General features: G+C 42.2%; 3 protein-coding genes across 5 annotated transcripts; 1 reads left to right on the top strand and 2 right to left on the bottom strand.

The window, feature by feature from the left end:
* Positions 1-62,577: 62,577 nt before the first annotated feature.
* On the top strand, positions 62,578-154,242 carry ARHGEF26 (Rho guanine nucleotide exchange factor 26). Its single transcript, XM_072142976.1, has 15 exons — positions 62,578-62,920; positions 67,054-68,193; positions 70,366-70,405; positions 75,913-76,055; positions 97,128-97,184; positions 97,607-97,767; positions 112,764-112,916; positions 113,461-113,590; positions 115,772-115,846; positions 120,494-120,583; positions 130,217-130,374; positions 146,136-146,342; positions 149,193-149,260; positions 150,526-150,630; positions 153,373-154,242. The coding sequence occupies exons 2-15, from the start codon at positions 67,129-67,131 to the stop codon at positions 153,513-153,515; spliced, it is 2,595 nt and encodes an 864-aa protein (XP_071999077.1). The 5' UTR covers positions 62,578-62,920; positions 67,054-67,128; the 3' UTR covers positions 153,516-154,242.
* A 5,455-nt stretch (positions 154,243-159,697) lies between these two features.
* Positions 159,698-188,766, bottom strand: DHX36 (DEAH-box helicase 36). 2 transcript variants are annotated; one of them, XM_072142974.1, is made up of 25 exons: positions 188,405-188,765; positions 187,364-187,497; positions 186,214-186,421; positions 185,968-186,006; positions 184,065-184,235; positions 182,310-182,389; positions 181,405-181,479; positions 181,147-181,313; positions 179,932-180,013; positions 178,057-178,197; positions 176,619-176,721; positions 176,018-176,105; positions 175,876-175,931; positions 175,393-175,457; positions 169,195-169,338; positions 168,082-168,199; positions 167,905-168,003; positions 167,422-167,595; positions 166,119-166,205; positions 164,677-164,760; positions 164,339-164,438; positions 164,170-164,260; positions 163,278-163,398; positions 162,975-163,127; positions 159,698-160,069 (listed from the first exon to the last, which is right to left on the bottom strand). In XM_072142974.1, the coding sequence occupies exons 1-25, from the start codon at positions 188,600-188,602 to the stop codon at positions 159,887-159,889; spliced, it is 2,961 nt and encodes a 986-aa protein (XP_071999075.1). In that variant the 5' UTR covers positions 188,603-188,765; the 3' UTR covers positions 159,698-159,886. The 2 variants fall into 2 exon arrangements, with proteins under 2 accessions (XP_071999075.1, XP_071999076.1); XM_072142975.1 differs by lacking the exons at positions 159,698-160,069; positions 162,975-163,127; positions 164,170-164,260 and having other exon boundaries at positions 188,405-188,766.
* A 23,644-nt stretch (positions 188,767-212,410) lies between these two features.
* GPR149 (G protein-coupled receptor 149) lies at positions 212,411-275,948 on the bottom strand. 2 transcript variants are annotated; one of them, XM_072142973.1, is made up of 5 exons: positions 275,655-275,948; positions 274,648-274,915; positions 269,890-270,082; positions 252,875-253,335; positions 212,411-213,455 (listed from the first exon to the last, which is right to left on the bottom strand). In XM_072142973.1, the coding sequence occupies exons 1-5, from the start codon at positions 275,681-275,683 to the stop codon at positions 212,886-212,888; spliced, it is 1,521 nt and encodes a 506-aa protein (XP_071999074.1). In that variant the 5' UTR covers positions 275,684-275,948; the 3' UTR covers positions 212,411-212,885. The 2 variants fall into 2 exon arrangements, with proteins under 2 accessions (XP_071999074.1, XP_071999073.1); XM_072142972.1 differs by having other exon boundaries at positions 274,648-275,948.
* Between the last annotated feature and the right edge of the window lie 12,410 nt (positions 275,949-288,358).

Here is a 288,358-nt window from a genome sequence, read left to right as displayed (position 1 = left end):
CATCACCATTCACTTCAATGTAAAAATATCAGTCATTACATCAGTTTTTTTAAAATAGATAGATAAGTAGATAGATACATAGACATAGATAATTAATCTATAGATAGTTTATTTCTGTGTATTTACCATCAGTGTTTATTTGGTAAATAAACAGTAATGCTGTGTGAACTAAGCCTAAAGTGCTAAAATGTCTAACCAGTAGGATCTTGGGATAACGGCAGAACTGCTTTCACTGAATGCTCACTATTATATGAAAATCGTTCATATTGCTCACACTTATTTTACTTTTTTTTATTTTTTTCCGCCATTGAGACCTGCTGATTTTCTTGCCCAAACTGCCAGAAGCCTCACAATTTCAATCTTGAGTAATTTTTACCCTATGCCCCATCCTCCCCTCCTGGAAAGGGAACCACACGAAAAAAAACTGTAAATTAATTCTACATCTCCCAAATTCTGGCCCATTTCTCCAACTGTCTGCATTACTGTATTGTTTTAATTTTAGCTTACAGGGTTTTTCTGCGATCCCACTCTCAGGAGTTACACAGCTACGCTAAGGTTAAAAATTGAGTATTTAATATATGAAATTTCAACTCCATCTTTACCAATAGTCCAAAAATCACAACTTGAACTAATGGAACCAGCTCCACACCTAAAACCTCCTCCAATACATGAGAAAATTTAGTTCTAAAACCTCTGATCTTGTGGCAGGTCCATACAATATGAATAAAATCCGCTTCCTGATCCTCACATCTGCAGTATAACATTTTGCATGATTTCTAAATTTACTTTTTGTACATCTGATGAAGAATCATACAGCATATACGGTAGATAACATTTATTTGCATTAGCCTATGGTTTTCATTTAGTGATTTCATTTGAACTTAAATCCTTTTTTCCATCTTCCATCCATTTAAATATTACCTGTGATCACAGACCATCTGGTCACTACTTGAATGTGTGCACATGATTGTGATTGTAGCCCTTTAATGCCCAGTTTTGTGAAGAAATCTCTTTTAGGGAATATCGATGATTCATGATTTATTTGAATAAAAGAGAAACTTGCACACAATACAGGATGAAAAACTGTAATACTCTTTCCTATGATGCGCTTATCTCCACATCAGACCCACTGGTCCATATTATGTCTGGTTCATTTATGCAGATAATTGAATCTAGTTCATCTAATTTCAACTCATTTAGGCTAAAAGCCACTATATTCACAGATGTTGTGCACACATTACAAATGTCCAAATCTGTCCAAATGAAAGTCTGCTTTTGCAAAAAATTAAAGGGGTTTTCATTGGAAATCTATGGGAAGCTGAAAATTCACATATGGGAAGGAGAAAATTAGAATAATACAATATAGGCACACTACTCTGGCCCTCCATTCTAGCAAAGTGTCCCTGTTTGCTCTGTACAATCTCCACCAGAACTGAGAACAAGACTAGTAATGTTCAGCAGTACCATCCCTGACCCAGAGCAGTGGGGGTATATTTTATTTTCCTGCCTCCCCATCCTTCAGGGAGGCTTCCGTGTTTCCAATAAAGAGGTACTATCTCAATTTTGGAAGTCAAATGGAGGATAAGATATGTTCTTCCTGGATGCCTCTCATGCTGGGTCTATCCTTGCGGTCCATATTCCTTTGCACACATTCAAGAAATTATCCTCTGCCACAAAGTTTACATTTGCATTTGCTTTGAGTAAACATATAAGTACCACTCACTTCTACTGCCTCTTTTATACTACAGAAACTGAATATGGCATGAGAATAAATGGAAGAACCTATCAGCAGAAATTCACATATTAATCCAATACCAGTATTTTGATAAGCAGATTAACACTTTCCAGGTCATGTTTCTTTCCCAATGCAGTGTGATGGCATCATCCACACACAATCTACTTTGACATTAAAGGAAACCTACCACTTGAAGTGGCAGGTTTCAGAAGAAAACACCGGGCACCAGCTCAGGCTGTATAGCCGGCGCAGGGAGGTACGCGCTCGGCGCTTACCATGCGCGCGACCACATAGGAAGTGAAGGAGAGCCGCGCGCATGGTAAGCGCCGAGCGCGTACCTCCCTGCGCCGGCTATACAGTTTAAAAAGTGTTTTAAACCGCGATACCGCGGTTTAAAACACTAACAGAAATAAGCTCCGGCACCAGCTCACCCTGAGCTGGTGCTCGGTGTTTTCTTCTGAAACCAGCCACTTCAAGTGGTAGGTTTCCTTTAAATGTAAATTTGTTTCCAGCAACATCACTAACCAGGTTCTCCTGAAATCTGCTGCATGACCGCGTCTATTGAGGAGGGGAGCGATTGACTTCAGTGCTAAACTTTTTGCTTTCAAGGCTTATTACGTTAAACTTCTTCTGACACTTATATAGAGTTCATGATATCGGTAAATCAGTTACAGGCATAAGCTCTTCTAAAGATGCAAAGATAAAACCAATACTTCAGTAACAAAATACCTGAGTTTTACCCAAAGGCTGTGATTTACATATAAAGTGATAAGAGCTAATCTGAATTGATTTGAATTCCTTTTCTCTCTTTTGATACCTAAAGATACACATAATTGTACATAAGGGGATAGATTTATTTGCAGGGCATTAAGTTACTATTATTAACTTAAAGGGGTTGTCCTGGAGAATAAAGAAACCTCTTGGTGACCAGGATTAAAAAAAATAACATTCACTTACCTTCACTGTCCCTGCCGGCATCCCGCGCTGCCCTCACTTCGCCCATCCCGCATGATACAGCACTGGTAATAGGGACACTTGGGTGTGGCCGGCCACTTCGGCGGGCCGGAAGCTGAGTGCAGCGAGGCTTGTGTGCCCCTGTTTGTTTACATGGGGCACGAACCTGAGTGATGGCAGTGTAGGACAGATGGAAGAAGGAATGAGTATGTGAGGACCATCTACAACGAACTCTACCATCACCATCAAGCATGATAAACCAGGGACACATAATAAATCCACGCACTGTGACTGTGGTCATCTTCTTATATTTGTTATCCATTTGTGAGTATATAAATATGTATATTGTCAGGATTCGGGATGTGTGAATCCCCTGGACCACCGCGGGAGGTGGTACCAGCCGACACCCGGGACCGGAGTCAAAGTGGCACCTGGTCTTCACCAGAGCCTGCCGCAAAGCGGGTTGGACTTGCTGCGGCAGGATACCACCAGGTCGTTTCACAGGTGTGACTGGCCCGCGGAGGCAGCCGAGGTCTAGGTACCTTAACAGGAGACAGTATCGTGGTCGGGTCCAGGCACAGGGTCAAGGCAGGCAGCAGAGATGCATGGTAAAGTCCAATCCGGGGTCAGCAACGGGAGGTCCAGGCAGAAGGGGATGGGAACACAGGCACAGGAACACAGCAACAAGGAGGAACACAGGTAACACGGCAACACAGGACTCGGGAGCAGGAACACACAGGAAGGCAGGGAGGAACGCTGGAGGACACAGGAACGCAGGAATACTCGCAAGGAAGCTTTCTCTTAGGCTGTGAGGCTCAAAGATCCGGCAAGGGTCACAGGAGGGGGCAGAAACTTATAGCAGGCCAGCGCCAATTATTGGCGTGCTGGCCCTTTAAATCTTAGAGTGACGACGTGTGCGCCGAGCTGCGGGAGGCAGAGGGGACATCGCGGGAGCCACGGAGGACATCGCGGGAGCCACGGAGGACATCGCGGGGGCCAGGGAAGGTGAGCGGGGCACGGGACCGGGAGCAGCAGCAGGAACACGGGTGCTGCCCCAGCGATCGCGGGAGCACCCGTGACATATATTTTAGGGCAGAAGACTGCTTTAGAGACTTGCCTCATGACCTAAGTTGCTACCTCTACTACTCCCACTTTAGCGACACTTCTAACAACATAGTTCAAAATCTATCTATGTGTCATTGACATCTTCCATGTTTACATTACCACAATTTCCCCTTGGTCTCTGTAGTGGGTTGTTCACTCCTCATCCCACTGGTACAAGCTCAGTTCTCCAAAACTCCAGCTGACACGTAGCCACATTCACTGGCTGGTGTGCTAAAAAGCGCTGAGCTGCTTAGCTGCACAATTTTGCAGGCAACAGACAAAGCAGCCAGTTATAGAGTAATCTAATTTTGCACATGCCATTAACAGCTCTATGAGAGCAGCTGGAGAATGACAGCCACAACACAATGACACATTTTGCAAGAAAGTTGTGCTCAGCATCTGGATTGTAAAGCTGCCAAATATACTTGTTTCATGTTGACACAGATGTTGGAAGTACAATCTCGGCAAGAGGCACAATTAAGTGAGACACAATTGTTTGTAGGTGATAAAAATACACATATCTGTATGTATGACTCTTGTCATCATGCCTTTTGCTCACCCAAGCACAATGTACTGATGAATTTGGCAGCTTGTATATTGGAATTCAAGCAGCTCTGGAAGGACATGTGGTTTGCAACCAGCCATAAAAAGATCACACTTCTTCATTAATGCCTCCTCTCATAGAGCTGATATCACTTGATACACTTATAAATTCACAGAGGTATACATACATCAATATGTAGATAGATGGCTAATAGAAGAAATATCTGAGTGATAACTATGCAAGGCTGGTGTAACTTGACAAAAGCAAATCCAGGGGCGTAACTACAGAGGTAGCAGCCATAGCAGCTGCTATGGGGCCCCAAAGTGGCAGGGGGCCCAGCCACCCAACCAGATACACTTAAGAACGGAGGATGTGCACTATATATAGCGTTGCACATTGTACAAGTGTATAATGTGTATTTACTTTGTATGTGTATTTACTGTTAAAATACTGTTAGTGTGTATATAATACTGTATGTATATACTGTATGAGTGTGTATATTATGTATATATGCTGTATGTATGAGTGTATATAGGAGTATATAAATGTGTATGTGTGACTGTATACATATATGTATATGTGTAAAAGTTTATAAATGTGTGTGTACAGTTATCAAGCAGACGAGCTTGATAACTGTTGAATTATTTATTCACAAGTGAACTATTCACAAGTGGAAATTGCAATGTTTCAGCTAGCTCAATGTAGCCGTTTTCAATGTGAATAGTATTACAAGGCGCTTAACACAGATAACAAGAAAAACTTCAACTGTGGCTGATATACATCTCACATACAATTGAGGCCATACTTGTCTGTCGCAGTGACTTCACACTGGCTAGCGCCGCTGGAACATCGTGATCTAATCACGGCACTGAAGACTGTGCCACAAGGACTTAGAGATCTCTTGCGGGAACAACTCTTGTGTATTGGCGGCCATCTTGGATTAGGGAAAGCGTACTCAAAGCCAGTAGACGGGTGTACAAGGTTAGAAAATATCAAAATGGTGTCACGGGTATAGTCCATTATTAGGTCTAAGGCATGATACGTGTCTCCAAGGACTGTTAATCCAAAACTGGTAAATGCACAGCTAATTTTCACTCAGTAAACCAAGCGTGTTGCTATTGCTACCAGACAGAGTCTAATCAACCCTAGGTACTACTACCCCAGCACTAGATACCTCCAAATGTAATGCACACCGTAACAAAGGGGATTGTGTTAGCAAAAAATTTAACATGGCGATAAAAACAAAAAAAGGCAGGAGATTGTATAAATCCACAAAATGATCACAAGTTGATAAGGGCCTATTGGCACTTGGTGGTGATTGCCCCTTGGCAAAGTGAAGAACGTGATCTAGGTGAGAAAAAAATTCCCAATTAATTATTAATGCAGGAGTCTTCAAAGGTTATTCAAAAATTCATCCTAACAATGAGGTAGGTGTAATGCATATGGCAAACAATTGACGGTCCAGCCAGGATCCACGGTCTTAAAAGTTTTTCTTTATTAATGCATGAATAGCAAATGACAAATCCACTCAGAAAGACGATAATCGCCTACGCGTTTCAGACAGAATCCCTGTCCTTAGTCATGGCTGACAAACAATGATACACATCCCACATATAAAGGGAATAGCCCCACCCTACGGACCGCCCCCAAGCCTACATCCGGTTATATTAACTGCTTCGTTGCTTCACAACACCGGGTTTGTTAGAATTGACATTGCTAGCATGCATCGTAGGGTTTTATACAAGATGAAAAAACACATACAAATGTAAAGAATGTACAAACATAGACAATATACATATTATAAATATAAAACATCATGTACTAGAGTTATGGAGTGTCCGTATGAGCGATTACTCATACGGACACTCCATAACTCTAGTACATGATGTTTTATATTTATAATATGTATATTGTCTATGTTTGTACATTCTTGTACATTCTTTACATTTGTATGTGTTTTTTCATCTTGTATAAAACCCTACGATGCATGCTAGCAATGTCAATTCTAACAAACCCGGTGTTGTGAAGCAACGAAGCAGTTAATATAACCGGATGTAGGCTTGGGGGCGGTCCGTAGGGTGGGGCTATTCCCTTTATATGTGGGATGTGTATCATTGTTTGTCAGCCATGACTAAGGACAGGGATTCTGTCTGAAACGCGTAGGCGATTATCGTCTTTCTGAGTGGATTTGTCATTTGCTATTCATGCATTAATAAAGAAAAACTTTTAAGACCGTGGATCCTGGCTGGACCGTCAATTGTTTGCCATACAGTCTCTTACCCCAGCAGAGGGTGGCCCGTGCCGGGTCCGGTCGATTTGTGGAGGTGAGCTGGCATTTTTCTTCTCTCTACACGATGAGGTGTAATGCATATGACAGATAAACCAGATGTCTGTAATGAGTTGAGTCTGTGGATCCATTCAGTCATTTAAGGATAAGGACCTTGGGGGATATTTATCATCGTATGATAGCCCACGCCGCTACAAATTCGCAGCCCGATACATGAAGAGGCTCCTGCCTCTTGATGTATCGGGCGGCCAGCAGCGCAGCGTTTATCCTATGCCAGGCGGGGCCTGGCGTAGAAAAAAACGCAAACGGCGACTTTTCACGTTTGAAAAGTCGCCGGCAGCAGCGAGTGCGCAGGCGCCGGCCCACTCCCGTCCGGCTGCGCCCCCCACTCGGCCGGCCGCGCCCCCCCTTCACGCCCCTTCACGCCCCACTGGCGTGAAGGTGGCGGATTGGGGAAAATAATCGCAAAAGCTAGCAATAAGCTAGCATTTGCGATTATTTCAGGGCCTCTGCGCAACTGGCGGTGCACAGAGGTCCTGATAAATATCCCCCCTTCTGTCTATTGCCTCCTCTCCTAAGGGGGGGGGGGACAAAATCTACAATACAGAACTTAAGATGGTATAACTTGTTGCCAAATTCAGAAAAATGTTGTGGGCCCGGGAAGTCAAGTTTAGAGGTATTAATTCATGACCCATGATTGTGTAGCCTTAGTCTACATTCAGTTGTCTCCCCTTCATAGATTTTAGGGCCAGGGCAGGCCAACTTATAAATGATGTGATCAGATCTACAAGTCATGTGGTGTTTGGTAGGATACTTAGTGCCAATCATCAAGTTGGTGAATTTGTCACCTTTCAACATGTGGTTGCAGTTTTTACAACTCATACATGGATAACTGCCTGGTTTCAGTGCTGTTGGAAGGTTAGGTTTCTTAACAGTGGGGCCAATGTCACTCTTAACCAGACGATCCCTTAGATTTTTAAGTCTGTTGTGGGAGAAGAAAGGAGGTGACTTGAATTTTCCAATGTTGTCATGATAACGTGATAGCATTGGCCAATGTTTGCATATCACTTTAGAAATAAATTGGCCGTGTGATCCAAAAGTAGATACAAAGAGGACCCTGTTTAGTTTATTCCGACCTTTATCATTAGCTGTAAGTAGTGTGAATTTATTGAGATTTTTGACTCTGTCCCTATGCCTAGTGACTAGCTGAGTAGAATAGCCTCTAGGCATTTATTAGACATCTCTTTTACCGTATTTTTTGGACTATAAGGCGCACCGGATTATAAGGCGCACCATCAATAAATGCCTGCTAAAACGTCTAGGTTCATATATAAGGCGCACCGGATTATAAAGCGCACCAGATTATAAGGATGAATGACCAGCAGGTGGCAGACTTGTGCACAGTTCAAGGCAGCTGTTGTCTGTAAGTACGGTTCATATACATGCCGCACTGGACTATAAGGCGCACCTTTGATTTCTGAGAAAATCAAAGGATTTTTGTGCGCCTTATCGTCCGGAAAATATGGTAATCTTAAGTCGACACAACTGCTGAAAGACACAATAGGGCAGATTTACTTACCCGGCCCATTCGCGATCCAGCGGCGCGTTCTCTGCGCTGGATTCAGGTCCGGCCAGGATTTATTAAGGTAGTTCCTCCGCCGTCCACCAGGTGGCGCTGCTGCGCTGAAGAGCATCAGAACGCTCTGGAATGCACCGAGCCGGGCTGAGTGAAGGTAAGTGCAATTTTCGCGACACATTTTTTTAAAAAAAATGCGGCGGTTTTTCCGAATACGTCGGATTTTTGTTCGGCCACGCCCCCCCCCGATTTCCGTTGCGTGCATGCCAGTGCCGTTGCGCCACAATCCGATCGCGTGTGCAAAAATCCTGGGGCAATTCAGGGAAAATCGGCGCAAATCGGAAATATTCGGGTAACACGTCTGGAAAGCGCGGATCGGGCCCTTAGTAAATGACCCCCAATGAATGAATACCATGATGTATACCCTTGTATAGAATAACATATGGAATCTGGCAATGCTATTCTATACATTTTCAGACATAAATAAGGTCAATTATGGCCCCATGGATACATTCATGTATATGCAGTGGGAACTCCCAGAACAGGTGGTAAATAAACCTAAATATGTACAAATCATATGATTTATACCAAATAATTTCTTGCCTGGTATGTCATTGCACTGTTTACAAGCGTATATCTTTAATATAAAAAAAAAATGAATTTATTTAATTTCAACCAAGCTAACTTTAAAAGACAACATAAATTACTGCAGATAATATTCTCCAACACATTAAATACCCTCAGGTCACAAATGGAATATTTCCCACAGTGTAACACTATAGTAATGCTACAGGCTGACAACCAATTAAGTTGTCTTAAATAGTTATTAATCTTCATAAACACAATAAATTCTGACCCCTTGGTCATCAATGTTCTTTGTCATTATGAATGAAAACCCATAAAGCTGTCGAGTGGAGTAAATGTCATTTGTCAAAGATCACGTTACAGCCATGTTTCTAATTCAATTGCCAAAGTAGTATAAAAGCAAAGTAGTATCACCATGTAACAACGCTCCATTATATAGGACCGGTACTGATGTATTGCCACATATCTGATTCTTTTATGTACAGATTAACTCCGCAAGTGCATTTCTGTATGAAAGGATGTTGTAAATGCATAGAAAGATGCACAGGCCTCACTTTGGATGTAATAACAGATAAGGACATGCTCACCTACCACAAATTGGCGAGATAATCGGGTGATAGACACTTACCCTGGCAGGGCTGCCATCAGGGGGGGTTTAGTGTGACTGTGTTCAGGTGGCCCCAAATCACAAAAAACTCTCCTCCCTTCCAGGGCGCAGGGAATTAACTGTGCGCTGTGGATGTCTGTGAGGTTTTTCGTGTTACATTATCATTAGGGACCAACAAAAAGAAGTTTGGGGCCCCTGACTGGAAAATTTTGTGAGCCCCTAATCCCCACAGAATGATAATCCAGCCCTTTTGGCAGTCCCTAATAATAATGCAACAACAAAAACCTCACAAACCTGTAAAACACTTTATATGTAATTTGTAAATTTCTTAAAATAAGTTACATTTACTGTATATACTCGAGTATAAGCCGACCCGAGTATAAGCCGAGACCCCTAATTTTACCATCAAAAACTGGGAAAACCTATTGAGTATAAGCCGAGGGTGGGAAATGCATTGGTCACAGATTCCCCCCCACCAGTATATAGCCAACCAGCCCCCTATAGTATACAGCCAGCCCAGCCTGCCCCCAGTAGTATACAGCACTGCCCCCAGTAGTTTAAGCACTGCCCCCAGTAGTATACAGCACTGCCCCCAGTAGTTTAAGCACTGCCCCCAGTAGTATACAGCACAGCCCAGCCTGCCCCCAGTAGTATACAGCCTGCCCCCAGTAGTATACAGCCTGCCCCCAGTAGTATACAGCCTGCCAATTCGTGCTGGGCGCCACCATTGTTCTCCCCCGGACGGCGCTTAGTATGACGCACCGCTGCTGACGTCATACTAGGCACCGCCTGGGAGAGAAACATGGAGGCGCTCAGCACGAAGTTAGAGAAGACAGAAGACGGCGCGGAAGCCAGAAGAGGACCTGTGCGGACATCGGGGGAGCAGCGCTGCACGTCGGGGCCACCGGTGGCTGAGTATATAAGTTTATTATTTTTTAAATATTTTTTATGACTGTATGACTGTATGTATGACTTGTGTATAAGCCGAGGGGACGTTTTTCAGCATTTTTTGTGCTGAAAAACTCGGCTTATACACAAATATATACGGTAATAATAAAAGAAATGAGACAAGAAAACATACTTATAATAAGTAAAAACAATAATTAGTAAAAAGAATAACTTGCTGGGCACATGCGGCAATAAATAATGTGCCGGAAATACTTTTTTGTAATACAAGAGTTACTACAAGAGTTCCCCTTTAACCCCTTAATGACCGCCGTATCGGCTTTTCACGGCGGTCATTAAGGGTACTTCTTCTGACGCGTACACCTTTGTACGGCGGCGCGTCAGAAGAAGATTTCGGGACACCGGGTCTCGCTAGTGCCGGTGTCGGGCTGTGATCTTACAGCCCAGACCCGGCACTAACACCCGGGATCGGGTGTTTAACTCCTTACACGCATGTAAGCGTGTCCCGCGTGGATCGGACCCCCCCCCCCCTGGTGTGCTTACCGGGGGATCCGATCCCTCCTGCCGCAGCCCCGGGTTCCGACGAGTGACCCGAGGCTTCCAGCTCCTCTACCCGCCAGGTTCTGCCTTCCTGGCAGGACCCGGCTGTAAGTAACTGAGCATGCGCAGCATGCTCAGTTACTTTCACTATACACTGCAATAAAAGTGTATTGCTGTGTAAAGGCTTGAATAAGCGATCGGACGATCGCTTGTTCAAGCCAAGAAGTAGAAAATGCAAAAAAAGTAAAAAAAAGAAGAAGATGAAATCATTTTATTATATAATTAAATAAATAAATAAAATAACAGTCCCATAATCTCCCCAGTTACACATAAAATGCAAATAAAGTATATAAAACACAAAAACACGTACATATTTGGTATCACTGCGTCCGTATCAATCTGTACAATAAATCTAAATCAATCTTGAACCCGCTCGGTGAACGACGTAAAAAAAACCCTCGAAAAACTTCCCGTAATATACAATTTTTCATCAAACACCATCACAAAAAATGTTCTAAAAAGTGATCAAAAAAAGTTACGTTCCCTAATATGATACGACTTTTTCGCAAAGAATAAGCCCTCAATGAGGGCTGACAACAGAAAAATACAAAAGTTATGGCCCTAAAACGTTATCAATAGTAAAAACAATGCGATATTCTCCAATATTGTTTTTGCTCAGGAAAATTGCTAAGAAAAACTATATAAATGAGGTATCACTGCAATCGTAGTGAACCAGAGAATAAATGCTAAAAATCCAAAATAAAAATTGATGATTTTGTTTGTGTCTTCCTTGAAATAGTTAATAAAATCTCATGAATAAGCTATAGACCCCCAAAATGAATTATCTATACATTGCATCTCATCCCGTAAAAAATAAGCCCTCATATGTTTGCATTACCAAAAAAAATAAAAATTTATAGGTAGTACAATGTGACAATACAAATCTGCTGTGAATGGCGCCTCCATTCATTCTATACTCGGCCGTGCGCCCGTACAGCAGTCACCACCACATATGGGGTATCAGTACACTCGGGAGGAATTGGGCATCAAAGGTTGCAGTGCGTTTCATCATTTAATTTATTCTGAAACTGTCAGTTTGGCCTGAATGAACGTATTTTTCCAAAAAATTCCCTAGTTTCTAAATCGCAGGTCCATATTGTTTTAACCCATGTGAAACACTTAAAGGGTTAATGGACTTAATAGAAGTTGTTTTACATACGTTGAGGGGTGAACTTTCTATAGTGGGGTAATTTATGGGGTTTTACTATTATTTAGGCCTCTCAAAGTCACTTGAAAGCTGAGTTGTCCCTTAAAATGTGAGTTTTGGCAATTTTCATGAAAATGAGAAAAATCGCACCTCAAGTTCTTCACCTCATAACATCCTAGAAAAATGACCGGAAGCATAAAATATCATCCCAACATAAAGCAGATATTCTGTAAATGTTAATTATCAAACTTTTTGGGTATTTTTACATCTTGTCTGGAAAGCAGAACATTTCAAACTTGGAAAATGAAGAATTTTTACAAACTTTTGCCAAATTTTCACTTTTTTTCAGAACAAATCGCAAAACTTATCACTTAATTTTTTTAACTAACATGAAGTACAATGTATCACAAGAAAACAATCTCAAAATCACCAGGATATGTTAAACCGTTCCGAAGTTATAACCAATTATCGTGAGACATGTCAGATTTGAAATATCGAGTCTGGTCATTGAGGTGAAAACTAGTGTCGGTGATAAGGGGTTAAGTTGATAAGTCGAACCTAATCATATTCGCTGTTAAATATTATCTATTAAACTTATTATATGTAGTTGGACAATGTTGGACAATACTGCTCTTCGTTCCCCTGATTTGTTCAGTACGTAATGAATGTTGATGTAACCAGGTTGGGATGGTGTTGTTACACATGACACTGCTCCTCTTAGTCTGTCCCACGCTCAGCACCAGCCGAGTAAAATGACATAATCCAACAGTAAAATGAAATAATCCACATTTAGCATGATCCCACCTCAACTTCTCTTTTAAACTGGAAGGTATTACCAGACTGGACAACAGAAAGTATTGAATGCCTCAGTAACAGCAAGCAGAGATCTTGAAAATCTTAAACAATTGATACATAAATCATATTAAAAATTATATATATTTAAGAGATACCAAATTTATATAGATTTTATTATGTTTTAATAATTTAGCTTTGCAATATTCTCTAAGCCTATACATTTTTCATGCTTCGGGCATGAACCTTTGCAAGGAGTTGGGAAATGGCAAATGGTGGGAGGTTCGCTGCTGGGAATAATATTTTTTTTTCTTTTTTACCTTTTTAACTTTTCTTTGTAGTATTATTTAAGAGGAGAGCGGCTGTGGAGCAGCACAGTGCAGAGAGTAGGAAGTGCTCCCCAAGCACTTGCAAGAGCTACAGAACTGGATTGTACCTTTACTTTTCCCAGTTCTGCTGCTACTAACACACACAGAGGTATAGTTACACAGATCTCCAGGGATACTGGCTGCAGTTTTGTAGTCTAAACTGCTGACAGATTCCCTTTAGGGACCAGATAAATTTGACATTTCATTCCATGACAGTGTGGGTATTACCCCAATCGCTTTATCATGCCTGCGAGCTATCACACTCACATCCGAATCCTGCAAAGCTGAAGTGGGGCTCATCAATAAACATCAGAGCAATGAATAACCATTGTGTTGTGTTCTTGCCATGTTGCAAATCTCACCACTTTCTAGAACAAAGATCACTCATTTGGCAGCCCTATTTTTAGCTATTTTTAGGATGGAGCAGTATTCTTTTGTACAGAATAGATAGGTCATGCTTCAATCAAACAATGGTAAGTGATGAGAAGGTCAGTCACGTGCTATGGAGAAAATCTGAAATGTGCATGCTTGGAATGAAGTGTGAATAATTGAATACAATCCGTATATAGTGTATCCTATGGTGTTTCTATAAACAGGGGGGGGGCTCTGGCGAAACACATTTATGCTAAAAATGGATATAGTTAGATATTTCCGAAAGAGAACATCAGTGAACAATTAAGGGCAATGGATCCCATCCCTTTGTTTTATTAATTAAAACCAAAATATTGACAAATAATCCTTATTTTGTATTTTTACCCATTTTCTGTTCATGGAGACATCCATTTTCTTCCACCTGTGACACATTGGTCTGGATAGTTACCTGGGCAGAAGATAAGCTGTGTCTATCATTGATAGTACATTATATAATGAAAAGTTATACAATTTTCCAAACTACTTTAAGTATCAATATCTTATAAGCTCCTAGATCTCTCCTTGCTGTCATTATATTGGAAGATTCTTTTATTGCTTTCAGTGAATAGAAACCTGTGTCAGCACTTCATGTATGTATCTGATCACATGAATTGATAGCATCTCCCAGTGGAGGATAGGAAGGAGAGGCATGGAGGCATGCTGTGATTTCACATGATCACATGCATAGATGGGGCACATTTTGCAAATTTTAGTGGGCAAATGAACTTGGATAACATTACTCTGGTCACATGACATGAAGTGCTGAATGGTAAGAAGGAGTAGAAATGAGTGAGGATGGGATGACACGCTTAGGATCTGACTATGCTATGTAAGACAGCAAAGTTGATTTTATGGGGAAACTATATTTAGCTAAAAGAAGGGTGGCATTATGTTAATAGGGCTCTATGGGAGGCTGTCACTAGCTGTAAAAATGTGCTGACACGTTCCCTTTAAAGGAAACCTACCACATGATATGGTAGGTTTAAGATGAAGGGTGAGCTGGTGCCAAAGCTTATTTTTGTTAGTGTCCTAAACCGCTGCATCGTGGTTTAACCCCTTAACGCTCTGCGCCATAGCTCTACGGCGCAGAGGTATAGGGGATGTATGAAGAGGGCTCACGGGCTGAGTCCTCTTCATACAGAGGTGGGGGTTGTTGCATATTGCAGCAAACCCCCACCGCTAATAACCGCGGTTGGTGCTTGCACCGATCGCGGCTATTAACACTTTCATTGCCGCCGGCAGCATTTAAAAGACGGCGGCGATCGGTTGCCATGGTAGCCTCGGGTCTTCGTTTGACCCGAGGCTATCTGGCTTCTGCAGATTCGTTACAATGAGCCAGTGACTCATTGTAATGAATGAGCTGCACAATTGCCATATATTGCAATACAGAAGTATTGCAATATATGGTAGGAACGATCAGACCATCTAGGGTTAATGTACCCTAGATGGTCTAGGAATTAGTGAAAAAAAAAAATAAAAAAAAAAGTTTAAAAAATAAAAAAAATTAATAAAATATTAAAAATTCAAATCACCCCCCTTTCCCTAGAACTGATATAAAACATAATAAACAGTAAAAATCGTTAGGTATCACCGCGTCCCAAAATGCCCAATCTATCAAAATATAAAAACGGTTACGGCCGGAGGTGACCTCCGAGACGGGAAATGGCGCCCAAATGTCCGAAATGCGACTTTTACACCTTTTTACATCACATAAAAATTGGAATAAAAAATGTCGCACAGACCTCAAAATGGTAGCAATGCAAATGTCGGCTCATTGCGCAAAAAATGACACCTCACACAGCTCAGTGCCCCAAAGTATGAAAAAGTTATTAGCGTCAGAAGATGGCAAATTTTTTTTTCTTTTTTGTACACATTCGTTTAATTTTTGAAAATGTATTAAAACACAATAAAACCTATATAAATTTGGTATCACCGCGATCGCACTGAACCAAAGAATAAAGCTGAGCTGTTATTTTGAGCGCACAGTCAAAGTCGTAAAAAACTGAGCCCACAAGAACGTGACGCAGTGCGTTTTTTTTTCAATTTTTCCATTCAATTTTTTTCCAGCTTCGCAGTACACGGCATGTTAAAATAAATAACATTATGGGAAAGTAAAATTTGTTATGCACAAAATAAGCCCTCACACAGGTCTGTACACGTAAAAATGAAAAAGTTATGGATTTTTGAAGGTGGAGAGCGAGAAATGAGCCAAAAAGCCCTGCGTCCTTAAGGGGTTAAAACACTTTTTAAACTTTATAGCCGAAGCGGCTTCGCCGCACGGTGGTACGCGCTCGGCGCACCATGCGCGCGACCGTGCGCGCGCCTACATAGGAAGTGAAGGAGAGCCGCGCGCACGGTCGCGCGCTTGGTGTGCCGAAGCAGCTTAGGCTATAAAGATTTAAAAGTGTTTTAAACTGCAATGCAACGGTTAAGGACACTAACAGAAATAAGCTCCGGCACCAGCTCACCCTGAGCTGGTGCTCGGTATTTCCATCTAACATCTACCATATCATGTGGTAGGTTTCCTTTAAGGCACAGTTCACAATTCCAGGAAATAAAATTTTTACATGTGTCTGTCTGGACCATCCAGAGTCTGTTCACTGCTTGATTGCTTACACTCAAACATCTATGTTAGGTTACCGCATGGGGAGGTTTATATGGCTGTTATACGTTCGCCATAGACAGCAATGGGCGCACGGCACCCTACGGGAGCAGTACAGTGCAGCACACGTGTGGCACCGTACCGCTTCGTACCCCATGAAAAGATAGGACATGTCCTATCTTTTTGTGGCATATAGCGCTGAGCGCCATATATCCCTATGGAGAGGGGTGGGGGTGAGCTGCGCTCACCTCCTACTCCTCTCCACGCGCACTGCCGAGTCCACAGCTTTTTTGTGGTCACATTTTTGAAAATGCATGCGTTTATGGTCTGCGTTTTGAAACGCATGTGATTACATGCACAAACAGCAGGGAGAAGATCACTGTGTTTTTACAAATTCCAAGAGACACAGCTGCCTGCAATTACCGCACATTGAGCATTGCATTTTAAAAACGTCAACGCAAGCAAATATTTGTAAAACGCATATGTAAAAACGCATGTATTTTCAATGCCACATGTATGATTGGCCGTAGGTTTCACCTGTGTTTGGATTTATTGAGTCACACCCTGCTTTCTGCAGTTCAGCTCTGCCCAGCAAGGGGTTACTAGCCTGATTGACTGCCTTATATACCTGCCTACTCCCATCAGACCTTGCTGGTTATTAAGTTTTATTTTGCTATCTAGGGCTATTGTATTTTTTGCTATTCTATGTTATTTGACCTCTGCTACGCTAACTGACCATTCTATTGCTATCCGATTCTGTACTTTTGCCGCCATCTTGGTTTTGACCCGATTCTGCTTGTCTGTCTGTATCTTTATGTTTGTCCATCAGTGTCATGTATCTCCCATTGTGACCACACTTTCGCTGTCTCAGACTTGTGTTGGTTTTTCGTTTACCAGTGTGAACATATATTCTGTTACCTGTCCGCTCCGCCATCCAGCAGCTGCCAGACAAAGTAAGTCTTCCCTGTCCCCTTGTAGGGTCACTCAGGGACCGTAAGTTGGTTTGGCCTTGTCAGGGCAGCTTATCTGCTGCAGGAATTGTCATAGCCCGCAAGCACGTCACAGGGTGAGTTGGTCACCACTTGCCCAGTCTGACAACTAGTGCCAAGCCTGGTTGTGGTTGCATTGTTGCTGGACAGGTTCATTACAGTTACATTATTAGATTGTCTAGTCAAACATTACACCTACTTCTGGCTCGGGTTGTGCCAAAAAAGTTCATATTTGCACTATTTTTGGCTCAACATGGATCACACACCCGATAAAGCCACACCTTTTTTTGCTAAGCTATGACCCCCTTTGTTTGAAATCTTTGCAACTGTGTCTAAAACTGGCTAAAATTATTGATACATGTGGTACAAGACACATTAGGTTTTTATGCCAAATCAGGGACTGACTATAAATATGCTTTATTTTTATTTTTTTTCAGGAACAAATAAAGTGAAACATTTTGAAAAATACAGCTTGTTCAGCAAAATCAAAATCTTGTATAGCTATGTTAACTGTAAATGTATAAGGGCTCAGCTTTTTATAACACAATGCACATTTTCTTGGATGAAAACCATTTTTGTAAACACCTTTTACATTTTTTAAATGGATGCTTTTTGATGGAACGTACTCATAACAAGAACAGACTGGATTTAGTCTTTCAATATTTACCATATAGATGCACTTGTGTTATGAACATTTCCCGAGTGATTATAGTACCATACACTTGATATGAATAAACAGTGCAACATTAATACAGTGCTGAGAACTATTAACACACCTACAAAAAGGATTTTTCCTGAACTATGTAGCTAGATATTGGCCGCTTCAACATATTTAATAGTGACATTTGTTTTTTTCCCCAGTAGATATATTTAAATTGCTAATATTCTGTCCTTTTAAGCTACAGGTAAATAGAATGTGATTGACATTTACTCTGTAAATGTCATGATTTTCTTTTTCTATATAATGTAGCGAGAAATCCTTACAATACATCAGGGTATGGACACATACACTGCCGTTGTTTGCAGGGATAACAGTGATCAATCTAATCTACTTTAGCTAACATTTCCACCTAGTGGTGATTATACTTATTACAATATGCAACCCAATTCACCTGCAAATAATAATGTATAGTGTAAAAGAAACAGTGGGGCACATTTACTTACCCGGCCGACGGAGTTCACCCGAAGTGCATTGTCCGACCTGCACTGTGCCGCGTTTCACAAAGACCGTGAGCCCGATTTCCTGCATGTGTCGCTACCCCGCTCAGGTCTGCCGGAGTTCACCTTCTTCTTCCTGGTGTATGTAAGTGCACTGGATGCGACACAATTTGAATGTTAAATCCCGCGCTCAGTTCGAAACAGTCGAATCATCCGACTACATGCCCCCCGATTTCTGTCGCAAGAAAGCCAGCGCCGCTGTGCCACAATCCAGCATGTGACACAATCCCCTGCTTAATACCTGTCCCAGCGGCGCAAATCCCGAAAACGTCAGGAAGTCCGATTAAAATGCGATTCGTGGACCCTTAGTAAATAAGCCCCAGTGTATCAATTCAGAGTGAAACTTTTGCCATATAAAAGCTTCCTATAATATAGTACATGTGTATGGGTCCTCCCACTTTAATCCCATTTGCCTTTGCATCCCATTGCATGCAAATTTGTAGCATACTCCATAAGGCGTATATTTCAAAGATATAGGGGGATATTTATCATAGCCAGCAGTAAGTATAATAATGGCCCGCCAACCCGCCACGACGGATACATCAAGGCTTAGAGCTCTTGATGTATGTGTTGGGCAGCAGTGCCACTGAGCAGAACTATGCCAGGCCTGACCTGGCATAGTCTTGCATACAAACCTGTGAAAAAGATTTCACAAGGAGCCGTGTGCAAGCAATCATATTGAAATTGAAGAAGTATCATACCACTGCAAATCTACCAAGACCCACCCGCCACTCTAAACTTGCAGCCAAGAGGCCCATGATCTCTCTGGATGAACTGTAGAGATCTACAGCTGAGGTGGGAGAGTCTGTCCACAAGACAACAATCAGTCATACACTGTACAAATCTGCCCTTTATGGAAGACTGGAAAGAAGAAAGTCATTTCTCAAAGAAATCCATAAAAAGTCTTGTTTAAAGTTTGCCACAAGTCACCTGAGAGACACCAAACATGTGGAAGAAAGTGCTCTGGTCAGATGAAACCAAAATCTAACTTTTAAACCACAATACTATTGCAACATCCCCCACCGGGGCCTAGCCTTTCTTCTGTGGTTGTAGACAGCCAGAGACTAGAATACTGGAGTGGCTGGCTAGTGCAGTCTTGGGCACATTGTAGTCACGGTGCTTGGTATTGGGACCGGAGGACGGGCCTACAGCCTGGCAGGTCTCCAGCAGATGGTGTGTGCAAGAAATATGGAGGGAGAGGCCGATACAATAGGTTTCTCCCTGGGGCAACTCCTGAGATGTCTGTAGGTGTCCCTGGTTGATGGAGGATGGGGAGCCCGTGATAGTGATGCAGCCTGACCCAGGGATTACATGGAGGCATGTTGTGCAAATCAACTTACAGTTCTTACAGTTCAAATTCAAACAGCATGCAACAGCCAAACACTAGTAGCATATTCAACAGGCTGGAAAGCTGGTATCAGATCCACAGGAAGGATTGCACGCAGCCTGGTAGTAACTTCAGGCTGACCTGGTAAAGATGGAGCCGAGTTCAGATGGTGGACCTCTGCTCAGGGGCTTAGTCACCGGACTTGCCCTCAGGGTGTCAGGCAATGGCCTGAGGTACCTCTGCTTCCTGGTAGTGTGTCTGAATGGCAGCTCTGCAGGAGCTGCACACTGGACCTGCTTCTCCAAATGCTGACTAAAATCCAAGACCATGTGCTCCCACCCACCATGGGTTTTTATACTCCCTTGGTCAGGTGGTAGCAACCTCCAAACAGCTTCCAGGTGTCTTTACAATAGTGTAAAGATTCTTATTGGATAACATTTCACATTGTTAACTCCTGCCTTACCAGGCAGTGGTTACAGCTGTAATTACAAAGTTCTACAGTATTTATAGACCTCTTAGAGATGTGACCAGTCACCCTAACAGCTCATAGAGAGGGAGGTATTCGCAACATAGAGAGGGAGTGTGTGCCCCCACTGACATGATCTGCTCTTCTTTTAGATTCTTATGTCCATTATTTTAACAAAAAAAGGCTATGCCAATATGCAAATGAACCTGAGGGCTCCATGCTCCCTACCCAGCTTTCCTTTAAAGCTGGGGGCTCTGGTCTGTGCTCAGGGCTGCACTGCTGGGGATAATTGACTCAGATCTGGCCTGTCAGCCTCTTTCGGCGGTATCTTGGGGCTGCATACAAGCATGCCCCTCAGGGGGGATCAGTACACCTGTATACTAGTTGCTGGACCAGACTCTGCTGATGTAGGCTTTACCTTTGTTCGCTGAAAATCTGAACTCTGAATCTTGCCAATTGCGTTGGAACGCTGTTTCCTACCAACAAATCTGGAACCCACCCTGTGTCCGTGCCAGCAGCCCTTGGACCCCATGGCCGTGCCAGAAGTTTTGGAACTTTGTTTTCTGTTATCTGTGTTTTCTAATAAATGTTTTATCTACTAAACATTACAGATAGGTTATGTGATTATATGCACACATATATAGTGGTCCCTGTGTTTTGTACTTTCAAAGACCTCTTGCACATGAACGAGCATACATCCTTGTGCAGGAGAGAGAAGGGGTGTGAGCGCTCTTCACCCTTGCCCTCTCTAATGGTAGAAAAGTAGCTGCTCTGTAATGCAGCAAATTATAGGAAATGTCCTATATTTTTTCATTTAGCCGTCTGGCTTTGTCACATTGTGGTGAGACACTGTGGGGGCCCGATTCGCGTTTTCCCGACGTGTTACCCGAATATTTCCAATTTGCGCCGATTTCCCCTGAATTGCCCCGGGATTTTGGTGCACGCGAACGGATTGTGGCGCATCGGCGCCGGCATGCACGTGACGGAAACCGGGGAGCGTTTAAAAAAAAAATGTGTAGCGAAAATTGCACTTACCTTCACTCAGCCCGAGCCGGTGTATTCCAGTGCGTTCCAATGCTCTTCAGCGCAGCAGTGCCACCTGGTGGACGGTGGAGGAACTACCTTAGTGAATCCCGGCCGGACCCGAATCCAGCGCAGAGAACGCGCCGCTGGATCGCGAATGGACCGGGTAAGTAAATCTGCCCCTGTGTGCTTGCCATTCCGTGATCTCTATTTGGGCCTTGATACGGCCATAGCAATGGTCCCCATACGTTTGTCTGCATGGGGACTAACACTGTTGGGTAGAATCCACCCAATGTCTAGTATTAAAATGGGCATGAACACAGTAAAAGTCAACATCATCCGATTTATGCTGTTGTGCACCAAATGTTGGCACATTTTGCGGTACAAAACAAAGCCAACTAATGGGAGGTTCAAAGGTACACCAGACACTAATTCATTCAACATTAGACACTATTTATCTAGTACGATATACGTCCGTTCAACTTTATACACTCTTACCTTTAGATAATCTACCTAAATATCTTTACACTAAAGTCAATCTCACAAGCACAAGAACAGCTGTCGGACAATATGGCAAGGTAACCAGCAGGGGGAGACAGAGTATTACCTCGCTCTATGTAGAGCTGTAGCTGAAATAAGAACACATCTGGAATGCCGGCACATGATGTATCATATCATAGCAGCACTTTTTATTCCTATTATATGGTCCATAATCTTATGGCAGATAACATGTACTTGCTGATAACATAGGCTACTGTTAGGAAGGAGAAGGGAGTACTTATGATTATCTGTACAGAGTGGTGCATGGTATTCGTCTCCAGCTGTCAGCGTGTCATTTTTCTCATTTTTTCATTACATTACACAGTCCAAAATATACCAAACTGGTTCATATTTTCTAATTGTAATATTTGATTGATAATGAATCCAACTAGCAAAGAGTTTGTGGATACAATGGTCAGACACATAACAGGAAACATTTCGGGTCAAGATTTGGGTTGGTAGCGCTGTAAAGAATGGGAAAAATTTAGGATATAGAGAGGGTATAATTATCCTTCCCATGTGCAGCCACATTTTCATTGATAAAAGCTAGAAAAATACTTTCACCTTTTTTTTACTGTTATAAAAAGCTGATGCCATTCGGAAAATACTTGAATCATTCATCTCAATGTAGCCTGAAACTGAGTGTGATGCAATTCTAAACCTGTAACTTATAATAATTCAACATTGTTGGGTAACTGTTAAATAAACAGGATAATGGAACAGTTTAGGAACAGGTTACGTAATCCAAGAATATGAAGCATAATGACACATACTTGGAGCATCTTGGGAGGTTACCGATAGTTCTCTCTATACTAATTCTTTTACATGAATGATGTCTCTATAAAAGTGACACATGGGAGACGCACACAGACACAGACAGTACAGAGTGAAACTTGCTGCTTCTTCCTGTAGCAGCACAGAGCATATGTTCTTATATTGAACTGTGAGAGCCTCGGGCCCTGCTTTTCCTAAGAGCCTGGTCGCAGTCCCCCATCTCGACGGCGTTTGTTATACACCTGGCAGAATAGTAAAAATCTTCATTGCAGGAATTCCTCCTAGGGTACATTCACACAGCCGTATGCTTGAGAGGAGGAGAAGGTGACCCCCTCCATAGAGATAAGCGCCACACGGCCCGCACACACGAGGATCTTTTCCCTGTGTACAGCGTAGATCGGTGCCAAACATGTGTGGCACTATACTGCCACCGAGCCGCCAACGCCGTCTATTGGGGTATGTATGCGGCCCCAAATTTAAGGCCACATATACATCCCCCAGAAGGCCATGTAAATGTACCCTTAGTCGTAGGCTCTGTAGTTTTTGTGCCTGAAGTTCTTCCACTGCCTTTGGATGGCAGAATGACAACTTAAAATATTCTATACCTCCAAGGAGAACTAAAACTTGTTGCCCCTTATCAGTGAATGTACAGTACATCAGCATGCCACATTATATTAATGTACATATAATAATACAGCAGTACCCTCAGGCTCATTGATTCTTACATAATAAAGGAGCTACCCCCCCCCTTAATAGTGCATATATAGTACAGCAGCACTATTTTGAATAATTTATACATAATATAGAATCCTCCCTCATTAATATATGGAACTGTGATAACTGTGCACTAGAGATGAGCGAGCACTAAAATGCTCGGGTACTCGTTATTCGAGACAAACTTTTCCCGATGCTCGAGTGTTCGTCTCGAATAACGAGCCCCATTGAAGTCAATGGGAGACTCGAGCATTTTTCAAGGGGACCAAGGCTCTGCACAGGGAAGCTTGGCCAAACACCTGGGAACCTCAGAAAAGGATGGAAACACCATGGAAATGGACAGGAAACAGCAGGGGCAGCATGCATGGATGCCTCTGAGGCTGCTCAATCGCACCATTATGCCAAAATTATGGGCAACAGCATGGCCATGACAGAGTGACAGAATGAAGCTAGATAGCATCTAAAACATCCAATAATTGACCCTGACACTATAGGGGACTTCATGCAGAGGCAGCGGCAGCAGCGGCAGGCTAGAGAGTGGCATGGCGACATACCCTAAATAGACTCAGGCTTCAAACCAATGGGTGGCAGAGAGGAACCAAAGGAGGAGAGCAAGAAGCGCTCAAATAATATCGGTACATGATAAAAGTTTGCCAGTATATTTTGTGGATTACACAGCAGGGTGGCGACAAAGTTAACATGGAAGCCATGAAAACAATCCAAAATTCTGCCTGACACAGCTCGTTTGATAAGGGGACCATGTATGGAGGCAGTGAACTAGTAGTAGATTAAAGGTGCTGCAGTTAAAACTATGTTAGTTGGATCTTGGCATGGAGCTGGCGCTCCGCTGCCAGGCGAGCTTTCGCCAATCCAAGCCCGTGTCTCTAGGCTACTCCCCAAACAGCACTTCTAAGAACCTTTTGTATAAGATCAAGTGTAGTAGCGTTCTTATAAGTTTAGGATATGGAGGATGAGGGGAATGTAAACAGAAGCGCAAGAAGCGCTGAAATAATATTGGTAAATGATAAAAGTATGCCAGTATATTTTGTGGATAACACAGCTGGGTGGCGACAAAGTTAACAACTTTGATGTGGAATCCATGAAAACAACCCAAATTTCTGCCTGACACACCTCGTTTGATAAAGGGACGATGTATGGCGGCAGCTATATGGACGACTTTTGGAGGTAGCAATGGAGACAACGTGTGGAGGCTGCTATGGAGACAATTTAATTTGGATAGTGCCTGTATGTGGCAGTCCAAAAAAGTTTTCAAAAAAGAGGAGCAGGTAGGTGGCCCTCCAGAAAAATGGAATAGATTGAGTGCCTGTATGTGGCAGTCCAAAAAAGTTTTCAAACCAGAGGAGCAGGTAGGTGGCCCTCCAGAAAAATGGAATAGATTGAGTGCCTGTATGTGGCAGTCCAAAAAAGTTTTCAAACCAGAGGAGCAGGTAGGTGGCCCTCCAGAAAAATGGAATAGATTGAGTGCCTGTATGTGGCAGTCCAAAAAAGTTTTCAAACCAGAGGAGCAGGTAGGTGGCCCTCCAGAAAAATGGAATAGATTGAGTGCCTGTATGTGGCAGTCCAAAAAAGTTTTCAAACCAGAGGAGCAGGTAGGTGGCCCTCCAGAAAAATGGAATAGATTGAGTGCCTGTATGTGGCAGTCCAAAAAAGTTTTCAAACCAGAGGAGCAGGTAGGTGGCCCTCCAGAAAAATGGAATAGATTGAGTGCCTGTATGTGGCAGTCCAAAAAAGTTTTCAAACCAGAGGAGCAGGTAGGTGGCCCTCCAGAAAAATGGAATAGATTGAGTGCCTGTATGTGGCAGTCCAAAAAAGTTTTCAAACCAGAGGAGCAGGTAGGTGGCCCTCCAGAAAAATTGAATAGATTGAGTGCCTGTATGTGGCACTCCCAAAAATTGTTTAAAACAGAGGACCGGGTCGGTGGCCCTCCAGAAAAATTAAATGCATAAAGTACTATAGCTAGAGCCAGTGGGCCCTGTCAAAAAATAGCCAGTTTCCTCTGCTTTACTGTACAAAGAGGAGGAGAAGGAGGAAAATGAGGAGGAGGAGGAGTGGATAAATTATTCAGGTTGAGCTTCCTTCACCTGGTGGAGATTGGAAATTATGAGAAATCCAGGCTTTATTCATCTTAATAAGCGTCAGCCTGTCAGCGCTGTCAGTCGACAGGCGTGTACGCTTATCGGTGATGATGCCACCAGCTGCACTGAAAACCCGCTCGGACAAGACGCTAGCGGCAGGGCAGGCAAGAACCTCCAAGGCGTACAGTGCCAGTTCGTGCCACATGTCCAGCTTTGAAACCCAGTAGTTGTAGGGAGCTGTGTGATCATTTAGGACGATGGTATGGTCAGCTACGTACTCCCTCACCATCTTTCTGTAAAGATCAGCCCTACTCTGCCGAGACTGGGGACAGGTGACAGTGTCTTGCTGGGGTGACATAAAGCTGGCAAAAGCCTTGTAAAGCGTACCCTTGCCAGTGCTGGACAAGCTGCCTGCTCGCCTACTCTCCCTCGCTACTTGTCCCGCAGAACTACGCACTCTGCCGCTAGCGCTGTCAGAAGGGAAATACTGTTTCAGCTTGTGCACCAGGGCCTGCTGGTATTCATGCATTCTCACACTCCTTTCCTCTCCAGGGATGAGAGTGGAAAGATTTTGCTTGTACCGTGGGTCCAGGAGAGTGAACACCCAGTAATCGGTGCTGGAATAAATTCTTTGAACGCGAGGGTCACTGGATAGGCAGCCTAGCATGAAATCTGCCATATGCGCCAGAGTACCAACGCGTAAGAATTCACTCCCCTCACTGGCCTGACTGTCCATTTCCTCCTCCTCCAACTCCTCTTCTTCTGCCCATACACGCTGAACAGTGAAGGACTCAACAATGGTCCCCTCTTGTGTCTCGCCAACATTCTCCTCCTCTTCCTCCTCATCCTCCTCCACCTCCACCTCCTCCGATATGCGCTGAGAAACAGACCTAAGGGTGCTTTGGCTATCAACAAGGGAATCTTCTTCCCCCGTCTCTTGTGACGAGCGCAAAGCTTCCGACTTCATGCTGATCAGAGATTTTTTCAACAGGCCAAGCAGCGGGATGGTGAGGCTGATGATGGTGGCATCGCCACTGACCATCTGTGTTGACTCCTCAAAGTTACTCAGCACCTGACAGATATCAGACATCCACGTCCACTCCGCATTGTAGACTTGAGGAAGCTGACTGACCTGACTACCAGTTCTGGTGGAAGTTGACATCTGGCAGTCTACAATCGCTCTGCGCTGCTGGTAAACTCTGGATAACATGGTCAGTGTTGAATTCCACCTCGTGGGCACATCGCACAACAGTCGGTGAGCGGGCAGTTGGAGGCGGCGCTGCGCTGCCCTGAGAGTGGCAGCATCTGTGCTGGACTTCCTGAAATGCGCACAGATGCGGCGCACCTTCGTGAGCAAATCAGACAGATTGGGGTATGTCTTGAGGAAACGCTGAGCTATCAGATTTAACACATGGGCCAGGCATGGCACATGTGTCAGTCTGCCGAGTTGCAGAGCCGCCACCAGGTTACGGCCGTTGTCACACACAACCATGCCTGGCTTCAGGTTCAGCGGTGCCAGCCACAGATCAGTCTGCGCCGTGATGCCCTGTAATAGTTCTTGGGCGGTGTGCCTTTTATCGCCTAGGCTCAGCAGTTTCAGCACCGCCTGCTGTCGCTTAGCGACGGCACTGCTGCTGTGCCTAGAGCTACCGACTGATGGCGCCATGCCCACGGATGGTAGTTCGGAGGAGGAGGTGGAGGAGGGGTGGGAGGAGGAGGAGGCATAGTAGGCCTGAAACACCTGGACCGAGGTAGGCCCCGCAATCCTTGGCGTCGGCAGTATATGACCAGCCGCAGGGTCAGACTCGGTCCCAGCCTCCACCAAGTTAACCCAATGTGCCGTCAGCGATATATAGTGGCCCTGCCCGGCAGCACTCGTCCACGTGTCCGTGGTCAGGTGGACCTTGTCAGAAACGGCGTTGGTCAGGGCACGGATGATGTTGTCTGACACGTGCTGGTGCAGGGCTGGGACGGCACATCGGGAAAAGTAGTGGCGGCTGGGGACCGAATACCGAGGGCCGGCCGCCGCCATGAGGTTGCGAAAGGCCTCGGTCTCTACTAGCCTATAGGGCAGCATCTCCAGGCTGAGCAATCTGGAGATGTGGACATTAAGGGCTTGGGCGTGCGGGTGGGTTGCACTATATTTGCGTTTCCGCTCCAGCGTCTGGGGTATGGAGAGCTGAACGCTGGTGGATGCTGTGGAGGATCGTGGAGGCGACGATGGGGTTTTTGTGGCAGGGTCCTGGGCAGGGGGCTGACTATCAGCTGACACAGGGGAAGGAGCAGTGGTGTGCACGGCCGGAGGTGAACGGGCTTGTTGCCACTGAGTGGGGTGTTTAGCATTCATATGCCTGCGCATACTGGTGGTAGTTAAGCTATTAGTGGTGGAACCCCTGCTGATCCTGGTTTGGCAAATGTTGCACACCACAGTCCGTCGGTCATCCGGTGTTTCCTTAAAGAACCTCCAGACTTCTGAAAATCTAGCCCTCGCCGCAGGAGCCCTCGCCACGGGAGCTTCACTAGTTGACACATTTGGCGCTGATGCACCAGCTCTGGCCCTGCCTCTCCGTCTGGCCCCACCACTGCCTCTTCCAACCTGTTCTGGTCGAGGACTCTCCTCCGTCTCAGAAGCATTGTGTTCACCCGGCCTATCAACCCAGCTTGGGTCTGTCACCTCATCATCCTCCGATCCCTCAGTCTGCTCCCCCCTCGGACTTCCTGCCCTGACAACAACTTCCCCACTGTCTGACAACCGTGTCTCCTCATCATCGGACACCTCTTTACACACTTCTTCCACTACGTCAAGAAGGTCATCATCACCCACAGACTGCGACTGGTGGAAAACCTGGGCATTGGAAAATTGCTCAGCAGCAACCGGACAAGTGGTTTGTGACTGTGGGAAGGGTCCAGAAAACAGTTCCTCAGAGTATGCCGGTTCAAATGCCAAATTTTCCTGGGAGGGGGCAGACTGGGGGGGAGGAGGCTGAGGTGCAGGAGCTGGAGGAGTGCCGATTTCGGTGACATGGGTGGACTGCGTGGAAGACTGACTGGTGGACAAATTGCTCGAAGCATTGTCGGCAATCCACGACATCACCTGTTCGCACTGTTCTGGCCTCAACAGTGCTCTACCGCGAGTCCCAGTAACTTCAGACATGAACCTAGGGAGTGTAGCTCTGCGGCGTTCCCCTGCTCCCTCATCAGCAGGTGGTGTCTCACCCCGCCCAGGACCACGGCCTCTGATTCCTGCAGTAGTTGGACGCCCACGTCCCCGCCCTCGTCCTCTACCCCTAGCCCTCGGGTTAAACATTTTGAAAATGAAAGTTATAACTTTAATTTTTTTTAACTTTTTTTTGTGTTTTTTTGTGTTTTTTAGTTTTTTTTTGTGTTTTTTAGTTTTTAAAACCAAACAATGCTATCCTATTGCTATGGCTATTTTCTAGCCAAGTATGAAAGCACACTGCTATGCCAGATGAGATGACGCTGAGTTATGAAAAAATAAACGTAAAATAAAAAGGAAATGGCAGACTGTGCCTAATTGAAATCCAACCCCTAATAAATTTTCCCACTTCGGTCTTTGCGATGGATATGTGCGTCACTAAGCGCTAAACACAGCGGTCGCAAGTCTCACTCCAAATTCCTGACAATTGGCTAGTATATGCACTGAAGCAAGGACAGCCACCAGCAGATCAACCAGAAATAAAATATATATAACGCTATTGTAGGCGTAAGTAAGCCGTTTGGATTCTCCTTTGGCTATTTTCTAGCCAAGTATGAAAGCACACTGATGAGATGACGCTGAGTTATGAAAAAATAAACGTAAAATAAAAAGGAAATGGCAGACTGTGCCTAATTGAAATCCAACCCCTAATAAATTTTCCCACTTCGGTCTTTGCGATGGATATGTGCGTCACTAAGCGCAAAACACAGCGGTCGCAACTCTCACTACAAATTGCTCACAATTTGCTAGTAGATGCACTACAGCAAGGACAGCCACCAGCAGATCAACCAGAAATCAAATATATATAACGCTACTGTAGGCGTAAGTAAGCCGTTTGGATTCTCCTATGGCTATTTTCTAGCCAAGTATGAAAGCACACTGCTATGCCAGATGAGATGACGCTGAGTTATTAAAAAAATAAACGTAAAATAAAAAAGGAAATGGCAGACTGTGCCTAATTGAAATCCAACCCCTAATAAATTTTCCCACTTCGGTCTTTGCGATGGATATGTGCGTCACTAAGCGCAAAACACAGCGGTCGCAACTCTCACTACAAATTGCTCACAATTTGCTAGTAGATGCACTGCAGCAAGGACAGCCACCAGCAGATCAACCAGAAATCAAATATATATAACGCTACTGTAGGCGTAAGTAAGCCGTTTGGATTCTCCTATGGCTATTTTCTAGCCAAGTATGAAAGCACACTGATGAGATGACGCTGAGTTATGAAAAAATAAACGTAAAATAAAAAGTAAATGGCAGACTGTGCCTAATTGAAATCAAACCCCTAATAAATTTTCCCACTTTGGTGTTTGAGGTGGATATGTGTGTCACTAAGAGCTAAACACAACGGTAGCAAGTCCCCCTGCAAATTCCTCACAATATGGTACTAGCTGCACTACTAGTGCCAGCAAGCCCAGCCACAAGCAAACAAAAAAAAAAAGTATAACGTTATTGTAGCCCTAAGAAGGGCTGTTGGGTTCTTGTTGAATCACTCCTGCCTAACACTATTCTAATAGAACACCCTAACGCTTTCCCTGACCAGCAGCAGCTCTCTCCCTAGCGGCATCCAGACAGAGAATGATCCGAGCAGCGCGGGCAGCGGCTAGTCTATCCCAGGGTCACCTGATCTGGCCAGCCAACCACTGCTATCGACGTGTAAGGGTACCACGTCATGCTGGGTGGAGTGCAGAGTCTCCTGGCTTGTGATTGGCTCTGTTTCTGTCCGCCAAAAAGCAAAACGGCGGGAGCTGCCATTTTCTCAAGCGGGCGAAGTATTTGTCCGAGCAACGAGCAGTTTCGAGTACGCTAATGCTCGAACGAGCATCAAGCTCGGACGAGTATGTTCGCTCATCTCTACTGTGCACCACTCTCCTTCTGGGACTCGTAATCTGCTACCTGAGACAACTTTCCTCATGGCAGATGCTCTACCATCATGCAAATTGCTCTTGTGATCATTACACTACTGGATCCCAGACTTTCCTAGTTACACAGCCATTGTAAGATGCTTGCATGAATTTTAATATGTAAGGCTTTTTTCACACTTACCTTAAGGTTTACATACTGGAGCCATAGCAGAATATCTGTTTTCAAAGGGAATCTAACATCAAACCATCCCGCATGATAAACCAGGGACACTTACTCATAGACCCAGGCACTTTGACTGTGATAATCTTCTTATATGTATTATTCATGGCCTCCTTCTTACTAAAATAAAATTGTGCTAAAAAGCCTGGAAGGCTGCTGGCCCGATTCCCAGAGCCCTTCACTTTCACAGGCTGTTACCGTGTGCAAGGAGCACTTTCCCCCTCCCTCTGTGTGTTGAAACTATTACCATATTTTTTGACTATAATACACACTTTTAAGCGAGAAAAAAACTTGCTAAAAAGTGCCTGCATCTAAAAGACCGGTCAGGAGGATCCAGCACAGCAAGTGTTTAGCAGAAGTAGAGGGTGAGACAGTCTAACAGCCTGTGAGGCATGAACCCCCCCCCCCCCTTAGCCTTTTAGACTCATTAACATAATTTTAAAAGTTGATTTTAGAAGAAAGGAGGCCATGGATAACAAAATATAACAAGATTACCACAGTCAATAGTGAATGAACAGAAGGTAAATGAAAGTGTAGATAAACCCTTTACCCAGATAGTCTAACCATATTTTCAGCACTAGAGGGATCATAATGTGCCTGGTTAGAGAGTCCCCACCCACACACTGGAATCTTACACTGACCATCACTGAGTGATGGGAGCTAAAACAGCAATTAAACTGAGTAAAATTGTAAAGCAAGGGGTTAAAAATTATCTTTATTATGTAAACATCACTAGGAGGTTGAAGTTTGAGTATTTTCCTTCATGGGCACATCCCTTTAATGCTGGAGGAACCATCTTGAACTGTCAGTAGATGACGCTGTGCTGTTTGTAGCTCTGGTATGTATATACACTCTCGTGTTGGTGTTATGTTATTTTTTGTTTTCTCCATCTTGCTGATGATGGTGGTGTTACAAATGATGGTCACTGTTTGTTCCTACATAAAGTAATCCAGTTTGTACCTACCATAGGGGTATTTATCAGGGCTGAAATAATCGCAAGTGCTGGCTTTGGTTGGTTACGACCAATGGGGAGGAGGCCGGTGCAGGGCGTTCTCTTTCTCAGAGCCTGCTCACTCACTGCAGCCAGCGAATTTTCATACGTGAAAATTTGACGGCTGTGTTTATTTCCACGCCAGGCCGAAGCACGAGCGCCGGTGTATGATAAGTAGCCCCTAATGTCTTTGTGCTGTAGAAATTCTACAATAGTTTTAATAATAATAATAGTTCCTTTATTTATATAGCGCACACAGATGACCCAGCGCTGCACAGAGCTTGCCAGATCGGTCTTATCCACAATTGATACAGTCAAGCAGAAGATAAACAGTAGAGCGGCACTCACCAAATGCGTTTTCACAGCCTTAATTAGCAGAATAGCAATACAGACATATAGCAGACTGTGACAGGTGATGGGCCGTTTTGCTCCAAATAGACATTTTCTCTAGCCTACTTTACCTTTAGTCTAGAGAAAGCGCCCTTTTGGCACAAACGGCCCATCACCTGTCATGGTCTGCTATATGTCTGTGTTGCTATTCTGCTAATAAAGGCTGTGAAAAAGCATTTGGTGAGTGCCGTTCTACTGTTTATCTCCTGCTTGACTAGATCGCCTGGATTGGGAGCTGAGCTACTACAGTGTACAGCCCGTGGTCTGTGTGGGATGTGCTTTCCGGACAGGAGAACCATATTGAGGTAGTTCCGGTTTGTCTTGTGTTTCTTGTTTATCCACAGTTGATTTTGATGGTATATTTCCTCATTAAATTCTGCCTAACTCATATTATTCTTGCTGGGAAAAATATTGCTGCAGATATCTACCACTTTCTGGGAAGCCCTGTAGATAATGTGAGTGCTATATAAATAATATTACCGCTATTATTTCGCTTCTGGAGGACAGTGGTTAGTAGTGGCAGATTCCTATGTTAGGAGCGCAATCTATGGGCTATATTCAGACCGGGCTCTGAGGACAGAAGTAACTGTAAATACACTCCTGATAACAGACCAAATCCTTGCATTACTTGATTATTAAATCTCAATGTCATGAAAAGACAATAAACATGTTCTGTTCTAATGAGAATGCAGATGAGTTCCCATCCAGCCTATTCTTCTGAAGACATAATTGCTGAGAGTGTTCTTGTTACATTTGGGGTAATTGCAGCTTGTGATGAATTTTAATTATTGCTCTAGCGCCAGATTGTCAGACACAGACAATAGTTTTGTGTATCTTCATTCATATGACTTTTTAGTTTTTTGTTACAGGATCAGACAAACATGAAGTTCTTTGAATAAGTATATTCCATATGCCAGAGTCATGTACAGTCTGTCTTCATTCTTTCCTAAAAGAACCAATTACATTTATCATAAGGAACAATTCTGTTTTTTCCCTGGTATTTGATTATTTTTTATTTTATTTTTCTATTTATATTGGACTGAGGAAATTCACATCCATCAGTTATGGAAGTCTCATTGATCTCTCACTATCGGCAGGATGGGGGACACAACTCAATTCTTGACAGGTCGAATGTGGCCCACCAGCCATTGGTTGTGCACCCACTTCTATGTTTGTTTAAAGGGTATTCAAGTGACAAGTACCAAAGGAGTCCAAATTGATTAGAAAAAGGTATGTTGGGCTTGATTCCAATATTTTACAAGATAAAAAGTCCTGGGTGCAGGACACATTCCATCTTGGTGCAGAAACAAAGACGATGAGAAAGAAATGAAGAAAATGGTCCCCAATGGGGTGCTCACCATAAGTCACTTTGGCTAGTATGCATATAACCCTTTTGTAGGGTGGTATTCCTTCGATCAATCCAAAATCCGGACACAGTCAGCTGCACCTCTAGCCCAAACGAAAAAAAAAGCCGGTTCACAAAGGAACCGGTAATATGCAGGAAAAAATTGGTCGGCTAGACCTTATGGGCATTGACCACCGGCCTAGTAGTCTCAACGGCGGTTAGGAAACTGACTCAACTCCAAAGTTTTAAAAGAAGAAATTAAATATTTATTGGTAATACTTAACACATAGAATGTCAAGTGTTTAAAACAAGGTATAAAATCCTCCTAATGCGGACCGTGCACCTAATTTATTAGGCAAAGTTAGACAGAAGTGTGTCGCATGCCTTATGTTAAAGGTGTACCAAAAAAAGTTGGTGTCAGAGCAGTGCAGGGGGCACCAGATTCATGTAGAGCGCCCTGAATCTGGCGCCCTCTGCACAGGTGCCACGATTCACTAAGATCGTGCGCTTGATATCCTGCATGTGTGGCTTCCCCGCTCAGGTCCGTCGGAGTTCACCTTCTTCTTCCTGGTGCATGTAAGTACATTGTCTTGTGACACAATTTGAAAATTAAATCCCGCGCTCAGTCTGAATCAGTTGGATCATCCGACAACACGCCCCCCGATTTCTGTTGCATGAAAGCCAGCGCAGCTGTGCCAAAATACAATTGCACAATCCCCTGCTAAATACCTGTCACAGCTGTGCAATCCCAGAAAATGTCATAAAATCCAACAAAAGTGTGACCACGGACCCTTAGTAAATAAGCCCCATTGGGGCAGATTTACTTACTCTGCCCATTCGCGATCCAGCGGCGCGTTCTCTGAACAGGATTCGGGTCCGGACTGGATTTATTAAGGTAGTTCCTCCGCCGTCCACCAGGTGGCACTGCTGCGCTGAAAATCATCTGAATGCACCGGAATACACCAAGCTGGACCAGGTAAAGGTAAGCGCTTCCCAAGCGACACATTTTCGGTTTTTAAATGCGGCGGTTTTTCCGAATACGTCGGGTTTTCGTTCGGCCACGCCCCCCGATTTCCGTCGCGTGCATGCCAGTGCCGATGCGCCACAATCCGATCGCGTGCGCCAAAATCCCGGGGCAATTCAGGTACAATCGGCGCAAATCGAAAATATTCATGTAACACGTCGGGAAAACGCGAATCGGGCCCTTAGTAAATGACCCCCATTGTGTTGCACTTCTTATATGCTTCTATGGTAGTTATGAAAATATACAAGCAAACATAGTCAGCTAGCTTCAAAACTTTCATAGAATTGAATAAAGAGAGCAGTGTATATACAAGTTCATATACACATACCTACCAACATTTGGGTCCCCATCCACCTGCCTCCAGCACATCTTAAAACACTTATGAAATGAGCCAGGATGCTCGGTTTTATGCTATTTTCCATAAGCTCCACATTATTTGTCACCCATGTTGTCCAGGGAATATCCTTTTAAATCTTACACTTCCTTTCTAGACCCAGTATGTAATTATTGTTGGTAAATTATAATGCTTCTGTAATTGCAATCCTTTTAATTACTGACACGTGTGTTTGTGCCGTGATATCCATTTTTCTTTAAGGCAGTATTTCACTATGTCAAAGACTGCTTGATAAATTTACAGATATTATCGTCTTAAGGAAATATGTTTCAGAAGAAGAGTCTTATCTGTGTCAAAATGAGCTGGACGTTTAGACTCCAAAGTCTTCACAAATGTGGAAAACTAAAGTCTTACTAGTCTTGTTCATCTTCAGAATACAAAAATCTAAGGAAGTCTCTAAGTGTTCATAAACATAAATCTGTAACAACATAAACAGTAACATAGATTTCTTTTCACTGTATTAAAATGTAAAAAAAACTTTCTTACAGATTTGTTTTTATATGTTTGGTCAAGTTGAAGTCATAGATTATTTTCCCAGTATATACTGAATATATGTACCAATGTGGATTATAGTGGTACCGGAGAAGGACCATAATTGATTGACTTGATATTGAGGCTTTAAGCTTATGTGGCCTCCTTGTAAAGGAAGGGAAAGGACTTGTAGAGAAATGTTTGCGACGCCAGTCAGGATAATGGTTGCTGACTTCAGCCCTGAGAGATATGTGTTGCGGGTCAGCGTGATGTTATGAACCCCTCCTGACTAGGACCGGCTCCCAGGGGATGGATGGAGGAGGAGGTGTATGTCACTTGCGTTGCGATGATGGCGGTGCCAAATAAATACTTGCACACTTTGGCTTAACTTGAGCTATAGGGATGCAGGCCACCTTGGTGAGGTATCCTTCTCAATATGATTCTCAACCTGCTCCTGAATATGTTCCTTGCTTGTTCCTCAGCTGCATTGAACTCCTCTAATTACAGTCACAACCTCTGCTTGCTGTGCTGCTTTGCTCCTCTGAGGTCCTAAGACATTGATGACGAACCTTTTACTGACTTACAACCAAAATCCACTTATTTACCGTTAAGTGCCAATGTTGCATTTTAAGCAGTAACTTATTGCTACCTGTTCTTCCACTTTTTTCAATTGTATCGGCCACCTGAGGCCACCAAAACAGTTGAAAGAAGAAGGGCAAATTCAGACTTTAATTATAGCTTCTCTCCAAGTTGCCTGGGACAGCAGGAATATTTGATGGATTTGGTCCTGTTTGGTGAACTCTGTCCTGGGGTGATGGCCTGAGTGCCCACAGAAAGGTCACCGAGTGCCACCTCTGGCACCCGTGCCATAGGTTCGCCATCACTGTTCTAAGACCCAGGCCTCCTGCCTGTCTCCTCTAGGACATGCTTCAGCGGCTGCTGTTCACTGCACTGCCTCTCACTGCAGACTTCTGACTGACTCCTTCAGTCTACACACACTGGCTGTCACTGCAGACTGACTCTTAACTCCCCCCTTCTTCTTCCCACAATTCTTCGCTACTCTCTCACGTTGGTAGGCCGGCCCCTTTCTTTATTAAACATAAAACAATTAAAGATGTTTTTTCAAAAGATTTGTTCTCTCTGTCTCTGCGCTTGCTAATTCTTCATCCTCAAAGGCTATGATTCTCCATTGGATACATAACCACATGTAGACTTCTTCCTTCCATAACTTATCAGTGCAGAATTGCCCCTCCAGATATCCTCAGCTCCTTGTAGCTCATCTTCCCACTTTGTCAATAAAAATATTCACTTACAGTACAGTAAGTAATATAGTGTCCTTTGGATAACAACTATTTTGCATACTGTGCTCCCAAATCTTAGAAAACTCTAACACTACAAGTGTGTCATCCTCAAAGGTTATGATTCTCCATTACAAGTGTGTTCATCCTCAAAGGTTATGATTCTCCATTGGATACATAACAACATGTAGACTTCTTTCTTCCATAACACTACAAGTGTGTCACATATCAAATGTATACTGTGAACTCTCATATTGAGATGAGGATTCCTAATTGTCAGGTTCCACCCAGACCCAGACATACTGCCATATTGGCGATTGAACAGTCATTGAGCAAGTTGACCACCATAGCAAACTAACCATGGCTAGGATTGTGGGGGTGGGGGGGGGGCAAAATGTTTGGGTCAGGTGGGCGAATTCGATCGCAAACTTGAACTTGAGCATTGGATATATATATATATATATATATATATACACACACACAAAAAAAATAGTCTACAAAGTGTTATACTTCTTGTACCAAACACTCTTTTTCCTAGTGTTGTGGCTATTGTTATCAGCTGATCAGTGGGCATGCCAGGTATCAGTGGGCATTCCAGTTCTCCAGCAATCTGATACTGCGGACCAATCGTATGATTGCAAATGTAATGTTGGTATCCTGATAACTGTAATAATGACACATGTGATCCTTGTTCAGAGCACATGTGGTTCCATTATCTGCTCCAAATGTGGAAACAAGTTGTTCCCATAATCAATTATGTTGAAACTATATTAACTGTGAAGATGTTGCAATTTTTTTTAGAGTGGCCGATTATCATAAGAATTGCAAGCAATATCGTTAGTGTTATATTGTTGGCCTTGCTGCCCCTCCATGGTATACCATTGTTTCTTGCCATTTTGGCTTGTGCTGGACGCTTTCCTTGACAGCAACAGAATGAACATAGTGCTAAATACACTTTCAATACACATTAAATTCCATTGAAATGAATACCATATGAGTTAATAAATGTGTTGTCTTATTTAGAGAAGCCAAAATGAACTATGATTCATCCGCACATGAAATCTGTTGCCAGTGTAAGCAAATCTGACATTGGAACAGCTTCTAAAGCACAATGTGATTCAGAGAATGTTTTCCTTCTGCTTAGAATCTCCATCTAGCGCCTTTCTATGTTATTAGCTACTGAGCAAGGAGGGAAAATTTAGATGTATCAAAAATGAAATAAGTAAAAAACGGGCCATAACTATAAAGCTGCATTATGATTGTGGGATTGCGATTCAGAAAAGCTCTATTAGATACTAATACATAAGAATTTGATGTCTAGGAATATCATAAAAACTCCTGAAGTACAATATCAATGCTGTGCCAAGGTCCTGGGTTTAAATCAGACAAAGGACAACATTCCCACGCAGTTTGCATGACCTTCCTGTCTGCTGAATATGGCGCCGCTATCAGAGGCATAGTTCACTGATTGCAATCCGATAAAGTTGTGGCACATGGTTAGGGTATGGCAGCACTTAATAATATGTCTCTGTCTGACTTAACTATAGAGAATGAATGAAAGGGGCAAGACACCGCTTTAGTTATGTATCCCCTTTACTGCCTCCTACTTACTAGGTTTATGGGTCAGTGCATAATATCTGTCTAGAATTTGTAGACATTGTTAGGATTTTTTCAATTATAAAGGGTATGCCTAATTTTAATCCTCTAGTGATGTTTACACAATAAAGATCATTTTTAACCACTTACTTTGCAAATTTACTGAGTTACATTGCTGTATTTGCTCCTATCACTCCCTAGGCTGATGACTAAAATTCAGCAGTGTGGGCAGGGGCTAGCAAAGCAGACACTTCAAGGATTCCTGTGTGCTATAAGATGACGTGTGCTTACAATGTGCTTAGATTATCAGGGTACAGGGTTAACTACACTTTCATTTAGATTCTGAAGATTCTACTGGCATCTGACACATAGAAAAAAAGAGAGATGAGACAGAACAGAGTGATGGGATGGATATAACACACAATGACAAATTCAGCTCTGCTACCTCACCTAATCAATAAAACACAGGCAGCACCACTATGCCCCCCTCCCCTCGGATTCAGAGCTTATCTAGTCTGCTGCTACTGTCTCCTCTGCTCTGCTGCTGCTGGACAGAATGTGCCTCAGTCTGTAGTGCCTCCTGCCCCTACAGAGGTACTACAGAAGCTATTCATGCCATAGAAATCTGCCTGACCATAGTCTGTAGTTTATGGTCATCTCCAGGGACAGGTTAGCACAAGCGGAAAAAGGATTCCATGTCCAGCTTCGTCCAAGATAATTCAAACTTTATTTAAGGCATAGTATTTAAAATCCCAAAGCGTTTAGAGGCCAACGCGTTTCAAATGGTGGACCCTTTCTTAGTCATGGCTACCACCATCTCCAGGGAAAACCAAAATATAAATACCAGTACTGGTAGAGACAGTTTGGAATTATTTCTGTATTTTTCTTAATAATTTTCTTTAATTTTCTTATTTTGTTTTAGGAATCTTGTCTTTGTGGGAAGGATCTTATCTTCATTACTGTTGAAAACGCTTCAATTTGAAAAAAATGGCTATGTAAAAATATGTAAATGAGGCTCATGTGTGCGCCATCCAAGCTGCTTGGCTCTCTGTTTGCGTATATATATTATTCGAGCCTCTAGTTGGTGCCTTCAGGGCATAACACCATCAAGATACATGAATAATTATAAGCCGGCTTGGCTTGTGTTCACAGCCACACCCAGGCCTCATTTACATATTTTTATAAAGTGATTTTATTCAAATTGAGGCATTTTAAGTATAAAATAAGAATTCTAAGATGAGTGAAAAATGTGCTGTTCTTGATATTACTTTCTAAATAAGGTTCAGGGAACTTCTGCATCATGGTATCCATAATTTTTGCTGTAAAGATTCACTGACAGATTACATAGAGAGTCTATGTAGAGGGGAGGGGACTAGTGAGCCACAGCAGCTAAGTATCTGCCCAACAGCTTTGATTTAACAGAATTTACACACAATGGTCACCACTAAAGGGGCTTTTTCAGGATCATCACATTGAAAAGTAAGTGTTCTTGCTTCAAAACACTCCAACTATAATTCCCTTTAAATGCTAATAAGTTCTGCATTTTTTTAGTTTGTCTTTTATTAAGTAACCTTGAATAGTAGGAAGTCAAAAAGTTGTATTTGGTTTGGTTTAGGAATCATGACGATTATCTCCTGCCAGTTAGAATAACTCCCTGGATCAACAGAAACTACTAATAAAAAGATTTTCCCTACGATTGGATATTTTTGCTCTCCAGAAAGGCATCCAGGCCCCTCTTGAACATGTTCAAATTATCAGTCATTACAACATTCAAGTGGTCACCTGTAACTTAGGGCAAAGCTGGCAAGTAGACCGGGATACAGGTTGGGGAAATGCACAAGGTTCACACTTCTTCCATGTCTTCACAAACCGTCAGAAACAAATTTGGCCAAAACTGGGTTAAGCAACAGGACACTGTTCCAAAGGACATCAGCAATTTACAACAGAAGAGCTAAGAGAGTAATGAAGGAGTTATAATTGCACTGTCTAAATTTAGATCTTAACCCAGTGAAAAATGCTACCTTATGAGAGCTGAGCATAAACAAATAGCTCAAAGAACTGAAGCCATGTTGTAAAGAATAGCCCAAGGGCACCTCCAGAATGATGATTACTTCAAATTTTACTGGTAATGGTTTAATAAGTTATTATGTTTTTGGTCATAATAGCAACAAAACAATGGAAAAAGTGTGTTATTCATCTGAGGTTGCGTTGTTCTGAAACCATAGAATTCAAAGAGGTTGTACTTTCCTTTTCTCATGATCATATATACATATTGTGAGACACTGAAGGGGTTAACTGTGGATGGGCGGTATGTTTCCCCAAGGTTTTGCTTCTATGCAAGGCCTTAGTGCTGAAGTGGGTTTGTCCAGCACCTTGGACACAGGTGATGGGAACAGCCCAATTAGCTTGCATAAAATCACTTAGCAGAGCTGGAAATGTGGTCTCTCTGTGGAAGGAGGCTGAGAGGACACAGCTCTGACCTGTGTGTCTGGAGCAGCACGTGAATTTTGTTTAGCGTGAGTTAGTGGACGCATTGTATAGTTAGCACCCTGACGGGTAGGATATTATTTTGTTTTTGATGCCTGAATGTATAGGCTGTTTTATTTTCCTGCTGAAATAAACACAGGCTAGACCTGTTTTGGACTATACCCTGGTGTCCCTGTCTTGAACTGCATCCCAGCACCCCGCTACCACGGTCTCTACTGGGCCAAATCCCCACATATGGTGCTTCGGATTGCGGGCAGTTCAAAAGACATACACCCGACAGGCTCGCTACATCCTGCAACATTGCATGGCCTGGGTGAAAGCAGCAGGCAAAGTGCAGGATAAAGCCAAGATGGAGGACTTTATTAAATACCTGCAAGAGGAGGCCAGAGCTAATCGGCAGCAGCAGCAGGCCATGCTCCAGCAGCAGGAGGAGAGGTCCCGCCAGCAGCAGGAGGAGGCCAGAGCTATTCGGCAGCAGCAGCAGGAAGAGTCCCTGGCTAATCGGCAGCTGCAGCAAGCCATGCTCCAGCAGCAAGAGGAGAGGTCCCGCCAGCAGCAAGCCATGCTCCAGCAACAGCAGGAAGAGTCCCGAGCCATGTTCCAGCTGATGATGGAGAAGTTTTCTGGCATGACGGCAGCACCGCAGGCGACGACTGCTGAGGGGTCCCGTACTGGTCTACAGGGGTACCCGGTGGTCCAGCATTCCGCACGGGCTGCGGTACAGAAGGCTTTGCAAAAAATGGCGACGACCGACGACGTGGAGGCATATCTCACGGTGTTCGAACGAATAGCTGAGCGAGAGGAGTTACCGGCTGAGCAGTGGGCAGATGTCCTGGCACCGTTCCTGACCGGCGAGTCGCAGAAGGCTTACTACGACCTGAGTGAGACGGAGGCCCGTAAGTACCCCCAGCTAAAGGCGGAGATTCTGGCTCGTCTTGGGGTCACCGTTCAAGTCCGCTCCAGCCGGGTCCACCAGTGGGCTTACTCAGAAAAGTTACCCCCACGCTCCCAAATGCATGACCTGATCCATCTGGTCCGGAAGTGGCTGCAACCAGAGGACTGCACCCCCGCACAGATAGTAGAGAGAGTGGTCCTCGACAAGTTCACCCGTTCTCTGCCCTCTCGGCTCCAGCGGTGGGTTGGACAGGCCGGCCCCACAAAAGCTGAGGATCTTGTGTCCCTTGTAGAGAGGTATCGGGCTACGGAGGACCTTCTACTTACCTCTCCCTCACGTAGCAGTGCCAGTGACAGGGTCACCAAACCAGCCGGTAAGACTGCTACTGCGGAAAAGGGGAGATATGCCAGGTTGGGAGGGGGTTCATTGGGGGGCGTGGATACCCAGAAACCCAGTGAGGCTCGTGACAGAGGTTATGGCCGTGTCCAGTGCTGGCGGTGTCATGAAATGGGCCATATTGCTGCCAACTGTCCACTGTCAGTGGAGCCAATGGACTGCAGCCAGGCCCGGCGAGTGTCGCTGTTTGCCCGACCGGTTCTGTCGGCAGAGTCAGTCACGGATGCAGAACCCCAAGTATGCATGGTCACAATCGGTGGTCACACAGTGGAAGCCTTGCTAGACTCCGGGAGTCTGGTCACCCTGGTGCGGGGAACTTTGGTTGACCCAGGACTGTACAGCGGGCGGAAAGTGGGCGTGTTATGTATCCATGGGGACACTCGCGAATATCCCACTGCCGTCGTCAACCTACATACCCCTTGTGGTTCTGTTACCCATGAAGTGGGGGTGGTGGGGACCCTTTTTCATGAGGCTATTATCGGCAGAGACTTACCAGTGTTTTGGGACCTCTGGAGCCGAAGACCCACCACAGGAACTGTTGCAGATAATAGACATCAGGTATGTCCGGCCTTGGCCCCTGAACCCTTTGAGGCCGATGTACACACACCAGCAGTAGGGGTGACCCCATGTGATGAATTCTCTCCCCTAGAGGTCCTTGCTGGTGAGGTCGAGGGCCACGAGGAGGTGGCCGACATGCTGGACCTTGAGATTTCCCGGGACAATTTTGGGGCTGCACAGCTACAGGACCCTACCTTGGTTAAAGCACGGGAGAATGTCAAGGTGATAAATGGGGTACTCCAGATACCAGGGGCTGATAAAATATATCCCCGAATGGTGATTATTGGGGAACTGTTGTACAGGGTCGACCAGATACGGGGTGAGGAGGTTGAGCAACTGGTAGTACCCCAATCTCACCGTAGGCTGGTGCTAGAGTTGGCACACAAACATGTGCTGGGAGGGCACTTAGGTGCTGAGAAGACCCGAGAGAGGATCCTGCAGCGGTTTTTCTGGCCCGGGGTATGGGAGGAGGTAAACCGGTATTGTAGCTCCTGCCCTGAGTGTCAACTTACTGCCCCGGTCTCCCACTTCAGGAGTCCTTTGGTTCCCCTTCCGATCATAGAAGTGCCCTTTGAACGGATTGCAATGGATCTGGTTGGCCCCATAGTTAAGTCCTCCAGGGGGCACCAATACATCCTAGTTATCCTGGACTACGCTACGCGGTATCCCGAGGCGATTCCACTAAGGAACACCTCCTCCAAAACTATTGCTAGGGAGCTGTTCCAGGTGTTCTCACGCACAGGCCTCCCCAAGGAAATCTTGACTGACCAGGGTACCCCATTCATGTCTAGGGTGATGAAGGAGATGTGCAAGTTACTACAGGTAAAACAACTCCGCACCTCTGTGTATCATCCTCAGACAGATGGCCTGGTCGAGAGGTTTAATAAGACCTTGAAGGGGATGCTTAAGAGGGTGGTCAGCAAAGATGGGAAGGACTGGGATTGTTTGTTGCCCTATTTGATGTTTGCCATACGTGAAGTTCCCCAGTCCTCCACGAGTTTCTCACCCTTTGAGCTGTTATATGGCCGTTCCCCACGTGGGCTTTTGGATGTAGCCAAGGAGACCTGGGAACAGGAGAGGACCCCCCACCGTAGTGTGATAGAACACGTCTCCCTTATGCAGGACCGCATAGCGGCGGTAATGCCCCTTGTAAAGGAACACATGACAAGGGCACAAGAGGCCCAGTCTAGGGTCTACAATAGGACAGCCAGACTCAGGACCTTTAACCCAGGTGACAGAGTGCTAGTTCTAGTGCCCACCGTGGAGAGCAAATTCTTGGCCAAATGGCAAGGGCCATATGAGGTCATGGAGAGAGTGGGGAAGGTAACCTACAGGGTATCTCAGCCGGGGAGGAGGAAACCCGAACAGATATACCACGTGAACCTCCTAAAGCCATGGAGGGAAAGAGAGTCCCTGATGGCCATGGGAGTAGAGAAGGCGTCTGTCTCCAAGAAGGGGACACCAGAGGTAGGTGTACCCGTTGCCAAGGTGCCTGAAGTACGGATCTCGGAGTCCCTCTCCAGGGCCCAGATTCAGGAAGCGAAGGAGTTTGTGCTCCGAAATATGGATGTGTTCTCTAAGTTACCGGGTCGTACTTCAGTCATCAAGCATGACATCATAACCGAACCCCACGTCCGGGTACACCAAAAACCTTACCGGGTCCCTGAAGCGCGCCGGCTTGCCATAGCCGAAGAAGTCAGGCAGATGTTAGACCTGGGGGTTATCGAGGAGTCTAAAAGTGACTGGTCGAGTCCTATTGTGTTGATTCCCAAACCGGATGGTTCCCTACGGTTCTGCAATGATTTTAGGAAGTTGAACGAGGTGTCCAAATTTGATTCCTATCCCATGCCCAGGGTTGACGAGTTGATAGAACGACTTGGACAGGCTAGGTTTTTCTCCACCCTTGACCTGACGAAAGGGTATTGGCAGGTACCCCTGACTGACAGGGCTAAAGAGAAGACCGCTTTTGTTACCCCTGATGGGCTTTTTCAGTACGTGGTACTCCCATTTGGGCTACATGGGGCTCCCGCCACATTCCAGAGGTTAATGGATCTCGTGCTAAAACCTCACCGGAGTTATGCCTCGGCATACTTAGATGACATTATAGTCTATAGTAACGACTGGGAGAGTCATCTGGCCAAGGTGCAAGCAGTGGTGGACTCCCTGAGGGCAGCAGGGCTGACAGCGAACCCCCAAAAGTGTGCACTGGGTCTGGAAGAGGCCCGTTACCTGGGGTACCGTATTGGGCGAGGGGTCATCAAACCCCAAGTAAACAAAGTAGAGGCGATCCAGCAGTGGCCACGACCTTTGACCAAGAAGCAAGTGAGGGCTTTTTTGGGCATAGTGGGCTATTATCGCCGATTTATCCCCGACTTTGCGACAATAGCGGCACCTCTGACTGACCTGACTAAGGGTAGCAGGGCGGTGATGGTAAAGTGGAGTGAAGAGGCTGAGGGGGCGTTTCAGCGACTTAAGACGGTTTTGTGTGAGGGACCGGTACTGATCACCCCTAACTTCACCAAGACCTTTATTGTGCAGACTGACGCTTCTGACGTGGGCTTGGGGGCTGTCCTGTCCCAAGTAGTGGAGGGTGAGGAACATCCTATAACATTCCTGAGCCGCAAGCTCACACCTCCTGAAAAGAACTATAGTATAGTTGAGAGGGAGTGCTTGGCGATCAAATGGGCTCTGGAGTCCCTAAGGTATTATTTGGTCGGGCGGCAGTTTACACTGGTGACCGATCACTCTCCTCTAACCTGGATGAGTCAGGCCAAGGAGAGGAACGCCAGGGTCACAAGGTGGTTCCTAATGCTCCAAAATTTTAAGTTCACGGTGGAACATCGAGCAGGAAAATTGCATGGGAATGCCGATGCCCTATCCCGTACCCACTGTCTGATGGCCAAAAGTGTTCGCCCCCACAGGGTCAAACAGAGGGGGAGGGTATGTGAGACACTGAAGGGGTTAACTGTGGATGGGCGGTATGTTTCCCCAAGGTTTTGCTTCTATGCAAGGCCTTAGTGCTGAAGTGGGTTTGTCCAGCACCTTGGACACAGGTGATGGGAACAGCCCAATTAGCTTGCATAAAATCACTTAGCAGAGCTGGAAATGTGGTCTCTCTGTGGAAGGAGGCTGAGAGGACACAGCTCTGACCTGTGTGTCTGGAGCAGCACGTGAATTTTGTTTAGCGTGAGTTAGTGGACGCATTGTATAGTTAGCACCCTGACGGGTAGGATATTATTTTGTTTTTGATGCCTGAATGTATAGGCTGTTTTATTTTCCTGCTGAAATAAACACAGGCTAGACCTGTTTTGGACTATACCCTGGTGTCCCTGTCTTGAACTGCATCCCAGCACCCCGCTACCACGGTCTCTACTGGGCCAAATCCCCACAATATATATATTTATAATAAATCACTTGTTCATTACTGAGCTTCTCTTATATGATATCATATAACCATTATGTGGGAGTTGGTATTTTTGAAATATCTATATTGAGGAGAAGAAAATAGAAGACTAATGTTGAATTTGAGTAATATTCCTAAAAGTAGCCAAAAAAGCCATTGAATTTCTTCTGTACTTGGCAAAGAAATCAATTGTAATTAATTTGCCTTCCAATCCCTCACCCACATGTAATCTGTTGTAACAGATGATCAGTTCCATGGAGATCATGGGAAACTCTTTTTTTCCTTTGGTATAGTAAAAATAACTTACTTTTCATCTGTAAAATGTATTTTCTTACAAATTTTGTTTAATTGATACTCTCATTACGTATGAAATTATATGAAATAACAATGCTGTTGGAATCCACCTACATTATATTTGTTATAGGAGCAGGATGGATATACAGGCAGTCCCCGAGTTACGTAGAAGATAGGGTCCGGAGGTTTGTTCTTAAGTTGAAATTGTATGTAAGTCGAAACTGTATATTTTATAGTTGTAGATCCAGACAAAAAAAAATTGGGCCCCAGTGACAATTGGAGTTTAAACATTGTTTGCTGTAATGGGACCAAAGATTATCAATAAAGCTTCATTACAGACACCTTACAGCTGATTATTGCAATCTGGGACTATAGTAAAGCATTCAGAAAGCTTCACCAGAGGTCAGAGGGGTCTGTCTGTAACTATGCGTTGTCTGTAAGTTGGGTGTCCTTAAGTAGGGGACCGCCTGTTCTGAACTCCTAAAGCATCAAGAGTAATGTCATTTAAAAGAAAACTTTTTTTCACTTTTTGAAACAATTCACATAATGATTTTTTATATGAAGAGAGAGTGAAGAATGTGTGCTCAGCAGTATACATAGAAAAGGGGGGGGGCTTCATAGCAAGAGATGAAATGGACCCTTCCATTATGTAGTTATTCTTAATGGCTTTCTGTACCACTTGCCCAGAGGGTGAAGGAGCTACCTTAAAGATACTTAGTCCCAGTGCAAAATCTCTGTCAGTCTCTCCAATCAGCATTGGACTGACCCTCCCCCCAACTAGGTGTTCATGTGACCAGGTACATGCAGGCAGTGCAGCTCACTGAGCCTCTGGCAACCAAAGCTAGAAGACATTATTATAATTTGCTCTTCTACCTGTGGATACTGCTACCACTGCCGGCATCAAACTGCCCGGGAGGAGAAGAAGCTGCCAGCTTATTGAGTGAGGTAGCCAGGGTGCAGGTTACAGCCTTTATTTTATTTCTTGTGGTTGAATGTAAGTAAGCTGGGGGCTGGGCTACTATGAAAGTAATGGGAGGGGGGATGGGGGGCTTATGGAGCACTGACAGGCACTGTTACTGGCACATAGCTGTTGCTGTTAATGGTACTACAAAACTGCTGAAGGTCTCACCCAGGCTCCTCCCCCTGTCTCCACAATCTCATATAGAGCAGGAAATGGCTTTTAGATGGGATATATGAAAAGGGAGGCATAATATCTCATCTGCATTCCCACTGAAACACATGCAATGAGCATCATGGGGCACATGTACTTAGGACCTTGCACCAGTTTTCTGCACATTCTTTTATGTACACAATGCTTGCACAGGTATTTAAGAATATGTGCCGCACATGACCCCTTTCATTTTGATCACTGAAATGGTCGTTCCAGTGCACAGTAGGACGGATCGCCACATTTAACATACAAAGTTCCACACAAGTGTGTTGCATTCCCCATATTAATGATGCACCAAAGACAGTTGGTGCATTCTGACAAAGCAGTGAGTGGGGTGCCAGATTCACAGAGAACGGGCACCAAAATTGCTGAATCTGGCGCCCTCTACACACTACACAGGCAAACTGCACATAGCACAGTTTGCATTGTTTTTAGTAAATGTGCTCCCATTTGTTTTTCATTCTTTACATGCAAAACATCTATTGCTGATTTAAAATTAAATATGTTTCATTGGAATTACATATGCATTCTGGCCCAGCCCCTCCTTGTTGTGTTTGAGTTGCTTGTTAAAACGCAGTGGGGCTCATTTACCTACGCGCCCACTGGATTTCACAGAAAGTGCATTGTCTTACGATAATGCCGTGATTCACTAAGATCATGCGCCCGATTTCCTGCATGTGTCGCTTCCCCGATCAAGTCAGACAGAGTTCACCTTTTTTTCCTTGTGCATGTAAGTTCATTGTCCTGCAACACAATTTGAAAGTTAAATCCCGTGCTCAGTTCAAATAAGAGATTTCCCCAATTTGTGTTGCATGGAAGCCAGCGCAGCTGCACCAAAAAAAAACAATTGCGTGGGACTCAATCCCAGGGCAAATACCTGTTAAATACCTGTCCGAGACGTGCAATCCCCAAAAACGGCGAACAGTCCAACGAAAGTGCAATACACGACCCTTAGTAAATGAGCCCCAATGTGGGAATGCTATGGATCAATGACGGAAGCCTCTATAGTTTTGCTCCTCAAAAAGGATAAAAAAGAGTCAGAGATGGGTTCTTACAGACCCATCTCTTTGTTGAATTCGGATGTCAAGATCCTGGCCAAGATCCTTGCGACGAGACTTAAGAAGGTTATCTCTTTCATTATTCATCCTGATCAAAATGGTTTCATTCCGGCCCGGGGTACAGCCTACAATCTTCATAGACTGTTCTCCGATATGCAATTGGGGGTAGGGGAGGACCGCTCCATCCTGTCTCTGGACGCCACTAAAGCGTTTGACAGGGTGGAGTGGCCCTTCCTATGGAGGGTGCTAGAAAGATTCGGGATCGGAAGGGAGTTTATAGACTGGATAAAAACAATGTACCATTCCCCAAGAGCACGAATGTGCATAAATGGAATGTACTCAGAGCCATTTCGGCTATATAGAGGCACTAGACAGGGTTGTCCCCTCTCCCCCCTCCTATTTGCCCTTTTCGTAGAGCCTTTAGCCATTAAAATTCGTGAAGCAGAATGGATTAAGGGATGGGGGTGTGGAGGGGAAGCAGAAAAAATATCACTTTACGCCGATGATATCTTGCTGACTATTCAGAATACAGGTAGCTCAATACATGACGTGATCCATTTGGTGAACGAATTTGGCTCTTTCTCAGGTCTGAGTATCAATTGGGAAAAATCCATTCTCCTCCCTTTGGATAGCAATGTCCAGGAGAGAGGGGATCTGGTCAAGGTCCTCAGGAGAGACGAATCGTTTAAATATCTGGGGATTTATGTTTCAGCGGAGCTGGGACGTTTCGCTGAGTTAAATATCATTCCGCTTATTACTAAAATTAGACATAGTATTAATGGCTGGCTCAAAATGCCCCTTTCTAGAGCAGACAGGGTAGGGATAGTGAAAATGATCCTAATCCCGCAGCTTTTGTATCCCCTCTCGGTCTCCCCGGTCTGGCTACCCAATAGATTGTTTAGATTAATGGAAGGATTAATTAGAGATCTAATTTGGGGGAAAAAATGCCCCAGGATTGCGCTGTCGTCTCTCTGTTGCCCAACAGAAAAAGGGGGGTTGGGGGTTCCATACCTCTTCGGGTACTTTATTGCAGCCCAACTTGCGTTCTTGATTACAAGGAGGGAGTGTAGCGCCTTTGGGAAGTTATTACAAATAAGCGAGTTTACTAGGGATTCAATTTTTAGTCTTTTGGATAGTGGGGAACTTGGGCACGATAGATATAGAGGCACTTATATGGGGAAATTGTTGGATAAGAGTTGGACTGCGTATAAGAAAATTAGAGGTATTCGAGGTATTTTTAATTTCACTCCAATATGGGGGAATTATCACTTTGAAGAGTTTAGGTCCATTCCGGATAGCAGATATTGGATGATAAGGGGGGTAAAATTTCTCACACAATGTACAAACTCAGATAATTCACGGAATTTATCAGATTTTTTCACACTAAATAGAAGAGTTGATATATGTTTTTTAAGATTTTTTCAATTGCAGAACGCATATAACTCGGTAGAGGATAAAAATAGGTTTAAATTATGCACAGATGCAGGGGTAGAATTTTTATTGGGATCTTCCACTGGGAATAAGGTGGTAGCACATGTTTATAGATATCTGATTCAAGGTCTCGCAGAAGGAGTTATTCATCCTTCTAAAAGAAAGTGGCAGGAACATGTGGGCGCTCTCTCGGAGGCGGATTGGGAAAAATGCTATAGGAGCATTGGGCTGTCCTCCCTCTCTTGGAATCATAGAATGGTACAATTTAATTTTGTGCACCAACTGTATTATTCCCCTTATAGTCTATTAAGAATGAAACTCAGAGACAATGCGAGTTGTCTACGGTGCAACCTGGAGAACGCGGATTTCGTTCATGTATCCCTTTTATGTAATAAAGTAGATGTCTACTGGTCCAGGGTCTTCCTGTATCTGGAAGAAACGTTTAAAGTAAAATTACCCTGGACTGTCCGGGTTGCTTTGCTTAGCCTTTATCAGCTTTGTAATAGGGAAAGGGGGAAAAAGTTGGTGGTTAACAAGGTTCTCCTGCTGGCAAGATTGGTTATTGCACGAAAGTGGGGGTGTCCGACTGCCCCGTCACCGGAAGAATTCCGAGGAGAAGTAGAGAAGTGTAAAAAATACGAAAGATTGATGGCGGTTAAGGGAGGATATTTGGATAAATGGAAAAAGATCTGGTGTATAGAGACTGAGAACTAGAGAAAGACAGTAAGATGGTAAAAGACCAGGTGCAGGGACATTAGAGGATTTTACTTTCTCTTTTCCTCACGGCAGAAGGGGTGGGTAGGAAGGGGCGGGAGGGAGGAGGGGTGGGAGGGATGGGGGTGGGGGTATCCTGTGGTGGTCAACTGGGTTGCAAGCTTTTTTTTCTGTTATCTTATGACTGTAAAACAAAAATTTTGATATAATGTTCTGTAACCCATGATACCATTGTAAATTTATTGTTATTTTCATAATAAAAAAAAAGATAAAAAAAAAAAAATCCTGCGCTCAGTTCAAATAAGAGATTTCCCCAATTTGTGTTGCATGGAAGCCAGCGCAGCTGCACCAAAAAAAAACAATTGCGTGGGACTCAATCCCAGGGCAAACACCTGTTAAATACCTGTCCGAGCCGTGCAATCCCCAAAAACGGCGAACAGTCCAACGAAAGTGCAATACACGACCCTTAGTAAATGAGCCCCAATGTGGGAATGCTGCCTGTATCCAGCATTACATAACATTCTGTGGTTCCTAAATCTGCAGCAAAAAATCAGTTGCTGTTGTATTTTCTTCTCAAACATATATATGGGTTTTGTAGAAATCCAACCCATTATACAGCATCAAACCTGTTCTGTGTATCCGTGGCCTAATTTTGTGGGCCGAAGACACTACAGCCCAACACTGTCCCTAAATCTAATGTATTAGTTATAATTTTAGTCCCGCTATCTAGGGAAGAGAAACATTATGGTCCCCTTCAGGTTCTCTGCCCCTAGTATATCTGCAGCCATTGTTGTAACATTACGACACATTTTTTGCATATCCAGTCTTAGCAGATGCTACGTTACTGGTTTCTGTTCACACTAATAGTATGAAAGGACGGGCTCATTATTATATCCCCTGGATATACTTTAGATCTACATTAAGGTTCCGAAATGTATATTCTCAGGAAACTATAAGCCATTGCTGTCCACAATTTTTCCCACTGGAAGCCCAATATTTGTTTTAGTAATCTATATACCCTCCTTGTCCCTCTACACTATTCTTCCCATGTGAATTAGTTTTTTAGGAATCCCTTACAACGGAAGCCCTTTGCATGCATTCCAAATTGGCAATGGGGGATCATTGCCCCAGAGAATGGGGAAAGTAGGAAAATTTGGGGGGTAGGGAACTTTTAAGAGCCACTGGAAATATAAGATTTGAAGTCACTCTATGAACCTATGACTAGAAGTGAATGAAAATAAAAATGTTGCTAGCGTTCTTTTTCCTCACTTAAAACCTTGGCCTTTGCCACAGCTGGTAGTTATAAGCTGTTGCCAACAGATGGCAGAATGTTTCTTCGGATAAAATGATCTATTATTGTAACATTACAGTCTACAAATTTGCAGTGTAGGGCTATCAGTATCCCTATCAGACTACAATTCGTGCACAGTATTTTTTATTTTATAATTTATGTTGACATTTTTGATTTATTGTAACAAAATCTTCAAACATAAATATCATGTAACTGAACAGAACAGTGCCGGATTAAAGGGGTGTTCCCATTACAGCAAATAAATGTTATTGTTTGTGGAATGAAAAGTAAACATAGAATCTTTCAGCAAGCAGAGATATAGAAAACCGTGAAATAACAAAAATTACACCAATTGTGAATCTTATTGAGAGATCTTTTGACTGTAATAAAATCTGTTAGGTTTTCAACAGTGTTTTTTTTCCCTAGACTTTTATATTAGCTTTGATATGATTTAACCCCTTAACGCTCTGCGCCGTAGCTCTACGGCGCAGAGGTATAAGGGCTGTATGAAGAGGGCTCACGGGTGAGTCCTCTTCATACAGAGGTGGGGTTTTTTGCATTTTGCACAAAACCCCCACCGCTAATAACCGCAGTCGGTGCTTGCACCAATCGCGGCTATTAACCCTCTAAACGCCGCCGGCAAAGTCGCCGGCGGCGTTTAAAAGACGGCGGCGCGCGGGCGCCGCCATCTTTTTTCCGATCGCCACGCCCCCGAACGTCATAGGGGGCAGCGATCGGTTACCATGGTAGCCTCGGGTCTTCTTTTGACATGAGGCTACATGGCTTATGCAGGTTCGTTACAATGAGCCAGTGGCTCATTGTAATGTATGACCTGCAAAAATGCCATATATTGCAATACTGTAGTATTGCAGTATATGGTAGGAGCGATCTGACCATCTAGGGTTAATGTACCCTAGATGGTCTAAAAAATAGTGAAAAAAAAAAAGAAAAAAAAAGTTTAAAAAATAAAAAAAATTAATAAAATATTAAAAGTTCAAATCACCCCCCTTTCCCTAGAACGGATATAAAACATAACAAACAGTAAAAATCACAAACATATTAGGTATCACCGCGTCCCAAAATGCCCGATCTATCAAAATATAAAAACGGTTACGGCCGGAGGTGACCTCCGAGGCGGGAAATGGCGCCCAAATGTCCGAAATGCGACTTTTACACCTTTTTACATAACATAAAAAATGAAATAAAAAATGATCAAAATGTCGCACAGACCTCAAAATGGTAGCAATGAAAACGTCGCCTCATTTCGCAAAAAATGAACACTCACACATCTCCGTGCGCCAAAGTATGAAAAAGTTATTAGCGTCAGAAGATGGCAAAAAAATTTTTTTCTTTTTTGTACACATTCGTTTTTTATTTCAAAAATGTATTAAAACACAATAAAACCTGTATATATTTGGTATCACCGCGATGGCACCGAACCAAAGAATAAAGTAGGCATGTTATTTGGAGCGAAGAGTGAAAGTCGTAAAAACTGAGCCCACAAGAACGTGACGGGGCGTTTTTTTTTTAAAGTTTTCCACATTTGGAATTTTTTTTCAGCTTCGCAGTACACGGCATGTTAAAATAAATAACATCACGGGAAAGTAAAATTTATTACGCACAAAATAAGCCCTCACAAAGGTCTGTACACGTAAAAATGAAAAAGTTATGGATTTTTGAAGTTGGAGAGCGAGAAATCAGCCGAAAAACCCTGCGTCCTTAAGGGGTTAAAGGCAGCATCCAAATTAGACATGAATAAATACCATCCAACTTCCCCACACATTTTCCCCAAACATTGTAATGCCCTCCCTTTGTGGCTCCCATATAGTATAATCCCCCCTTCTTGTGGCCCTAAACTATATCATGCCCCCTTTAATTATGACCCGTCTTCTCCTCTTTCCCATTACATCATTATACCCTCTCCTCACAGTGTGGTCCCTCTCCTCCTCCCCCTCATATTGTGGCCTTTCTCCTCCTCTCTCTCATATTGTGGTCCCTCTCCTCCCCACCACATTGCTGCCCCTTTCCTCACAGTGTGGTCTCTCTACTCCTCCTCTTCCCCCTCTTACTGTGGCCCCTCTCCTCCTCCCCCTAATATTGTGATGCTTCATCTCCCCCTCATATTGTGGCCTTTCTCCTCATCCCCCTCATATTGTGGCCCACGATGCCCTTCTTTCCTTGTTGCTGACAAAAAAACAACGCTAGATAGTCACCTCACCATGAGATCACATGACAAAAAAAGATCACAGGAATTTCTACATAGAAAGAAACAACTGAATAAGGTAATATTTAAGGAACTATATATTTTGGATGTTTGGGGACATAATGAAAGAATAATAACAATTACTGGAATACTTATGGAATAACTGGAATAATAAAACTTACTGGAATGCTAGTGGAATAATAAAAATTACTGGAATCTTAAGTGTGATCAGTAATTTCTCATAAACTGTTCTCTTGTATTCTTGTATCCAGTCCATTTTGAGATATACTGTATGTTCTCTGATTTTTAACATCCCCCATTTACTTCATTCTCCCAACAGGTTGTAAGTCTCTACATACCATGGTGGGTAATCTAAACCCTCCACATTTCACTGTCCAGATGTTCTTAAGCTCTTTGATAAAGTCTAATTCTCTAAGAGCAGAAGAACTCATTACAGTCATTCACTACATTCATCTTTAGTGATGATGGCGGCTTATGGTTCATGTTTGAAAGAAATAGTTATTTCCCCCTACAGTATTTTCCTATTGCAGGTATCTGGAATATTTCAAGCATCCCCATAGATTCTCCAGTGTGTGTCCAGGATCACAGGAAACAGATGTTTCTTTCACATTAGTTCTCTTTCTACCAAACTTGTAACATATAAGTGTAAATGAAATATTATCTTTCTATGCTGAAAGTTACTATGACTCTTTGCTATGTCAGTAATGTCTGTTTTTCTATCTCTCCATTGCGATCCTAACGCTTACAAATGGTTTCACATAAATAGTAGCTTCATTGCAATGTGTAAGCACTCAATAAGTAACAATGTAAAGTAATGTAACATATTACTGTAACTATATATTATTAAGAAATTACACAAAATTGCAGTTCTAAAAATATAAAACCTAAACAGAATTTTAGTTGTCATGAAATTGTCTGGAAACATCCGGAAAGTCACTTTCAGTAGCGGTCAGCGTTCGTATGTTAGATGGGCTACCTTAAAGGGGTTGTCCAGGTATAATATAGGTATGAAAATAACAATCTATACTATCTTTGCTGCTCCAAAGCAGCATGGCACCTCCATTCATTGACAGCCTGACAGCCTTAGTGGTGATCTCACATCAACAGTGTGTGCCCACTACAACAAAATAGAGACTGCAGTAACAGGCAGGGCCAGATAGAGGTAGGTGGATGACCCTGGGCACAAAATCTTGTGGTGGCCCCCACTGAACATAGCCCAGGCAGTGGTACACATCACTATTCTAAATTATCATTAATAATATAAACTTTCTCTTAGTTAAATGTTAGCCTATCTTCAGACATAGCTGGCACAGTGGTGGTGGTGTTAGCCTATCGGGTACAGTGGCAGTTGTACTAGTACCAGTCCTAGTCACCCAAAGTCCATTCAGCTCACAGCTGTGCGCTATCAGATATTTCTGCTGGGGGCCCCCTTATTAGTAAAGTGGTGGGGGCCCCAGGGCGCGCACCCCTAGAGCCAACTCCCCCCTTATTGTGCCCCATAGGAGCTCCCCCTTATATTATCCCCCTTATACTTTGCCCCCAGCAGCTTCCCCCAGGAGCTCTCCCTCATATTAGAGCCCACTCATATTGTGCCCCCCAGCAACTTCCCCTAACATTAAAGTCCTTTATGGTTATTATTATTATTTGGTATAATGTATAATAATATTTTTTAAAAACATTACATAATTGTATAACACCAAATAAAATGCCATTTTGTTTATTAATTTCAGTTTTATTAATTTCTAGGCATGTGTCATGTGATTTTATAACAAAAATCAGCCACCTGAGTATGTACAGCCACATGACTGCATGGATTTTAATATCCCTATCTATGAATCTACCTCGGTCATTACATTGCAATGACTATGAGCAGCCAGTGATGACCATCTAATAATGATATGTTGTGTAGTGTTTATTGTATGGGGATGTATTACAGTCTGAATTTGGTTTTATAGTCACATGTCTCTATACATCAAGGATCCAGTACAGTCATCAGTTCTGCATTTTGCTATAGCCTGAAGAAGTGCATATCACTTTATTTTTAGTGTGATGCTCCCTGATATGTATCAATTTCTTATAGTGGCATAGTGGTTTCCACAAGGCTTTCCTGCAGCTGGCACTGGCCCGATGTAGGTACCAATACCATTGATTCTCTATGATGATTGTTGCAATCTGCTCAACAATAAAGTTAGGTATATACCACCAAGAGGACTGTTATACATAGACTCAGGCCCAGTGGTTCCAAAATGTTTGCAAAAGACAGGGGCAAGGGTAATACAGGGTGAAAAAGGTTTAAAAATCACTTGTGCCATTTCATCTAAGTGTGTAAAGCATGATGGAAACTATTTTCTTTTCTTCAGTGGAGAACATGAGCCCTGATCCAATGGACTTCCTGGTTAGCAGACTGGACCGGTAGCAGTAACTGTCCTTGGCATTGGCTGGCCAGATGTCCCTGCAGGCAGGTGTGTGGCACAGGCAGATGTCCCTGCAGGCAGGTGTGTGGCACAGGCAGATGTCCCTGCAGGCAGGTGTGTGGCGCAGGCAGATGTCCCTGCAGGCAGATGTGTGGCGCAGGCAGATGTCCCTGCAGGCAGGTGTGTGGTGTTGTCACACAACTCCTGGGCTGCATCTCCAGCAGAGAAGACGGTGGCAAGAAGAAGGAAGAGGAAAAAGAGGGAAATAAAGTAAGTATCCTTTTAATTTTTTTTATCATTAGCTATTGTGGGGAAGGCACCTTGACTACTCTCTACTAGAAAAGGCACACTGGCTACTTGGGCAGGCACCTTTACTACTGGCTACTGAGGCAAGCACACTGGTTACTGGGGGCAGGCAATTTTCCTACTGGAGATAGGCACCTTGACTACTAGTGGCAGGCAAACTGGCTATTGGGGGCAGGCATCTTGACTACTAGCTACTGGGGCCGGTGCACTGGCTACTTGGGACAGGCACATTGACTACTGGCTATTGGGGCAGACACACTGACTACTGGGGCAGACACACTGGCTACTGGGGACAGGAACCTTGACTACTTGCTAATAGTGCAGGCACATTAGTTGCCGCTAGCTACTGGGAGAAGACACTTTGACTACTGGCCACTAGGCCAGGCACCTGGCTTGTTGGCTACTGGGGACTGGCATTGTGACTACTGTTGGCTGGCAATGTTACTAATATGGGGGCATTGTTACTATATTGGCTACTGTGGAAGCACTGTTACTATATTGGCTATAGCAGATGTTAAGCCTCTCCTTTATAGGTAAAAGTAAATGTTAGGCTTCCTATGGATCGTTGTTTGTGGCCTGACTGTGATCAGCAAGTGAGCCCCGTTCTTTCACTGATGACAATAGAAAAAGCCGGCTGAGCCACAAAGTTAGGCATGAATACATCTTGCTCAATCAATGGGGCTGTGGAACCCCCAGTCATATGCATGTGTCATGGGTGCTCGCCCGTGCCCGCTGGCGCAGTGCCGGCGCCAGTCACCTGTCCCCGTTCCGGATTCCTGTCCGCGGTCCGTGTGCGCGTGTCCCAGTTTCCTAGGGCGCACTCGCCGCTGGCTTCAGGAACTCCTAAGGGCCAGCGTACCGTTAATTGGCGCTGGCCATTTTCCCATAAGGCTATTTAAACCTGCCTCTTCCATTACACCCTGCCGGATCTTCATGCCTCGTGCCTTGAAGAAAGCTGTCTCTGATGCCTTGTGCTGTTATTGTGATTTCCCATTGTGACCCAGGTTCAGTTTCTGACTTGTTTCTACATCCCCTACTCTGATCCTGTGCTGTTCTGACCTCCTGCCTGTCCCCAACTACGTTATTGCCTGCCGTTCCTGAAATTCGACCTTGGCTGCCACTGTGGACAAGTCACGCCTGTGGAACGACCTGGTGGTTCCCTGCCGCAGAAAGTCCAACCCGCTTTGTGGCGGGCTCTGGTGAAAACCGGGTGCCACTTAGACTCCTGGCCCAGGTGTCGGCTTACGTCATCGTCCGAGGTGGTTCACCTACCTCTGATCCTGACAGCATGAACCTTTAGAACTAAATGTAGATGTGTTCTGGCTGCTGAAAAAATGGCTAAAACACATCCTAATTTTAGGCTTGTCTGTATGAGGTCTAAATCATTAGCAGTAAGTATGTGTAGACATTTCCAATGGATTTTTCTACCACAATCTAAGAAAGTTCTTGAGCAGCCTGAACCCTACTTTCTTTTAGATCGAAACAGATGATGCTGTAAAATTCTGTGATTGAGACAACCAATTACAATTTTTGAACACATTTGTAGCTGGACCGCTAAAAGATGTTTGTATGAATTACTTGACACCTTTACACAACCGAAAACTAATAAAGAATGCATTACTCATATTTACCATTACAATCAGAAAATTTGGGGAAGAACCAAGACATTAAGTGGTGAACTGAGGTTAAAAGTGTCTTAATGCTTGTAAAATGAGGTGTAATATGTTATCTTTCAGAAGGCAGATGGGATCAGTGTAACATCTCTGACAGCAGCTGCTTGGATCTTGAGATGGCTTTGTTTTCAGAAATAACATTGCACAGGGGCACATTACTATGAGCTGATCCTTCATTTCAATGCCCAATTTGCTGTTTACATTGCGGGAGAAGAAATCCTATTGCCTGTATCATTAGAATGAGATGCAACGTATAAGAGCAATGTTTACTTTGGCTTAATTGCCTATTTCCTTTTATTTAGCTGGTGACAGAGGAGATGTGAATGGCTATAATGATTCCTCACATGCCTGAGATTTTATTGGTACAGGTCCATTGCTATTTGTCACCATAATCATCCGGGAACAGTCCTGAACAAGTCCTTGTAATTCCACATGACTTTGTCTGCCAGCTTCACTATACAGTCATGTGCTGTCTGTGCAGGCATTGAAGCCGTAGTGGACACATCAGATAGACAAGCAACTTGTTATAATATCTTTGACCATTACCCCTGATTGTCAGAGCACAGAACACAAACACCAGGGTGATGGTGCAATGTGTTTGCTTGAAGGGGAATACGGTATTCCATTAAAATCAATCAGACGAGAAAATGCAAAACTGGTCCTAATTCATAGATTTATTGGGTGGCATTTATCATATCTTATACATTGGCTTTGTGGCATACAAGGGATAAAAATGTCTTACTACTTGGTGTTGGCCTCCTCCATGCCACTTTTGCAGGGTAAGGCCGGTTCCACACTTGCATCTCGCATCACACTCGCAACGCATGCTGCTCGGATCGCACGGCCGAACACTGCACACCGAGTGTGAACTCAGCATGTCAGTTCAGTCCCGGTGTGCAGCGTTCGGGCCGTGCGTTCCAAGCAGCATGCGTTGTGAGTGTGATGCGAGTTAATCGCATCACACTCGCAAGTGTGGAACGGCCCTAAGATCCTAATAGGGTCACCCGTATCATACTTACTGATAATGTTTCTGTGTAGTCAATAGGAGACACAGGACTTGGGACTATCTTTGACATCCCATATACCCCTGGTTTCCAGAGGATGGTGGGGGCCCTGCAGTCATGACTGTATTCACACCCCCTACATCATAACCACCCCCATATAAGTGGTTGGAGGGGTATCTGATGGCATAATCATACAGTAATTAATGCAGAGCCCCCAGCTTCTGCTGGAAGACCACAGAACAAGGAACGTCACCAGGGTCCTGCTGCCGGGGGTCACTTGACTACACAGAAACTTTACCAGAGAAAGTATAATACGGGTGACTCTATTAGGGTCTTACACTTACCCTAATGAAGGTTTTTATTAGTGACCACCCCCTGTAAGACTGGGGCACAATGAATCCAAGTTGACAAATCCCTTGCATTGTCTGGACGTAACAGGATTTAATTTTTTTTTTATTTACTTCAACTTGCAAAAATGATGTTATTGTTGTCCATATATTATAACTACTAGAAAATAAGAATCATAATACTTATGTTAATTGTGTCTCTTGGTGAAAATACTAAATATTTAGTGTTAGGCCCCTTCCACACTCGCGTTGCATTTCACGTCAGAGTCTGATCAGGGTGCGATCAGGGTTTGGTCAGTGAAAAATGCACATTTTGCATCAGAGTGCAATCAGTTTTCAGTCAGAGTTTGTTCAGTGTCTCAGTTTTTCATGCGTGTTTTGATGCAATTTCAATCCGTTTTTCACGCGCAGAAAATGCGCGTGAAATGGACTCAGGACTGAGCTCTATCTTTTCTATGGCAATTGATGTGTGAAAAACGCATTGCACTCGCATTGCACTTGCATGTGCCTCAGAGTGCAATGCGTTTTTTATGCGTCTCCATAGACTTGTATGGTGCGTTTTTCACGTGCGTGACTTGCTAAAGTAGAGCATGTCGAAATTTTGTGTGCGTGAAAAAGAATGCAAGTCTGAAAAGACCCATTGGTTACAATGGGTCAGAGTGCAATGCAAGTTCTGCACGTCAAAAGCACGCACAGAAAACGTGCGTGAAAAACGCAAGTGTGAAAGGGGCTTTAGGGTATATTGACATTCAAATTCCCAATATCGCAGCTTCCTACCCGAAATGATCTGTTCCATCTGTGCCAAAATCTATGCGAACAAACCCTCATAATCAGTAGCTAGCAAACAGTAAACTGGCTATTTTATGACATCTGTCTGTGATCTGTGTCTCCTTTAAAGGCTTTAGACTACAATAAACAGAAGTGTATTCTGTGCTGACAGACAGACAGAGCAACTGACGGACGTTTCCTGCAGCCATATATATATATGTGTCCGGCAAATGGCCATATTGAGCATCTCTGTTGTGTGGATCTGTAGCAGGACACTCATCACCTGTTGGAGCCCATATAACGTTATATATGGAAGCAAAAGGAGCTGCCACATGTAAAGTGATACATGTCAGGGAGTAATGGTAACCATTTTCACTACCTGAAAACAAATTCATAAAGCACCAATTTCACCAATGTGGCTTAGGCTAAGTTCTGGTTTACTGTACATGAAGACTGATGCCTGATAACTAAAATGCTGCACTAAGGCGGCGGTCATTGGCGTCTGTCCTCCCGGATCACTTACATTATGGGTGGAGTATAGTGGTGCTGGTGCTACACCACTGAAGTAAGAATTCAATTTACCCGCTTTCCCTAGAATGTATACAAATAAATATACAAATGAAATACTAAACACATTAGGTATCCTTGCATCCCAAAATCCAAAACAATTTGTATCCCATACTGGAGAAAAAAGTCCAAATTTCTGAATTGCCTTTTATGTGTCACCAATAAAAAACAATGTTATACAAGTGATACAAAAGGTCATACAGTTGCCAAAACGAAAACATCATCTCATCCCTCAAAAGGTGACACCATACATAGCTCCCTGTGCCGAAGTATGAAAAAGGCATGCCCCTGTGTGCTTTGAGTCCATTTCTAAACAAAGTCAAAGTGGTACGTGTGCCTGTCCCCTGAGGGCGCATTCACACGATGCGTCACATTTTTTGGTGTGTTTTTGACGCCTTCTAAAGGCGTCAACCTTGACCACATGTTGAAGTAACATTGGGGCAGATTTACTTACCCGGTCCATTCCAGCGGCGCGTTCTCTGCGGTGGATTCGGGTCCAGCCGGGATTTATTAAGGTAGTTCCTCCGCCGTCCACCAGGTGGCGCTACTGCGCTGAAAAGCATCGGAACGCATTCAACTTCACCGAGCCGGGCTGAGTGAAGGTAAGTGCAAGCTTACAGATTTTTTTTTTAAATGCCGCGGGTTTTCCAAATCTGTCGGGTTTTCGTTCGGCCACGCCCCCCCGATTTCCGTCACGTGCATGCCAGCGCCGATGCGCCACAATCCGATCGCGTGCGCCAAAATCCCGGGGCAATTCAAAGGAAATCAGCGCAAATCGGAAATATTCGGGTAACACGTCAGGAAAACGCGAATCGGGCCCTTAGTAAATGACCCCCATTGTGTTTCCATTGCATTTGCTAAAATGCAATGCTTCAACATGTGATCAAGGCTGAAGCCTTTTGAATGTGTCAAAAACGCATAATAAAACGCAACGAAAACGCACCGTGTGATTGTGCCCTGACGGTGCATCCACACGTTCAATTTTTCAGATGCAGTTTTTGAAGCCAAAGACACATATACTGTCCTATATACTGAGAAACCACCACCAATAGGCTTGAATGTTTATAGATGGTGTTCAATAACAAATATATGTATGTGACACTGTAGATAATATAGTGGTGTAAACTATAGACGACAGTAATAATTATTATATTACAATCCTGGCATGTTTATAATATTGATAACCTATTCTACATTTCTAAGCTTGTGAGTTTTTGTTGCCTTGCATTGATCATTTTTTATTTATTACATCCATGATTTTATTTAATTTATTTTATCATTATTATTGTTTTTCATTAACCATAGAGGATATAATCAGATACAGCTCGTTGTCCACCTCTGTTACCACTTTAGGATAAACCCTTGCTGCCGCACCTGTAGCTGTGGCGGCTCACCACTAGGCGGCGCAGTGTAAGAGCTGGATGTGCAGCTGTCTTTGTGCGGCCTCTGTGTGTTAGTGGCCGGTAGCACCGCTAGGTGGCGCAGTGACGGCGGAGAAGTTGGAGCGGCAGAGTTTGTAGCGGAGTCCTGCAGACTGTGTCTCACCTATCTGTGCTGTATCCCCTGGACTCTGAGCCTGGCCCTCCCAGAAGTGACAGACGCCGCTCCTACACCCTCCCCGTGCAGGTGGAGCTGTGCCTCATACTGACAGGAGGCAGCGGGACACCGGAGCTCACAGCCCGCTCCCTGCATGTCCGCCCGGGAGCAGCCACCGAGAAGAGGAGGCAGCCGGGAGCACAGGTAGGAAAGCCACGGAATACAGCTACACTGCCCTCATGTACTACAACTCCCAGCATACCAGCCCCATGTACTACAGGTCCCAGTATACCTGTCCGCATGTACTACAACTCCCAGCATACCTGTACTAATGTACTACATCTCCCAGTATACCTGCCCTGCACTTAATACCAGCCCTCATATACTACAACCCCCAGCATACCTGTACTAATGTACTACAACTCCCAGCATACCTGCCCTGCACTTACTACCAGCCCTCATATACTACAACTCCCAGCATACCTGTACTAATGTACTACATCTCCCAGTATACCTGCCCTGCACTTAATACCAGCCCTCATATACTACAACCCCCAGCATACCTGTACTAATGTACTACAACTCCCATCATACCTGCCCTGCACTTACTACCAGGCCTCATGTACTACAAGTCCCAGCATACCTGCCCTGCACTACCAGCCCTCCAGTACTACAAGTCCCAGCATACCTGCCCTGCACTACCAGCCCTCCAGTACTACAAGTCCCAGCATACCTGCCCTGCACTACTAGCCCTCCAGTACTACAAGTCCCAGCATACCTGCCCTGCACTACTAGCCCTCCAGTACTACAAGTCCCAGCATACCTGCCCTGCACTACCAGCCCTCCAGTACTACAAGTCCCAGCATACCTGCCCTGCACTACCAGCCCTCATGTACTACAAGTCCCAGCATACCTGCCCTGCACTACCAGCCCTCCAGTACTACAAGTCCCAGCATACCTGCCCTGCACTACTAGCCCTCCAGTACTACAAGTCCCAGCATACCTGCCCTGCACTACCAGCCCTCATGTACTACAAGTCCCAGCATACCTGCCCTGCACTACCAGCCCTCCAGTACTACAAGTCCCAGCATACCTGCCCTGCACTACCAGCCTCATGTACTACAAGTCCCAGCATACCTGCCCTGCACTACCAGCCCCCATGTACTACAAGTCCCAGCATACCTGCCCTGCACTACCAGCCCCCATGTACTACACGTGCCAGCATACCCGCACAGCTCTGCACTACACGTGCCAGCATACCCGCACAGCTCTGCACTACACGTGCCAGCATACCCGCACAGCTCTGCACTACACGTGCCAGCATACCCGCACAGCTCTGCACTACACGTGCCAGCATACCCGCACAGCTCTGCACTACACGTGCCAGCATACCCGCACAGCTCTGCACTACACGTGCCAGCATACCCGCACAGCTCTGCACTACACGTGCCAGCATACCCGCACAGCTCTGCACTACACGTGCCAGCATACCCGCACAGCTCTGCACTACACGTGCCAGCATACCTATGTAGCAAGGTCTATATCAGAATAGCTTAGAAGTTGCAGAATATCACCATGACATGACATACATGATCCATGTACCGCACATCCTGGCTCATCTCCCAATGATCTGAGCACTAAGGCTCCCAGCATATCCTTGGTGTACGGTGCACTACAGGTCCCAGCATTGTGCAGCGTGGCCGTGGTGTTGTCACCTGTATGGGCAGCCCTCGTCCTCCTCCTCCAGCAGGTGAGGTGTTGGGTGTCCTGCAGGTGAGCCGGTCTCTTCTCCTCCTGGTCTGAGCAGGATCTCTTAGAGGTGTTATTTTACCTTCTTAGGGATAATGTGTGACCACAGATGGGCTCGGATGTCACAGCTAGCACCTTCCCGGCTGGCACACCGCCCTGTGCGCCTTTTCCCACTTTCATCTGTCACCCAGCAGGGTTCCACTTTCTTTCTTTTCATTGTTTCTAGCAGAGTCCTGAGAACACATTTCCCTTTAAAGGCAGATTGTCTTTCTTCATCACACAAGGTGCGGAGGGATTGTATTGTGCACTGTCACCCGTGGGAGAAGCCCTTCATGGGAAATCTTATTATCCTGGGGTCCTGGCGGGGTATTGCAGAGGGGATAACCCCATTATTATATGTCATGGCTCCTCTCTATAGTGGAAGTGATTGCGGTTATTTGAGCTGTCACTGAAATAATAATTCCGGCTGTGTTGTGTAAGAATCATGGGATTACTCACAGATATTTACTACAATCCTGAGAAGATTTCCGATTGAAGTGATGATAATCCAATGGGGTACGATATTATTCAACAAGTTTCTTTACATTTCTTGATATAGAGTATAGGGATAAGTCAGAGATCCCTTTAATACATGTTCATGTGTTGGTCTGCAACATTTTGTATTATTGATATGATCACTCATTCTCCAAACACAGGTAAAAAGCTCAAGTTTTTAGGCGATGAGCAGATTAACAGTTTGTAGTTTTTTGGGGGGAGGGTTAGATTTACTCATCGAAAATTCTAGCCAACATTGTGGCCAAAAGCAAACCTATATGCTGCACACCAAATTTAGGGGGAGATTTATTAGCACTTAATTAGGGCTAGTGTAAGTGGGGAAATAATAACAATGGGGGTGAATGGGGTTCGGCTGCCGGCGGAAGGGGTCGGTGTGTGGCACTCCTGCCCTATTCGTGCAAAGATTTACCACTGAATATTTGCAGGTTTTTACAAATAACTACTCCAGGTCTGGAGACGGGTATATCGGGTCTAAGCCTCCATATTTCCACCGTGATAAATGTCCACCTCAGTGTTTTAGGGTTCAGTCACACATACCGCTGTGACTCCATTTACAAACTAAATCAAAACACACGGGGGCGTGCCACAGCCTGATGGCTTAAGCGTTTATATGGAAACACATAATAATAATAATAATAATAATAATAATCTTTATTTATATAGCGCCATCAAATTACGTAGCGCTTTACAAATCAATGCAATGAGTTACCAGCACCCGGTGTCTTGTATTTTTTAAAGGGCATCTACCACTAGGATAAAGGACGGTATGCAAATGAGCCTGAGGGGCTCCAGGCTCCTTATGTGTTAATGGAGCCTGGAGCTCCTCAGGCTTTTTTGCATACAGTCTTTCATCCTGGTGGTAGATGTCCTTTAAATGCAAGACACTGGGTGGTGGTTTCCGATCCCATCTATTTCCATAGCGACACATATGTGGTCAGGCTGTGGACCCCCCCCCCCCCGCATGCTTTCGTTTCTGAATGGAGTCAAAGCGTGACGTGTGACCGCACACTGAGGCCCGTTGCAGAATGACTGAATGCAATTGGCTGATTTCAGATGCGTATAATGACGCATTTTAGCTGCAGCCGAGTATTGCAGCAAAGTTTGCATCGGTAGCATTAAGTAACATGTCACTTTAAGAAAATCCACAGGTAATCCATATCATGTGCAGACAGCCTTAGGCACTTTTTGTTCCTTGTCTGACAAGGTTATTAAGTATTTACTGGTGTTTTCTTTTGCAAATTTAACATAGTTCCACCAGATACACTTTTAATAAAAAAAAATGTAAAACATCTTAAAGTTGTTGTCTGGGGGCAAATTTTAATTGAGAAGAAGGTGACAAATGTAATAAAAAAAATTTCACTTCCCACTGCTTCTATACCAATACCAATCTGGTGCACTTTCTGGTTCTGTACATAACGTCCTGCTGGATGGTCGGTGACCCGCCCCCGTCAGCCTCGGTGACCCGTCAGCCTCGGCGACCCACCCATAAAAACAATTGGTTTAATGAGTGTTTCCAGTGTGGACAGGAAGTAAAAACCACTAGTACCCAATAAACAAGAGAACATTTTTCATCTAAGTAAAACTTTTAAAAGTCATGTGATCAAACCACACAATTTTTTTTCCCCTTGGAATCTTTTCCTTTAGTGGTGGAGGTTTCCATCTCTATTCCTCCAATTAATTATCGGGCTGCTCATGGGTTACACCCTCTATCCAGACACATGAAACACAGTTTCAGAAGTTTTACTTTTTCTCTTAATGATTCCTCCTGCAGGGCACTTTATTAAGCATCTAATAATAAAAGTATCTCCATGGCCTGTAAAACATTTGCTTCACTAATCCGTTTAGTACTTTTGTGCTGCACAGTGACATAAGGTCCTGGAGTTGTAAGTGGCGCTGCCGATGGCTGAATGGGTTAATTGTCTGATGAGAACTTCATACTGTGGTAGTTCTGTTTCTTTATAAGAAATCTGTGTATGAGGAGTCAAAGCTGAGCCTTTTTTTAAACCCAGTACCTGACATGATCTCTTTTCTAGGAATGGCAGATTGTTGGAGGTTTCATGACCTTCTTTAGGATTTTGGTGGCTTTTGAAGAATGAACAAACGTTGCCATGGAGGCAGAAAGCGAGGTGGAGTTTCCCAGTGATGTGAAGTTTGTTCCATTGTGGAGGAAAGCTAATTCTCATGTTTCGCACGGAGAGGGACTGTACTACAGCCCCAGACCAAGACCACAGTCTTATCAGAGCCCGAATGGATTGCTTATTACTGATTTCCCGGTGGAGGACAAGCAGTGTTTTACGGTGACTCAACCTGCTGAAAGGATTACAAGTTCTCCAGAGAGCAGGGTACATCACCAAGGAGGAACTTACTTGCACCGTCCTAATGGCAAATTACATCCATCCTCATCTTTATCATCTCTGGAATATAGATCATTGTCTCCAAGCCACAAACGATCATCTCAGGTCTTAAAAGTGGTCTCTAGTAACTCTATTACCTTTACTAATGGTGAACACTGTTCTTCTCCAAGTCCAAAACCAATGCTTTCAAGACGGACACCTAGTAGTGTTACACTAACACCAGACCGGGAGAAGATTGTGTTTGGATCAAGTCCTGGATTGGTATCTAATGGGATGGTTACAACTAGTAACTGCAGTCAGTCTCGGTTAACACAGGACACAGACAGTTTGGTTTCAGATTCTTTGTCTAGTTCTCCAAAATCTCCTTCAGAAGTAAAACAGCCTCTACAAAGAGCCTCGTCCAACCCAGAGAGGGAGTCGATCATTTTGAGTACAAATAGTCGGGTGTCTCTAAAAGTAGGCGAGCGACAAATCATTCCCAAAGATTTAGCCTCCGAAATAAAGGTGGCACATAAAAATAGTCCACAGAACAATCAGAATATGGAGCCCAGCAAGAGGCTGGTCAAGTCTCGGAGCATGGTAGAGACTAGTTTAAGTGGCCGGGTCCCCATTGCAGAAGATGGAGATGTAGATGCAGAGACTGAAAGCCCCGGCTCACTTCGTAGGGGGCTTAGGTCCACCTCGTATCGAAGGGCGGTAGTAAGTGGTGTGGATTTCAACAATACAACAGATAGAAAAAAGAACAATAGAATGTCTCAACCAATCCTCAAAGCTGTGGTAGAAGATAAGGAGCGCTTCTCTAGTTTGGGAAGAATTAAAGTAAGTAGTGGTGTGATCATTGTAAACAAGTGTTTGACTTCTGTTAATAACTAATCTTATGAAAATGATAACCAATGTTTTATTTACTAGTCACATTTCACATTGTGTCCACACCTTGATAATACTTATCGACTCATGAACTTTGGTGCAATTAAGTTTTACTTTTGTCTTTAATAACTACTTTGACTTTGTATGATCATCTTGGAAGTTTGTGATACATTCGGAACTGGTTGTTACCATTGCTCTGGGTAACAGTCTGACACTTGTAGTTGTGATTGGACATTGTATGGACAAGTTCACATTTCAGTTATTTTACCACTTATTGAGAGCCAAGACCCTAGAGCGGTCAAACACATAATATTATACCTTATCTCTGTGAAGTTGCATGCAATTGACCAGGTTTTTTTGTGGGCGGCCCAAGATTGAACACGTTTGCATAAAGTAGGATTACAATGTGTAAGGGGACACCATAAACCGACTGACATCTAGTTAGACGTAGGCTTTTCATAGATTTCCTGGAGGGATAGAATGAACTCCATACCTACGTTGTATGAAAATATTTGTTATCTCATGAAGAATTTAAGTATTTACTAAAATAGACAGAAGTGGTGACAGCTGAAAACGGGGTTGCCTGTCTTAAGTAATGTTTAGCAATTACTCACCGTTCCTGTTCCAAAACGTTTAAGACAGGTTGTAGAGACTGCTAGAGTTTACAAATTTAAGATTTCTACCAAGAGAGGTGGAGTCCTCGGTGATCTTGCTAATGCACGCACACCTCTCGGGTGAAAGTTATGTTCATTTCACTATAATATACCACTGGATTTTAGATGGTTAATACAGTTGGAAAAAGACTTGTCCATCAAGTTCAACCAAGGAAGGGAAGGGACAGAGAAAAAGGAATATAAGGCAATGCAGATTTATGCTATAGAGCAGTGGTGGCGAACCTACGGCACTGGTTCCAGAGGCGGCACTCTAAGCCCTCTCTCTGTGGGCACCCAGGCCATCACCCCAGCATGAAGTTTACCAGACAGGACTCAAAGAATCTTCCTGCAGAATCTTCCTACAATGATACATGTTTATTCCAAAGATTTACAGTTATTACAGTAAAGAAGCCCTGGCTCCTCTGGTATTTAACCTAATTTAACCTAGAACAACTTTCCGACTTATTTTTTGTACGAACCTTTTATAAATTTGAACAAATTAATCATATCCCCCATTAGGGTACATTCACATCACGTTCAGGGTATACGGCAAGAGCTCCCATCATATATATTTGGTATATATATATATACTTGGCCTTTCCCTTCTGCTGAGAGAAGTATCCGCTCACATGAGGCCATTGGAGCCTATAGCTGATGAATGCAACATATTGCATCCCTCCCCTGGCCTGTGCTGAGCGGTTGTTCAGGGACAGTGACATCACTAAAGGAACAACCCTGAACATCGGCATCATCCAATCACTCCTTCTGCTTTCAATATGTGGATACAGTGGGATACGTCTTATCCCTCCATCCTAAGAATACATCAGGAGGAGCAATAACGTTGTGAACTCAGACTTTAGAGGTTTGTGCGCAAAAGGGCTTTGTAAGTGTATATTGTTGGTGCTGATAACATGTCACAGTCACAAGTTTTCTCTGGCGCAGGATTTACAGAGGAGTTTGTTCCCATTTGCCCTGTTCTTAGTTATTCTATAAAAGTGATCATACAACATACTGTAGAGTTCTTCTCCTCTCCACAGGGCCACCTTTCATCCACACTACATTTTGGTCTTGTAACCTTTACCAGCACTAATGAATAAAAGTAACTTATTGGAGTCACTGAGCCTTCCCTAAAGTGGCTGTTAAGTAAATACTTAAACACTTTTAAAAAGTAGCATTGCCCATATAATTTTACTAGAAATTGATGAAATGATTGACATCATAGTGTAATTTATATCTTACTAAACATATCATTGGACATATATAGATCACTACATTATATTATGTATTCCACTTCATCCTCGTGTGCTGTGACTGGAGGTTGTGGAGCCCTTCCTGTAAAACATTTATCCGGTGTCTTATGTACTTTGTTTACTTAGATATATAAATAGCCCTTTATCTCTCATACTTTCCATAGTTCGATTTAACCTACCACAAAACTCACATTAACTTTTTTTTCTTGTTTTTTTTTAAGCGTAAAATCCTACGAGGTCAAGGAACATTCGATGGGGAAGGTATGTTGGAGGCTGATGAATGAATGATGAAATGTCTTATTTCAATAAAATTTAAAGGGGTTGTCCAATCACATCAAGTTTTCCCCTATCCGTAGGGTAGGGGATAACTTGCAGATTGGATGGAAACCCCCATTGGTTATGAGAATATGGGGTCCTCTGTAACCAAAATGAATGGAGGGCCAGGTTGGACATCCATGCTGCTGCTCCATTCACTGTCTATGGTGCTGACAGAAGAAGCCAAGTACTGCGCTTGGCTATGTACATAAGCAGCGTAGCTGGACAGCCTTTTAATGCCCGACATCTTTGTTGATCATTTTTGGACAAACAACATTTAGATGGGTTTTTTATACTGAACACTAAATGTCTGAAGTTGTGACTGACTGCTGCCCCCAAAAACTGGCTTCAGTGGTTGTGTATACCAACGCAATGAATGCCTGCAGATACATCACTGTTTATGATTTGTAAAGAGCTACAGAATATGATGGCGCTATAGAAATAGATTATTATTATTGCTTGCTGTATTCATGTGATACATATTTGCAGCAGGCGAGCCCAGTGCTTAACCTACAGTATTAGCATAGTAGAAAACACTGGCCAAACCTCATTTATGTGCACGGACTATAACCCCCAGTGCACATTATCTATGCTGCAGTGAGATAGAAGGAACATAAATATAGACAGAACCTTGTAGAGGTAAATAGGAAGTTTATATAGTTCAATAAGTGCTTTATTTAGTTCAGTATTTATGTAATCAAGAGAAGCAAACTACTAAAAAAGCTGTAAATGGCACACACTATATGACTGGTCGATGCATGTTTGTATGAAGGTCCACCATTGGAGGTCTTTCCTATCTCCGGCCGACTGGTGGGTGAAATACCTCCACAAGAACAGGGAGCACCCACTTCCATTAGCTCAGTCATATTCAGAATTTGAGCCTAAAGCTCAAAACATAAAGGTTTTATTAGGAATCTAAAAGATATTTAATATGGGAAACATTGTATTAGTTGTATTAGATCTTAACGTAGGGGGCAAGAGTGTTATTCTTCATAAGTCATGGTGGAAGATACTGTAAGTACAGTGTTACGTCTGTGCATTCACCCGTAGTCATACATGGAGAGGGAGAGACATTCCTTCCCTTCTTTAGTTTTGTTTGAACTCCTATCCATATTGTGTGAGCGCTTGGAGACGGTGACACTGTGGATCATCATGCTCAGTGCCCCAGTCGTAGATACTTTTATCCCTGGCAGACAAAACAATGTTCTGTTTTATGGCCACAGTTTCTACATGTAGAAAAATGTAAGGAAATTAAATTGATCTACAATATGGTACACATGTACTGTAATACATACTTATGTGACCTAGTCAGAACCTGGAATGTGTATATGATTGTTATGGGTGTTAGGTTCTGTGTGAGGACCTATCATAAAGCATAATAAACCAGGGACACTTACTCATAGAGCCACGCGCTGTGGCTGTGGTAATCCTCTTATATGTGTTATCCATGGCCTCCTTCCTTCTCAATTCAACTTTTAAAATTATTCTAGCAGCACTTCTCCCCTACCACTGAGCGAGATTACATCAAGCAGAGGGAGGGGGCGGTGTTGAGGCAGCTGGGGCAGGGGAGACAGTGTAATAGCCTGTGAAGCTGCAGCACATAGGGTCTCAGTTAACATTCCCAGGAGCCCTTCAGGTTCATTAGTATATTTATAAAAGTTGAGTTTAGAAGGACGGAGGGCTTGAATAACAAATATAAGAAGATAACCACATTCACAGGGCCTGGATCTATGAGTAAGTGTCCCTGGTTTATCATGATGGATTCTGATGGTAGATTTAAGAAAGTCCTAAAGGGTTGTCAGCCTAATTTCTACATAGACTTAATGTTTGTCTCTGTTCACAATATGGTTATTAGTTAGTTATTAGGTATTGGTGGCATCATGGGATTTACATTACTTTGGTAGTAAACATAGTGCAGCATCCAAAAAGCCTTCATAGACCTCATTTAGTCAACCAGGTGTATGGGTCTCCACATTTCCCCTTTGTAGGGATTGACTGTCTCAATTCTAACCAATTCTGTTCTAATGCTAGTGTGAACATGGCTTTATACAGCTGTACATCCCCTTCTCTTACTGTATAGAGCTTCTAGAAAGGGTACAGTCCCCCGAAACATTGCATCATGTATTCTGCGTGATCTGCCCAAGTGTTTTTACCAAAACTTTCCTGCTTTTTAAGAATACATCAAGAAGCCATGCAGCGTTGTGTAAGAAAATGACGCTATGGCTTTAAGAGGTTACAATCAGTCGATCGTCTTATGTTGTAGATATTGTTCCTAGTGATGATGGGGATATTTGCCTCGGTGACATGGTGTATACTTTCTGTTTGAGAGAGACGGCAGACAACCTGTATGTAGGGAGATGGGCCTCTGTTGGTGTTTTCTGAGCACAGTTGAAGGGGTTGCTAGGCTGTGACTGCTCCCATACAAACACGGCTGTGAATGTATGCCGGCTGGAGATTGGACGCTTGCCCAAAGTGTAAAGTACAAGAAAGTGACAGTACAATTTGTCACAATGGTTATATTTTTGTTTGGCCAGAGACGCTGTTCAGTGTAGGTTTAGCCTGTCTGTTCCATAGGCGACCTTCTAGAATACGTTTCTACTGCTCTCATGAAGTAATATGTTACTGTAGGGGTGTAATATCAGGTTCTGAATGGATCTAAAAGGAGAAAAAAATTGGTCCTTTTACTGACAGCAAAATACAACCAAAAACCAAACAGAAATCATGTCTTATGCTTCAAGCACAGAGAGCAGAGAATGAGAGCTGAATGCTGGTCCAATTTTTTTTTTAATCTACCATTAAAATCCATCATGATAAATCGGGGACACTTACTCATAGTTCCAGGCTTCGTGACTGTGGTTATATTTGTTATCCATTGCCTCCCTCTTTTAAAATGATGCTAATGCGGAAGGGCTTGAGAATAATGATGTTAATAATAATCCTTATTTATATAGCGCCATCATATTCTGTAGCGCATTACAAATCATAGAGGACATATACAGATATAATATTACATTACAAAGAACAAACAGTCATATGGAACAATAGGAGTGAGGGCCCTGCTCACAAGAGTTTACAGACTATAGGAATGAGGGGGTGACACAAGGTACTAGAGCTTTTATTAAGGTCCAGCAATTTTTATAAGGGAATGGAATAAAAATAATTTAATAAATAAGAATGCTGCTGCTTGAACCAGTCATCAGCTGTATCTTATATACAAAGACAAAAGTTAGTGGGACTGCAGAGAAACATGTTCTGGATAACAAAGGGGGAGTAACCAGAATTGGTTAATAAAGAGTTGATGCAGTTTGCGAGTGTTATAGGCCTGCCTAAACAAATGGGTTTTAAGAACACATTTAAAGCTTTGGGGTTTTGGTATTAGTCTGATAGGGGTATCTCTGTGTGTGGTCTTATTGGGTATGGTATTTGATTAATTCCTTTACAGTCTCATATTCCTATTTAGTTTTGTGGTTTATGCCTTCTTAGCTTTACATTATAATGCATTATGGCTTAGGGCAGTGATGCCGAACGTTTTGGGGACAGAGTGCCCAAGCTACAACCAAAACCCACTTGTATCCTGCAAAGTGCCCACATGACAATTAAAGCAGTAACTTATTAATTCCTGCTGTAGCACAGGTTTTAAACGTATCGGTGTCCTGAGTTCACCAATACAATAGAAAGATGGAGAAATTTGGATTGTAGCTTCCCTCCGGGGTCCCTTGAAGAGGAAGAATCAGGGGACCCAGAGCAGGAGCTCAAATGACAATTCATCTCTATCCACACCTTCTGGCTCCTCCTGTAGTCCTGGCAGCCAAAGATGTCGCTTTAAAATACTGCTGAGCACGGCACATCCTGGGCTGTAATGGACCACAGGAGAAAGCCTTCAGTCGTATCTGGCAAACTTTGTGTTGGGGTGAGGGCTTGGGTGCCCACAGAAAGGGCTCTGAGTGCCACCTCTGGCACCCGTGCCAAAGGTTCGCCACCACTGGCTTAGGGTAATGCTGCATGACTGTTCTTACCTACCTGTGGGCTTAGGATTAGCCATTAAGCTTGCCACACATGGTTTTTAATACATTGTTGTTTGTCCATTGTTTGCCTTCATTGTATATATAATGCATATCTCTAATAAAGAATGAACTTTATGTATATTTATCCTCTTTGAGTGTTACACCACTTGTGTTGAAATTGTTGGTTTTTGCTTCTATACCCAAAGGGCTGTTCCTTCTGCCCATATTTATTGGGTTTACTATTTTGGTGTATTAGTCTGATAGACTTGATGGATGTTTCCAAAGCCCATTCCCCTGTCCAACACTTATTTTCATATGAAAGATGACCAGAATCGTCTCAGACATTGTTATTAGAAAAGTTATGAATTTAGAGATTCCTATTCTTATTCAGATTCATAACAAGCACCTTCAGCTCTGTGTTCAGCACCATTCACAGTATGCATATAGCTGTGCATCACAGGGAACGTTCCATTTCATTTCATTACATAAAGTTCTGTTTACTATATACTTATTCATACTATAGTTTATGAACTATGTCCATTGTTGCCTAAAGTCTGTTGTTGGAAGAACCTACTATTGTACATGTTACATGAAACATTCACAGTCCTTTGCTCCCAAGAACAAAAAGCTATGGAGTTAAGGTTTTACTTTATTTGGAAGTCTGTGCTCGGTTATGGGAATTTGATGGAAGGTGGCTATAAAATATATGTACTCCAACATGTCTGTGGTTAGGACAGGCCATCATATAAGACTGGATGGGGTTTGGGATGCCGCATAGTGGCCAACTAAAAGGACCACAGCAGAAAAAAATGTTGCATCCTCTTTGCCACAATGACATACTGATAGTAGTGGTATTACAGCTCAATTTTATTAAAGGTAAATGGACTAAAGTGCAGTACAAAACCCTGGCACCGCCATTATTATGACCCTCTGCCTGGTCAGCACTGAAGCGGATGCAGTGTTTGCTGGACTTCTGCAGTCTCTTTAGTCAGGAGATCACAGGGAGCTAAGGAAGTAAGACTTTTACAGACCTTAGGTTATTATCCTAAGGTTCAGCTATTTGGTAGTCCTGGAAATCCATCATTATTTTCTATTACTAATCTACAATGAATCTTTTACTATTTGCTGAATTCCTGTAACTCGTGGTTGAGGCTTAGTAGCGTGAGTTGTATCTCCATTTATTACTTCTTTGTGTTTACTAGTCCAGTCTCCCCCACCAAGGCAATACATCAATAGTACAAGCTTATCAGTATATACAAACATAGGCACCACATGCTATTTCTGTCTTGGCACCGAACCAGGGAAGTTTCCATAACATTCCCTATAATGACAGGGAAGAGTATTTCACACAGATGGTACTCGCTGAGGTTCCTAAACTTACAAATATTGATGCTCTTTAGACTTTCTGTGTGACACTTAATCATATGTTCTATGGGCTTCTCTTTTCAGAGACCGCTGTCCTGTATCAGAACTACAAGGAGAAAGCCCTGGATATTGACTCGGATGAGGAAGCTGACGGCAAGGAACCAAAAGAGGATCGCATTGTGATTTTTTATAAACCTTTGAGATCTACTTGGAGTCAGCTGTCAGTGGTAAGACTATTTCACCTACTTTAACCACTGGTTGTGTTTTTGTGTGAAACTTACTGAAATATAAAATGTTCTGAATGTTTAACTTTTTAATTAACTGTGTAGCATCTTTACATTATTGCTAATTTCTATATTATTATTAATCTGCTCCCAAATCCCTCCACTATGCCCCAGCCCCAGACCACCATTTTTCAGGGGGGAAAAAAAACACAAAGGATTTTATATGCTTTCTATCTATTAATGTATCTAGTATTTTTCGAGCACTACTGGCTTGGGGAGAGAAAATACACATTGATTTTTCAATAGTTGCTTTCAGTGAATATGTGTGTATCTATATCTATTTTCCTTATCATCTAAACTCCTAAGGATACTCTGATTTACCTTGACCAAAATTGTATCCTCTTTGTTTTATTGTTACCTAACATAGCACTGAATGAATGTACACATTCTGCCAGATAGATTGGCTACAAAGCAGTAAACTGTGCTATGTCCTTTTATCTACTTATATATACCACACCTGCTATTGTGTCAAGTGTGATTGGGTAATTGAAATAGGGACAGGTTTGTTATTGTCAGTGATGTCTGGACTCTAAAACTGGAAATCTGGAAATCTAAAACAGTCATGCAAATTAACCCACTGAAAATAAAGGCTTCATAAAAAAAATATAATTAAAATGCATTGCCCTTATCCCTAAATGGTATGGAGAGCTTTCTTACATCATTGTGCACTTAAAATCATGTGACCAGGATGAGATCATCAAAGGTCCTGTTACATCTGCAATTTCTAACCCATGTATGTTTCTGATCACATGAAATCACAGCATCCACCATGGAGGATGGGGAGAAGTAGACATCCATGGAGGCTCATGTGATTTCATGATCAGATATATGCATGTTGTACAGTTTGTTAATGTTAGGAGGCTAAAGAACCTGTGATGATGTCACTGAGAATATGCTGAGAAGAGGCATGGGACAAGGGGAGGAGTAGATGGGAGGGGCCTGCCGAGCAGGACAAGCCTTCTCTGATGCCAGGGAAAGTAATATAAAGTTGATTTATGTAGATGTAAGGGAAGCAATTTTTATCTAAAACAAGGGTGTTTAGATAGTTAATAGGGCTCTATAGGGTCCGAGCCCCACCCATTGGCGCATGCCTTGCGTTTCTGAACGCAATGTAAACATCCTGTGTGATCGCATCCTCACAAAGACTGTAAATGTGGAATTTTTCTTAAACATGAAATACAATAAATACTTATTAGGGTCATATTTACATTATATTTGGGCCGGAATATGCCGATATACCTTTTATTCTGCTACCACTTAGCAAATAAAAACATCAAACATGTAAACAAGACCCTTGGGTTTGGATATTGTCATATTCCAGGCTTTTTTCAATATTAGAAAAGTAGGAGTCTAAAACATGGCACTCTCACCGCTGCATGTTTTCAGGAGTCTCCTCACTCCAGCGAATGTAGTGAGGAGACTCTGTCCTTTTCAATTAAATAAGACTAAGTTGCAATACCAATCACAGCCACTATACAACACACGGGGTTGTGCTTGGTAGACAGATAAGAAGCCACATAAGATAATGCAGTCTTTTATCCATGGGACTGTCCGATGATAAACCATTACTTATCTGATTGTTTCTGTTTGCGTAATAACTTAAGGGGGTATACCAGAAATTGTGGAAACCTTCATGGATAAAAAAAAAAGTAATGTGTACTTACCTTGCTCTGGCTCCCAGTTTCCACTTTACGGTAGTTGATGTTCCTAAGCCCTGCCATCTGGGCCGGAAGTGTCAGGGGTCACTGTAAGGCCCTGGTGACCTTCTCTTTGAGGCCATTGCTTTGCTACAGAGGCTTCTGTGATCCCTGACTCTGTTGGCAGTGCCATAGAGCCATCATCCACAACAATGGTGGAACAAGGGTAACTGCATTTTATTTTTTTTTTATTTTTTTGCTTACCCCTGCCCTAGTCCCTGGGTAATTTTTCCAGGATTCTTGGAAAACCCCTTTTATGTAGTGTGATGCCAATATGTTATCTGTAAAGCTCCAATAGAAGGCAACAAATGATAACCTTTTTTTTCATCCTTTATAAACAGAGAAACACATAAATGCTCTGCCGCAATATTTAGATATTTTTAATTAAATTAAAATGCATAAGAATCTTGAGTTCTAATGGATGGGTTAGACATTTATAAAGTTTACTCTGTAGTGATGCCACATCCCCGCTTCAAATGTTTTTCCCATAGTGGAATCAATAGAGGTTGGACAAGGCTGCATGGCACCCATTCTTTGTCCCTCAGTACTCTACAAAGTGAGTCTTTGTGGATGGAGGGGAGGGTGCAGCCACATGCTGGGAGCGCAGAGAGAGGCCTTGGGAAGTTGTGCGGTAGCAGAGAGAAGTTTTACTGCTCACCGTTCAGTGTGTGGAATGGTTTTTGTTCACGGCTTATTGAAATGCTGAGACCATTGGAAGAGGCTTGTATTTTAGTTGAGCCGGAGCCAGTCTATTTATTCCGTGTCCTGGACTTGGGCGGCAGGAGAACAGCAGCTACAGATGTGAGGCGTATGTTATCATTCACATTGTGCGTCCCCCATGTGAACCCCTCGTATGTCACATGCTGTGAAGTAGATGGTTTACTTAGGTTCATATTTTTATTTATACATTGGCAAAGTTAAAAGACTTGCAATGCAAATCAGATTCTTAGATTAAAGTATAAAAACCTGCATCCAGTAGAGGGTCATCAAGGTTACAGTGGAACGTTATTTCTCAAATGAAGTTGTCCGTCTGAGTTATTTAATGGCTACACAAGCAGGGAAAAGTTTATTCATTCCATCTGCTAAATATTGGCTGATTGTTGTGACAGAAAATTAGTTTAATTCATTTAAATGAGGATATATCTGCTGCATCCAGACAGGTGAATGAGACAGTTTAGACTTGTTTGCAGCGCACAATAAGACCAACATCTTACCCAGGCAAGATTTCATGTGATATTCAGTATATAGTATATATGTTATCTTCTTTGAGAAGATCACCCCCTAGAAGAACACCTTTGGATGCAAATTTGGTTGGTCATCTCAACAGCTTGTCAATGTATAGAGATATTTGTTTTTAAGGGATTGTACCAACTCATTGGGGCACATTTACTAAGGGTCCGTTGGACATTTTTTTTTTTTTAATTTATTTAATTTTTTTTCCGATTTGCCCTGAATTGCCCTGGGTTTTTGGCACATGCGATCGGATTGTGGTGCATCGGCACTGACTTGCATGCAACACAAATCGGGGGGCGTGGACGTCGGACAAACCGCAGAATTTAAAAACCAAATTGTGTTGCATGATCAGCACTCACATACACCGGGAAGAAGATGTTGAACTCCGGCGGACCTCAGTGGGGGAAGCGACACATGCAGGAAATTGGATCCACGATCTTAGTGAATCGTGGCAGATCCAAATCCTTGTCGGACATTCCGGATTGGCGGCGTCAACGGGACGGGTAAGTAAATGTGCCCCATTATGCTATCTACTCCCTGCAGGATAGGAAATTACTAGCTGATTGGCGGGGATCCAATTGCCCGGACCTCCAGAAATCACAAGAACAGACTGACATCATTTCTGAGAATAGGGGTCTCACTAAATGTTGGAGTGACAGGCTGAGTTTGCGTCCTTACGCTCCATTCAGTTGTATGGCATTATCGTAAATTGCAGAGCACAGCACTGGGGTATCTCTAGCGCTCTTATAGAGAGCTAATGACCGAACACTGTGCTCGGCAATTTGTACAGATGAATGGAGCGATTGCTGGAGGGGCCATTCTTGTGATCAGTGGGGGGTCCATGCAGGAAAACTTAAGTAGCTTGTACAATCCCTTTAAAGATATGCATCTTGTATGTAGTTCTTATGACCTGAAGCATTGGGGGAGATATACGAAGGTAAATTTGAGTTCTAGCAAACCCTTTGACTGTATGCTAATCCTCCCATTCCCCATATTGTGTGACTACCGGCCTCGCTATATTATATGTATGCAGAGCGGTGTACATTGGACCCTGAGAACATATGACATGCGTTTCATTGCCTGATTAAGAAACATAAAGCAAACATGTCATAGAAATAAACAACTCATGTGCGTTAACGACAGATGTTTCCATTATTAGCCAAACCACCACCTGTGGGGCCTAGGTGAAATATAACGCTTGAGGTTTTTCTTAAATTGTATCAATAAATCTCTTTCTATGTCAGTCAGGCGTTTGCTCATTTATAACCATTAAAATCTCAGTTAAAACAATAATTATAGCAGAGTTGAGACTGTACCACCGCTCTGCGGAGGGTGATTGGACACGAGCCAAGAACTGGATTTCAGTATTCCGCTCACAAATCCAAGTTCCCATTCATTACCCAACCCTAGGAATCTTGTCTATGAAATGAGCTTGATCTGCCAGACATGTTTATCGATGTTATTGAGGTGCAGTCTCTATAGACGTTGTCATTATGCAGTCTGTAATGTATGCTCTTGTATGCACCTGTATGCTCTTCACTTTATCTGAATCTCTTATCAAGTCTCCCTTACATCCGTATGGAAGGCTTACAATCCACCAAATGTTGCCAGTGTTAGTGTAGTCTGTAAATTTTTTATAAAAAGAACTGATTCAATCTGAGGCCATCCGTCTACTTTTACTACATGTCTTCCCTGCATGTTTTTTAATACAAAGCTGTACAGAGTAAAAGTAGTGTCTTCTGGATTTCCAGGGCTTATTATTGATGAATTATCCAATATAAAATCAATGGGGTTTGCCATCCCGAGAGTGAACCTGACAAAGTTACCTCCTTTCTGTGCCTTCATGTCCATCACTCACATGGTGTTTTCTCATATCTGTCCTTTAGTTAACACGATTCAGGTTGCAATACCATAACGCATTTCTTCTGACTCTGCCTGGTCCACAGTAAAGAGTTGATAAGAATTTTCTATTGCTGAAAGAAAAGGACAACAATATTAAAGGGAACCTGTCACCAGGGACCTAATTTTCACTAAAGACAGGTTACAGAAGCCCCTCACACCTGCATTGCAAATTTGCCTTTCTGCTTTTTCTAATCATTTGCATTAAAATACAATTGTGTGTTATAACTTGCCTTGCACCCTGACAAAATTGCTGTGTGTAGTCCCAGGGGTTGGGCTTTGGTTAGGCTGCATCTCAAAAAACAACCTTGTGACTCGTCTCTGCTGCAGACTACTCAGCTCTTAGCCCCCACCTTTGTGCTTCTGCACAGCTCATCCCTCCTGCTCCTTCACAGAACTCAGCTCTGGTCAGCTGACATCAGTGGGGGAGGGAGGAGCTGTAAAGGAGCACAAATGTGGGGGCTAAAAGCTGAGGAATGAGCAGCACAGACAATGCAATGTAATGGGCTTCTGAAACCGGTCTTTAGTGAAAATGAGGTCCCTGGTAACAGGTTCCCTTTAGGCAGAGGCGGGGAAAATGCAGTTATTTCTCCTGACAAAAGGTTTGGGAGTTACAAAGACAGATGAACATGGCCGGTCTATACAGTTTTTATTATTCCCATAAAATTTAATAGAAATGGCATGAACTTTTTTTCATCAGAAGTTATATAAACATTGCATCTCCCTATGCTGCAATATTTCTGTAAAGCCCAGTTCACATCTGTGTTCAGGCATTATGATGCTTGGTTGTGCTAAATGAAAGAAATGGTCCCGGCACTTCAAGGTAGCTTTTAACTTCTTTTTATTGTAGGTACAATGGGGCACATTTACTAAGGGTCCGCAAACCGCTAGTAAATACTTAGTACCGGTAAGTAAATGTGCCCAAATTTGTCATAAAGTGCAGCATCCATTTAATATTCAGCTGTTGAAAAAGGCTCAGGAGAGCCAAAATGCCTCCGGAACATTAAATGGATGCTGCACTTTATGACAAATTGTACCAACAATAAAAAGAAGTTAAAAGGTACCTCAAAGTGCTGTGACTATTTCTTTCATTTGGATACACTGCTAGTATCCACAAGCACGAGGTAAGAAGCAGTTTGGGTGCCATCCATATTTGGAACTTTAATTAGCTTGGTGTTGCTGGCCAAGCTGGTTTACCATCCTGTTTGCTTAAAATCCTTGTTCTTCTTCCCGTTGAAAAAAAAAAAAAAAAAAAAAAAAGACCATTTTGGTATCATAAAGTTACTAAAAGAATTGCATTGGAATTTTTTGTGCCTTTCGCACACACTGTTGGGCCAAAGCCACTTTATTATATGTGATGGACAGTGGAGCTCCAAATACTGGCGGGATGCTTGAGACCGTTCTATGTATAATAATAAATAACCCCCTTAATCCTTTTATACCCAAACTAGATTCTTGGATTCCATATTTGCTGTTGACCTCATTTCCATAAGTCAGTTAATTTCCATTAATTCCCGATACTCCATAACAAAGTAAGAATTCATGACATTTCAAGAACCTCATTAAGAAAGTTGGCTGATGGGATTCTACATTCAGACAGCTGTTTCATTGTAAGACCTCTCTCCAAGTCTCTGCTTTTTGTGTATGGTGCATTTGTTGTTGATATTTGGTCCCTGGTACCTTCTGAAGCAGATAAGAGCATATTGGAATATTTCCAGAAGAGACTCCATGCAATTAAGGAAGTGGAACTATGTTGGAAGCAAAAGTAAATTGTCACTTGTTCTTATGTAGTTATTTTATGCCTAAATTTTCTAATCTTATGCCTGAAGTGAAGGAGCTATTTTCTGTGTTATTTCTTTGAAATGAGTTGAGTTCTAGTTAATGTGCTTTTTATATCTAGTAAAACTGGTTTTGTGCTGACGTCTGATGCCCTCGGCAAAAGTGAACTAGTCCCTTAAATGGCAACGGTTAAAATCCTCTTTACAAGAAGAATATATACAGATAGTTGTAGATTTATGTTACTCTTAGAACCTTTAGATAAAATCCCCCTCTCATTGACATAAAAAAAACACAACAACAAAAAGTTGTAGGCAGCAAAATAAACATTATTTGGTGAATGTAAATTATTACAATATTGAAACAAAAGGACAGGCTTATTCAGTAGAAAGGTTCTAGACTTTGAACGTCCGCCTGAATATTAGATGAGATATGGTTCCAAGGAAATATTTAAATCTGGCAGAGACTTTTCTAGGAAACTCTTTCTTTGTATGGGCGTGTATTATCCAGCTGAAAAATACCAGCATGAAGCTCTGTCGTGTGAGGTAACATATGTGGCTGCAGAATGCTGAGCTTTTAGTGTCCCTTGTATCGTATGGCTTCCCAGATCTTCACACCAGCAGTTCATACTCATCCCACACTGTACTTAGACTATATGGTTTCAGTCTACAGCAGTCCAGTGCTCAAAACACCACTGCATCATGGCACCAATTTTTCTGTTACACAATATACTGTATATATTAACTGTACTAACATAGTGTGTTTCATATCATGTGGAGATCAGTGTATGGGCAAATCATCACATGGGAATTAGTTTAAGGACAAATCATATCACAACTATTTAGCTTTTAGGTTAAACAGGCTGAATACTTGCCATGTTTATGGGGTTTGTCTTTTCAGAAAATATAAATAAAAACAAATAAAAATTTACTTGGAGGGGGGATAGACCACACAGAGCTGATTCATAAGAAAATAAAACAAAGATGTGGCTATTGTCTAATATGAAATAACTAATAAGCAAGCACTAGGGGCTTCTAGAATTGGCTTCTTTATAAGTTCCACAGGTCCTGCTATGTATGTGAACTAATTGAATGTACAGCACCATGGAAATAATGGTGGACAAGGGACAGGCTTTGTACCTACTAGGGCAATGAAATGGCCTACATCTTGGGAATGGATGAACTGGTGTCTTTAGATGACTTTAGATTAGATGCTGCTTATACGTTACATCCTCGGTGGCTTCCATGGACATCCTTCAGGGACTCCTCAGAATTTTCCTCATGGGTTTCTGGACATTAATTACATGCTGTGGGACACTGAATCCTACCCACAAACTTTACTGGGGTGAGAACGATATGAGTGATCTCATTAGAGTTTTATCCTTGCTCTGGTAAAGTTTTGCATAAGTGGTCATCCACTTTAAGTATTTAGCAAGTGCATTTGTAACTAGAACTTGTTCTAGAACAGTGATGGGCAACCTTTTGATCTTGGTGTGTCAAAATTCGCCAAAAAACCGAGCATAACTCGGGTGGTGTGTCACCTTGAGAAAAAAAACATAATTTTGTGATATTAATAGTTTAAATAACAAATATGTATAATTATTTAACTTCTAGGGTACTTTAACCCTAGTTTGTCTAATTGATCCTATCATGTACTGCCATACTACAGTATACTACAGTCTGGCAATATATGGGGATTTTCCACATCATCTATTTATTACAATGTGCAAAGCGCACATTGTAATAGATCGGCTACAATCAGACACCTGTGGAATTGCTTAGTAAGCTGCAAACTTTGTCATCAAAGTTCACAGGTTATAGTGAGTCGCAGGTGCCGCTGTCCGCATCTCCTTCATGAGGAGCAAAATAATCGCAATGTCTGGTGATTTGCAAGGCGTTGTGATTATTTCAGGGCTTGTAAGGCACAAAACTGACACACAAGCCCTGATGACTGTCTTCTATCATACAGTCACTGACATTTCTCACTGTATGATGTCTTGTATGTATGATGAGAGTGGTTGTCCGCCCTCATCCCTGCTGTGGAGATGGTCAGTGTAGAGGTGACCTATCACAACTACTCCCCCCAGCACAACTATCAGGAGCTGCAGAGGAGTTTCTGGAGTTGATGGTCGGGTCACCTCTCCTGGTGCTGAGCCCCGGGACGTTACCTGTGCTGACTGGAGACACGAGGCACAGCTCACACAGGGGGAGGGGCCGGCCCGCTGGAGGAAGAGGAGGAGGAAGTGCTGTGAGCTCAGTGCATGGCAATCTCTCAGCCTCCCGGCTACTTCACCTGGCCGTGTAGGAGCCGAGGATGAAACTTAACTCTCCGGCGGCCGCGTGTCACTGAAAATGGCTGAGCGTGTCAGCACTGACACGCGTCATAGGTTAGCCATCACTGTTCTAGAACATTCACTGTGAGAAAATATAATGGAAAGTTTTGCACATTCTCCATGCTCTGGACCCACCCCTTCACTATTGGCCTAAATACTGTATATGCCTTTACCTGTATAATCCTATAGCCTGTAGTTTGGCTGATAATGACAAATGTCTGGCTGGTAGCGTTTGTGAACATGAGATGATTATTTGAATAAATGGATTTTGTGGATATGATAAATTATTATTCTTGTTTTGGCTCTGGGTTAGATATTCGTATTCTTGGAGGCAGACAGTCTCAAACTTAAATGAGGTATAGAATTTCTTTAAAATTGTCCAAACGTCGCAGCACTGGATGCTGAATGTTATGCTGTGTCTTTTAAACAAAGAGCAGATTGTAGACTGCTATTCTGATGTGACTGGGGAAATATGCTTTTGATTTATATTTTGAGGATTAAATCATACTTGGAGGTGCTGGAAGCAGAAAACTCCGATACATCAGATCCTGGAAAGCCAAATAACTTGTGTTGCCTCCAGTCTATCTGTCTGTGAGAAACTTGTGCACTGGTCCAGGAACAACGCCACGGAAATAAACAAGCGTTTCTGATGACTCAATTCTCCAGCTTGTGTACTAATAAAAAAGGGGCAATGCACATGACTCCGCAATGGTGGCCATGTACTTCCAGAGATGGTCAGGTACGAGATGAAATGTCCTTTCTAAATTCATGAATATGAAATCTCACCTGTTTACCTATTAAAAAAAAAAATCTAATCTCCAATGACATCATTTTGGTTCGTGAGCTACAGAACTGGAACATGGACATAGAACTGGTCATACAGGCAGTTAAAATAGGCAGGAACTGGATCTTTATCTGCAGATTGAATTTCCAACTACCGTATATACTCGAGTATAAGCCAACCCGAGTATAAAACCTATTGACTCGAGTATAAGCCGAGGGTGGGAAATGCATTGGTCACAGTGTATATAGCCTGCCAGCCCCTGCCCCAGTGTATATAGCCTGCCAGACCCTGCCCCAGTGTATATAGCCTGCCAGACCCTGCCCCAGTGTATATAGCCTGCCGCCGCTGCCGGACAGATCGCACAGAAGATATACAGGGACAGCCGGAAAGGTGAGTTTAGATATATTTATTTTTTTGACTCGAGTATAAGCCGAGTTTGACTCGAGTATATAAGGTATATCTTTAGCTGCCTGTTTCTCATGGTTCTGTAGCTCACAAAACCAAAGATGAGATCTGAAAGATGAGATCCAAATCTTTACTATGGCACACAAGCATGTTTCAAGGTACCAAAGAACAGGGGCTTCTGAAGTGACCCTAACCCTGCAACCACTAAACTTGACTCATATGTGAAAATGAGGTGAGAAGAGCCAGATTTGCCTGACTTTGGAGTATTTTATTTCTTTGGGTAAATGTGTGAAATTTCACGTAAGAGGTTTCTAGAAAGGACATTTCATACCCGAGAGTTCTAGCAGTTTAGAGGGCAAAAGTTTTAGCCTGGCAAACGGCCAACAGTTTAGCCTGGCAAGTAATGGCTAGTAATTTAGCCTGGCAAAAGGTTGTCTTTTGGTCTTGTTGTGTAAACCTTTATGCAGGGCTTTACCTAAGTAAAATGGGGACACATTAAACAAAGAAAATTAAAGAGGATCTGTCACCTGAATATTGGCTCAGGGAGCTGCTTACTTTATTGGAACAAACCGATAAAGCTAACGCTCACTGCACTACATTGTGCTCAGAATGCTGGACCAAGCTTACAGCGGTCCAGCGTATTCATGAGGGGGTGGTCTGAGGAGGGCGGAGACTGCCACATGAAGCCTGGAAGTAACCACCGGAATATGATGGGGAGGGGTGGTCCTGGGGAGAAGCTGAGGAGAGGGGAGCGCCTCGGACCACCCCCTCAGTAATATGACCACTGTAAGCTTGTGAGCACTATGTAGTGTAGGGTAGTGTTCACTAGCTTTATCTATATGTTCTGAAAAAGCCAGCAGTTTAACATTGCTAATATTTGGGTGACGGGTCCCTTTTTGAGGATTCTGTACATACAGTGATTTTAAAGGGCTCTCTATGATTTGTTCAACTTCGCAAGAAGTTCTTTTTTTAGCCAATCCCATATGTATCTAATTACTATGCTAAACTTTTAAGGGGTTATTGAGGAAAATAAAAACAGATTTAAAGTAATTTAACAGAAATCTATCATTAGAATTGTCCATGATGAGCATGCCTTGTTCTCCTGGGAACCCTCATTCAGGCTCTGTTTATTTTGCTTCTTTGTGGGCTCCTTATGCAGAAAATACCTGCTTCAACATCCCCAGAGCACTTCTTACACGCTCTTTGTTTGAGCTGCCTTGACTCCTCCTGCCTACATCACCTCTCCGCTCCTTCAAAAACTTGCGCCTTGTGTCTGCAGTTCCAGTGGCTTCCAAGTTCTATTGTACAGCCGAAGCCCCTGGAGCTACAGACAGACTGCACAAGTGTGAGATTTGGACGGAGCTGGTTGAGGACGTAGGAAGGAGAAGGCAGAATGGATCAAGCCAGGGGTGTGTAAGAGTTGCTCCTCGAGAAATGTAGTAGCCTGTGAAGTTGGAACCCAGAGAGGCTCTGGTGATGCCCCCCTGAGGAGCACTTCTGGATCAATAGTATATTTTTAAAAGTTAGTTTTCTGCATAAGGAGCCCATAAAGATAAAAATAAACACAGACCCTGGATCAGGGTGCCCAGTGGAAGAATCTGATGCTGGTTTATCATGGACAATTGTTACCATAGATTTCCTTTAATATAGGGTCCCCAATAATCCCTCAAACTCTGTTCCTGCTGCTTGGCTCCCTGCTGCTGTCTTTCTAAGCATGGGCAAAGCCTGAGGAAGCCAACTCAGCCAATCACTGGCCACACTAGTAACTTGTATCGGCAAAGAGATACCAGAAAGTAAATACCAGTGGAGATCTGGGCAGCATTGGAAATGGAGAAAGATGTTGAGTGAGGTGAGTATTACCGTGTACTATTCTTCCAAGTGTGCATTTGTTTTCGATAGAAAAATAACAACTTGTGGAAATTCTGCATGCCCAACCTTTCTTTTTGATCACCTGTGCTATCTGGGGAGAGTTGATACAACACAATACACATTATGGCTTATGTTTATGGCCATCAGATTCTCCCAGCAGAGTATTGAAGTAGAGAACATAGACTGTCCAGTAGACAGCGGAATTAAGGGAAAAGCCTTTGGTTCCGGATTACTTGAGCTCTTGGTTCTATCCCTGTTTTTTCCTGTGCTGTTCCTTTATGTCTTCTCCAAGTAGCACATAGATACTTCATTTACATAATGCGCCTTTGTATTATGTTATTTTACGGCTTCCTTGAGTTGTATCCTGTTTGGACTGCCTGCAGTGGATGTCATATACTTATATTCTGTAATTGTTACTTGGAACTGGTGTCTCAGGTTTCTTTGTTACTCATGTAGATGTGTGGAAATGACTATCGTGATTTGGAGCGTTTGGTTATTTAGCAAAAATGGTATTCTAAATCTCCTAGTCCTGGTTTTATACTTACGGATGTTGCAGTAGTTTTTTTATTGGTGAAAAAGCTACGATCTTTTTAAGTTGCTAGTTAAAGTGTTAAAAGTTGGCTTTATATTTGCTGAAATGAAATGAAAGATTCATTGATTTTTCATTCCGTGCTTGAATCCATAAACAGCTCATGTTTGTTTGTCTTGTAGTGCCAAAGTTTATATGCCGACTAAGCCAAACTTTCCCCAGCAATCACATTTTTCAGTGTAAAGTAGGACAGGTTGTATTTGCTGGACTCTGTCTTTGATTGTCTCTGACTATCATTTTAACAGAGGCCCAGCGACTGTTCAACCTAACTCATAATAAAGGGCCATTTGAGGTTAGAAATGCATGTTTTTTTAAATCTATTTCTAATAGTTTTTGTAGAAATTTCTCATAGTTTTCAGTATGTCTGACTGGTATTTAAAGAAAATCTACCATTTGCTTTTATGCATTTTGAACCAAACATACCTTGAGACTGCTGTAGCTATACTGATGCAGGAGCGTATCTTGTTTCATCCCTGAGCCGAGTGATTTTGCTGAAAAAAAAAACAATTAAAAAATTACGATAATGATGCTCTGTCACTTCTGTGTCTGCTCCAGCCATGCCCTGCCCAGCATAAGCCGAGAATACGTCTTCACTGTGTTGTCCCTGACCGGCAGAAGTAATCAATCGCTGCACCATCCCCCAGCTGCTATATATGTCATCCAGCTGAGGTTGATTAGTTTTTTTTAGGTAAATCACTCAGTTCAGGGATTAAACAAGATATGTTTCTGCATCAGTGTCACTATAACATTCTCAAGCTATGTTTGGTTCACAATGCATAAAAACAAATGGTAGATTTCCTTTAATACTCTTTATTGTTAACTTCTACTATACACGAATTTGCCATGTGTCATGTGATTTTTTTTTTTTTTTTTTTAATGTATTCTAGCCGCTTAATGACTTTGTATATACCCATGTATTTCTATGAGCTGGTACACAAGGCTGTGGTTTACACAGCCCCATGTAACAGCCAACTGCCTGAGCCGCAAAACTCAGAACGTGTCTAATTCCTGCTCATGTTCACATCTGCGTGGGACTGGTCCTTGCATGGTTAGGACCACCAACTCATTGTTTGTGTCTTGTGTCTAGTACATAGACCTCAGCAGTTAGGATATACAGGATTTTGAAGGTATAAAAATATGAGATGTCCAGCTAACTCATGGGAGACCCGTGTTGTATAAATTCTTAAGCAAAATGCTCTTAAATTTCATTTAAAAATCCTTGTGTTTGGTACCAGTTTAAAACTGAGAGGTCGCATTAACGCCTGTAAGGGCAAAATGTGTAAAGATGCTATACCTGTTAATATCGGTCATTTGAGGCTTTGCACATACCTGTTGTTATGTAAATAAGTGTTGAAGTACAGTAAGAGAAAAGTGAAGTAAGAGAAAAGATATGTTCTTGCTGTAGTACTATATTTGGCTGTATAGTAATACTAAGCTTATACAGTCAGATAAAGTGTGCACTAGTTCTGTGTGTATGTGTGTGTGTGTATATATATATATATCTATCAAGGAAGTGGTCTTAAAGGGGTTATCCGGGTTTAAAAAATTTTTTATGGCCGGGCTGGGGAGGGCTATTTAACCCCTTAATGACCGCCCTATCGGGATTCTACGTCGGTCATTAAGGGTACTTCTTCTGACGCAACGCCTTTCTATGGCGCCGCGTCAGAAGAAGATTTCGGGACATCGGGTCAGTATAGTGCCGGTGTCGGGCTGTGTGATATCACAGCCCAGACCCGGCACTAACACCATGGATCGGAAAAACTCCAGCATGACCGCGGCGTCCAAGTGTGTCCCCCGTGGATCGGACCCCCCCGGTGTGCTTACCGGGGGATCCGATCCCTCCTGCCGCTGCCCCGGGTCCCGACGAGTGACCCGAGGCTGTCGGCTCCTCTTCTCGCCGGGTCCTGCCTTCCTGGCAGGACCCGGCTGTAAGTAACTGAGCATGCGCGGCATGCTCAGTTACTTACACTATACACTGCAATACAAGTGTATTGCAGTGTAGAGGCTTGAATAAGTGATCGGATGATCGCTTGTACAACCCAAAAGGTGGAAAATATGTGAGAGTAAAAAAAAAAAGATTAAATCATTTTATAATAATAATTAAATAAATAAATAAAATAAAGTCCCATAATCTCCCCAGTTACACATATAATGCAAATACAGTATATAAAACACAAAAACACACGAAAAATCTACATATTTGGTATCACCGCGTCCGTATTAATCTGTACAATAAATCTAAATCAATATTGAACCCGCTCGGTGAACGATGAAAAAAAAAAACTACGAAAAACTTCCCATAATATACAATTTTTCATCAAACACCATCACAAAAAATGTTCTAAAAAGTGATCAAAAAAAGCTACGTTCCCTAATATGATACGACTGAAAAGAACAACTCTCTTCGCAAAAAATAAGCCCTCAACCAGGTCTGACAACATAAAAATACAAAAGTTATGGCCCTAAAAAGTTGTCAATAGTAAAAACAATGCGATATTCTCCAATGTTGGTTTTGCTCAGGAAAATTGAGCAAAGATAAGAAAAACTATATAAATGAGGTATCACCGCAATCGTAGTGAACCAGAGAATAAAGATAAAATATTATTTTTACATTACGGTGAGCGGGGGGAAAAAAATGCTAAAAATCCAAAATAAAAATTGATGATTTTATTTGTGTCCCCCTTGAAATAGTTAATAAAATCTCATGAATAAGCTATGGACACCCTAAATGAATTATCTATACATTGTATCTCATTCCATAAAAAATAAGCCCTCATATGATCGCATTATCAAAAAAAATAAAAATGTATAGGTCGTACAATGTGACAATACAAATCTGCAGTGAATGGCGCCTCCATTCATTCTATACTCGGCTGTGCGCCCGTACAGCAGTTTACACACATATATGGGGTATCAGTACACTCGGGAGGAATTGGGCATCAAGCGTTGCAGTGCGTTTCATCATTTAATTTATTCTGAAACTGTCAGATTGGCCTAAATGAATGTATTTTCCAAAAAAATTCCATAGTTTCTAAATCGCAGGTCCATATTGTTTTAACCCATGTGAAACACTTAAAGGGTTAATGAACTTAATAGAAGTTGTTTTACATACGTTGAGGGGTGAAGTTTCTATAGTGGGATAATTTATGGGGTTTTACTATTATTTAGGCCTTACAAAGTCACTTGGAAGCTGAGTTTTCCCTCAAAATGTGAGTTTTGGCAATTTTCATAAAAATGAGAAAAATCGCACCTAAAGTTCTGCACCTCATAACATCCTAGAAAAATGACCGGAAGCATAAAATATCATCCCAACATAAAGCAGACATTCCGTAAATGTAATTTATCAAGCTTTTTGGGTAGTCTTACTTCCTGTCTGGAAAGCAGAACATTTCAAACTTGTAAAATGAAGAATTTTTACAAACTTTTGCCAAATTTTCACTTTTTTTCAGAACGAATCGCAAAACTTATCACTTAAATTTTATAACTAACATGAAGTACAATGTATCACGAGAAAACATTCTCAAAATCACCGGGATATGTTAAAGCGTTCCGAAGTTATAACCAATTCGTGAGACATGTCAGATTTGAAAAATCAAGTCTGGTCATTGAGCTGAAAACTAGTGTCGGTGATAAGGGGTTAAACATAATAAACATGTACTTGCCTCCTCCGGCGCCGCTGATGTCCCGCGCCGCGGCCGGTCTTCTCTGTGCGCCGGTTTCATTACACCGGCGCACAGGGAGCTTCTGGCCGGCCAGAAGCTCCCATGCACACCATCTCCCAGCGCTTACAACGCTGAGAGATAGGGACGGATGGGAGGAGCCGTCCACAACGCGGACCTGAAGCTCCCTGTGCGCGGCTTCCGTGCCCCTGTTTGTTTACAGGGGCACGGATCGAAGTGACCGCAGCGCGGGACATCGGCGCCGCCGGAGGAGGTAAGTCCATGTTTATTATGTTTAACTATCCCTCCCCAGCCCGGCCATAAAAAAATGTTTAAACCCGGATAACCCCTTTAAGGTCTTCTGTTGCTGACATGCTAATTCTGCTGGGTCCATGTTGGTCTCTTGTTTCTAGACTTTTTTTGTTTTTGCGTTTTGTTTTTTACTCCCCTCATTCCAAAAGCATTAACTTTTTATTGTTATGTTTTATGTATATAGGCTTGTTATCTGCCGGACAAATTGTAGTTTTTAGTGGTGCCTTGCAATATACTGAAAAGCTGGAAAGAAATTTTAAGTGCAGTGAAATTGTGGTGTTTTCTTGTGGGCTTTGTTTTTACGAGTTTTGTTCTGTGCTCTAAACTACACTTTCTCTTTATTCTTTGGGTCGGTATGATCACAGGGGTACCAAATTCATATAGGTTTTATTAGGTTTTTATACTTTTTTTTTTAAATTAAATCTTTTGAAAAATATTTTCCATTTTGACAAATTTTGAGGCCAATAACTTTTCCAGACTTTGGTGTATGGACCTATGTAAGGTGTCATTTTTTGTGGTAAGTGCTGGCATATAAACTTACAGTATTTTTCGGACTATAAGGCGCACCGGATTATAAGGTGTACCATCAATAAATGCCTGCTAAAACGTTTAGGTTCATATATAAAGCGCACCGGATTATAAGGCGCACCTGATTATAAGGATGAATGCCCAGCAAAATGAATTAAGCTAAATATACTCTCCTAATGTCCTCTTGATTTTGATTGCGGCTCTTGTCGTCTCTAATCTTGACATTCTGGGATCGCCTAAAAAAGACTTATTAAAAGCAGGCCAGAGCGCTGGGACACAAAGACTATATATGTTTAGTTTAATTTTCGTTATACTCAGTGATAGATCTTCTTTAAAGGAAATCTATCTTCAAAACCTAACATAATAAACCAGGGACACTTACTTATTGATCCTGACACTTTGACTATAGTAATTTTCTTATATTTGTTATCCTTCCTTCTAACATTGACTTTTAAAATTATGCTAATGTGCCAGAACGATTCCTGGGGCCTTAGCAGAGCTCCACCTCCACCCTTCTACCTTCCTCTGCCTACTGCTGAACTCTCACACAGCAGGAGGATGTGCTCCTACACAGTGTAACAACCTGTGAAGCTGCAGCACAGAGGAGCTGTGGTAACACCCCCACAGCAATTCTGACTCCTTAGCATATTTTCTAAAAGTTGATTTTAGAAGGAAGGAGGCCATGGATAACAAGATTACCACAGTCACAGTCTGGGTATATGAGGAAGTTTCCCAGCTTTATCATGTTGAATTTTGATGGTAGATTTCATTCAGATGATCCCTGCAGGTCACCGCTGTACTTCTGATTGGCTGAGCAGGCATATCCTAAATGTTTAGACAGGACCAATTAGTTGAGACTATCTTCTTTTTTTTTTTTTGTTCTGTGCCTTTTACATTCGGCTAGAAAGGAGCACAAGTTCTTGCGGCAGAAAACTGGTGCTATCTAGTTTGTGCCATTACTTATGTGACTTAGAAGAATTTCGAGGTGATGTGTTTGAGCACGCAGACAGTCATTCACCTTTTTATTTCCCCTGGTCACATTACATATTGTAATTAATGAATGTCTGTGCGTACAGCTCCGGGGTAATGGTGATGGATTTGTCACCGACTTAAATCTCCAATTTTGGAAAATCTAGTGCCTAAAGGTGCAGAGATTTTTGTGTTTTATGGTTATGGTGCTGCAAAAACAGCAGTGTGTCCACTTCTAAGTTAAAGGAGAAAATCTGTGTAATATAGAAGGGAATCGGGGGGGGGGGGGGGAGTACTTTTTGAGCTGCTGTGATGTCCCATAGATGTTACGGTCTCTGCATTACAGTTGTTGGCATGGGAACTATAGATACTGAAGTAAATACAACTTTCTGTGCATTTTAAGCCCAGTGTGAACCTAGACAAAGTTAATATTTTAGGATTTTGCTGCATTTGCTGGATTAAGTAGATGGATAATAATAAGAGGCACTGAATTAACCCTCCTCGTCAATGTCCTTTTTTGTTTTTGCGGTTCCATTTTTTTGCTTCCCTTCTTTAAAAATCCATAAGTTGTCCCAAGCTTTTAAGGGCTTATTTGTGTAACAGATTGTACTTCCCATTGGTGGTATTTCAGTTTCCACGCCATTTACTGGAATGCCAGAAAAAAAAATTGCTGTAAACTTGATGAAAAGAAAACCTCTTTTGTGCCATTTTGTCGTGGACCCTGTTTTTACTGCTTTCAACTTGCACTCCAAATGACAACTCTCCTTTATTCTTTGGGTTGATGCAATTACAGGGATACTAAATTTCTATAGGTTTTATTGGGCTTTAATAGGTTTTAAGTAATGTAAACGTTTTGTAGAAACAAAATTTTGGAGGATGTGATGACGTTTCATTGATAATATTTATGGGACTGTATAACCTTTTGATCAATTTTTATTAAAAAATAAATTTAAAAAAAAAGTGGCATTTCGTATATTTTTTTATATATTGATATTGAGCGGACTTTTAATACAAGGTTATACCTCACATGAATGACTTTATATCATTTCTAAGGAAAAAGGGATTATTTTAAACATTTTTTTTCTATTTTTTTTTTTAGATCACCTAGAATACTTTAACCCTAGGAGGTCTGATTGATCCTACATACATATTGCTGTGTATTGTGTTATTTATATGGGAATCCTCCTGTGTCTGGTGAAGACACTATGTTTGTACCCAACTCTTATTGGCATAAGAAACTGTCTTCTTATTATGTTCTTTCCTCATTTACTGTATTGTGCGGAACACTAGCGGTATTATTTATAGCACTCTTTAGCAAAAATTCCCTTTACAATAGCTCCTTTTTATAAGAATATCAATGCTGCTTAAAGATTGCTGTAGGTATGTAAGGTTCCACGTGGTCCAATGTGTGGATTTGATTGCACATTGGGTGATGCCAAACTGTTATATATGACTATTTATTAGGACCAACTTGTCAGCAGTATCTGTAGCCTGGCAGAATTATAAAATGTGATCCTGGTGAAGTACAAAATCCACAAGGTGACTAGTGACCACACAATTAAAGCTGATGATATAAAAGGAATCCCTTTCGTCTGGCTGTACAGCAGCACTGACACTGTAATAGTCATCAGTAATGCTGTTTGACCAGAAAACGAGGACTCCTTCTATCATGTTTCTCTACGAAGCAAGGACTCCCGTCCACTGCACTGTGTTTGGTCTGTAAGATATGACCAGTACACTCATTTGTTCCCACATTCGTGTGCAGCTGGGCCAAGACTTGCTTTTACACTAGTCCTACTGTTTTTGCTAAAACTTCTGATATTTCAAGTATGTTGGTATTTGGAATAAGATTTTGATAGTTTGTACTGGAAGGTTGATTGGCCATTGGTTAATATTTTCTTAGTCAATTGGCTTCCATCACCAGAATACCCCGGGTACACGCATTCAGTTATAGAAATGCACAGGCCATAGTGATAAATCTGGAAGGGTTATCCTTCTGTGAAAATTTTCTTTTAAAGAGGTATAGACATTTGTATAATGCCCTTAGAATATTCCGTAAATGGCAGAGACGATTATCCCACTTCACTCCACACTTTACAATTGTCATAAACTTCTATGGCGGCAATACCCCTTTAAGGTCTTTTGTGCCTGCCCTATCAATAACATTTCTTAAGAAACAAAATTGCATACATGCATACGTGTTGCAGATGTAACAGGACCTTAGATGATGACTTTAAAGGGGCTGTCCCAAAAAAGAAGTTAGGCCCTATCTACTTTCTGATTGGTGGGGGTTCCTGTTTATCTCTATGGAGCTGACGGAAATTGCCGAGCGCTGTACATTGGACCCCCGTTATCGGGGGACCCCACCGATGAGCAAGCTAGGCACTCTCCTGTGGATAGGGCCTAACTTTGGGGAAAGCCCTTTATGTGCCTAATGATGTAACAGAGCTCTCCATCAGGAACAAGGAGGGGCAATGCAAGTACATTTTAATATGCAGGACTCAATAAGTGTGAATGAGCCACATCAGGGGAGCTGCATATAAGTTAACAAACTGATTTTTTTAAATTGCAGCCATGGAAAGGAACCATTTATGGATAAGGGCGATGCGTTTTAATCATAGTTTTTAATCAAAGTCTTTATTGTGGAGGGTTAATTTGCATGACTGGTTCTCTTTAAAAATTTTTTAGATTTCTGGCTTCACTGTCCAGAGCCCAGAATTTTGGTCAAGGGAAATCAGTTTATGCTTAGGAGTTTGGATGATAAGGAAAATGGAGATATATAGATAGGCAAATATTCACTGAAAGCAAGTATTGAAAAATAAAGTGGTTCTCTGTAAAATTTTAACTTGCTGGGCTTGTAAATGTGTATCTTTCCTTCTTATTAAACTGGATAACAGATATTGACTACATTTCATTGTACGTGCATATTCGGAAACATAAATTATTGACTTTTATTTTTCTAGGTGAAGAAGAATGGGTTGTCACAAAGTATTGGCCAAGAAGAAAGAAAGAGACAAGAGGTATTTGACTAGAACACCATTTCCTAGCACCCGTAGTATAAGAGAAATGATCATTTGTCCAGCAGCTCCACCATGTTTATTTCAATATATAATTGTGCTGATGCGAGCGTCACTCCTTTCGGCACTGAAGCCTGAGCTACAGTAGCAGGATGATGCGCTGAAAATGTGCAGATAGGAAGGGATCACAGAGGCTACTGGGGCGGGGAGTAGCCTTTGCTCCCACTCCACAGAGAGGCTACACCATGCCCCAGTAGCCTCTGGTGAAAATTGGCATAGGGTAGGTAGATTTCTGATGGTAGGTTTCTTTTAAGAATATTTTCAAAGTTACTTTGTCCCCTTTGCAATAGTTGCGAATTAGCGTGGCATCATTTTCTAAAAATACAATATTTTAACCTATCCCTACTCTCTCCCTCCCCCCACAGGCAATGTTCGAAGTAATTTCTTCGGAACATTCTTACCTACTCAGTTTGGAGATTTTAATTCGGATGTTCAAGAATTCTAAGCAACTGTGTTCTACCATGACCAAGACTGAAAACCACCATCTGTTTTCCAATATTACAGATGTGTGTGAGGCCAGCAAAAAGTAAGATTGGGTTGTGTATTTACGCTGTAAATTTTTAGTAGTTTTTTGTATATAAAACATAATACATTTTGACTGTAGAAACACATTCGATAAAACCTGTACTTACTGATGAGATTGACGCTCACCCCAAACACATTTGGGGAGACTTATCGAAAGTTAAGTAAGAAGACCGTTTAATACCTTAGGCCCACAACCAATTTTGCGTCTACAAAACGGCCCATTGACTTTAGTAAATAAGGCTATATGTTTGGCCATCATACCGCAATGTCAAATATAGAACATGTCCTATTTTTTTATGTTTTTGTGGAACGCTCTCCCCATAGAAGTCAATGGGAGTACAAAAACAGCCTACATATGGTATATGTATATATATTGTATATGGTCCGTTTTTTCAAATACAGGCAGTTTACTGTGGCATATAGTGAGACACGGCCTGCAAAATGCATATGGTCCTGTGCATGAGGCCTAAGACTGTCTAATCTAAGTGTCTTATATGAATGGTAAATCTGGTATAGTGGATATATAGTGGATATACTTTGCACCATCTATTTGTCGGTCTAGCTCATATTTTGGCGCAGTCATTTTCTAGTGAAGCAACGTCCTTTTTGTCATATCAGGAGTAGGAAATCGGGAAAATTCTCCAATTTTTCCATTGTGTTAAAGCAACCAAAAAAGATAAAAACAACATGGCTATCTCCTCCCTACGTGTTTCAGACAATAACGTCCTTGCTAATGGTACAGAGAAGTAATTACTTTATCAGCCATGTCATTGTTCTCTTTTTTCGGTTGCACAAAGTTTTAGTTTTTAACACAGTGGAATAAACTTTGAGGTTTTTTAACAGAAGCTGGAGAATTTTCCTGATTTCCTTATTCTTAGTATACTTAGCTAATGGACCGGATCAGTGTCTCTCTGTGCCTCCATGGACGATGGAACCCATAGCCATTCACCAGGACCAGGTGAGCTAGAGTGTTTTTTTTCTACAGTGGTTCACTTATTTCTTTTTTTTTTTTTTTGCTAATTAGGGGAAGGTATTGAAGAGAGGTTATATCTACTGTTGTGTTTTCAGGTCTATGATTTGTAAGGTATATTTGGTTTTTTAAGGTTCTTGAGGAAAAGAATGAACTCTTAGAATCAATAATATGATTGTTAACTTTGTGTTCTGCCTCCCTATATTTATTTACGTAGCTTTGAGTAATTTGGGCTTTTTTTCTATCCAAGTGGAATTGCACTATTTTATTATAGTAAATATCCAATTATTAAATATCAGTGAGAAGAAGTACATTACCACATACAGAGTGAGGAGCATGAGGCTTCTGCTGTAATTTCCTTCTGAGCACTGACATTCGTGTGAGTTTTATTTGAGATATCTTTCTACAAGTAGGGACAGGGCCTAATTGCATTGTGTCTGGTATTCTAGAAGGGTACGATGTGCCTGCAGCATGCCCTCCTGCACCGTAGAGCCATTTTCTGAACAGATTGTTGGAGAACTCTGACCCCTTCAAAATCAGAATTCTCTGTCAAGTTCAGAGCTAAGCCCCAGTTCACACAGCAGAGCAGATTTTACACGAAAGGTGACTTGTTCTTGCTGACTGATAAATTGAAAGATGAAAGAGGTTCATACTTTTTAATGATTATCATCATTTGCTTTCAAAGCCATTTATGTGAAATGTGATATTATTTCTTCTTTCTGGAGAAATTTCAGCTGTTTTCTGAATTTTCTTTTTTTGCAGCTCAGTTGTTATGTAATTTTTTTGCATTCATTCATTCACAGAACAGGTGCAGGTCATTCCATTATACCTTATCTCTATGTAGTTTTCACACCTGCTTTGGCTCACAGTAACTGAAAATAAACTGTGTAGCAGTAATAGGCCAGCAACACATGATCATTCTCGGTTCATAAAAAAATGGACTAGGCAACTTTTCCCGAGCGACCACAATGTCTGGGATGGGACTCCTTGCATCATGGTGATATATGATGCTTTGACACAAAGAGCAGCAATCATTATGATGATTCAGTGCTGTTCTATCGGCACGCCAGGGACTCCTTGCATCATATATCACTATCATAAATGTGACACATTCTTGGCACTAAGCTCAGTTTGTGAAACCTGGTCAGTAATATTCTTGCAGGTATCCAAACAAAAATAAAACCGGCATACGATCAGTGCCGTGGATCAGTCACGCGTCATATTGGCAGTCACGCGTCATATTACTGGCACCATGGCTATTGACGCTACCGTGATATTACTAGAAAAACGGCACGTGACCACTTATAAGTTGCATCATGTATTTTGTGTAATGTGGATAAGCACTTTAATCCCATATTGTTATTTTTTCACATGAAACTTCATAGATCGTCAAACTGCAAATCAATGGCTAATATCTGACTGCCACCATTGAGTTTCTGATGTGGATTCTGTAATAAATCCAACAGCTGTGAATATACACTACCTAATATACAGGAATAAATCATATTCTCCTATAACGACATCTCAGTAGAATGAGACCTGGACACCCGGTACCACTGTTTTAGCTGAAATGGTTTCTCTCATCCAGAACATTACTGTGTGCGGGAGGAATGCACATATCTGAGAAAGTATGGTGAAGGAATTGTACTGGCCTTCAGTAAAAGACAGCTTGGTATAAATAGCCCCTCTTACATATGTCAGAGGGTCCTGAATGGAGCGGTCATCAATATGCGCTGGGACAAAGAGATCTTTGTAATGCATTGAATGCAGTCAGAATGCCTCATCCTCTCCAGCCTGCTCCTTGGAATCTGTCCCCCTTTAAAAAAAGGAAATAGTTGTGAGCATTTGGCTGTTCCCAGCCATGTGTGTAAGTCGTGGCCTCGTACAATATGGAGCTGTCGGTATGCATTCTTTTATGTCGACGAAATTCCCTTGGCTGCTGCTTTTCATAACAGCAATGTCTGGTACATTGAGAAATTGCAGCCTTCAACTGTTAGTAAATAGGGCACTGGTATACAGTCCCCATTGTTGACTGAAAAACACTGAGATTTATTTATCTTTTTTAACAGAAAGAATTTACAACTTTAACTTTGCATATGTTTATTAGGGTAAACCATCTAAAAAGTTTGAGTTACATATATTGCGTATGGACTGGGATCTGTTCACATCACTTTAGGGACAATCATGTGTACATCATCATACATATCTGTTTATTTCTAAATCTGGATTTAAAAAAATATCACAGGATATATACATCCGATGCTCATATTCATCAGGAGAATTCTCATCCCAGCAGTGGATCACTATGAAAGAGACACATCTATCACAGCAAGGTATTTCATGGAAATAATTTTTTTTTTGCTGAATTTAACCATTCTTTATTTTGGAGACTCCTTGCCATTGAAAATCAAATACAAGATTTTACAAGATCTGCTTGGTCTTATGTCTTAAATTTGAGAAAGTCCAAGCACCCAGTTTTGGAAGTGTCATTATATGCTACAATGATCACTCCATCAAAGGATGGATGGGAGGATAAAAGATGTGTAGGGAGTTTAGGAGGAGTTGTGTAGGGCACTATTGCTTAGCCTCCTGCCTCGAGAAGGCATCGATCAAGGAGCTGAAGGTTCATATTCACCACAAGTGGTTCTCTCAGTGACAGGAACTCGTGTGGCACTGTGATTTTCTACCGATGATGCTTTGGTGGGATTTCTGCATTGAGTGTTTCTTACATTGTATCAGCCCATTGCATTGTACCTACCGTATATACTCGAGTATAAGCTGACCCAAGTATAATCGAGGCTCCTAATTTTACCACAAAACCCTGGTAAAACCTATATTTTTTTACTTGAGTATAAGCCGAGTTTGGGTATTCAGCCGAGTTCTTTGAATAGGTCTTAGAATATCATATTCTAAGTGACTGCTGGATAACCAGAGAGTATAAAGTTATTTTCTGTAATCCCAATTAATATACCGCTTGTAATGCAGAACCAATTGTGGACACAAAGTAAATCACAGTGATAATTAACCAGTGTAAATATCTCACAACAGGTTCTCTTTGGCTAATGTTTTTATCCGATTACATTTTTTTTCTCAATCACAATCAAAATATAGTTAAAACGTGTTATTCCTTCATTAACATCTTCTCACCAGGAATGTTATTTTTTTAGGTGGTAACAGGTTAAAAAAAACTATGAAATGTCTTTGTCAGCATTCTGAATCATTCCAGTAATTTGTATAAGTTTATTTCACGTTACCTGGCTCCTTGCCAGCAGTGTGTAGTGAGTCCCGGGGGAGCGGCAGCTGCAGCTTCTGTGTGCCTGTATCTCATAATGCATTCTTCCTCTACTCCATGCCACCTGCTGAATACAGATGACAAGAAATGAGGAGGGAGCTGGATGAGTGTGGAGGAGAAGGGTCTGACACAGACTGCAGCTGCCTCTCCCTGGGGAATCTTCACACGATGCTGGAGGGAGCCAGGTAATATGATCTAAACTTATAGAAACTGCTGAAATGATTCAGAATGCTGTCAAAACCATTTTTTAAATCAGCATAACATAGACTATTGGAACCTGTATCCAGCTATAAATGACATTCCTGGTGATGGGTTTGCAAAAAAGCAGCCATCTAGTCAGGGAGAGTCCTATTAGTGATGTCTAATACACCTGATATGAAGGTATAATCAATCACTAATAGGCCAATCCTCATCACTAAATGTATTTCTTGGAAACCGTGAGAAACCTCTATACCACTTTCATGTTCTTAGAAGTGCTGGTTTGGTGTTTTCTTCTTTTGAGCTTTGGTAAGTCATGAAGTGATTTATTGACTTATTCTGTCATCTCAGCAGTTCATGACATTTCGATTTCCATGTATACTTAACAAATACATTACACTGAATTTGGCTAAACCTAATTATGCCTGGACCAGTTTACCATCTAATGTGTAATAGATGTGCAGCCAGCTTTCTTTCTAAATATCAATAAGTCTGGAGGTGACTTATTCCCCTCTTTATATTGGACTGCTGGGTAATCCTTTAGTCATCAAACAAGTTTGGCTTTTTGGACAGACACTTGTGTCTATTATTGTTTTTTTGACAAGGTGCCTATTAAATTCTGTTATGTCTTTTTTCTTGAGGGAAAAGGGGGGCTGCAATGTCAACATTTGTATATTTTTTCTTGGACAGGCTCGTTGCATTGGGCTGACAAGTACAACGTCTTACTCATAGATGCAGCCTCAATGCCAAATTGAAAGTAAATGGACCATATTCCCACCAGTTGTCTTTATAACGTTGACCTTATCCCGCAGTTCACTGTTGCTATTAATTTAGACGTTTGGCATCTGTCCTGAAGGATGAGGTTACAGTATGTGAACATTACAGTGATAAAAGCTAAAAGTGGAATTCGGTGAATCTTATCATTGTCAAGGGGCTCACGTTTGTAGTTTCTCACATGAATGTGATCCTTAGGAGCTTCTTATGTACTTAGAAGGTTGTTATAATACATTTTCTTCTCATACCATCTGAGCCAGTATACAATATATAATCTACACACCAAAAGTACAGGCCATTTTACCTGTAAGATATTCCAAGTATATATATCTCATAGGTATGCATGGCAGTCACCGCAAACAGGACAAACAGGTCTGTCGTTGATTTAGCTCCAGCTACATTGCTTTCTATTGAACTGTCAATGTTCATGATGTTTAGTTTGGGGAAATCTCTGGATGTTTTCATGTTTCAAAAGCTTAGCTACTCTAACACCACCGTTACACAAAATATATGGTTATGTTTCCAGTGTTTAGGAATAATCTCATAGGAGATTCCTGCACTAGAAGCATTAGCCAAATATATAAAAAAAAAACCTTCAGTGATTAGCTGACCATCAGTAGGTAGATAATGCGATACTCCCAGATATAAGCTGTTTGAGCACAGAAAACCTCTGCCACAGCTGCAATTCAGGAAACAACCTCCAGCTCCACAGAGAAGGTTGTTTCCAATTCTTTAAAACAAGCTTACAGCATAGCAACATTGAGTAAATTAGAAGACACAAAAAGTAGGCAAAGCATGTGCATTTCGGATCAAAACGGAAGCCATTACTCAACCAAGAAATCAATCCAAGGTTTAGCATCTTTTATGACTCTTCCATCTTGCCAGATAATCTAGACCTGACCTCTGTATTCAGTTTATCACTACTCTTACTAAACATTCTATTGAAATTATTCACACTGTTCCAGGACTACTCCTCCACATGGGATGTACATTGTATACTTTGAATATCACTGAATAGTTAAGCAGTGTATTTGCACCACAATTTGTATCTGGGAACCTTTCTTACATTTGGCACCACAGTGAAGGAGTAAAATAACCCACACTTAGGTGGGCTAGTCCTACTGCCCTGGGCCCCTTTATGTAGTCCTTCACATTAGCCAAAGGAAATATATTGGCCCCAATTAGAATTATCTAGTAGTAATAGAATATTTTAATGGACTGTCTGGCCAAGAAGTGGCCACCAGTTATATACAGTAATTTGATGATTAGTCACATTTCTGTGCACCCAAGGTAAGGAGATAAATGAGTACCTTTGGCAGGATGGTAGAGGTGATTGGACTACTTTAATCTATAACCCATTTTTCCAAATTTGTCAAACCACCAGAACTCCTATCTTACGAGCTGCTATGTATGCTCTGTTATCCTGGGATAAAACAGCCCTGTCTGTTCAGGTTTTATTTATTGTGTTATTGAAAACTAGAATCCAGATAATGAAGTTCAAAATTGTTGTGTTGTTATAGAGACAGTATACAAAACCTAATAGATTGGGTACTTAGTTGAATTTCCCTAAAAACTGGCAGGAAAAAGACCCCTGAGAACAGTGTTAGGAAATTGTCCACCCACAATATTTCAAGATTTTTCAAGGAATACTCATTAAATATCTATATGGGTCCCATGGAATATTAATATAATATAGAGGTATGATTCTTAATGTTCTAACATTACATCCAATACGTCTTGGGTTTCAGACTGTAAAGGCGATACAGGATTTATTATCTTACTGCTGGTGCTGACAAAATAATTACATAGCAGATTCCTGTAGTCATGCCAACAAAAGACACAATCATTAGCTCACTGTTTTTTAGAGAGATTTTCAAAAGTGGTCCCCTGATGTTATGTGTTACTGCAAAGAATCCAGACTTTTGGGAGAAAATAATTTATATAAGGCAATAGCCTCATACATATGACTTTCTGATTGTATGCTTAATGGAGAAACTTAAAAAGTTAAAGACAGACCCCACTGGCCACTGTCTCCTCTGGTTAGGTTCTCTGAAAGCTTTACTATAGTCCCAGGTTGTAAAGTGTCTGTAATGAAGCTTTATTGATAATACTTGGTCCAATTACAGCAAAAAATGTTGAAACCTCAATAGTCACTGGGGCAAAAAAATTTTTTTGTCTGGATCTACAATTATAAAAGATACAGTTTTGACTTACATACAAATATGTGTGTATATATATATATATATACATATATATATATTATATAGTATGTGTATAATATTATATAAGATATATAATACGTTATATTAATATGCTTCTAATAATGCCTTTCATGCTGTTTGGGAGCAGATCATCAGGGGAGGAACACTAACGGTAGAGCCAAGTGAAATAATACAAGGGCTGGAGTATTCCATTATTTAGTTGTTAGCTGTTGTATCTGTGGTCACCCTGTGGATCTCACATAGTAGAAGATAAGCGTGGGTGGGGTTATGGAAGGAAGTGAGTGGTCAGCGCTTCTATTGCCAGTTCCCATCAGACTCTATTATAAACCACCATGGTCATTTATAAAATTATCCTCCATACATATAGAATCCAAGGAACACTATGTACAAAGATAAGACGCCTGACAATTGGTTGTGTGTTTCACTTGCTGAGTGTTATTTCATGGCAGCTTGGAGTTTATTGCTTTAATTAATTACAACACAGGGAAAATGTAAAGTTCAAGGTCCTGCAATATAGGAAGGCTTCTAATACTGCGTAGGTGTTTCTTTCATCATCGTGTTATTCACATGCAATTGAGCACATTATGTTTTGCTAAGGACAAATAGAATATGAATTTGCAAAAAAAAAATCTTTAATCCTATACTAACGAGAGATATGATGTCTTTTTATTAGTCTTACAGTCATTGATTTATATGACTTGTAAATAAATGAATGTGGTAAGTAGAGTTATGGCCACTTACTGCCTTTATCTGCAAGGCAATACCTCAGCATCATGGTTGAGATATAAAAGCATTTGACAGAGGCGCTGGCTGTGATTTTGGACATACTGTATACTGTTGGCTTATGATAGTGTTGGATCATGTTTTTCATATTATTTTTATTTCTAACACCAATAATATAGTGGGTAGACTGCAGAATTCTCAATGTTAAAGAGGGTTTTCTCAGGTTATTCCCATAGAATACGGCAGCTTGTCCTCTACCTTAGTCAATTCCACTTTGCAGTTTGGGGGGTGGGGGGCATCAGGGCAAAGTACATGGGATTCATGTGTGTGGACCCCAGTAAACAGACATTCATTATCGTCTTCAACACACTCCTAGACAATTGCACTCAGTTAAGTCTGACCATTTTCTGGTCAGACCTATAAAGTGACATGTTGAAAAACCAGTGACCAAGGAACTACTAGAGACACATTCACACACAGCATGTGACTGCCTGTCCTATCATAAACAACTGGCTCAGATGACTTTAGACCATTGTTAGCTTTACTGTTTGTGCAGTCATTGACTTACTTGAAGCCCTCAAACAATATATGAATAATCTGCTTCTTCTCTGCCATAGTAACAGATACTTCCTACTTGACAAGGAAAAACATATAACAGTAGTAAATATATAACAGAGAGCACAATCACTCAATAGATTTATTGAACCGAATCCAAGAAGCTCTCGGAGGGTTTTTCTTCTTTCAGCAAATAAATGATATTGTGTGTAATGAAAAGTTCTACAATTTTCCAATATACTTGCTGTTTCAAATCTTTACTGTTTTCTAGATCTCTGCTTGCTCTCATTCAACATGAAGCTTAATTATTTACTCATTGTGGAGAGAAATATATCCATGGTCATGTGCCGGTAATCAGAGCTGTGTGATATAACCAGCCCTACACCGGTGTGATGTCACATGACCCGGAGATTGTTTAAATGCACAGGAAGTAAATGGTGAAACTTCCTCTTGAATGACAGCAAGCAGAGATCTAGGAAACCAGGAGGAATTAATACAGGAAGTGTGTTGGAAAATTATAACTTTTCATTACACAAACAATATCAATTATTTACTGAAAGTGCACAAGTACTTCAAGTTTACCCTCTGTGTTGTGTCATGTTTCTCAAAACTTATCAGCTTAAGTTTGTTAGAAACACAGAAAAACATGTAAATGTGTCTTTGGTGCTTGAATTGTGAACCATTACTATCCATCTTCTATCCTATTGTATCCAGTGGCATAGTATAAGAGGTCACATTGTTAGAAGTAGGGCTTTTTTATCCCTTGCAGTTTCTGGGTGGTTCATGAAGTGTGGAAATGTTCCCATCTGGTATGATTTAAGTACTGACTTTCCTTCTGTTTTTACAGGGATTCATTTTTTTCAGCTTGGGACTTGAACACCTCAGCATTTTTTAGACTAATAAAATCTAGGTTAGAGTAAAAGTGAGGATGTGGTGCCAAGCAGTAGTGTTTATAAAGCACCACTTCATCATCGTCCTCCTTCTCCTTTATATTATGATCCTGTACGTTCCATTTTACAGGCTCACAATATAATATAGATATTGTGCTTTGTGTGTGGACATTGACTATGTGACAAGATGCTCATTTGGTCTTATGCACATGAACAGTGGCGTAACTTAAAGCTGACGAGCCTAAGTGCAAAGTTTGTGCCAAGCCCCTGACTGTAGTAATGTATAGTTTTATAGTTCCTTATAGTACTAGTACTGGGAAAGTTGAAGTTATGCCCCTGGACATGACTTTATAACAGCTATGTTTGCTTGGATCATTTAAAGGACTGCTTCCATAAAGGTCAAAGAGGCCCCTACCATACCTGCCTATGCCTCCATTTTTATATTAGGGGAAATACAGATGGCTTCATCATACTCCATAGATGTAGGGTAATATTTATTTAGAAACAGTGACTCTATGAGAAGAAAGGAGTAAACATACCTGGAGTATTTTGGTCTCCATGCACATTGCACTATGGCCATGTGCTGCATCATGCAATGATTTTTTGAAGTATATACTCAATTGGGCCAAGTAGAACCTTACTATCATTTGTTGGTTTGCATATTTGGTATATTGCTGCTGTTTTTCAATCACCAAAGCAAATCAAAGTCTCTTCTGCATCGACAAATATTTTAAAAAGGCGGCTAGCTACCGTTGTCCTTCATCCCAGAGCTCAGATTCACACACAAACCAAAGCTTTTGAAAAATTAGGTGAAACTTCAGATAATCAAATCTTGGAGGATTTGCTCTTCTCTAGTTAGAAATTTACATAAGACCATTACAACTGTATGTAGTTTATAACAAAATGTGTGTGAATCAATTTATGGTCTTTTATCACAATGACCTTTGTACAATAACATGACATCAGTGCTGCATTTCACATCTTCCACCTGTTCTTATTTATAGTACTGAAATTATGTTTGCATATTATTAAGCATTTTGGAATATGTCAGGATTGTAAAATTGTGATCCAATTCACGTACACAGCATGTGTATATTATTCGATAAGATGTTGTGCAACCAACTTTTAAAATTATTCTATTAAACCAGCAAAGCTCTGGGCAGGTGTTACCTCCTTCCATGCTGTAGCTTCACAGTCTGTTACACTGTGCAGCAGCACTTCCTCCCTCCCATGTGTACTGAAACTACCTGTGTACTGAAACTAGCTGTGAGATTACATCAGGCAGAGAGAGTCTTGAAGTGCCGAGAGAGCAGAGGGGGAGACGGTGTAACAGCCAGTGAAGCCACAGCACAAAGGGGAACTGGTAACACACCCCAGAGCCCTTCATGATCATTATCATCATTTTAAAAGTAGCAAGGAGCCATGGATAACAAATGAAAGATGATTTCCACAGTCACGTTGCCTGGGTATATGAGTAAGTGTCCCTGGTGTATTATGCTGGATTTTGGCAGATTTCTTTTGATGGGATCATTGATGTCCGTTCACATCTGTAGGCATGGATGTTTAGCATAATGAAGGTTTGGCATGATTTGTGCGTTACATTTACCTGCAGTACTGTATGAAACAACTGATAACACAAATCACATACCATACATGACACACACTCAGCTCCTCTTTACCGTACAGTTGTAACACTGAGGCTAGATCATATACAAAGAGCTCCCAGTTAACAAGCAAAGTTTTCTTTGCGACACCCGCAGTCACTTGCCAGTTTTGAAGTTAGCTGTGTCCAAGTTTTAGAGCCAAAAGCTGAAAGCAGGACAAAAGCCCATTGTTATGATTATTGAAAGCAATCTTTATCTGTCTGTAAGGGGCAATGCCAACTGCATAGTTCAGTTCCAAGCTAGAGGTGACATTTGTCATTTGCTGGTACACAGTAAAAAATTGAAATGGTGCAAAATGTTTTAGAGGATTGGGCATGCATGTAGTGCTATGTTGAGAGATCAGTGTAGCATGAGTGATGTCAGCAATACATCTAAATAAATTATAGTTGGCGCCATTCAATGTATATGGAATCGGAGAAGAAAAATCATTATCTTCTAATTGTCTCATTAACCGCATCAAATAACATCATGCCGCCATGAAGTCATGGGGAGGAGTAGAAGTCCATGCAGAAAGGGTCTGGTCTTGGGCTGGCGTCCGCCATGGTCTGGCCTGGGGCCACAATTTTATGTATATCTGCAAGTTATTTATTTTTATTACTGAAAATTTAATGCTCCTCCTCGGCTCAAAATACTCCTCAAAAATAGTGAGAGGAGTATTATTACGTTTCTGAAAAGTTTTAGTTTTGCACATGATAGCACTCTATCTTTTTCTCTTTTCTTGCATCATATGAAAAGTTGTAGTGTGACTTCTGGGTATATTATTATAACAACTCTATAGTTGGTCCAGCACTCCCGAGTATTTTCATGTATGGATGAAATTGTGAATTTCCCCACTGTGGGACTAATAAAGGATTATCTTATCTTATAATTTCTCATATGTATGGGCTCCATGACTATTCCTACATCTATGACTTCTACTACCGGTATTACTAATGCTGTGGTACATCAGCCCTAATCTTTACCTGGTGGAAGGAAATCTTTGACATTGCAAGTCTTTTCTATTATAAAAGTTCAATCTCGTGAGTAATGTGAGAACTAGATTTCTCTTATAGTTGGACTGCAGTTGTATTTTCGTCTCGTTATTACCAGATTTCAGAAGAACTTGATGTACTAAGTAGCCCAGTTCCATTTCGACACTTGCTCTCTTTTTCATCCATCAGGGCAGAGAGAATCATGAGTAAATATTATTTATTTGGCAAACAATGAACTTCTTGCAACATTGTTTCCCATTCTTCCTGTTCAGATTTCACGCTAGCAGCTTCACATTAAACTACTTCTACCACTACCTACACACAACAAGCTGCTATTTGTAGAATGGATGAAGTGTTAATGAAAAACTTATTTTTATAGGACTATTACTCTTCTATTTCTTAGTGTGTATTATGAAAGGAGTCCATTTCATTGCCTGAAGTTTTTTATTTCTTCTTTTTATGTGTAAATAAAATATTCACCATCATAGTGATGTGAACTAGCCCAAGCTAGATTGTCCTGGTTGCAACTTGGGAAACTACAATGTATCCTTAGGTAACAAGAACAAAGAACATAATTGCTTTACGCTTCAAGTTTAGAAAGTAGTCAGAAAGTAGAGAAGGCTTCTGACTGGCCACTTGCTGGTATTATAAAACACTCTTAGTAGTGCCACACCTATCCACAGGTTGCATGGGGAATTGCAGGACAGCTCTATTAAAATGAATTTGAATTTGCTTGATCTGCAGTACATATGGACTGGTTTGAAGTTGTTCTAGAAAATAAAAAAAACTGACAAGTTTTATAATCGTAGGGATCCCCTTGGAGGCTGAAAGAGTAAATATTTTTTACAATATGAGGGGAAGAGTTTACTCTTTACAATTCATCCATTTCAGAATTTTCAGATCTTTGTGCTAGTGGTATATGTTTTTGATATAAATAAATTGTTTGATTTAGCTCCTTGCAACGGGACCGGGTAAGTAAATCTTCCCCAGTATGATATATCTAGTTCTGTGAGCTGAAAATGAGGTTAGATTATCAGGGTACAGGTTTATATACACTTTCATTTAGCTTCTGAACATTGTACTAGCATTTGACACATAGAAATGTGAGAGATGAAACAGATCAGAGATCATATCCATGAGATGCATATTACACACAATGACAGTCAGCTCTCCTACATCTCTGCCATTCCACAACACACAGATCTGCTGTATCTTCCTCCCCGACCTAGTTAAAGAACTTATCTGCCTGTAGCTTTACACTCCTCATCACAGCAGGATATCAGTGTCTGTGTATCAGTGTTAGCTCCATCCTAGAATGGGAGGGGCTAGAGGCAGAGAGTGAGAGACTGAAATTTCAGGTTCACGGCCGTCACATAGAAATCCAAGATGGCTTCCCCGACCCTAAGCCAGAAGTTACAGGGTCATGTCTAGGGGCAACCAAAGTTGTTTACACCAGGACTGATGACAGTCTGGACTGAGACAGGTTGGACTTATATCTGTGAAATGCTGTATTTTTGTTAACACATTCTCTAGTTCAATATTATTATTTTGTTATCCTGAGTATATGAAACTTGTCTTTGTGGAAATACACCTTTAGTCTACATTCACACTACAGTATGGGGGACGTATATACGGCCGACGTATATGCGGCCGATATACGTCCCCCATACACTTCTATGGGCTCGCGGCGCCCTACGGGAGCGGTACAGTGCAGCACACGTGCGGCACTGTACCGCTCCGTAGCCTGGGAAAAGATCTTTTCCCGTATTACAGCGCCGCGGCCACACATCGCTATGGAGAGGGGTGGGGGTGAGCTGTGCTCACCTCCTCCTCTCCCCGCGCTGCCGTGTGCCCGCCGTGCCACGGTGCGGCGGGTTCACGGCAGTGGGAATGTAGCCTTAAAGTACTTGTATGGCTGCAAAGAATTTTGTTTAGAAACACAATTCAAACAGAGCTGGGAGGAGTCTCTACCAATTGCTGATGCAATAATACCTAAATGTTTGCAACTGGGAATGAGCACCACATGTTTTGCGTTGCTTACCGGCAAAACATGTGGTGCTGGTTCCTTTTTGCAAATGTTCTGGTCTAACTGTTTTTGGGATCGGCACAAGCTCCTCCCTGCTGCACTTTATTGATTTTCTAAATGAAATTTAAATGCAGTGTATGAACACAGCCTACATAGGTGCTACTCACAAAGAGGTCTTTCCTTTTCTGCAGATACATGCTCCATGCACCAGATATAACATAGCATGGAGTCTGTCTTTTTAAAGTATGCCAAACTACAGTATCTTTTAACAATCAAACTCACCATAGCAATAGACTGGCACTGCCAAAAATGTATGTCTCAAGTCACCACAAATCCCATAATGTACAGAATAATAAAAGAAAATCTTTATCAAGAACCGTGGACAAACATACAGTATGTACGTGGGAATTTGTAAAAGTGTATAAATTGTCATATAAAATATATACAAGACCTGCTTCCCCCTTTGTGCAGGTAGCTCAGAATGAAAATAATCCTATGAACATAAAATAAACATAAGATCTATCCAAGAAGACTCAATAAAGAACAGAAGTTATTATAAACATGTGTCACTTTGACCTTCTGTTACTATATCTTTACATCTTTAGATATTGGCCATTACAAGTATGGTCTATGAGATTTGCAGAATTATGTCGTCATGTTGGAATTACATGTACATACTGGATAACAAGGTTGACTTTTTTGTGTGTTCTAGATTTTTTAAAGAACTGGAGGGAAGACATCAAAGAAACATCCTTATTGAAGACATCAGTGACATTGTTGAGAAACATGCAAAATCTACATTTGATCCCTACGTGAAATACTGCACTAATGAAGTCTATCAGCAAAGGACACTCCAGAAATTATTGTACGGCTCATACAGTTATCGTATTCTGCTAATTTACATTTTATCTCCATTGCACTTTTGTTTTATATGTAATTTACTTGAATACCGGTAGTTGAAGGCTTCATTATTAAAAAATGTTGTCATATTTAGGGGAATAAGTCAGTTCCAGAGTGATATAGTAGTTGAAGGCTTCATTATTAAAAAATGTTGTCATATTTAGGGGAATAAGTCAGTTCCAGAGTGATATATACTCCATTCTATAGCCATTGCACTGAAGATTATCATCAGCCTCTACACTGCATTTAGCTGATGGTAGTAAGAAACTTAAGCACATTTTCTTTACACCCCACACCCCAAAAACACAGCCCAAAATAACTTGTATCTAAAAATCCATGAGATCCATATCATGTTCTTCTGAGATTCTTCTGTATTCCACTTCTGGAATGGATATTATTTATTGTTGGGCTATACTTTCCTTTATATGCTATAGTATTTTTACCTGTTGTATATTTGTCACAAGCCATTCTAACCACTAAGACTTATCTTTAAAATTTTGGTATTTTAGATCTACAAATATATCTTTCAAGGAAGTTTTAATGAAGATTGAGGCCCAAGAAGAATGCAGGAACCTCCCCATGATCTCCTTCCTTATCCTTCCAATGCAAAGAGTTACTCGCCTGCCGCTCCTCATGGATGTAAGTTCTGTGTTAGACTCAGTTCACACCTGCATTGGGCAGGTTCCTTTCTCCTTCTGTTATAAATGACGTGGAAAAAATAGTGCAGCAGTCTGCATCTTTTTCTATTGTAATGGAAGGCCACCTTCCATACATTGCTGTCAATGGAGAACCGGAGGTGACTGGAAGACTTTCGGTTCACCTTCCTTTCTTAGTTTCCGCTATGACCTACTAATATAGAGAATGTGACTTCGATTTATCCAGTACTGCTGATCTATCTATGCAATGGGTGTCACAAAGTACGTGGCATTTACACATGCAATGGGAGTCTTCCTTTGTGATAAACACGAGTAACTGTATTTCTCCTGATTTTATTTTCATTTGTTTTCTTAAAAAACCATGATAAACCAGCCCTGTGAAGTTACAGCAAAGAGGCACTGTGACAATGCTCCCAGGAGTGCCTGAGTTAGTTTTCTGGGTTTATCATGATGGATTTTGATGGTAGATTCCCTTTAAATTCAACCTTTCCGTAAGCTCACATCTTCCAAACCAGGTCTACAATGCTGTTGAGTGCGTTATTACCAATCTTGAGTCCATTATGATTATGACATTCAGTTGTATAACAGGAGCCAGTTTTCCCCTCTGACTCTGGTTCCGTTTTAAACTCCTTGCCAGAGTTACAGTATGTCCTAATATCTCCAAAATGTATTCTTTTCTTAGGACGTGAACTACCAATCGAGCTTAAAGTGATCCTATTAGCAGCAAAAGCCAGATAAATCCTGCACTACTATATTATTTAGCATATTATATATTTCAAATCCACCAGCCAGTTTGGTCTCAGGATTGAGGCATTATCTTAAAAATTTACTTTTATTCCCTCTGTATAAAGTCACAGAGGTCGGGAGCTCAACCCTGAAGTCAAGCTCTATCTACAGCTCCCTCTATGTTGTAAAGCAACCACCTTATTTGTTGCTATATTCCTCTCAGCCTGTGAAGTCTCGCTTATACACTGTGCATATTAGAAGCACAAAACCGTGCATGTAGATGATGTTTGCAGGTGAGTGATGGGTGTGGTTTACAACAGAGAGCTTAACTTAAAGGTTAAGTTCTCCATCTCTGTGACTGAATGCTTAGGATGCCCAGAGGGAATAAAAGTTAATTTTTCTAAGCAATGTAGCAACTCTAACACCAAACACACTTACTGTATAAGTATAAAAACTTTTGCCTAGCTCTGCGCAAAGCCAAAATCAGCAATTCTCTAATTTATACTCATTAACTATCTGCAGCCATTTGTCAGCTCACAGTACCTTATCTCTCTAGTTGTCTTTGGTTGGTTGCCATGTGAATCCGTAGCTAGACAGAGGAGAGGAGGGTGGGTGAATGTTGCTAGTTGGGGGTTACTAGCACATGCATGCTCATGATCAGTAGCTGCTGGGTGAATGAGAATTTTAGTTGTGTAGTGGCAGCATGTAAAAAGTTCCAGGACCTGCGGTTATGTCATAACTATGTGACTAAACACATGCTTCAGGTCATCCAATTACATCCCAGCTGTTTGCGTTTGAAAGTTTGAATATAGTAGAAATATGTATATAAGAAAGTGTGAAGGCACAAATAGAGACATAGCTCACTATATACACGTACTGTGATGCTGCCATGTGTTCATATGCTTATGTAAGTGTTTTATAGTGTAGTTGAACATGTTTTAAAATATCTTTTTCTTTGAGATGTAGTAGATTACTGTATGATGCAGCTCTCTGGATCTAGATCTCTGTACAGGCAGTAGCACTGATTCTTTGTCCTGATTCACTGAGCAGTTTGAATCAGGACAATCATAGCTGATGTGACAACCAGGAAGTCCCACCCACTTCAGGAAAAGCTGAGAGGGTTTTAAAGATAGCCTCATTTATCTGTTAGCCCTATATCTCAGGATAAGAAGAAGCTAGAAGCATGATACAGGTGTCGATAGAATTGTTGTCACAGGCTCTCTCCAGATGTGCGAAAACATTTTTTGTTAATTAACCTTACATTTACGCTTAAAAAAAAAATAACAACTGAAAGGTTTTGGGGTTTTCTAAAAATGTTTTCAGTTTCTACATCTGAACACAGAGTACACTGGCAACCTACATTTGACTTTTAATGATATATTCTTACTTTTAAATGTATGATTTTTTTTAATGATTTCTTTGTTTGATTTATGTTTAGACAATTTGCCAAAAAACACCAAAAGACTCTGCTAAATATGAAGCCTGTAAAAGAGCTTTGAAAGAAGTTAGCAAGGTCAGTCTGCTGTCTCATTCCTACATTACTGTATCACTCAATATATAATGTATCACGCTAAATATACTCATTATACGAAGCCATGTTTTGCTAATTCTCTGCCATGTCATTTTTCATGGCATACATTTGTTATCATTTGTACAGTGAAAAAATGCTATATAATTTCTGTATCAATTTCTGTAGTTTTTGTTACTTTAACCCCCCAAAATAAATTTAAATAAGTCCTTTAACATTTTTTAAATTTTTAATTCCCCTATGTGTCATAAAAAGACATTGCAAAAATGATTATGGTATTGCACAAAAAAAGAACAGTATGTATGAAAATTCCCCCAAAATTCCCGCCATTATAGCCTTTTAAGGCCTGGTCAGAAAGCCGTTAAAGGGAACCTGTCAGTTGTCTTTTTAACCAATAGCGGGGCATAGAACAGCTTCATGCCAATCATGCCCCAACAAATGAAAAATAAACAGTACCTGTTTGCTACCACTTTCTAATTAATATTCACTGTAGACCCACAGGAGTTCAAGTCAAATTATAGTCATCTTTGAGAAGCCAAGAGCAGTTTTTTGGTGATTGCTTGATAAGTCCTCCTGCATTGCAGACCATCTAAGGTCACGTTGTGAGCGAGAGACGTTCACATTACGAAAAGTAAAGTTCACGTTGTCTGGATGAAAGCCTAAAAGTAATGGCTAATTACATGAATCGCTTGCATGTGTCACAATGCAGAATTAGATAACTTGTTTGTACATTGCATAGTTTAGGAGAGCCATGTTGATTGAGAGTTGCTGGAGTATAAAGCCTAGTCCTTTGATATTAAAGGAAGTTTATTTTCCCTCAGGAGAACTCCGAAACATATGGGCTTACGAAATGTGTTTGTATATGGGGCTCTGGGGGGACAACTATTTTAGGATTAACTTTAGCATTCCCAGTTAGAACTATAGCATATTACTACAAAGGCAATGAAAGATGATCTCCAAAAATAAACTTGCTCACAGTTAAAATCTTCCTGTAGTGACCAACATAAAGTGTTTTAATTTAAGCTTCTATCCTAGTATCGGAACTACATGTTGCACGCTGTTCCTTGCTGCTTTTATACTCCATTCATTTCAGTGGGAGAACCCTTCAAGGGTTTTATCAGGGAAATAACAGTATAATCCACCCAGATAAATTAGGGACTTTGACAAACTCACCACTAATGTCGTGTATGTGAAGACATCAAAAAGTGAGGAGCAGTGGGGAAATGGGTATACATCTGTATTAGAATGGCTTGGATCTGTAAAGGGGAGGAACAAATGTATTTATTTTTAGTGTTATGTTTTTATTTTTCTGGAAAACCTATAAAAACTGTGAAATTTTGTGCCTGCAGTGGGAGCTTAAAGGGAATCCGTCATCGGTTTTGACCATACAAAGCTTCAGACAGTGCTAGGATTAGACCGTGGAGAACTATGTAACCATACCTTTTTGTATGTAGTAAGTAGCCGCTGGACTAAGAAAAGTGAAATGCTATGGGCTGGTCTTTGAGACTGAAGAGCTTTCTGCTCTTTTCAATGAATTATTCCACAGTCCCTCCCCTCTGCTTTGGCTGACTACTGTAAGTATCCAACCAAATCCTGACACAACTCCTATTCTTGGCAGAGGGGAGAGGCTGTAAAGCAGCACTGAGCAGAAAGCTCTTCAGACTGAAAGACCTGCCCAGAGCCCTAGCAAGAGCTGCGGAGCTGGATTACAACCTCAATATTTAAAGTCCTGGCACCACTAACGACACACAAAAGTATGACGAGACAGATACCCAGTGACAATACCGAAAGTTTTTTTCAGCTTTGTATGGTCAAAACTGCTGTCTCATTCCCTTTAATAGCTGATGATGTTCTGTGATTACAGAAGCCTCTGTACTATTTTGGGCAGCCAAGTCTTTTCTCTGTTTTTACTATCTCTCAGATGTTGAGGAGGCAACATGTAAGAACTCAACTCAGACTATTACTGGTATCAATATGATAACACAGAGTCTGAATTGTATTCAGGAAACTACCGTCTTCAGGCACTTTTCTCTGAACAGCAAAACCAGAATGAAGAGTATCGCAGCAATCCATGATTTTAGATCACGTCAATTATTTCACGTAGAGATCTGCAGATATCGGAGTACAACCCTGGGCTATAATACAGGCTATAACTCAGGAGAATCACAATGTTGAAAAGCAAAGTATTTGAAAAGTGACCTACTTTCGTGTTTCTTCAGTAGTGCGCTTATGTCTTAAAAATATGATTACATAGAGTTTTATTATAAAGAGGTTTTCCCATTAACCACACATATTCCCTATACACTGGATAAGTGTCTTATGAGCAAAGCAAGATTGGGTCCAGCACAAAGAGGTCCGATTCCTCTGTTAAAATATTGCTTTTATTTTCATATTTCCATAAAATCCTGGCACATTGTATTGATCATCAAGTATGTAAACCAATGCGTTCAGAACGTCCACAAGCTACTGAACGCTCAGCCGTGAGTAGGAATGAACAATGTGAACGCCTAAAACATGTTGGTTTACATATTTCCTGATTGATACTGTGTGCCTGGATTTTATGGAAATATAAAAATAAAAGGAAAGTTTTAACCATGGAATTGTACCACTTTGTGCTGGACCCAGCACTGCTTTGTTCCCTATACACCAATCCAGTCCACATGCACCCCCCAAGTCACCAGTGTGAAAGAGTGGTCGTGTGCATGAATACATCCAGAGAATTATGGTTATCAGTAGGAGAATCCCTTTGAATTATTAAAGGTTCTCATTGACCATACTATATCTAACAGACCTTAAAAATGCTAAAAGTGTTAGTTCCAAAGCAGACATTTATGGCAAATGCACAGGAAATGTATTAAAAAAAAAGTCTGTCTGGAGAATTGGGGACCATTTGCATACTCAGCTATTTTGGAATTCCCATAGAAATTAATTGATGAACTGACAGTAGATTTTTGGCTTTAAGCAAACTGTCTGCACAATATAAGCTCCATTAAAATGTGCTACATATAACCCACCTGATGTAGCTCTTAGCTGCGTTTTCAATGTTAATTTCACTTTTCTGCCATGCTCACAGTAGCACAAAACACAGTATGCATATACATATTGGTTATGAGCTGTGGCTGAGCACATGTTATGACTGATCACCTCCCAAGGCGCTTAGCATTCCTGTCAGTATTGCCTTATACACCGGAGGTGAAGGGACTTGTTCTGGACTAGTCTGACCTGAGACCTCCTCCAGGCTCTAGTAAAATAATCCTTACTCACATGTTCCATCTACACAATGGTGGTGTGCCCTCACATGGCTCTCCGTTTACCACTATGCTGCGATGTTCCCTGGGGCTATGGCCAGAATTAATATGAATACTATCTTTTGTCGCGATGAGAGTGAATTGGCAAATCTGGACCTGACCCCTGTCCAGAGCTTTATTGATGGTATAAAGAATAAGTCTTGTAAGTGGAATGAAGATGTAAAATGAGGGTGAATGATGGTGAAAAGTTTATGCATTATAGTAGTTTGCTGTATTTTGATGGCCTGGTGGCAGTCCTGCACAGTATATCAGTACGGGGACCCAGTGTCAGTACACTGACGAGATATTATTGACTTAGGCTGCAGAACTCCACTTAATGGGGCACTGGTATGGTTAACATTCACTGCTCTCTGGTATTGTGGCATTTTGTAATTACATTTTTTAGCCTTTGTGTGTGTGTGTGTGTGTGTGTGTAATGGCCATCTGTATACAAATATGGTGAAATATGCCCCCCCCCCATGTTGCATCTAAAGATGTATGTACCTATGCATAAAAGATAATATTGTATTTCTTCCTTGGCCTGCAGCTATATACGTCCTATTTGCACATGCTTCTGAACCGTGACACCAAGAAGCACATTTCTGATGTCATTTTAAAGCACATAGGATTGTGTTTCTAGTTTCCGTAGATCCAGAGATATCCACTGATAAAGTTGCAGTCAGAAATGTGATTTTTTTTTTTTTTTTGTATAAACAGCTGCCTCTCCCAAATGTAACTATAACAGTGGATATCTCTGGTAATGTGACACTTAGAAACATAATCCTGATATTGAAGGAGAGATTCTCCTTTTTAGAATGACAGAATAGAGAAGGAGCTGCAGGGAGACAGAGATGCTGAACTATATGCACCCTTTTCATCTGTTGCTTAGGTCGTACATATTTTAACATGTTTGGTTAAAGTTTTATTTAATTTTACTGCTTATTAAAAACAATTTTGTCATTTGATAATTATATAAAAAAGGATGTGATTAACTTTATAGAATAGTCTTATGAATGTCTAGAAAAATAAACAAAGTCAAAATTATTATGATATGTAAGGCAAGTCCAAAGACTTATAAAGAAGAGCAAAACGAATAGCAAAAATGTACAGGTATTAGTGACCTTTGGTCATGAAAGGACCTGTCTCCCTTCAAGGAATTTGATTGCCTTACGATTTTGTTGGTTTTTTAGGTTATGGTTCTCTTAGGAGTGTATCAGTGATACAGGTCAATTCATGAGTGCATTAAAATCATAGTTTTGGGGTGAGAGTAATTCTAAGTGTCTGCATAGTATTACCCTGTTTCCTCTGTGAGTGTTTTACTTGTTTTATTTGGGTTTTTTTGTAGCTGGTACGTCTGTGCAATGAAGGAGCGCGGAAGATGGAGAGGACAGAACTGATGGTGACCATTAACTCTCAGTTGGAGTTTAAGATCAAGGTACAGCAATCTACTTTTTGAAACGTATAGACAAACCCTCTCATTACAGGACAAACTGGCTAACTCCTTTATTATACATCCATTGTTTTATTTTTATATGTATTATATCTGTCATGTGAAATATTATCTATAGTAATTATAGGTATGTAAAGTGTATGTGTTTTTCCACCCAGCTCCAGTTAGGCAGGGATTGACAAATTCCAGGGATTAAAATAGCTGACTTTTAAATAGAAATACTAATATTAATATCTGGTACTGAATAACAAGATAAATGTTATTATATCATTCAGTCCTATAGGCTGTAGTTTGTGGTTTAAATATTGCATACCAATTCTTATAGGAGTTGTAACAACTATTATCCCCTTAACATAGTATAACAGGGGTTCTATTCTCATCAGTTGAATGAAACGGCAGAACGAGCATGTGTCTTGCTGTTGTGTTTACTACTATAGAAGTGCCAGAAATTGCTAAACACAGACTTTAGTTATCTCTGGCACTCCAGTTGTCAATCCTGTAGTGTTGAATGGAGCAGCACATGCTCGACCTGCTGCTTCATTCAATTCGTGAGAATGGGACCGACGTTCTCATCAACTAAGAGGGTCCATTCTATTGATCGTGGGATTCTTGGCAGACCACCCTAATGACCAGATTATTATCCCCTATGCTGTTGATTTTAATGCTGGAACATTCCCTTTACATTGTAATAAAGCTGGTGTCATACTATGTCCTAGTAATGTTTTGAGAATTTTCTGCTTTTGGCAGAGAGAACTCGTGAGAGATGAGTTCTGATCTCATGAAAAATTAAATAAATGAGGAAGAAACTTGCTGATTTTCGAGAATGTTTTGGTCTGGCCACTAGACTATCCCTACCCAAGCAGTGCCTCCAAAACAAAGCGCGGTGTAGCTGCCAGCCGCGGCTTCTTCACTGAGAATTATTGTTACAAGGACACTGTCTTTTGTAATACAACCAGTGAGAGTGTGGTTATTCACTGAGGAACGAGCGACGTTCCACTTACCTGTGGATGCATCTATCCACAGGTAAGTGATAGGTAGTTATCCACCATTTCTAGCAATATCCTTGCATGTTTAATTTTAATATTCAGTGCAGGCATTCTAGCACACAAGCCGTGGAATCATATAAATGATTTATCTCTATCAATGAATTATAAACAAAAGGACTAAAATACAACAAACAAAATAAAGCAATGTCTGGCGCGATTCACGAAGCTCGTGAACCCGAGTTCCTGCATCCGACGCTTCCCCGCCGAGGTCCGCCGGAGTTCACCTTCTTTTTCCCGTTGCTTGTAAGTGTGTGTCTTGTGACACAATCCGAAATGTTAAATCCCGCGCTTAGTCCGAATTCGTCGGGTTGTCTGACGGCACGCACCCCGATTTGGGTCGCATGCAAGCCGGCGCGATGCGGCAAAATCCCCTGTTAAATGCGTCACAAAACGGAAATCATCGGGAAACCCGATGAAAATGCGCTCCGCGGACCCTTAGTAAATGAGCCCCAATATTCTTCACTAGTATTTCACCAAATTATACAACCTGATATGCACTTAACTTTATAGAATAGTGATTCACAGACAAGTTATTTCTTAACTATGATGCATGACCTTTATCTAGTGTAGCAGCTAGTGCACCTGGGAAACCGGTTTAGACTTTATATAAACACAGTTATTACTTATGTCTGCAATGCATTTATGAACAAACCATTTGTATCTTCCTATAGGCGATGAGGCACGAGATTCCTCTGCCCCATAGAACTGTATGTCGGGTGGCAAAATGATCCAGTAGAGTGTTGCTATATTAGTACCACTGAAATCTTATTAATGAAGGGTTTGTTTTATTACTTTGTGTACGTTACATTGTAATACTGTTCTGTCCATCATAGGCTGGTATTTGTTGTGACTGACAGATGTTAACGTGCTCTTGTGTTTTAAGCTCTGTTCACCCTTAACTGTTTTATTATGTATATTATTAAATCCTACCTCAACTTTCAAAGAACTTTGAGGAAGTCTAGTCTATGTAAATGAGGAATAATATGATTTCTGGTCCTTATTTGTGTATTTTTCCAGCAGCTCTCCTCTCTGCTGGCTCTGTCTAATCTGCTATGGTCTGAGAGCTGGTGGATGGAGATCTACTGGAGCTGCTGAGATAATCCTCTTTTCTTTGTATATAGAGTTACACTGTAACTCATCAGATTTCCATCTTGCTAGCAAGCAGTTCCCGTTTGAAGAGCAGATTAGTACAGAAGTAGGAAAAATGATAAACGCCAGAGTGAGTTAAAAAAAAATAAATTACTTTTCTAAATACCCTTATGTCCAGAACATGGCCCTTATCTTGAAAACCACCATATTGCAGCGCTTCTCCGGCGGCCATGTTTGTTTACATGGCGCCGGAACCGGAGCGACAGCAGCGCTGAATACCGGAGGGTACCGGAAGGTAAGTACATCTTTATTGTTTTAAGCAGCCCGCTCCTGGCCACCTATAGTTTTGTTTCTGAACTCTCGGACAACCCCTTTAAGGCTCTGGATCAAATTATTCTGATTGGATCTATAGAGAATCTCTGTATTGATCACTTTTGTACCATGAAGGATATTGCAAATCTGATTGCATCAATCGGTTTCAGAGACTATACTGCTTTTCTTTGATATGTCACATGACGACATTGGTAAAACTTGCCCTTGTTCCAACATGAGGTCTTTCAAGATGGCGTCCATGTTCTGGCCATAGCCTAATAGATAGACCTCCTCACACATTGCTGGGGTATTCTGATATGCAATTTTCCCTTTTATTTCTGAGAAAACTGAGACTTTTTACTACAAAATTTCTTGTTGAGTAAGTGACCATTTATTTGTTTTAAAAATGCTGGTTCTTAACATTCAGGCTTTATAGATCTTGTCTACCATCTCCTAAATCACGACAGAGCACCCCAGATGTGTGTATGTGCTGCCTGACTTCTATAACAAAATGTCAATAAAGGTGTAAAGTCTCATTTCTTAGAGATGTAGGGTAATGTAGAAAGAGGTTAAAGGGGACCTACCACCACGATTCTACCTATAAAGGTAGAACGGGTGGTAGGTGGATGAATGGGACATGAGGATAGCCCTTTTTTGGGCTAATCCTCACGTCCCGGCTATACTTTGGTATACTTTAATAAGTCTGTATGTAAATTTTTTTAAGCGGCCTCGTTCCTCTGCCTACCGTATAATCTTCAGCGCGCAGCTCCTCATAGTTGTGCGCCCTCATCTGAGCGCCCGGCGTTCTGCACATGTGCAGTAGCGCTGGCCTTAGAGCTATGTCCGTGCAACCGAAGGCATGCGCAGAACGCCGGGTACTCGGACGAGGGCGCGCAGCTATGAGTAGCTGCGCGCCGAAGATTACATGGTAGGCGGAGGAACGAGGCTACTGGGGCGTGGAGTAGCTGCGACTTCTAGCCTTGTGTCCGGCTACTCCACGCCCCAGTAGCCGCTTAAAGAAATTTACATACAGACTTATTAAAGTTTACTAAAAGATAGCCGGGACGTGAGGATTAGCTCAAAAAAGGGCTATCCTCACGTCCCATACATCCACCTACCACTCGTGGTGGTAGGTCCCCTTTAACCTGTGCACAGCTACACCACCAGTGCAACCAAGAAGTTAATTGACATACTTATAAAAACAGAGTTTTTAAAGAGCGCTGAGGAAACGGGAAAGGTAAATCTGTGAACCTTGTGAAGGGTCCTACATGGTGCTGGTTTTAATTGGCAAGCTATTTGGGAGCTGGTATCCCCCCTTTAAATGAGAGCTGTGCAACTCGGTAAAGTATATATAATGTAATCTTACAAAAACTTGTGAAAAACCAAGTTTTGCATTCATGTATATAAATGATCTAAAGTCGAGTCTGGTGTTTAGCTGTGAAGTAACATCACAGTGTGCGTATATAAAATATAAGATAAATGCCCGTAGAGCAGCCTGGACGCCCCCTCCTCCAGAATGATAAAGCTTTCTCTCCGTTTACAATATACCAGCACAGTATAAATATTTTAAAGTAAACTTTCTTTATATAAATCTTTCTGTGCTCTTGGGGATTAGCGGAATGTAAAGGTGTCGGGAATCATTAATCTGCTTTTTCCATAGCAATCACTAGATTTATTTTCACTTCTAAATTTGTACATAGTTAGTGTTTTCCAGTTATTCTGAAGAAAACACATCACTCTCTTTCCATTCTGTATAAACCACTAAAGGTCTCTTTTGGATTGTACTTACTCAGAATTAGATTTTTATATTATTGCCTCATTCTTTTTTTTTTTTATTGCATTTACCTGTTTGACTAGCAATGGGATGTTAGTCACATGTATAGTTGTAGCATTCACTTGAGCGGAGGCACACCTGCAATGTAGGCTCCTTTTTTAGGGACACACCTGCGGTGCAGGCTCTCTTGTGGGTCACGCCTGCAGCAGAAGCTCTCTTGGGGGGGGGGGGGTCACGCCTGCAGCAGAGGCTCTCTTGGGAGGTCACGCCTGCAGCAGAGGCTGTCTTGGGGGGTCACGCCTTCAGCAGAGGCTGTCTTGGGGGGTCACGCCTTCAGCAGAGGCTGTCTTGGGGGGTCACGCCTTCAGCAGAGGCTGTCTTGGGGGGTCACGCCTTCAGCAGAGGCTGTCTTGGGGGGTCACGCCTTCAGCAGAGGCTGTCTTGGGGGGTCACGCCTTCAGCAGAGGCTGTCTTGGGGGGTCACGCCTTCAGCAGAGGCTGTCTTGGGGGGTCACGCCTTCAGCAGAGGCTGTCTTGGGGGGTCACGCCTTCAGCAGAGGCTGTCTTGGGGGGTCACGCCTTCAGCAGAGGCTGTCTTGGGGGGTCACGCCTTCAGCAGAGGCTGTCTTGGGGGGTCACGCCTTCAGCAGAGGCTGTCTTGGGGGGTCACGCCTTCAGCAGAGGCTGTCTTGGGGGGTCACGCCTTCAGCAGAGGCTGTCTTGGGGGGTCACGCCTTCAGCAGAGGCTGTCTTGGGGGGTCACGCCTTCAGCAGAGGCTGTCTTGGGGGGTCACGCCTTCAGCAGAGGCTGTCTTGGGGGGTCACGCCTTCAGCAGAGGCTGTCTTGGGGGGTCACGCCTTCAGCAGAGGCTGTCTTGGGGGGTCACGCCTTCAGCAGAGGCTGTCTTGGGGGGTCACGCCTTCAGCAGAGGCTGTCTTGGGGGGTCACGCCTTCAGCAGAGGCTGTCTTGGGGGGTCACGCCTTCAGCAGAGGCTGTCTTGGGGGGTCACGCCTTCAGCAGAGGCTGTCTTGGGGGGGTCACACCTTCAGCAGAGGCTGTCTTGGGGGGTCACGTCTGCAGCAGAGGCTGTCTTGGGGGGTCACGTCTGCAGCAGAGGCTGTCTTGGGGGGTCACGTCTGCAGCAGAGGCTGTCTTGGGGGGTCACGTCTGCAGCAGAGGCTGTCTTGGGGGGTCACGTCTGCAGCAGAGGCTGTCTTGGGGGGTCACGTCTGCAGCAGAGGCTGTCTTGGGGGGGTCACGTCTGCAGCAGAGGCTGTCTTGGGGGGGTCACGCCTGCAGCAGAGGCTGTCTTGGGGGGGTCACGCCTGCAGCAGAGGCTGTCTTGGGGGGGTCACGCCTGCAGCAGAGTCTCTCTTGGGGGGGTCACGCCTGCAGCAGAGTCTCTCTTGGGGGGGTCACGCCTGCAGCAGAGTCTCTCTTGGGGGGGTCACGCCTGCAGCAGAGTCTCTCTTGGGGGGGTCACGCCTGCAGCAGAGTCTCTCTTGGGGGGGTCACGCCTGCAGCAGAGTCTCTCTTGGGGGGGTCACGCCTGCAGCAGAGTCTCTCTTGGGGGGGGTCACGCCTGCAGCAGAGTCTCTCTTGGGGGGGGGGGGGTCACGCCTGCAGCAGAGTCTCTCTTGGGGGGGGTCACGCCTGCAGCAGAGTCTCTCTTGGGGGGCGTCACGCCTGCAGCAGAGTCTCTCTTGGGGGGCGTCACGCCTGCAGCAGAGTCTCTCTTGGGGGGCGTCACGCCTGCAGCAGAGTCTCTCTTGGGGGGCGTCACGCCTGCAGCAGAGTCTCTCTTGGGGGGCGTCACGCCTGCAGCAGAGTCTCTCTTGGGGGGGGGGGGGTCACGCCTGCAGCAGAGTCTCTCTTGGGGGGGGGGGTGTCACGCCTGCAGCAGAGTCTCTCTTGGGGGTGTCACGCCTGCAGCAGAGTCTCTCTTGGGGGGGGTCACGTCTGCAGCAGAGGCTCTCTTGGGGGGGGTCACGTCTGCAGCAGAGGCTCTCTTGGGGGGGGTCACGCCTGCAGCAGAGGCTCTCTTGGGGGGGGTCACGCCTGCAGCAGAGTCTCTCTTGGGGGGGGTCACGCCTGCAGCAGAGGCTGTCTTGGGGGGTCACGTCTGCAGCAGAGGCTGTCTTGGGGGGGTCACGTCTGCAGCAGAGGCTGTCTTGGGGGGGTCACGCCTGCAGCAGAGGCTGTCTTGGGGGGGTCACGCCTGCAGCAGAGTCTCTCTTGGGGGGGTCACGCCTGCAGCAGAGTCTCTCTTGGGGGGGTCACGCCTGCAGCAGAGTCTCTCTTGGGGGGGTCACGCCTGCAGCAGAGTCTCTCTTGGGGGGGTCACGCCTGCAGCAGAGTCTCTCTTGGGGGGGTCACGCCTGCAGCAGAGTCTCTCTTGGGGGGGTCACGCCTGCAGCAGAGTCTCTCTTGGGGGGGTCACGCCTGCAGCAGAGTCTCTCTTGGGGGGGTCACGCCTGCAGCAGAGTCTCTCTTGGGGGGGGTCACGCCTGCAGCAGAGTCTCTCTTGGGGGGGGGGGGGTCACGCCTGCAGCAGAGTCTCTCTTGGGGGGGGTCACGCCTGCAGCAGAGTCTCTCTTGGGGGGCGTCACGCCTGCAGCAGAGTCTCTCTTGGGGGGCGTCACGCCTGCAGCAGAGTCTCTCTTGGGGGGCGTCACGCCTGCAGCAGAGTCTCTCTTGGGGGGCGTCACGCCTGCAGCAGAGTCTCTCTTGGGGGGCGTCACGCCTGCAGCAGAGTCTCTCTTGGGGGGGGGGGGGTCACGCCTGCAGCAGAGTCTCTCTTGGGGGGGGGGGTGTCACGCCTGCAGCAGAGTCTCTCTTGGGGGTGTCACGCCTGCAGCAGAGTCTCTCTTGGGGGGGGTCACGTCTGCAGCAGAGGCTCTCTTGGGGGGGGTCACGTCTGCAGCAGAGGCTCTCTTGGGGGGGGTCACGCCTGCAGCAGAGGCTCTCTTGGGGGGGGTCACGCCTGCAGCAGAGTCTCTCTTGGGGGGGGTCACGCCTGCAGCAGAGTCTCTCTTGGGGGGCGTCACGCCTGCAGCAGAGTCTCTCTTGGGGGGCGTCACGCCTGCAGCAGAGTCTCTCTTGGGGGGCGTCACGCCTGCAGCAGAGTCTCTCTTGGGGGGCGTCACGCCTGCAGCAGAGTCTCTCTTGGGGGGGGGGCGTCACGCCTGCAGCAGAGTCTCTCTTGGGGGGGGGGCGTCACGCCTGCAGCAGAGTCTCTCTTGGGGGGGGGGGGTCACGCCTGCAGCAGAGTCTCTCTTGGGGGGGGGGGGTCACGCCTGCAGCAGAGTCTCTCTTGGGGGGGGGGGGTGTCACGCCTGCAGCAGAGTCTCTCTTGGGGGTGTCACGCCTGCAGCAGAGTCTCTCTTGGGGGGGGTCACGTCTGCAGCAGAGGCTCTCTTGGGGGGGGTCACGTCTGCAGCAGAGGCTCTCTTGGGGAGGAGGGGGTCATGCCTGCAGCAGTGGCCCCCACCATCATGTTATCGCTATCCTTGCAATATAGAGAACGGGGATCACATTGTCTCTAATGGGTGTTGCAGGAAGAGTATTCAAGCTGCTGCTCCATTCTATTCTATGGGAGGGCTGGAGATAGGCAAGAGTCGTGCTTGATTATCTATGGTACTCATATACGCTGTGAATTGAATGGCAGAGGGCATGCTCGTACTGCTGCTTCACTCATTACTTATAAACTTGGAAAAAATCCCTTTAACTTAAGCTCACACAACTTTAAATAAGACATTTATAAGTAATATAATGTGAAATTGGCACATACTGTGCCATGTGTGTGTATTTATGCTTTGAGAAATACAATGTTGCATCACTTTGCCATGCAGCTTATGCCTTTCGTAATGTACACACGTTGTCAGTCTGAGATCTTAAATTTATATAGTTAGTATTGTGATTTTAACATGGTACTGTACCTTTTTGTTACTTATATGTATTATTAAAAGTGCCTCTGCCTAATTACTTCTCAGACAGTGTATAACCTGGGGGAAATCTTCCAAATACTTAGTTTGCTTACTTCCCGTCTACCGGAGAAAAGTATTGCCCAATGCACCATACAATGTGACGTTAATCCTATTTACGTCTTTCCCAGACTGAAAACAATTTGCCAGGCCCTAGGGGATCAAAGTAATTATAAATCATTTATGAGAAAATGAAGATTAAGTTATTAGAAATGGCATTTATTTTGATTTAATCTTCATGTATAGAAACGCAATTAACAAATATGGATGTTCAAGTTACCTTTTATTTTCTAAAAGTTACTGTTTGCATGCCCACTCCATCATAACTTTCCCACACTAGTGGTTGGAGGGGCTTGCAGACGTCACACAAGAAGTCCAGAGTCCTGCTACTCAGGGGTCACGTAACCCAAGGACCCTCAGTGGTGAACAGGAAACTATATCAGGGTAAGTATAATATAGGTGACCCTATTAGGGCCTTAGACTTACCCTGTTAAAGTTTCCTTTAAGTGGCCAACCCCTTTAAAGGTGAAGCTTTATTCCATGTAAAAAATGTGACGTTTCAATATTAAATGAATGCGTGAGGAAAAATTAGATAACTTGCTAGATGTATATAGAGTGCAGTTTTCAATTGAAACAACAATATTCAGTATGCATTTGGTGTATGGATGTTTTGCTTGTTTTTGCATAAAGTGAACATTATATTTTTAATTCTTCTATTGGCATTAGTCTACGAGGTAATCTACATTTGGTCGCTCCAGCTCAGTGGTGGGGAATGTAACGTTACATTGCGAATTTATGTAGGTTTCTTACATGATCAGTACAGTTGGATAAATCAAAAACCTAGTCCTGCTATGAATGGAAAACCTAAATATCCAATAGATGAATACTAGGCAGCCCTGGCATCACGATATTACATCACTTTCAGCAAGGACCTTTGGCTGCAGAGTTAATATTGACTGAGCTATCTTGTTATTTCCATCCAAGCTGTTCTGTTTCGTAGTCTCTTTGCAGGAAACCGACTACTTTCATTTAGGAAAGGAGTTACCAAGGTTGGCACTGTGCCTTCCAGCATCTTGGCACAGACTTAAGACATTTGATCATGCATCTACTAGTCCCATGGTCTGGCTGAGGACCAAGAGACCCATTACTTTATTCTTTGTAGTCGCTAACCCTTTGATATAGTTTGACACTGATCAATTCAAAATGCACAAGACTAGGAAATGTTCATATATATATATATATATATATATATATATATATATATATATGTATGTGTGTGCATGTAGTACACATATAGTTTTTATTGCTGATACCAGTTATATAAAACCGTCGAGAAATGCTTAAAAAATATTGAATACGTTAATCCGTTTTTAATAATTTTTTATTGACCTTTTCTGTTGTACCTTCTGCAGCCTTTCCCTTTGGTCTCGTCTTCTCGATGGTTGTTGAAGAGAGGGGAACTTACATCCTTTGTAGAGGACACTGGCATTTTCTCCAAGAGGACAACAAAACAACAGGTCTACTTCTTCCTGTTCAATGATGTGCTAATTATTACCACAAAGAAGAAGAGGTAATTTTATTAATAATTTTTATAATTCTTTAGCATTGTACCATTATGCCATAGTTGAGCATTTTCAATCTTAAAGAGAACCTGTCACATCAGAACCCCCCCCCCCAAATCCCAAGCAGGGTATGCGCAGGACCAGCACTGAACTCCCATGCACACTGTGTCTATGCGAGGATCATGCTGAGGGGGACCGTGACATCCGGGAAGGGGGCGGTGTTAGAAGTTTAAACAGCCAGGTGGAGTTGGAGTAGCTCTTAACTGCATGGTTGAGTTTTCCGCCTCCTTGGTGGGATCTCGAGAGAGACAGGATATTAATAAATGTCATTTTGGAAGAAATGCATCAGTGCATATATACGATATGAAAACACCCGTCCTAGGGCATACTTTGATACTAGTTTATGAGGTAGTGCTTGGGGTTTCTGATTTGAAAGGTTCTCTTTAAAGTAATACTTTAAGATGCACATAAGTGCCCTAAGAGCTTGGCCTCGCCCACCCACCTTCCCCTATACAGTCCTTTTGTAAAATAACTGGATAGAGCAGCAGCACTGCCCACAGCACTCCCTCTATCTTGCAGGACAAAAATTATGTTAATCACTAACCCTTAAGTATGTCTCATCCATATTACTACTCCCCAGCCATAGATGAAGCACATCAGTAAGAGAATTATCCATTTCTCTGAGGTTGTGGAAGCTCTATCGGACCTCCAAGAGCCCTCTTCTTTGAGTGGGAGGACACTTGGCCGAATGAGCACTCTAGAAAGGTGGCCTCTTTTTTTTTTTTTTTTTTGAGAGCCTCCCATACATAACAGCTCCAGCTCTGTTAAGATTTCAGGATGCATTAGGCATTTTGTGTTCTGTCCAATTCAGTGTTGGAGTATATTCTTGTTGATGGTAAAGTCATCAAGTGTTACTTATACTGATATCAGAATCTGTATACAGTATGCGACCTAAACAACTGTAAAATACGGTTGTGCTATTGTCCATGCATCTGCAGTGACCAAAACCTACAGTACCAGGAAGTCACAAACATCCGGCAAAAATGTGATTTCCTGTATTCAAACAACAATGACACGGAAAGGTGCCCGGAACTTGTATGTAAAGTAAATGCCTAAAGAAAGTGGTGCCGATTATATTAGATGCATTACTACCACTGTCTGCATTCATAGAATTTCATGATTCAGGGAAGGGGAATCGTCTCTTGTGCTCCCCTGACACTTGCTACAGATAATCTGTTAATAATATCTAATGACACGGGAAATGCTCAGGGGGCAGAAACAATTACAGTTTTATCCTTCAGTGCTGACAGTGTTTGTCATTTTCAATTTAGAAAAGAGACACAACAACTGTAAGATGTTAATGGGATATCATTTTTCATAATAATACTCTGATCATTTGCTGTAATTTATCACAGAGCTGAAGGCTGCGGCCGCTCCACAGCTATTCCTCGGGCTAGAAGGTCTCGCATATATTCTGGGCTTGATATTTATTTGTTTTGGATTGAAATCACAGATCCATTTTGGCATATATTTGGAAAGTGGTACTAACAAAAAACAACCTGAGGAACAAACTTAACACCGTCCTCTACTGACTTCTTTCTATTTATGACATAATGGGGCACATTTACTTACCCGTCCGAGGGGTTCACCAAAAGTGCATTGTCCGAAGATAATAAACCCCTGTTCAATACACCTCACAGCTGTGCAAAACCCAAGACATCGGAAAGTCCGACAAGTGCGCGCACACCCTTAGTAAGTTATCCCCAATGAATTAGACTAAAGAGCAGCAACATTCTGGACCAGTTCACAATGTATGAAGATGTGCCTGGTTCTCCATGGCTCCTTAACTCAGATAATGGTGACAGGAGTCCATTTTCTACACATTCCCTTCCTGTTTCCCAAGGATTTCTCATTTTATAGATTGACTTCCCCCAAAGATGGAAGGCATAGAAATAAAGACAACTGGTTCCGCTAATGTGCATAAAGGTAAAAACTGTATTTTTTAAAAAACTAATCTACCATTAATATCAAGCATAATAAACCAGAGGCACCGTGACTGTGGTAATCTTCTTATATTTGTTATCAATGGCCTTCTTCCTTCTAAAATCAACTTTGAGATTTATGCTATTTTGCCAGAAGGGCTTTGGTGGTGTTATCAGGGACCCTCAGTGCTGCAGATTCACAGGCTGTTGAACTGTCTCACCATGCACCCCTAGCACCTCCCCCCCCCCCCTCTTTGCCTGCTGTAATCTCACACAGTAAAAGGGGGGAAGTGCTCCAGCACATTGGAACGGTCTGTGAAGCCAGAGCACAGAGGGGTAGTAACACCCCCAAAGCCCTTCTGATTCATTAGTATATTCTTAAAAGTTGATTTTAGAAGTGAGAAGACCATGGATAACACATATAAGAAGATTACCACAGTGACGGTGCCTGGATCAATGAGTAAGTGTCCCTGGTTTATCATGATGAATTATGATTCTATGTTTTCCTATAATTTGACAGTTCTATAGGAAACAAGGGTGTCTGGAATGCTTACAAAGAGTCTTCCTTTGACACTCAGCAACACAAAAAGGGCGTCAGTATATTTCAGGACACATAATAATTGATATATTTCTCTCTGCTTTCCCTGGAATCACTATTAGGTGATATACGTGATCTGGAAATGTAAAGTGACCTGCGGTCAACACACAAAATGTGGAGAAGTAACATTCCAGAATTTATCTCACTTTGAAAGTATGTTTAGCTATGTCGTATGTGATATGTTGGCCTCTCTATGTCTGCTGAGCTAAAGGCAAGGCTTACAATCAAGATGGTGCCACATGTTTGAAATCTGAGAGGAAGCGTGTTAGAGGTTTGACAAAGAAGTGGTATAATGTGTCTTAATATTACTACCAAGACACACATCCTATTGGTGGTTGTGACTGATGTGACTAGATCCATGCTTTTTACCCTCCGTTGCAAGGATATGTTGGAAGGATTCCTGAAGTACCATATATACTCGAGTATAAGCAGATTTTTTGCAAAGAATGTGGGCACTAAAATAGAAACTGTCTCAGATTGTTACCAAGAATTTGTAAACAATTTGTTAACAAAAAATGATTTAAACAATTTAAACACTCGAGTATAAGCCTAGTTTTTCAGCACAAAAAATGTGCTGAAACCCCAAACTCGGCTTATACTTGAGTAAAAAAAATATAGGTTTTACCAGGTTTTTGTGGTAAAATTAGGGGCCTCGGCTTATACTTGGGTCAGCTTATACTCGAGTATATACGGTATCCTTATGAATCAGAACTAGGATGTATCCTCATACAGCGGGGTATGTCCTCGTATTCAACCTACCCACTGCCCCTGAAAGCGGGAGAAGGAGTAACCACTGATTTGGCTGATGCACACATGACGTATTTGGACATATACGGGACCGTTACTTCTATGGGTAAACCCCCCATGGTGTACAATGCAGAGGCTGGGGATGGATGTCCTACAGATACATTCATTCCCCATAGGCTAATATGGCCTCTGCTGAGCATACACTTCTTTATCCTGCAGGAAGGATGATGATTTAGTGCAGTGTGCATCCTGCTGGGTATGACTAAGTAGTATGTCCACTAGTTATTCAGAATGTATTCCTGATAATATGATTGTGCCCATGCCAATAGTTTCTGGATGATGAATTGTCTTGGATTTATGGGAAGCCTGCTGGTAACAAAGCTGGAATATCCACGTTACTTCTCCATTGTCAGGATGACATTCTTTTCTACCAGAATTGGATGGATTTCTAATGGATGACAGCTAAGATCATAGAAACTGAAGAGAGTTATGAAATGTTTCCCACTCTTGGCTTTACATGTTGAATATGTCCATTTTCCATTTCCAGGAATGTGTACCAAGCCAAAAGTACATTTACAGAGTAAACAAATCAATCTCTCCCCACAAGTCTTATTGGACATCTTTATACTGGAGCTTGGTCCCAGACCTTCCTCTTAGTTGTTTACAGGAAGGGGCCATGAGCAGATCTCCTCTTCTCCCCTCACTATCTCAGTGTGTAAAAGGGGAATAAACATCTCTAATAAGGAAACTCCCTATAACACCATAACTTTAGACCGTTATGAGAATAATCTCAAAAATGAATGAATGAACAAATTTGATCCCAATTTCTGCTACATCTGTTTTTAGGAAAGCTGAGTTTTAGCCGGTATAGATGGTATTGAAGCAAGGATTGTTACCCTGATGCTCTCTAAATCTGCCTAATTCTATGTGAATACTCCTTATATCACTGTGGAAGTCTGCACATTTCCCATTGTATTGACACACTAACAGTAGCGCTTGTATATATATTTGTTGGTATTATAAAGTACCCCGTTCATTTGAATCCAGCTGCAGTAACTTGCTTCAGCCATTACACAGAGAATGGCGCTGTTTTCTTATTATTCTCTGTCCTGTAACAATCTGGGTTATTTTTGTCCCATGCTGAATTTATATCATCCTGTGCAGGACTGGTAGAGGTTATTGTATACTGTCTATGATTGGAGAAATTTTCTGCATACGATATAGAAATGTTGTTGTTATGGTAAGTGGCTTTTCAGCTACCAGACATCAGCAGGAGCAGCTTTTCTAGGTTTTATCGCAATAACCTTCAAGTACGCGCTCATATAGTCTGGTCTTTCTTTCAATGTATGTTTTGAGTTCTGTGTGACCTTGTGCACTTATCTCATTGTTTTGCACCAGTCTGCTCATAGAATGAAGAGCAACAACATTCTTTATACAGAGAGAGTAGTTCTTAAGTGGCTCATGTCTCATATTACTATATTGCATAGGACGCAAATATATTAGAAAATAGTATGAGTGTTTGGGTTACATTTTTGGGGTTTTTATTTCTCAGTTTTCCTAACATCAACACTAATGTGCTGTACATTGCGTTCTCTGAATAACTAGATCAATTAATTTCCCCAAATTCTTTGAAAGTCTAGTTATCTGGCTGCCAGCTATCTGAGGTGTCCAAACAGTGGTATAGTTCCACACATTGATCAGTTTCCACCTTATTAACATTCACTTCCACTTCCTGACCACTACATGGAGAATGGAGCTATGCTTCTGGCTCTGTTCTTGGTGTAGTGTCTGTTGGATATGTGCGGGGATTCCAGTCTACTGGGTATTGGTAAAAGCAGAGGTTTGTCTGCAGTTCCTGAGCAGCCCCTGTATTGGCAGTAGCCATGTTGGCCTAACCAAAGAAGCCATGAGAGATGCACTGCCCTACGACATACTGCAGTGACCGCGTCTTCACAGATGGACTTTGATACCACCCTTCCCGAGCTGCAGACACATATACATTTAATTCAAGAAACTACATATGATCCTTTCCCTTATTTCACACTATAATCCGAATACCTCTAAAATCATATTCCAAGAAAATACCAAGGAATTTCTTATTGGAATCTGATAAATAATGTCAAATAACTTTTCATCAGAGGAAGCCTGTCTGCTTTCCTGGCGACACAACACCACCCAACACAATAAAGTAAGATTTCCCCCACATAAACTATTTATGAGCCAATTCCTCAGAGGAAACTGGAGATGACAGACTGATGTTTCCAAACCACGCTTCATCCAGCGTATTGACCGGGATTATATCAGGCAGCACACAATACTGAAACCACCCATATAATAGATGACCTTCTTATATTAGTAATCGGACAGTTTACATGTAGTATTTTCTGGGTGGGACTAGTGTTTTCGGTTTACTAATTATGGCCCAATAGCACAATGGCGTACTCTTTCAAAGGGAGAATATACTTATACGGCTACATTCACAGCCCGGCCGTATCCCCTCTCCTTAAGGAATTCTCTAAAAGCATGCTTTATCTTTATTGCGCGGTAAGGTGAGCCTGGGCGCCATACCCTTCTATGGGGACGTATTTGCGACCGTAGCACTGCGGCTAAACGTCGGCACCCGGGAGAGGAGGTGGTGGTGGTGAGCGCTGCTCACCCTCGCCCCTCTCCATAGTGATGTATGGAGCGCGGCGCCGTATTACTAGGAAAGATAGGTCATGTCCCATCTTTTCCCCTGCTACGGAACGGTACGATGCCACACGTGTGCTGCACCGTACCGCTCCCGTACGGCACCATGCGCCCATTGCCGTCGGCCATGTATATGTCCCCCATATGGCAGAGTGAATGTAGCCTAACACAGTGCAGTATGAAGGTATCAGACTGTGTTATGGACCCTCTGTACGACCTGTACACACAGCAACACTACATATGCTGAAGTCTTGGCATGGCAAATTTGTAGATGGTATAAAATCATAAAAATGTTGTGAAAATCTGACATCTCCTATGTGTTGGTATCATTCTGTTTTTTAAGTGCAGCCAAGGATATAATCATTCTGTACTACCACCATGCCACAGATTTACAAATACATTTGTAAAAGAACAAGCAGAGCTGCAGTGTAAAGCACATTGGAGGAACACAGCAGCAGACTGAGCCTTTGTAGTTGCACCTGTATTGCTGAATCCTTGCATTACAGATCAATTTATTATTAGCACTTTTTCCACTGACATGTACAAGGCCAACAGTATTTTTTGGTCTCTATTTTTCTCTTCCCTGCTTTATTCCTTTGGGATTCCAGTAATTTGCTGAGAGTTTTTGGCGTTCTGCCTCTTGGAGAACAGATATAATTGACAAAATGCAGCTGGACTTTAACCCTTGGAATGGCTCCAGGAGTTAGACAATACAGTGGAATGCTACCTGTACGCAGCTGGATGGAGGAAATTGTTAAGTTCATGATAGATGTCTGCTGCAAGACAGAAACTGCTATTATATGACTCCTGAAAGTAGCGTACATCTTCATCTCTGTTTACTGATGATGGCTTATAGAATGGAGCAAAACACATACATGCTCACTGCTGCTCTATGTTCATATACCCAGCTTCAAAGGAAATCTACCATTGCTATTATGCATTAAGAACCAAACATACCTTGAGAAAGCTGTACCTACGCTGATGCAGAAACATATCTTGCTTAATCCCTGAACCGAGTGGTTTTGCTGAAAAAACAATAAAATCCTGGTAATGAGGCTCTTTCGCTCCTGTGACTGCCCCCGCACTTCTCCCCTCTGTTCTCACCATTTATGATCCACACTTGATTTTGACTTCAAAAACTGCATCTAAAAAACTGAATGTGTGAACACACCCTGAAGCTACTAGACACAACTTGGGGACAGAACGGACATTACTTCAGAGGGGAATATCGCTTTTTCGTTTACAGACATTCTTCTATACTCTTTCTGTATCGTTTTGCATTATCCGATGTGCACCACATTTTGAAGGTCTTTTTGTCGCACTCGCTCGGATTTTGGCGCATCGGTGCCTGCTTTCACGCCACACAAATCGGGGGACGGGCCGTCGGACGGTCTGATGGATTCGGGACACGCGGAATATAACGTGAAATTGTGTCGCAAGACATGCACTCACATACATCGGAAAGAAGAATGTGAACTATGGCGGACCTCAGCGGGGAAGCGACACATGCAGGATTTCGGGCGCATGATCTTTGTGAATCGCGCCAGACTTCATCCTCCTCGGACAGTCCGAATCGGGGATCGCGACAGGACCGGGTTAGTAAATGTGCCCCATTATGTACACGTTGTTGCTTTTGAATTAAAAAAGGAAAGGTAAAGGGTCAGCAATTGCACCTACGTCAGTCAACGGTCACTGGCGCTGGATGGCTGGCACTAAGCTGCGCTCATCTACACCAGCTCTGACAGAGGAAGTGTTGGGGGTGTTGCTGGTTGGCGACATGATACATCCTGCATGATATGTCTGTGCCAGGTGACACACGCTCTGGATGCCTGATCCATGGAGTGATCATCCTCCTCTCATTGCGGTTTATAGAAGGCATCAGACTCGTCTGGGGAGTTGTCGTCACACTCACCTTTACTAATGGACACACAATGGGAGGAAGTTTATCGGTGACGCGCTTGACAGTGCCAGGAATGTTCTGTCTGTGAGCTCCTTATTATTCTAGACTACACATTCCTCCTGGGAGGTTTTGCTAATGAATATTTCTCATGTTTGGACTGTAAATGGTTTTTACATTAGTGGATTCTGAATGTCCCATCAATCATACTTTTCCCTGGACTAAAATATTCAATACTGACAGATTGTCATTTGGCTGATTGAAGGATTCGGGTTTGTATTCCAGATTCCTGTGGTCCACACCTGTTGCTGTTACATTTGGGAATGATATATGGGGTTAATCCCAGGCTCTCCTGTTACCGTCTTTCTATAAAATGTACAACAGCTTTTTACAATTAGGTGAACCTGTCTATATGGTGATGGGCTACATGAGTGATAGTGTAACCAGCCCTGCCATCTGTGTGTTTCTTTTTCCAATGAGCGCAGCTTTTACAGATGATTATATAATCCTTGTCAGCTATGGGATGTGGCCTTCCTCAAATTTGGCTACATATGGAGTTTCTCTACAAAATATACACCACCACCATTAGGATTGATGTAAACGCTCACTCTGGGAGAAGTGCAGAATCTGTTTTATAATGTGATCTCCTTCATTTATTCCTTCCTTCCCATTCTATGTATCCAGGCTAAAGATATTGATGAAGTTTCTTATTATAGCTCATCAACATCAGATTGGTGGGGGTCTGATATGCAGAACTCTATGAGGATGCTTTCACACATGGCGTTTTTTTTTAATGTGTTTTTAAACACATCCCAGAAACACATGCATCTAAAACAAGTGCATTTTCCATGCTTTCCCTTCAAAGGCTTCTCATCACTCCCGTGCTCTTCTCTATGACTCAGGCACTGCTGCCATCGTTGCTTAGGCAATGGCGCCTGGGTCATAGAGAGGAATGGATGTTGCTCTACTCTGACACAGGAGCTGTCACCTTAAAGGGATATTCTTGTCTGGGCATTCACATTCGGTTTCATTAATCTGCCATATATATACATTTCTTCAATTAGATGTTATTAAAAAAAATGTACCTGTGAAGTTAATTTCTCATAAATGTAGTCATAAGGCCACCTCTGCTGGAGGGTGTTTGTATATGAAATGTCCGGAAATTACTGTATGTCCCACATCCGTCCTGTGAATCCAGGTGGTCAGGCAGGACTCAATAGCGCATGTCTGGCCACTGCTGCCAGAGTATGAGGTGGTCGTATCCTAGGAAGCCATCTCGTTTCTAAGGGACAACATGGCTACATTTATGAGAAATTATCTTCACACAGGAACATTTTTTTGAATAACATCCAATTGAAGAAATGTTTACATATGGCAAATGAATTAAATTAAATGTAAATGCCCTGATGGGAAAACCCCTTTAAGCAATGGTGTGGCCATGGCACCTTGGTCACACAAAGGATGCAGGCAGAGGTAACCTCCCTGCCTGCATCCAGTGATCATTGCCGTGTGTGTCTTAGATGTACACACTGCCCATCGCTATTAATCAATGATTTGTCTGAGAGCCAGATGCAGCCATCAAAAGAGCCACATATGGCTCCCGAGCCATAGGTTCCCTACCCCTGCTCTAATCTGTAGCAGAGGAGCTTCACTCCTGATTATGTACATAAAGTGCAGCACACATTCATCTCAACTAAAGCCGAGCACAAGAAGCCGACAAGCCACATGCAGCCTCTCAAGCCATGAGTTGCGATCTGACAGTCAGAGTTCGATGAGCACTTCCATAACTAATATAACATAACTCATGGCAGATCATTGGTGCAGGAGGCCAGTGTAGCATTGAGTGCAGCTGAGAAGTTCAGACTGATATTGGGTCCTCTTGTATGTGTTAAGGTCAGGACCCAGAGCAGAGTACCCGAGGACCCAGGAGTGGTAAATACTTGCGAGCTGTACTGTACTGCTCCGGATCCTATTCTACTCCTTGCACAGTTCTGCTCCAGGTCCTGATGCTGCCGCATACAACCAGCACGGGACACAGAGCACAGGGGCACATAGGGGTGAAAAGAAGCTGCAGTGTGGTGCAGGGAGGAGAGAAGAAGCTGCAGTGCGGTGCAGGGAGGAGAGAAGAAGCTGCGGTGCGGGGAGGAGAGAAGAAGCTGCGGTGCGGGGAGGAGAGAAGAAGCTGCGGTGCGGGGAGGAGAGAAGAAGCTGCTGAGCAGGGAGGAGAGAAGAAGCTGCAGTGCGGTGCAGGGAGGAGAGAAGAAGCTGCAGTGCGGTGCAGGGAGGAGAGAAGAAGCTGCAGTGCGGTGCAGGGAGGAGAGAAGAAGCTGCAGTGCGGTGCAGGGAGGAGAGAAGAAGCTGCAGTGCGGTGCAGGGAGGAGAGAAGAAGCTGCAGTGCAGGGAGGAGAGAAGAAGCTGCAGTGCGGTGCAGGGAGGAGAGAAGAAGCTGCAGTGCGATGCAGGGAGGAGAGAAGAAGCTGCAGTGCAGGGAGGAGAGAAGAAGCTGCAGTGCAGGGAGGAGAGAAGAAGCTGCAGTGCGGTGCAGGGAGGAGAGAAGAAGCTGCGGTGCGGGGAGGAGAGAAGAAGCTGCTGTGCGGGGAGGAGAGAAGAAGCTGCAGTGCGGTGCAGGGAGGAGAGAAGAAGCTGCAGTGCGGTGCAGGGAGGAGAGAAGAAGCTGCAGTGCGGTGCAGGGAGGAGAGAAGAAGCTGCAGTGCAGGGAGGAGTAGAAGAGCCAAGAAAGGAGAGGACTTATTTATTTTTTTGTCTAATATCTGCTCTGGGGTCTGCACTATTATTGTCTGTATTAGGTTGTAATACAGTGTAGTAGTATTTGGTTGCTGGGGTAATATTTATTGCTGTACTTTGATATTCATCATTTCTGGGGTAACATTTTGTGCTGTACTGTGGTCGTTGTTACATCTAGGGTGCTTGTTACTGATGCGGCCCTATAAAATTGCTCACCCCTCATCTAAATACTTGAGGAATTGAGAATAGAGCAGACTTTTAAAGGTAATTTCAATTTAAAAAAAATGTATTATATGTTTGTGAAGTCGGTCCATTTTATCACGACACTGACTCCACAGCCCTGCTGCTTACACTTCCAGCAATGAAGAAAAACACTTTCAAATTGACCATACACATTGTAACATGAAAAACGCATGTGTGAGAAACATGAATTTTATTACCTCATTACCATGAATTCAGGGGATGAAGAAGCCTCAGGTCAGTGATGGCGAACCTTTTAGAGCCCAAACAATAAAAACTCACTTATTTATTTCAAAGTGCCAACATGGCAATTTAAGCAGTAACTTATTGCTTACTGCTTTGTCAAAGCTTTCATCGTATTGGCATCCTGAGGACATCAATACAGTAGAAATTGAAGAAATTCAGATTATTAATGTAGTGTCCCTCCCGGTTCCTGTACAAGAAGTATCCAGGTTCCATGGCAGGAACTCAAATTATAAACTAGCTCTGTCCACATCTTCTCAGTCCTCCTGCAGTCCTAGGCAGCCAAGGATGTGTTGCTTTAAAATAGTGCTTAATGTCCTGTGTGACCTGGGACTGCAGGAGGAGGCCATGTGTCCTGTCTTATTAACTCTATGCTGAGGTCCTGGGTGCCCACAGAGAGTGCTCTGAGTGCCACCTCTGGCACCCGTGCCATAGATTCGCCACCACTGCCTTAGGTTGTGGTCACACGTGGCGGTGGCATTGTTTTAAGAAATATTGTGCGATTAGGCCGTGCCCCACTCCGTGGCATTTGCATTGCATTTGTAAAAACAATACAAGCACCACGTGTGACCACGGCCTTAGAATTATAATCCAGTGGTCGGCTGCAGGCTCATCTACTAAATATGGAAATTTCTCCACATGCCTTTATTACATATACCTTGTGACTTTCCTAAAAATTGCTCCAGGTGCACGTGTCTTTGAATTATGAATTGTCTGATAATGTGAGTAATTTATAGATATCTGTATTTATATTAGGAGTCAGGTGATGGTATGTACACGTTACATAGCCAGCTGTTGGAAAGCTATGCTGGATGTAATGGAGCTGCGAGCTTGCCTTACTGGTTGGACAAGATCCCTGGATTGTCATTTGTTGCAAGTGTTTACTACAGGGAATGCGGCGCCATATTCTGGGATTGATATTAATATCATATACTGTACATTGCAGGAAATGTACTGGCACATGTCCATTGTTTGTAACCTCAATTATTTTACAAGATGTATGATACTACATGTTGTTATGTTAGTGTTGTAGTCTATTACTTGTTGTAAAGATTAAAAGCAGATCCAGCACCGTAAATAAAAACTTCCTTTTATTTAGCACATATTAAAAATGGAGAAGTTGGTTTCGTCATCCATAGTATCTGACGCGTTTCAGGCATAGGAATAAAGAACATCTCCTATCATATTACCTGATGGTAGATCCTTCAACTCACCTCCCCGTCCCCATCGGCAGTCACCTTCTTTTCCTATCTCCGCCTACACAATGCTAAGAGAGTCTGTGAGGTCAGCGGCTCTCCCACTGCTAACCTCTCCCTATGGGCTATCATAGTAGAATGTAGGGAGATAATGCTATGACCACGAATTGCACAAGAATAGCAGAGGGCGAGCTGGTTATGTCACTCGCTCTCTTAGCACAGTGTAGGGAGTGGGTAAATGCATAAACACTCATTGGTGGAGCCAAGAGGTGCTTAGGTTAATTTGCATAGTTTATTCGGCATTTTGAATAGATAGAAAGGTTACTGGGGATGGGGAGGTAATTGGTAATCTGATGGTACATTCCCTGATGATAGATGATTAGTACTCACCTGCCCATGCCGTCCCCCTATTTTAATGAGCCTGAGGTGCTCCGCAGAGCTCCTCCAGGCGCTGCCATAATGTAATTTATTTATGCCCCCTGCTCGACTGGCACTGCCTACAGAGCATTCAGATAGCCAGTGCCATTATTGGTTCTCTCTGCAAATCTTGCACATGCGCAGTCATAGCATTCCTTGTATTGCCGGCATGCTCACCACTTCCTGTCATGTGCACTGAGCAGGCGGGGTAGGGAGCGGGATGGTGTGGAGTAGATGAAGAATGCATGACAAGACTGAGACACGGACACACTCAGGCTGCAGCTCCCTTCCCTGAGGACTCACCACACACTGCTGGCAGGGAGCTAGGTGATGTGAATTAAACTTTTATAAATCACTGAAATGATTTATAATGCTGATAAAGGCATTCAGCATAGCATAGGCTATTGGAACCCGTCAACAACTACAAATGACATTCCTGGTGAAGGATCCGCTTTAAACTTGACAGTGAACTACTTTTTTCCCAAAATAGGAGAATAATAATAAAGGCTTCCTGTTAAGGGCATCACCCTTGTTTTAGTGCTAAGGAAGGTTGGGAAATGCAGTAGTGCCATGTGAGGATAGCTGTACCCTGTAAGCTCTAAGGATGTTGACGCACTTCATGTGACTCATCGCTTTACTTCCCAAAGATATGTGAGATTTCTTTATTGAGTGCAATTAATTGTTGGGTTCATTCAGACACAATCAGGTATTTTATACTTCAACAACCAGATAAAGTGTTCACGGGACACATATTGGCCAATAAGGCCTCCACGGACAACCGGATGTCACCTGCCCTTACATCACAAGGTGATGGCCAGCTTAAGGTTCTGCAGACTGTAAGTAACGGAGCTACACAGGAACCTGTGAGCTGGATTTTTGGAGAATTTGCTGAAAACCCCTTTAAGGTAGCAATACTGGCTTGTATTTATTTTCTGTGGTTGTGGTTATTGACTGTAACATTACTAGGTCTGTCTCCTACTGTGTGCACTTTTAACCTGTGACACCATGTTGTGCATGGCCATCTAAGGATTTTACAGTATGTACTATCTGTGATCCGTGACCTGATTATCCCCTGGTACACATTGATGTTCTCTGTGTCAGGACATCTCTTTATACCTGTTCTACCACATCTGCAAGTTTATTACCCACTTATTATGTCTGAATAGTGTAACTTGTCCCTGTAGGGAGATATTATTACTACTATGTACATGTGCATCCAGGAACCTACAATACTAATTATTTTCATCATGTAACAACTAATGTTTTATAAGTGAGGTTTTATTCTTTTGATTTCAACATTTCACGTAACTTTTTAAGTCATGATGTCTATTAGAAGAAGTCACTGCAGTTTTGTTTGTCTCAGGGGTCTTCTACAATTGGATAACCTTACAATGGCCAACATCAAAGCTAAAATGTGATAAAATCACTTAAAGTACATAAAGACATGTAACTTTTTGAACATTGTGCTGCAGTGATTTATAAAACCGCTCCTTATGGGCAGAAAGCCGAGGGGTGTCCTACACAGAGCTTATCCTTAATGGGTCACATGGGATAGAAGTTGGCCCTGTGCCTTGCACTACAATTCTATACAATCCTGGGCAGAATGTCCGTGTTAGCAGTCATTGCTAAACTATGTAAGGTATTTTACACTGTTAGGTAATAGAATACCACTGAGGTCTTTAGGCAAATTTTGAAACTTGGGTGGAGATCTATAAAGTAAAGAAATGGAAGGGTCTGCACTTAGGGTGTGATAACTCAGCTCCCACTTGAAGAGGATTTATATATATATATTAAGTGCGGCCATAAATAAGCAGACCAGTAGGGTTTATATGATGGATCAGAGGCGCAGATGGAGATGGCATATGTGCACCTGTGTGTAGGTGAATGAAGCAGCCTCTATAGGTGTAAAGGTATATGAAAAAATGATTATTAAAGTTTGCAGGTTGATTTCTAGAATTCCATAAACCATTGCCTGTAAATACTGATGCACGACACTGCTAATGACTCTTCCCAAACAACATTTTGCATTTATCGGACAGATAATCATGAGTGATACTGTCCGTATATGAAGCACATACGTCTTCCATATAACACTCTAGGGCTCCATAAAAGCAACAGGGAGGAGGATTATTTTTACTTGAGAACATAAAAAGTAGCAGCTGAGTTGTAAGGGAAGGGGGGGGGGCACATACTTCTCCGATCATTATTTTCTATTGCTTTGAGTTGCCTTTAATTACATTCCCATCTTGGAGACGAGTTTGAGTGACAAGAGCCCCTGAGCGATAGTGTCTGTCTCCTGCACGTTGTGCAGTGTTTATATGAAGGAGCACTCAACCTTTAGTCGCTGGCAGCGGATCAGGAATCCCAGATGTTACAGTGAATTTCATGTTAGTGTTTTGATTTCCTTCCAATGTGTTTCCTATCTCTGCCTGAACCAGTAAACAGGTAGTGATCTCATGTAGAAATGCTCCCAGAATAGCAGAAATTCTCCTTACCTTTCTCCTGTGTATCCTGTCTTCTTGGCGGCACTATATTAGGCTGCCCGCTCTGACTTGGGTAATGTCCGTTATAGCTTATTATCACTGCTTTCAATGCTAGACATTCATAATAGAGCCTTATAATATGTCATAAGACCCAGTCACTGAGACCCTAATGATCTTATATCAGGGGGCACTTTTCCCATTTCTCTGTAGGATTCTTGTATGACAAAAGCTGGAATGCTGTTTGATCATGACATCAGTAGAGGGTGCGCTTGTACCTGGGATGTCTCATCTCCATAGGAAGAAACCACTACTGTACTATAAATAATAAATTCTAGAAGAAAACAACACGTTTTGTATTGGGAGCCAGCATTAAGTTTCGCCTGTTGATGTAATGTAAAATGAAGTTATTAGTATTGTGAATTCTGTGTCATAGCAGTGAAAACAGTAGAAATGGTGTTCTGTTAAAAAAGTATCTGTTCTAAGTTCTATGGTACTGGCAGAGGTCCATAATGAAATGTTCTGTATTGTCGTAGTGATGAGAGCTACAATGTGACGGACTATGCCATGCTGGACCAGCTCCACGTGGAGCAGTACGACAATGAAGACCCATCTTCTCCACAGAAGAACAGTACACCCATCCTCTACTCCAGACAGAGCTCCGCAAACCACCTGTTCACACTCACCATCAGAAGCAACTACGCTGGGGACGAGGTGGAGATGCTGCTGGGGGCTGAGACGCTGTGAGTAAAGATCCTCTACTGTTATTACATGGATGTATGTTATAATAAACGTATGTTACATACACTTGTGTACTCTGGAGCCCTCTATGGAGTGGTGGTCTCTGATGTGGTGGGAGTTAAAGGGGATGTAACATTAATGACATGGATTGTTCCAAGCAAGTTTTTGTAATTTACTAATGATATTTATTAATTGTTTAGTTAAAATTCCCATGTCACCATTTTTACAAGAATTCCACATTTTTACAACAAGGCCGTTCATGAAGTCCTCTCATTATCACCATGGTCAGGATTGTAGATAACACAGAATGCAATGTACACAATGATGGTCACATCTTACTCCTGCTGATACATACTGGAGGGGCCATATGTATAGTGGTGTATACAACACATACTGCTGATACATACTGGAGAGGCCATATATATAGTGATGTATACAACACATACTGCTGAGGAATATGGCCGTTGGTAGGAGCATTATACCGGCTGCTATAAGACAATCTTTCTCCTGTGAGGTACCTCGGAAGATACTCTACATGTTGCATCGGTGGTGATAGTGTCACACTTCATGCACATAATGAATAATACTACAACTCATCCTTATCTTGTGGATTACAGCTATTGTTATGCAGAGATCCTATTCTGTTATAGGTAATAAAGAGACTGATACTTCAATATGACAGGAGCTTTCTTCATCTTTTGGTGTCTGTTTAACATCAGTTCTTTCCCTGCACTTTACCCCCTATGTGCCCTGGTGGATGACGAAGTGTCAGTAGAATTTAAGTTTCGCAGACTTTTCTCTTCTAGTATCATGACATGACAGGATTACCAGCTTCTGCTTTCTGAAGGGGCTATGAATTCTGTCATCTGTGCTTGGGTTTTATATATGTATGTTATATTAATTAAAGGCATGAATCTGGTTGAAATGCTGCCAATATAAGCTTTTTTTTTACTATGTGGGTGCCATTTTTGGCTTTGTTGGGCGCTTATGGACCAAATCACTGAAATCTTTAGAGGCACTTGTCAAGTGCCTCTAAAGATTAACATGAATTGAACCAAGTATCTGAAGACACAAAATGATTTGACCTACAAACTAACAGTGATCTAGTTCCAAATACTACGACTAAAAGGGAATCTACCATTCTGGAGTGTGTAACATCAGGAGACCTCCATTCTTCTACTATATGATAGGCACAGAGACCGTATGATACAGTGTGTGTGTAAGTGTAAAGTATTCAGACCCCTTTACATTTTTCACTTTCACTGGAGTCAAAGTTCAAATTTTTGCTTATTAATGTGCACTCTATGCCCCATCTTGACAGCAAAAAACTGAAATTTAGATATTTTTGCTAATTTATTAAACAGGAAAAACTGAAATATCACATGGTGATAAATATTCAGACCCTTTGCTCAGTATTGGTAGAAGCAGCTTTTGAGCTAGTACAGCCAGGAGTCTTCTTGGGATTTATATAGATACTAAGTGCGGCCATAAATAACAAGACCTGTAGGGTTTGCTTGTTGGATCAAAGAGGTGCAGATGAGGATGGCAAATGTGCAACTTCTTGGGAATGATACAACAAGTTTTTCACACCTGGATTTGGGAATCCTCTGCCTCTTCCTTGCAGATCCTCTCTCAGTTCCACCAACGTTCACCATCCATTTCGGAGGGAAGACGTTTTAAGGTCTCTCCAGAGATCTTTAATTGAGTTCTGGCTGGGCCAGTCAGGAATTGTCACAGAGATGTTCTGAAGCCACCGCTTTGTTATTTTAGCTGTGTGCTTAGGATCATTGTCATCCAGGATATCTCTGTACTTGGCCGCATTTATCTTTCCTTCAATTGCAACCAATTATCTTGTACCTGCAGCTGGACACCACCCCCATAGCATGATGCCGCCACCACCATTTGTCACTATTGTGCAGTGCCTGGTTTTCTCCACACATACCACTTAGAATTAACACCAAAAGGTTAAATTTTTGTCTCCTGACTAGAGATTCTCATTTCTCATAGTCTGGGAGTCCTTCATGTATTTTTTCTTTTTGCAAGCTGTACATGGGCTCTCGTATGTCTTGTTCTGAGGAGAGGCTTCAGTCGGCACTGTCTTAGAAACCTTGAATGCTGCAAAAAATAATTTTGTAACCTTGGCCAGATCTGTGCTTAGCTACTATTATGTATTTGAGCTCCCTGGGCAGTTGCTTAGACCTCATGATCCTCATGTGCTCTGACATGCACTGTACGTTGTGAGGTCTTATATAGACAGGTGTATGCCTTAACTGAACAAGTCCAATCCATTTAAACACAGCTGGACTCCATAGAAGATGTAGAACCATCTCAAGGAGGATCAGAAGTGGACAGCATGTGAGTTGAATATGAGTGTCACAGCAAAGGGTCTGAATATTTATCACCATGTGATATTTCAGTTTTTCTTGTTTATTAAATTAGCATATATATCTATATTTCATTTTTTTTCCTGTCAAGATGTGGGGCAGAGTGTACATTACTGAGCAAAAAAAAGAACATTTTCGATCTTACCAATTGAATGCAACGAAACAAAGAGTGAAAAATGTAAAGGGAGTCAGAATAATTTCCATACCCATTGTAGATGATTTCCCTTGAAGCCATGTTTCTCAGAGCTGACAAGCACATCTATATGCTGGTGGTTGTGGCCTTCTAGAAGTGCATTGTAGGTGCAAGTACTGCCCCCATATGGTAGATTCACCAGCAATGGAATATGTTACATACTTTATTTCATCGTTACTAGGTATTTACTTATTTTTCTCTCTGCTGTATTTGTTTTAGTAGCAGAATATAAAAGTGGGACAATTGTTACAGAATTACAAACTTGTGTCTTACAGGAGTGACCGAGCGCGTTGGATCACCGCCATGGGTCAGAGCCGGGATAAAGCATGCACAGATAGAACCAGTGAGAAGTTACATCTTCTTTTAATGTCTCACACTGCCCCCTGTTGTTCATATAGGAGAATGCACATGTCAAGTGCCACAAAACCCAAAAATGTCCCTTTAATTTATATCTTTTCCTAAATCCTGCATTCTAATCACAAATGTATTTTTTTTAAAGAAATGCTATGTTATTGATTAAATAAAGGGTTCACGGGAGAACGTGTAGTGTATAACATGTTCTACAAGTGACTTATCATGTATATGTTTTCTGTGTTCTCATATACTGCGTGAGGCTGTAGGGTGGATGTAACATCTAGACAAGCTCTGTGCTAGGGACATCCCCCTGGCTTTTAAGATCCGTGCTCATTATATCCACGTTGTGACATCACTGGGATTTCCTCCGAACTTCCCTATCCTACCTCATTGATGGACTGAAAGATTTTACTGCTTTTGCTTTTTCCCTACATTTAAAGGGATTTTACTTTTTTCTTTTGTCCTGCTTCATCCTTTCAGACCTGGCACCAGGCATCACATAATTGGGCAGTCACACCGTCTTATTGATGGTTGTAGTTTGTGCGATGAATATATTTTTACATTATACAATGAGAAATACACTCCCAATATCATTGTTTGTGCTGTATTTTTTGAGAACTTTGCAGATGTGTGAACAATGAGTAACCCTAATTTTAGATGATTTTTGATATGTTGTGTGCTGAATTGTTATAAACATTTTTCTAATATACCTTGCTATATTCAAACACCAGGCTGAATGGAAAGGGTTAATCCTGCCATCTCGGAGCTGATTAAACACACACGCAGGGAGACTTGATGAGAGCTCATGCAGCCTGCATAGACACACACTGTACAGGCTGGAATACACATCTCTATGGGAGTGAGGAGCCTGATATATATTTTTTTTCTTACAAATTAAGCAGAATTTGTTAATGAAGGGTATTGTAAAAATGTTCACTACTTCAGTCCACACAATATAAAACATTACCTCAAATGATGGTAACTAATGCAGCCAAATGTGCAGAAGTAATTTTGGAGGGGGAGTGAGTTGCCTCGTTGATTGAAGAACAGTCTAGGAAAACTAAATCTATCCAGTTTGTTGCTGCAGTATATTCTGGTGTAATGTATTAGATATTGCACCTGTCTTACTAACAAAAGTAATTTTATAGGAGTATTTAGATCAAGGCACTTTTATACCCAGTATCTGTCTTGGGAATAGGGGTTTCTATAGTTACATAGATTACTTTCATGCTATTCTGCATTTCTATATTGCAGCTTTAACTCAAGTAGAGATTATCCGCACCTACACCGCCAAGCAGCCGGATGAGTTGTCCCTACAAGTCGCTGACGTCGTCCTGATTTACCAGAAAGTCAATGATGGTGAGTTAGAAAGATGAAAAACACAAAACTTGATTGAATTCTTAAAACATTTATTCCTGTCAGTAATTGGTCCAAGCCGGGAGATGGCACATGCCGTGTATGGTGGCTGAGAAGACAGCAGCATTTAATACAATACTACAGTCATGGCCAAAAGTTTTGAGAATGACAAAAATATTATATTTTCACATGATCTGTTGCCCTCTGGTTTTTATGTGTGTTTGTCAGATGATTTTATCACAAACAGAAATACAAGTGCAATCATATTATGAGTAACAAAAGCTTTTATTGACAGTTAGAATGAGTTAATGCAGCAAGTCAGTATTTGCAGTGTTGACCCTTCTTCTTCAGGACCTCTGCAATTCTCCCTGGCAGCTCTCAAGCAACTTCTGGGCCAATTCCTGACTGATAGAAGTCCATTCTTGCACAATCAATTTTTTGCATTTTAACACAATTTGTTGGTTTTTGTTTGTCCACCCATCTCTTGATGATTGACCACAAGTTCTCAATGGGATTAAGATCTGGGAGTTTCCAGGCCATGGACCTCAAATCTCTATGTTTTGTTCCCTGAGCCGTTTAGTTATCACCTTTGCTTTATGGCGAGGTGCTCCATCATGCTGGAAAAGGCATTGTTGATCACCAAACTGCTCTTGGACGGTTGGGAGAAGTTGCTCTTGGAGGACATTCTGGTCCCATTCTTTATTCATGGATGTGTTTTTAGGCAAGACTGAGAGAGCAGATTCCCTTGGCTGAGAAGCCGCCCCACACATGAACGATTGCAGGAGGCTTTACAGTTGGCATAAGACAAGACTGGTGGTATGAAGTGGCAAGGAAGGACAGGGAGAAAGCGCTAATAGGGTGGCATCTATTTAGGAATAGTCTGTGTGTAGGTGGAGATGTGCTCACCGTATCTGGTTGTGCTAAAGATGGGCACAACGTTACGTTCAGGCTTCAAGAACAATTTTTGCAGGTGCTGCCTTCAGATAGAGATCTCCTGTCTGTCGTTGCCAAACAATACAGGAAATGTGGAAAATATTTATAGAAGGTGGTCTAATCGAATGGCGCACTCTGGGGTATTGGTTAAAAGTAAATTCCCTTTTGGGTACATGTATCATTCCTCATCAGCCTGGTTGATTCAAGGCATCGATTTATGCAATGGTTTATTTATTTATATATTTATTGTTTATTTATTTATCAAATTGCTGACGAATATAAATGATTATTTGTTTATCTTAGACCACATGAAATTTTATCCTATGTACTGTTATTTAAGCTGCATCCTTCTCCATATTACCATTTGCTTTTTGTGCATGAATTCTTGTATTCATCTATGGAAGTATTTATTTATTTATTTAACTATTTATTCTCATGCGTGTTTTTATGTATTCTTCATTTTTTACTACTACTTATTTTCAACTTATGTTCATATTTTCGAACTGTATACCCATACTTCATCAACGTTTTTCCTTTTACCACAACAGTATATTTAGTCTTTTTCACTTGAGAAAGGGGTTCCTATGCCCTGAAACGCGTTGTGACTTTTGAGACCTTGTAATTGATTATGAATAAAACCTTTTAACCAATACCCCAGAGTGCGCCATTCGATTAGACCACCTTCTATAAATAAGACTGGTGGTATCGCTCACCTTGTCTTCTCCCAACAAGCTGTTTTCCAGATGTTCCAAACAATCGGATAGGGGATGCATCCGAGAAAATGACTTTACCCCAGTGCTCAGCAGTCCACTCCCTGTACCTTTTGCAGAATATCAGTCTGTCCCTGATGTTTTTTCTGGAGAGAAGTGGCTTCTTTGCTGCCCTCCATGACACCAGGCCTTGCTCCAAGAGTCTCAGCAGTCTCACAGTGCATGCAGATGCCTCACACCTCCCTGCTGCCATTCCTGAGCAAGCTCTGCACTGCTGGTAGCCTGATCCCCAAGCTGAAACACTTTTAAGAGACGGTCCTGCGGTTTTCTGCTGCATATTTTATATGGATTTACACCAGGCTTAACCGTATGTTATAGAGCAGGAATTGAGCAAATAGGACATGATGTACCATCTTCTCAGCTTCTGCTCTATAATCTGTTGGCTGCGGATAGGACATGATGTACAATCTGCTCAGCTTCTGCTCTATAATCTGTTGGCTGTGGATAGGACATGATGTACAATCTGCTCAGCTTCTGCTCTATAATCTGTTGGCTGTGGATAGTACATGATGTACAATCTGCTCAGCCATTCCAGCTGTATAATATTTTGTCAGCAGATAGAACACTGTACAATCTGTTCAGTTCCTCCTGCTCTATAATATGCTGACTGCAGATTAAACTGTATGGTACCAGATTAAGTTACTGTATACAGGCAGTACAAGATAGGTTCTTTAGGTTTGTTCTTAAGTTGAATTTGTATGCAAGTCGGAACTGTAAATTTTATAATTGTAGGTCTAAACAAATTTTTTTGGGTTTCTGTGACAATTGGATTTTAAAAATGTTGGATTGTCATATTATATTGTCGTCATAGCTTTAGTGTAGCCTATGGCTAAAGTACAGCAAATCACCAGAGGCCCGTCTGTAAGTAGGGGTCGTCTGTAAGCCGGGTGTTCTTAAGTAGGGGATCGTCTATATTGTATCAGAAGTCTGTTTTATCGGGTACAAGTAATATCTTTTACTATGTGATATTATTTTTAGTAGTAATGGTCATTCTTGTGTCATTCTTTGTTGACTGGTAATAACTTCCATGTTTGCTTCTCAGGATGGTATGAAGGTGAAAGACTGAGGGATGGAGAGAGAGGCTGGTTCCCCCTTGAATGTGCAAAGGAAATCACTTGCAAAGCCACAATAGAGAAGAATATGGAACGAATGGGACGCTTGCTGGCACTGGAAACTAATGTGTAGAACTAAGGTCATATTATTAGGATTTTCTTTCTGCAGGATTTGCACTATAGTAGCAGCACTGTGTAGTGATATGAGCAGATTGTCTTCCATGAAGAAGTCCTCAGAGGAGCCATCACATGGGCGGATTGACTGACTGTCTCTCTGACAGCTCCCTGCTTATCAGTCCACACATTTTAGGCCTCCTTTTATCTGTGGAATTCACTAGAGAAAGTTTATACTTCAGATCACAGGAAATGACTACAAGGCACGATGACCATATGGAGAGCTGACACATCCTGGGCTACACACTGTGGATAGCAGGGGTGACGGATGCATTTACAGCTGTGACCACGTTCTGGAGAACAGTTCTAAAGACAATGTGCATCTTCACAGGTCGGAATAGCACAAGAATCTGTGCACCACTACCATGTGACGGGCACGGAGGAGAATATTTATTAGGGTCATCCTAAAAGGAGCCATTGTTTCATATATGATGTCCAATGTTTATAGAAATTCATTTTATGAACTTTTTATTTAGAATATTATGGGGTTACAGGAAGTCCCTGGGTTACGTTCAAGATAGGTTCTGCAGGTTTGTTCTTAAGTTGAATCTGTATGTAAGTCGGAACTGTATATTTTATAATTGTAACCCTATCCAGAATTTTTTTGAGTCTCTGTGACAATTGGATTTTAAAAATGTTGGATTGTCATAAGAACCAGGATTAACAATAAAACTTAATTACAGACACCTGTGATAACTGTTACAGCTGATCATTGTAGCCTAAGGCTGGTGTTTGTAACTAGGGGTCGTCTGTAAGTCGGGGGACCGCCTGTATTTGAAATGAGAAAATGTTTTTTTTCTTAATCTATCCCCAGAAACGGCACAAGTGAGCTGTATATGAAAATGTTGGATCTGTAAGCTGTCTGCACACGTTGCAGATTTTACACAAATATTTGTGTGTAATACAGAAGCATTAAAGTGAATGTGAAAAAGTAATGTAGACGCACATTTTAAGCACAGAAATTGTTGCTCAGTACAGAAAAATAATAATGAGACTTTTTTTTTTAATCCGGCCTTACAGATTTTTTTACATTGAAGTCCACGGGAGAATTAAAATCTGCATCAAATTTGCAATTCAATGCAGATTTTTTTTTAATTGAATTGTCGTCAGTTCAGCTGAAACAAAACTGGTAACAAAAGGAAAAAAAAGCCTGCAGAAACGCAACACTAGATAGACAAGTTAGCATAAATACTGTGCTTCTTCGAAGCAGAATTTCCACACGTGCGCAGATAGCCAGTGGCTCAAGTGCTAATAGATTTTTTTTTTTTTTTTTAATCCAATTCACACTATCATGACATGTTCTCTTACTCACAATAATTCCTGGAACCAATGGGAAGGAAAAGACAGTGACCGGAACGTATTGCTCAAGACCCAAATTTTTTTTTACTTTTTCAATTGACCAAGACTGCCGTTTTTTACCATCAATTTCAATGTAGTATGATTTTTTTTTTTTTTTAGGGCACTTCTGTCCATAAATTTGCCATGTTTTTAATAGGAACTGACAACACATGTACATGGGCATGACAGGAGATATATAAATATGTAGATCCTATTATAGAATATAGAGGGACTTGTCCTAATATGTGATGCTGATTTATCAGAAGTGTCTGAGGTAAAACTGTTCTAGTTGTTCATGGTAACCAATCAGAGTTCAGCTTAAATTGTATGATCAGCTGTGTGAGAATGAAAACTGAGCTCTGATTGGTTGACATGGGCAACTAGAACAGTTCTGCTCCCAGACACTTCCGATAAATCTCCCCCAATGTAACTATGTGTATTTTGTAGTTCCAACCATCAGAATGAGTTTATGAAATAAAACTAGGTTGTGATTTGCTGTAGAACAGATGAAATGTTACAAGTGATATTAGGGAATTCCACAAACACTTACTGGAGAAGTCAATAATGAAGGTTGTGATCCTTGTCGCCTCCTTTCCTGAGGCCCAGCACCTGATGTCTTACATAACTGTATGCAAGCTGTAAACTGGAGACCTGTGTAATACTTTTATTAGAGGATTGTACTCCATGTCTTCTCATCTGTGCAGCTGTACATAAAGATGTTAATAATGTACATATTAGGGCGCGTGGCTGTGAATTATTACCATATATTGGCACATTGACTCGCAATGCTTTATGCAGACTCTTTAAGGTTAGCTCATGGGAAACTACCATGTAACATGAATGAGACCGGAGACCTATCAGAACATGTTTCCATCTCATCTGTGTCAGTGACTGACAAAGCTCAGAAAATAAGAAAATATGTTTTTTTTTATTAAATACCGAAAACACAGGATGTTGTAGTGTAATATGTACAATAACATAGTAAAAAAAATCCCAGGCTTTCCTTACAGAAGAGAAACCTTTCGCTTCCTAGTCACCTGTAACGGCCTTGGCACAGAAATTGGTGTAATCCTCAGCCCTACATAGTAGCACATGTTACAGCTACTGTCCTGTACTGATGGAAGCCAAGTGTGATAGTACATATACTGGATTACTAGTCTTTATACATGAGCAGAGGCTTATAGCGCCCCCTATAGTGTTATATGCCATATCCTTCCAATCTCCAACCTGATGGGAGAGAGGGGGCAAAGTGTTGCCCTCCATGTCTGGTGCCACAATGTATCTTACAGTGATTTAGATGGCAGTGTTGTGCTGTAGCTGTAACATATGGTCTTTGTATAGGGCACCGTATTGAAGGCTGTTCCCAGTGTAATTTTTCAAACTATCCTAACCATCCAGCGGCTATACATGGGGTAACAGCACAAAGTAGCCAGGCCAGGGAACTGAAGCTTTCGGCACATTTAAGAAAACCATATCCACACTTTCTGTGACTTGTTATGTTGTTGTCCTTCTAATGCTTTACTAGCATCACCTACCCATGTAGTCCTAACTCACTCTCTCTTTACCCCAAATATCTAACAGTTCCTATTATTCTTAAATAAATTAACTTGCTAATATTCTGTACCTTACATACTTTCACACCCCTTTCATTTTTTCACTCTGTTTCATTGCAGACAACTGGGAAGATCAGAGGATTTTTTTTTTATTTGCTCATTAACCTACCACTTGATTTGATGCATTATGAAGCAAACCTACCCTGAGAATGCTGTAGCTACACTGATACAGGATCATATCTGGTCATGCCTTGGCTGTTCGGAAAGCTTGTGTGGAATTTTGATTCAGCTTTCCCAAGGTCCTGAATTTTAAAATAGTTTTTTTCAGCAAAACCACTTAACTCAGGGATTAACCAATATATGATCCTGCATCAGTGTAGCTACAGCATTCTCAAGATTGATTTGATGCATTATGAAGCAAACCTATGGTAGGTTTTTTTTAATATGTTCTCTGCACCCCATCTTGACAGACAAAACCCCCCAGAAATGTAGATATTTTTGCTCATTTATTAAACAAGAAAAACAAATATCGCATGGTCACAAGTATTCAGACCCTTTGCTGTGACATTCATATTTAACTCACATGCTGTCTATTTCCTTCTGATCGACCTTTTAGATAATTCTACTCCTTAATTGGATCCAGCTGTGCTTAATTAAACTGATTAGACTTGTTTAGGAAAGGCACACACCTGTCTATATAAGACCTCACAGCTCATGTCAGAGCACATGAGAATCATGAGGTCTAAGGAATTGCCCAAAGAGCTCAGAGACAGAATGGTGGCAAGGTACAAATCTGGCCAAGGTTACAAAATAATTTCTGCAGCACTCAAGCTTCCTAAGAGCACAGTGGTCTCCATAATCCTTAAATGGAGGAGGTTTGGGGCAACCACAACTCTTCCTCAACCTGGCCGTTCAGCCAAAGCAATCGTGAGGGAGGTTCAGAAGATCACCGTGGATGCAGTAGGGAGACAGAGGAAGGTCCCACAAAGTCTACCATCATTGCAGACCTCCACCAATCGGGGCTTTATGGCAGAGTGTGCCTACCAAAGCCTCTCCTCAGTGCAAGACATAATAGCCACATACAGTTTGCAAGTCCTTCATCAGTTTTTTTTTTTTTTGCAGACTATGAGCAACAAGATCTATTTTGATAAGACAAAGATTGAACTTTGTGTTAATTCTAAGCTGTATGTCTGTAGAAAACCAGGGCCTGCTCATCACCTGCCAAATACAATCCCAACAGTGAGACATGGTGGTGGCAGCATCACGCTATGGGGGATGTTTTTTAGATGCAGGGACAGGATAACTGGTTGCAATTGAAGGAAAGATAAATGCTGCCAAGTAGAGATATCCTGGATGAAAACCTCTTCCAGAGTGCTCTGGACCTCAGACTGGGCCTAGGGTTCACCTTCCAAAAAGACAATACCCTTAAAAAGGACATCTATCACCAGATCAAGGTTTGTAAACCAAGTGCACTGACATATTGGTGTGTGCCCCCTCTGGCAGGATCTGCTCTTCTTTTAGCTTCTTATGCCCACATTTCTACAAAGAAAGGCTTTTAAAATTATGCAAATAACTTAAAGCCCATTTTTTCTTAAAAAACAAGGGCATAAGAAGCTAAAAGAAGAGCAGATCCTCCTAAAGGGGGCACACACCAGTATGTCAGTAGGACTGACCCAACCAGAGCCCTGACCTAAACACAATTGAGCATTTCTGGTGAGATTTTAAAATGGCTTCCACCAACGTTTACCATGCAAGGAAGAGACAGAGGATCCCCAAATCCAGGTGTGAAAAATAACTTTTTTGATCTTACCAATTGGCTGCAATGAAAGAGTAAAAATGTAATACTTTCCATACCCGCTGTACACTCCCCTCTAACAGTAGCAGTACTGTAACCTAGTGCAAGCCCAGAACATGAAATCCACAGATTACAGAAATCTCTGACCCTCGATCTCATGTAATAACTAGATCATCTCCTTCACATTTCAATTCTGATGAACATCAAGACGCTGCAGGGGTTTTGTCTGGTTCTGGCTACCAAATGACTATCCCAAAGACACACAGTCCCCCATAAGGTTAAACCACACTTTCTGCTTTACTTTGTACTGTAAAGGTTTTTCTCCAGCTAGCTACAATCACAGTGAATGAGTACAGCCTCATTATGTGTTGTGGCTGGAGCAGGTTACTGCAGCTCAGCTCCCATTCAAATCAATGCCAGACTGCAGTAGCAATGCTTGACCACTAAACAGACTATAGTTCAGCTTAAATTTTGTGTTAATTTGATCCCCACCTACAGCCATCTCATCACTGGGGTCCCAAGCGGCAGGTCAATATCCCATTGTTGAAGGGGATCTAATTGATGGAAAACTTAACTGAGTGATTCCAGTAAGAATTAGGGAGCTGCCTATAAGCAGTTCTTCAATAAGATTCTAACATGGTGGCCACTGCTTCTTGCAGAGAAATATCCATGTTTGATGCATGTAGACGATCTTCTGCCATGTCATAGCTTCATGTGACCACACTAGTGAGGCCTCATTACACCTCGCCACATTGATAGGGTCTCTTATAAGGTGCTCACACCCTTTGACACTACTCAGCTATTTCAGAAATTGCACAGGACCACACAAAAAGCAACTTAAAGGGGGCTAATGTGCTTCAGTTCTATCACGCAGTTTAAAAGGTACGTTGACTTTTTTTTTTTTATGTCCTCCGTAGTAAGGATAAGTCAGGCAGATTCCCTAGGTATCCTTACAATGGAGGGCTAAGAAGTATTCCACTGTACGCTGCCTTCCCCTCCTACTGAAAGTAAGCAGTGATTGGCTTCTGCCAAAGTGATTCAACTGACCTTATATGATGGACAGTTACATCACTGGGGAACCCCCCCCCCCCCCCCAAAGCAGAGGCTGGGGATGGATGCAATAATGCTGCATCCATACCCTAGTGGGCTATTATGACCTCCACTGATCATATACTTTGTTCAAAAGAATGAGGAAAAAAATGCAGCCTGCTGGATACAACATATACTGGGCAGACAGACAAAAATGATGCCACGTCTGCCAGTCTATGTTCAGTGTGCACCAGTGAGCTTTCCTGTCATATATGCTCAACGTATCCTCAACCTTCATGTTACCATGAAGGAATTTAACCCTTCTCCTTCCCTGTTATTCTGAGAACCACTGATAGTCTCATAAGTGACAGTATATACATCACTTTCTGAGACGAGAAGATACACTTACAAGGAGAAGAGGTCCTAAAAGGAGCAACTTGTTATTTACTGAACAGGCAAAACATTTCATACAAACATAAATAGTATACTGGCTCAGGAACCAACTAATTCCAAACCTGTAAATGTACAGATTCACAAACAATAAGGGAACATGTCTGTTTCATGTGTATGAAAACAAGTCATACATGTACAAGCATAACAGTCACACAACATCACCTATAGCAGGCGCCGTGGAAATGACGGATCAAAGTTTCTTGCTTCGTCACTCTCCTGTGTGGTGATGAGATCTATGATAGCCGAGAGAACAGCACAGTCTCTAGATTTGGTATCATCCCAGTCCACAGGCTGAGGATTCTCAATCTTCTCTTTTAAAAGTGAATCTAACTCGGTCTTCAAATCCTTCAAGAAGCAGAATTCATGAATAAGTATCTTACTGCTTAGTATCTGGTGTGCACTACAGGATATTCTTTCAAGAAAATCAACCACGTGGATGTAGTGGCTTTCACCCAAGCTTACACACTGGTGTGTGCTTATTTTTTGTGAAAAAGAACATTTAAAAATATGCAGGTTAGCCTCAGGGGCTCCTGTGTATGTCACAGAATTCCCTTCTGTCTCTGTTGGCTGTCACTACATGGGCAGGAATACTGGGCCGTTGCAACCAGAAGGGACTTCTGTGATGTACACAGGAGCCCCTGAGGCCAATTTGCATACATGTAAAAAGTCCTTTTTCACAGGAAAAATAAGTCATTAACAGTTAAAAGAAAAATACATTTGCTGCTCTTAAATGCCATAAATAGTGTGGGAGATCACAACATAAAGCCTGGTTACATGGTTATTTGCAGTACCCCACTGAAAAAAAAGAAAGAAGAAAAGCTTTAGGATGGTAAAATTGATGTTGGTCGTAAAGGTGGAACAGGGCTCTATAAGACATTTTAGACTATCCTTAGGATTTGCCATTATAGTTGGAGATCGCAAATGCATTGGGAAAAGATATTAAAAGAAAAATAATTTGAGCCGAAATTATGGATTATAAAATTCCTCCAAAAATATCACTTTTGACATCCCCAATAGCATCTCTCAGGCTTGTGCTGGCCGAGACAACATTACAAGTGAGCCATGTTATCATTAGCCACCTAGAGGATACACACTTACTCGATCCTTATTATAGCTCTTATAAGACGCGTGTCCTGCCAAGGGGCCGCTGCCTGAATGCCGTCATGGCAGGCACAGCTTTAGCCCAGCAGCACATAACAATGGGTGGTGCTACAGTTATTCAGGGGAAGCGGGGACTCCCTTGTATCATAACTATATGCCCCGTTCTCTGCCATGGGGTTAGCCCATGAAATCCAGAACAAGGTACGTTTTTCAGAGACCACAACAGCCGACTACAGTCGAGCCCGCCTTAGCTTTGGGCCAGTACAATTGTAGGAGCTAAGAGACACCATTGGACAGGCTAAGGCTAAAATCTTGTGCCTGGATTTATTTCGAGTCAGGACCAGGTCACATCTTTATTTTGTACTAGCTGTAGCTCCAGGTGTTGGCCAGGATAGTAAATAATTGCTCTTGCCTATAAGTGAGAAAATACTTTTTGTTAACTGTCTCCGAATGACCGTCTCTCTCAGCCAGTCTTTTTTTTTTTTTTGTCTGTGGGAAGAGATTTATCAGAGGTGTCTGAGAGCAGAACTGCTCTAGTTGCCCATGACAACCAATCAGAGCTCAGCTTTCATTTTCCCACAACTGTTTATAAAATTACAGCTGATTGGTTTGCATGGGCAACTGGAACAGTTTTATCTCAGACATTTCTTATAAATCTCTCTGTATCTCTATCAATATTACCTCACACATAAGCATCTAATACTCAATGCCTATAGTAACCAAGCACAGCTCAAAGCTCATATTAACCCCTTAAGGACGCAGGGTTTTTCGGCTCATTTCTCGCTCTCCAACTTCAAAAATCCATAACTTTTTCATTTTTACGTGTACAGACCTGTGTGAGGGCTTATTTTGTGCGTAACAAATTTTACTTTCTCGTAATGTTATTTATTTTAACATGCCGTGTACTGCGAAGCTGAAAAAAAATTCCAAATGTGGAAACATTTTTTTAAAAAAAACGCACGTCACGTTCTTGTGGGCTCAGTTTTTACGACTTTCACTCTTCGCTCCAAATAACACCTCTACTTTATTCTTTGGTTCGGTGCGATCGCGGTGATACCAAATTTATATAGGTTTTATTGTGTTTTTATACATTTTCAAAAATTAAACGAATGTGTACAAAAAAAGAAAAAAAAAATTTTGCCATCTTCTGAAGCTAATAACTTTTTCATACTTTGGCGCACGGAGATGTGTGAGGTGTCTTTTTTTGCAAAATGAGGCGATGTTTTTATTGCTGCCATTCTGAGCTCTGTGCGACATTTTGATAATTTTTTATTTCATTTTTTATGTTATGTAAAAAGGTGTAAAAGTCGCATTTCGGACATTTGGGCGCCATTTCCCGCCTCGGAGGTCACCGGCGCCCGTAACCGGTTTTATATTTTGATAGATCGGGCATTTTGGGACGCGGCGATACCTAATGTGTCTGTGATTTTTACTGTTTATCATGTTTTATATCCGTTCTAGGGAAAGGGGGGCGATTTGAATTTTTAATATTTTATTAATTTTTTTTTTTTTTTAACTTTTTTTTTTCACTATTTTTTTAGACCATCTAGGGTACATTAACCCTAGATAGTTAGATCGCTCCTACCATATACTGCAATACTTCTGTATTGCAATATATGGCATTTTTGCAGCACATTCGTTACAATGAGCCACTGGCTCATTGTAATGAATCTGCGGAAGCCATTAAGCCTAGGGTCAAAAGAAGACCTGAGGCTACCATGGCAACCAATCGCCGCCCCCGATCGCATTAAAGATGGCGGTGCCCGCGCGCCGCCGGTTTTTAAACGCCGCCGGCAATCACATGGTTGATAGCCGCGATCCGTGCAAGCACCGACCACTGTTATTAGCGGTGGGGGTTTTCTGCAAAATGCAAAAACCCCCACCTTTGTATGAAGAGGACTCAGCCCGTGAGCCCTCTTCATACATCCCTTATACCTCTGCGCCGTAGAGCTACGGCGCAGAGCGTTAAGGGGTTAATGACCTGTGGCAGAATAGCAACCAATTACGGCTCAGCTTCCAACTGCCACAACAGTAGACAATGGACCATGTATATGGTGAGTAATAAGTGGGTTTTGGAAAGGGGGCCATCTTTCCAAGCCTACAATACATCACTATGAAGGATAAAGCATAGCTGTTAGCTGTCCATTACCTTAACTAAATGAGCAATTCGAGGAGGGGACCGGAAGACAATCCATTCATCTACTGCTATGGTGTCCTGGTCCTGGTCCTTCTGAATGGAAATATCGCCTCCAAAGAAAAGCAGCGAATACGGGGAGACCTCGGTGCAGTCGTACAGGTAAATCTGTGCAGAAATAGTAGTAGGCTAAGCACATTGTCTCCACATTGCCTTATTATACCAACACTATACATGGTTAAAAGGGCTTAGCAGTAGAGCTGGGTAAACGTTACACACAGTCACTTCAGTGCAGTGACCGACATTAAAGGAACTTACACTGCTAGTTTTCATTTTTAGGTGATAGACCAGCCATTGATGATTAAATTCTGTCTCCTCTACATTGACAGACTTGGGATGAATGCAGACCCTTCCATCCGCCTTCGTTGAGATTTTTACCCTATTAGAAGACGCAATACATTAGAAAAGTTATTTTTTTTTTATCATAGATAAAAATGTTTTTTTTAATCAGATATTTCTTTATTTTTCAATTTTTTATATGAACAATAAAAGGAAAACAGTCCCCATCCCAGCCAGGGCTACAGACTATTTATCCCTTATATATCCCTTACACTCTTAAGTCGCCACGCAGGGCTGTAAAAGGTTAGCTCATAAATACAATAAGCTTGACAATATACAATAAGACATATGTTGATTACACACATGACAGCACCATATCACGTCTATTGGTCTATATTAATTTGTAACAGCCTTTCCCTCATCAATTCTGCTGACACTACCCCCCGTGTATCCAGCCATGGGCCCCAAAGTTTTTCATATTTGCCTTCCGTCTTCCTTTTCTTATATAGAGCCCTCTCATTTACTAGCATCCCTTCTACCTTCTGGAGCCATAGATAAAAGTTTCGTTTATTATCCATCTATATGCCACCAATATGTGTGGACGCAGCCGGCTGTTGTTGCAGCTCATTGCCACCACCCTATGATGTTCTGAAGTGCAATGGGTGCCAATATGGTGGTGCCCATTTGTCCCAATCACTAACATGGTTAAGGGATTTGCATCCACCATTGGATGAAGAGAGCTTCGCTGCCAACTGAACAAAGGATAATAAAACTCATGGAATTTTGCAGGTCACTATAAGAAGTGCTTATCTGGATTGCTTTCCATGACACCTCAGAAGATCATATACAATTGAGAATATTCACTACTCACGTTGTTTTGTATTTTTTACGGTTACATCGAATCTTAGCCACCTTGGGGTAGAGTCCGGCACATATCACAGCCTTGATGAGCTTCTCATTCTCTAGAGAAAGAATAAACCATAATATGGCACAGTGCACAGACCCCCACAAGAACAAACCCCCTGAAAACAGTAACGTACCTGAATTGATGTTGGATTTAGGATCTTTGGAGTAACTGCTACCCACAAAGCCAGCTCCTAGCAGATGTTCAGCAAACTGCCCCTTCATGTCTCCCAACATCTGAGGAACAGAGAGACTTTTACAGTATGTACACACTTTTTCCACAGGGAATCCATGCAGAAATGCTGATGGGAGTCCATGCCGCCTGTTCAGCTTGCAGCAGGAAAAAACAGCCTGTGACAGAAAGCCTCAGCTTCCATGTGTGGGTTCATGTGAACTCTTTTTGGAATAGAAAAATCTGCTCCAAAAAAAAAAAAAAAACCTCAGTCTCCATATACACACAAGTATATGCGATTACCTTTAGGGTGTTGGCAGACAAAAAGTAGTCCCAGCAATACTCCCGTTCTGCTCTTGGTCCCCAATGCTTTGCTTTCTCCCAGCCCTAAGTGAAAAAAGAAATAGGTAGACATTTGAAACATTTCATATCAGAAAGGGAAAGTAAAGAAAAAAAACCCCCAAAAAACACTTTTTGTAGTTGTTCTGTGCCCCTTCCTAATCCTAGGTACCTCACACACCTCAAGGCTTCACTGCACTACTTTGTGTCGGTCAGGCTACACCAGGTACTTTCCTTCACTCATCTGAGACTCCCTCCAGCCCTGTTAACCCTTAGCAGGTTTTAGGGGTAGAAGCCAGTAGTAAAGTGGTATTATGTGGGGCTATAACAGTGGAGGGAAGCAGATTTACTTGTTAAATTCTTATTGGATTAGATGCTGAGGTCTATGAGAACCACAAGGCACCATGGGAAGGACACAGTCTATCAAGCACTGTTCTAAGGCAGACATCCCCAAGAGATAAAGGTCTAATATCCCACAGGCTACGCCTTCCTAAACCTCTCATAAAACATACATGTAGCTAAGTGAACAATGCTTTAAAATAAATAGCACCTAAGTGATACAAGTACCGTATATACTCGAGTATAAGCCGAGGCCCCTAACTTTACCACAAAAACCCGGTAAAACTATATTTTTTTTTACTCGAGTATAAGCAGAGTTTGGGTTTTCAGCACATTTTTTGTGCTGAGAAACTAGGATTATACTCGAGTATATATACTCGAGTTTATATTTAATTATATAAATAATTATATTAGAAAAAAACATGGCTCAGAGATTGGATTAATTTATGATATGGACTTGCACCTGCACAATGTTAATCTATATTCTGCTTGGAATAGATTTGGAATTTCCCAAAGAATTGTATATTGTATTGTTAAAGCCAACAGATTTTATCCATTATGTGTGGATGAACTCTTAGAGCATTTTACACTCAACCTCCAAAAAGATCTCTTAGGCTATATTCACACGAATGTATGGGAGACGTATATATGGCCGACGTATATACTGTGTAATTATGTCCCCCGTACATCGCAATGGTCTCACGGCACTGTAAGGGAGCGGTACGGTGCAGCACACGTGCGTCAACGTACCGTTCTGTAGAAATATAGGACATGTCCCATCTTTTGATGGAATATGGCCCCCTGCGCTGTGTATTCCTATGGAGAGGGGCATGGGTGACCAGCGCTCATTCCCTCCTCCTCCTCTCCCCGGCGCCGTGTGCCTCCCCAGTACTACGGTACAGTGGGCAACGGCAGTGTGAATATAGCCTTAAAGGAAAAAAAACTGAATCTCTGTAATATCTCTAACCCCTCTGTACAAATTGTCCACTATTTTACTTTTGTCATTTTCTGGGCTGTGACACAGCAGTAAAACAACACAGTTTTTATTACACCCAAGGGGCGCTCACCAAATATGCATTCAGAGCAGTGAAATGGTCACTTTTCGTATTCTGTGACAACTCCTTTCTTTTGGAATCTGCAAGTTTCTCCTTTCCCTGAATTAAGGAAATATATGTAAAAAAAAAATTAGAATTAGTCCATGGTCACAATAAACATGAAAGATAACCTGTCAGTGCTATTTGGGACACAAAACCCCTCTCTTATGCCTTATGTAAAACTTTCCAGAACCAGATATAATTTTTTTAAAAATCCGCTCCCTTCCATGGTTGAACTTAATGGACAGGTGTCTTTTTTTCAGCCGTATAAACTATGATACTATAAACTTACCTATACAAATACATACAATAAATATATATTTCTATTAATCTGGCTGTGGACCAAAGTCTAGGACACTAAAGCCATGTGGGTGGTTTAGGGCTCCAAATAGCTCTGACAGGTTCTCTTTAGAATGTACGTGTAGCTGATCCTACTGCTCTGATATAGATAGGAGGAAGAGAGAATCTAAGCCCAATTATGTATAGCTTTATATGATTCGTCCTTTATGACAAAGCAGGAAAAGGAAAAGAAAACATAACCTTGCAAAACAATGGTTATTTAACCCCTTAACGACTTGGCCTTTTTTCACTTCAATTTTTCACTCACCAACTTCAAAAATCTATAACTTTTTTATTTTTCCACATAAAGAGCTGTATTATGGCTTATTTTCTGCGTAACAAATTGCACTTCATATTTAATATTCCATGGCGTGTACCGGCAATATGCAGCAAAGACTTACCGGCTATGGAGAGGGCTCGGCCCGCGAGCCCTCTCCATGCACCGGGACCCGGTGCGCGCCGTACTAGTACGGCGCGCGTCGGGAAGGGGTTAAAGGTCATTCTGGGTGTCCAGAAGGCTGAGTGCCAAACTCTATGGTTATAGAATAGATTATATTCAGGGGAAAGCTGAGCTAACTTTTTTATTGTATATAAGTGTTTGTATTCGTAGGTCCAAATATTTTTATGTAATAACAAGTATATGAAAGTGTATTTCTATAGATTTTTCAATGTATGTATAGATAAATCAATGTATGTTTAGTTTGAGTCCTAGCCTCTGGACCTCTTACAGTAAACTGAATGAGAAGGCAGTGAGCAATACTGGATTCATACAGCATCTTCAATCCAGAACCTGATACAGCGACACACTCACAAATGTCGCTGAATCAGGTACTGCAGCTTGACCCATTTAAAGAAAAGAACAGCATGAAATGGAATAATCCTGCCTCTAGTCCAGGCACCTCATTAGCAGCCTATTAGGGTAACCACAAGAACTTACCAAAGGAATAATAAAAGGGTCCTTGAAGCTGAGACTTGCTGCAATTGTTAACACTGGATCCAAACAGCAGAACAGAGCACCAAAGAGAATCATCTTGCCAATATGTGGCTCCACTGGCAGGCGTGCCAAGTGAAAGCCAAGTGGTGTCAACTCCTCGCGCTTATCAAGGGCATTCTGGCAGGAAACACAAAATGCAGAATTTCTCATCAGTCACAGATAAGAGTTAATTGTGGGGGAGTAAGGCTCAATGCTGCCGTTTACTTCTTATTAAAAAAAATATGTATCCCTCATCCTTCCCCAAGATGAACGGAGCAGATGGCAGCGCATGTCCGTTCTGCTCCATGCATCTCTATAGAGCTGACAAATTGCCGACCGCAACTTTAAACAATTTAAGGAAGGAAGAAAACAGGCTGTAAGCTGCATGTAATAATAAAAAAACTTAAAATCCCAAAGCCAAGCCCTAATGACAGTCTTAGTACATACCATTTCCTGAAGATGAGTTATTGCTAGGATTATCGCTTCCCTTTTTGGTGGGTCCATCACTTTCTGAAGAAAAGAGGCGATACCTCCCAGTTTTAGAATCTAAAAGAAAGATATGTATCAAAAGATGCTGGACATCAAAATCACTACATAACAAACAAATCTAGGATAGACATAAACCTTTATCTGAAGGCAGAGTTCTTCCAGCGGCGTCCGAACTATTTCTGGCAGCTGATAATCATCCAGCAGACTTTCCCTCAGCTTGTTGTACAGATGATAGCAGTACCCTGGTTTTACTCTACAAGATAAAAATAAAGTAATATCTATTAGGAAGCAGACTAATCTGCCAGCAACATGTTATAGAGCAAGATGAGCTGAACACACTCCTATATAGGGAGAAATTGAAATTTAACGTAATACTTCTTGACTTAAATACAGCTTATAGCTTAGAGGAGCTCCTAGAGCAGACCTGGGCCTTGTAAGGCTCCCATCAAAGAATGATGCAATTAGGGCCTTCATGGTTTCATTACATCATTGTAATGATTTTGGTAATATACTATAGTTTAGTCCTAGACTACAATAAACAGCTATAACAGTTATAAATGTTGTCTGCAATGAAGCTTTAGTGTTAACCCTGGTTCTTATGACAACCAAATATTTTTAAAATACAATTGTGACAGAGACCCAAAAAATTTTGGCTGGGACTACAATTATAAAATATACAGTTCTGACGTACATACAAATTCAACTTGAGAACAAACCTACAGACCCCATCTTGTATGTAACCCGGGGACTTTTTTAAATTTAGGGATAGGTTACATACTGAATACAGTATATAGATATTAGGGTGAACGGAGTTAAGTATATTCGTCTGGCCCTCTATAGCCATTGCAATTTTTCATGTGGCTCCACGAGAAAATTAGATGCCCACGCCTGCCATAGGCATAGAGGCAATTCTATTAGATGTTACAGCCGTTATGCCCACAGTATCATAGGGGTTACCCACTGCCTGCAATCTCCTTTCCAGCTCCCTGCTTGCATCCTGGGGCAAACCTTGCACTGTTTTTTCACATCCTTTTGAATTGTGACACTGATAATTAGGATGTGCAAATACAGTGGCACACATTTTTTAAAACCAGTGCAAACTGCACTATGAACAGTTTTCCTGTGTGTAGTGCAGAGGGCACCAGATTCATGAATTGTGGCACATGTTCTTCACGATTCTGGCACCCCCTTGACCAACTTGTGCATCTTTAACATAGAGCTTGCAACATAATTCTGTCAGACACTTACCTGCCAGCTCGTCCTTTCCTCTGCTTGGCATTTGCATGGCTAACCCACTCAGCCGTCATGGTGCGGATTTTATTTTGGGTGTCATAGTTGGTCTCCTTTAATTTGCCTCCATCTATGACATGTACCACATCATCTATGGTAATACTGAAATACAAAGAATCAGAACAATATTCACACACTGTTAACACAAGTCAATGACAGTGGCAGACCAAATCAGACGACTCCCCCTCCTTCATCCCCTCCACTCAAAGATTGCAACATGAACCATACTCATTTTTCTCACAACCTAAGCTGCTCAAACATTTGGGTTCATGTGGAATATTTTGCACCAGTCATCACATGCAGCCATACCATTGTTGCATGGCATTAAAAGCATTTGAATGGGAGCGCTGGAGAGGGCAAGTATGAGCTCTCTATTATTTTTAACCCCTTAACGCTGAAGCCACTTTTCACCTTCCTGACACGGCCCATTTTTAAAAATCTGACATGTGTCTATTTAAGTGGTTATAACTTTGGAACACTTTAACATATCCAGTTGATTTTGAGATTGTTTTTTCGTGACACATTGTACTTCATGTTGGTTGAGAAATTTAATCAATATGTTTAGTATTTATTTATGAAATAAATGGAAATTTGGCAAAAATTTTGAAAAAAACAATGTTTTCCAAATTTTCTACTTTTTGGAAAGTTGGTCATATCACTAAAATAACTTGATAACTAACATTTTCCATATGTCTGCTTTAACTTGGCATCATTTTTCAAAAATCTTTTCTTTTTTTTTAGGATGTTAGGAGGCTTATAACTTTAGGTGCAATTTTTCAGATTTTCACGAAAATCATCAAAACCTACTTTTGGAGGGTCAATTTAGTTAGAAGTGACTTTATAAGGCCCACATGACAAGAAACCCCCACAAATGACACCATTTTAGAAACTACACCCCTCAAAATATTCAAAACAACCTTTGGGAATTTTGTTAACCCTATGAGCGTTTCATGAGGGTGAAAGATAAATGAAAGTGAAATTACAGAAATGTAATTTTATCTTACTATAGATTCATTGAACACTAAAATTTGCGCCTTCACAATGGGTTAAAAAGGAAAATTCATTTTACAATGTTTAGGGCAATTCCTCCTGAGCATGCCAATACCCATTTTGTCACTGTACCCTGCTGTACGGGCACAGGGGGGCACTTGGAATGGAAAGAGCGTTGTTTCGTTTTTGGAGGGCAAATATGGCTGAAAAAGTTTTCATGTGTCAGGATGCATTTGGAGAGCCATAATGGTACCAAAACAGAGGAAAGCCCCAACATGAGACACTATTTTGGAAAGTACACCCCTTGGAGAGTTTAGCAAGGTGTAATTTGTGTATTTCCCCCAACAGGTGTTTGATTCAATTAGGCCCAAAAAAGGGAAAAAAGGTGAAAATTTTCTCAAAAAAGTCACTTTTACCCCAAATTTTTGTAAGCCACAAGGGATAAAAGATGAAACAACCCCCATAAATGTGTAAAACTATTTCTCCTAAGCACAGAACTGCACCACTTTTGCATATAAAGTGTTGTATGGGTACACAGTAGGGCTCAGAAGGGAAAGAGGGGCTTTGGCCTTTTAGAAGCCAGATTTGACAATCATCCTTTACATGTGTCAGGAGGCATTTGGAAAGCCCTAGTGGTACCAAAACAGAGGGGAACCCCAACAAGTGTCACCATTTGGAAGGCACACCCCTTAGAGAATTTAGCAAGGTGTAATATGTGTATTTGTCCGTAAAGGTGTTTAATTTCATTAGGACTTAAATAGGAAAAAGGTAAAAATTTTCCTATAAAGGTCATTTTACCCCTAATTTTTGTAAGCCACAAGGGATAAAAAAATATAATAACCCCTCAAAATGTGTAAACCTATTTCTCTCGAGTGTAGAAGTACCCCACATGTGTATATAAAATGTTGTATGGGCGCACAGTAAAAGGAAAGGGGGATGTTTGCCTTTTAGAAGCCAAATTTGACAAATGTTTGACATGCATTTGGAGAACCCTAGTGGTATAAAACGGATAAGAATCCGAAAAAGTGTCCCTAATTTTTGAATGTACACCCCTTAGAGAATTTTGCAATGTGTTATATATGTATTTGCCCATACAGGTAAATGATCCAATTAGGCCCTAAACATTAAAAAGGTGAAAATTTTCCTATAAATGTCACTTTACCCCTAATTTTTGTAAGCCACAAGGGATAATATATTAAATAACCCCAAAAAAGGTGTAAAACTATTTCTCCCGAGTGTAGAAGTACCCCACATGTGCATATAAAATGCTTTATGGGCGCACAGTAGAGGAAAAGAGGGGTGTTTGTCTTTTAGAGGCCAAATTTGACAGAAATCTTTCACATGTGTCAGGATACATTTGGAGAGCCGTAGTGGTACCAAAACAGAGGAAAACCCAAAAAGTGACCCTAATTGTTGAATGTACACCCCTTGGGGAATTTAGCAAGGTGTAATATGTGGTGTAGGGTAATACACGTGGTGAAATGAGCATTTGAACAGATAGGTGGTTTCCAAATATGATGTGCAATGCAGTCCAAGATGGAAATTGCAATTATTTCTGGAGAGTTCAGTGCCCGTTATATGGGGCCCCTTATGAAATAATGGAGGGGTATAGGGAGCAATGGGACCTAACAGTTGTTACAATTATTCATTTTACCGAAAATTAATTCACAATAGGTTAGGCGTGAATTGTGAATGTGTTGCGTATAAGGAGGTAGAATATACCAGGGGACCAACTAAACTTTTGTCACTCTGGAGTTGTCGCAGGTCTCTTAGTAGTATGTAGTGTCCATCCTAACTCCTCTATTGGAACAGACTCTTTAGTGAGTCCTACCTTTACAAGCAGCAGAATTCACCGGGAAAATTCTGTCCTGGCAAAACACAGGAACATCTAAACCAGAGGTACTGGAGCCCCATCCTTCTTGTCCCAATATTAGTTTCCTAATATCTTCCTCTTGAAAACGGAGAAATGATAAGGCAGGACCTGCACATTGGAACAGCTCGTAAGAGTTGTACAGCATCATCTCTACAATGTGTACGGCCAGCACTTTTGTACCAAATCTTCGTTTTTCGTAGGGAAATTATCGCCAAGTGTTGCTCTTATTCACCCTAGCGATGCCCATTGTGACGAATACTGCTGCTTTTGGCTGGTCCAAATCGACCAGCCAATAGCGGCAAACATGGACAGAGGGGGGAAACAAAACCCCTCTGGACCGCAAAGCACAATTGGTGGCTGTCAGGAACAGCCGCCACCCTGCCCCGATCACCGTGTCTACAGACATGGTGATCGGTATTACTGACGTCATAAGTAAATTCGCTGCTATTGGCTGGTCTGAATTGATGAGCCAATAGCAGCGATCATGTGGGTGGGACGTAACCCTTCTGTTCCATGGGGCAGGATGGATGGCCGTCAGGAACAGCCGCCATCTTGCCCCGATCACTGTGTCTGAACCGTGTTGGCAAGTCACTACCCGCCGCACCGTTCTATAACAACGCACGTTGGGAATAGGCTATACAATCTTTATTTTTTAAAGGGGTTATCCGGGTATAATTTTTTTTTTATGGCCGGGCTGGGGAGGGCTATTTAAACATAATAAACATGTACTTACCTCCTCCGGTGCTGCCGATGTCCCGCGCTGCGGCCCGTCTTCTCCGTGCGCCGGCTTCACTAACAGTGCGCACAGGGAGCTTCCGGCCGGCCGGAAGCTCCCATGCGCACCATCTCCCAGCGCTTACAACGCTGAGAGATAGGGACGGATGGGAGGAGCCGTCCACAACGCGGACCGGAAGCTCCCTGTGCGCGGGTTCCGTGCCCCTGTTTGTTTACAGGGGCACGGAACGAAGTGACCGCGGCGCGGGACATCGGCGGCGCCGGAGGAGGTAAGTCCATGTTTATTATGTTTAACTATCCCTTCCCAGCCCGGCCATAAAAAAAAAATTAAACCCGGATAACCCCTTTAAGCAATTTAGACAAATAAGGGCTTATTTTTTGCGAGATGAGATGCACTGTAAAAAAAACTTCATTTTAGTGGGTATTTAGCTTATTGAAGCAATTTTATTAACTTTTTACGTGTGGAGGAAAATAAAATCATCAATTCTTGTTTTGGATTTTTAGCATTTTTTTGGGGGGGTGTTCACTGTAGCATAACAATAATATATTATCTTTATTCTACGGATCACTACGATTACGGTGATACCTCATTTATATAGTTTATTTTATATTTGTCCAATTTTATTGAAGGAAAACTAGAATAGAAAAAATTGCATTTGTTTTAGTATTGCCATTTTTATAGCGGCATAACTAAAGTATTTTTTGGTTGACGGAGCTGGTTGTAAGCTTATTTTTTGCGTGACAAGATGTTCTTTTCATTGGTATCATTTTTGTGATTGTAACTTTTTCGGATCACTTTTTAGAACATTTTTTGTAAAGCAATTTGATAAAAAGTTAATTTTTGGCAAGTTTTTGGTGTTTTTTTTTTACCACGTTCACCGAGCGGGTCCAATTATGATTAGGATTTATTGTACAGATTGTTACGGACGCAGCGATACCAAATAAGTGGGTTTTTTTTGTGATTTAGTGTTTTTATAGTTTATTACTTGTGTAAAGGGAAATGTGGTGTTTGGGGGGGACTTTCACTTTCTTTTATTATTTCTTTTTATTTAAAAAAAAGCTTTATTTATTTTTTTTTACTTTTTTTACAGTTACTAACATTTTAGCTTGAACAAGTGATCTTCTGATCACTTGTTCAAGCTTTTTTACAGGTTACACAGTGCAATACAGATGTATTGCACTGCGCATGCTCAGTGTCTTACAGCCGGGTCCTGCCAGAAGGCAGGGACCCGGCTTCCGGATGAAGATCGCGCAGCCCCGGGCACCGGCAGTCCCGGGGCTGCGATCGGAGCTGCGGACCCCCCCGGTAAGTGCCACGGGGGGGTCCGATTGACATGTAATTGAATTTAAATGCCTCTAACACGCCGCGGTCAGCGCGGCCGCGGCGTGTTAGGGGTTAACACCCGCGATCGGAGAAATCTCCGATCGCGGGTGTTAGAGGCGGGTGTCAGCTATAATATATAGCCGACACCCGCAGCTTCTGGCGCCGGCTCCGTTCAGGAGCCGGCGCCAGAAGCTTGACGTAATAGTACTGCATTTTGCGGGAAGTCACCTCCCGCCATGCAGTACTATTACGTCAAATGTCGGGAAGGGGTTAAAACCCCCTGGAGCCATATATCCTGAAATTGTCTGTGTCGGTTTAGGAAATCTCTTTAGTCAACCACAAGATCCTGCAAGACCAAAAGAATCCAATATGACTGACGCTTATCTACGAGGAGCCCCAAACACATAGAATTTTATCTGATGTGTATTAGACACCTTGCTTTCTAGTAACCATTTCACTCTAGAAAGGTTTTCTTGTGGAAAGGGCGATATCTACAAATTGCAGCCTAAAGGAAGGGGCAATAAAAGGAGCTACAGGAAGCTGAAACATGAAAAAGATATCATACAAACTGGTCCTTGACATATTGACATGTACAGTGTATATTATAAGTATTAAAGGGGTATTGCCATCTGGACATTCACATTTAATTTCATTCATTTGCCATATGTAAACATTTCTTTAACTGGATGTTATTAAAAAAATGTTCCTGTGTGAAGATAATTTGTAACAAATGTAGCAATGTTGTCCCTTAGAAACTAGATGATTTCCTCAGATACGACCATCCCACACTCGGGCAGCGGTGGCCAGACATGCGCTATTGTGTCCTGCTTGACCTGGATTCACCGCAGGATTATTACCACAGGACGGCTGTAGGATATGCAGCAACTCCCTGACGTTGCATATACAAAACATTTTTGTTTCTTTGTGCAATCACTCCAGCAGGGGTGGTTGTATCAAAGGACACAATCTTGTTTCTAAGGCACCATTATGACTACATTTATAAGAAATTATCTTCACACAGGAACATTTTGTTAATAACATTTAATTGAAGAAATGTATATATTTGGCAGATTAATTAAATTCAATTTGAATGCACAGACAAGAATACTCCTTTAAGGAGTGGAGTAAATAAAACTACCTCAGTCTAAATGAAAGCTTAGATGGAAAAAAAAAAAACATTTAAAAATAATAAAGGTGCAGAAGTGTTCTCTATATTTTTCACACTTGTGCTTACCTGGTCTCTGCAATGTTGGTTGCTATTACAATTTTCCGGACACCAGGAGGAGGAGTCTTGAAAACCTGATAAATGTATACAATACATTTGTATATTATTGCATTAACAGAATGTACAGTGCCCCCCCCCCTAGTGGAGGCTACATGCAACCAGCAGATCCTCTTTTAATATGAGTATGTAGGCATGTGGAGCTCTATATCAAAAAAGCAGAGCTTAAACTACAATAAAAAGATACATTAATCAACAAAAGTGAATGTTTCCATATAACTAGAGCAGGGTTCTTCACTATGCACAGTGCTCAATATCTGACCACTATGGCTAACCAACACTATACTATACCATCTGAAAAGAAGCAAACCTTCAACTGCATAAAGACCTAGGAAAACACTGCACTACTATGTATACATACTAAAAGGTTGAATCAACGTTCCCACAGCTATTTCCAGTCCTTCAGGAAGGTTTCATCTCAGCCCTAGGACCTACCTGTGTTTGATTAACAGTTGGCATCAGGGAATGTAAAGGGATAATAATGAACCGATCTGTAAAGAATAAGTCACAATAATTGACACAGCGACCTCCTGGACACCTCTTCATGTCAGCATATATACACCATATATACACCTACCCGACTTGAACATGACTTGTGCCATCAGTAAATCATTGAGTGTGCTAATGTTATCCCAGCCTGGAAGGAAAACTAAGATTGCGCCATCCTAAAACAGCAAAATAAAATGACAACATGCTAATGCAAAACTTTATATAGAAAGCAGTAAGATAATAACAGTTACAGGCCATAGACATTACACAATGTGTAATGGGATCATATTTCTTCTTACATAGTTTTACTTAAAGGGGTATTCTGGGAATATGAAACAAATTTTAAACAACAACTAATTACATATTAGAATTATATTTTAATAAACCATTTGAATATAAATTATGCTTATTTCTGGTATACCCCTTTAAAGGCAGATGCAATTCCCAGCCATTCCTATTTCAACCCATATGCCATCTGTAGAACACATGCGGCATAGAAGCTGTATACACAAAAGTAAATGTCATTATAATAAAGTTGACTTGTTTGCTATACATGTTCAATATTAACATTAAACTACATATCACTCTGCTCTGTAGTTTATACTCTACTAAAATATTGCTGGCAGATCCAACTGCAATATCATGGTAAAAAGTTTCCTTTAAATTATTAAGCAGAAAAAAAACCTCACCTCCCCCTTCAAAACAATATGTCTGATGAGCTCAACTATAAGTTGAAGGTTAACTTTTTCATCATCCGTATACTGTATGGCATGTATCGTACTTTCAGAATATCTAGAGGAAATTAAAGAGTTTATAGTTAGCTTTATATTTGAGGTTAAAAATTACATTAAATAGCCGCTTACGAAATAATTTTATCTAAATTAATACACGCAACTACAAGAAACTCTGAAATATCTCTTATGAGAATAAAGAGCTTCCTTGTCCACTTTGGTTCTGACCATTCTCCCTCCTAATCTGAAATTTTTGTGAATGGTTTGTGGTTACTAATCAGATTACATGGACACAACATGTTGTGAGAAGGTGGGAGCAATGAGTCACAGCAGCTTTGGTTTCCACACCAAAGCCCCAAAGCATTGTAATCTGCAGGTACCTACTGCTAGAGGTGGCGAGGAATAAAGACGACAAGTCATACAACACCCAGTAGTGTTACGCCTCAGTAGACATGTATGGACCCGACATTCCAGTACGAGTTTGGTGTCCGGAATCGGCCGCCTGACCTGGATATATTGCCCAATTGGCGGCCAAAGAGTCAACCCAGCACATAGACGACCTACCAACTTTCCATGGCTATGACAGGCCAGCTATCCCAGTCCAATCATAGCCATTGCTAGTTCCTAGGGGAGTCCATTTGCTGACTGTTTGGCCACCAATTCAGAAATATATCAAGAGCCCGAACCTGAACTTGAATGTCAGGTCCACTAATCTCTTCTCCTCAGTGTTACACACACTGGACTACAGCTTTCTGCAAAGTTTTCTGAAAGGTTAAATACACTTTAAGGCCGAATTCAAACAAACATATGCATACATCCTGCGTGCTGAAGAGGAGGAGGAGTAGCCCCTCCCCTCTCCATAGAAATGCAAGGCATAGGGCATGTACACTTGGAAAGATAGGACATGTCCTATCTTTTCCCCGTGCACAGAGTTTCATGCGCCCATTACCGTCTATGGGGGATGAATGTACAGCCGTAAACTTCCGGCCAAACGTACATCCCCCATACATTTAAATCCAGCCTAACTCTGACAAATTGCATGAAATTTACATGTGTGTAACTTAAAACAAAAATAATAAATCCCATTTAAACTGCATCCCTAAGGCTGGTGCCACACATGCCATTTTGTCTGCGTTTGCAAACGCAAACAAAGCCACACCCACCGGGGCGGGAACGAGCGGCCAGCGGTTTGCATTAAATTAACGCAAAACACCGGCGGCTCGTTCTCGATTGCAGTTGGTTCCATAGAAACGCTGATGTGATCGGGCCGCGGCCCGCCCCGGTGGGTGCGGCTTTGTCTGCGTTTGCAAACGCAGACAAAGCGTCACGTGTGGCACCAGCCTCAACTAAGAACTGCACATGTAAATGCATGGTAAACCACATAGTCTTTACTCACTTTCCTTGAAGTCGGCGCAGATATTCTGGGAAGCGCTCCCTGTAGATCTCTTCTTTTTCAGCCTTTTCTGGGCGAATGTTACGTCCCTGCATGAATCGTCTATTCGAAGGCGGTCTGCAACCACTTTCCTCAGGACAAAATCTAACGAGAAAATGATGAATCTTTAATACTGTAAAATAAATAAATAAATGTACAATGTGCTTGGCAACATCAAATTTATTGCTTTTCAAGATCAGAAAGACGAAGGTCCTTAGCAAACATCATATTAAACTTTTTTTTTTTTTAGAGACATCAAATTTTGCTCACAGAATTTTTTTTTTTTTTTTTTTTAATCTCTACATTTAACCCATTGATGGGCACATAAAAAGCAGCCATATGGTACAGCTGTAGAGGGGTTTTCCATCAAGACTCACTGCAGGTGCCTCTGCCATTGGAGTTTATAGGAATGGCATCTACAGGGAGTCATAACAGCCACTATACTACAGGGAGGTCATCTATTTTCTACACCCTCTATAGTTTATATCAGCAACCTCACGGACCACCTATGAATAGCCTACTAAGTCATGGTAGGAGTTTTCCCCATTATTAACATTTTTCCTCTATTCACTGGATACTAGAGGAATGTCTGATGTGGGGTCTGACTGGTGCCCCAACCACTGGCCGCTGCGGTGTACACTAAGGAGCGAGCCGATTGCACCTAGTTCCTGAGACTTGTCTAACGGCTGCAGGATTACCTCTAGGGAAAATCCTGCAGCCATTCCGCATTGTGTGTAGATACTTTAAGGAAGCTGCTTCTCAGTGCATTTCTGTCTGCTCCTTTATACCCCTGTCATTAGCAGTGTAAAAGTCTTTCCAAATCCATATAAAGTTTAAAGGGAACCTGTCACCAGGAGACCCATTTTTAGCACTCCCCCAGTCCCCACAGAGCATAGTACATACACTGCCAAAGAGTTTTTGTATAAAAAATTGGTTTTACAGAAAAAAAGATCTGTTATTGTACCATTCATTAGCATCTGCTGTGTGACTAGGCAGTTGCCAATTGGGAGGGGCTGGAAAGGAGCAGATCCCCCCCACCCTTGGGAAACATGTGACCTTTTCAAATATATGAATAACTCCCCACACTCAGGATTGGCTGTAGAGGAGCAGGGGGCGTCGCTAAGCCCAGTGATGGGTGTTTTCATACATTTGAAAAGGTCACATGGAGAAGCTGTTCTCCAAGGGTGGGGGGGGGGAACTGCTCCTTTCCAGACCCTCCCTTTTGGCAACTGCCTAGTCACACAGCAGAGGCTAATGAAAGGTACAATATAACATTTTTTTTTCTGTAAAACCAATTTTTAATACAAAAACGCTTTGGCAGTGTATGTACTATGCTCTGTGGGGACTGGGGGAGTGCTAAAAATGGGTCTCCTGGTGACAGGTTCCCTTTAACTATTTTCACTGCTAGAGAATATTCAATTCTGCAAGGAAGTAAGAGCTGTATTTATGGAGACTTTACCAATAAAGACCAACTTGCAGATGTGTGGAGACTTACAGCAATTGATGCTCCACATTTTCCAAAATGAGATGAGAAAAACATTGCTTCTTGACTACCTTGTAGGGCAGCCCCCTTAACATCTAGCACGACATTTGACAAGATGTGGGATAAGAGTCAAACTTCCATAAGGAAGAGTTAATTCATTAGAAACTTTATCGGCAAAAGACAGTTTATAATCACTGCTACAAACAGGAAGAGATGGAAGGGGGAAAAAAAAAAAAAAGAGGAGGACGAGGAAGTTTTTCTTATGTGCATTTGTGCAATTCCAAAGTTAAATTTCGTTTTAGACTTCAGTAGACCAGAAAAAAATGGAAAAAGGGAAAGAAAAAAAAAACACTTACTTTACCATTTCATACACATCCTCCAGGAGATACTCTTTAACAGGGAAGGTTAAGCCAGGAATATGCAGCATGGGACAGCCATCTGTACAAAAGAATCAGAATGAATGTTTTATCAGAGGTTCTGATCTCAGAAGTCAGGATAAGACACTGCCAAGATGAAATACTTTTCTGGATACATGCTAACCAATACAATCGAAATGGAAACCTAAAATATGTAAGCTATTGAAACAGTTCATGTACTTCTATGTATAAGAGTGCTCATATGTTATGTAACACTGTACACTGACACAATAATAAAAATATTTGTTCATTATTCTTGGAAATCTTAAAAAGTACCCGTCAGCAGGATTTCACATTTTGCCCGAACGACAGGTTCAGAGGTTTTTTTTAATACCAATTACCTGGCAGGGAGTCAGTTACACCTTTATATACTTTTAAAACTCAATAGAACCAAGAATGTTAATTATAAAAGAAGATGGGTAATTGGTATTAAAATGCCAAAGAAAAAAAACATGTCATTAGGGCAAAATGTGAAATCCTAATGAAAGCTTAACTTTAATTTTCTATATGCAAATAAGCATGGGTGTGACTCCAGGGCATAATCTTTTGCCCAATTTTACAAGGAAAGCAAGATGCTGTCCATCAAGACTGAATGAGAGGTGCTAATGCAGGGCACGCCACCTACAACGCCATAGGTTCAGTTTTGGATGTAGATAGTGTGGTTAGCTGAATGATACAAATTAAAGTGAAAAATAACTGCAATAGGGCGTTGTAACTTGAGGCACGTTTTTCGAGAATCCACGTCAGAAATCTGTCCACATATCCACAAAAGAATAAACAGGCCCGAGAGTGAAAAACCTTTAACTTGTTTCTGCAGCATGTGGATAGCATTTTTATAACCAGCTTCACACGGATTTTACTAGAAAGCAGTTCTGTACAAACACATCACACAGGGAATGCCCTTTTCTTAGGTCTGTTTTCAGCAGTGCACAGAGCAAGAAGCAGATGGTTCCGTCAACACTGCAGCGTCCTGCCTATGTAATTACACTTCATCTACCATTAACCTGAGATAGCAGGAAAAGCCCAAGTCAAAAATTGTCCATATCATTATTGTGTTATTATTCTAGATAAAACGTAAAAGGAAACGGAAGACTAAGTTGTGTATAAATTGAGATGAAATGAAAGTCAGCATGATAGTGCAAATGGTGCACTAACCAAAATACTGAGAAAACTTTTCAGCGTTCAGTGTAGCGCTCATCAATATGACCTTCAGATCTGCACGGCACTTGAGAAGATCTTTTACTATTGCCATAAGCATATCAGATTGCAAGTTCCTTTCGTGGACTTCATCCAACACAATATGGCTGACACCGGACAACTGTCTGAAAGAAACAAACAATGAAAATGTCTGGAAACTTCTGAAGTGAATCGTGATAACCTTCAGTATTTTTTACTTACTGAAAAAGAACTTACTGATCTGACTGAAGCCACTGAAGGACTATGCCGGTTGTACAGTACAAAATAGAGCCTTGTTTCCGTGGCAACTGACTTAAAGAAAGCAGGAGAAAAAAAAAATAGAATTATAAAAGGTCTACAAAAAACACTAACTATACAGTCCCAGTACATAGAAAGTCTTTATTAGTGACTCATCCTTAACATGAGAGTCATATTAAGATTGTCAGCTTTCTATCACTAGAGCTTTTTCCTCCAGTATGTGTTAACTCTTAAAGAACATTTAATATAGAGAATGCCATGCTCACGGCACCCAATAATTCCATGTTTTGTCATTATCAGGTATAAAGAGGTTGTCCAGAGGTTGACAAACATGGCTGCTTTCTTCTGAAACAGCGCCACACCTGACCGTTGCTTGAGCTGGTATTGCAGCTCAGCTGTATCGAGATAATTGGAGCTTAGTGGCAATACCACATATCACCTTATCATCCTTAGGAGAGGAGTCATCTCTGAAAGGAATCAGCCTTGTTTTTTCAACCAATATGTAACCCATTTAACACATAACGCACCTACTTACACCAATATACTGGGCAATTACCATATATTGCCAATATGTCATACAAGTAAAGTAATCACACCTGACATCCAGTTAATTACCTAAACTTGTTGGCAAAAAACATTACTTTGATCATATGCAAAACCATCAACTCTCAACCGTACATGCCAATTTCACAATGAATGGCTTAACCTTATCGAGTGATAAACTTAAGAGGCTCTAAACTTGTGGCATGTGCCTCGCAGGGAACACACACCATGTCACGTATTTACACGGTGCACTTGAATCCTGTTACCTGGGTGTACTTTCACGGAATTTGAGTAAGGTAAGTGGCCCAAAATAGTGAGAACCATTGGTTTACAACACGCACCTTTCAAGACGTATTTGGTAACCTGTGCTCTGTCCCCTGCCGCACGGTTCAGCTCGCTCTGCAGCCACACGTTCTGCTACCTACAAGACAAAAAGTATTTGCATGGGGCATGACAAGTTTTTATTTGTCCAATGTATCTGAAAGAGAACCTGTCACCAGGTTTTACTCCACTAAACTACTAACACTGTCCTTTTCAGAATTCACTGTTTTATGTGAAATCTCACCTATAAAAAAAAATCTCCCCCCAAGTCAGGCAGATATTACTCTTCTTATCCCACTCTCACAAGTCATGTTTAGTGGATGCAGGGGTAGTGTCACTAGGGAAGCCCCCGTCTTCTGTTGTATAGTACCTAGAACATGCTTATAGTGTCATATTAGGGATCAGAATCTCTGTATGTAATTCCAGATTACATCAGGCTTAAGACTTTGTGAGCTACAGAACCAGAGATACAGGCAGCTAAACATACAGCTGAAAATGCAAATGCACCTATGCGTGCCTAGTTCTGCATCTCATTCTTATCCTAAGGATGACACGTAAAGCAGGGTTTTTTTTTTCTGTACTGACACTACCGCTACAAGCACTAAATTTTACAAATTTGAGTCATTGGGGGACATTTACAATGGGGTTTCCAATTTTGTTTCACTCCCACTTCCTTTTCTCCTTTCCAATCCATTTATTATTGGTTGGCAGCAGAAGGAAAATGTGATTTTCCGCATCCTCCGGCTCTGCTCTGAAAAAGGTGGTTTTTTTATGGTGTGGAAACTCAGACACAAATAATAGCTGCCCTTCCATTTGTTGTGGGAGCTGAAAAGTTGTAGAGCGTAGACCAAAAGACAAATGGTCTAGAAGTATAGAAACCGGCACTCGGGACAGAAAATTGTCCCTAGGACAGAAATATTAGATATGTACCTCATGACTGACAGATAGACACCAAGCCAGTGGAGGTAAGGACACTTTATAGAAATATCCCCCATTGACCTAAGGGAGATTTTATATAGGTAGAAAAGAATTTATAAAGTCATACTCTACCTAAGGGGACTAGTAGTTTAGTGGGGAAAAACCTGGTGATAGGTTCCCTTTCAATAAAAACAAGGCCTCCTAAATAATAGCCTTGACTAGAAATCTCCTACAGTTCTAATACAGACATGCTACAGACTAAAACCAAACCTTATTGAAGCAAATTTACTAAATTACTTATATTGATATACCCGTATATGCCGGCGTATAAGACGACTGGGCGTATAAGACGACCCCCAACTTCTGCCCTAAAAATATAGAATTTGGTATATACTCACTGTATAAGACTACCCCTCTCCCAAATGAAAAAAAGTCTGCTTAAAACTTTGCAAAACAAACATGAGAGCAAGTGCCTGGTGATCATAACTGTAAGCTGCGATATTAATGAAGATCCGACATGCTTCTGTAAGTGCCGCCTGTGACCCCCCAGCTCTGTGACGCCGACCGCTGTGACAGGGCGGCTGCATTAGCATGCGCGGCGGTTCCAGGAAGCGGCTCTCTGCGGCTCTCTGCGCGCTGACGGGGAAAAAAAACACCTCACACAGTGCGGCCCCCGTACATCCGGTGTATAAGACGACCCCCCACTGTAGCCATTATTTTAAGGGGTTAAAAAGTAGTCTTATACGCCAGTATATACAGTACATGATATGTACATATATCTATATAGTACTATATACACCCTAAATTATCATTACCCCTGATATAAAAGGCAACACTTTTCACTAAAAATATCTTACAGAAATGGCGCTGATTCTTCTGGGCTGAGTGCACACAATGTGACAAGCAGAACCTTTCCCTCTGTTGATGTAGTCATCCAGAATAAACTGAGTTACTTGTGTGGTCTTCCCGCAGCCGGTCTCTCCACTTATCACTGTCACTTGATTGCCTTGTGTCATTTTAATGATCTCCTGAAATTCAATAATTAAAATAATGAAATAAAACCTTGTCCTGTAGTAGACTGCTATGGGTCCATACTGTAACTATGTTCCTCTAGGAAATAGAGAGGTTTTCTTCCATGACCAAACCTTCTTGTGCAATAAAACAGTCACACAAATCTCAGAGGAGCACGGCCTTTCACCAATGGCTGCTGTTTATATACAGAGGCTCGCTGGTGACGCAGCGTCGACAGCACAAGCCCCCTGTGCCCACTACAGCCTCTGGTTGCAGCCTTTATTGCACACAGTGTCAATGTGACTACCAACTATGAGCCTCTGTATGCAAATAAAGCCCAGGAGTGATGGAAGGCGCTAAACTGGACTGTGAAGGAAAAGGCGAGTATATGTTCTATGCCATGGCCAGGGACCCATATTAGAAAAGAGAAAAAGCCCTACCCCGGACATAATACCATTCACCAAATCAATGGGCAGAAGCAAATTAAAATTGTATTTCTCCAAGAGTTTCTTGCCAAAGATTATACTCCTCACAAGAACAAGTATATAATATATAAACAAATCTCATTCACATTTTGCATAAAACACAGAACAAGAGTTACAGCTATTAAAATACACAGTAGTAAGGCGATTCTGTTGCAGATTTGCAGCATGGAATTGGTCTGCTGCAATTCTGCACATCATATACAACATGCACCGATACCCCTCAAGGCATGTTTTGGCGTTTAGAAGCTATTTATGGCTCTATTGTAAAGATTGTACGGGCAACATCAATATAAATATAAAATGTATTTAGTTTTTTTTAATTAATTGTTACTATACTCATGATATGCTTTATAAAACTGAAAAAAATACAAATGTAGAGAGTATAGTATAGTAGTAGCTGTATAGAGATCTCTTAGAAGATACATCTCTATATACCAGCGCATTAAAGGACATTACCACCAGGATGAAGGATTGTAAACCAAGCACACTGACATACTGGTGGGTGCCCCCTCTGGCAGGATCTGCTCTTATCTTCTGATGCCGTAAAAAAAAAAAAAAAAAGACTGAAATTGTGCAAATGACCCTAAGGAGCTCTGGGTTCCATATTTGTCAAGGGAGCATGGAGACCCTCAGGCTCATTTGCATAATGTTTAAAGACTTTTTTTTCCTTAAAACAAGAGCAGATCCTGCCAGATGGGACACACACCAGTGTGTCAGTGTGCTGGATTTACAATCCTTGATTCTAGTGATAGATGTCCTTTAAGATTGGGTTACATTATAACAGATAGTTGTTGAGCTGACCCAAATTGCAAAGATCAAGTCTGCGTCAAACTTTGCAGGTTCGAGTTCGACTCAACCGAGAAAACAACCACCACAAGTGCTCTCTTAAAATGCTGCCGGTGACAACCAGTAACCAGAAATGCCATTTATAGTTGGTGACAGGTTCCAATGGCCTTTGCTATGCCAATTTTAAAAATGCCTTTGTCAGCACTTGTAAATCATTTCAGTAATGTATAATATTCTAATTCTGCAAAAGACTCGGACTTATGTATCCCCCAGCTAAAGCAACTCTGCCTTGGTCCATCTAAATGTATTCCTACAGCAGTGCGTAGTAGTAAAGCATCAAACACCAGATCAGAGGGAGGTACCAAGAGTTGTCCTCCCCCCCCCCCCCGATCTTATCCTTATAATTGCCATAAAGATTCTGAATGCAGAAAAAACATTTTGCAAGCACAACACTGAAACACGAGAACCTCTTCATTACCTCTTTCATGTTGTATGAAGGCAACTTCTCACGAAATCTCTGGGGGGGGGAAAAAAAACACAAAAATTGATCATGAAAAAAAGCTAATTTGAGGGTAAACAGACAATAAGGCTTCAATTCTTGTTGTCAATTTCCAAAACTGAACAAAAGAAAAAAAAAAAAAAAATCACATTTCTCATTGTTTGAGGTGATGCTACACTGTGGGTGGAGTAAGACAATATGGATAATTCTGTGAATAGCAGGCACCTGCATATCAAGGTATCTGCGATCTGTCCTCTTCTCTCGGAGCTCTTCTTTAAGTCGTCGGTCCAAGGCTGCATTGACTCTATTTTCACCATAGCAGGATTCAGATAATTTCTCTTCAGCGACAGCAGCATCGTTGTCGTCTTCATCGTCATCCCAGGAATCTTTCACCATGTCTTCTGGTAGTTTGATTTGAGGGACAACACTATTTCTGTAATACACAGAGAAATCAGAGAATCATTTTACCCTATGTACAAATGATGTCAGTCTCATTTGGAACCAAATCGGGACCAGGGTTTACTCCACTAACCTACCAGCCTCCTCAGGTTACAATGACCTTCTTAGAAATCCCGCTTTTATGTGAAATCTCATCCCTGACCATTAAGAAAATCTCCTCCAAAGTCATATAAAAATGACCAGGCCCTAGGAACATGTTTTTAGTGTCATAATAAAGATAGAAATTGTACTCTCTGTGGGATTGCAGGAGATCGTTCTAGATGAAAGCAGCACAATAAAGAAGCACATTCCCCAGAAGAATAAAAAAAAAACACCCATATTTTTGGGATCTGTGCGGTTTACATTAGTTTGACTCCCAATCATCAGGCACATGACCCTTAGGGCGGGGGTTGAGGTCCGTATTCTATCCTATTTTTTTTTGACCCACTGATTTCTATGGGTTTGTTCACATATCTGTTTTTTTCACCAATGTAGACAGTGAGAAATAAAATTGGATGTGAAAAAACTGATGTGGATACAATATGGACTGAAAGCGGATATCACGTGTCCACATTTTTTGGTGGACAAGCAACTGAAGGCTGTCTGAATAAGCCCTTAAAGTGTGAAGCGGTGTAAGGATCTAAGGTAGTACACTGCCTTTCAGGTACATAAATGCGAATATGCCGTAATTAGAATTCTGGAAAAAGTTTGGAAGTTGGAAATGATGAAGCTGAAATATGTACACAAATTTCCTGCATAAAGTAAACACTTGAGCACATACTCTGCCCTCTGCATTGTGGCTCATATTCTTGAGAAATGAAACGCAGAAATATAGACAAAGAAAACCACAAGTCAAATGTGAACATTGTCTAAGAGGCTGCCAACAAAAACCCAAAATAAAAATGAAAGGCACAATGGCTGCCTCACACAAGAGCACCTTTCATTTTCACTAGCCCACCAGGACTCTTCTGAGGACGGCTCCTGCTTCACTGCTTTACTTTGTGCTTGAACAGAGTTCAGAAGTCGTGTGATCTGCTGCTCTCTGGATTCATCCATCCGCACCACAGCCCTCTAAAAGAACGAAAAGATAAGGTATAGATTTCTTCATTCCTGTGGAATTCACCTCTTAATATCTTTTTTGAAATAGTGAGAATCCTCATTTTTATTAAATTTTAACAGTAACATGGATCTTAAGCCAGAATTTCTCTGTTCATGGTAAGAGCAATCGGGTCAAAGCGTCTCAATAAAAAGGTCTTGTAGGGTGCTCCTGGCAAGCATTGGTTAGGTGCAGTAAGGTGGGCTCACTGTAGACCTAATATGTCCATTTTCTGGCTACTGGGGCATGGAGTAGCCTCTCCAGACTGTGGGAGCAAGTAGCCTCTGCGATCCCATCTACCCGCGCGGTCACTGCCCCATCAGAGCTCTTCGCATGCGCAGTAGCTCCAGCATCACTGCAGCCACGCCTGTGCACGCCGCTGCTCCTGTTGGCACTGATGCTTGAGCTACTGCGCAGTGTTAGGATCGCACTGGTAGGGATTGATGGACAAGGCTTCTGGGACGTGGAGTAACCTTTGCACCCACTGCCCAGAGAGGCTACTCCACTCTCCAGAAGCCTCTCTGGGAAAACTGACATATTAGGTAGATGAAGTTTAGGATTAGGAAAAGATAGATCAGGGTTTAGAAGGTTAATAAGAACCTACCACAAGATCTACCTTAATAGGTAGGTTTCTGATGGTAGGTTTCCTTTAGGATCTTTCATCCATACGTGTGACCCTGGCTTTGTATATACTGGAAACCTGCAGCAATTCTGTCACATGTGGATTTCGGTTCATGGAGCAGATTATAATGTGATCTGTATTCTGGGGCTGATCTCTTATATAGGGCTGAGGAGGTGTCAATCACAGCTGCTGCAGACTGTACACCTGTGACGTGTGTGAACAGAGCCCTAGCAGCGGCAGACAATGCAGGCGCCGGTTACCTCCAGCCTCTCCTTCTCTCTGCTCTTGGGGCCCTGTCTCCGGGCGTACCACAGCCCTATGGCCCTCCCTCTCAGGTGCGGCGGAGGTCTTTCCCTCACACCTTCTCCGGACTCCCGGGAAGAACCGGCTTCATTGTGGTAAGAGGACCCCCGGCCCCGTCCTCCGCGGCCCCATCCCTTGCGCTGCTCATAACTCATTGCACCGAGTGATGGCGCAGCAATAGATAACTGCCGGGATCTCCTCAGCCAAACCGCCAGGGCACGTAGGATGCTGCACAACGGTGGATGCTACTTCCTCGTGAGGGAAAGGACCTCACGTGACGTCACTGACATCATGTGACCAGCCGTGTGTGGGAGGAGCTAAAACGGTGGATACAGGAAAGCAGCCGGGGAACACAGAAAGGGACTGCGGCCACTGCACCGACGTCACTGGATGGGCGGGGCCTCATTGGAAAGGGGCGTGTCTTTTCACTTCACGTTGCAGGAAGGGGAGAAGCAGCTGTATTATAGGATGTGCGATTATAGGATCAGAAGGGAGGCAGAAGACATGGCTGTGTGCAGTGTGGGACGTGGCTGTGCGCAGGACAGGGTGGGCTGGGGCAGGACATGGCTGTGCGCAGGACAGAATATGATGGAGCAGGACATGGCTGTGTGGGCAGGGGGGACGTGGGTGTGCAGGGCGGGACGTGGCTGTGCGCAGGACAGAGTGTGATGGAGCAGGAAATGGCTGTGTGGGCAGGGGGGGATGTGTGTGGGCAGGGGGGGATGTGTGTGGGCAGGGGGGGATGTGTGTGGGCAGGGGGGGATGTGTGTGGGCAGGGGGGGGATGTGTGTGGGCAGGGGGGGGATGTGGGTGGGCAGGGGGGGGATGTGGGTGGGCAGGGGGGGGATGTGGGTGGGCGGGACGTGGCTGTGCACAGGACAGAGTGTGATGGAGCAGGACATGGCTGTGTGGGCAGAGGGGACGTGGGTGTGCAGGGCGGGACGTGGCTGTGCGCAGGACAGAGTGTTATGGAGCAGGACATGGCTGTGTGGGCAGGGGGGACGTGGGTGTGCAGGGCAGGACTTGGCTGTGCGCAGGACAGAGTGTGATGGAGCAGGACATGGCTGGGTGTGCAGGGCGGGACGTGGCTGTGCGCAGGACAGAGTGTGATGGAGCAGGAAATGGCTGTGTGTGCAGGGGGGGGACGTGGGTGTGCAGGGCGGGACAGGGTGTGCAGGGCGGGACGTGGCTGTGCGCAGGACAGAGTGTGATGGAGCAGGACATGGCTGTGTGGGCAGGGGGGGACGTGGCTGTGCGCAGGACAGAGTGTGATGGAGCAGGAAATGGCTGTGTGGGCAGGGGGGGCGTGGGTGTGCAGGGCGGGACGTGGCTGTGCGCAGGACAGAGTGTGATGGAGCAGGACATGGCTGTGTGGGCAGGGGGGACGTGGGTGTGCAGGGCGGGACAGGGTGTGCAGGGCGGGACGTGGCTGTGCGCAGGACAGAGTGTGATGGAGCAGGACATGGCTGTGTGGGCAGGGGGGGATGTGGGTGTGCAGGGCGGGACGTGGCTGTGCACAGGACAGAGTGTGATGGAGCAGGACATGGCTGTGTGGGCAGGGGGGGACGTGGGTGTGCAGGGCGGGACGTGGCTGTGCGCAGGACAGAGTGTGATGGAGCAGGACATGGCTGTGTGGGCAGGGGGGACGTGGGTGTGCAGGGCGGGACTTGGCTCTGCGCAGGACAGAGTGTGATGGAGCAGGACATGGCTGGGTGTGCAGGGCGGGACGTGGCTGTGCGCAGGACAGAGTGTGATGGAGCAGGACATGGCTGTGTGGGCAGGGGGGACTTGGGTGTGCAGGGCGGGACGTGGCTGTGCGCAGGACAGAGTGTGATGGAGCAGGGGATGTGGGTGTGCAGGGCGGGACGTGGCTGTGCGCAGGACAGAGTGTTATGGAGCAGGACATGGCTGTGTGGGCAGGGGGGACGTGGGTGTGCAGGGCGGGACTTGGCTGTGCGCAGGACAGAGTGTGATGGAGCAGGACATGGCTGTGTGGGCAGGGGGGGCATGGGTGTGCAGGGTGTGCAGTGCGGGACGTGGCTGTGCGCAGGACAGAGTGTGATGGAGCAGGACGTGGGTGTGCAGGGCGGGACAGGGTGTGCAGGGCGGGACGTGGCTGTGCGCAGGACAGAGTGTGATGGAGCAGGACATGGCTGTGTGGGCAGGGGGACGTGGGTGTGCAGGGCGGGACGTGGCTGTGCGCAGGACAGAGTGTGATGGAGCAGGAAATGGCTGTGTGGGCAGGGGGGGACGTGGGTGTGCAGGGCGGGACGTGGCTGTGCGCAAGACAGTGTGGGATGGAGCAGGAAATGGCTGTGTGGGCAGGGGGGGACGTGGCTGTGCAGGGCGGGACGTGGCTGTGTGCAGGACAGTGTGGGATGGAGACAAGGCCCTATTTAGTGTTGAATTTGCAACAGGCACTCTAAGCGCTTAACCCCCTACTTACAGAGCATATGATGTGGTTGATGCATTTTGCCCAGTGACGTTGAATTGGAAACGCGTCATCAGAATGCAGCATCGGACTGTGTTCACACTTGGCACTTGAATTACATTTAGAAAGACAATTTCAGTGTGCAGATGTTTCTCTCAATCGCCACGTGTTTTGCATTGTGCACATGTAATCGGGAGAAACTCCTCCCAACTGTGCATAATTTGTGATCAAACACATCATATGACTGTAACCATCGGGTACCTAAATGTGACCACTAACCCTAAGATAGCGCCCCACTGACATATACAGTTCCCTCCTCCATTAAAGTGGTTGTATTAGCTGGGGAAGGGGGGCATCGTAACAAGAGAGCAGTTGTACTTACCCACTTTGGCTGTGGTCACTGTAACACACTGCTGTATCTCTGTATACATACAGACTGGAGGTGATGGGGGCAGCGCTGCAGGTCCTGGCTGTGGTCAGTGTAACACTTACACAGGCCGCAGGCAGAGGCTGTACGCTGTACAGGGAGCACCGTGGTGGTGACATCACTGCTGTATCTCTATACATACAGACCGGGGGTGATGGGGGGGGGGGGCTGCAGGTCCTGGCTGTGGTCAGTGTAACACTTACACAGGCTGCAGGCAGAGGTTGCACAGGGAGCGCTGTGGTGGTAACATCACTGCTGTATCTCTGTATACATACAGACCGGGGGTGATGGCAGCTCTGCAGGTCCTGGCTGTGGTCAGTGTAACACTTACACAGGCTACAGGCAGAGGCTGCACAGGGAGCACTGTGGTGGTAACATCACTGCTGTATCTCTGTATACATACAGACCGGGGGTAATGGCAGCTCTGCAGGTCCTGGCTGTGGTCAGTATATAGCGCTTACACAGGCCACAGGCAGAGGCTGCACAGGGAGCACTGTGGTGGTAACATCACTGCTGTATCTCTGTATACATACAGACCGGGGGTGATGGCAGCTCTGCAGGTCCTGGCTGTGGTCAGTGTAACACTTACACAGGCTACGGGCAGAGGCTGCACAGGGAGCGCTGTGGTGGTAACATCACTGCTGTATATCTGTATACATACAGACCGGGGGTGATGGGGCTGCAGGTCCTGGCTGTGGTCAGTGTAACACTTACACAGGCTGCAGGCAGAGGTTGCACAGGGAGCGCTGTGGTGGTGACATCACTGCTGTATGTCTGTATACATACAGACTGGGGGTGATGGCAGCTCTGCAGGTCCTGGCTGTGGTCAGTGTAACACTTACACAGGCTACAGGCAGAGGCTGCACAGGGAGCGCTGTGGTGGTGACATCACTGCTGTATCTCTGTATACAGACAGACTGGGGTGATGGGGGAAGCCGCTGCAGGTCCTGGCTGTGGTCAGTATATAGCGCTTACACAGGCTGCAGGCAGAGGTTGCACAGGGAGCGCTGTGGTGGTGACATCACTGCTGTATGTCTGTATACATACAGACTGGGGGTGATGGCAGCTCTGCGGGTCCTGGCTGTGGTCAGTGTAACACTTACACAGGCTGCAGGCAGAGGTTGCACAGGGAGCGCTGTGGTGGTAACATCACTGCTGTATCTCTGTATACATACAGACCAGGGGGTGATGGCAGCTCTGCAGGTCCTGGCTGTGGTCAGTGTATTACACAGGCTGCAGGCAGAGGTTGCACAGGGAGCGCTGTGGTGGTGACATCACTGCTGTATGTCTGTATACATACAGACTGGGGGTGATGGCAGCTCTGCGGGTCCTGGCTGTGGTCAGTGTAACACTTACACAGGCTGCAGGCAGAGGTTGCACAGGGAGCGCTGTGGTGGTAACATCACTGCTGTATCTCTGTATACATACAGACCAGGGGGTGATGGCAGCTCTGCAGGTCCTGGCTGTGGTCAGTGTATTACACAGGCTGCAGGCAGAGGCTGCACAGGAAGCGCTGTGGTGGTAACATCACTGCTGTATATCTGTATACAGACAGACTGGAGTGATGGAGGAAGCCGCTGCAGGTCCTGGCTGTGGTCAGTGTAACACTTACACAGGCTGCAGGCAGAGGCTGCACAGGAAGCGCTGTGGTGGTGACATCACTGCTGTATCTCTGTATACATACAGACCGGGGGTGATGGGGGCAACGATGCAGGTCCTAGCTGTGGTCAGTGTAACACTTACACAGGCTGCAGGGAACGCAATGGTGGTGACATCACTGCTGTATCTCTGTATACATAAAGACCTGGGGTGAGGTTGCACAGAGAGCGCTGTGGTCCTTGACGTCACTGCTCTATTACTATACATCAACAAAGGCTTTGTATACAGACTGTAAGTACATGAAAACATGATGTGATAAAATATCTTTCAATACTGTATTATGATCAATGACCGCATTTTGACGGAACCCAACAGCTGTCTATGGCCCTGGGCTAATGTGACTATGAGCAACCACTATCCGTATGCAGGGCACTAACACTGTATACAGCCCCCAGGCTATTGCTGTAGATTGTGCTCAGTTTCTGTATGTTAAAGAACTTTGTTGAAAATGTATTTAACCCCCTTCAGCAAAATGATGGATTTTTACATTGTCATGCAGCAAACACACATGTGATTGACGTCATTTAAATGGATTATTGCCCCCCATGGGTTTGTGACCTCAGGGGAGGCGGTGATTAGTCTCTGAGACTCCCAGCCTGTCTCTTAGTATGTTGAGAAAATTGTTGACGTACCGTGTTAGCCAGTAAAAATCTAAAATCTGATGTAAACACATTTGTGTAAAAACTACAAAGGTGTATAAGGAATGATACCTTTATTGGCTAACCAGAAAAATTATATTTGGTGCAAGCTTTCAAGGCACACAGGCCCCTTCTTCAGGCATGGATACAAATGAAGCACTGAGAGAAAAACGCAACAGTTGAGGGATGTTACAATAAGACAATTAGTACATATGGTGAGACTTCATTAAGATCAGCTGGGGCAATAAAACTGGAGGTTATGTTACAAACTGTTCCGACAGAACTAATCAACCAAGGTTTGTTTAACCCCTTAACGCTCTGCGCCGTAGCTCTACGGCGCAGAGGTATAAGGGATGTATGAAGAGGGCTCACGGGCTGAGTCCTCTTCATACAAAGGTGGGGGTTTTTGCAAAATGCATAAAACCCCCACCGCTAATAACCGCGGTCGGTGCTAGCACCGATCGCGGCTATTAACCCCCCCGTTGCCGCCGGCAAAGTCGCCGGCGGCATTTAAAAGACAGCGGCGCGCGGGCGCCGCCATCTTTTTTTCGATCGCCACGCCCCCGAACGTCATCGGGGGGCGGCGATCGGTTGTCATGGTAGCCTCGTGTCTTCTTTTGACACGAGGCTATCTGGCAGCTGCAGATTCGTTACAATGAGCCAGTGGCTCATTGTAATGAATGTGCTGCAAAAATGCCATATATTGCAATACAGAAGTATTGCAGTATATGGTAGCAGCGATCTGACCATCTAGGGTTAATGTACCCTAGATGGTCTAAAAGATAGTGAAAAAAAAAAAAAAAGTTTAAAAAATAAAAAAAATTAATAAAATATTAAAAGTTCAAATCACCCCCCTTTCCCTAGAACGGATATAAAACATAATAAACAGTAAAAATCACAGACACATTAGGTATCGCCGCGTCCCAAAATGCCCGATCTATCAAAATATAAAAACGGTTACGGCCGGCGGTGACCTCTGAGGCGGGAAATGGCGCCCAAATGTCCGAAATGCGACTTTTACACCTTTTTACATAACATAAAAAATGAAATAAAAAATGATCAAAATATCGCACAGACCTCAAAATGGTAGCAATGAAAACGTCGCCTCATTTCGCAAAAAATGACCCCTCACACATCTCCGTGCGCCAAAGTATGAAAAAGTTATTAGCGTCAGAAGATGGCAAAAAATTTTTTTTCTTTTTTGTACACATTCGTTTAATTTTTGAAAATGTATTAAAACACAATAAAACCTATATAAATTTGGTATCACCGCGATCGCACCGAACCAAAGAATAAAGTAGGCATGTTATTTGGAGCGAAGAGTGAAAGTCGTAAAAACTGAGCCCACAAGAACGTGACGCACGTGACGTTTTTTTTCAATTTTTCCACATTTGGAATTTTTTTTCAGCTACGCAGTACACGGCATGTTAAAATAAATAACATCACGGGAAAGTAAAATTTGTTACGCACAAAATAAGCCCTCACACAGCTCTGTACACGGAAAAATGAAAAAGTTATGCATTTTTGAAGTTGGAGAGCGAGAAATCGGCCGAAAAACCCTGCGTCCTTAAGGGGTTAATTCACAATGCATGAAAACAAATGGTAGATTTACTTCAAGTCCTAAGGCTCTCAATACCACTCTAGGGCCTCATGTACCTGCTGTATACTGAAATGAGCCATAAACAGGGGGAAGTTTGAGGCATACTTCAGCCTGGTGGAGATTGAAGGGGTGCCATCTCCATAGGAGCCAGGCGGCCCACTGCAACCCAGAATAGGACCTCCTTTATAATTTGTGACACATCTACTTAGGTGGGTCAAGGTCTTTTGTGCAACGAGACTGTATACAATAGTCCTCACAATTTTCACAGCTAACTTACTGCCCCCATTTAGGGTTGTGTACACAAGGCCTTATGCTGATGACTTTCAGTATTTATATCTCTGGCTCTAACATTACCTCTCTGCTAGCCAGAGGTCCAAAACTTAGCATACCAAATCTTTCCTTTACCTAACAGATCTATCTCACCTGAGCTATCAGTATAATATTATATAGCAACCTGCCGCCTCCATCTCAAAAATATTTCATATCAGCTAATTTCTTAATCATGAGTCTACAAAACCGATAGTCCATGCCCTCATCATCTCCCTTAACCCCTTCCCGACGGCGCGCGCCGGGTCCCGGTGCATGGAGAGGGCTCGCGGGCCGAGCCCTCTCCATAGCCGGTAAGTCTTTGCTGCATATTGCAGCAAATGCTTACCGGTAACACCCGTGATCGTTGCTAGCAGGCGTTTTTCACCTCTCAGCATTGCCGGCGGCTTCAAAGAGATGGCGCCGCATGGGCGCCGCCATCTTGTCGTGGATCGCCGCTCCCCGATGACGTCACGGGGAGCAGCGATCCGTCGTTCTAATTGCACATTGTAATGCATGGGGAGTAAAATCCACATATACTGCCATACAGTAGTATGGCAGTATATGGTAGGATGAATCAGACTACCTAGGGTTAGAGTACCCTAGGGAGTCTGAAAAATAGTAAAAGTAAAAATAAAAAAAAGTTTAAAAAAAAAATTTATAATAAAAAAACCTAAAAATTCAAATCACCCCCCTTTCCCTAGAACTGATATAAAAATAAATAAACAGTAAAAATCATAAACACATTAGGTATCGCCACGTCCGAAAATGCCTGATCCAAAATATAATAAAGTTTTTTCACTGTGTTTAACCCCGTAACGGAAAATAGTGTCCAAAGTCGAAAATGGCATTTTTTTGCCTTTTTGAAAAATATAAAAAAATTCATAAAAATTGATCAAAAGGTCACACAGTCCCAAAAATTATAGTAATGAAAACGCCATCAAAATTTGCAAAAAATGACAATATCCACAGCTCCGTACCCTAAAGTATGAAAACGTTATTGGCGCCAGAAGATGGCAAAATAAAAAAAAAAATTTTGCACAGGAGGTTTTAATTTTTTTAAACGTATGAAAACATTATAAAACCTATACAAATTTGGTATCCACGTGATCGTACCGACCCAAAGAATAAAGTAGACGTGTCATTTGGGACGCAGAGTGAAAGCTGTAAAATCCAAACCCACAAGAAAACGTCGCAAATGTGGTTTTTCACCATTTTCACTGCATTTGGAATTTTTTTCCCGCTTCCCAGTACACGCCGTGGAATATTAAATACCGTCACTATGAAGTGCAATTTTGTTACGCAGAAAATAAGCCATAACACAGCTCTTTATGTGGAAAAATAAAAAAAGTTATAGATTTTTGAAGTTGGTGAGTGAAAAATGGAAGTGATAAAACTAAAAAAGGCCAAGTCGTTCCTACTCTGCAGTCTCTCCTTAAAGGAAACCTGTTACCAGACACCCCTTTTGAGACTCCTCCATTTCCCCATAGACAATAAATAGCTTATCCCCAAACAGTTTCTATAAAAATTCTGGTATTAGTGGTTAAAACAAAAACTTATATTAAAGTTTACCTGGCTCCCTGTTAGCTTGTGTTTCTGAGGAGTGTTCAGCATGGAGCAAAGTTCCCCCCCCCTCAAATGTTCATCTGTGAGTTTGAAAAAAAAAAATCCTCCTCCTCCCAGTCACCTCATGTCAGCACGTCTCCACTGTTTCTGCCGGAAGAGAAAGCAGAGGTGGGGGCAGGGAGTGACTGGGAGGAGGAGTATTTGAGGAGGGTGGAACTTTGCTCCGTGCTGAATACTCCCCAGGGACACAGGACACAAACTGGCAGGGAGCCAGCTAAACTTTAATATAAGTTATTGTTTTAGTCAGTAATGCCAGAAGTTTTATAAAAAAAACTGTTTGGGGATATGCTGTTTATTGTATGTGGGGACACGGAGGAGGCTCAAAAAGGGTGTCTGGTGTCTTCCTTCATTAATTCTGCTGCCCTTGGTTAATTTAACACTCCTCTTGTCTCTCTTCTTTCTGCCAATCCCTACAATGGTTTCCCATTTGCACGGCAAACCAAGTTTAAAATACTAACCATGAAATACAAAGCCGCCTACAACCTGTGTCCTCCATATAACTGCGACCTATGCACCACGTGTAATCTCAGATCTTCACAAGACCTTCTGCTCTTCTCACAACCATTTTCAAGACTTCTTCCAAACATCCCCCATACTGTAGAACTATTTTACAATATAGAGGCGGTCCCCTACGTAAGAACACCTAACTTACAGACGACCCCTAGTTACAAATGGACCTCTGGATTTTGGTAATTTACTGTACTATAGCCCTAGGCTACAATAAACAGCTATAACAGCTATCAAAGGTGTCTGCAATTAAAATTTATTATATATTCTTCATTGAAAATCCTTCTGAAAATACTAGCAATACATGTAATAATACAATCCACACTTAATACCTCTGGCCTCTAATAAGGACCCCTCAATGTCTCTACACTAAATAATGTAGTGAAGTCTCTCCAGTAAGTAATGTCCCCACTGTCCCCCTGTAATGTCGTCACAGGCCCCAATATGAAATGTCCCCACAGTCCCTAGTTTATTATGTCCCCTGCAGCTTCGATTTAATTTGCACCAACTACAGTGCCTATGCAGACCCCAGTATACAATGTACAAAAAACAAGCAGCAGATGAGACTATTTATCCTTGCCCTCTGTGGCAATCATAGTTTCAGACAAATCAACAGCCTTCGGCATTCAAAGACTCAGTATACCAACAGCAGAAAGAAGTCAAATTTATCTAGCCATGAGCTAAAGTAAGGCCTTTTTTGAACCCTTCAATAGCCTAACCAAGGGAGCAATGTACATAATCTGCCCTGGTATCCTATGCGGTTAAGCTGCTGGAGTGATGTGTTCCCTTATCCCCGCCCACCCAATAGCAATAATAGATCTGACTTACTAAACGCTGGGTGACGGGAGGGAACTCAGCCAGTGACGACAGAGGTGTGATGACGCGCTGTCTGTCACACCTCTGATCACTGACTCTGCCCACGGCCCCACGTGATTGCTGCAGGATCACATGACCGGCCTGCAGGAGGTGAGTGGGAGGGCCGACACGGCTATTTAGGGCGCGTGCGCACAAAATATGGCGCCGACGCCATACACAAACCTAGTGTTCAGATAGCTAGCTCCGGGCAGAGTTGAGCCACTGCTCACACCCGGTCTGTTTAAAGGAAGTTTACTGGGCCAACGTCTGTATGTAGGAATTGGTAGTGTCACGGTCATCCAGACCCAGGACACACTGTAACCCGCTGCCGTTTCCCCTGAGGAGTGCGCGAAACGCGTAGGGAATAAGGAATACTAACAAACATTTATATTAGGGTACAATAGGTTACATGCAGGGACAGCTTTGGGGACCGCCCTTGTAAGGGCTGGGAGCTACTAACAACGGGGTTAGGATTTCAGAGAGGGCAAAAATAGGGAAAGTCTGTGTATCTCCCTTCAGAAGTGCCTGTGAATCCAACTCAATCGAATGAAGACTGGTGAGATCAAACCTGTTTTTTCTTTCCCTACCTTATACAGTGTTTATACTCTGTCATGCAAAGCTTTGATCACTGTGCATCTGGTGATCTTTTGGACACATGAATTGTGTCTATTACACTAGGTATTTTTTACTTGTATTTTGATACCATTTTATTATGTGCTAATGATTAAAAGTTAAGTTTTATATTGAGATAGCATTCTGCTGTCAGTATACAATGTACAAAATAATAAACATGAATACTCACCTTTCTTCACTCCCACCTCTTCTTCTCAGTGTGCAGGACTGGCTGTATCCGGTATCATGAAGTCACCAGACCTCTGGGACATTGGGAACTCTGGCCATCTGACGCTTAGAACTAATTTTATCGAGAGAGGAACATTAGTGCTGTGATGTGCATAGCAGTATATGTATAGTGAGTGGTACCAGGAGTAGGAAATACAATACTGTATGAGAAAAGTTGATAAGGATGTAAATAGCCTTTTACCTTCATCCTTCTATGTGTATCACATTAAAGGGGTTTTCAAAAGAAGAAAATTAAATTTTTAATGATTTTATGTATCTAGAACAAGTACCGTATATACTTGAGTATAAGGCAAAAAAAAGTCTGAAAAAGTTTATTCTCGGGTATATAAAATACAAGTTCTGTACTCGTCTTTCCAACGCCCCCCACAGGTCCTCCTTTTGATCCCTGCCCACTGGTAACGCCAGGTCCGTGCGTGCTAGCATTGCACAGACTATTACGTTGGTAAGAAGAGGACCAGCAGAGTGGCGTCGGAAGGGTGAATACAGAGTTTATTATTTTTATGTGCTGGTCAGGGGGCCTGCAAGCTATATACTGGGGGCTGGCTTGCTATATACTTGGGGGGGCAGGGAGCTGGCTATATACTGGGGGGCAGGAGTCTGGCTCACTATATATTGCAGACAGGTGGCCGGCTATATACTGGAGGCAGGCGGCTGGCTCTCTCTATACTGGAGGCTGACTCACTATATAGTGCAGGCAGGTGGCTGGCTATATACTGGAGGCAGAGGGCTGGCTTGCTAAATACTGGAGGCAGGGGGCTGGCCGGCTATATACTGGGGGGCAGAGGGCTGGCAAAATACTGGAGGAAGGAAACTGGCTGGCTATATACTGCAGGCAGGGGGTTGGCAGGCTATATACTGGGAGCTGTCTGCCTATATACTGGAGGCAGAGGGCTGGTTGGCTATATACTGGGCAACAGGGGGCAGATTAGCTATATATTGGGAGAGCATGGGCTGGATGGCTATATTCTGGGAGGGCAGGGGGCTGGCTAGCTATATAGTTGGGGGAGGGTGTGACCAATGCATTTCTCACCCTAGGCTTATACTCCCAGTCTCAGTTTCCCAGTTTTTTGTGGTAAAATTAGAGACCTTGGCTTACACTCAAATGAAGTCCATTTTCTATTACTAGGAATGTACATACTATGAATACAGAAAACATTATTACATTTAGTTTAAAGTATAAATTGTGTTGAAAATTCCAATTTAAATTCCTCTGTAAAAATGTCACATAAACTTTTTCCTCTGAGTAGTTACACATGCATTTATCTTGTGTTAATAATTGTCAGGAATGTACATCATTTTGTAGAGATTTTCTTTCCACTTTGACATCCCAGATAGCATTTTTGGTAATCTGTGTCAAAAAGCCTAATTAAATCCACTTTGATTCAGTGTTATACAATAGAACATTAAAAAGTCCAGGGGAGGTGAATACTTTTATAGACATTCTTTATTAATGGCCTTTCATAGCCTTCACAAGCACTGACAGAAGGCAATTAGAGCTCAGTACGAGATTGGCAAAGTTATTCGCTTTAGGCCTTAATCTTACAGGCATATTTTTATGTCTGCAGAAGTTATGGAAGTTCCCAAATATAAAGTTGCAGAAAATGAAATTACTTACTTCACATAAACATCACGCTCTACATTGGTGCATTGTTTTAATAGACACTACATTTTCTAAAATAAAAGATGCAGCATCAGTGACGTAACTAGAAGCTGATGGGCCCCAGTGCAAAGTCTGTGCCAGGCCCCCGACTATAATGTATGGTTTATAGTAATAGTCTTCTCATATGGGATAGTGACACCTTAAGGGCCCCCTAAACCTCTTGGGCCCGGGTGCAACCTCTGCATTCCCTCAAGTTACGCCCCTGTGCAGCATTATTTATACCCATATTTATACTCTTTCTTCTGTAAAGAACGGCGTATCTGAAAGGCTTCTGAGGTATGTCCCCTTCAGACAGATAAGGAGGCTAATTATTAATGGAACAATCCAGTCATAGCTAATTCATTGAATTATATCATGTGCAGGACCTGAAGGGAGAAGCATGACTCTAGATTCTATCAAGGCTCTGGGAATACATGAAAATGAGTCATACTTCTCCCATCAGGCCGTTTACCATGTATTTTTCAATGAATTAGCTTTGACTGGAGTGTTCCTTTAACTTTTGTCATACCTGGAGGGTGTTACCCTAGATTATTCAAGTCATTAGAGCCTTTCTCTGGATACAGGGCAGAAAGCTGACGTCTTAAATAAGTTACAAAGGCAGAGGAAGAAGAAAGAGACAGGAACATTTTTTATTTGTTATTATCTACACTACAGTATTCTTTTATAGAATTTTGTTGAAAGTTGGATTTCTTCATGTTTTATGATGAGTGACATGATGAGTTTCAAGGAGCATAGAGGTTTAGGATAAGTTCCCACTGAATCATTTGATATGTTTGATATATTGCTGGATGTCAATAAATTCATTTGTTTGTTAACTATAAAAAACATTTTTTTTTCTAATGAAGCGTCTATATTAATGGAAAAATAATGAATTTAGTGACATAATGTTTGATGATCAAAACACCTTATAACCTGTATCTATAAAAAGCTATAAAAAACTACAAGCTGTTAATGCAGTCCTGGGAGCTAGTATTTGTCACCACTATACAAACTATTCCTGTTGGTGAAACCTTTGATGATCGGAGCATTAGTTTAGAGATCAATTTAAAAAACAGGGGTAGGAAATAAAAATAAATGTAAAAAAACTCATAGAAATGTGAATAATAAGCTGGTGTTCTTCACAAATGACATCACTAATTTTAAAGATACATCTTCCATTATTCATAAATACTGACCCGTGCTAAACTGTGACCCCATTTTGAATAAGATCCTAAAAGATGGCATCCAGTGTGTTCAGGTGTCTTTAACCCCTTAAGGACGCAGCCTGTTTGCAGGTTAAGGCTCGCAACTTTTTTTTGAAATTTGACCAGTGTCTCTTCCTGTGGTAATAACTTTTGAACACTGTTACTTATCAAAGCGATTCTGAGATTGTTTTTCCCCCACATGTTGTACTTCATTTTAGTGGTAAATTTTGGCTGATAAGTTTTGCGTTTATTTACAAAAAAAAGAAAAAAATGATGAATTTTTAGAAAAATTTGCCATTTTCGAAATTCAAAATCACCGCGTTTTCAGGCAGATAGATTTACCACCTAAATAACTTGCAGAATAACATTTCCCATTTGTCTACTTTTCATTTTCATAATTTTTGAAATGTTTGGATAATTTATTTTGACGTCACGCGGCCTACAAATCGAATAGCGATTTTCTGTATTTTCGGAATTGACTATTTTGGGGATAAATACTGTTTGAAATCAAATTTTACATATTTAGCAACAAAACCCCCTATATAACCAACCCATTTTCAAATCTGCACCCCACAAACTATCAGAAACAGCATTTACAAAGATTGTTAACCCCTTGAGATCTTCATAGTAATTGAATCAAAATGGCGGTGAAATTTAGAATGGTCAAATTTTGACGGTTATACGTTCATTTAGCCCTAAAATTTACACATTTCCAAAAGATAAAAAGAGAAAACTCACCATAAAATTTGTTCTACAATTTCCCCTGAGTGCAGCGACCCCCCACATGTGGACATTACTTGTGTTATGGGGGTACAGCGAGGCGCAGAAGGGAAGGAGCACCCTGCAGCTGCCAGGATTTTAGTTTTCTGGTTGCCCCCTTTTGAAGGCTATAAAATTTTCGCTTTTCCGTTATTGGGGTCATGTGATGGCATTTTTTTTGCGGGACGAGATGCTTTTTCCAGTGTTACCATTTTGGGGTTGGTATCACCTATTGTTGAAAATTTTGGAACTTTTTTTTGAGGTCATGAGTAGAAAAGCATCAATTCTGTACTGGATTTTTTACTCTTTTTTTTTTCGTGTTCACCGTATAGCCTAATAATCCTGTTATCTTTATTCTATGGGTCGATACGATTACGGGGATACCAGACATGAATATTTTTTCTTATGTTTTACTAAATTTGCCAAATAAAACCCTAATGTGGGGAAAAATCTATCATTTTTGCATCGCTGTCTTCCAAGTGGCATAACATTGTTACGTTTTTGGCTACAGAGCTGGTTGATGGCTTGTTTTTTTGCGGGACATGTTGTTCTTTGCAGCAATACATATATTTTGTTGATCACTTTTTATTGCATTTTTAGTGGGATATAATAGGTAAAAATCATAATTTTGGGCGGGTTTTTGACGGTTTTTTTTTACGGCGTTCATCATATGGGTTCAATAGTTATTTAGTTTTATTCTATGGATTGTTACGGACGCGGTGATACTATATATGTGGGGTTTGTGTTATGATTTAGACTTTTTTGAGCGTTATATGTCTCTTTATATGTTTTGGGGCTTATGGGCATTTTTAGTGATTTATAAAGTAATTTTTTATTGAAAAACATTATTTTGTACATTTTCTACATGATCCACCATGGGATATGAACAAGCAATCATCTGATTGCTTGTTCTTGATAATACTCTGCAATACTAATGTATTGCAGGGTATTATCAGTGCCAGCCTATGCAGATGCATAGGCTGACACTTTGCCTTTAAGATGACGTCACAGACGCCATCTTAAAGGTAAACCCTCCAGGCTTCTCTGGGGTCCCGATCAGACCCCAGAGGAGCCAAAACAGCGATCGGCCCCCCCGAAAACGGTGCGGGGGGGCAGTTCGTGGGGTAAAGACCCCAGAAGGCAAGTTAAATGCCACGGTCGCATTGGCCGCGGCATTTAACGGGTTAAACACCCGCGATCGGAGCCCACTGCTATGCAGCGCTGCTACCGGCATCGGCTCTGCGCAGTAGCTGTACTGCGCTGAGCGCTAATCGTCGAAAGCTGCGCAGTACAGCTACGGCGCGGAGCGCTAAGGGGTTAAGGAGCCATAAGGCATTTTATTTAGAAGCATAATCCATCCACTAATACCTTCACCTTTTTAGGCATTGAAAGGGTTAGTAAACCAGAACGGGGTGCCGTTAATGCGTGAGTTAACATTGCATTAAGAAATGCATGCGTTAATGCAATGTTAACATGCGTTAACAATGGGTTAACAGTTGCATTTTGTAAATGCAAGTGTTAACAGCTGTTTCGTTAGGCAAATCTCTCTTTAGCTGTTGTAATGCGTTTTTAAATGCATGCGTTAAACGCAACGTGTGACTGCACCCTCACTCCCTCAGCTGCACAATGCAAAATACCAGGGTGTGGGCAGGGTCTCTCAAATCAGACATATTACTGTATTATCCATCTAGTTCTGTGGGGTGACAATGTGGTTACATTATCAGGGTACAGGTGTATATACAGTACACTTTCATCTGGCTTTTGACATTGTACTAATACACTGACACATAGAAGGAGATGAGACAGATATGAGATGCATGATACCTATTACACAGACTGACAGACTTTTACACTGTAAGGCTACATGCACACGATTTATGCCCGCCATACCATGGTACGGCGGGCATACATCGGCGCTGCGGAGAGGAGCAGGGGATGAGCACAGCTGACCCCGCCCCTCTCCATAGGCATATACAGCGCAGGGCGCCATATCACGTAGAAATATAGAACATGTCCTATCTTTCTTCGGGCTACGGAGCGGTACAGTGCTGCACCTGTGCTGCACTGTACCGCGCTCGTACAGTGCCGTGAGCCTAAAGAAGTGTATGGGGGAAGTATGTCGGCCGTATATACATCCCCCATTCATGTGTGTGAATGTAGCCTTACACTGTGAGCTCTGCTACATCTAACGGATATGTGCCTCCCTCTTCCCCTGCATCACTTATCTCCTTGTAGTTTGCAGTCTCTCACACTCCTCAGGATGTTCTAGCAGGAAGTGATCAGTGAGTGTCTCTGAGCTCCGTGCAGGGGGCGGGGCTACCAGCACAGAGTAGAGACAGACAGAAATCTCATCTGTCTAGGGGAAACTGAAATTGTGTGCACCAGGACTAATAGAGGCAGGTTGGTCTTATATCTGTGAAATGCTGCATTTTTGTTAATAACAGTGAATTATAGAATTTGTTATTTTATTATCTTGAGTACATATAAGAAACTTGCCTTTTGGGAATACCCCTTTAATTGGATATTGAACTTAAATATGTTTCTATGAAAAATAAAGTTTTACTTGTTTCTGATTGGTCCAGTTTAGTTTTAAATATTTGTGCTAGAACAACTTTTGTTAGCCATAACTAAGGGGGTCACAGAAATGCTGATACATGGGGGGACATTGTGCGGGGGACATTACAGGGTGTTGTGGGGGACATTACTTAATGTAAATATTATAGTGGGGGAACAATAATTGTCAGGTTCATTATAAAGTTTGGGAACCATCTACTGGAGCGCATTTACTTACCCTGTCACCGGAGTTCACTAAGATTGTGCACCCAATATCATGAATGTGTTGCTTCCCCGTTCAGGTCCTACAGAGTTTACCATCTTTTTAGTGGTGTATGTTAGGGCTAGGGTTTGCAACACAATTTGATTTCAATCCTGTTCTCAGTCGGATCGCCCAATGGCATGGCCTCTAAAATGTGCCCCATGGAAGCCAGCACAGCTGCAACCAAAAAAAGGGTCGTGTGCGACACAATCGTAATGCACCCGCTACTTAAGTACCTGTGCAAGCCATTTTCCCATTGAAGGATAGGGCACAGGAAGAAAAAAGTGCGGCGCAAAGCCTAAGTTAATGTGCCCCACTGTGTGTAAACCAGAACGTGTTTGATATAGAGAGAGAGAGTCTATGCGTTTTATGACATTTACAAAATGTTATTTTGTGTTACCAGCATATTCAAGAGGAGCTTCTATGTATAAGGTTACGTTCACATGTGGTGTTTGCCTTGCGTTTAGAAACATAAGGCAAACCCCTGTGAGTGGTGCTCAACCTGATCGCATATGTGTTTCCATAAAAAGTATGTGATCAGTAATGAGGACTTGCTGTTTGGCATTGGTTAAGCATATAGCAAACATTGCAGCCTTACAGAATTTGGGGGAGAGCGTTTCAGGTAGCAGCAGGATAACACTGTCAGGAGATCAAGATGTGGGGACAATGAAGAGCTTAAGATGTCTGTGTGCTGAACTCCACAAGAGAGAAACGTGGCTGAAGAGGAGACGTGGTGATGCAGGGCTTTAAAACCTTCCCGCCGGAGCCCTTTTTTGTATTTGCGTTTTCATTTTTCACTCCCCACCTTCAAAAATCTAAAAATTTTTTATTTTTCTTTATACATAGCTGTGTTATGGCTTATTTTCTGTGTAACAAATTACACTTCAAAATTATGGTATTTAATATACCATGTCGTGTACTGGGAAGCGGGAAAAAAATTCCAAATGCAGGGAAATTGGTAAAAAAAACGCATTTGTGTCGTATTCTTGTGGGCTTGTATTTTACGGATTTCACTGTGCGCCCCAAATGACATGTGTAATTTATTCTTTGGGCTGGTAGGATTACGGCGATACCAAATTTGCATAGGTTTTATAATGTTTTCATACATTTATAAAAATGAAAACCTCCTGTACAAAAATTTTTTTTGGATTTTGCCATCTTCTAATAACTTTTTTATATTTTGGTATACGGAGCTTTAGGAGGTGTTGTTTTTTGTGGCTTTTGTTAACGTTTACAATATTATCATTATTAGGACTGTACAGCATTTTGATCACTTTTTATAGAATTAATATTTTTTTTAAATGCCAAAAAAGTGCCATTTTCAACTTTGGCCGCAATTTTCTGTTACGGGGTTAAACAGAGTGAAAAACCGTTATTATATTTTGATAGATAGGGGATTTCCGGACGCGTCGATAATGTGTTTATGATTTTTACTGTTTATTTATATTTATATCAGTTCTAGGGAAAGAGGGGTGATTTGAGTTTTTAGGTTTTTTTATTATATTTTTTTAAACTTTTTTTAAATTTTTACTATTTTTCAGACTCCCTAGGGTACTTTAACCCTAGGTTGTCTGTGCGATCCTATCATATACTGCCATACTTTTGTAATGAATAGGTTAACCCGAAGCAGCCTCGGGTCTTCGGAAGACCTGAGGCTGTCATGGTGACGGATCTCTGCTCCCCGATGACATCACAGGGAGTGACGATCCTCAGAAAGATGGCGGATTCTCTTGTGTTCTCTCTGTAGTTGTATATAAGTACAAAAAGAGATAAAGTAGTGGCACTCACCAATGATGATCCAAAGGACATAGATTTACTATGGCAGTGCGGGAGATGCCGGCCACAAGAAGGCAATGGGCCGTTTTGCACGATTACACACCTCGAAAGCCTCAAGGTTTCTCGCTTTCATTAGTAGCTTCCTTTTTTTGCTGTATATAAGTACAGTTGTTATTGGCACAACCAAATGTTTTTACCACCTCTGTGTAGGCTGTTGTTTGGGCCATGTTTTTAATGTTTTTTTTATTTTAATAAAAGAATTGCATTTTATTGATTGGTGCTGGACAACCCCTTTTCTTGAAGATTTGTCTTCCTCAAGCCAGCAGAACCTCTGCATGCTGGAGCTGAATGGGATTTTTCTGAATTTTCTTTTGGTACATTAGATCCATGATGCTCTGACTCCTGGAAGCCTAATGGAACTGAGCTGCAGTAACTGCCCCCCAATGATCTGATCTGGATTATGTATTCTTAGGATATGTTATCAATATTACCATCCTGAAAACTCTTTTAAGGTCTTTTTCTTGACACTGACAGACGATACAGCATACTGACTATACTGTTCAGCAGATGAGGACAAAAAAAAAAAAAGGTGACAATGCCATTTAACAATGATTTGCGCTTTTGTCAATGGCATCTGTGTAGTTGCCTGGCAACCTTTGAAATTAAAGTGTTTAGAAGCAAATGATATGAGTCACATCTCTTCGCTGTATGAAGGATGCTATTTGTCTTGTTCCTATGGAATTGCATATGGGAGCTTTTAGGTGCTCGGTCCTTAGTGACCTAAAACAAACTATGTTTCTGACTTTCACCAAATTTTCCTGCAGCTATTAAACATAAAAAGACATTACAAGAGCTGCCGCTTTATACCCATGTATATCATCACCATCTAAGGAATGAAGCTAATCTTTGTTGTTAAATTTTCATCTATTTGATCAGATATATTTATATACAGTATATCAGTTTTGTATATTAATTGGCCCCATTGACCAATTAAAGAACAAATACCAAATTACATTCTAAAATAAAGCCTATTAAATGTGAACTGATGTACCATTGTGTACCAATTGGAGAAAGATGTTAGCTGTGTTGATGTGTTTGAAGAAGATGCATTGATGTATTATCATAACAGTCCAAGACGTATTGAAATCCATATGAGATTAATCTGTGTGAATGAAGATATGGGAACTATCACTCCATTTGGTTGGGTCACTTATGAGTACCCATTTTCATGAATGCTTGGAACCCCAATGATCAGTCACTTCTCATGATAGGAGGTAACTGAGTAAGGAAAAGCCCTTTAAGATACCACATGGTTCCATATTTAAGTTGTTACTTTGGGCTTCTTTAACTTTTGACTGTACATGTGGTAGTAGTAGGAATGCCTCTCAATGTCAATTACAGTCCTCTCTCATGTTTTTTAAGTGTACAATTGGTTGCTGACTAAATACTTATTTTTCTCCAAGCGGTGGCATTTAAATTGATCTAAAAAGTCACTGGCAGCATCTAAATAAATGCGGTCCGAGTTTGTTACTTGAACTGGGACCAGAACTGGATTTTTTAGTTGGTCCACTCATCCCTAGTCCTGATCTAAAACCAGAGAATTCAATGAGGGTGGTCCCCCGGGTAAGTTCTTTAGGCTTCTTCCTAAGTTTAATTTGTATGTAAGTCAGAACTGGTATATTTTATAATTGTAGCTACAGACAAATTTTGTTTTCCCAGTGACAATATATTTTCAAAATCAATTTCAAAAATCAGTATCAAAAGCAAGATGGGCAAAAACTATAAAACTTAACTTTTACTAGTGACAATGAATAGCAACAGTTACTAGACCAAATATCAAATAACATGTATGCCTTAAGATCACAAATAGTATGGTAATAGTATGGAAAGTACAGCCTGTAGGGGCTGCTATTAATATGTCGTTATACCCTCTTACTATAGGATAGTGCAAGAAATATTGATGAAAAATCAGCAGCGATTCAGCAGGTTGCTGTAAGACAGTAAAATATCAGCAGCACATAGGATAGGTAAAAACACATACAATATATTAAAGGGTATCAGCAGCTCACTGTAAGGCAACATTTTCATGAGCGTGCGGGGGACATATGTACGGCCGCAAGCTTGGGTTAGGAGAAGGCAATAGGCACACATAGCAACACGGTGGCACTGTACCGCTCCGTACACGGGGAAAAGATAGAACATGTCCTGTCTTTTCCATTCACGCCTCCTCTTCAGTGCGCCGGACATATGCCGTAGCCGGGCGGGCATACGTCCATGTGAATGTAGACTAAGACAGTAACAGTATGGTAGGCACAAATATAACATTTCAGCAGGTAGGTTAAACAACTTACAATATGTTGATCAATAGATGTAAAAAGAAAATATTGGGATGGTCTCACCAAATCTGCATGTGGCAGATTGACGGGTCTTGTTTCTGATACCTCTTGCTTGGAATTAAAAGGGACCATTCTAGTGCAAGGGACAGCATTGGGACTGCTTTTGTAAGTGACTTTAGGTGCCTGAATATCTGCACCAATCCTGGATTTGGAGAACCCTGCACACCAAACCGTTTTCTTTTTGAGTCAATATGTTGTATGTTGTTTAACCTATCCTCAGAAATAAATTTTTTTACCGGTGCCTACAATACACATTTACTTACCCATCCTGTCGCGGTCTCCGCCGTGCATTGTCCGACGAGGATTCGGGTCTGTCGCGATTCACTAAGATCGTGCGTCCAATTTCATGCATGTGTTGCTTCCCCGCTGAGGTCCACCGGAGTTCACCTTCGTCTTCCCGGTGCTGATCTAGCGACAATATTTGCTTTTTGAATTCCGCGGTTTGTACGAATCAGTCGGGTTGTCCGCAGTGTCCCCCCACCCCCCTGATTTGTGGCGTATGCAAGCTGGCGCCGATGTGACACAATCAGACCACGCGCGCAAAAAACCTGGGACAATTCAGAGCAAAACGGAAAAAATTGTGAAACCCAACGAAAATGCGCCGTTCGGACCCTTAGTAAATGTGCCCCACTGTCTTACAGCGAGCTGCTGATCTATATAGTCATTATATAATCTGTGTACAACAGCATTTTCGTCAATATTTCAGATTGATAGCAGCCTCTTTGATGGTGGGTAAGAGTCTGGAGGTTTGGTGCTGTCAGGCTGAGCTATAGGACAGCTTCTCATATGCACTTCTCTGATTGTGACTCATTTAAAGAAAAAATCAGTCCAAGATTAATGCATGTGTGTGGACAAGGCTGTGCTGCCTGCTGTGATCCCATAGAAGAGATTCTGTAGCACAAATGGTTGAAAACTGTTATTTTGCAGAAAACCCCTGGGGAGTCAGGGCAAGACCTAGAAACAAGTCTGCTAGTTTTCAGCTTCCGCATTATGACTTACATTCGGATCTCTGCTACACCAGGCTTGGCCAGAAGTGTCCATGGTCAGATTATCTTCAGACTATACGTGGGCCGTTTTAGGCAGTCGGTTTTCACTTTATGGCTGATAAGGTACATAACTCAATTTTAGAACATGGCAAACCATTCCACAATCTTTGTAGAAATCACTAGTGTCTGTAAATGAGGAATGACACTGTTTCTGGCCATTCTGTAGCTTGTAGCTTTCATTTTCTTCTGCCTTGTCTGTGAGTTTGCTGTACACTCTTAGCCGGTAGCTTGATATTTTACTACTCATCTTCCTCTTTGCATAGAGATTTTATGTAATCTGACACCCCAGTAAGATTCTATCTGGTGCTAGCAGTATGTAATTCTGGAGAAATTAGGAAAGAAAGAGATTCGATGTGTCCAGAGTTAGGGTGGTGTCACATTGACATCAGTGATTTTTCAATTAACCCATTTTGGCTTTTGGACAAATACAGATGGTTTTCTCCTCCTGGCTTCAGAGCTTTTTCACTGATGCCAAACTGAACCTTTCTTTTCAATGAGCTTTTTCACACTTTTTTTCCGCTGATCCAATGTTGTCAGTGAACACAAACCAGGTTCTAAATTGACCACTGATTAGTGGAGAAAGTGAAGTGTTAAAAAGCCTATTGAAAACAATAGTTTTATAATGCTTAATGGAAAATCACTAAAGCCAGGAAGAGGAAAATAATCTGTATGTATCCATAAGCCAAAAAATGGGTTCAGTGAAAAATCACTGATGTGGAAAAGATGTGAACAATAATTTACTTTGCAATTTTACTCAGTTTTATTGTTGTTTTAGCTTCTATAACTCAGTGATGGTGCTTGTAAAATTCCAGAGTGTGAATTTAAGCAGACACTTCATTATCCCTCTGTGCTATGAGATGCTGGGTGCTGACAAAGTGCTTAGATTATCAGGGTACAGGTTTATCTACACTTCTATTTAGGTTCTGAACATTCACTAGTATCTGACACAGAAAAAGAGAGATGAGGCAGATCAGAGATGATGTGATCCATAAGATGGATATAACATACAATGACATTCTCAGCTCTGCTATTCGTCAAGTTGGAATTCAACTTGTCAATGATTTTGTAACCGCCACTTGATTCACCTTCACTTTTGCCCAAGCCGATGATGTACATGTCTGCGGCTATTCAGAGAGATAGCAGCCAGTCACTCGAACATTGTCATGTGTATGGGAGCCTTCTATCCTATAACTACCAACCCAGTGTGTGTGTAGATGTAGGGGCGGAAAGCCATTGTTTCAATTGTTTTTGTATTTGGAAGAAAAATAAAAAGTATTTTTATGGCTTAATGTTGATCATGTCATTACATTTGCAATGCTGATGGTTTGTACACCGCTACTGCCTAAGGGGCTCTTCATCAAATGTATTGTTCTGTGTCGTGGCAGCAGTTTGGCAAAAGATATACAGTTTTTAGATGTACTGTTTTTACTGTATTTTATTTATGGCACAAAACATTTCAAATTTTTTTATTACTACACACTTAATATAGTGATATATAGTTGTAGATAACATCTGACATTTCAAAGCTTTTGTATTGTACTGCAAGAAACATTAAAGGTACAAAACAATTAAGACATTAAGCTGTTCCATTGACTAGACACATTGGTGTGGATACAGAAGTACAGATATGTTAATATTCTACTATGTTCTAGTCTTAGAGTGCCCATACAAATTAGGTGAATGTTGGCTATAAATGCTGGGTTTTTCTTACAATCTAATGTGTGTGGGATTCACCAGATGTTGGGTGATAGAAGGATCAGGCATGTTGAATTTCAACATGTCCTATAGTTTGTTTTCATGGGAATTGTTGGCTGGCAGTGGATTATGCCCAGGTGAACAGGGCATGTAGATAAATAGTGATTAAGGAGGCCTCCTTAATTGCATTGGCTCTTTTAACTGTCTTTATCTCCCTCCCGTTTCCTATAAGCTTTGTTCAGCAACTGTATTTCCTCTTGGTAGCTGTCTCTTTCCACATTCAGCTGTTTACTGTTTTGACGGTGAGCTTCCACAGTATCCGGAATAGAGATATTGATGTCACTGTCTGGATTATTGGTTGGAATGAACAGAGAATAAGATGCCGTCTCTCCCAGATCACATGAGACAAATCTGTTCTCCTTACGAGAATAGCGCAGTGAAGGAGAACGGGCTTGAGTAGAAGATTGACTTATATTGCTGATGATAGAAACAGTGTCCATTGCTTCTTCATTGTCGCAAATTTCTAGAACTTCAAGATGTATCTTGACATTAGTATCCGGAAATTGGGTCGGAGAATCTTCCTTACTTGGCTCGTGGCCCACACTTTTTGACCGGTACACTTCAATCTTCTTAGATGTAGGTGTAATTTTTTGACCTTCACTGCTTACTTCATAGGTAGACAAGGAAAGAGTTTTCCCAGTAGGTGCTTGAAGGGATACTGTTCCTTGGAAAGCGCATAGTGGTATGGCCAATGCTCCTCCAAAACGCTGGAAAAGAAAACAGGTTTTATTACTAGATGAACTCATTTATAAGACTTTAAAATAAAGAACATGGTATCTAATATGGTTACGGTATATAATATAGAATATTGGAATATGGTTACACATCTTAGTCATTACTAAACCATCAGGTGCATATACTGCTCTTATGCTTTCTACATACAGGGAAATATCTAAGTTTTCACAACACAGGAAAGTGTTTTCCTTTTTTTTTAAGTTGGCTCTTCATCCAAAAAACTCAAAAAAATGTAATGATCAGCCCTCCCAAAAGACCAAACTGACAGCAAAGCCCAAGGAAATCATATAAAATGGACTATGATCCAAATGGTAGAAATGGCGGCGGTGGGGAGGAGTGAGTTTTGGTGCATAACATTGGTCAGTTGTACGATGGATAGCCGTTTTCTGTTTAGAGCCAGGAGGGTAAATGTAATAAACTGTGGTACTGGTTACAACATGTAGGGCAAAAGTTTTAGTTTTATGTGTCTATGAGCCAGCAACATTGAACAAGGGGTAGAATGAGTATATAAGAGAGACATCATTGCTAGCAACGGATATGTATTTTTATAGACTCTTTCTTGTCTTATCAGTTATTACAGTGTTTCCCGACATGTTTACAGTGATGTTATGCATTATGGATATTTGAAGTGCTGTACACTTTGTAGGACTGTAGGGGGTGCTATGTGCATTGCTATTCTTGCACTGTATTTTTTTTTTACAATTGCCATTAAATGCAGCTGCTGTCTGAAATTCGTGTATTACTTCTCATAAGACATAAAATCACTGTATGCAACATGTTATCATCAGACCCAACCTGGGTCACGTGTGTTGTATTGTCACACTGGTGTCCCAATAACATGATTACTATGACTGTATATCTTCTAGGGCAGTGATGGCTAACCTATGGCACTGGTGCCAGACGTGGCACTCTGAGCCCTTTCTGTGGGCACTCAGGCCATCACCAGCGATGACTCCAGGTATCTTCCTGCAGTCCCAGACAGCCCGGGATTTGCTGTGCACAGAGCTATTTTAAAGTTACAGCTGTACCTGGGACTATTTTCTGCTTTACTGCTGTCCTCAGGGGCTGATATCAATGAAAGCTGTGACAGAGAAGGGAGTATAAATCACAAATTACATTTATGTGATGGCAATTTGCGATAAATTATCGGGTCTTTGTTGTAGTTTGGGCACTCGGTCTCTAAAAGGTTCGCCATCACTGTTCTAGGGGAACTCTTGGGGGCAAGAAGTGAATTTTTGAGAATAATAATAATAATAATAATAATAATAATCTTTATTTATATTCATACATATGATCAGTTAAATAGGAAGGGAAATTTGTGCTACATACATAAAACCATAGAAAGTCAAATCAACAATTTAGGGAACTTGTCACAGCATAAATGTTCTAATCTACTTTGCAACTTCTCTGATGGCCCTGTTTTAGATCTTAGTCCAGGGGTCCCTTCTTCCGCTCCTCTTCCCACCCATCATGACAGTATGTAATTGATGTGATAACAATGTCTGGCTGACTGACTCAGTTCATTAGCCAAATTCAGTTCCCTTCTCCGTCATGTGAAGACGTCTCATTGAGCAATAAGATGTTAATGCTTCCGATTAAATTACAAGGAAATAATAGATAATGTTCACTGCAAAGTGAAGTGTAGGAGACTGGAAAGAGGGGACCAGATATATTCAAACTGAGTAAAGATGTACAAATAGAAAGCTGAAAGCTGGAGTAGAATTATACTTTGGGCACAAATTATAATAAATCGGTTGGACAGCAGAAGGCCCCCTCACTGCTCCACGTATGCCCACTTTTTAGGAGGTGCAAAAACGGAGAATTTATTATTTTCATTATGTCATTGCCATATTCTGCCCAAAAATTAATGAGAAACATTGCTGTGCGAACATAGCCTTAATGAGGACCTTTCCCCATCTCCATCACATCGAACATCCTATAATAGATGCCACATCACCTTTCCAGAGTAATGCTCCTTCTTTTATGTAAAATTTCACTCATTTGCCTATAAAAAAAAAATCACCTCCAAAGTCATGTGAAAATGAGTAGAGTCATTTTTTTTGTCAGAGGTGAGTTAGATGTTAGCGGCTGCAAGGGGAGTGTCACTTCTAGTGTTCCTACCTTTGGTGTCATATTAAAGATAAGAATTCTGTCTTTCAGAACAGGTTTATAGACATAGTTGGGAATGCAAGCTGCAGATACAGATGCCATTCACAGCTATTTCTTTAACTGCCTGTATCTCTGATTCTGTAGATAACATGAAGAACTTATGTGATCTGAAAGCTGAGATTCTGATCTTTAATATGACACAATGGCATGTGTCTCGGTACTACAGAACCAAAGATTGGGATGTTTGAAGTGACACTACTCCTGCAGCCTCTAAACTGGACTCATCTCAGGCAAAATGTAACTCTTCTTTGCTCATATTTAAATATTTTTATAGGGAAAAGAGGGAGATTGCATATAAAAGAGAACATTCTAGAAAGGATATTCAATACCTTGTGGTTTAATGTGGTAAAATCTGGAGTCCCTCTAAAGTGGACCTATAACCAAGTACAAAATACTAAATGACTAACCCAGTTCATTGCTGCTGTATCTTATCTATTTGGACTTTTTTTTTACGTTATATGTGAAATAGCTGATACTGGCCAAGGGGTTGAGTCTCTTTGTGCTGTATGAAAATAAAAGAATCATATTCTGGAATGAATGAATTTACACAAAACAAAGCAATTTACAGTCAGATCATGGGCACAATTACAGGTGTTGAGTTATTCAGAATTTTTAAACTTCCCCTTTAAGTAGTAGTGTCCTAATCCAATTGTACTGTTTGTAACTCACACATAATGAATGTTTAAAATCAAAATTAGAAATTTAATCATCAGTCTGAAAAATATATCTTCTTTCTTCTGTCCCTTGGGCTAACTAGATTCTGCTGATGTAATCCTATTGACAGAGCCAGACATGATGATTCATATATTTAACATGTAATGTCTGAATGGCGCTGACTCCAATTAAAGCAAATACGGTACGTGCAAGGGAGTTAAGGACATCAGTCAAAAAGTTGTTAAGCTGTAAGATTTATACACAGTTTAAAGGAAAACAACTGCTTTCATTAAGAAAAAACAAACTGCAGATACTCACCCCCGTTCCTCTTCATTCTGATCCCAGCGCTGGTCTTCTTTAATGTTGAAGCTCCAGGATCACCTAGAAAAAAGACTTATAATTAGCCGACCAGAGTCCGGGGACAAGATGTCCGGCACTCCAGGCTGCTAATTATGCACGGCCCGCACCTCCCTCCCAGCATGGGTGTTCCTGGCTACGAACATTGTAGTAACATTACATAAATGTAAAGGTAGATGTTATTTTTCCTGATCTCTAGGATTACCACCGTAAATGGGTAAACACATGTACGGATGGCCTAATAGCAATCAGTAGAAAATTACATTGGTTTCATACTTATTCTTTATATAATTGGAGAACTACTTCCTTCCACCCACTTATTGTCTGAGTTATTGATTGTTGTCAAAAAGAAGGACTGCCTTTATCTCCCACAGCAACCACTCTCAGCACACCCTTCAGATTCTGTTCTTCAAAAATGAAATGAAAGCTGCCATGTGGTTGATTGCTTTGGTCAACAAAAAAATATCTATTTAAGGCTGGGGGCAAATCTCATATATCAAGTTAATCAATGGAAAATTTTCAATATGTATCTCTATATTGTGGCTGCTGAAACGTCAGTGGACATACTGTATTATAAGTTCAGCCGATGTGGGTAGAGGACCACTGTCACTTTTTTAATTTTAGATTAATTGTAGCAATAAAAAGTAAAATTACAGGCAGTCCAAATTGGAACAGGTATTGTTTGTGTAAATCTAGACAGACATTTTTGGTACAATTGGATTTTCTAACTTTTGGGTTGTCATAAGAACAAGGATAATCAATGCCTTCATTGCATAAAAATATTAATCTTTATTTATATAGGGCCATCATTTTCCATAGCGCTTTACAATTCATAGACCTTTGATAACTCTTACAGCTGTTCAATGCAGCCTGGGGAAAGGTACACAAATTACCAACATCCAGTGGTCTGTTGGTTACTTGGAGTCATCTGTAATTCGGGGACTACCTGTAGTTGCAAAGATGGACATTGCCTTTAATAGGGTTAAGGTGATATGAGTAACTATTTAAAGTGTATTTAAATGGGGTTGCCCCAAGTTTTGGGAATAACTCTGTGAACTGTGAGGGTCAAATGCTGGGTCCTCCACCAATCAGAAGAATGGGACCCCCAGCAATCCAGAAAATGGGAGTCCTGTGCTTAATATGGGTTGGGCGCATGCTTGTCCTACTGCTCCAATATGGGAGTGTCAGAGATTACTGAGCACTGTGTCATTTCTGACACTCCGATTGTATAGGATGGATCAGCAGTATGCATGCTCATACTGCTTGGTCGCAGAATAGGCATAACCTGAAAACAGGGACAATCCCTTTTAGAGCCAAATCACATGTCAAAACTGCACACATTTTTTAGGTCTGTATACTAAAGTGCAAAACTTGTCTGATATTTTACGCCTGCCATTATTGGGTGGCCCTAGTCTGGGTCACAAGTATTTTCTTTCCTTCTGTCACTGCCAGTTTCTGTCTATTTAATGGAAAGTCAGACACAGACTCTATAATCTGTATGCTGGATATGTGGCCTCTTGTACCGTAAATGAATCATATTGTATGCTCTAGAATTCACTTTTAGACTATTACGGCAAACAGCGGTATTATGTCATTACAGTGTTTCTCACTTACTTTCAATCAATATGACAGTCTCTCTCGAATAGCTTTCGGCTATTATGTCCTTTAGAAAGTAGGACACAATTTTCACTTACAGGTCACATTTATCAGCGCATTAACTTTTAGCAAGTTCAAATAGCGCCAAAAGTTACAAAGCTGTGAAGAACGGCTTTCCTTCTTTTTTTTTTACCAAAATGCTTGCTGTACTTTTGCATATTCAGCAGCTGCCCAGAGCTGTAATACAATAGTGTGCCCTTGTTCTCATCTGCTGTCAAGTGCTGCACCTTTTTTAGCATCATAGGGATTCATGAAAACTAACAGAAAGACTTATATGTTTTTGAGACTACTATAAAAAAATAAAAGCTGTGTTGTGGCTGCAAGGATAAGGGCCTGTGACGAAAAAGTGACATTTCGGACCCCGGAGGGGTACACAAGGGCAATTAGTTATCCTTTTGCAACATCCCCCACCGGGGCCTAGCCCTTGAGGTGAGGCCTGGTGACAGCCGGGGCCCGCAGTACCTGAGTGGCTGGCGGTTGCGGCCTAAGCACGCTTGTGTCACGGTGCTTGGTATGGGGGAACCGGAGGGCTGTCCTACAGCCTGGCAGGTCTCCAGCAGGGTGGTGTTGGCAAGAAATGATGAGGGAGAGGCTGCAATAGCGGATCTCCCTGGGGCAACCCCTTAGTGTCCCGAGTGTGAGTCTCTGTGTGGTGGACAGGGTGCCGGTGATGATGGCAGGTGTAGTAGCAGGGACCAGACGGAGGCAGAGGTTGAAGAAAACAACTTACAGTTTTTTATTGGAACCGCAGGAACTTCAGCAAACGTGCCTTTAACAGGTAGATAGAGTACTGGAGAGGTATTTGGAGGGAGCCGCAGGATGTAGGTCACCAGCCTGGATGTAAGGGCAGGCTGGGAGGCAGCTGTGTCCTTATAGGAGGCTTCAGCTCGGTCCTGGATCTCTTCAGGTATCACCCTCACTACACTAACTCTAGTCTTATTCTCCACTTCAGGCAGGGGCTAGGCTCTTCCTGCACTGGTCCGGTTTGCTAGAGACTCTGAGCTGCTGCTCAGCTAACTACTCACTGCATACGTCCTGCAGACCCAGAGGGCCTGACTAGGACCGGTCTCTTCTCCCTTCCGGGAGAGACTGCTCTCCTGGAGTGATCTCTAGAACATTCCACTCAAGAGGTTTTATTACCTCCCTTTTGGTCAGGTGGTGGCTGCTCCTCCAATTACCTCTCAGTTCACAAAGACAGGATGTAACACATATCATTGGATACTGGACTTTTACATCATATACAGATTTAGCTTCTGCCTTGCCAGGCAGGATTAACCACTGCAATGTCCCCTGTATAATGTGGTGACATGTTATGGGGCTTATTCGCAAGCACTACCTCGCCATTGCATCGGCGAGGGTGTTGCATACCCCGGGGACAATTGAAAGAGCCGCCCTCGGCTCGACTACAGATGTTTTGGGGCACAGAGGGGGCTAAGGGCACTTCTAGGAAGTGCAGGCTATGTGAAGGTGTAGGGACAAACCGCCCATGGTCCTGGAGACAGGCACCTGGGTTGGTGTCGGACTAAGACAAAAATATGTATATCTGTATGACAGTTGGTCGCTGACGCCATTAAACCGAACTGTACAGTAGGAAAGGTGTGGTGTCATGTCCTGTAATCCACTCCTTGCACCAAGGCCTGTATATTTGTTATGTAAACGCTTCTTCCCTGGCGACAATTATATAAGGTGTCTATCTGTATTGCATTAGCATATGCGACATGAGTACCTCCTGACGTCCTTACCCATAGTATGAGTGGCATCCAGGTGCTATCTCTGTAACACCCCCGGTCCCCGAAGGACCCGCAGTTTACGGACTACCCCCATGTGCAAACCTCGGTTTGGGGATAAGGTAACAGTCAGTGTTTCACAAAAAGAAAGACGGTCCGACACAGCCACACTACAACCTGAAAAGCCTATGAAAGGGTTAATGCAGACTACTGGCATGTATGACAGGGTGCTAGCATATTGTAAGCTCACATTGGCTTAGGAGTCCAATGGGTACACATCTTGAACGTTACAACGTTACATAGGAAGTTAGGCTACTCAGGGTAGCACGATAGTGAATGTCTCTTTTCCTGCAAAGAAAAGGCATGGAAGTGCAAACATAATGTCCGTACCTAAAAGGAAGGCATTAAGTGCAAAATAATAATAAATAAAGTAGCAACTTTTCCTGGTAGTATCTGGCAAAAGTCTCACAGAAGGTCTCTAGTGACAAAGTCCATCTTCTGGGTACAGCCCTTGATGTGGGGAAAAGTGCACTGAGAAGCAAAGGGTCTCCTCTAGTGTAGAGGGACAGAGTCCTTTGAAGAAATCTCTTGACTGAGATAAATAAGGGTAAGAGTCTCAGGAAAGTCTCTGGCTCTATAGGGTAGGAAAAAGCAAATATACAAAATGTACAATGGACAAAGTACCTGAAGAGGGCTTCCAGCCCATCAGGGGTTACTCAGTATCGCTGGGTTCAGCAAAAACAAGATCCAGCTCCAGCAAGGGATCCTGTACATCCTCAGCGGGGATGGGTTCCGGCTGGGGACACCCGGTGGCAGTAGCGGGTACTGCAGATGCAGCAACATCCTCCGGACTTTCAGGGGGAGGAGCGCTGTCGCCCGGGATGTCGGCTGTTCCAGCCGGGGGCTCAACTGAGCCAGGGACCACAGAGGGGTCCAGCAGTAAATAAATAGGGGCCTGCGGCAGCGCCGTGGCTCCCTCTAGCTCCGGTTCTTCCGGGGCCGGGTCATCACCCCATTGGTAACCAGCCAGGGGGGATGGGGGCCTAGATGGAACCTCCGGACAAGGTTCGCTAGCCGGGACGTCTTCTCCCACCGAAGAGCCGCGGGACCTGGCAATGCTCCCGGCAGGGGAGCCGGTGGGGGTGGCGCCCTGTATCATGCCCGGCCCATGGATGGCAATGGGACCCGTACTCACAATTACTGTGGATGGGGCATTCACGTGGGTCACCGCCCGGGGACTCGCAGCCGAGGAAGAAGAGGTGTTCGGAGATTCCGGCCACTCGTCGTCCTCATACCAGTCATCGTGCGGGAAGTAGCGGTCCTCATCGGAGTCGGGGATCCGGATCACGCCAGCCGCCCAGGGTCCTCGAGGTCCTTCCTGCAGGGAGAACTCGATGTACTCGCCTGGCTTGAGGTTGTGCTGGCTCTCCGGCAGATCAGGCCTCTTGACGGACCGGCGGGGTATAAATACTTCCCGTCCGGTGTAGTCCTGGGTGGCGAAGCCATAGCCCTTCCGCTTGTCAAAGAACCGGACCATGCCGGTGGTGCGGTTCTTCTCGACCCAAGCTCCAGCTGTAGATCGGCCGGCCATATACCGCTGGGCCTCCTTCTCCCGGCGTCGCTGGTCCGAGACAGCGTCTCGGAGTCGCCGGCGGGCGGCCTCACCTCGGCCTTGAGGCTGCGGAGGTTTCGGTGCTGGGGCTCGTGGCTCCGGTTCAGGCTCGGATCTCCTCGGGCGACAGGTAGGTGCCGGAACAGGAGCAGGAACCACCGGAGGAGCAGGAACCACCATCGCGGGGCTAGCAGGCCGCGGAGCCGGAGTAGCAGGCCTCGGAGCAGGTGGAGCGGCAACACTAGGCCCTGGCGTTGGCTCGCCAGGAGTCGGGGCCTCCCCACGTGGCGCCTCCACGTGGGCCCGCGGTACCGGGATGGTAGCCGGGATAGGGACGAGGAACCGCCCGGGTGGGATCTGGTACTGCGTCACCGTCTGGTAACATGTCCTGGTGACGAAGGCCCGAGTCAATCCTCGGTGCAGCCGATGTCCAGCGGAGGGTCTTCGGACGGGCTGCGCAGAGACCACCACCATAGTCTCTAGGACCTCATAAAATTCCGGACGCTCCACAGGAGGGAAAGGCGGAGGACCCCACATGGTGTTGTCCTCACTGTCCAAAGTCCACTCAAGTTCTGGCGCTTCTCTGAGGCAGGGCAGGAAGTCCGCCTCGAGCCAGTGGGAGGAGTCCAAGTCCTTCCCGCCAAGAGCTGTGGCGGGCTCTAATTTTTCCTGCGCCACAGGAGGCGGGGTTCGCGCCCTTCGCGCGTGGGTGGAGCTTGATGCGTCATCTGGGTTTCCCGCCAGTGAAGGTTTTGGCGGGCTTGAATTATTTGCTGCGCCACAGTTTCTGAGGTAAAAATCTTCAGGCGCGGCAGCGCCGGATGTAGCAGAGCTGGTACAGTTCTTGCCAGAATTAACCTCCGGAGTGCGGGAGCGGCGCTCGACAGCACGTGGCAGCAGTATAATACAGTTCATTCCAGAAACACACAAGTCCTTGGGCCTAAACCCGGATGGCAGCAGGGTTAGGCAGCACAGTCTTTTTAATAAAGGAAAGTCTTTAATGCCGTAATAAGGCACAGAAGTATCAATCCTGTTCGTGACGCCACTTGCAACATCCCCCACCGGGGCCTAGCCCTTGAGGTGAGGCCTGGTGACAGCCGGGGCCCGCAGTACCTGAGTGGCTGGCGGTTGCGGCCTAAGCACGCTTGTGTCACGGTGCTTGGTATGGGGGAACCGGAGGGCTGTCCTACAGCCTGGCAGGTCTCCAGCAGGGTGGTGTTGGCAAGAAATGATGAGGGAGAGGCTGCTATAGCGGATCTCCCTGGGGCAACCCCTTAGTGTCCCGAGTGTGAGTCTCTGTGTGGTGGACAGGGTGCCGGTGATGATGGCAGGTGTAGTAGCAGGGACCAGACGGAGGCAGAGGTTGAAGAAAACAACTTACAGTTCTTTATTGGAACCGCAGGAACTTCAGCAAACGTGCCTTTAACAGGTAGATGGAGTACTGGAGAGGTATTTGGAGGGAGCCGCAGGATGTAGGTCACCAGCCTGGATGTAAGGGCAGGCTGGGAGGCAGCTGTGTCCTTATAGGAGGCTTCAGCTCGGTCCTGGATCTCTTCAGGTATCACCCTTGAAGGTAGGATGATACCCCTTTCCTCACTACACTAACTCTAGTCTTATTCTCCACTTCAGGCAGGGGCTAGGCTCTTCCTGCACTGGTCCGGTTTGCTAGAGACTCTGAGCTGCTGCTCAGCTAACTACTCACTGCATACGTCCTGCAGACCCAGAGGGCCTGACTAGGACCGGTCTCTTCTCCCTTCCGGGAGAGACTGCTCTCCTGGAGTGATCTCTAGAACATTCCACTCAAGAGGTTTTATTACCTCCCTTTTGGTCAGGTGGTGGCTGCTCCTCCAATTACCTCTCAGTTCACAAAGACAGGATGTAACACATATCATTGGATACTGGACTTTTACATCATATACAGATTTAACTTCTGCCTTGCCAGGCAGGATTAACCACTGCAATGTCCCCTGTATAATGTGGTGACATGTTATGGGGCTTATTCGCAAGCACTACCTCGCCATTGCATCGGCGAGGGTGTTGCACTTTTATACACACTCCCAGAACACATGGGTTCTAGAAGACGGAGGAAGTCAGTTAGAATTGTCCACACAACCTCCAGATATGGCACAACAATAAATCACAACCCTGAACTGCTGAAAGACCCCTTTCCCTAGCCCAGTGACACAGAACCTTATCAACCCAATAAGCCTCCACCAGCTCTTATTTAATATAAGCCTGGTCCGTAACGGGATTATATAGGGTCCAACCGGTAGCATTTATTTAACCGAGACACGGACGTGGGGATCTGTGGATCAAGATAAAAAAAACAACACAATAAATTTTATATTTAATTGCCTTAAGGGCACGCTAGACAAAAAGTACACACAATAGATATATATACAGTTAGCAGAGTGCAAAGTACCAGTAAGACTAGAAGTATCAGTATGCAGTAAGTTACTTACCTTTTATGGGCCTAATGGAAACGTGTAGGCCACATTTAATGATCCTTCCTGCTATTAGTCATAGTAAAAGGTTTCCCAGAAAAAAGACAATGGGCACAAGAGGTGCTCTGATTATAATATGTGCAGACAGACCCCTGCATGCCCATAGGAAGGCTCTAGGACCCCTCCTACCTGGGATCAGATCCAGAACCATGGTGGAATTCTAGTTTTTCATTGGGAAGGCATAGGGTCAGGGTTCTGGTCTCATTGGATCCAGCTGAATCCCTGGATCACATAGATACCAAACCTATTGATACCAACCCATTTGCTATGTTCTCATTTAGAGATATTTGTATCTCTATGTCCAAGAATGTTAGAAACTATTTAGTTGTAGCTATATGATCCCCTGGCTATATATCTGGCCAGATATATATATGCCAAAAATATATCTGGCCTTGGGCTGGGATGGACTATAACTCCATATCTGTCCATAACCAACATATTGGTCTAAAATTTTTATGACCCTTTGTCTGTTGTCATACAAAATGCTCCTGAAAGATTCTGGAGTCACCGCGGCTGCACTCCCCCTGGCCATATTTATCACAGGGCCAGATTTTAGAGATTCTGGGGTACCATGTGTTCAACATTAACTCCATTTTCCTTCATAGAAAGAGACTATTGACCATAGCTCCATTTGGTGCCCTAGACCATCAGGGATGATGAGATTAACCATTTCTAGGCTGAGATACTGATATAATTCCCTGTCTGCCCTAGACCACCGGACACTGATAATAAACCTTACCTTATGTATATGTCACTGATTTGTATTGCCTGGTTTGGAAGGTGCAATGTTAGAGGGAAAGTTGTATGCTACCTGGGCATGTTCACACCTAAGATTTTTCAGCATTTATTTGCATCATTTATGGTAAGCCAAATCAGTTTCAAGCGCCCCCACAGACCTATACCTTATCTCTCTATACACTTAATAGGACAAAACATCCAGCTCCAGGAAATCCACAATGACAATAAAAATAGAGTCTTTGTTTCCCCTTCGTGAAAGCATGTAGCTCCATTAGCGGCAAGGAAAAAAATAGCAGACAGAGCCTACACATTCCAGAACATATCCATATTCATGGCTTATGGCATATGCCTGAAACGCGTAGGCTGTGGCTGCTACTTTCCTTTATTTTTATTCACTAATGGAGAGAGTGGATTTTTCAGTATCTGGCTTAGTTTGCCCGGGCTCGCAAACTACATATGGTGGATTGTAGTGGAATTCAGGTGAGATGAATCTTTTTCTGTTTTATCTCTGTGTTGTCTGTAGACTTGATTTTGGCTCAATAACTGATGCAAAACCTGATGAAATCATTGAGTTTGAAACTGATTCAAAGCTTTACTGAAATAAATGGGGTGAGTTGTGGATATAAAAGAGACAGGGGTCAGAGGTGGGACTCTAATGTTTTTACCATTCTTAAGCTCTAACAAGTCCATTAGACAGAGTTTGGCCATTTGGCACATCCTTTTAAGGTTTTATTGATTTATTGAAACATGAAGCCTTAACAAATAACATTATATATAATGGCCTTTACACAAGTCTTGGGAACATTTTCCGGGGGCTGTTATTTTTCCTAATACCAGTAGATAGGTAAGGTCCACATACATTAGATGATAATTAGATCATGTTGAGGGAAAGAAGGATCCTGCACAGTGGCGAGCTTGGGTTTCTGCACAGGGGGGGCGAACACATCTGAGTCGGCCCCCAACCAAATGTTTTTACTGAAAAGGCACATACCACTATTTGAGTGCTGCTAGTAATCGGTAGGTCCTTGGCTAAACACTGTGTGTGCTGTGAACTCTACCCTTTTATCAACGTCATTGTGTTACGTCCATCACCTGTGTCTCCTGCTAACCAGGAGCTCCTAGCTTACACAGTGCTGGCTGCTAGTGCACGTCCTCAGAGTGCACGTCCTGGGATGCTTTTATAAAAGGTCAATAGTGTTACTTAGTGGCCCCAGCAGGGCTAAGATGAGGCATTTTGGTGCCCAAGGCAGACAAGCAAAATTGCTACAAAACCTCCCTCCTGTAAAATTGTAGAAAAATGCTGCAGAATAAGGATGAAGGCTCCCCCAATTAAATAAATCATAAGAAAGAAATCTAAAAGGGCTAGTTATGGTAAGTTAATAAAAAAATATGTCCCTCCAGCAAAAATACTCCACATATAGATATACACGTGAAATCTGTATACCACAAATTTAAAATAAATTTATTCCAGCAATGAATATACCAAGCACATACATACAAATGACTGTACCACAGCACAGCAATGAATAAACAGCACATAATAATATTGTGCGCAAATAAATATATACCAAAAATGAATATACTGCAAGCATAAATATATATCGGCAGTAAATAACCACAGATAAATATACACTCACGGGCCACTTTATTAGGTACACCATGCTAGTAACGGGTTGGACCCCCTTTTGCCTTCAGAACTGCCTCAATTCTTCTTGGCATAGATTCAACAAAGTGCTGGAAGCATTCCTCAGAGATTTTGGTCCATATTGACATGATGGCATCACACAGTTGCCGCAGATTTGTCGGCTGCACATCCATGATGCGAATCTCCCGTTCCACCACATCCCAAAGATGCTCTATTGGATTGAGATCTGGTGACTGTGGAGGCCATTTGAGTACAGTGACCTCATTGTCATGTTCAAGAAACCAGTCTGAGATGATTCCAGCTTTATGACATGGCGCATTATCCTGCTGAAAGTAGCCATCAGATGTTGGGTACATTGTGGTCATAAAGGGATGGACATGGTCAGCAACAATACTCAGGTAGGCTGTGGCGTTGCAACAATGCTCAATTGGTACCAAGGGGCCCAAAGAGTGCAAAGAAAATATTCCCCATACCATGACACCACCACCACCAGCCTGAACCGTTGATACAAGGCAGGATGGATCCATGCTTTCATGTTGTTGACGCCAAATTCTGACCCTACCATCCGAATGTTGCAGCAGAAATCGAGACTCATCAGACCAGGCAGCGTTTTTCCAATCTTCTACTGTCCAATTTTGATGAGCTTGTGCAAATTGTAGCCTCAGTTTCCTGTTCTTAGCTGAAAGGAGTGGCACCCGGTGTGGTTTTCTGCTGCTGTAGCCCATCTGCCTCAAAGTTCGACGTACTGTGCGTTCAGAGATGCTCTTCTGCCTACCTTGGTTGTAACGGGTGGCGATTTGAGTCACTGTTGCCTTTCTATCAGCTCGAACCAGTCTGCCCCGGACCATTTCCGCCCACAGTACTGCTGCTCACTGGATGTTTTTTCTTTTTCAGACCATTCTCTGTAAACCCTAGAGATGGTTGTGCGTGAAAATCCCAGTAGATCAGCAGTTTCTGAAATACTCAGACCAGCCCTTCTGGCACCAACAACCATGCCACGTTCAAAGGCACTCAAATCACCTTTCTTCCCCATACTGATGCTCGGTTTGAACTGCAGGAGATTGTCTTGACCATGTCTACATGCCTAAATGCACTGAGTTGCCGCCATGTGATTGGCTGATTAGAAATTAAGTGTTAACGAGCAGTTGGACAGGTGTACCTAATAAAGTGGCTGGTGAGTGTAGTTCAGCATTAAATGTACTGCACATCTGGGTTGCACTTTGGCACAGACATCACTTTCTATTAAGACGCTGCTGTTTCCTTCTGTGTCTGTGTTGGCCTGGTCCATCCTGCTCTTTTTCCTGTAGTCTCATCATAGTTGCCACCCTGGTGACTGCGACAACCACAATGTCCCCCTGTATATACTGATAATACCACTCAATATATTATAACATATACTACCCTATACTTCCCCCTCATTAATTCATATTTAACTCCAGCAAATCCTAATTAATTTAGATAGCAGAGCACCCCAAGCATATATGTAGCTTCAGCACATTCCCCTCCCTAAATACATGTAGCTCTAGGCTCTCAGCAGATGCCCAGAAAAGGTACTGTATTTGTGTATTCATGGGTGTAGCAGAGCAGTGTGTGAGTGTATAGATGTAGCAGCGCTGTGTATGTATAGATGTAGTAGAGCAGTGTTTGTTAAGGCAACAGTACACCGATGGGGATTAGAAGAGCCCTTAACACCTGATAAAGAATAAAGCCTTGCAATGGCTACAGGTCTTTCTGATAACCTAGGTAGCCAAATATAGACATACGTGATGTATACAAATATATACTTGTCCATTACATTACATATTACATGACAGGGCTGGTCTGTCACTATGTACTGTTGTGACAGCACTATTCATTAAGCTCATTAAGCAGATGTCCCAAGTTTAGAGATTTACCCCTATCCACAGGATAACAAAGTCATTGTTGAGGGTTCAACTGCTGAGAGCCCCACTGATCATGAGAATGTTACTCCCAACAATGTGGAGAATGGGGATCTTATTTTCACTAATGCGCAGCAGGACCAGGATGCACTCCGCTGCTCCATTCTATCCTTCAGAAGTCCCTGGGAAATAGTTTAGAGCTGTGCTTGTCTATCTCCAGCACTCACATAGTCATTGGATGGAGATGCAGGGGTGCATGCTCGTCATTTATCCCCAATCCCCACTATCTGGATTGTGGGGGGTCTCTTTCTCATGATTGGTGGAGGTCTCAGAAGTCAGATCCTCACAATCACTTTGTTATCCCCCATCCTATGTATAGAGATTAACCTCTAAACTTTAGACAACCCCTTTATCATTGACAGTGCTATAAATTATGCACTATATGGATCCTTTTACTAATTTTGGATTAAGGCCCTATGGCATTAAGCTAGGCTTTGGTTTAGAGTAAAACAATGGTTCCAAGTCAATAGGTTTAGTCATGATAAATATGAGGTGTAGTGCATGCACCACGTTTCTGAAGATTTGCTTGAATTTTACTTGCCTCTAGACAGACATCAATTTTGCAAAGCATTGTGCAATGATGTTACATATTTTACAGTGCCGAAGCTTTCAGCTATCTTTGAAACATACATGACCTCCATTTTCTATTCTCTTTTATTATTAATAACCTCTCTGCCTCAACATTTTCATTAATAATTTTTAGATTTTACGGGTCTTCACAGAAAAAAGTTTTTCGATGGGAGTGAAGCTTTTAAGTCAATGTTGACAAAGAACAGGTTTTTTTCATACCATCATTACATGAATAGAATGTAGAAATACAACCAAAAAAAGAAAAGATAATGGAGTAAAGGTTATATCACACATCTAAGACATACGCATTGCCTACAATCATGAGTCAAAAGAAAACCTTCATTTGTGTTACCAAATATGTCAATGTTTCCTAATGGGCCGCATTTTCAGATCACTGCCTACAGAGTGCTCAGAAATTCAACACTTTCAAAATGCTTTCAATTAAAAAATATGCCAAAAATTCAAGAAATTATTGAAAAAAAATAACAATAAAAATGAACAAAGGCTAAAGTTGTTTTCAAATCTGTATCAGAAGGGAAAGAGAAGGGGCCTCTTTATTTATCACTGAAGAATTGGCATCAGTCAAATTGAAGAATCAAAGGATGGACATTCTAGAGTTGGAGGTGGACTCCAAACAAGATTTATGGCAGATCCAAAAGATAACCCATAACCGAGACTACCCCTTTAGAGAAAACCCCTTTAAGCAGACCTCCCAAGCTGTCAGCTCTCTGTATTATCACTGTGCTGCTGTGTTATGGGGGCCATGTAAATTACTGCCTGTAAGTAGGGACATTTAAAATAAAATAACTTTATTTGTATTTCATTAAAAAAAGACACAACGGGGATTCAAGAGCTGTCTATAGAAAATAGTCAGACTCAAATACAGGCTGGGTAGGAAAACCTTTGAAGATCAGAAGAGGAGTATGTGTGTACAATGTATCTCAATCGTTATGACTATACTGTCACTACTTGTACATTGATATACTCCACGTTGTTCTTCTGATGCTGTATACTTTTCAGATATTTTCCATTATACCCACAAGAATGCACACCAGTGACTACTCCGTGTATTGTTTGCTGGAGAGATATTCACTAGTCTGATGCCACTTTGTCAAATACATGCCTGACGCGTTTCCCCACTGGAGTACAACCAGTGGTTCATCAGAGGTTTTATTTTGACAGTAAGTAAAGGAGATGAACTACCACGGTTGTTTACAACTTCAACCCAGTATATGTTCACCTCATTAGTATGGTGTACACTAATTCACATAGGAGGTCTACACTCTGTAGGCTGTCACTGCCTCTCTTGATTAGTATAAAAAGCCAGCTTGGATAAAGGATCACCCTATAGCGTCACCAAGCTATCGCCCCTAACTATTCTTATAGGGATTAATTTCCAAACTGCTAGCTATTCTAATACAGAGGACGTGCCTCCTCTTGTGATGCATACACACGCCGGCATTGATGACAGCCGCGTGTGCCGCTAGCGTCCGAGTCTATTTAAAGATTAAGCACCGCCCCAAGGGGTGTGTAGGGGGGCGGAGTCCCAGAGCGGCACAGGTCAATGTAAACTCCCTGATCGGCTGACGATTCCGATGCGTCATCGCACCGAGATCCAATCAGACTGAGGGGGCTTGACCGAGAAACCAGCTCCGTACTGTAATGGGCACCGCCTCCCAACATTGCGTCGCTGCATCGCAACCATAGTAACCGAGGGTCATCATTGCGGCTATCAACAAAAAAACACGTAAGATATACTGTCTCCGTAGGTTTGGACATAAGGATGTTTGCGTTTAGTGAATACCATCACAGAGTTTCTTATACATACACCAGCTTCTTTCCGGAGGCCTATACACTACAGAACATAGGTTGTTAATACAGATCTGATGGTCAAATAATCAATTGATCATGTATCATTGACAGGGGGGGGGGAGATATAAGATTTTCAGATCTATATATATATATATATATATATATATATATATGTATATACACATGTCTGCTCAACAGGGAGATCACAGGGAGATCACAGAAAGCAAGAGTATACTATGTGCTCGTTAAGCCCTTCGGGCTGTAGACTCCCAAGATTGAAAATCCATCTGGATTCCCGTTGGGACAATTTTCTCTCAAAGTCCCCACCTCTAGGTGAGGGCTCCACCACCTCAATGATTTGAAATTGTAAGGTTTTGTGGTCCCCCTGGTGTTCTTGCCACACATGTCTAGATACTGTTGTGTCATCCCTGTTTTTCACATTGTTGATGTGTTCTCTAAAGCGTCTTCTTGCTTGTGTCGTGGTTTGTCCCACGTATTGTACTGAACAGATACATGTGATTAAATAGATCACCCCCATTGTCTTGCAGTTGGAAAAATGTTTTATGCTAAAGATCCTTCCCGTGCTCGTACTCCTAAACGTGTTTCCCGTTTTGATATACTTGCACGACTTACATCCACCACATCTAAAGGTCCCAGTGGGTTTGTTTGACAACCAAGTGCGTTCCCCAGTCAAAGGTGTCAAATGACTGTGGACAATACTGTCCCCAACATTTTGGTCTCTTCTGTAGGTGATGGATGGATATGGATCGATAGCTTCAGCAATATCCCTATCCATTTTTAGGATATTCCAATTTTCCCGAAGTATTCTTTGTACCTCGAGATGACAACTGTCATAAGTTCCTATAATCCTCAATTTTTGTTCTTCTTGTATGACCCTCTTTTTAGGATTCAACAACTCATGTCTCTTTTGATTTAATGCATGTTGATGGACCCCTTTCAGAATATCTGGCGGGTATCCCTTTTCCAAGAAGCGTCTCTGGAGATCCTTTGAGGCTTCCTGTGTTATGGGGGCCGACAGACCGTCAATGATATGACGTCAGCCCTCGCGCCGGCTTCAGGACTACACACAGCAGGAGAGGTAAGTCGCTAGTGTTTAGTTTTTTAAAAAGCAGCAAAAAAGGGGAGGGGTACCGAGGGGCCACTATATCAGAGGGAGCTGGGGGGGCACAATATTTGGTGTCTCTTTGAAACTACTTTATGTTGCCGATATTGGGGCACATTAACTTACCCCGTCCGAGAAGTTCACCAAAAGTGCATTGTCCGCCGATAATGCAATGTGCCACGATTCACTAAGATTGTGCGCCAGATATCCTGCATGTGTCAGGTCAGGTCCGCCAGAGTTCAACTTCTTCTTCTTGGTGCATGTAAGAGCATTGTCTTGCTAAACAATTTGAAAGTTAACCCCTTCCCGACATTTGACGTAATAGTACTGCATGGCGGGAGGTGCGTTCCCGCAAAATGCAGTATTATTACGTCATGCTTCTGGCGCCGGCTCCTGAACGGAGCCGGCGCCAGAAGCTGCGGGTGTCGGCTATATATTATAGCCGACACCTGCCTCTAACACCCGCGATCGGAGATTTCTCCGATCGCGGGTGTTAACCCCTAACACGCCGCGGTCGCGCTGACCGCGGCGTGTCAGAGGCATTTAAATGCAATCTGAAGGGAATCGGACCCCCCCGCGGCGCTTACCGGGGGGGTCCACTGCTCCGATCGCAGCCCCGGGACTGCCGGTGCCCGGGGCTGCGAGATCTTCATCCGGAAGCCGGGTCCTGCCTTCTGGCAGGACCCGGCTGTAAGACACTGGGCATGCGCAGCATGCTCAGTGTCTTACATTACACAGTGCAATACTTCTGTATTGCACTGTGTAACCTGTAAAATAGCTTGAACAAGTGATCAGAAGATCACTTGTTCAAGCTTAGATGTCATTACCTGTAAAAAAAAGTTAAAACAATAAATAAAGGTTTTTTAAAATAAAAATAAATAATAAAAGAAAGTGAAAGTCCCCCCAAACACCACATTTCCCTTTACACAAGTAATAAAGTATAAAATACACAAAATCACAAAAAAAACCCACTTATTTGGTATCGCCGCGTCCGTAACAATCTGTACAATAAATCCTAATCATAATTGGACCCGCTCGGTGAACGTGGTAAAAAAAAAAACCCAAAAACTTGCCAAAAATTAAAACTTTTTATCAAATTGCTTTACAAAAAATGTTCTAAAAAGTGATCCGAAAAAGTTACAAGCGCCAAAATGATACCACTGAAAAGAACAACTTGTCACGCAAAAAATAAGCTCACAACCAGCTCCGTCAACCAAAAAATACTATAGTTATGCTGCTATAAAGATGGCAATACTAAAACAAATTCAATTTTTTCTATTCTAGTTTTCCTTCAATAAAATTGGACAAATATAAATAAAACTATATAAATGAGGTATCACCGTAATCGTAGTGATCCGTAGAATAAAGATAATATATTATTGTTATGCTACAGCGAACCCCCCCCCCTCAAAAATGCTAAAAATCCAAAACAAGAATTGATGATTTTATTTTCCTCCACACGAAAAAAGTTAATAAAATTGCTTCAATAAGCTAAACACCCTCTAAAATAAAGTTTTTTTTTACAGTGCATCGCGTCTCGTAAAAAATAAGCCCTTATTTGTCTAAATTGCTTAAAAAATAAAGATTGTATAGCCTATTCCCAACGGTGCGGCGGGTAGTGACTTGCCAACACGGTTCAGACACAGTGATCGGGGCAAGATGGCAGCTGATCCTAACAGCCATCCATCCTGCCCCATGGACCAGAAGGGTTATGTCCCCCCCACACACCCCCAGTTTATTATCGCTGCTATTGGCTCATCAATTCAGACGAGCCAATAGCAGCGAATTTACTTATGACGTCAGTAATACCGGTCACCATGTCTGTAGACACGGTGATCGGGGCAGAGTGGCGGCTGTTCCTGACAGCCACCAATTGTGCCTTGTGGTTCAGAGGGGTTTTGTTGCCCCCCTCTGTCCATGTTTGCCGCTATTGGCTGGTCGATTTGGTCCAGCTAAAAGCAGCAATATTCGTCACAATGGGCATCGCTAGGGTGAATAAGAGCAACACTTGGCGATAATTTCCCTACTAAAACGAAGATATGGTACAAAAGCGCTGGCCGTGTACATTGTACAGATTACGCTGTACAACTCTTACGAGCTGTTCCAATGTGCAGGTCCTGCCGTATCATTTCTCCGTTTTCAAGAGGAAGATATTAGGAAACTAATATTGGGACAAGAAGGACGGGGCCCCTGTACCTCTGGTTTAGATGTTCCTGTATTTTGTCAGGGCAGCATTTTCACAGTAAATTCTGCTGCTTCTAAAGGTAGGACTCAATAAAGAGTCTGTTCCAAAAGAGGAGTTAGGATGGACACTATATACTAAGGATGGACACTATATACTAAGGATGGACACTATATACTACTAAGAGACCTGCGACAACTCCAAGTGTGACAAAAGTTTATATGGTCCCCTGGTCTATTCTACCTCCTTATACGCAACACATTCAAAATTCACGCCCAACCTGTTGTGAATTCAGTAAAATGAATAATTGTAACAACTGGTAAGTCACGTTGCTCCCTATACCCCTCCACATTATTTCATAAGGGGCGCCACATAACGGGCACTGAACGTTCCAGAAATAATTGCAATTTCCATCTTGGACTCCATTGCACATCGTATTTGGAAACCACCTGTATGTTCAAATGCTCATTTCACCACGTGTATTACACTACACCACATATTACACCTTGCTAAATTCCCCAAGGGGTGTACATTCAACAATTAGGGTCGCTTTTCGGGTTTTCCTCTGCTTTGGTACCACTACGGCTCTCCAAATGTATCCTGACACATGTGAAGGATTTCTTGCAAATTTGGCCTCTAAAAGACAAACATCCCTCTTTTCCTCTACTGTGCGCCCATAAAGCATTTTATATGCACATGTGGGGTACTTCTACACTCAGGAGAAATAGTTTTACACCTTTTTCGGGGTTATTTAATATATTATCCCTTGTGGCTTACATAAATTAGGGGTAAAGTGACATTTATAGGAAAATTTTCACCTTTTTAATGTTTAGGGCCTAATTGGATCATTCACCTGTAGGGGCAAATACATATATTACACATTGCAAAATTCTCTAAGGGGTGTGTGTTCAAAAATTAGGGTCACTTTTTGGATTCTTATCTGTTTTATACCACTAGGGCTCTCCAAATGCATGTCAAACATTTCTGTCAAATTTGGCTTCTAAAAGGCAAACCTCCCCCTTTCCTTTTACTGTGCGCCCATACAACATTTTATATACACATGTGGGGTACTTCTACACTCAAGAGAAATAGGTTTACACATTTTGGGGGGTTATTACATTTTTTTTATCCCTTGTGGCTTCAAAAAATTAGGGGTACAATGACAGTGACAAAAAATTAGGGGTACAAGAAAATGTTCACCTTTGTCCTAAGCCCTAATTAAATCAAACACCTATATGGACAAATACTCATATTACACCTTACTAAATTCTCTAAGGGGTGTGCTTTCCAAAATGATGATACTTGTTGGGGTTCCCCTCTGTTTTGGTACCACTACGGCTCTCTAAATGCATCCTGACACATGTAAAGGATGTTTGTCAAATTTGGCTTCTAAAAGGCCAACGCCCCTCTTTCCCTTCTGAGCTTCACTGCGTACCCATACAACATTTTATTTGCATGTGTGGGGCAATTTTATACTCGGGAGAAATGCTAGTACACATTTTTTGGGGTTGTTTCATCTTTAATGCCTTATGGGATACAAAAATTAGCCGTAAAAGTGACTTTTTTGGGAAAATGTCCATCTTTTTCCTTTTAGGGACCTAATTGAAGCAAACACCTGTAGGGGTAAATACACATATTACACCTTGCTAAATTCTCCAAAGGGTGCACTTTCCAAAATGGTGACACTTGTTGGGGTTCCCCTCTGTTTTGGTACCACTAGGGCTCTCCAAATGCATCCTGACACATGTAATGGATGATTGTCAAATCTGGCTTCTAAAAGGCCAAAGCTCCTCCTTCCCTTCTGAGCCCTACTGTGTACCCATACAACACTTTATATGCAAAAGTGGTGCAGTTCTGTGCTTAGGAGAAATAGTTTTGCACATTTATGGGAGTTGTTTCATCTTTTATCCCTTGTGGCTTACAAACATTTGGGGTAAAAGTGACTTTTTTGAGAACATTTTCACCTTTTTTCCCTTTTGGGGCCTAATTGAATCAAACACCTGTTTGGGCAAATACACAAATTACACCTTGCTAAACTCTCCAAGGGGTGTACTTTCCAGAATGGTGTCTCTTGTTGGGGCTTTCCTCTGTTTTGGTACCATTATGGCTCTCCAAATGCATCCTGACACATGAAAACTTTTTCAGCCATATTTGCCCTGCAAAAACGAAACAACGCTCTTTCCATTCCAAGTGCCCCCCTGTGCCCGTACAGAAGGGTACAGTGACAAAATGGGTATTGGCATACTCAGGAGGAATTGCCTTAAACATGGTAAAATGCATTTTCCTTTTTAACCCATTGTGAAGGTGCAAATTTTAGTGTTCAATGAATCTATTGTAAGATAAAATTACATTTCTGTAATTTCACTTTTATTTATCTTTCACCCTCATGAAACGCTCAAAGGGTTAACAAAATTCCCAAAGGTTGTTATGAATATTTTGAGGGGTGTAGTTTCTAAAATGGTGTCATTTGTGGGGGTTGTCTATCATGTAGGCCTTATAAAGTCACTTCTAACTAAACTGACCCTCCAAAAGTAGGTTTTGATGATTTTCGTGAAAATCAGAAAAATTGCACCTAAAGTTATAAGCCTCCTAGCATCCTAAAAAAATGGAAAAGATGTTTGAAAAATGATGCCAAGTTAAAGCAGACATATGGAAAATGTTAGTTATCAAGTTATTTTAGTTATATGACTAACTTTCCAAAAAGTAGAAAATTTTGAATTTTGAAAACATTGTTTTTTTCAAAATTTTTGGCAAATTTCCATTTATTTCATAAATAAATACCAAACATATTGATTAAATTTCTCGACCAACATGAAGTACAATGTGTCACGAAAAAACGATCTCAAAATCAACTGGATATGATTAAGTGTTCCAAAGTTATAACCACTTAAATAGACACATGTCAGATTTTAAAAAATGGGCCGTGTCAGGAAGGTGAAAAGTGGCTTCAGCGTTAAGGGGTTAAAACCCGCGCTCAGTCCGAATCAGTCGGACTGTACAACGGCCACGCCCCCCGATTCCTGTTGCATAAAAGCCAGCGCAGCTGCGCCAAAATCTGGTCGCATGCAACACAATCCCAGTGCAGTTAAATACCTGGCACAGCTGTGCAAAACCCAAAAACGTCGGAAAGCACTCTCCAGCATGCTACAGCCGGGCGGGTATACGTGTGTCTGAATGTAGCCTTAGGGTGTACATCTGCCGTATTGTACAGTGGAACCGCCACTAACAGCAATGATCATTGATCGCATAAATGATCATTTATGCTCTGTAGCCATAAATCACTAGACATTTATATTTTCAATTTTTTCCAATCTGTCCATAAAAAATATTAGCTGTTTGTGATTTTTTTGATAAAAAAGAAATAATGACTTTGGCAGCTGTGCTCACAATGCAATCTTGCATGTCAGAGTAGATTTTAAAGAAACTTCATCATCGCATGTATAATCGTGCAATTTTATATGTAATATCAATTCAATTGAGTTGGCTTATTTATTAACAAAGATATGTAAACTGCATTAAACTTGCATTACCTGAGAAAATGAAGGGAAATGAAACTGATTTGCAAATATTACAAAAAATACTATAATGTTGTTTAATGGGGAGACTACAATATTGTGGTAGTGAAGCAATTCAGGGTAGTGAAGCAATATGTATTGCCATACATCCTCCCAGGAATATATTAGCAGGATGATCCTTTTGCTATATCACAGTGGTCTACTAGTCTAGTTTAGTTGATACAACATAAATATATTGCCTGCCAATCGATCACATGATTTCTCCAAGCCCCTGTATAGAAAATGTACAGGTGCAGGGGCGTAACTACAGCAGTAGCAGCCATAGCAGTCGCTATGAGGCCCACAGTGTCAGGGGCCTCGTCATCCGACCTGACACTAAAGAATGAAGAATGTGCACCATTAAATACATATTATGCTGCACATTGTGGCATATATATTGTTTATGTGTGATGTGTATATGCTGTATGTGTATATGGTGTATGGTGTGTATAAATAGAGTATGTTATGTGTGTATGTAAGCTGTATGTCTGTATATGGCACTGTATGTGTGTGTATATGTGAGGTGTATATGCTCTATAAGTGTGTAACAGTGTATAAATGTGTATGTATGAGTGATGAACTATATGTTTATGTATATGGGAATGTAATATATGTATATTTTTAAGCCAGCAGGGGGTCCCCTTCAGAAGTCTGCTATGGGGCCCTGCCTCTCCTAGTTACGCCACTGTACAGGTGTAAATACAGGTGAAATATTCTATACATTTCCAATAACTTGTATAGATTGTATAATATTAACAATTCTAACCAACAGGTCTTGAATTTTGTGTGTGTTATGTAATAACATAAAGTACTTAAAGAAGAAATATTACAGGCTCAATAAGCCCAGCTAATAGACAAACAGCTTGATCAATGTATTTCTTCATTATATAGGGCAGAGATGCACATTATGTGCACATTACATGCTTCATAATCACAAGTATGGCTGTAAGTACAAATGGAATTACAAAGACTAAGCCTATGGAGTCCCCTGTAGTAAAAGCCTCTAAGGCAGATATTTCAAAGGATGCATATGCTCAGGCCACTTGAAGCCAGATGGTTATTATTTACTCTGAAATAACACGCTCTTCACTGAAGAGATAGAATGTAACACAATGAAGAATAATCGTAGCAACAGAGGCTCACAAGAGGAATACTGTATGTCAGATAATCACGTAATTCACTGAAAGCATTGCACTCTTATAAACTCTGTAATTGTATACAGCACATACGTTATAGAAGGCTGTAAAATAGAGGATGTCCATATCAGGGAATTCAGCATTTTATAAAAGCCGTTGTTGGAGTAAATAAACAAAACGTTTACATGTATATGTAACAGTTTAAATTGTCATATACTGTACATTAATGTTGCTATTAAACATAAAGAATCTAACAATAACAATATCATTTTCTACAGGATAGAAAGGACCCTCCAGCCAGAAAACAAAACTTATAGTAGGCATAGTCATCCACCAATAATCGAAATAACGGCGGTCCCCTACTTAAGAACACTTACTTACAGATGACTTACAGATGACCCCTAGTTTTGGTAATTTATTGTACTTTATCCTTAGGCTGCAATAAAAAGCTGTAACAGTTATCAAAGATGTCTGTAATTAAGCTTTATTGTTAATCCTGGTTCTTATGACAACCCAACAATTGGTACAGAGGCAAAACATTTTTTGACTGGGGTTACAATGATAAATTATACAGTTCTGACTTACATACAAATTCAACTTAAGAACAAACCTGCAGAACCTATTTTGTACGTAACCAGGGGACTGCCATTCTGCGCCATGGCAACTTCCATGCTTTATCAACCATTTCGGTCAAGTCATTCCTAAAACATCTTTAAGATGCAGATGCCTATTGTCCCATTTCACGGAAAAGTAGGGAGCTGATGTTTTTCCTGAAGAAGTCAGAAGCCAATTTTAGGGGATCATGTAAAGCAACCTTACACATCATGATTAATGTTTTACTTACTTTTACATGAGAAATATAACTTGCATTCTACATTTTTTAGCAGTTGTCCTCTGTGTGGGTGATATACACAATGGGGCTCATTTACTAAGAACAGTGCAGTCCGTATGTGCAGTTTCCCTGTGTAGTGTACTGAGGGCGCAAGATTCATGATTTGTGGCGCATGTTTTTCACAAATCTGACGCTCCCTGCACTGCTCCGATGGAGTGCACCATGTTTTTTGTGCACCTTTAACATGGGGCGGGCTGCACAATTCTCTGGGGCAGATATACTTACCCGGTCCTGTCACGATCCCCGAGGTGCGTTCTCCGACGAGGATGAAGTCCGGTGTGATTCTTCAAGATCGTGTGCCTGATATCCTGCATCTGTCGCTTCCCCGCTGAAGTCCGCCGGAGTTCACCTTTTTCTTCCCAGTGTATGTGAGTGCATTGTCTTGCGACACAATTTGAATTGTAAATTCTGTGCTTACTCCGAATCAGTGTCGCCGATTTGTGTCGCATACAAGTCGGCGCGATTGCAGCAAAATCCGATCGCGTGTGCCAAAAACCCCACTTAAATGCGGCGCTATAGTCAGGAAATAGCCAGGAAACCCGACGAAAATGCGTCTTTCGGACCCTTAGTAAATGTGCCCCTATATGTTAAATCTGGCACATAGTCCGAATGAGCACCGGAATGTCCCCTTCAGTGCAGAAATTTGTGTGTGACACATATGTGGTGCGGACACTTCTTAAATACCTGTGCAAGCAGTTTGCACTAGAAAGAACGTGCAAAGTCCAACAAGAAAACTAGCGCACACCCTTAGTAAATGTGCTCCAAAACTAAACCACTCTTCAAGGTCCAGGCAAACCTCACTATTCTTTTGCGCAGTAACATTATTTTACCATTGTCTTAGAGGAAATTTGTCTGCAAGGAATTTGACAGTATGATCGTTCCTTCAGGGGCAGCCTAAAGCAGTGATATGCTGTACATGTACAACCTGTAAGATTATGCTGCAATAGCTTCCAGCTGGGTCAGGGGTCACAGTCTATCTCTAGGCATGCGGACAGACATCAGGTCACCTGGTGGAAAAACATGCACCGAAACTGTGAAGCTAAGAAAATTCTCACCTTATTATTTAGTTTTGGGCCAAAGATGCATTTCTGAGATATTTATTGGTAGAATTACTGTTTTTAGTTTTACTCTGACCTTTAACAGCATCTATGTGAAAAAGTAACATTTTAACGCCCTCCACCACAGACAGCTAATGCTCCTCTAACATCATTAAGACAGTGTCCTGATTTGATATTGTATGGGTCAAAAAAGGTGAGAATACAGTCATCCGAGGTACAATGGCAAGATAACCCCGGGATGTGATTTAGTAAATGCAACTCATTTATTTCAGAACAGCAAAATACTCACATAAAGTCTACTTGCTTCCTAAAAGCCTAGGCGTGTAATCCAGCAAATGTAGTATATAATATGTTTTTGGGGCCTTAGCTTCAGAGGCTGTTAGCATATACCCTGCATTCTCTATAGCACGGTATATGTAGAGGCTTACATAGAAATAATGGGCCCTATAGCAAAAGTGGGCCCTCATTATACAGCGCCACCTCTTCCATTTACATACAACCTCCTCAACACCGTGCTATACAGTGCCCCCTCATTAATTTATATATACCACCATTATATAGTGCCTATCAATAATTCTTAATACTTCTATACACTGGGGGTCATTTACTAAGGGCCCGATTCACGTTTTCCCGACATGTTACTAGAATATTTCCAATTTGCGGCGATTTTCCTTGAATTGCCGCGGGATTGAAACATGCAAAAGTGTCATCTAGCAACTCGTAGATGGCAATTGGACTACCATCAGATCCAGAACTGCATAGTGAATTCATCCAGTCATGAATTTATACTGCAGAATTTGCTGATCACATAAGCTGATTAAGCTCATTGCACCATATCCCCACACTACGCTCCTTAATATAAGGACACTTACTGCATAGTGTCCCCTGGATAACAACTATGTCTCACACTGTGCTTCTTAATTATATATATATACCACACACATTACAACTGATCCCACTTTGGCCCACCACGTGTTTTACAACTGATCCCGCTTTGACTTCCACATGTATATACAACTGATCCAGTTTTGACTCCCACATATTACATAGTTACATAGTTTATACGCTTGAAAAAAAACACGTCCAAGTTCAACTAAAGAAACCAATGCCTTGTGCAGTGGTATTATTACATCCCTATCCTGAAAGACCACTCCTGATACATGACAATATCCTACTGGCTTTAGAGGCAGCTGATTGACATTGCATTCTGTTATTTAATATTCTCAACAAGGGACTTTTCCAGATTTACTCCCCCGAGGACATATTTTGCCTGTGGATTATTAGCCCCCAGGTTCATAACCTTACATTTATCCACATTAAACCTCATTTGCCAAGTGGATGATCAAACACTCAGTTTGTCCAAGTCACCTGCAGCCTATGAACATCCTCCATAGACTGTATTACACTACACAGCTTGGTGTCATCTGCAAAAATATATTTATTTTTCCATGTAAAAAGCTGTGTATGGGCTTGTTTTCTGCGTAACAAATTGCTATTCATAGTGACGGTATTTAATATTTCATGTCATGCACTGGAAAGTGGGAAAAAAATTCTGAATGCAGTGAAAATGATAAAAAACGCCATTTTCTTGTGGGTTTGGATTTTACAGCTTTTACTGAGTGCCCCAAATGACATGGCTACTTCATTCTTTGGGATCTTTGCGATCACGGAGATACAATATTTGTATAGGTTTTATAATGTTTTCATACATTTACAAAAATTAACACCTCCTGTGCAAAATTTTTTTTTTGATAGATTGGGCATTTTCGGACGCGGCCATAACTAATGTGTTTATAATTTTTACTGTTTATTAATAATTTTATGATTTCTAGGGGAAGGGTTTTTTAATATAATTTTTAGAAAAAATTTTCAATTTGTACTATTTTTCAGACTTCCTAGGGTACTTGAATCCTAGGTTATCTGATTGATCCTACCATATACTGCCATACTACAGTATGGCAGTTAGAGATGGGCGAATTTGTTGAAATTTGTTGTCGGTTCGACACGATTCGCAGAATTTTTCGAAAACATTTGATTCTACCTGAACTGAATCACGTTAAAAAAACAGGTATTTCCGGGCTGCAGAGAGCCTGTAGGTTGTTGTAGAACGTTGAGCCATGCTTAAATATACATGGGGAACGTGGTTTGGTCTTCAAAAAATGCTGTGTTTTAGTGTGACACACACATGACAGCCAACGCTCTTCACTTCACTCTTCAATTCCATGGGCACTAACATAGGCCAACTTCACCAAATAAGTGAAGCAGGAACCCAGCCTGACAAGGTATCATCTGTGCCAGCTCTAAAGGACTGAGCTGAGGGCCAAGATCCCGCTATGACATCAAAGAGTGCACCCTTTTTACACTGACATCAGATGATTCCATAGATTACGACAGAACCTGTTCTGTTAAACAAGGATACATATAGAAACGCCCCAAAAGAGTGGAGAGGGTGTTGGCAATAATTTTACATTGACGTCACTGATCATTTTGCCCTTCATTTCATCCGTCAGTGTCCTCTTTCAATTGGTCAATAATCCATCATCAGTATTGCTGAAGCCAAAAAACAAACAGGAGTTGATCCAAAACAGAGATGACCAGTAAATGGGATATTTGCATGTCCTCTGTGTTCTGTATCCACTCCTGCTTTTGGCTATCAATCCTGAGGCTTTTCATTACTTCTGACAGATGAAATGAAGGGGAAAAGCAAACATAGCGGCAAAGTCATAGAGTGTTGGAGGGTGAAAACAGCATTATGGAAATCACAGGGTGTTTTAGGGAGACTACAGAGTGGCACAATGACAGAGTGTGAAGGTGTCAGCAGCAACCTGGTAGGCTACAGAGTGGCACAATGACAGAGTGTGGAGGTGGCAGCAACTGGTAGGCCACATAATGGCACAATGACAGCGTGTTGATGTTGCAGCAACCTGGTAGGCCACAGAGTGGCACAATGACAGATCGTGGCAGCAGCAGCAGCAGCAGGAGGTCAGAGAGTGACACAAGGACAAATTCTCTAGGTGGCAGCAACATGGTAGGCCACTGTGTGGCAAAATGATGAAGTTTGAATTGAAAGTTTGAAATTCATTTGAAGTTGAAATTTTCAATTTAAATTTGAAGATTAGAGATGCCACATTCATAATGCATTACAATTTTCCTGAAAAAAAGTTATGTCTTTGCCAAAAAAGAACTGCAAAGGTGGCACCAGCAGCAGTAGCATGAGGTCAGAGAGTGGCATGATGATAAATTCTTTAGCTGGCAGCAACATGGGAGACCACAGAGAGGCACAATGACACAGTGTGGAGGTGGAGGCAACATGGTAGGCCACAGAGTGGCAGAATGACAAATTGGGGCAGATTTACTTACTCGGTCCTGTTTCGATCCCGCGGTGCGTTGTCCGACGAGGATTTGGGTCTGCCGCGATTCACTAAGGTTGTGCGTCCAATTTCCTGCATGTGTCGCTTCCACGCTGAGATCCGCCGGAGTTCACCTTCTTCTTCCTGGTGCATGTGAGTGCTTGCGACACAATTCCATTTTTAAATTCCGTGATTTGTCCGAATCCGATGGCACGCCCCCCAATTTCTGTTGTATGCAAGCCAGCGCCGATGCGCCACAATTCGATCACGTGCACCAAAAACCCGGGGCAATTCAGCGCAACATGGAAATATTCGGGAAACCCGACAGAATCGTGGTCCGCGGACCCTTAGTAAATGAGCCCCATTGAGTGTGAGGTCAGAGAGTGGCACAATGACAAATTCCTTAGCTGGCAGCAACATGGTAGGCCATAGAGTGGCACAGTGTGGAGGTGGGTGACAATTCCAGTCCCTGGTAAAGATGGTGAGAGGCAGATGGAGCAACTGGCAGCAGATGTGTGGCATCAGGTGGGTGGCAGCATTAGAATAGTGGCTGAGGCAGGTAGTTAGAATCCAGAATCATTTCTCAATATTGGGGGAAGCCGATCCAAGCCTTATTCATCTTGACAATGGTCAGTGTCTCCACAAGCGGGTTCTCCTTGGGGTAATGGTTTATAAAAACCCAGCCCAGATGTACGGTAGGTTATAAAATGAGAAATAATTTATTGGACATTCATTTCTTTCTAATTCACTTCAGATTTTGGCTTTAAAAATTGCATCCAAGAAACTGAGCATATAAACGCAGCGTGAGACACATTACTGCAATGTCCTCACCCAGACTGCCCACTGCTAGGATTTTTCTGCCATCAAAAAGATATGTTGAGGGATATTTGTGGGATATATTTGAGACGTAGAGTATATATTTATTTCCTGGTTTTGAGTGAAAAGATGCTTTTGCGAGACACAAATTGACTGATTCTGGTCTAATCTGACTACTTCCTGTGCCAAATATGAAAAGCCATTTTGAAGGCATTTGTATAAATACAGATTTACCACATGTATCTTCCTGGCATCAGATAACGTATACCATTGCGGTCTGGAATGGCACTTTCCCTTTGTTTCATTTAGTATGCATTATCTGAGAGATGGAGATTGGAAATGGTGTAAGGATTTGCATCAGGAAACAATGGTAGAATGTAAGTGCCTGAAAATGAAAGCCTGAGAGCTTTTAAGCTTTGTCTACATGAGGAGATATTTTAAATTCTAAAAAATTTTTACATATAAAAATCCATACGGTCTTCTCCTTGCAACATAACTCATGGTTATGGTCACAGTGTGCATTATCCATGTACTGTGACATCACTGTGATTATTATCACTGTACTGGGACATTGTTGTGTGTATTATGCCTGTTCTGTAGCATCACTGTGCATATTATCCCTGTACTGTGACATCACTGTCTGTATTAACTTTGTATTGTGACATCACTGTGGGTATTAGTCATGTAGTAGTAGTCACTGTATGTATTATACTTGTACTGTGACATCACTGTGTGTATTATCCCTGTTTTGTAACGTCACTGAACGTATAATTCCTGTACTGTGACATCACTGTTGGTATTATACCTGTTATGTAATGTCACTGTGTGTAACATTCCTGTACTGAAATTTAACTTTGTATATTATGCCTGTATTGTTACATCACTGTGTGTATTATACCTATAGTGTGACATCACAGTTTTTATTATCTCTGTACTGTGACATTAATCTGTTGATGTGTTTATTATTGGTGTAGTGTGACATTAATGTGTTTATTATCTCTGTAACATCACAATTATTTCATCCCTGTGCAGGGCCGTATTTCTGCCTAGGCACCATGGACACTTTTTATGCCACTAGCGACGGCATAGCATTTTTTGTTAGTGTGTCAGCCTTAGGGCAGGCTGACACATTTGTCTGCAGAACCAGCCGTGCCAGACTGGGGAATGAATGACCCTTTGTTTACTTCTCCCATGTGCCAGGAAGGAGAAGAGGAGACATTGCACTCAAGTCGTCTCAGAAGGTAAGTGTGTGAGTTCTACAGTAGGGGAGGGGGATTTATCTACCCTGGGGGGAGAAGTGCCCCAACAACTATGGAAACAGGGCACATGCCTCCCCCTTCCGCCTTATAACCATGGATACAGACATGTGAAGGGAGGTCACTGCTGCGACATATTACTAGCGAAGGTGACCACTGCTGGGACATGTTATTAGTGAGGGGAGGTCGCTGCTAGACTAAAGGCTTAACCTGATGACACCAATAGGGGGCGTAAATGGTGTAAGTGCCTAGGGCAGCATCAAGTCTTGATACTAGTGATGCATCATTCGTGCACTTGTACGGCGATGGTCGGCTCCCCTCAGCTCACTGAACCCTGTCACTAACCGTCTCACAAATGTGGAGTGGTGTGGAGTGATTGACTGGCCTGCGGTTCCCTACTATATATTTAACCCCTTACTTTGTCACAAGCCGGAAGCGGGTGCATGTAGAGGGCTGACGGGCTGAGCCCTCTCCATAGCCGGTAAGTCTTTGCTGCATTTTGCAGCAAAGACTTACCGGTAACACCCGCAATCGGTGCCAGCTCCGTTCGCGGGTGTTTTCCCGCTGATTGCCCCCGGCGAAGCTGCCGGCAGCTTCAAAAAGATCTTTCCAAGGATCGTCGCTCCCTGTGAAAACCTATACAAATTTGTTATCCCCGTAATCGTACCGACCTAAAGAATAAAGTAGACATGTCATTTTGGGCATACAGTGAAAGATGTAAAGTGCAAGCACACAAGAATACAGCACAAATGCGTTTTTTTTTTTACCAATTTCACTGCATTTTGAATTTTCTTCCCAGTACACGGCATGGAATATTAAATACCACAATTTTGAAGTGTAATTTGTTACGCAGAAAATAAGCCATAACACAGCTCTTTACATGGAAAAATAAAAAAGTTATAGATTTTTGAAGGTGGGGAGTGAAAAATGAAAGCGCAAAAACGAAAAAGGGCTGCCGCGTTTAGGACCCAGAAGAGCCGGCTGTTCATAGTGAGCGGAGCCTGATGAGCCAGCTCACTAAGAAGAGCCGTAATTCCCATCGCTACTAGATACAGCCCTGTCCCTGTGTCATCATTGTGACTCCACTGTCATTATTATCAGTGTGCTGTGACAACATTGTTTGCATAATTTAAGCCTCTAGAAATTTGCCACTGGAAGTGTCTTGAAGTGCGGGTCTCATTCCAGGTTTTGACATTAGGCCCCATGGCAATAAGTTGCTCTCGTCCATGAGGTAATAAAATATTGGAAATCCGCCAGTGAAAGTGGAAGAGTATTGGTAACCTTTGCCCTTTGTGAGTGCCTTCCTATCAGAAAATTGACGTAGTAAAACCTCTTGGGTCCCTTCATATTACAGCTCAGCATCTATGTAGGTGCATTTGACAACACAAACACGCCTGTCCTCCAGGAGGTTTTTATGAGGGCCTATTTCCCTGCAATATAATATGTTTGCATGTTTCATTTGCTCAAAATCCCCGAAGGAATACAATTAACATGAGCCACATATGGAAGCATTTCCCCCCCGACACAACAGAGATCAGTTTGGCAGTAACAAGTAGCAAGTGGCACTAAACAGAAGTTTTATTGTGCACTGGAAATTGTATTTTACTGCCTGAGGCATATGGTGTTTACAGAACCAAAATGTCACTGTCATTAAACACATGACAATCATTGGATCTAAATATGGCTACTTACCTCACCGCACTTCACCCAAAAAATCCATATCACCGTATGAATAAAAATAGAACATGATGCGGAGCACAGTTGACAGCAAATAACTATTCATGTGATATACAGAATAAACAGAGGATCTCACGAAATCTGAGCATCAAGATACGAGTGATGGACGACACTAGTGAGTCCCATCAAGAAGAGCAATGAATTGACAGCTGTCACCATTTCAGCTATATAAACTGTTCTTAAGTCTCTATGTGGGTAGTAAAGGTTATCATTATTTAAACATAAAGCTGGTGCCCTAAGAGTTTGGGATCAGCTTTATGTGTCTACCGTTGCCATTAAAATATGATCACCCAACTCTCAGTGGATTTCGAATTCTTCTGATTTTCATTTTTGCGGGTGATCATTATTTTTCTTAGATTTGTAGGCTTCTGTGCCGTCAAGCAGTGCTTTTTTATGCTTCTGCATATCCTGCTTCCCCTAGGAGGGAAAGGTTTTATGCATATCCAAAAAGATGTTCTGAGGTTATAAAATCTCAGGATTCGTATAAAGAATACATAAAACATTCATGCACTCTTTTTTTATCAGATGTTGGGCCAAGAAAAACGTATCATATTTCTATTTTATGTAATCTATTTCTTGGCAATTGGTTGGCCACTAACAAAGGATATAAATTTGGCATATATTCTCATAAACTATTAAAAGAGTAGAATAAAACCCAGCAATGTGTGGTTACAGAAAAAATCGGATAAAACCATTATTTTATTAGGGTCACTTTAAAAACATTAATAAAAAAAGGCTTCTGACGCGTTTCGAATCTATTATAGATTCTTAGTCATAGATAAAAAAATGTTTGGCACATGGTTAGTTATACTACCAGTAGTGACTAATGATATGGGAACAAGCCTACCTAATAGTCACATGATGGAGGTGGTGGGAGGATACCATACAATACTCCTGTCTATGGTATGTATGGTATCCTCCCACCACCACTATCATGTGACTATTAGGTAGGCGTGTTCCCATATCATTAGTCACTTCCGGTATAACGTATTATAACTTACCATGTGCCAAACATTTTCTTATCTATGACTAAGAATCTATGATAGATTCGAAACGCGTCAGGAGCCTTTTTTTTATCCTGCCATGGAATTGTGACCCTAATAAAATAATGCTTTTATCCGATTTTTTCTGGAAGTATTTGGACTGACCCCGACTCAGTTTGTCTGCGCAGTGGAGTTAACCTGGACATATGGTACCACAGGTTAGCTGTTTTTTCTTCTCCTTTCTCTATTTTTGATTCTCATAAACTATTGCTTTACTTTATTCTTCTATTTACTGTATTATTTCACTTATTTAACATTGAAGAGGGCTGTTTGAATCATTTCACTGTAAAATGAGCCAGCTCTGGGTTTTTTAAATAGTTACATTTACATTTGTTACATTTTCCAGCATAAAACCATAGTTCTCCGTTACAAACGGCCAACACAGAAGAGTAAGAGAGTGACATTTTTCAGAATATCTTTCATAGTGTTACATAAATCATTTCGGTGCTAACATACAAAACCTTGTCTGGATCCAGAAGTACAAAAAGTTTCTATGTGAAAAATGAAAGTAAAATAGACATATCACTCCATTTCAGAGGAAATCTAGCATCAAAGTCAAGCATGATAAACCAGGGACATTTACTCATAGATCCAGGCACTGGATCCATGGTCTCCTTCCTTCTTAAATCAACTTTAAAAATTATACTTACGTGCCAGAAGGGCTACTGGGCATATTACCAGAACCCCTATGTGCTGTAGCTTCACCGGCTGTTTCACTGTCTGACCCTTCAACACCTCCCCCCAACCCCCGGTTTTGTAAGGAAGTGCTCCTGTGCAGTGTGACAGCCTGTGAATCTACAGCGTCAGGTAACACCCTACAGAATGGTGTCCCTGGTTTATCCATGCTTGATTTTGATGGTAGTTATCCTTTAACGCTATTCCTACACGAAAATGCAGCTGGTGGAGATAACTCTTTAAACCAATATACAAATTTGTATTATTAAGTATTTATTGGCTACTACAGAATTAAAGAGTTGTTACTAGCCATTTTTCTCATCTTTATTGTGTAAACATCACGAGGGGAATGAAATTTGAGAATTTTCTTTCATGGGCAAACCACTTTAAAGAGGACCTGTCATCTGTTAAAACAGCACTAGAGGCTGCTTACTAAAGTAAGCAGCTCCTAGTGCTACAACAGACACAACAGTGGTATACTGCTAGCATTATCGGAACCCTCCGAAAACGCTAACAAACATCACTGCGCTTCCACACTAGAAAAGCCAGACCGCTCTCAAAGTGGTCCGTCGTATTCATGAGGGGGCGGTCCAAGGCCTGCCTCTACCTCTACCCCGGACTGTCCACTCCATAATCCTGTCGCCTCATGAAATCACCAGACCGCATGGCAGTGTGTGCTAGCGTTATGTGAAGTTTCTGTGTAACACTGCTACATCTGTTTTAGCACTAGGAGCTGCTTACTAAAGTAAGTGCTGTTTTTATAGGTGACAGGTCCTCTTTAAGGTTGCCTTGTAGACATATGGAGACATGATTTTTTTTACACTTAGCTTATGTCAGGGAGGATCCTGGTGTATACTGTCTGGTGGAGACTTCCTTTTTGCACCCTCCAGCTAAGCAGAGGCCATTGGAGGCAATGGGCGATGGATTTATCCCTACCTTGGACTTCGCTAAGCATATACTCAGGGAGGTCCCTATAGATGTCACCGTCCATATAATGACAGTAAAATCACTGAAGGAAACACCCTAAACATCCGAAGCAGACAGGTACTCCTACTTTCACTGTCAGTGGGGAGGAACAGGATCGCAGTAAGTGCATGCAGTGTGATATGTCTGATACAGTGTGATCAGCTAGAGCCTGATGTGTACCCAGCCTAAATAATGAAAATTTCATGACCTCAATATCTAATTGGACTAAACACAGGCAGGATGTTCTTTTTTTGCCTTAGTGAATTTGGCTCATTCTTAAAACCATAACCCTCATGAAAAGCACCGATTTCGCTGGTGACCAAAACTTTTAAAAATTGTTCCTCTAAATGCTTCATTGTCAAATCCTGACTATCATCCTCTTCTCAGTAAGATATAGCACAGTATCTACAGCTTTTATCCTTTGTGTCTTCCAGCTTTCTGCACGGACAGCTTTTGATTCACACCATGAATCTGTTTACAACAGGTTTATAGCCTCAACATGTCTGCTCTGAATTTGTTTCTGCTTTGTGTTAATGTGTTATCTGGGCTGTAGTGTACAGCAGCCCCAGACGTTTATCAATAAGTAAATAGCAAGGAATTCAAGCTTTTGTTTTTTACTACGTTGCAACTACAAAAATGATTAGAAAATGAGACCAAGACATTTTGGGAATGATGCACTGATTTTTTAATTTGCAATCTCCTATGAAATCATTGAAATCCTCCAAAAACTCTTTAATTCCTGTTAACAAATAATTAATTTTAATACCTAAATAAAACATTCAGAACTGGATTATCTTATTGGTCAAAGGGGAAACTGCCTTGGTACCTTCTCCATTTAGTGGTCCCGATTCTTATCTCATTCAGACAAGAAAAAAAATGAGTCATAGCGGATGCTTGTTCTAAGAACTAGACATCCAGAGGGACTCAATCTCATACAAGACCTTATATGTGTTGCTAATCCTGTGCAATATCTTGCATAGACAATATATATATTATCAATTGTATTCTACCAATGAGAATTTTGATACGTGCGAGGGACATAGAGTAGATTTAGTATCATGTTTTGGAATACATGGGTCTGTGTCTTGCTATATGGACTGCTAGTGCCTGCCCCATGAGACCACAGGAAATGGGCGCAGCCTAGAGTTTTAAAATGGTGATTGAACATGTTAAATCATGACTAAAGTTTATAAGGCTGAAACGTCAATCCTTTATTTGTACTGATAGGTTTTAATTGGTTGGTGCTGGATGTTTGTCTAAGTGGAAGTGTCCAAGGTTTCTGGACTATATGTGCACGCCGGGGAGATGCTGATATTTTGGACTTGTGACTGTATTACTTACAAGTATATGCATGTTGAGAAAGTTTTCATGTAATTTCCATCCTTCTCTATAAATGTATTATCATAACTACAAGGCAGTTTTTGCTAAAATTCTTATTTTAAAAGGAACCTGGGACCAGGGACCTAATTTTCACTAAAGACAGGTTGCAGAAGCCCATTACAGCTGCATTGCTCAGATGCCTTTCTGTTTTCTCTAAGCATTTACATTACAATATAATTATATCTTAGAACTTACCTGGTACCCTGACAGAATCCTATGTGTAGTCCCAGGGGTTGGACTTTGGTTTGGTGGCATTTCAAAAAACAACATGTGACTTGTCTGTGCTGCAAACTGCTCAGCCCCCACCTTTGTGTTCCAGAATACCTCGTCCCTCCTGCTCCTTCACAGAGCTCACAACCTGGTGAACTTTCATTAGTTGGAGATGGAGGAGCAAAAAGGCGGGGGCTGAGAACTGAGGAGTCTGCAGCACAGACAAGTAACTTGTTGTTTTTTGAAATGTATCCAAACCAAAGCTCAACCCCTGGGACTACACAGAGGATTCTGTCAGGGTGCCAGGTAAGTTATAACACAATTAAATTTTAATGCAAATGCTTAGAGAAAGCAGAAAGGCATATGTGCAATGCAGCTGTAATGGGCTTCTGTAACCTGTATTTAGTGAAAATGAGGTCCCTGGTGACAGGTTCCCTTCAAACATTTACCAAAGTGAACCTTTTGTTTTGCTGTTTTGAGTACCATGAATAGAGGTAGGTTTCGCTAGTAGGTTTTACTGACTAGCATAGCCACATTGGAGGCGTAACTTGCTACAAGAAAAGGGTTTTTACCACTTTTTTTAAAACAATAAATGCATTTTTCAATGTCGTTATAGGTCACCGCCATACCTGTCGTGGTGTTCGTTCAGACTTGCTTCTGCACCATTCCCAGTCTGTGAGTTCTGGCTTACGACCTTCCTCATGTGACAGTCTCCTGTCCTGTCCTTCATAGAATGCAGACTTTTCAAAATTTCTTATGTCCTCTCTTTTAAAGACTCCAATTTTTTCAGAAAGGAGACGACCAATGGCTTTATCTTTGACTGGATCAGGTTTTAACTCTGTGTTAAGACTTCTCATTTTACCGACATCCTTCAGCATGGAGCTGTCCTGTAGACTGATAGTGCTGAAATCCAGTACAGCCGAATTGAGGATCCTCTCACAACGAGGGTCATTTGTGCTTTCACATTCATAATTGATTAAATTATGGTAGGAAATTGAGTTTTCTCCAGTGTTATGATTTTCCTGGGAAATCTTATAAATTCCATAGCCTTTGTTGAAGGAAAGATTAAAATCAAGTCCCCTTTTCTTCACTAGAAAAAAAAAAATACATATATATATATAAATGCATCACCAACATGATAATTGTAATCAAACACAATATTCACACCTTGTTATACTACTTGGTATAAGAAGCAAATCGCTTTAAGCAACAAGGGACCAGATTAGTAAGTGGGATGGTCTGTTTCCTAAAGTAAGGCTAGAAAAATTGGAATTGTTCAGTTTGGAAAAAAGGCACCTTAGAGGTGACCTGATCTACATTTACAAATACATATCAGTCAGTACAATGCGCATACCGAATATACCTCAGTATAAGCGGACCCGGGTATAAGCCGAGTCCCCTAATTTTACCTCAAAAACTTGGAAAACCTATTGCCTCTAGTATAAGCCTAGGGTGGGAAATGCATTGATTCTAGCCTCTACCCAGTATATAGCCAGCCAGCACATGTCCCCCAGTATATAGTTAGCCTCCAGTATATAGCCAGCCTGCCCATGCCCCCAGTATATAGCTAGTCAGCCACCTGTCTCCCTATGTATAGCCAGCCTCTTGCCTCAAAGTATATAGCCTGCCAGCCCCCACCCCAGTATGTAGCCAGCCAGCAACCAGTATATAGCCTGCCAACCCCCAGCATATAAATTGCCAGCCCTCAGTATATAACTTGCCAGACCCTCAGTGTATAGCCAGCCCTTGCCCCCAGTATATAGCCAGCCAACCCCAGTATTTAGCCTGCCAGCCCCCAGTATATATCCAATCAACTCCACTATATAGCCAGTAAACCCCCAGTATATAGTCAGCAAACCCCTAGTATATAGCCAGCCAGCCAACTGTATATAGCCAGCCCCCAGTATACAGCCAGCCCCAGTATACAGCTAGCCTGCCACAGTATATAGTCATTTAGCCCCCAACATACACCCAGCCAGCCCCCTGCCCAGCACATAAAAATAATAAACTCTGTACCTACCTTTCCAACGCAAACCCCCCCTTTTCCGACGCCCCCTTGCAGATCCTTTTCCTGATCCAGTCCCACCGTGAGCGCCAAGTCCGTGCATGCTGGCAGTGCACAGACATTGATGTAGGCCACTTCATAGTCTGTGTGCCGCTAGAACGCACGGACCTGACGCTGCCGGTGGAAAGGTGAGTACAGAGTTTATTATTTTATATAGCAGACTATAAGCCAAGAGCTTCTTTTTCAGCACAAAAATTGTGCTGAGAGCTATCCAGAGGGACCAGGGAGCATAGCCATCTATGTAAGAAAGGTTTCATTACTTATCTTTGTAATGCTGGCCCAAGGGGTAGTAATGGCAGAAAATATAGCAGTTTTTACAAAAGGGCAAGATTATTTTTTTTTAAGACAAATAGCATTGATAGGTATAATTAATTTATGAATGAATGTTGGCTACAACAGGTCTGTTGGGATTTTCCCCTAATATTGGAAAAAAGGTTTCCATCATATAGGTGTTTTATAAGTTGAGCTTCATAAACTAGTGTCTATTTTCAACTTTAATTACACTGTACCACTTTATCTCTTGTTAATTATCTGATAAAGACCTGGGAAAATGGCACTTGTGGGGTTGGGGGGGGGTTAGAGAGTCAAAGATAGCGTTCGCCTCCGTTAAAGTGCATGAAGATAGGCAAAAAAAACACAAAAGGGCGCAAACGAATAATAGATTAGTGCTTGTATATGTAGCTGCTGGGTTCTTCCCCTTCCAGCCTCCTTTAGCTTCCTATGTGGACATAAAGATAAACACAGGTAACCCTTAAGGTAGGCGGATGCAGGGATCTGGTGTTCACAAGGATCAATGCAGTTTACATCGGGAGGCCTGGGTACCAGGCTGAAACATGTAGCATTATACAATTAAGCCAGAAGTCATTTTCATTACACTCTGGCATCAATCCTAGTACAGCGCCAGATACCTTCATCCACCAACATGGGGTTTACCTGTGTTAATAGCACTATGAAGTCACCGTGTTACACATTGGGGCACATTTACTAAGGGTTGGGCGCATTTCCGACGGGTTTCGCAAATTTTTCCGTTTTGCGCTGAATTGCCCGGGTTTTTGGCGCACACACTCGGATTGTGGCGCATCGGTGCCAGCTTGCATGCGACACACATCGGGGGCTTGGCCGTCGGACAACCCGACTGATTTGGACAAACTGCGGAATTTAACTTTCAAAATTATGTCGCAAAATCAGCACTTACATGCACCCGGCAGAAGCAGGTGAACTCTGGCGGACCTCAGCTGGGAAGTGACACACAGCAGCTCCGAATCCTCGTCGGACATTCCGGATTGGCGGCGTCAATGGGACAGGTAAGTAAATGTGCCCCATTATCTCACCATACATATGTGGCTTAATTGTATGATGCTACATAATGATATTCATGTTATATGCTATGGGGGAAATTTATCATAATCGCACTTATTAGCAGTTCACTAGTAATTGCTATTATTTACCCTTTCACACAATGGAGTGGGTGCAGGGGGCCATGGCTATTCTTGACCAGCGTCCTCATACTATCTATACTATAGGCATACACCGTTATGTCAGAGCCTCCTGATATATCTGCCAGCGCTAGAGGGGTTGGACTGGATCATACACCAGCACTCATACTGAATGATAAATGTCTCTCTATATGTGTATATCCTACACTTTTAGTCATTAAGTCCCTGTGTCGCTTCGTGATTTATTCCTCTGATGATGTGTTTTTGGTCTTCCAATAATAACACAAATAAGTTGGATGTAATAAATTAGTTGGACTATTGGAATTGTGGTATACTGCATCCTGGGTAGCTCACTAGATCCTTTCTGTAAACTAAGACAAGTAATGAAAGTTAATGATCCTGTCCTCCTATCGTGTACAGGTATAGGCCAGAGAGTATAGAGACTCAGAAATGGGAAAAATTGTCTACACCATTTAAACTATCTAGTGGATTGGATTATGCATTATGAATGTATTTGTTAGGTGGAAAAAAAAATGAAAATCTAAAAAAAAAAACTATTATCATTTAACTGTCCTACATATTTCCCACTAGCCCCCAGCATGAGATTGTATTTGTGTATTCATGCTTATCATGTGTAATATGCAAAAGTAGAGGAAAATATAAATATGCAGCCAATGAGAGGAAGAGGGTAACCAGGGCCACTGCTCTGTGCCGTTATCGTTTCTAAATGTCAGGCTTTCATGTCCATTAAATAATATTGAGAATTGATAGTCATGTGCAAATGTCAAAGACCACTTTTCTGTTTATTTTCAGGTCAAAAAGGACAGTTCTCCACAATTCTGAAAACAAACAGGAAGCATATTTTTTTTCAGAAAAATAAATACAAACATCTAGTTCTTAAAGTGGCTTGGCAACTTTAAAATGGTTAAGGTCGACATGTCTTAGGACACTGGATTTAAAAAAATCAATTGAAATAAATTCAGAAAATAAAACACATATATAGGAAAAATCAAAAACACACAAAGCCGGGCAAAGATGGATGCCCGTCAGACGTAACGGTTGCCCCACTGGAAGTGTCCCGGGGTTTTCAACTTCCACCAATATTTTATAATACTAACATAGCAGGGGGTGAAAAAACTTATATAAAACCTAACTTTTAATGATTAAATCTATAAAAAAATACATATAAGATTAAAATCTCTGGACCATGAAAATACACACTCACCCATGTAGAAGACCTAATGTGTAACGGGCTTCATATACAGGAATGTATTAGAACAGTCTTACCGGTCTCAGGGGAGTGTAAAGGTGCTGGAGCTCGGTCAGGAGTATAAGTCCACTGGATCCACCAGGTCAGGATAAAGTTGACTGCACTGCACCTAGTAATCCCTATGGTAATCTCTCCCTGACCCCCACAGAGTTAGCTCCCGCCCTTACAAGGGCAGTCCCAGGGTGACCCTAGATACTGTTAACACCCTGGTATTCCCTAATAAAATCCCAACGCGTTTCTAGACCTGGGGCTACCAGGATCTGTCATCAGGGGATATATAAATTCATCCAAGATGGACCAATAGTGCGGATTGATAGATTCCCCGCATAGACAGTGGTCCTTGAGAGTGATGAGGTGCCGCCGCTAGTTAGGGGTGTGTCCCATAATAAACCATTTGGAGAAGAGGAGACGGCCAATCGCATGGCCTTTCTACTCAACTGTGACACCTGGGGAGTCTGCAAAGGGTACATCCCTCCCCTAGTTACTCACCATGGCGTCCCTCATGGCATTTAGGCTGCTATCACCCTTCACTGCTTGAGACGCAAGCCGCGGGTGGGTGCAGCCTCGTGGACCGCGTGCGAACCGGAAATGACCTAAAAGTCGTCACTTCCGGTTAGCGATCCGCTGTGGAACGCAAGCGGGCCACTTTGACACGCAAATCCGGAAGTGACGCAATCGTCATCACGCAAACCGGAAGTGATGTAATTATCATCACCAAGGGTGGTAGGGCCCGCCCCTCATTGATTATAGACCAATCATAAAGAGATTGGAAGTTCCAGGTACCGCCCACTCATAATCCTTGCGGCAGCTAGAGCTCCATTTCAGATGAAGCCATTACCACCATTGCTGAAATCTTAAGCAATAGGGTATATGTTAAAACAATAGTGGGGTAGGTTATAGGTTTCCAAATCAGTGTGTCCCTTAGTTCGAGTCCACACTAGCTAGCTCAGAGCTAGTTAGGTATGACTAAGGACTAACACGCAAAAAAGTCCGAAACGCGTTACCTCTGCCAATTTTTGTGTCTCGCACTGCATGCTTTCTTGTGCCCATGTCTATGCACAAGCACTTTTTAACTTTGAAGAATAAAAATTTTGGAATTACTTTTTAAACAGTCGTCTACTTTGGATTCTCTGTGTACGGATGCTGGATTCCCCGCTTTCCTTTTTGCTTTTTAAGCCTCTTGCCACTATCATGCATCACTGCGAATTTCCGGACCAGTGATAGGGGATACACCGTGCACCTGGCCTGGACTAATACTTTGAAAAGACTGCAGTCGTCAAGGGGTGAGCTGTTACCTGACTTTTTCTCTTTTTAACCTTTACTCCTATTTAGAATAATGTTACTATTCAAAACAATTGGGTTAATATAGCAGCGGGAATTGGTTTACTCAAAAGGTAGGTAAAAATACATCTCAGCCATACAGAGTCAACACCTCATTAGCTGTATCTTGTCCTTAAGTTGCAATCGCCATAATCTGGCTGTCAAATAAAACTCGTAAAAGTCAAATTCTCATTTAACCCATTCGGGGTCACTGTGTTACACCTATAGATCCATTTAGTTTCCCTCTGGAGTATAGCCCTATCCCAATCTCCCCCTCGCGGGTTGGGTTTCACCTGGTCAATACCCATAAAGTGGATTTCATCAATCCTCCCTCCATGGCACAGATTCATATGACGAGCCAGAGGGGTATCCCTGTTATGACGTATGTCCCCTAAGTGGTCGCCGATTCTTTTGCGTAACTGGAGTTTTGTCTTCCCTATGTATTCCAGACCACAACTGCACTCTGCTCGGTAGATGACTCCAGCAGATCTGCAATTGATCATTGTTCTGATTTCAAACCGTTGTCCAGTAACATTGGCCGTAAATGATTTCCCGACCTTTATCACTGGACAAGCCACGCACCCACTACATCTATAACTTCCTTTTAGCTCCGATCCTAATCAAGTTTTCTTCGGGGTATCTGAGAAGTGGCTCCTCACTAGTCGGTCTTTCAGGGAGCGACCTCTTCTATAGGTGATCAGTGGTGCAGGGCCAATAACATCTTTTATGTCAGGGTCCATTTTTAAGATGAACCAGAATTTACTTGTGCAGAGTCCTTACTGAACGTCGTTATCATCCTAATGGGTCCCCCTGCCTGGTCCCCATCTTGAGGGACATCCTTCTGTGTGGTTTGGAGTAGGGACTGACGATCTCGTGTTATTGCTTCCTGATATGCTCTGCGCAAAATCCTATCTGGAAACCCTCTTTCCAGGAATCTTTTCCTAAGGTCAGCAGCCTGTCTCTTAAATTCATGGTTATCTGAACAATTACGTCTCAGTCTTAAATACTGCCCCTTAGGGATGCCTCGTCGTAAAGGAAAGGGGTGGCAACTTTGCCATCTTAGTAAGGCGTTTGTTGCCGTTGGCTTCCTGAATACAGTTGTGGCAAGGGCCCCTCCTGTGTCCCTGCTAATTAAGACATCAAGGAATGGAAGTTCGTCTTTATGGATCTCATAGGTAAAACGTAATCCAATATCATTGTTATTCAAGGTGCTCACAAAATCAACAAATTCTTCTTTCGGTCGACTCCAAATTATAAATATGTCGTCTATATACCGCCCCCACAGCTCAATCCCATCAGTGACATCCATCTCTGTTTTCTGAAACACTAGGTTCTCCTCCCACCAGCCCAGGAGCAAGTTGGCATAAGTGGGGGCACAAGGCCACCCCATCGCCGTGCCCCTGAGCTGGTGGTAGAACCTCCTGTCAAAAAGGAAATAATTGTGCTTCAATGAGAAATCGAGGAGGTCAAGGATGAGCGAGCTGTGGGCACGGTATTGTACACCCCTGGAATTTAAAAAATGCGCCACTGCCCTCAGACCGGCCTCATGAGGGATCGACGAATATAGTGATGATAATTACATCACTTCCGGTTTGCGTGATGACGATTGCGTCACTTCCGGTTTGCGTGTCAAAGTGGCCCGCTTGCGTTCCACAGCGGATCGCTAATCGGAAGTGACGACTTTTAGGTCATTTCCGGTTCGCACGCGGTCCACGAGGCTGCACCCACCCGCGGCTTGCGTCTCAAGCAGTGAAGGGTGATAGCAGCCTAAATGCCATGAGGGACGCCATGGTGAGTAACTAGGGGAGGGATGTACCCTTTGCAGACTCCCCAGGTGTCACAGTTGAGTAGAAAGGCCACGCGATTGGCCGTCTCCTCTTCTCCAAATGGTTTATTATGGGACACACCCCTAACTAGCGGCGGCACCTCATCACTCTCAAGGACCACTGTCCATGTGCACGCCGTTCGGCTATGCGGGGAATCTATCAATCCCCACTATTGGTCCATCTTGGATGAATTTATATATCCCCTGATGACAGATCCTGGTAGCCCCAGGTCTAGAAACGCGTTGGGATTTTATTAGGGAATACCAGGGTGTTAACAGTATCTAGGGTCACCCTGGGACTGCCCTTGTAAGGGCGGGAGCTAACTCTGTGGGGGTCAGGGAGAGATTACCATAGGGATTACTAGGTGCAGTGCAGTCAACTTTATCCTGACCTGGTGGATCCAGTGGACTTATACTCCTGACCGAGCTCCAGCACCTTTACACTCCCCTGAGACCGGTAAGACTGTTCTAATACATTCCTGTATATGAAGCCCGTTACACATTAGGTCTTCTACATGGGTGAGTGTGTATTTTGATGGTCCAGAGATTTTAATCTTATATGTATTTTTTTTATAGATTTAATCATTAAAAGTTAGGTTTTATATATAGGAAAAACAGGCATTTACTTGTTAAGAAACAGCTTTAAAAAATAATTAATAAAGAAGCTGTTCAGAGTTTTATTATTAATGACCTATCCTTAAAGGGGTTGTCCAGTTATATATTTTTTATATATGACTGGGGGGAGGCTTAAAAAATAATAAAGAGCTTATACTTCCCACACCCATTCTGATGTGGTACCTGATATCACTGTCAGCCTTTGTTTGTATACAGAGGCCGTTAGTGTCTTCAAGACCACTGTCACAAAGTAGCAAGTGCGCCTCTGTAAGTGCACCACTCTAAGTGCACCTCTGTAAGTGCGCCTCTGTAAGTGCACCTCTGTAAGTGCGCCTCTGTAAGTGCACCCCTGTAAGTGCGCCTCTGTAAGAGGCCAGCAGTGATAGGCAGCTGAGCAGGAGTGCTGGAGGAGGTGAGTATATGATTAAAACAGATAAACATGCCCACCCCACAGTCCATTAGTTAATCCATTTGTAGCTAGTGATCACAATGCAAAGGCATGATCCTAAAGTAAGGTAAAACCTGAAAAAACTGTAGAATGCCAACAACGTGTAATAGACAGCATCTAAAAAAAAATCTTTATTGTACATTTAAAAGCTGTACAAAAGTCATCAATAAGCCCATAGCAGGTTTCTGGCATTGTGCTGTTTTTGGAGCTCCTCGTTATTTTTAAAGCTCCCTCAGCAGCTGCAGTGTATAGTAAATACTCATCTCTGAAGTGTTGAGGGAGCAGGGAGGAGGGGAGGACAGTGTAACAGCCTTTGAGGAGGCTTTGAGGAGCCCTTCAGGTCCATTAGCATAATTGTAAAAGTTGCTTTTAGGAGCTAGGAGGTAATGGACAACAAATATGAGAAGATTAACACAGTGACATTGTCTGGATCTATGAGCATGCCTGGTTTATCATGCTGGATTTTAATAGTAAATTTATTTTAAATAGTACAGTGTATTACAAAGTTTACTACTCATATTTGGACTATTGATTAGTGCAATTTTGAGTAAAGTTAAGTTAATATTATCATATATTATAAAATTAAATTTTTAAAAATATAAAATATTTTTGTAGCTTAAATGTTATTGGTTCATTAATGAAAAGTTATACAATTTTCCAATACACTTTCTGTATCAATTCCTCATGGTTTTCTAGATCTCTAATTGCTGTCATTCTATAGAAAGACCCTCCGTTTACTTCCAGTGGACAGAAATCTGACCATGGTCACACAGGTGCGCGGCTCATTAGTATCAGAGAGTAATCAGAGCTGTGTCATAAAACGAGCCGCGCACCTGTGTGACCATGGTCAGATATCCATCCACTAGAAATAAACAATGAAGCTTTCTATAGGAGGACAGCAAGCAGAGATGTAAAAAACCACGATGAATTGATACAGAAAATATATTGGAAAATTGTTTAACTTTTCATTAATCAACCAATAACATTTACTTGCTGAAATGAGAACACCCCTTTAAATTACAAAATGGCTGCATTGTTAAGGGGTTAAAGCAACACTTCCTGGGACTACAGGAGGAGCAAAGAGTTGTGGAAAGGGCTGGATTATCATTGGAGCACCTGCCCTGTGATTCTTTCTGTTTAAGGGGACCCCTGAGGGAAGCTACAATGATAATCTGATATTCCCCCACTTCTTTTAGCGGCATTGGTGTCCTAAAGATGCCAATACGGTTGAAAGTTGAGGCAGAGCAGGGAGCAATAAGTTGCTGATTAAATTGTTATACTTTGTGATAAATAGGTGGATTTTTGGCTGTAGTTTAAGCACTCAGCCTTTAAATATTTCACCATCACTAAACGATATTCAAGCATATTCTATATCAGTATTAGACTATCGGACTCCTTAGATGTTTGCTCCTCAGTGCATTGTGATACGACCAATTCAAATTTTCTACGTTCCAAGAAGAAATGACGTCTTTACTTTGTTGTGATACATCTGCTAATAAATCCAGCCTACCCTCCCCCATGTCAATTTTTATTTTCAGACATGATGATGATGATGATGATGTGATGTCTAGGACAGACATAAACACACAAAGCATCCTAACTGGAAAACGATGTGTCATCCAGCAGTGTGAATCATGTATCAAAGGTCTTCTCAATATTAATTACAGTACAGCAACTGCTACCCTGGAATTCTCCTTTCATATTATTATTCTATTAAATGTAGTATACAATGCCAGCTCCCAAGTTACCCCACAACAGCATTGTGTAGGATGCCGAACAAGCTTTTCACACATACGTTTCCTGTTATCGAGCGAGATATAATTTTATAGGAAATTTGCTATTTATTTTTATACAAATAGCTTCTTCAACGTTTTCATCTTTATTAAAGGCCTTATTTCTGTAGGAGATGTGTTTTTTGTTTAAAAGGATGGTGCTGGGTAGTTATGGGCAGAATATGAAACAGGTGCATTAGCCGGCGCTGCCATGTCTCCACTGAAAATTCTACATGTTAGAATAAATGTGGAATTTACTCAAATTAGGCCCTATCCTATAACTTGCTGATTGGTGGGGGTCTCAGTGATGGGACCCCTGTATCACTCTGTATCAATTCCTCATGGTTTGTACATTGGACACCTTGTTCTAGTGTTCTGTATGGGTCCCATCACTGAGATTCCCACTGATCAGAAAGTTAAGCCCTATCCTGTAGAGTGCTTTGTGGAAAAAACCCTTTAACTGTCCTAGACATTCTGTGTAGGATGTGGGATACTTGTGGGATTATTTGGTATGTTGAAGTCTCTCTACATGTAGAGTTTAATCTCAAAATCATTGCCCTCAAAAATGTAAAATTCCATTGTCCAAACCAGAATCTTAAAAAAATCTGGAGCATATTTGGGAACTACCAATAATGGATTATACTGATAAGTCTGCATGTACTACAAGTCCCAAAGAGTGATGTTACAGATGTATAATGATGATAATGATGTGAATTATATATCCACACACTGAAATATTCCTCATATAAGCATTTGCTCCCATCACCATCAAGACTTAGGGGCTCCTTTACGAAGGGACCGAACGCCGCACTTTCGTCGGGTTTCCCGCCGATTTCCATTTTGCGCCGAATTGACCCGGGTTTTTGGCACATGCGATCGGATTTTGGCGCATCAGCGCCGGGTTGCACGCGACAGGGTTTGGACAAACCGCGGAATTTAAAAAAGGAATTGTGTCGCAAGATGAAGCACTCACATGCAGCAGGAAGAAGCAGGTGAACTCCAGCGGACCTCAGCGCGGAAGCAACGGATGCAGGAACTCGGACGCACGACCTTAATGAATCGTGGCAGACCCGAATCCTCGTCGGACAACACACCGCGGGATCGCGACAGGACCAGTTAAGTAAATCCATAATCTTTTCTGAGCTTCTTATATAATTATATGCCCAAAACAGCACATTAGATGTCATGATTCCAAATATCCATATATGTCTATGAATCATCATTCTACGTGGCTGCCTTCATTCTGCTGCCATGTCTATCTGTCATCATTCTTCATGAATATCTATCTAAATTCTATGTTGCTATCTGTAATCATATTATATGTCTGTATTTTATCATTGGACGCTTCATTAAGCTACATTTGTATCCTACATCATTGTACATATGTACCTGTCTTCATTCTATATTGTGTTATTCTAAATGTCTGGCCGCTTCTACATACAGTACCTATCTGTCCTAATTCTTTATATCTTTCTGTCATCATGGTAAATGTCTGACATCATTTTGCCACCATGTATAATGCCTGTCTGTCATACACCATATGTAGTCATTCTGAATGTCTATAGTTATCCATTCTGAATGAAGTTATCCTTTATGCTAAATCATTATCTCTGTCATCAGGCTATAAATTTGCTGTACATTGTCACAATCTCACTTCAGAGTTTATTTCCTGGATGATGCTACCACACTGGACCATAAAAGAAACATGATCTGGAAGGTGTTGTTTGACAACTTAATGGTAGTGGTTTATTAGATTAATACCTGCTGGCAGGTTCCCTCTAAATAATTTAAAGTCTGCCCCTTGTGATGCTGCACTGACTGTCACTTCCATCATCCTCTTCCTCTCAATCAGTAAGCACAGTAAAGTTCACAGTAAAGTTCACAGTAAAGTTCAGTAAGCACAGTTCTGTTTAGAGGGAACAGAAACAAGACCGAAATAAGGAGGAGCTCCTTCCCTCCAAGGATGCTTCTCGTCCCTGCTTCCCCAAACTGACTTAATTTAAAGTGAACTTGTATCCCAAAACCTTTGTGGGACCGCATAGTCTCCAGGGCCCCACACAATAGAGTGGACTGTGTTATGGGAAAATCCAAACCTGGACACACCCCCTTGGCAAGGGAAATGCTAACACCAAGTTGAGTCATACATTTCTAGTAGGAATAAGATAATAAGAATAGCATAAAGTGGGTTATAAGAAAAAAAATAATTTCTAATTATAATTTTCGGGTGAATGCGAACATTTCCTAGATCAGAAATCTTAGAAAGGATGAAAGGTTCTCGGTAAAGGCTCATGCATATTGTACTTATATATTTATGTCATGGGAATCTGTAATGTGACGCACCTAACATGTGCACACAAGAGCAGATTTACCCATAATGTAACCTCTGCATAATGCAAGTGTGTATGGTCCCCACAATATTCTCACTATACATTTTCAAGCTTTGGCAGTATGCAAATAGGCTTTCCAAAGTGTTAAATGAAAAGCAATTCCTTCTTTTGCTACCTTGAAAGGCAGCCCCCTTAATACCAAGTATGACCTACAAGAAGTCTAATAACATGATGTGGGATTTAGCTAAACCAGTATATCTATTCCAGAAGGAACAGAGTCCCAACTGTATACAGCGCTGTTTCAACCTGATTGGGTCTCCTCAGTACACTGTAGGGAACAGGTTTGGCTGTGTGAGAGGCTATTGACTAGGGTCAGATGGTAGATGTTCGCCTTATGTAGAGTTTGCCAATTGAGGCCACCTTATAGGCGTGTGGAGACTTATAGCCATGCTCTGGGAAGTATGGAAATTAGTTTTGGCAAGCTTTGGCCAAGAAACTCTGTGTTACGCCATTTAAAGCAGGGACACCATTTTTATTCACTGCTTATTTGAGCATCTGTGAAAGAACAACCTATTGAGGCATACATGATTCCCTGCTGGAGCTGTTCCTTCCTAGAACCATATGGCAGCACACAAGAGATGCCATTTGCACATATTCCCGATTGAGCATTTCCTGATGTCTTCTTACCTAAGATCCTCTCGTGCATGTTGCCCTTTTCTTCCCTTCTGGAGATTTATTTTCAGTTTATAGAATAATAAATTCTGCCAAATCATAATCTCTGTAACATTTAATTTGCCTATTGAAAAATACCTATTGTATATCAAAATAGGTTTGATAGAGCAAATGTCAGTTTTGTTTATTTTCATTCTTTCTGACTCCGGTGGGTGGTTGTTCTCTTTTCTTGAAGTTTATGGTAGATTCTAGGGCGTGCGGGGGATACTTGTACTGGAATTACACTGCTGAGTGTCTGGTATTGTGAGGTATACTGGAGAATACTCTGCTATTCTAATGCTTATGAGTCATGCTATACATCATTTGCTTGTGAGAGTGCTTCTGTAGATCTAGAATCGACAATTAAGAAGGAAAAAGCTCTGTCATGTAATAGGCAATAGGGTAATTGAGAACAATATCTCAGTGGAAGCATAAAGTAGGGAATGAAGTGATAAAATGAGTGAGATCATTTTCTTGTGGGATCAGAATGACCTTGTTGCCATAGCTTCTTTTCATGTACTTCACCTTATCAACTTGTTCCATAATTACTAAGGCTTTCTTGATTAATGTTATATACAGTTTTAATAAAAAAGACCTTGTATATATAGAGATCTCCTGCCTCTATAAAGTAAAATGAATGCTAGGAGATGTACATCAAGATGTGGCTCTTCTCCATACATGAAGGCATAAACCCACTTTCTAGCTTACACGTATACAAACATATAGAATAAATCATACATCTTCTCTAATAATTATTATGTCTGTTTTATTATGTAATATGGTAGGTAGGGATTCCCCAAAAACCACACATTAAAGTCTCTACGACGATCTGCATAATTCTAATATAATTAGGATTTGTAAAAACTCACGAAAATATGTTAAATAAGATTATATCTTAAATAAAAGATTAATAAAAGTGAAGTTTTAACGACAAATGAGTCTCAGTGAGGCCTAATGGCCTTTTTTTGTAAATAGGGATGAAAAAGGACACAAGACCATCAAATCCAACCTATAAATCCAACAGTGTTGGTCCATAGATCAATGCTAATAGGCCCAAAGTATGGAAAATTCCTTCCTCAACATCAAATTAACAAATATTTTGTTCCCATAACCTTTGATATCCTTGCTCTCCAGAAAGGCATCCTAGCCTTTCTTGAACTTGTACAAAAATATCCACCATAACAACCTCCTGCGGCTCTTACAGTAAAGAATCCCTCTTTATGATGTCTACAATGTAGAGCAGCCTCTTCTAAAGGCATAGAGGATTCCCCCTGTCTATGTAGGTGGTAGAACTGCCTCTTCTCTAGGTGTAGAGGATGCCTCTTGTCTATTGCAAAAGTAAAACTCCCTCTCTTCTAGGCATAGAGAAGAGAATGCCCCCTGTCTTAAGTAATAGTAGAACCCGCTCTCCTCTAGGCATACAGTATACCCCCAGTCTATGGTGATGGTAGAACCAGCTCACCTCTAGTCATAAAGGATGCCCCCTGTCTATGGCAAAAGCAGAACCGGCTCACCTCTAGGCATAGAGTATACCCCAAGTCTATTTTTTCGAAAAAATTTGATTCGACCCGAATTGAATCATGACAAATCATGTTATAAAAAGGTATTTCCTGGCTGCAGAGAGCCTGTAGGGTGTTGTAGAACATTGTGCCATGCTTAAATATGCAAAGGGAGCATGGTTTGGTCTTCAAACAATGCTGTGTTTTAGTATGACACGCACATGACAGCCGCCGCTCTTAGAATCGCTTCACTTTTCACTTCCTTGTGCACTTACAGGGGACAACTTCACCAAATAAGGGAAGCGGAAATGCACCCTGACAAGGTAACGTCTGTGCCAGCTCAAAAAGACCGAGCTGAGGGCCAAAATCCCACTATAACATCAAAGAGTGCACTCTTTTTACACTGACATCAGATGATTCCATAGATTACGACAGAACCTGTTCTGTTAAACGCGGATACATGTAGAACCCCCCCTAAAAGAGTGGAGAGGGTGTCGGCAGTAATTTTACATTGACGTCCTGATCATTTTTCCCTTCATTTGTCCGTCAGTGTCGGCTTTCAGTCGGTCAATAATCCATCAGCATTGCTAAAGCCAAAAACAAACAGGAGTAGATCCAAAACAGAGATGACCAGTAAATGGGATGTTTGCATGTCCTCTGTGTTCTGTATCCACTCCTGCTTTTGGTTATCAATCCTGAGGCTTTTCATTCCTTCTGACAGATGAAATGAAGGGGGAAACTAAACTTAGTGGCAACGTCATAGAGCGATGGAGGGAGAAAACAGCATTATGAAAATGACAGGGTGTTCCAGGGAGACAGCGGTCAGTTGGCAGCAGCATGAGTAGACCACAGAGTGGCACAATGACAAATTATGGAGGTGGAAGAAACATGGTTGGCCACAGAGTGGCACAATGATATAGTGCGGAGGTGGCGGCAGCAGAAGCAGCAGCAGGAGCCCACAGGTGGCAGCAACATGGAAAGCCACAGAGTGGCACAATGATATAGTGTGAAGGTGGCATCAACAGGAGCCCACAGGTGGCAGCAACATGGTAAGCCACAATGTGGCACAATGATATAACAGCTGATATAGCAATAATACTAAACACAATGGGGCAGATTTACTTACCCGGTCCTGTCGCGTTCTCAGTGGAGGATTCGGGTCTTCCGGCGATTCACTAAGGTAGTGCGCCCGATGTCCACTTGGTGTTGCTGCTGTGCTGAATTACGTCGAAGTTCACTGAAGTTCACAGAGCTACGCTGGGTGCAGGTAAGCATGTGTCAAGCGCCCCTTTTTTAAAAAAAATATGGCGGTTTTTCCGAATCCATCGGGTTTTCTTACGGCCACGCCCCCCCCGGTTTCTGTTGCGTGCATGCCGGCGGCAATGCGCCACAATCCGATTGCGTGCGCCAAAAACCCATGGCAATTCAGGGAAAATCGGTGCAAATCGGAAATATTCGGGTAACGCGATGGAAAAACGCGAATCAGCCCCTTAGTAAATGACCCCCAATATGGCACACCGATGCACAACAAGTGTAGTCTTAAAAATACAACCACTTGTGAATAGAACCTGCACACCAAGACTGTAAAAATGTGGACACACTGGGGCACATTTACAAGGGTCGTGCGCTGCACTTTTGTCGGACTGTGCACGTTCTCCATGGCTAAAGCCGCTTGCACAGGTATTTAAGAAGTGTCAGCGCTGCTATTGTGTCGCATGCGACCCTTTTGTGGCGCAGCTACGCTGGCCGCCATGTGACACTATTAAGGTGGCGTTCCGGCGGCCAATCCTACTGATTCACACCGAACACCGGATTTAACTTGAAAATTGTGTTGCATGCCCTATGTTAAAAGTGCACCACAAAAAAGATGGTCAACACCTAAGTGGGGAAGCGGCAGATTCATGATTTCTGGCGCACGTTTCTAGTGATATAGCCCTTTTAGTGCATTGTCCGACTTTCAAAGTAAATGTGCCCCACTGCCTGGCGTCCACCCCGACGCATGTTTCAACCGCACAGGTCTTTGTCAAGGATTAGACCACCTACCACAACAGTTGGTTCTCATTTTGAAGCAATTCCCTCTAAACAATAGCTATTACCTTTGTTATGGTTATCATTTATTTTCTGTGTTATGATAGATGAATGCCTTTCTGTACGACTTAAAATACCAAAAACAAAAATCTAAAAAAATAAACAGTCGGTTCTATTTGATATTACAATTTGCTTAATTGAATTGTATGGGGTTAAGCGACAATGCCATACATCAGCTGTGGGCTGTTCAGTTTTTTTTTTTTCAGAATATTACATCCACTGTTGTTTTTTAATTATATCTATATTTTTTTGTATATTAACCACCCACCTTGACAGTCCTCCGATGACATAAAATGTGAATTCCTTCTGCAGTTGATGATGCAGCCACAAGGGAGATGACTCCAATGCTCAGATAACACAAACAGCGAACTGGTGGTAGCAGCTAACAAAGTCAGAAGAAAACTTAATGTCTCCAAAGAAAGGTTCTGGAAGCCAACAATGTGCTGAACAGTCATCTGTATCTGAAAGGCAAAGAATTGATATGGTGACTGTCCACCCCACAATTCACTGACCAGTGATAGTTCAAGTGCATTCGATATCTAATATTATCATTGCTACCATAAGTGAATGAGGTTTTCCTACAAAATAAACGTCTCATCACTAGGGTTCCCCCACCAATTCCAACCCCCACAATTTCCTAACTGCATAACACAACAAGGAGGAGTTTGAATTGTATAACGTCATGTATGCACAATTTTAAAGGCTGTCAGAGACACCCGTGTACTATATTGTATCACGTGAACTATTGCTGTGCCATTCTAATTTCTCCTCACTGTGTAGTAACATGTAGTAACTTATAAAAGGGAGCTTTGATGTCGGTAGGTATCCAGGAGCATGCTCATCGCTGGCTCATAGCTGTAGGGAGGTGGATGAAGGAAGGTGCGGCTGCTCATGCTATCGCAAGACTTTGGCGAGGAGACCAACTAAGTCACAAGACTTCGGCAATAGTAGGTGCAGCTGCCATGTGAGCCGGCGATGCGCATGCTCTAATGCTCCCGAGGGCTCGGTGACGTCACCAGGAGCAATGAAGGGAGGGTGGGGGGAGGCAGGGACGACACTCTGCATACCTCCCCTAGTATGCTAATGCCCAAGCGCTGTGACGTAGAGAGAAGCGCCGAGTGGGTTATTAGCAAAGTTAATAATCTAAAGTTATAATCCATCCATTTTGTTATTTATTTAACCAAAATATGTGCCTCAGCTACCCTTATGTGCAGGTTAGTGTGGGTACCCTTATGTGCAGGTTAGTGTGGGTCATAATGACCATTTACAAGTGGTAGGTTTCCTTTAACAAAAATTATTGAAGACGTAATGGTCATATTTAACTAGCAATAATGTTAATTTAAAAAACTGGACACATTAGGGGAAATCTATCAATCTGTTTACCTCAGGGCTCTGTACCATGGAACCATGGAACCATGGTACCATGGAAAGTGAGGTGATGGCTCTTGGCAAAAATTATGCTTTTGGGACAGAATTTTGGCACCATTTTCAAGTGTAAATCCCTAGGATTAGAAACTTTCATAACTCCGATGCAGCATACGATTTTCTAGACTAACTTTGTCTTACCGTACAACACTCTTGATAAATCTGCCCCATTGGTTACAGTTTTAATACATCTGTTTAGACAGACACAAATCCTTATGGCAAGGCTTTAGAAGTAAGGTTTCTTGGGAAGATGCTTGTGTATTATACATATTCATATACTTGTAGGGGGGAAACACCACGATTTACCAACCTAAATTAACGGCTATGTTGTGTAGGAATATTCTGACAAATGTCACCCATACCTTTGTTTTTATTGTCCAACTTCTACTTCCAAGATAAAACTTAATTTCAGAAATATGCAAATGAGGCATAAGTGCTTTGGCATAGCACCACAGGGCTCTGGCACCACATCTCTCCGGACCCAGGAGTGACATAGTTGTAGGGAGGTGGATGAAAGAAGGTGCTGGGTTATTGAAGTGTAGCAGAGGGTGTTATTGCTGTGGAGCTGGAGCCCTGAGGTGCTCTGCAAACTTCCCTGCACTCAGTCTCATTTGCATTTTCTAAAGTTAAATTAAAGGGGTTGTCCCCTTTAAGCACTTTGCAGCAAATAATTCATATTGTTTGTATAATGAAAAGTTATTTAATTGTCCAACATACTTTCTGTATCAATTCTTCACAGCTTTCTAGATCTCTGCTTGCTGTCTCCTTGTTGTCCTTCAAAAGGAAGTTTTATTGTAAATTTCCTGTAGATAAACACCGGTCCATGGTCATGTGATGTCACACAGGTGCATGGCTCATTATAACACACAGTGTAATCAGAGTTGTGGGTTATAAAGAGCCGTGCACCTGTGTGACATCACATGACCATGGACCGGTGTTTATTTATTGGAATTAAACAATGAGGCTACCTGTTGCTTGGCAGCAAGCAGAGATCTAGAAAACCATGAAGAATTGATACAGAAAGTATATTGCAAAATTGAATAACATTTCATAATACTAATATCAACAGACGTACAGGATGTTTATTGCACACGTTTACAGTACTTCTTCTGTTGCAAGCCTTTCTACGGTGCCGATATGATGGCCCAGCCCTAGCACTAACACCTGAGATCAGAAAAGCTCAGATCTCGGGTGTTCAGCCTCTTAGAGCAAACATAAATGTAGTGTCCAGGCGGGTGCAGATGGAGCGTGCTCCCTCTTTCACCCATCGGCAACCTGCTGCCGCAATTGCAGTCTGGATGCCGAACCTAATAGATGCATTGCATCAGGGACAGTATAATGCATTGCACTACATATGTGCAGTGTATTATACAAGAGATAAAACAATATCATGTTAGTGTCCCCTTGTAGGACAAAGTGATGTAAAACATATGTAAAAATAAGGGTTTTATGTAAAAAAAAAAAGTCTAAAACAAAATTTATATAAAAACACCAGCACACAAAATTTGCCTGCCCCTTTAATTAAAAAAACATCAGCCCTACTATCTCATCACAACTTTATCAAACTACAGCGTGAACAAGGGCTAAATGCCCCCCCCTGCAATGTATACAATGGTTATAGTTAATAAATAATATACAAGATGTATGTAAACAGTAAATAAATATTCTATATGAAAGAAATCAAGATCAGGTCTACATTGTACACCTCAATGACCCACTTTCATGTGTTTAAAATTAAGATTAAGAGATGTGAAGGTCCCTGTTCCCACATCGCTCCAGTATTTCCAGATATAGGCCCTGCTCACGACCGAAGTTCTGGGACCCCTATGACCTCCCTTCCTCTAACCACTGGGCATTTCTTCCATCAAGCCACTGAAAAGTTAAAAGTGGGTCCTGTGTGCCCCTAAATTTCTGACCAGCAGAAAGTAGAAGTAAAGGAAGTACCATATAAGCACAAAAAAAGGGGTGCTGTGGCGGTGGTCAGAGTTACTGCTTTAAACAATTTTTTGGCTACATACAACACCCTGGTGGGTAATATTACTGGTTACAGCCTAATTGTATATACTGTTGTCTGTCTGGTACTTTGAGTGTATTTACCATGCATTGTAATACTTCAGACCACCGCCACACCTTTTGTGGTTTTTATGTATGTTTTTAACCGTGTTTTTTGATGGCAGATTAAATAAAGGTGTATATTGTTTATTATGAATTGAGTACTAAATTATATTGCAAATTATTTATTTATTTATTTGAGAATCCTATATACTTCTATTGGTATTGCATAAAAGAAACATGATCTGGAAGGTTTTTGACTGCTTGACAATATAATGCTTGTGGTTTATTTGGTGAATTTGTGCTGGCAAATCCCCTTTAAAGGATATTCACCATATGGATTCAGTGGTTTTAACCCAAATACACTTACACTCTAGTATGTGCCCCCTGAAACAGGATCCACTCTTCATTTAACTGTTAAGGGCTTTCTTTTCATGAATAAACAACTTTTTAACACTATGCAAATGAGCCTCAGGGGCTACTGTGCCCATTATATAAGCACCATCTGGCTCCGTTGGCTGTCCCCAAGGGAATGGACAGAGGAGCTGGTCATAAGTGCTGAAGGAAGGAGTGAATAATCAGCACCCGACTGAGATGGTAGCAGCTTCTGCCCTAAGGCATATTTTTAAAAGTCCTTTTTCACAAAAAAATACATGTATGTACAATACAAGCATGTAAGTATGCTTCGGTTATTCCTAATGGAAAAAGATGGTGCTTCATAAAATGCCATAACACCTGGCCAGATCATGTCTCACCAAACTAGACTATGAGCTTCATAGTAACTAAGTAAAGGTAGCATTATTAAGGTTGTGGGAAGCAAGATTTATTTTAGATTGTTTCCTCACGCAACAAAATTCAAGGTAATATTCACAAAAATGCTGGGCAGATATAGATGAAGTTAGTGGAAGTCTAAAATGCACAATACCTGAGCTGTCCAGGGTTATCATAGAGAAGTGTTGATGCAGAACATGAGCTCTAACTCAAAGTTAACATCAAAAAGGCGTTAAGAAGTTTGGAAATACAGAGCAAATATTGGTGTGTTTGCTCCTCAATGTGGGAATGTCTGATACTTCTGTAAGTCTTATCCTGCTTACTTCACATTGTCAGCTATTTTACTATAGAGAGGTCAGCATCACCCAAGGTCTTCAAGGTTGGAGGCAGGGAAACTCTCCTGTTACTTAATTAACCTTTTCCTTACAAAACACCATCTGCTCCCATTAATATGTATAGCTACAGCCATCTCTGACAGGCGAGTACTTAATAAAACATATATTTCTCTCGGTTCACTGCCAGAGCAATGCCTTTGTGACACGTCAAGGTTGCGGACACAAAAAAAGCAATAAAAGGCTTTTACTTTCCCGGGAGTGTGTGATAGAGTAGCACGCCACAAGCATTTAACCCAATCCTAGCCGTATCTGTCACTATTACATATCCTATCAGCTAATATATAAATCTGTGTCATAGTTTTCATTATAAGGGATGCATAGAGATTAATGAAACTGTCTGTTACATTGCTTTTTATTGACGGTATTAAAGAGCATGCTTTTACCATGATTGGAAGCCACAGAATGACTTTCGTCAAAGCAAGTATCAGGGAAAAGCGCTTCTGAGCGTAGAGTACGGTCATGCTCCTGCTATCTCTGTTGCCGCTTGTACAGTACCGGTCATCCCCCAGACTCCTCTTGTACACCGCCTCTGAGCTCACACTATTCTCATTGAAATTCTTCAAGGTTTTTCCAGCAGGATTATCTGGAGACATAGACGAGGCGTTGCTTCCCAGAGGTGTATTCGGGGTTAGATAACCTTTAGCAATATCTCTATAATTGAAATATAGAAGTTGTTCTTGGTTATCCGAGCAAAGCAACTGGTGAGTTAGAGGAACAGAGAAGACTGTCAGAACACAAAAACAGAAAGAATAAAAAGCAAATAAAAACAGCACATAAGTACTGGAACAGTCTATAAGGCATCCCCAAGACGTGGCAATGTACGATCCCCAACCACAAAAAGGAAGGGCACTTATCATCAAACTAACAAGCCATGTGCTGACAATCGCCCATGATATCTTAGAAGGCATTTTGGTAGTTTCGTATTTTGCTGGTTTGGTAGCTGTGCAGAAGTTATAGGAAATTATTAGAGATGCCTTTAAATTGCTTGAAACTCCCTGAAACAGGTAGAGAAAAGCAGCGGCGGTGCACAGTGGCTGAAAAAGCAGGTAATTGGTCCATTGCTTTACCATGAAGATAGTAGCAGGTGCCACACATAGTAAGTCATCCACACACAAAGAAGCCACTAACATAGACAGAGCAGACTTGTTCTTTATCCGCACCAAGGATACCAGAGAATAAACGCTGCTCACCAACACGATCAGCGTCAGTGTCAATGTTAGACAAAAAAGAAGTAGATTTCTGGGAGATGGGGACTTTGGTGTCTCTGTACTGGTGCTATTTGCATACAGAAGAGTTGTTGGAACCGACATTGCTTTAGATTGTATAGTTTCCTAAAATATGATACCATTTAGTGAAAATAATGAATCCATACTGCCCCGAGGCTGCTTACATTCCCTCCTGAAGGTAAAGACTAACCATCTTCCAAGCTTCACAGTAGTAAAAGTTCCAGTTAAGCTGCAGAATACGTTGTCAAGAAGAAGCCAAACTCTTGAGAAATGCTCCGTGCCTTCTAGTAAAGTTCAGAATCCTTGGAGTAATGACAGGGGACAGCAGCATCTCCATCCTTTACACCATAAGCAGGTTGTGGGGTGAGAAGAGGCGGGGAGGGCTGAGGAGCGGATACAGTCAGGGCATGTTAGCAGTGTGAGGACGCCAGTAGAGTGAGATGTTCCTTGAATCAGCCTGCTGGAAGCTGCAGGAGGGTGGAGTCTGCTCCCAGCTCTCAATAGGAAGAGAAATAAAAGCACGAGTCTGATGGATGTTATCTCCTCTCCACAAATTAGCCGAGCTCTACAACTGTTCTTCTGTAAACGCGTTGTGGCACTGAATCGTGTATATTCATACATAATGCATTTAGGATATCTCTGTTTTATTTCACATATTCCAGTACAATCCCAAGATAAAAGCCCAATCAGTATTGTCATTACTCTAGAAATATATATATATCCTCTTGTGTATCCCGTTATCTTGCCTGGTACTGTCTGTGATCACGATGCTTCTCCTGGGGGGAAGGGCAGCTTACAGTAGATAATTATGGCAATGATCAACAAGTCACAGAACATAACAGAAAACTAGTAAATGAGGTGAGAACTGAGTCTTACCTTATCCTGGACTCAATGGGTAAGATTCATCAGTAGGGAGGAAAACTGCACTATGTGCCTGGTGTGCCAGATTATTGAATACTGGTGTATGGTCTGAACTGGTATTAAACTGAGTGCACCAGTTTGTTTGTGAACTCAGTTTAACAGGTGTTTGCCACATTTCCAAGAAGTCAAAACCAGAAAGCTCCTTTAAGTGCGGTGTTTTGTGTTGCAGCTGAACTGGCGGACAACCGGTTGACAACTTTATCAATTAAATATACTCATCCCAGGCGGACAACTGGTTGACAACTTTATCAATTAAATATACTCATCCCAGTTTTGTAACTAGGAAATGGCTAGAAAGATTGGTAGTATGCTCCATTGGACACTCTGCCGTATGTATACACTGCAGGGGCAGGAGTTCCAGGATGTATACAGCTGCAACAGATGTGCCCATATTTTTCTAGTGGCAGCTCGTGTTACAGATCTGGAGGAAGATATTGCACGTCTGCGAGCAATCGACAATCCTGAGAGGAGTATGTTGCTCACTGAGCAAGCAATAAGCAGGGTAGAAGTGAAGGTTGGAGAGGTAAGCCAGCAGGGCCAGGTGGGTAGCTGGGTTACAGTAAATAGAGGGGGTAGGAAGGGGTCCAAAAAAGGAAGGCCAATTTCGACTCTAAAGATCCAAGCAAAATTGCAAAATTGTGCAATGATGTAAGGACGTCAGTGTCAGAAATGGCAGCCCTAGCGGATCCTGCTCTCCCTCACAGCCAGGGGAGCAGACCAGTTAGTAGTAGGGTGGATGGGAATGCAGTAAGCCAAGACAGCTAGTGGTTGTTGGGGACTCTATAATCAGGAAGATGGATAGAATAATTTGTCGCCAAGACCGCCTCAACCGAGTGGTTTGCTGTCTCCCTGGAGCCAGGGTTCGGCATGTGGTGGTAAAGATGGATAAATTACTGGGAGGGGCTGGGGATGACCCAGCTGTCGTGGTCCATGTTGGTACCAATGACAGAATAGATGGTAGGTGGAGGAGCCTGAAGAATAATTTTAAAGGATTAGGCTCAAAGCTTAAGGGAAGGAATTCTACCTGTGCCATACGCTACACAGAGCAGCGGGAGCTCAGGGAGTTAAATGCATGGCTCATATCCTGGTGTAGAGCAGAGGGATTTGGGTTCCTAGAGCACTGGGCTGACTTTTCACTGGGGTATAAGCTGTTTTCCACAGATAACTTGCACCTAAATGGAAGGGGAGATGCTGTGCTTGGGGAGAAAATCCTAGCAGGGGTGGTGGATCATTTAAACTAGGATCGGGAGAGGAGGAAAAGGAAGACACTGAAGGGGTAGACAGGTCAGAAAGGGAGCAGCCTAAGTTGGTCGGTGGGAAGTGGGAGGTGTATGGAGGACTAAGGCAGTGGATAAGGAGATCCACAAGTTACAAAACAATAGTGAGGATATATGTGCCAGTAAAATTACTATAAATCAGATAAATAACTGTGGAGAAATAAAGTGTATGTTCACAAATGCCAGAAGTATCACGGCCAAAATGGGCGAACTTGAGGCTCTGGTATTAGAGGAAGAGTTCGATGTTGTTGGTGTAGTAGAGACATGGCTTGATGCATCGCATGATTGGGGTGTTAATATTCAAGGTTTTACACTCTTTAGGAAGGACAGGGCAAATAGGAGGGGAGGTGGTGTATGTCTGTATGTCAGAAGAGATTTAAAAGCGATTGTGAATGAGACAGTGGTCTCAGAAGAGTGTGAGGAGGCTGAGATTTTGTGGGTTGAAATTCAAAAGCAGGAGAGTTTTGAGAAAATTATTTTTGGTGTAATTCATAGACCCCCTAACATCTCTGAGGAAATAGGACAACATTTCATAAATAAGGCACAAAAACTGTCATCAATCAATGTGTTGTAAGGCCTCATGCATGATCATTGCTTTTTATTTTATGCTGGACATTGTTTTAATGGCTAGCATGCGTCACCATGTCTTTTTATGGGGTCTTCCGCAAAATGGTTTCCACGTACCTGTGTATGAACAAACTCCCCGAGCTGCAAAACTCAGAGCAGGTCCTGTTCCTGTGTTTGCAGCTCCACAAGTTTTCTGATGTCATTGTTGCGTGGCCAAACCTCACACACCGATGGGATGTGGGCTGCAAACAACAAAACACCGGCCTGTTGTCTGTCTATAACAGACACATGTTCATGTGCATGAGGATAGAGGATAATTTTCACCAGACCCCAATTAGAATGGAACAAATGTTTTGAATATGTGGTGCTTCTCCATAAAAATAGTCACGTGAAAGGAGCTATAGTGCGCATGAATGGTGATTGCTCCATTGTTATAGGGTACATACTACCCCTCTTTTGGGGGAAGTTTAGGAGTTTTGGGGAAAATCTCCTTAAGATGGTCTGATGTCATATTAACTCAAACAATTTGAGATTTTTAAAAGTGCAGCGTAATAGACAGAAATGCACAATAATTCCTTATAGTGAGACAGGGCACAGAGAGAGCATTGCTCAATAATGTAAAGCTGCTACAATATGCAGGAAGTATCAAACAATAATGGATTTCCAAAATAAATATCTGCAAACTTAATATGAGCGCTGTTGTATTTGTTGGATGGCTGCTTCAGGAGCACACTGTGTTCTCTATTTACTTTTGTACATTCACTCTTGTTATGAATTCATGAAATTCCATTAAGGTGATATTGCCAAATTGGTTATATTCATTATCTTTTATACTCATTGATTTACTTATAATGGCTTTACACTCATTTTCTTTCTTGTCTCTTTAAAGGAAAACTGCCATTTGCTAATATGCATTATGAACCAAACATACCTTCAGAATTCTGTAGCTACATTGATGCAGGAACATATCTTGTTTGATACCTGAACTGAGTGGTTTTGCTGAAAAAACTATTCTAAAATCATGATAATGAGGCTCTGTCATTCCTACGGCAGCCCCGGCGCTTCTCCTCTTACCTTAATTATGCACTGCTTCAGCCTTGTCCTGCCCAGCATAAGCCAAGAATACATCATCACTGTGTTGTCCATAACAGGCAGAAGTAATCAATTGCTGCACCATGTCTATGAGTCATCCAGCTCAGGTTGATTAATCCTGTCTGGACAGTTTCTGTCTATGGATGTGGAAGTAATGTGTTTATGTACCCCCAAGGTCCTGAATTTTATAATTGTTTTTTGAGCAAAACCACTTAGCTCAGAGATTAAACAAGATATGTTTCTGCATCAGTGTAGGTCTAGTTATGTTTGATTCACAATGCATAAATATAAATGGTAGATTTCCTTTAAATAATATACACAGTAGTATTTTCACCAAGAAATAACCTAATTGCTTTATACATGATTGAGAAGGCTATGTAGATCTCTATACAGGGCACTAATTCTGATAACAGGCAAGTGCTCAGTCTCTAGTATCCTGCAATGGTTTCTATTCTGTGTCCTGATTTATATGTTCCTGACCTCGACAGTTTACAGCCCTGTCTCTGAACCACAATTCTGTTTATGGTCTCATTGTGACTACTAAGCTTGTCCTGACAATCAAACTGGAGGGCATGCAACATAATAGCTTATGAAAACCACCCGTAGGGCACACAAATCTGTACTTTAACAGTATAATTAAACTTCTAAAAATGACAGAGGCTTCTTGTGTGGAAAATTAGGTCACAGCTTCATTTTTTTATTTATTAACCCATAATATCCAAAAATGGAGGCTGTATGCCCAGTTGAACTCCCAGCAGACAAGTCGGTCAACCGAGCAACCATCATCACAAATCTTCCACCATTCCACCTGCAGTGAAATTTTAAAAACATCACATATTTCTATAGAAGACAGCAAGCAGAGATCTAGAAAAATGTGAGAAATTGTTACAGAAATTATATTGGAAAATTCCACAACTTTTCATTATGCAAATGATAATATTTGTATTGCCTTTCAGCTTACTGGTTCTTCAATTTCTCATGGTTTTCTAGATTTCTGCTTGCTGTCAGTCTACGGGAAACCTCCCAATTTTCTACCAGTGTACCGGAATCTGTCCACGGTCATGTAATGTGACACAGGTACGCGGCTCATTATTATCACACAAATCTGGTTAGCCTCTGTGATACTAATAGCTTGTGCACCTGTGCACCTGCATCTGTGCACCCAACATCACATGACCATGGACAGATTTGTATCCACCGGAAGTTAACTGTGAAGCTTCCCATAGACCAGTGATGGTGAACCTTTTGGAGACAAAGTGCCCAAGCTGCAACCAAAAGCCACTTATATGTCACAAAGTGCCAACATGACAATTTAAGCAGTAACTTATTAATCCCAGCTGTACCACAGGTTTTAATCGTATTGGCATCCAGAGGACACCAATACAATAGAAAGATGGAGAAATTTGGATTGTAGCTTCCCTCCAGGGTCCCATGAAGAGGAAGGATCAGGGGACCCAGAGCAGGAGCTCCAATGACAATCCATCTCTATCCACACGTTCTTGTTCCTCCTTTAGTCCTGGCAGCCAAATAGCACTGAGCATGGCACGTGGTGCGCTGTATTGGATCACAGGAGAAAGCATTGAGTCCTATCTGGCAAACTCTGTGTTGGGGTGAAGGCCTGGGTGCCCACAGAAAGGGCTCCAAGTGCCACCTCTGGCACCCATGCCATAGGTTCGCCACCACTGCCATAGACTGACAACAAAAAGTATGTTGGAAACCTCTGTAATTCTCCATTACACAAACAATATCAATTATTTGCTGAAAGTGGTCAACCCCTTTAAGCCCAAAAAAGTCCTCAAAAATCCACGAATAAAGAAGAAAAGCTAAGCCAAAAATTAGAGTTATGTGCCCCAGTAGGTCTACAAGCCACTGTCCATTACATCTAATTTGCCACAGTGAATGTGCAGAGCAAACATGAGTAAATTATCCAATATCTTCTTGCACATATTTGCTGTGGAGAAGAGGTTGGAGCTAGGAGAATGGCTTTTATACAAAAATAGCTTTTATGCAACAGTTCAAAGATGTAGCTCTTATGTTTTTAAAAGAAATCTACCATCAAAATCAAGCATGATAAACCGGCACACTTACTCATTGATCCATGTGCTGTGGGGTGTTACCAGAGCCCCTCCGTGCTGTCGTTCCACAGGCTGTACACTGTGCAGGAGCATGTCTCACCCTCTCCTTGCTACCTCAGCAATTTTTCTTATGTCTGCTTGCTGTAATATCACAAAGTGGGAGTGGGGAAGTGTAACAGCATGTGAAACTGCATCATGGAGCGTCTCTGGTAAGACCTCCCCCATGAGCCCTTCTGGTTCATTAGCATAATTGTAGTTGATTTTAGAAGGAAGGAGGCTTTGAATAACACATATAAGAGGATTACCACAGTCATAGCGTCTGGATCTATGAGTAAGTGTCCTGCTTGATTTCTATGGTACATTTCCTTTACAGATGATTTTGTTCTCTTGATTGTTCTCTTGATTGGGACAGAAAAGCGATGTTTATGCCAGAGAAGGCAATAAAAGCTAAATGATGCAATGCCCACACAACACAGTAATACAACAGCCTGCCACCGGTCATATTTATGGTTTATGAAATATGCCATTACCATTGACACTACCTAGAAATATGCCATGAATGTGCTTTTAACCCAAATAATACTATCCTATTAATAGACATAAGAGAATATAAGCAACTTTTTTTGCAAAATTATACATCTACTTGATTTTCATGCAATGATTTGAATTAATTATAACCAGAGACTTTTTTAAAAATTTGATTTGGCTACAAATCAAACCGGTCCTAACAGGAGAACATGTTAGCCGAATCCAACCTCCTGGAAACCTTTGTGGTACGGCCTGGTGCCACAAAAGAGATTTTCTGCAAAGTTAAGGCTCTTAAAAGGTAGCCAACTCAGGGCTCCAAGAGGGTGGACTTCTGGGAGATCTGGGAGGTGGAGGACAGTCATCCCCCAAGGCTGAGCCAAGGGTCCATATGGGAGGACTTCTGGGTGGTCTGAGAGCAGGTGGACCATGATCCTCCCAGGCTGAGCCAGGACCTCCAGGAATGTGGACAATGATCCTCCCAGGCTGAGCCAATACTCCAGGTGGTATTCTGAGAGGCAGAAAGCAGGAGGACCAGGATCTCCCAGGCTGAGCCATGGCTCCCGGACGATGGCCTTCCAGGAAGTCCGAGAGCAGGAGGATCTGGTGGACACAGTCAGAGTCAAGGCTCAAGGTGGGTAGTTAATTATTGGGAACCTTCCAGTCATGGCAAAGACTTTGCTGCAGCATGCCAGAAATGGCCTAAATAGGGCTTCCATTAATTCCATAGAGCTGTGAAGTCAATATAGGCTTCACATACATAATATAGGACTTGAACAAATGGAAGTGGAAGGAGGCCTAGACATGAGGGCTTGCAATCTTTATAGGAAGATAGATGGAGTCACTATTTGAAGGATCTGAATTGATAATGGGCACATTCATTTATTGATCACCTCTGACTCATGTTTTGGAGGATTGGATGAAAATAAATTTGCATATGTTTTTAGGCATTTTTTAGTTAATGCATCTGAAGTAGGGTGTAATTACCTTATACATTATTTTAATGGTTGAAGTCATTATACTATAGTAAAAAGAGGGAGAGTCCGCTCACCTGAAGTCAATGTAGCAGTGTCAGGAGTGTTGGAGCACGGGCAACTTAGTTCCATTTATAAAGCGTAGAAGCGTAGAGAGACTACACCTCCTTTGTAGAAGTGACATTCCCCTTTTTGGGGACACAGAAAAGTGTCAAAAAAGTCCTGATAAGTGTGGCACAAAGCATGTGTTTTTGCTGGAAATTACACTAGAAGTCTTCCCGCAGTGGACTATTAAATTTCCCCAATGTGTGTTTATTTTTAAACAGTTTTGTATAATAAAATGTATCTACTCTCCAGGGTCTCCTGAACGGGTATAATCACGGCTCCAAAGAAGAAGCTCCAATGATAATCCACTTATCTATACACACTCATTCCCCCTGCTGTCCCCAACATCCCACAATGTATTACTATAAAATAGCGCTGAGCGCGGCCCAGCACAGACAGGGCTTTGAGCACCTCATCTGGCACTCGTGCCATACGTTTGGCACCACTCTTCAGTTTGCAGTTGCTACAATGCTTTGAGGGCTGCTTTGTGGATATTTTGCTGCTGTGACAAACATATCCTCTCTGCATAGAGCTTCAAATCTGACACTTTATTAAGTTTCTGTTCATCTTGCTATAAAAATAAAGAAAGCAAGAAACCAATATAGTGGTTATAATAAAATACAAAACCAACTGGTGTTACAAACTCCAAAACAATAATTAAAGCACAACTCCAACATTTCTTATTTCCAAAACCAATAGCTCTTGGGAAGTAGAACAACTTTGCCTATTATTTTGATTACCTGTCGGCAGCAGTTTCTTTGTTATCCTCCCTGAGTTTAGCCTAATCTTGCACTAGTCTCCTGGCTCTGGAGATTTCTCGTATGATCCGTAGAATTGTAAACAGGACTGAAAGCGTGGAGGGGCTGCAAGTACCTGCTCTCAAAGGAGACAGCATGGGGAGTTCATGTGAAAGAGGTGTAGCAGTGTTGAGTGTGTAAATCAGTGACTACATATACCTAACCCTACACAGAACAGTGAGGTATAAAACCTCCCCTGTACCATCTCAGTCCCTTTCTCATGCTGTAGAAATGTGTCTACATGTGTCTGAATGGCTCTCTACTTTTATGGACATTGTATCGGAAGTTTATGCATTGTCATGCATTTGTTATAATATCGAAGCATTTTCAAAAAATCTTTGTATGTGGAATGGACACTGAGGCTGTGAAAATCTCATATATATTGGATGTCGTGTATAAGTTGTGTTGGATACTATTGAAAAAATACCCTCTCAGTCCCTCCATCCTAGTCTGTGACTCTACTGAACTTTATCTGTCCCCCTCTGCCGCTCATGCTGTGTCACACAGCTCTTCCTATGCCATATTCTGTCACTATCTGCACAAAAGAGAAGTAATTAACCTTTAGTGCTCACACAGCACAGACTATACACTGTATGAAACTGTTTCACTGCTGGTTCCTTCTATATATTACATGTTCCTTAAGGTTCCTCCATGTGATGGATGTGGGCAAGCAGTGTTCAGTGGATTTACTTATAAGAATTTCACAGGACTTGTGGCAAAATTACTGAATGAGTGAACATAAGGCATCATGGGAAATAAGTGAAGAATGAATTTGACTCAGCTTGAGGGCAGATATAGGAAAAGGTTAGTGTCCACCCACTTCATCAATAGTGAGCAGGATTTTTGACAAGCAGTTGTAGAACAAGAAACACAATAACCATGGGAAGAAAGGGGCAAGGAATACAATATGGACATTGTTCTGTTTGTCTTAAAGGGAGAATCACATATGTTTGTTTGGTAAATATCATTATAACATTGGAGCCAAAAAACAAAACAACAAAGGGTATCACTAATGACGAAAAATAATAATAAAAATGATCTATCTTTATTACTTTATTCAGCGTCTCCTCAGCCTGACAGTATGAACAGACAGTATGAGGACAACACTGACACAGATGTAACACTATGCCTATAGACACATTAGGAAGCATTTTTGTTATTATTCGATCATACATGTTATGAGCTGAACATTTTCCTATTTTCTTTCATATTGAATATTTTTAGCTGGTTTTTACTCCTATATTTTTGTTGAGTGCTATGATCAATGTGTTTAGCAGCTAAAATTGAAAATCTTTCTCCACTTTCCATTATTAAACAGAGACTTACAACCCTGAGACATAACACACCTCTTGACACATATATATATATATATATATATATATATATATATATATATATATATATATATATATTATCTATATTATCCATCTATACTTGAGATAAAATATATATTTGCTTTTCTACTTACTAGCAAGGAAATTGTCAGATTCTGGGGGATATTCTTAGGGCAGAACTGTTTTAGATGACCAAGGCAACCAATCAGAACCCAGATTTGAATTTTCCAACAGCTGTTTATGAAATTAAAGGACATCTACCATCAGGATGAAGAATTGTAAACCAAGCACACTGGCATTCTGGTGTGTGCCCTGTATGTCAGGTTCTGCTTTTCTTTTAGCTTTTTAAGAACTTGTTTATACAATAAAAAGGTTTCACAAATTATGCAAATTAGCCTCAGGGACTCCAGACTGTATAGATTTTAATGTAGCCTGGAGCCCCTAAGGCTCATCTGCATAATTTTAAAACTTCTTTTCTTAAAAACAAAGGCATAAGGAGCTACAAGAAGGGTGGATTCTGCCAGAGGGGCACACACCAGTATGTAAGTGTGCTTGGTTTACAATCCTTAATCCTGGTGATAGATTTCCTTTAAAGCTGAGCTCTGATTGGTATCCATGGGCAACTAGGACAGTTTTACCTCAGAAACTTGATGATAAATCTCCACCTATGTGTCTGTAAGAGATGACCGAGGCAGTAATGGTGACATGAGCATCTTGTGGTGCATGTTGCTCAGTGTTCTGTCATTAATCAACTTCTCGGACAATGAAGGACAACAAGCCTGTTCTATCTTGAAGCTTGAATCTTTGATACACTAGATTTTATTTGATTAAATTCTTGGGCAACAAAGGACTTTATTCCTTGTTCCAATTTATTCCTCTTAGATGTGTATAATTTTGCAAATAAGCCTAAAGTCATCAACTAATTATTTGACTCATCAGCCAGGTCCTCATCCTTTTACCTGCAGTTTCTCATCCATATTCAGTGTGAGGCCTTCCAGACGTACTAATATCATTTTAGTTAATTATGTGCTGCAGATTATAAACTAACCTCCTCACTGTACCATCAGAATAACACAAACTTGAACAACACAATGGGGGTCATTTACTAAGGGCCCGATTCGCGTTTTCCCGACATGTTACCCGAATATTTCCGATTTGCGCCAATTTTCCCTGAATTGCTCTGGGATTTTGGCGCACGCGATCGGATTGTGGCGCATCGGCACCGGCATGCACGCGACGGAAATCGGGGGGGGGGGGGGCGTGGCCGAACGAAATCCCGCCGAATTCGGAAAAACCGCCGCATTTAAAAAAAAAAAAGTGTCGCGAAAATTGCACTTACCTTCACTCGGCCCGGCTCGGTGTATTCCAGCGCATTCCAATGCTCTTCAGCGCAGGAGCGCCACCTGGTGGACGGCGGGGGAACTACCTTAATAAATCCCGGCCGGACCCGAATCCAGCGCAGAGAACGCGCCGCTGGATCGCAAATGGACCGGGTAAGTAAATCTGCCCCATTGTATCATCTGCTGAAATACAAATGCTTTGTATATGACGTTGTATTGTTTTTCTTTTTTTTGATTGGCTGCTTATATTTGTAGAAATTATCCGTAAAGTACAGTTCACATTTGTCAGAATCGCATCTCTCAGGTTACACTGGATAATAAGCCATTGGCAGTATCTTATCCTAATATTGTATAGAAAAAGCTGGGTATTTGTTCAATGCTCTGTATAAAATGAGTCTAAAATAGGGTTTAATAATAGTTTCTTTTTTTGATTAGTAGAGTAAAAAATTGTTATAACTTTAGCTCCTCCTTTCCAGTCCAGTGTAGCACGTCCCATCACCACAAGCGTCTATTGGTTTACAGAGCCTATTTACACCATTGGAGGTGCAGCAGTGGACCAGCACAAAAGAGAACTTCTTGTCCTTGTGGCTTTTTATACCACATCCGACCACTATTTTAAAAAATTTGATTTCATTAAACCAAGACACAAAGGCAGATACATTCTGTAGTAAGGGTGTGGGGGTCAGGGCAACGATTCTGTTGCTGTTGTTGCATGTTGCACAATGTATGTTTCTTGTATTGTATCATGTTTCTGTCATTGTTGCCAACACCAAGGTCTCTATACCAGAAGTGAAGCCATTAAAGATAGTCATTTTGTAAAGAAGAGCCTGTGTCCATTTCAGAAGAAGATAAGAATTGTTAGTCTAGCAAGTATAATGAGAAGTGTTACGCTTCTAGAAACACAAGGAATATGAGATAAACGCCATGGGGTTGAATGAGTGTTTTGCCCTTTTGTGTGTTGCAGTTCCCGAGGGTCAGTGATCTGTAAGTTTCCGTTGGAACGGAGGTTACCATTACCTGGTGGTTGGTATATTCCAGGATTATTTGACAAAACAAGTTTCCCTGGTTAAAAAAAAAATATGTGAGGATTTCACCAGTAAAAATTTTATCTACCAGCTAAATGAAGAATGATAAACCAGGGACACATAGATCCAGGAACCGTGGTGATCTTCTTATATTTGTCATCCATGGCCTCCTTTCTTCTAAAATCAACATTTAAAATTATGCCAATGAGCCAGAAGGGCTCCTGGACATGTTACCAGAATAGAATAGAATAGTACTTTATTAAACCTGACCTTACTTAACATTATAACATTACTTTCTGGGGTACTACAGACTTCATGGGTGGGTCAGGCTGATGGGGAGAGTGACGGGTGGGATGGTGTGACTTAGTTCTTTGCATTCAACACTGTATGGTTAGATAGTTCTATTGCTTTTGGGATGAAGGAATTGTGGAATGGTAAGTAAGGCAACACAATTGACAATTATTTCGCTCTGTTGCTGTAGTACTATGTCATGTGGGTGAGTGCCGTTCACCGCAATTGCGTCTAATTTCCTTAGGCATCTGCTTTACCAGACTTCTACCCATGGACGGAGTGCTTCCCAAACAGTCCTCTGGGCCCATTCTTTTCTTTGCTGTTTAAGTTGCCTCCCCAACGGCTGCGTAGAAATGTATTCTCTCCATCATCGTTTCATAAAAAATGTATGTGAATTTATGGAAGCCCTCCATGCTGAAGATTTACAGGCTGTTACACTGTCTCACCCTCCCCCCTGCTCCCTTACCATTTCCCCTCTTGCTACCTGCAGTAGTCTCAGGGCAGCAGCGGAAGTTTCTGTACATAACGGGAGGGAGAAGTGTACA

Source organism: Engystomops pustulosus, chromosome 3, assembly GCF_040894005.1.
Source record: "Engystomops pustulosus chromosome 3, aEngPut4.maternal, whole genome shotgun sequence".
In the NCBI taxonomy this organism is placed as follows: domain Eukaryota; kingdom Metazoa; phylum Chordata; class Amphibia; order Anura; family Leptodactylidae; genus Engystomops; species Engystomops pustulosus.
Note: the sequence above shows the minus strand (reverse complement) of the source record. Positions and strands in the feature narration are given on the sequence as shown.

Excerpts from the sequence above, each read along its gene's own strand:
- ARHGEF26 (XM_072142976.1), top strand. The coding sequence starts at position 67,129 with ATGGAGGCAGAAAGCGAGGTGGAGTTTCCCAGTGATGTGAAGTTTGTT. Across the intron at positions 76,056-97,127 it reads CTTGGAGTCAGCTGTCAGTG|GTGAAGAAGAATGGGTTGTC; the intron begins GTAAGACTATTT and ends TTATTTTTCTAG. Across the intron at positions 113,591-115,771 it reads GCCTGCCGCTCCTCATGGAT|ACAATTTGCCAAAAAACACC; the intron begins GTAAGTTCTGTG and ends ATTTATGTTTAG.
- DHX36 (XM_072142974.1), bottom strand. The coding sequence starts at position 188,602 with ATGAGTTATGAGCAGCGCAAGGGATGGGGCCGCGGAGGACGGGGCCGG. Across the intron at positions 186,007-186,213 it reads GCAGATACCTTGATATGCAG|AGATTTCGTGAGAAGTTGCC; the intron begins GTGCCTGCTATT and ends TCCCCCCCCCAG. Across the intron at positions 181,314-181,404 it reads CAGTGGCTTCAGTCAGATCA|ACAGTTGTCCGGTGTCAGCC; the intron begins GTAAGTTCTTTT and ends TGTTTCTTTCAG.
- GPR149 (XM_072142972.1), bottom strand. The coding sequence starts at position 275,574 with ATGTCGGTTCCAACAACTCTTCTGTATGCAAATAGCACCAGTACAGAG. Across the intron at positions 270,083-274,647 it reads TTCTGTGGCTTCCAATCATG|ATACAGATGACTGTTCAGCA; the intron begins GTAAAAGCATGC and ends TTTGCCTTTCAG. Across the intron at positions 253,336-269,889 it reads GTCATCGGAGGACTGTCAAG|TGAAGAAAAGGGGACTTGAT; the intron begins GTGGGTGGTTAA and ends TTTTTTTTCTAG.